This window comes from Orcinus orca, chromosome 7, assembly GCF_937001465.1.
Source record: "Orcinus orca chromosome 7, mOrcOrc1.1, whole genome shotgun sequence".
Lineage (NCBI taxonomy): Eukaryota > Metazoa > Chordata > Mammalia > Artiodactyla > Delphinidae > Orcinus > Orcinus orca.
The window spans coordinates 70244370-70532727 of NC_064565.1; the positions used below are offsets into that span (position 1 = coordinate 70244370).

Genomic DNA, 288358 nt, shown 5'->3' on the forward strand with positions numbered 1-288358 from the left:
CCCTTCCTCCCTTTTCAGGGCAAATTGTAAATGAATGACCTACAGAGGCACTCCTACTCTGCCCTTTCAATGGGAAATTACTGAGCAAAAGGATTGCAGAATGTCAGAAAACACAGCCTTCATTGGGAAGAGAAGGAAACAAACCCTAAAACAAAACAGGAAGTCACCTTTGCTCTGCATCAGTGAAACATTTCGCTGCTTTAATCCAGCCATTTATCACAGTCAATAATAAGCAGACAAAAGATGCTTCCACTTTAGAGCACCAAGTGAGATGGTTTCCATTCCCCAGCATTGACTTGACAGCACTTATAAAATGTCAGTGCTAACCTGAGTTTATGGAATTTTATCTCTAAAATGACCATAAACAGCCATTTGGGACTGCAGTAAATTATTTCAGAAGGAAGTTTGTTCCACTTAGGAGAAAAGAAAAAACAACAGATGGCAGGTAGGGAGTCATTTAAGTGAGTATACCAACTTTGCCTGGCCTACAATTATTTAGTGTCATTTAACAAAAGAAAGCCAAAAATTATATAAATGAATTAGATGAAAAATGATTTAGTAAGTAAAATTTAGGGAAAAAAACAAATATAAAAACAGTTAATAATAGAGCCTTTGGGGGGGCTCTGTAAAGAAAATGTAGGTGGAATTTTCAATAAACTAGAAGGAAGAAGTGAGGAGTAGATATAATAGATTGTTTGATAAATATATTTTCCTGTTCATCTTAAGTCTTAACAGCATGAGGGAAAAAAAATGAGCCAGTTGTTTTAATGGTTCTACAATTATCTGAAATAAAGTGTGTTTGCCTTCCCCTGCACATAAGTCAAATATCCCCTTTGTCTAACATGTATCCTCACAACTTTTCTCTAATCCAAATTTCTCTTTATCAAAACCTAAAATAAATTCCAGAAGCCTTTTTGGGTTTTGGTTTTTTTAAAATTTATTTCTTTATTGAACTATAGTTGATTTACAATGTTGTGTTAGTTTCTGGTATACAGCAAAGTGATACCATCATATATATATATATATTATTTTTCATATTCTTTTCCATTATGATTTATTACAGGATATTGAATATAGTTCCCAGTGCTATACAGTAGGACCTTGTTATTTATCCATGCTATATATAATAGTTTCCATCTGCTAATCCCAAACTCCCAATCCATCCCTCCCACAAGCCCCCTCCCCTTGGCAACCACAAGTCTGTTCACTATGTCTGTGAGTCTGTTTCTGTTTTGTAAATAAGTTCATTTGGGTCATATTTTAGATTCCACATATAAGTGATATCATACAGTATTTGTCTTTCTCTTTCTGACTTACTTCACTTAGTATGATAATACCTAGGTCTATCCATGTTGCTGCAAATGGCTTTATTTCATTATTTTTTATGGCTGAGTAGTATTCCATTGTATATATGTACCACATCTTCTTTATTCATTCATCTGTTGATGAACATTTAGGTTGCTTCCATGTCTTGGCTATTGTAAATAGTGCTGCTATAAACATAGGGGTTTGTGTATCTTTTCAAATTATAGGTTTTTTTCCATACATATATATATATATATATGACCAGGAGTGGGATTGCTGGATCATATGGTAACTCTATTTTTAGTTTTTTAAGTAACCTCCATACTGTTTTCCTAGTGGCTGCACCAGTTTACATTCCCACCAACAGTGTAGGAGGGTTCCCTTTTCTCCACACCCTCTCCAGCATTTGTTATTTGTAGACTTTTTAATAATGGCCATTCTGACCTGTGTGAGGTGGTACCTCATTGTAGTTTTTTTTTTTTTGCGGTACACGGGCCTCTCACTGTTGTGGCCTCTCCCTTTGTGGAGCACAGGCTCCGGGGCACAGGCTCCGGAGGGAAGCCCCTCATTGTAGTTTTGATTTGTGTTTCTCTAATAGCTAGCGATGTTGAGCATCTTTTCATGTGCCTATTGGCCACCAGAAGCCTTTTTGAGTACCCTGCCTGGTTCTGATCATTTTTCTAGTTAGTTCCCCTTGAACATCATTCATTTTCGCAAATTATTCTTTAGCACTTGCCAATTTACTGCTTCAAAAAAAATTCTTCATTATTTCATCTGGGTGGGCTGTGCCTTCCTAAATAGCATGTATGATTTTTCTTTTTTGAAGAAGAGACTTCATCTTCTATTTCTTTTGAAATAGTCATTTGAGAAATGTTGGCTGATGGAACTTGGAATGCAATATTTTAAATATTAAAATATACATATATTAAAGAGAAGTAAAATACAAACAGTAAATTATGATAGCCAAGTTTGAAAAGTAGGCTATACAATCATGAAGGAAACACAAATGAGATATGGCATTGTTTCCACTAGTAGATGAGCTGTACCCTCAAAACTGAGTGCCTGGGCTTCCCTGGTGGCACAGTGGTTGAGAGTCCGCCTGCCAGTGCAGGGGGACGCGGGTTCGTGCCCCGGTCCGGGAAGATTCCACATGCCGCGGAGCGGCTGGGCCCGTGAGCCATGGCCGCTGAGCCTGCGCGTCCGGAGCCTGTGCTCCACAATGGGAGAGACCACAAGAGTGAGAGGTCCCCGTACCGAAAAAAAAAAAACAAAAAACTGAGTGCCTTCAAACAGGCCCACACTAGAGAAAATTAAGGGAAGGCTGAAACCGGGTGCCCCAGAGGAAATAGGTCATTGGTAATTTGTTTCTCTTATGTTCTACTCTACACCACTTTATTTAACCAGCGTTTAACTGACAGAACACTGATCTTCTTGTAAAACTGCACCTGGGCTACATGAAAGACAGATGATTGCTTTAGACATTTCTCCCTATCTGGTGAAGAAATTTCAAAGTAGATAATCTGTAGGCCACACAGAAGGGGCTGGAGAATTGGAGCTTTTAAATGATATTTTGATGGGCATAGCTACAGTGATCTTTTAGAACTCACCTAGTTGGGACTGTGGGTCAATTCTGGGCTCGACAGCTGCTTAGGAACTACACCCAGACCCAGTCATGGCCAATCAGTCTTCTTATAATGCCTCATGGCACCATGGTAAGTACCATTCCATTTAAGTTCCTGATAAGGGTTCCTGTGGAGACATCAAAAAAAGATCTTGCTAGAGGTTATCACTGTGAAATAGCCATATTTCCAAAATTTAAGTTTGAACAATTAAAAAAAAATTTGCAATGTCTTGTTTTGTCAATAATTTAAACATTAACATAATTTTCATCTGTTAAATACACTTTAAACTTACCCCAGCTGTGGTTTGTAAGACGGTCCACCTCTGTCCTATAAGGAAATGTGCAGGGCTGACGTGTGAAGTAACTAACAACTAGGGCGGCTCAGACACTGACCAGTCAGAGCGACTGCAACCAATCTCATTCTGCAACAAGTGAGCATCAGCCCTAAGTACCCGGGGAGCAGGGGGACTAGTGTTTATTGAATACCTACTATGTGTGAGGCACATAAACCACACCACGCTTTGCCAGAGGTATTGGTTACAAAGATGAAGAAACTGGGCTTCCCTGGTGGTGCAGTGGTTGAGAGTCCGCCTGCCGATGCATGGAACACGGGTTCGTGCCCCAGTCTGGGAAGATCCCACATGCCACGAAGCGGTTGGGCCTGTGAGCCACGGCCGCTGAGCCTGCGCATCCGGAGCCTGTGCTCCGCAACAGGAGAGGCCGCAACAGTGAGAGGCCCGCGTACCGCAAAAAAAAAAAAGAAAAAAAAAAGATGGAAAGATGAAGAAACTGAGGCTCAGAGAAATGAAGTCATTTCCCAAAGCTCTCACAGCTGGCTAAGGGCCTGTCAGAAGTGGGACTTGAATCCATGCTCTTTTCACAATTACAACAATCATACTTCTTCCTGGGCAGAAAGGAGCTGGGAAATGGGAGAAACAGGGCTCTCTGTGATTCTGGGTCTCTGAACACGGCTACACTGGCGGTCAGCCTCTGGCTCTGCTACCCAGGAATAGAATGCAAAGCTTTGGCCTCCTTCCTGCTTCATGGCCTCTACCCAAGCTATTCTGCAGACCTAGTAATTCCTCTTTAGGAAGATCTCACGTTTCCAGTCTCCAAGCAATCCAACAAAAGCTTCCCACCTGTTAGCTACATCAGCATTAGGGCAGTGACTCTCAAATGGTAATGTGCAGCAGAATCCCCTGCAGGGCTTCTGAAAACAAAGATTACTGGGCCTCATCCAGAGTTTCTAATGTAGTGGGTCTGGGGTAGGGCGTGAGAATTTGCATTTCTAATGAGTTCCCAAGTGACGCTGATACTGCTGTCCAGGGACATTTGGAGTATCACCGTTTTGAACTAGATATTAAGCTCTGGTTTACCTTTAGTAAACTCTTTACATGCTATAAAGATTTCATGATTTTATCTCCTGGTTATCTTCTCTTACTTGAAACAAAATTTCAGTAGAGCAGCCTAACAGCTAAAAGGGGTAGGAAAGAAGAGAGGACTAGATGCCTCTGTTAGTTATTCAAATGTCGTCCTCAGAGCCCCAGTGAGGCCTGACAATAAAATCAGCTGGCTCTCTGACCCTAAAGTACTTTTCTAAAGGAAAACAGCACCACTCTAACCCCATTGTAACAAAAGAACAATAGATCCAGCTTCAAAGAAGTTCCAGAAAGAACCATAGTATCTTAGTAAAGACATGAACCTCAGCAATATAGCCCACCCACCTGTTCCCCCTCCCTCACCTCTCAGCCTTCCATATCTTAATTTGAAGAGAAAACTCAGAGTTAAAATCATTTATGTAGGGCTTCTCTGGTGGCGCAGTGGTTGACAGTCCGCCTGCCGATGCAGGGGACGCGGGTTCGTGCCCCGGTCTGGGAAGATCCCACATGCCGTGGAGCGGCTGGGCCCGTGAGCCATGGCCGCTGGGCCTGCGCGTCCGGAGCCTGTGCTCTGCAATGGGAGAGGCCACAACAGTGAGAAGCCCGCGTATCGCAAAAAAAAAAAAAAAAAAAAAAATCACTTATGTAAAGTCATGAAGTCAGTTAATGGTAGTTAAAGGTTCCCGGTTCAATATTCTTTCTATTTACACCATACTTCTCTGTTGAAGGTGTGTGTTTTTCATCCATTTGGAAACACCAATGTCTATATAAAGTTTATATGATAATTAAACATAATGGTATTCAGTTTACACAATCCCTTAAAATCTTGCAAACCTTCCAAACAGCTTAAAAGGATTTGGGAATCCAGAAGAGAAGGTATGGGACACATCCAAGGAAACCTCGCCCTGTGGCACTTCCTGTGTCTAATGTCAATTGAAACCTAGATGATCCTGGATTTCTTTCTAATCTCCCTTTGACAAGATTTAACTGCAGATGATTTCTAGAATACCCTTTCTATCATCTTACCCTAGAATAGACCTCCATGTTTTGCTGCATCTTTCATCTTATCATATGTGGGGAAGTCTTGATTTACTCCTCAGTTCCCCCTCTTATGGTGGCAGAGGAGAAGTCAAGTAACACACAGGTCATCCCAACCTGAGTTATGATGTAAACAACTGAGCAACTGACGGTGACCATCAAGGCCACATTAGAAAATGGCATTAAAATGATCCCCACAAGATTAGAAATCCTGCAAAAAAAAAATCAATAAGAAGCAATAACCTGGGAATTCCCTGGCAGTCCAGTGGTTAGGACTCCTTGCTTTCACTGCCAAGGGCGCGGGTTCATTTCATGGTCAGATAACCCAGCTAGTCTTCTGTCATCTGTGATTTGTTAAATGTGAGTTATACATATCATATTTACCTGGAAGACGATTCGGTCTCTTCCATGGTTATATAAATAATGAGAACATGAATCTGCCAACTTGGCAACTATATCAATTACTAAAGCCAATGAATTTTTAAAATTTTTTTTCAGTTTTGAAGAGTAATAATGCTCATCAGAATATCAGAAGTAGGTATTGAAAGATTTCTACATTCAAAGTGAGAGACTTCAGGGACCTCCCTGGTGGTCCTGTGGTTAAGATTCTGTGCTCCCAGTGCAGGGGACATGGGCTCAGTCCCTGGTTGGGGAACTAGGATCCTGCATGCCACACAGCACAGCCAAATAAATGAATAAAAAAATACTCATCTGCTTTATCCCACAGCATACATACAACGCTCTTAGAATAAAAATAACAGCACAACCAGCAATATGATTACTGTAAACACTTAAAAAAAAAAAAGTGAGAGACTACAAAATAAATTACCCAGTGTAAAGATCCTAAATCTTAACATGGATCCTCCTGGTGCTAACAGGACCTTTCCTGGGACTAGGCTTATTACCCTTATATCACTAATCAACTAATTTGCCCCGTGTGAGAATCCTGACCTGTTGAACTTCTTGCTAATCCAAGACCATTAATTACCCTGTGCCATTTTCCTCCATGATCCTTTTTAATTGAGGCCCTTGACCCTCAGGTTGGCCCTCAGCTATCTTACTCTTCCCATCACCTGTTAATAACTCCACCTTTGACTAATACTCTTTCAATCTTTCTCTCCATTCTTCCATCATAAATAACTGGATCTTTATAGTGCAGCTCAGGCCAGAATCGTGGGAACCACCCAATGCTAACAACTTTAGTAACTCAGTAGTTGACTTAGTAGTTAGAGAATTTCCTAATTGAAGCTCTCAAAAGGAAAATGCAGATATTTTGCCTCTTTCTTGAGATATATTTAATCATATTTCACAGAAACAAGGTATTATTTCTTAGAATGTAACAACATGAGGAGGCAAATGCCAATGTTGTTTTCCTTTTCCTGCGTTTTTGTTGTTGTTATTATCTGTCTGAAATCTGTCCCTTAGAAATCCATTTTTCCTTATTCCAACTTTGGCTCCTTTTTTCATACATTTACTCACTAAGTTGGAAGCAGAAAGAGTTGGAATCCAGTCAGCACCAAAAAGTTATGTTTTGAATTTTGCGGACTATATATAATAATAATAAATATTTATATAGCATTTACTATGATTTACTATGTGCCAAGCACCATAAAAACATCGAATTCATTCAGTCATCACAACGACTTCATAACATGGTAACATTATTCTCACTTAGGAATGAGGAAGCTGAGCCACAGAGTAAATAAATAATTTCCCAAGACCCCACAACTTAATAAGAGGTCATGTCAGGATTCAAATCCAGCAATCCAGCTGTAAGACCCGTGCTCTTCCTCTTGGCCCTGCATTGCTTCCACATGAAAACTTACACTGTGCCTAATGGCACAGTGCTCATTAGGACAGTGGGGTGTGCTTTAATATAAGTACCTTACCTACTAAGTATCATGCCAATCCCCCAGATTTTTTTTATAACATCTGTAATGAGATATAATTTGCATAAATTATATAAACTTCGTTCTAAAGTATACAATCCAGTGGGTCTTAGATTATTCAGAGTTGAGCAACCACCATCACAACAGATTTTAGAACATTTTCATCATCCCCAAAAAGAAACCCATTCCAATTAGCAGTCACTCCCCATTTCCCCCAAGCCTTCTAGCCCTAGACAACCACTAATCTATCTTCTGTCTCTATAGTTTGCCTATTCTGGACTTACATATACCTTTTCATATAAATGCAATCATACAATATATGGTCATTGTGACTGGCTTTTTTCACCTTTCATAATGTTTTTGGGTTCATCTATGTTGTAGTATACGTCAGTACTTCACTTTTTCTTGCTGAATAATATTCCGTTTTATGGACATACCACATTTTGCTTATCCATTTACCAGTTGATGAACATTTCAGAAGTTTCCACTCTTTGGCTATTATAAATAATGCTGCTATGACATTTCTGTACAAGTTTTTATGTGAACATATGTTTTCATTTCTCTTGGTTACATACCTAGGAGTGCACTTGCTGGATCACATGGTAACTCTATGTTTAACCTTTGGGGAACTGCCAAACTGTGTTCAAAGTGGCTGCACCATCTTGCATTCTTACCAGCAACATATAAGGGTTTCCAGTTTCTCTACATCCTTCCCAACACTTAATATCATCTGTCTTTTTTATTACAGCCATCCTAGTGGCTGTGAAGTGGCATCTCATTGTGGTTTTGATGTGTATTTTCTTAATGACCAATGATGTTGAGCATATCTTCAAGTGCTTATTGGCTGTGTATTTGTATATCTTCTGTGGAGAAATCTCTCTTTGGATCCTTTGCACTTTTTTTTTTTTTTTTTTTTGCGGTACGCAGGCCTCTCACTGTTGTGGCCTCTCCCGTTGCGGAGCACAGGCTCCGGGTGCGCAGGCTCAGCGGCCATGGCTCACGGGCCCAGCCACTCCGCGGCATGTGGGATCTTCCCGGACCGGGGCGCGAACCCATGTCCCCTGCATCGGCAGGCGGACTGTCAACCACTGCGCCACCAGGGAAGCCCCTTTGCACTTTTTAATTGGGCTGTTTGTCATTGTTGGTTTGGTTTGTTTGCTTTGTTTTAGGTTGTTTTGATTTGTAAGAGTTTTTAATACAGTCTAGGTACAAGTTCCTTATCAGATATATAATTTGCAAATACCTTTTCTCCTTCTATGGTTTGTCTTCTTCTTTTCTTTTCTTTTTTTTTTTTTTTTTTTTTTGCAGTAAGCAGGCCTCTCTCACTGTTGTGGCCTCTCCCGTTGTGGAGCACAGGCTCCGGACGCGCGGGCTCGGCAGCCATGGCTCACGGGCCCAGCCGCTCCGCGGCATGTGGGATCTTCCCGGACCGGGGCACGAACCCATGTACCCTGCATCGGCAGGCGGACTCTCAACCACTGCGCCACCAGGGAAGCGCTGTCTTCTTATTTTCTTAATTGTGTTCTTTGAAGCAGAAAAGTTTATAATGTTGAAGTTCAATATTTCTTTTGTCTTTTGTGTTTTAGCGTCAAATCTAAGAAGGATTGGAGTAACCCAAGGTCACAAAGATTTACTCCTGTTTTCTTCTAAGAACTTTTAGCTCTTGCATTTTGGTCTATGGTCTATTTTGAGTTAGTTTTTATGCGTGGTGTAAGGAAGAGGTCCAACTTCATTCTTTTGCATGTGGCTGTCTAGTTGTCTCAGCACTATTTATTGAAAAGATTATTCTTGCCCCATTTAATTGTCTTGGCATTCTTGTCAAATATCAGTTAAACATAAATGTAAAGGTTTATTCTGGACTCTCAATTCTATTCCATTGATTCTCTTGATATCTTGATTCATTCTGATGATAATTAGTGAAGATCTTAACACCAAGATTGGTTTTATCTTAGGAAATTTGTCTTGTAAAACCTGTCTCCTTTGAGGAATCTCTCAGAAATGATAAAGAAAGACAGGAAGATTATAATTTCCAAATCCTACCCTGAATGTATGACTGATTGATACAATATTATTAACTGAACACAAGAGTAAATAATTTATTTTTATTCAAACAGAGAGTCACAAAAATTATAATCATCCTCATCAGTTCACTCAGTCCCATGTAATTATTTTTTTTTCATCTTTATCTTTTGTTAGCACTTTTATGAATTCATCAGTTTTCCATTAGAGTTCTGAAAATACTTATTCATTCAGCTCAGCAGTATAGTCAGTTATCAGAAACCTGTACTTGTCAGAGTCTTTTCCATGAATTCCTTGAAGATGAAACCCTTTTATAGGAACATTTTTGCAAAAGCATCAGAGTACACCCAGAACTGTCTGTAAATGACAAAAGACTTAAAAATGACCACGGTTAAAGATTTGATGAAAGTTCATAATAATGCAATTGACAAGGAAATTTACTTATTTCTGAGATATACATTTTAAAGTAATAACTAGAATTATGACTTATAACATTATATCAGAACATATAAGATTTTTAGAAATTTCATGTAATGTCTGAAACATTTATGTTAACATATTTCCATACAAATAACTCAAAGAAAGTTTAGTGTTAGTTGGTTTTTTTTTGCTTGTTTGTTTTCTTATACTGCAGGTTCTTATTTGTCATCAATTTTATACACATCAGTATATACATGTCAATCCCAATCGCCCAATTCAGCACACCACCATCCCTACCCCACCACGGTTTTTCCCACTTGGTGTCCATACGTTTGTTCTCTACATCTGTGTCTCAACTTCTGCCCTGCAAACCGGTTCATCTGTACCATTTTTCTAGGTTCCACATACATGCATTAAATATGATATTTGTATTTCTCTTTCTGACTTACTTCACTCTGTATGACAGTCTCTAGATCCATCCATGTCTCAACAAATGACCCAATTTCGTTCCTTTTTATGGCTGAGTAATATTCCATTGTATATATGTACCATATCTTCTTTATCCATTCGTCTGTCAATGGGCATTTAGGTTGCTTCCATGACCTGGCTATTGTACATAGTGCTGCAATGAACATTGGGGTGCATGTGTCTTTTTGAATTATGGTTTTCTCTGGGTATATGCCCAGCAGTGGGATTGCTGGGTCATATGGTAGTTCTATTTTTAGTTTTTTAAGGAACCTCCATACTGTTCTCCATAGTGGCTGTATCAATTTACATTCCCACCAACAGTGCAAGAGGGTTCCCTTTTCTCCACACCCTCTCCAGCATTTGTTGTTTGTAGATTTTCCGATGATGCCCATTCTATCTGGAATGAGGTGATACCTCATTGTAGTTTTGATTTGCATTTCTCTAATAATTAGTGATGTTGAGCAGCTTTTCATGTGCTTCCTGGCCATCTGCATGTCTTCTTTGGAGAAATGTCTATTTAGGTCTTCTGTCCATTTTTGGATTGGGCTGTTTGTTTCTTTAATATTGAGCTGCATGAGCTGTTTATATATTTTGGAGATTAATCCTTTGTCCATTGATTTGTTTGCAAATATTTTCTCGCATTCTGAGGGTTGTCTTTTCATTTTGTTTATGGTTTCCTTTGCCGTGCAAAAGCTTTGAAGTTTCATTAGGTCCCATTTGTTTATTTTTGTTTTTATTTCCATTACTCTAGGAGGTGGATCAAAAAAGATCTTGCTGTGATTTATGTCAAAGAGTGTTCTCCCTATGCTTTCCTCTAAGAGTTTGATAGTGTCTGGTCTTACACTTAGGTCTCGAATCCATTTTGAGTTTATTTTTGTGTATGGTGTTAGGGAGTGTTCTGATTTCATGTTTTTACATGTACCTGTCCAGTTTTCCCAGTACCACTTATTGAAGAGACTGTCTTTTCTCCACTGTATATCCTTGCCTCCTTTGTCATAGATTAGTTGACCATAGGTGTGTAGGTTTACCTCTGAGCTTTCTATCTTGTTCCATTGATCTATGTTTCTGTTTTTGTGCCAGTACCATATTGTCTTGATTACTGTAGCTTTGTAGTATAGTCTGAAGTCAGGGAGTCTGATTCCGCCAGCTCTATTTTTTTCCCTCAAGACTCCTCTGGCTATTCGGGGTCTTTTGTGTCTCCATACAAATTTTAAGATGATTTGTTCTAGTTCGATAAAAAATGCCATCGGTAATTTGATAGGGATTGTATTGAATCTGTAGATTGCTTTGGGTAGTATAGTCATTTTCACAGTATTGATTCTTTCAATCCAAGAGCATGGTATATCTCTCCATCTGTTGGTATAATCTTTTTCATTTTATTTTTTTTTTGTTGTTGGTATAATCTTTAATTTCTTTCATCAGTGTCTTATAGTTTTCTGCATACAGATCTTTTGTCTCCCTAGGTAGGTTTATTCCTAGGCATTTTATTCCTTTTGTTGCAATGGTAAATGGGAGTGTTTCCATAATATCTCTTTCAGATTTTTCATCATTAGTGTATAGGAATGCAAGAGATTTCTGTGCATTAATTTTGTATCCTGCAACTTTACCCAAGTCATTGATTAGCTCTAGTAGTTTTCTGATGGCATTTTTAGGATTCTCTATGTATAGTATCATGTCATCTGCAAACAGTGACAGTGTTACTTCTTCTTTTCCAATTTGTATTCATTTTATTTCTTTTTCTTCTCTGATTGCTGTGGCTAGGACTTCCAAAACTATGTTGAATAATAGTGGTGAGAGTGGACATCCTTGTCTCGTTCCTGATCTTAGAGGAAATGCTTTCAGTTTTTCACCATTGAGAATGATGTTTGCTGTGGGTTTGTCACATATGGCCTTGATTATGTTGAGGCAGGTTCCCTCTATGCTCATTTTCTGGAGAGTTTTTACCGTAAATGGGTGTTGAATTTTGTCAAAAGCTTTTTCTGCGTCTATTGAGATGATCATATGGTTTTTATACTTAAATTTGTTAATATGGTGTATCACATTGATTGATTTGCATATATTGAAGAATCCTTGCATCTCTGGGATAAATACCACTTGATCATGGTGTATGATCCTTTTAATGTGTTGTTGGATTATGTTTGCTAGTATTTTGTTGAGGATTTTTGCATCTATATTCATCAGTGATATTGGTCTGTAATTTTCTTTTTTTGTAGTATCTTTCTCTGGTTTTGGTATCAGGGTCATGTTGGCCTCATAGAATGAGTTTGGGAGTCTTCCTTCTGCTGCAATTTCTTGGAAGAGTTTGAGAAGGATGGGTGTTAGCTCTTCTCTAAATGTTTGATTGAAGTCACCTGTGAAGCCATCTGGTCCTGGACTTTTGTTTGTTGGAAGATTTTTAATCACAGTTTCAATTTCATTACTTGTGATTGATCTGTTCATATTTTCTGTTTCTTCCTGGTTCAGTCTTGGAAGGTTATACCTTTCTAAGAATTTGTCCATTTCTTCCAGGTTGTCCATTTTATTGGCATAGAGTTGTTTGAAATAGTCTCTTAGTATGCGTTGTATTTCTGCAGTGTCTGTTGTAACTATTTTTTCATTTCTAATTTTATTGATTTGACTCCTCTCCCTCTTTTTCTTGATGAGTTTGGATAATGGTTTATCAATTTTGTTTATCTTCTCAAAGAACCAGCTTTTAGTTTTATTGATCTTTGCTATTGTTTTCTTTGTTTCTATTTCATTTATTTCTGCTCTGATCTTCATGATTTCTTTCCTTCTGCTAACTTCGGGTTTTGTTTGTTCTTCTTTCTCTACTTCCTTTAGGTGTAAGGTTAGATTGTTTATTTGTGATTTTTCTTGTTTCTTGAGGTAGGCTTTTATAGCTATAAACTTCCCTCTTAGAACTGCTTCTGCTGCATCCCATAGGTTTTGGATTGTCGTGTTTTCATTGTCATTTGTCTCTATGTATTTTTTGATTTCCTCTTTGATTTCTTCAGTGATCTCTTGGTTATTTAGTAATGTATTGTTTAGCCTCCATGTGTTTGTGTTTTTTACGGTTTTTTCCCAGTAATTCATTTCTAATCTCATAGCATTGTGGTCAGAAAAGATGCTTGATATGAATTCAATTTTCTTAAATATACTGAGGCTTGATTTGTGACCCAAGATGTGATCTATCCTGGAGAATGTTCCATGCGCAGTTGAGAAGAAAGTGTAATCTGCTGTTTTTGGATGGAATGTCCTATAAATATCAATTAAATCTATCTGGTCTATTGTGTCATTTAAAGCTTCTGTTTCTTTATTTATTTTCATTTTGGATGATCTGTCCATTGGTGTAAGTGAAGTGTTAAAGTCCCCCAGTATTATTGTGTTACTGTTGATTTCCTGTTTTAGAGCTGTTAGCCATTGCCTTATGTACTGAGGTGTTCCTATGTTGGGTGCATATATATTTATAATTGTTATACCTTCTTCTTGGATTGATCCCTTGATCATTATATAGTGTCCTTCCTTGTCTCTTGTAACATTCTTTATGTTAAAGTCTATTTTATCTGATATGAGTATAGCTACTCCAGCTTTCTTTTGATTTCTGTTTGCATGGACTACCTTTTTCCATACCCTCACTTTCAGTCTGTATGTGTCCCTAGGTCTGAACTGGGTCTCTTGTAGACAGCATATATATGGGCCTTGTTTTTGTATCCATTCAGCAAGCCTGTGTCTTTTGGTTGGAGCATTTAATCCATTCATGTTTAAGGTAATTATCAATATGTATGTTCCTATGACCATTTTCTTAATTGTTTTGGGTTTGTTTTTGTAAGTCCTTTTCTTCTTTTGTGTTTCTCACTTAGAGAAGTTCCTTTAGCATTTGTTGTAGAGCTGGTTTGGTGGTGCTGAATTCTCTTAGCTTTTGCTTGTCTGTAAAGCTTTTGATTTCTCCATCATGAGATCCTTGCCAGGTAGAGTAATCTTGGTTGTAGGTTCTTCCCTTTCATCACTTTAAGTATATCATGCCACTCCCTTCTGGCTTGTAGAGTTTCTGCTGAGAAATCAGCTGTTAACCTTATGGGAGTTCCCTTTTATGTTATTTGTTGTTTTCCCCTTGCCGCTTTCAATAATTTTTCTTTGTCTTTAATTTTTGCCAGTTGGATTACTATGTGTTTCGGCGTGTTTCTCCTTGGGTTTATCCTGTATGGGACTCGCTGCACTTCCTGGACTTGAGTGGCTATTTCCTTTCTCATGTTAGGGAAGTTTTCGACTATAATCTCTTCAAATATTTTCTCTGGTTCTTTCTCTCTCTCTTCTCCTTCTGGGACCCCTATAATGTGAATGTTGTTGCATTTAATGTTGTCCCAGAAGTCTCTTTGGCTGTCCTCATTTCTTTCCATTCTTTTTCCTTTAGTCTGTTCCACAGCAGTGAATTCCACCATTCTGTCTTCCAGGTCACTTATCTGTTCTTCTGCCTCAGTTATTCTGCTATTGATTCCTTCTAGTGTAGATTTCATTTCAGTTATTGTATTGTTCATCTCTGTTTGTTTCTTCTTTAATTCTTCTAGGTCTTTGTTTCACTATCATTATTGTGAATTCTTTTTCTGGAAGGTTGCTTATGTCCACTTCATTTAGTTGTTTTTCTGGGGTTTTATCTTGTTCCTTCAACTGGTATATAGCCCTCTGCCTTTTCATCTTGTCTATCTTTCTGTGAATGTGGTTTTTGTTCCACTTGCTGCAGGATTGTAGTTCTTCTTGCTTCTGCTGTCTGCCCTCTGCTGGATGAAGCTATCTAAGAGGCTTGAAGGGAGGGACTGGTGGTGGGTAGAGCTGACTGTTGCTCTGGTGGGCAGAGCTCAGTTAAACTTTAATCCACTTGACTGTTGATGGGTGGGGTGGGTTCCCTCCCTGTTGGTTGTCTGGCCTGAGGCAACCCAACAGTGTAGCTTACCTGGGCTCTTTGGTGGGGCTAATGACAGACTTTGGGAGGGCTCACGCCAAGGAGTACTTCCCAGAACTTCTGCTGCCAGTGTCCTTGTCCCCAAGGTGAAACAGAGCCACCCCCCGCCTCTGCAGGAGACCCTCCAACACTAGCAGGTAGGTCTGGTTCAGTCTCCCCTGGGGTCACTGCTCCTTCCCCTGGGTCCTGATGCACACACTACTTTGTGTGTGCCCTCCAAGTGTGGAGTCTCTGTTTCTCCCATCCTGTGAAGTCCTGCAATGAAATCCTAGTACCTTCAAAGTCTGATTCTCTAGGAATTCCTCCTCCTGTTGCCGGACCCCCTGACTTGGGGCTCAGAACCTTCACTCCAGTGGGTGGACTTCTGTGGTATAAGTGTTCTCCAGTCTGTGAGTCACCCACCCACCAGTTATGGGATTTGATTTTACTGTGATTGCGCCCCTCCTACCATCTCATTGTGGCTTCTCCTTTGTCTTTGGATGTGGGGTATCTTTTTGGTGAGTTCCAGTGTCTTCCTGTCGATGATTGTCCAGCAGCTAGTTGTGATTCTGATGTTCTCGCAAGAGGGAGTGAGAGCATGTCCTTCTACTCTGCCATCTTGGTTCCTCCTCAAGAGTAAATAATTTCTTGAACCCAAAGGAAAAACATCTGGTCAAACCTGTTAATTACAATGACATTATGATACATGACAGTCTCTGGAATAATTCTAGTGGAGAATTTTGTCTTGTATCTCCAAATAAAACCTTGTTTTTATTTATTTTTTTCATAAGAAATAAATTCCAAGACTATTCAGGAATGATTATAATTTATAAAAAATAATACTTGTTTTGATTCTGTTTATTACCTGCCAGTCTGATCATTATTAAAGGATTATTATTAAAGTATATTATTAAAAGGAAAAAGAAATGAGTCTCTCCAATTCCTTGATTGACCTAATGTGGTTCAAAATTTGATAGGACTTTGCACATAAATCATCTGGGAAAACCACGCCTTCCCCCATAGTTACACATCATGTCAAAGGTGACACATTGCATGGGAAGGAGTCCCAGAGAGAGAATTAGGGAATGATGTTATATAGAGTGACATCACTGAATTATTCCATCCGAAGTGGAAAGAGAGACAGGAACAGAAAATCAGCTATTCTTTTCCTTTGCCGATAAAGATAAAAACCTGACAAAGTTATGAAAACGACACCCATGAAGATCAGATCAGGCCATTCAGATACTTTTAAGCATAGACTTTTTATAAATCCTTCATCTCCTCTCTTGATAGACATTCAGATTTTGACTTCTTACTAGTAATTGCCAAACAAAAACAATTTAAATTCTTTAAATATTTTGCAAGAGTGAGAAATAGCATCCCTTTTCTTAGATTTCCTTTCTTCCCAATTTTGAAACAAAAACCATTTAAATTTGTAAGATTGGAATGAAAACAAGGAAGTCTTTAAGAGGACCTTTTAGTAGAGTGCCCATTGGAGTCCATTTATACTGTTTTATAAACAAATATTAATGTTTTTGATTATGATGATAGTGATGGTGATTAACACAATGACAACATAGCTACCAAGGTCTAGAATATTGTGTCTAATAGGACCAAAGTGAAGAGGATACAGAGGAAACAATGAAACTTCTCTTTGGCGGAGTTGACGTGGTGGAATATAATCTCTGAAGAGAGTTTAAAAGAATATTGTTATCCTGGAAAAGATCATTCATCCATTCATTCATTGAACACATACTGCTACCTTCTAAGTGCCAGTTTTAGGTTGTGGAGATGACACAACAAAGTCTGAGCCATCATAAAACTTACATTGTTATAAGTTTTCTCTACAAGATGGTAAGAACTGTATAATGGTTGGTCCTATATCTTAACTGAGAAAAGACTAAGTTACAACATTAAGTACAACATTATGTAAGTTACAACATTATGTACAACTAAGTTACAACAGCAAAGAAGATTTACACTAAATCTGAAGGATGTTCTCCATTGAGGTTCATAAATTCCTGAAATTGGTCCCTTAAAAACTAAATTAGTGTAGAAAGAGAGAACACCTTTTTCTTCCAAGGGTTTAGATGATACCACCCTACAAGCACGGTCACAAACATCACTGTTTTCTTCAGATAGGCCCCAAACTTAAAGTGGAAGGAGGAGGCCCTGGGAGGGGAGGCTTTGAAAGAAATGGCAGGTGGAAAATGGTTAGGTTGGCATTTTTGATAGTACCTCTAAACTGCTCTTGAAAAACCGCTTACATTTCCCTAACATATTTTCAGCTCCGTATATATTTATTTAGTCACTTATCATATAATAAGAGCCTAAGTGTGTACATCTAAAATGATTCTTTTTCATGCAGGTGACATGTTTCATTTCACCAAATTATAGGTCCATATTTTCCTTTTATTTTTGCTTCTTCCCCACATCACCCATGGACATGCTTTTTGCAGAAGATTGCATTTCCTTTTCTAGGCATAAAAAAATTTTAACTAGAAGTATCTGTAAGACCACAATAGCCAGAGTGGTGCAGCCCTCAAGGAACCCTGTCACACTGCACCACATCAGCCACTCAGTGGGTGCTGCCTAGTGTTAAAAATATCATTTATGGTGAAGGTTAGTTGGGGAACTTTGCAGTGCTTTACATCTGCTATGCATTTTGTTTCAGAGCTCACTTTTCTCTGAAGAATGTGGTCAAGCCAACAACACGCTAAGATTTTCCCTAAAGTATTTAAGAACAACCAAATAGAAAACCATAAAGTTGTAACACTTGATTCATAGTAAGACTTTGACTAAGGCAATCAAGAAACTACTTTACTAGAAAAGAATTCAATCACATTTAGAAAAGAAAAAAGTATCCAAATAGACAGCCAGTCCATTGTTTCTATCTAGCTATTGCTGCCTCCAGGGAAACACAAATTTGTAGGTTCTCCTATGAATGAACTTATTCTATATTTTAACAAGTGTAAGGTATTCACACATTCCATGTTTTCAACCTCAGTAAAAATTTACATTTTCTTTCCTGACTATAGAGAATTAATATTTGCATCATTTCATATATAGATCTCAAAATATACAAAGTATATGTTTCCATTGTTGCATTTCTAAATAGGTATAAATAGTATATATCCCTAAGGCCATGATATATGACTGAAATAAATTATTAGGACAAAAAAAGTTTGATGGCTGCCCAGGAAGTCCCCCTCCCCCACCCCAGGCAGGGAAGGAGAACAAAGGAGAGAACAAAGGAAACGAAAAGAGGTGCAGCAAAAACAGGTTGGAAGGATGCTAGGGATGAACTTAATGCTAGTGGGGAAACGAGCGAGAAGATAATTCCACAGGGAGGAGGAGATGTCCACTCCTCCCCAGGACTAAATACATGGGAGGAATCTGACTGGAAGAGCCACTCTTCCGGCCTGTGAACTTGAGCGCAGAAAGCTACTGGGCTTTTCCCTCTCTTTCGGAGATCTCTTGGAGATCTTCAAGCCCTCTTTGGTGCCCCCTGTGGTCACTTCTAGAGGTAGTGCAGCCACTGCAAGGAAGACCTACGATGGCCCAGCACTCCTATGACTGGGTACTTAATTCTCAGTCCTGGGGTCAAAAGTTAGCAAGTCCTGGGCTTCCCTGGTGGCGCAGTGGTTGAGAGTCCGCCTGCCGATGCAGGGGACACAGGTTCGTGCCCCGGTCCGGGAAGATCCCACATGCCGCGGAGCGGCTGGGCCCGTGAGCCATGGCCGCCGAGCCTGTGCGTCCGGAGCCTGTGCTCCGCAACGGGAGAGGCCACAACAGTGAGAGGCCCGCGTACCGCAAAAAAAAAAAAAAAAAAAAAAAAAAAAAGTTAGCAAGTCCTGTTAGCCATATATCTAAAGCCACTTTCTCCAATCAACTTTGTTAGTAATCGTATCCATCAGTTGGTCTGCTATAACTCTTTTTCTAACTAGAATCCTAATTTGGATTGGTAAGAAAGGTCTTTGTTTACTAAACCCTTCAAGGTTTACCAGGAGTCTAATTTCATCCCATTGGCCTCGGGGATGACTATGTCCCTGGGGTCTAGTTCCCTTATAATAGGGATAGTAATGAGACCTCTGTGCAGTGCCTCAGCACTACATCACCACAAAGGATACAATTTCAAAAAGATGATTTGATGCCAAAGTACTACGCTTATTAAAAATATTGTTTATTTTTATAAAAACAATTACAAAGAACAAATAGGTCGCAGATGATAAGTATAAAGTAATATTTACCAGGACTTCAACTCTCACCATTTTAATTTTTCTCATGTGTGCCACGACCCCCAACCAATTTTCCTCTCATATTGCCTGTTCTTTGCCTATCTATAAACAAAAATGCCCTGGAGATTAAGTGCTACAGAAATATAAGATGGAACAGATGTTGTGCTGAATAACCCTTTCCCTGCCCCTTTGAGAATACCCAGGACTAAAGGTGCTTTTGACATACTGTATGTTTTTATAAGGCCAAAACTGTGTTACATCTTTTTACGATAAGAGTAGTGTTCGGGAATCTGATCTGTACTGTGGCTAAAGCCATAAAATATTATAAGATTCTGGGGTAAGATCCATGAAAACTGCTGAGCTTCTGTGTAAATCTGCTTGTAATTCAACATATATCCCACCAAGTTTATCATTTACTGTCACCAAGACTCCCCTGCTCCTTTTATTTGCAACTCCCCACTGATAAAAGTAATGAATTCCAAGCATATTCACATGGGTCCGTGAACTAAGACTCAACTCAAGACATAATGGTTACAAAATATTTATGCCTGAGAGGTAACAGTTCCTATACAGTTTCACTATTAATTAGTTTATAAAAAATGCACATCTGTTGAATCCTTAACTAATCTCCCCCAATTTCTTTTTTTTTTTAAAGAATGTCCACCCATAGATACTTATTTACTAGATAACAATAGCATGTAATTCCAAAGGGAGTGGTAAGTAGTGCTAAGATATTCCAAAATCTTTTATCATTTGGAAGGATACTTTGGTTGTCTAATTATTAATATTAGACTGTGTTAGGTTAAATGTATCCTTTAAAGCATCTCAGGTAACCACTACAAAAATAGCAATAGGGCATATAACTTTCAAACTAATGAAGGGGAAAACACAAGAGAAGCAGAGATGAAAATGAAACTAAAAACCTCAAAATGGATCGCTGTACCTGAGACCAGACATGGTCTGAAATTGTTTACATTTGCAAATATTCCAGCGGATACCTAACTCCTCCACCTTGCAACCTTCAAACCCCCCTTTCTCACCAAACCCAAGATTCTTCTCTCTTCTCTCTCTCTCTCCCTCCCCTTCCCTTTCTTTCTCTCATTGTACATACACATACTTATATTTGTATACTTATATTTGTATACTTAATTCTTATGTTCTCTATTTATTTTTAGACCAATCTTATGTCTACTTCTTAAGCCCTTAGATTGAACTTACATATTAATAAAGAAATTTGACTAATTAAGAACAAAGAGCCAGGTTGAATATAACTGAATTTTGACTTATCTCGTTGTTTGGTGGTGGTGTTAGGGCTTTTTGAACCTATTTTTCAATGATAAACCAGCTCTCAATTAAGTTTATATAGCTTAAATTGTTCCATTATCTCCAAAGTATATGTTAATTGTTTCAATGATAATGATAATTTAGGGGAGAAGGAGGAAGGGGAAAAAAACAGGTCATTGAGACACGCAGAGAAACCATCCAGGGTTGGGAATCAGTTGCACTAGCAGATAGAGGGTAGGAAACTTCCCGGGCAATTTCATCAGCCATTTATCAATACCATCTCTTTCCCTCTTTCCAGCTCTGATGAGATGGCTCTGATTTGACAAGTGAAGCACCATAAGGTTAGAATTAGATTCAGTGTCTCATTACTGTGGCCTCTAGAAAAGACAAGACAGTGAATAATGCCATCAACTATAGCTAAGAGCTGCCCAGAGCCTTGATCTCTGCAGCAAGACAGGAGGCCTTGAAATTGGATTAAACATGAACAAAATACAACTCTTTGGAAAGGCATTCTATTCTATTTTAAATAATAGAATTTTCAATGTGTAATTTATACAGCTCTTCAAACCAGCAACATATTTTAAATCTATTTGATTTAAAGTAAACTAATTAGAAAAACTTTAGTTAGACTTTCCATTACAGTTTGATTAATATGCCAATCTAAAATTGAAGCCTCTATAATAACTCATTTACATTAAACATTTTCTAGAAAACCATAAAATGTTACATTGACTTGAAAATTCTCCTAGACTGCCATTTTGTTTCAAGACGGTGTATTGAACTACAAATTTAACTTACTTTGTGTATTTGATGGTAGATGCATGTTAGGCAGTCTGTTTCAGACAAACAGAAACTGTCAAATGGCCAAGCTTAAACAAAACCTTATTGCTACCATTTAAAGTTTCCTTAGTGTAACGTTTTGAAAATGTTCCAGAAATCTCAATTTAAAAAAAAGAAAAGAATGAGCTTTTGCCAAAGTCAGGGTCGCTGCATTTACCCACTCCTAAATGGACAATATAGGAGTTATGGCCCTGAGTTTTAAGAAAGCAAACAAAAAACATTTTAGATGAACTATGCCAAAAGTTCTGGAGCTCATTTATTCCCTTTTGTCTTTGTTGGGTGGCAAAGACATGAAGTGAACACTGAAATTTATGAAATGGTCACAGTGTTTATCTTTTTTTATTAGAGCAAATACAGCACTTAAAATACATTCTGAAGTTCAACGTGGTCTTTCCAAAAGAAGGCTTTCAGAAGAAAATCTGATGTTGTTAATCATGGAACAAAATTGCTCTGACTAGAAAAGTCTTGAAACCACCTATCCCACCAAATAAATGCCTTATGCATCTTTCCCACTCAGTGGAAAACATCCCTTGTTATTGGAATAAAATTATAAAACTAAATCAGGTTAGCACTAGGTTTTTCTGTAGGCCATTAACTTTCAGGGTGAGTATATGGGCAATCTCAGCCCTGTGAATGACTGCATCAAAAAGAACAGTTTGGGGCTTCCCTGGTGGCGCAGTGGTTGAGAGTCCACCTGCTGATGCAGGGGACACGGGTTCGTGCCCCGGTCCAGGAAGATCCCACATGCCACGGAGCGGCTGGGCCCGTGAGCCATGGCCGCTGGGCCTGTGCATCCAGAGCCTGTGCTCCGCAACGGGAGAGGCCACAACAGTGAGAAGCCCGCGTACCGCAAAAAAAAAAAAAAAAAAAAAAAAATTGTTGCATGAATTAATGAATGAGTGACTGTGAAGAATAGTCTTTACTGATGGTTATAGGAAGGAACAGCAACACTGAGAAGTTATTCATTATGACAACCTCACCTAATATGAAGACTAGCAAGGCACAATTGGTTTGAGTCCTAGTTCCATCTCACACTAATATTTTGACCTTGTGTAAGTCACTGAACTTCTCTGACCCTCAGTATCCTGATCTGTAAAATGGGCATAATAGTTCCTTCTCATTCGACATCAAAAGGCAGTTTTAGGGTAAAATAAGATAATGTCTACAAAAAACATCCATGTCTCTGAAGAAACAAGTTGGAAAGGATAAGCAAGGTATACTTTCCCCTGGAGAGCAGAATTAAATGTGTGTGTAAGCAGAGGGAGGAGGAATTTAGCCACTTACTTTATGCCATGATGATAAAAAAGACGGGATAAGTGGTGTTTATGTTGTATTCCCATCATTTTTCAAATAAAAGTTTTAATAAAAAAATTATTTGTTTCCACAGTTCTTCAAGCACTCTTAACAATGCTTCAGAAGTGAGTCTAGGGGAAGCAGCCTCCTAGGTCTGATTTGTTGGCATGGGTGGGGGACAGAGAACATTTCAGATGCTGTGGCCAGGACACAGGAGACCATGTCTCTTTTTTAGTGATAATATAAAAACAGATCTAGAAAACAAGCCCCAAATCTAAACACCTTCAGAAAAGAATATTCCACAACCTCTCTCAATGATGTCTGAGTCGGCTTCCAAGATTTACATAGTCTGCATATCCTGGAATTATCTGCTCATCTCCAAGGACTCTTTATGTGCCTGTGCCTGTGGTTTCCTTTTTCCAACAGACTCCAGGGACCCAGCCACCATCCCTGACCTGTCTCTTGGTCCCATGCTCAATTTTCCTTACTGCTCCCAGGTATAAGCACTCCAGTTCATTTCACTTAAAATTGTAAAATGAATTTTGACAGGGAATGAGAGGAATGACAAAGACAGCCAACATCAGAAGTTACAAAGTTGGCAACTGCTAAGAGTCGTGCTCCCAGGTTTATGCTTGCCAACTTACTCCTGGAATAGAAGCGGAAGCCCCTAAGATTTTAGCCCTTCATTTTAATTTTTCTGGGGTTGGAGATTACCAAATTGGCTATTTCCCCCATCCATCATTAGAGGAGGCCACCAACTCTCTGTGTAATCTTGAGCAAGTGTCTCAACCCTTCTCAGCCTCAGTTCCACCTCTGTCAAGTGGAATGATAACAGTACTGGACCTCATGAGGTTGCTGTGAGGATTAAATGAGTTAATATGTGTAAACAATTAGAACAGTGCCTGGCCTGATCAGTGTTAGCTGTTGTTACTATTATTAGTAGTATTAGTATTAGTATTATCTGTGAAAGCATCTCTCCCCATCCTAAAAATTCCCCACCCCTTTGTCAGGTGGGCACATTACCTATCCAAGCATCTCTCTTTTAACGGTACCTGCTCTTCCTACATATAACCTGGACATTTCGCCCACCTTCCCCATTCTGAACTCATTACTTGTATTTTCTCATCAAAGGAAATAGGTAATTAATAATTGCTCATCCTTATCTGTGTAAGAGCTTATTACCTCTATAGAAGCTTAGGGAACTAACAACAGGTTTTTTCCATGTAATAACTGTTCCAGTGCTTGTCAATGAGGCGATTTCTGGCTTTGGATGAGTCAGCTCACCCAATGGTACCCTTTGTGGCTAAGGAGGCCACCTTCATGATTTGTACAAAGGGTGTGTGGAGGGATTTGCACAACTAAATTGGAAATTCTCACTCTAAGACTTTCTGCTGTTTCTTTCTCCTGGACTGGAAAGGGTAAATGGGTCTGTGATGTGTCCCCTCTAGGTGGAGCCCAGGCTGGTCCCAGCTACCTTCCCTGGTTTGGGATTCCTGAAAAGTTAGGTCAGCTAAGCCCTTGCTGTGGACCTTTTAGTCACCAGTTAGCATGCTGGATGAAAATAACTGTTTATTTTAAATATGGGAAACAAAGAGAAAATGATCTGTCTTTAGGAAAATAATGAGTTTGTTCATTTGACAAATATTTATGAAGTATCTGCTCAATTCTAGGCACTGTTCTAGGTCCTGAGTTTACAGTGATGAACAGATCAGACATAACAGCTGGCTCCGTGGCCCTCGGAATCCAGTGAAGCAATGCCATAATTAGAAAGTGTCTGGCAAAAGGCACAAACTTTCGGTTACAAAATGAGTAAATCATGGGGCTGTAGTGTACCGCATGGTACTATAGTTAATGATACTGTGTTGCATATTTGAAAGCTGATAAAACAAAGTTCTCATCACAAGAAAAAAAATCTTGACTATGGTGACAGATGTTAACTAGACATTGTGGTGACCATTTTTTAATATATACAAATATCAAATTATTATGTTGTACACCTGAAACTAATATAATGTTATATGTCAATTATACCTCAACCGAAAAAAAAAAAGAAAGTAAGCAGATATCTGATCCCCTTCCACTCCCAGACCTACTCTCTCCACAGTGAAAACTGAGTAAATTCATAGCAGGCCCTAGAATCCCTCCACAACATACCTCTTTCCCTTCCTTCTTCCTTGTTTTCCTCCTTGTCTCCTTTCCTCCCTTCTTCCCTTCTTTCCATGTTCTCTCCTTGACTTTCCTCCTCATCAGTGCTGTTTTTTACTCTACCTTACTAAACACCACACTAATAACTCGCCTCTCATTCTACTTTTTTTCCAGCCAGTTCTAAATGGAACAGACTTTTTCAGCTCTAGTGTAAATAACTGAGCTGATGAGCTCTGCCCAGGTAGGGTGTAGGTGGCAGGGGGTGGGGCTGCCCTTGCATCCTAGAGATGTTGGTCTTCAATAAACACTAAGAGATTACAGTTTATTAAGTTAATAAATATCATTCATTTTCCTCCTTCCTTTCAAGGAAGGTGAAATACAGCAATATCTCGGGCAACATCAGGAAAAGCAGAATAGGTGTCAAATCCCTGGGTTTTGCAGAAGATAAAGATTAATCTTTGAGTTCTAAGAATTATGTAAATGTCCTCTTTCATATAAAATGTCCTAAACTGTGTTAGGCCCGAGGTTGGTAGGGTACTTACAAGATTTTTAAAATGCCAAAGGCATCCAAAGCTGTCCAAAAATGGCTCAGCTGGACACAAGGATGAAAAGAGCAGCACCCCAACCCCGCCTCCTCAACACCCCTCTGGCTGCCTGCTGCTGCACATCGCATACAGATACACCCATCCACACAGACTCACACAACCAGACATGTGCACACACACTGCAAACCTTGTAGACCACTTTTCTCACACAGGTCTCTTTAGCACCTATACTGCTGGGAGCTGAGCCGCGGTGAGGCATTCACAGAATGCCCTCTGCGGGTGGGCTCAGCTGGGGCAGACTGGTGGTCTCTCTGCATAATCATCTTCACCTCTTCTGCTCCTTATGTGAGAGAACGATTCAATTAAAACTCTCCAAGCTACCTTAAAAAAAATTGCTGGGGGCTTCCCTGGTGGCACAGTTGTTAAGAATCCGCACGGAACACGGGTTCGAGCCCTGGTCTGGGAAGATCACAAGTGCCGCGGAGCAACGAAGCCCATGCGTAACTACAGAGCCTACGCTCTAGAGCCCGCGAGCCACAACTACTGAGCCTGCATGCCACAACTACTGAAGCCCAAGCACCTACAGTCCATGCTCCACAGCGAGAGGCCACAGCAATAAGAAACCTGCACACTGCAAAGAAGAGTAGCCCCCGCTCGCCACAACTAGAGAAAGCCCGTGTGCAGCAACAAAGACCCAACGCAGCAAAAAAAAAAAAAAGAAAAAAAAAAAAAAAGAAAAAAAATTGCTGGCTCTTTTTAAAAATACTTTTCTTGAGCTTCTCTGGTGGTGCAGTGGTTAAGAATCCTCCTGCCAGGGCTTCCCTGGTGGCACAGTGGTTGAGAGTCCGCCTGCCGATGCAGGGGTCACGGGTTCGTGCCCTGGTCTGGGAGGATCCCACGTGCCGTGGAGCAACTGGGCCCGTGGGCCAAAACCACTGAGCCTGCGAGCCACAACTACTGAGCTCGTGTGCCACAACTACTGAAGCCCCCGCACCACAACAAGAGAAGCCACTGCAATGAGAAGTCCATGCACCACAACGGAGACCCAGTGCAGCCAAAAATAAATAAAAAATAAATTAAAAAAAAACTTTTCTTCCTTGGAATTGAATATACTCAATATTGTTCCATCTATTCAATCAGCTATTGCTTTTTAAACAAAAGGTCTCACATATTTATTGCTGAACCAACCTATTAGTGCAGAAGCATAAAGAAAAAAAATTTTCCCAATAAAATATGTCCAACTGGACCGGTAGTGGCAATTTTTCAGCTTGATAGGGTAAAATGATAGTGACCTTTATACAGTATAAATGTGAGCCTCGGATGTGCGATTCCTTATAGACACAGCCTGGTTCCTCGCCAGTGTCTCCTCTTGGAGCTGTACCTGACTGTATTGTGAATTTTCATTTGAAGTCTTTGGGGAATGAAATGACTCTGCTTTTGTTTCTTAGCCAGAAATCACCTGATCCTGAAGGTCTTGTAGAAGACATGACAAGGAAAGGAGTCAACCGCACATACCACGATGGTGGAGAAAGGAGTCGATCAGTTATTAATTATTACATCCACTACATGAAAGTCTCTGGGTCAAATCAAAATGTGTCAGACACAATCTTGCCATCAAAGACTATACACCCTTGTACAAAGATGAGAAACACTATTGGGTCAATAAATAAACCGGGTAGTTAGTAGGTATAAATTGTTTAAAGAAACAGGGATTAATCTGATCTCAGTATAAGATACATCTGGAACCTACCTTCCTAAATAAATTTATATGCTTAAAATATATAAGCAGTAGGGGAAAAAGCTGCCAACACGTTTTATCTTAACAGCTAGCAGCAGAATTCTCCTTAGAAAGGAAACTATCTCAGTTTAGGAAATGTTTTCATACATGAATGCCAGAGCTAAAGGTCAGCAGCCGCCAAGACAACAAACAGAAATGTGGGTGGCAGAAGAAAGAGAAGAGATAAAGAAGGGAGAGGAGCGCCAGGCCACAGAGCGGCAGGGCAGATAACAATAAGAGCGATAATGATAGTAAGAGTAGAAGGAATGGCTAACCACTTCATGCCAGGCATTGTTCTAAGTGTTTTCCATGGTTTACATTATTCAACCCTCACAACAATCTTATGACTTAGGTATTGCTATTTATCATCATTTTATAGAAACTAGAGCCCACTTTTAAAAAATGGTCAAGGTACTTTCAAAATCAAGAATAACCAATATTTAATTTGTAAGTTAACATGTCTGTAAAATAAATCCTCTACCTGAAACTTCATCAAGTTTTCTACATACAAATAAATCTTTTGTGAGTACTTTTTGTGTATGTATGCAAAATAAAATCACTGGGTGACATGTCAGGGTCAAAGTGGCACAAAACATGGACACATTCATGGCATGGTGAGACAGTCCCTTAACAAATAATTTGGCAGAAGCAGGAGACGGTAGTCATAGGTGACCATGACCATAAACTCCTCAGGAATTCATAGTTATTTGTTGGGAAAACACTGGATTTTCTGCAGTTAGTGGAATGGTATTCAACACTTAAGAGGGCAAAGTAACCCCCAGTAACACCTAGTGGAGCCAACATACTTAATGAGATTGTTTATCTCACCTCCTAAAAAATGTTTTTCTGTAGGCCAAGCTTGTGCTAAATGCTGGAGCTACGCTATCTCATTTAATCCTAAGACACTGTGAGTTTTTAGGTCAGTCCAATAGCAAAGAGCTGGTGAGTAGTAGATTTGGATTTGAACCCAGGGCTTTCAGACCCCTGACCCAGTCCATTTAATATCACCAATTCCGGGACAGTATTCTCTTTTTACCACCTACAGCTGAAGGATGATGCCGCAGGCTAAATGGTACTAAGGTTCCATTCCATTATATGTTTACCTGTTTTATATTAGAGAAACACGCAGGGATGTTCCATTGGAGATAAAGGGAGTCAATATAAAGAATCACAATTAGAAGCAGATTCCCTCTTTTTCCTTCACTGGACAAGGCTATGGAAACCTTGATAACCTAAAATAAAAGGAGAAGATAAAAGAGCAAGAAAAGATTGAAATATATAGAAAAGGGGAAATAAAAGAAGGAAGTCAGAGATGAGTGTGAAAGAAGACAAAGTGAAGAGGTAGGTGCATATGTGAAAATGGCAGATGCTACACAGGGGCAGTAGAGTCTTGGGACACCTACCTCTACCCAGACCGTGCCTACCTCTATCATTAAGTACTTTCTTCCCAAATTGCATTTTCATGTGTTTTCGTTGATATGCTACATGAATCCAATGCAGATTATCCCATTTTACAGTAACTCCTAGAGTACATCTATCCTTAAGTATGCAGCATTGGTATTACACGTTTTATATAGCAGCCCCTTAGAGCTAGTTCCTCTTAGTTTGTGAAGATGCTCTTAAATACCATAGGTTAATATTTGAAAATGCAACAAAAACTAGGGTTGAATAAATTCTGACATATTGTAGACTTCGCAAAAACTTCTTTTTCAAATATTTTGTGTTTAGCAAAATGTATTTTCCAACCAGTATAATTTTCTTAAGTCAATGAGTGTTGTCAGAAAATTTAATCTATTTTTTAAATTTATACTTTACTCACCAATTCTATTTAAAGGATATTTTGAAATCCAGGAATTTATTTTAGTTTCTTTTTACAAGTCTCTTTTGTTCTTTAGGAACTCTAAACACATTTTATTATTTTTTTTTACATTTTTATTGGAGTATAATTGCTTTATAATGTTATGTTAGTTGCTGCTGTATAAGAAAGTGAATCAGCTATATGTGTACATATGTCCCCATATCCCTCCCTCCTGCTCCTCCCTCCCACCCTCCCTATCCCGTCCCTCTAGGTGGGCACAAAGCAGAGCTGATCTCCCTTTTACAGATCTCTTTAAAACCTATTTTGTCCTGAAGTTGCCCTGAATTAAACTCTCACATATTAGAATTCATTTTGAAACTCTGAACTGAAAAAAATTTATTACTATTAAAAAACGAACCATGCCACTCAACTAAAATAACAGTTCTTTGAATATATAGTTAAATGAAATTCTGGCAATATAGCTAAAAAAAAGAAATATAACTGGGAACTCTGCTGACCAGGAGTCTGTTCTTGGTCTTTGCTTGACCTAATCTTAGTTTCCTACTTCAGCCAAATATTGAATGTTTTTCACTGAACCAAGTATAACAACCCTTATCACTCCCGTGCCTAGGAGAGAATAAATTGTTAAGTGGATGTCTGCGTGAAACTTTGAGCTGTTCAGATAAAGAATACCCTATAAAAGTTTAAAGTAATGTTTGGTAATGAGGCAGGGAAGCAGGCCCTCTCAAACCCTGCAGGTGGAAGTAGAAACAGGAACAGACCATCTGGAAGACAGTGTTGTTGAATAGCAGAAGCCTTACAATTTTGGCTCATAATTCTACTTCTGCGAATGTACCTTAATAAAAAATAGGGGACTGGTAAAAGTATGGCACATGGAATACAATGCATTAAAACATTAAAAATAATTTAGTAGACTATACTGTAGTAGAAGAAAATGACATGGAAAATGCATATGATATATGTTAAGTTTTAAAAAGTTATCAAACAGTGGGTACTGAATGATCTCAAGTAAGTGTATATAGATATAGATGCTGAAATAGATAAGTAGATCAATAGATAGATGTACGGGGTAGATGTAGATATAAATATAAATATAGAAATGCATATAGCGCTAGAATATATATATATGTATGTACGTATACATATCTATATTTATAGATATATCTAGATATACATCTTTTTTTGTTTTGTTTTTCAAAGAATGATTTCTTTTTTCAAGATTTACAAGAACTGGTATTTATTACCATGAGGTTCAAAGTATATACCTTTATAACTCATTAGTTTTCTCTTTTATACATAGTATCAATAGTGTATGTATGTTAATCTCAATCTCTATAGATATCTTTATACCTGTATCTAGATAAAATGTTAACAAAGATGGGATTTGGGGTGATTTAACATTTGTGTTTTTTCCTTGTCTGTATTTTTCCTGAATAAACATGTATTTTCTTCAGTAAATATATGTTTCCTTCAATAAACAAGTATTACTTTATAACATGGAAAAATTATTTAAGTGGATGACACTAGAAGAAAAAATCATATATTAACCAATTAAAAGATTATATCAGGGCTTCCCTGGTGGCACAGTGGTTGAGAATCTGCCTGCTAATGCAGGGGACACGGGTTCGAGCCCTGGTCTGGGAGGGTCCCGCATGCCGCGGAGCAACTAGGCCCGTGAGCCACAACTATTAAGCCTGCGCGTCTGGAGCCTGTGCTCCGCAAAAAGAGAGGCCGCGATAGTGATAGGGCCTGCGCACCGCGATGAAGAGTGGCCCCCGCTTGCCACAACTAGAGAAAGCCCTTGCACAGAAACGAAGACCCAACACAGCAAAAATAAATAAATAAATTAATAAACTCCTACCCCCAACATCTAAAAAAAAAGACTATATCATACTCAAGGGAAAAAAAATGCATATTTTTATGTGTTTACACTTTCCGAGCCCAAATCTATCAATGTAGTCTCATGCCCTTTAGGCTTTGTGGCAGGCAGAGCTGATCTGTGCTGTAGGGCCTGGTGACATGGGAACCAAGTCACAGCTGCCATCCCAGGCCTTGGGTTGAGAACACTTACACTTACAGCTTTTGAACTCCTAGGACCTCCTGAGGCTGCTGACTTTTCACACAAATTTGAGGGCAGTGAGCCTCCCATAATCTGAAACATGATAAAAGGGCATTTAATGGTTGCTTAATGTACTCTAAATTCATCTGGGAAACATCTTCAGATTTTTGAAGTGAAGATGAATCTAATTCCACACTGTACCTTTACATGGCAAGCAAAATGGTAGCTAACCTGTCAACCTAAGTACTGATGGCTGGGGAGTACAGGGAAAATTGTTTGTTTTAGCATCCAATTCCTTCTTGTTTTATCCATCTAAGACTGCCTCCCCAGTTTAATAACAAAGGAGGAAATGTGGTTACCTCCACAAGGAAATACCACCTTAGAGTCGAGCAGTCCTAGTATAATATCCTCTCTGTAGAACGCCAGCTCTTAAGATGAAGGCGTTAAAGAAATAAATATGGAAATGTTATTTTTCAGCTATAGAAGATTGGGATTCAACCCGATGATGACAGAGGCCTAGGTGTTGTACACGTAAAATATAGGAATCATTAGTGAATCCATTTTTGCATTATTATTTAAGCTATGGTATACTCCAGAAAATAGCACATAGAGTAGAAATGAATATATCCTAAAAGGTTCAGTGTAAAGGTCTCATGGAAGGAGATTCTTTTTTGTTTTTAATTTTCTTGAATGTGGTTTGTAGGTTTTCCCCCCTCTTTTATGGGGCCCTCCTTAATTTATTCCTAATGTATCTAGCCATGAGGTAGCACTTCTTCGACACTCAGGAGAAATGCATTTCACTTAAGTCTGAACCCTTTAGTTAATAGTCCTGCAGTTTCTGGACTTTGTAGTCTGTTCTCTGACTCACAAACATGCCTTGCTAGAATTGTAGCCACAGTCACAATATTCAGAACAAGGATCATGAGTGAAAACAGATGCAGATTGTTAAAAGGTTGAATCTGGGTTTCAACGCGTTTGGTACTGAAATTCTGAATTTCCACTTGCCCGTCAATCCCTTTTCAGATGAATGCATCCTATGACAGAATTAGTCTTCTATTTGTATGGAGAAATGTCTCTTTTCCTTCAGAAAAACAGTCTGGTTGCAGCGAGACTGATTACTACTACCACTACGAAACCTTACACTCGAGATACACGGAGCCCAGACACCTCAAGAATTCAAAGGAGTTAAACTGGAATCTTGCACAGTGTCGAGGTAAGGGATACACCTTACAAGTCTCATCTTAATTACATCCATTCTTGCTGAGGTTATAGGTTGGAGATGCAAAGTCAGATGGGAGTGGTGCTGCAGGCATCCTGGAACACCACCAAATTTGGATCTGAGGTGCATAGACTTACCTGAACAAAAAGTTTGGTTCAAATCCACATATATGGTGACTCCAACATAGGCTTTCCAAATGAACTGGACTCAAAAAAATACAATTGTTTCTCCTTTTCTTTCTTTTTTAAAGGTTAGTTTTCTGGTGACAGTAATTAAAGAATAACTGTTGAACTTCTCTTCAATGGGCTAAAAGAAAGGGCGTGGGTATCATTCAGGTTCATAAATAATGCCTCCTTGAAAAAATATATTGAGCCAATAAACCATGTGCTTGACATAATTCCTAGTTTTTAAGTCACCCTTTTTCTTTGCAAACTAATAAAATGTAGTGTATCTTTTTTGGTCTAATTTTTAAAATTAATTAATTTTTGGCTGCGTTGGGTCTTCGTTGCTGCGTGCGGGCTTTCTCTAGCTGTGGCAAGCGGGGGCTACTCTTCATTGCAGTGTGCGGGCTTCTCATTGCAGTGGCTTCTCTTGTTGCGGAGCACGCGCTCTAGGCATTGGGGCTTCAGTAGTTGTGGCTTGCAGGCTTAGGTGCTCTGTGGCATGTGGGATCTTCCCGGACCAGGGCTCGAACCTGTGTCCCCTGCACTGGCAGGCAGATTCTTAACCATTGTGCCACCAGGGAGGTCCTTGGTCTAATTTGCTCATGGGAAATGCCATTACATATAACCTTTCACGAACCCAGTGTCAAATGCCTCTTTTCTCTTCATTTCAATATCACAGCTGATTACGTGCTAGCTACAGTGCAGACACAAGCTACTATTACAAAGAGGTGGCAAATATACAAAACAGGTTATTATTCAGCATAGGCTATTTAGCAATACATAACTTACAATGTAATTTACTTGTTTCCCCCACAAAGTTACATGACTATTGCAAATACCATAAACTATGTTCAATTCAGCCATCAAAGGAGGATTTATTGTATGTTTCCTGCTTCAGCTGAGATCTTATTATAGCTCCCACAGGTAGTCAAAACACAAGAGAATTTTAACTTCCTTCAATAACTGCTCAAACTTGAATGTAGCTAATATGGAAGGAAATAAGAATGGGCTGTAAGTCTGTCGTATCCTCTGGGTGTTTGAGAATCTCTGGTTTGTATTTCTAAATTGATATATAATCATTTTGTCTTTTTTTTTTTTTTTTTTTTGCCGGTACGCGGGCCTCTCATTGTTGTGGCCTCTCCCGTTGCAGAGCACAGGCTCCGGACGCGCAGGCTCAGCGGCCATGGCTCACGGGCCCAGCCGCTCCGCGGCACGTGGGATCTTCCCGGACCAGGGCACGAACCTGTGTCCTCTGCATCGTTAGGCGGACTCTCAACCCTGCGCCAGGGAAGCCCCATTTTGTCTTTTTAAAAGAATTAATTTTAAGAGTTTTTTCCTTAAGAAAAAAAATCAACTAGCTTGTTAAATTTTACATAGTATATTGGACTATATCATCAAGGCTAGATTTCCTCAGCCACATTTTAGGCCCTTTCCTCAGCAATATACACTTGCTTCTTAAAAAATAATAAATAATAAAAATCATTTTCCCAAGCACCTCAGTCTAAAGTTACAGCTGTATCTGGTTACTCTTTGGATGGGAAATAGGCCGGTTGCTTTTCTTCTTGGTCCTCCAAGCCTTGCTCCTGAATCCTTTCCACACACATGACTCTTATTTCAAAGAGAAACCCCACTGGGAGGGTGGAAGACCTGACTGTGAGAGAAGGAAGTTATGCTAATTTCCCACCCCAAAGACGCCACTGAGCACTTCAAATACTTGCAGCTTAGGAGGGAAAAAAGGCTTCATTCTAGATCAATTCAAAGTTAGGTGATCACAACTGCAAGTTTTCAGGCTATGCCATCTCCTCCCCCACCTCTCACCAGTGCCTTCCTCAGCCCAAGAAACAGCGTTGCAGCCTGAGGAACAGAGCCAGGCAGAATGGGATGCAGTGTCCCCATGAGAGCCGGGCCCTGTGCTAATTGAAGACATGGACGGCTGTGTTGTTTCTGGCTGCACCACAGCCAGAACTTTATATTTGGAGGAACAAATGGCTCCCAAGTGTTCGGGCCACAACTTGTCTGTGTAGCTTCTCTGACGTTCAGGAGTACTTTGCCTCTCAAATATGAAAGATTCCAGAAAAGGGGAGCAGGGAGCTCTGGGAAAGGAAAGAATTTTTAAAAAATGTTTACTCATTTACCTTTGTTAGTTGAGGAGTTTCTAAAGGAGATATTGTTCAAGAAGAAATGGTACATATTAAAAGAAATCTTTCAAGAAGAAATACAGACCAATGCAAGCATTCATGTAACAAATATTTTATATATGACATATGGTGCAATTATTCTTAACTTTTCCCTAGCCTCTTTGAAAATCTGTTGAATATGAATTATTTCCCTAGGAAAAAGCATACACATATGGAAGTACAGAGCCTTTGTCACAAAGTCCCTGAAGTGGAGGCAGGAGTGATATTACCAAAACAGTGATGGAGAAAACCCTGCCCTCCATCCCCCAGTAAAGATCAGCAATTAGACAGCTCTCCATGAATAAGAACAACTCTGGAGAGCTCTCGAGTCCACTTAAGAATCTTCAGCAACACAGTGGAACAAAAATCTGAGAATAACCTCATGAGAAGAGAAGGAAGAAAGCTTCATTTTGCCTGCATTATCCCATTCCTCAAGCCAGCACTGCTCAGGGTCAAGAGAGAACTTCCCAGCTAGAAAGAGCTCCCCTAGCCAGGAAAGGAAGAGTGGATAGAGTGAGCAACCAGCTTCCCCAGCCTTTGGGGCACCATATGAAGGTCCCATTACAGTTTCACCCCACCCAGAGACTGGCAAAGCTGACACACAGAGAGACAGAAACAAGGAAGAAAAGCAGGAGTTACCAATAACAATCATGGTTTGTAGTGACTTGTGACTTGCTCTGCAGACAAATCCAGAAGATTTTGCCACTGAAGAAACGTGTTAACACCAGCACAGTTGCCAGAGACCCCCTGGGGATTTCACCAGCTTTTGCCCCACAGGTATTTGTATTTACTGACACCAGCCACCTGAATCCTTCCCTGCTACCTCCTTCTTCACCCATGCCAGACCCCAGGAACTGTACTGGTGGCCAGCCCAGGCCTCTGTGGCTACATGAGTGCTAGATGCCAGCCTAGACCCCCACAGCTGACATCCACTTCCTAGTGTGTACTTGACATAGCCCCTCCAGGTGTGCATTTGCACGCCACTAGCCTGATACCTGTCACCAGTGTCCATTGCAGTGTGCACACCCAGGGGAAGACAATACAGCCACTTAAGAGCATGCTGACAGCCAAGGTCCCCATAACTGCCTGTGGGCTTGGATCAGGCCTTGTCTTCTGTCACTGTCTTGCACCACTGCACCACAATACCTGCAATTAAGGCCTCCAGCTGTGCACCTGCATACTCCTGGCCTGACCCCCATTACTGGCTTCCCCTGCAGTGCACACACAGAGGGAGACGATGCAGTCATAGGAGAGCACACCAACAGCCAGGGCCCCCACAGCTGCCTGTGAGCCCACAACTGGCCCAGCCCTTGCTGCCTACCCTGGCCCCCACCACTGTGTATGTGTCTGCAGCTGATCCAAGCTACCACACAGGCACCTGCAGCAGGCCCCATAGCCCAGTGTATGTACACTACTGGCTCTAGCCACCATCACTGTCTGGCCTGGTCACTAGTTGCTGGACCTAGAGGCATAACTGAGGACCCCAACAGCCCTTACAGCCACTGTAGACCCCCACAGTGCTCCCAAGGACTACACAGTTGTTGATGTCGTGGACCTCAGCAGCATGAGCCAAGGAGACATCATGCACCCCTGGACCCAGTGCCACCACATGTCCCCACACTTGATACCTTCCTCCACTAGAACCAGGGTCACAGCACATTCCAGCATGTCCCAAACCACAGGTGAAAGTCTTTCCTTGCTGAGATCAGTCCATGAAGCCCAGAAGAGGTGACTAGTTATTTAAATGTAGAGACATCTATGCAAGGCTCCAAGGGATCATGAAGAATCAGGGAATCACGACTCTCCTGAAGGAATACAGTAAGCCATCAGTAATGATCCCCAAAGAAATGGAGATGCAGGAATTGCCCAACAAAGTGTTCAAAATAATTATTCTAAAGATGCTCAGAGAACTACAAAGAACACAGATAAATAATTTAACAATATTAGGAACACAACAGAAAAACAAAATGAGAAGTTCAACAGAAAGATAGAAAACATAAAAATGAACCAAACAAATTTTGGAGCTAAAGAATACAGAGTGAAGTGAAGAATTCAATAGAGAAATACATAACAAAGAAACCTCCATAATGCTAAGAGCAAATTTCTCAGCACAGACCTTACAGACCAGGAGAGAATGAAATGATATATCCAAAGTACTAAAAGAAACAAACTGCCAATCAAGAATAATTTACCCAGAAAAACTGCCCTTCAGAAGTGAAGGTGAGACAGTTTCCCTAACAAACAAAAGCTGAGGGTGTTCTTCACCACTATACCTACTTTACAAGATATGCTGAAAGGAATTCTTCAAGCTGAAATGAAAGGATGATAATTAGTATCATGAAACATATGAAAATACATACCACACTGGTTAAATTTGGCATATAGTTACATTCAGAACTCTAATACTGTAATATAGTGGTAGATTAACTACTTAACCTTAGTATAAAAGTTAAAGGACAAAAGTATTTTTAAAAAGCTATAGCTACAATAATTTCTTAATGGATACACAAAATAAAAAGATGTAAATTGTGACATCAAAAATATAAATATAAAAGATTGTTGTATGTATAAGATGCTTTATGTAAGCCTCATGATAGCCACAAAGCAAAAACCCACAGCAGATTCACAAAAGATAAAGAGAGGGGCGAGTTCCCTGGTGGCCTAGTGGTTAGGATTCTTGGCTTTCACTGCTGTGGCCTGGGTTAAATCCCTGGTCAGGGAACTGGGATCCTGCAAACCACATGGTGCAGCCAAAAAAAAAAAAAAGAGAGAAGGGAATCAAAGCATACCCACTATGGAAAATAACTAATTTACAACAGAAGACAGCAAGAGAGAGGAAGAAAGGAACAAGGGAACTACAAAACAGCCAGAAAACAATTCATAAGGTAGCGTTAGTAAAGCCTTACTTACAATAATTAATCTAAATGTAAATGGGTTGAACTCTCCAATCAAAAGACATGGAGTGGCTGGATGTATTAAAAAAAATAAGACCTGACTATATGCTGCCTACAAGAGGTTCACTTCAGCTTTAAGGACGCAGGAAGGCTCAAAGTGAAGGGATGAAAAAATATATCCATGCAAGATAGAAACCAAAAGAGAAAGGGTAGCTATACTTGTATCAGACAAAATAGACTTTAAGCCAAAAATGGTAACAAGAGACAAATAAGGTCATTATATAATGATAAAGCAGTTGATTCATCAAAAAGATATAACAGTTATAAATATATATGCACCCAACACTGAGGCACTTATAGTAAGCAAATACTAACAGATGTAAAGGGAGAAATAGACAATACAGTAAGTCCCCCACATACGAACCTTCAAGTTGCAAACTTTCAAAGATTCGAACGTGCTTTTGCATGCCCAATCACGTTAGTTCACGTGTCTGGCATATATTGTCACGTGTGTGCATCCTCTAGAAGTGGTTGCGCAGGAAATGGCAAGGGGATTTTCTTTATTTGAGGAGGCACTGTTAGCCTTTGAGGCACAGGACCCGAATGCAGAATGGTACACAAAGGGTGCAGCAGCAATTCAGAACGCAATCTAGTGCTACCATGTCATCTATGATGAGAAAAGAAGGGCTACTACCCAGACATCACTGGATCCTTTTTTTAAGAGGGTAGATAGAATTGAATCCAGCAAGGAACCAGAACCTGTGCCATCAACGTCAGGTGTGAGTGAAATTGCAGCTTGCCTTCCGTCTTCTATCGCTGACGACCCTTCGGCTCTACTATCTCCCACCTCCTTTCCCTCTTCCAGTCAGTAACTCTTCTTGCCTGCTCACTCGATGCCAGCCCCTGTATGCCAGCTGTTGTACTGTACTACTGTACTTTTCAAGGTACTGTACTGTAAGTTAAAAAATGTTTTATTTTTTGTTTTTTATGTATTACTTGTGTGAAAAGTATTATAAACCTATTACAGTACAGTACTATATAGCCGATTGTGTTAGTTGGGTACCTAGGCTAACTCTGACTTACAAACAAATTGGACTTACGAACGCATGCTCAGAACCAAACTCGTTTGTTTGTAGGGGACTTACTGTACAATACTAGACTTCAAAACCCTATTTTCAACAATAGATCATCCAGACATAAAATTAACAAGGAAACGTGGGATTTGGCACATACTTCAAACCAAATGGGCCTAACAGACATATAGAAGAGATTCCATCCAACAGCAAAAGAATATATATTATTCTCAAGTGCACAGAAAGCATTCTCCAGGACAGATCATATGATAGGTCATGAAACAAGTCTTAGCAAATGTAAGAAGACTGAAATCATACCAAGTATCTTTTCTAACCACAATGGTATGAAACTAGAAATCAGTAACAGGAGGAAAGCTGGAAATTTCACAAATAGCTGAAATTAAACAACACACTTCAGAACAACCAATGGGTCACAGAATTAATCAAAAGGGAAAAAATTATCTAGAAACAAATGGAAACACAACAATATAAAAGCCATGGGATGCTGCAAAAGCAGTTCTTAGAGGGAAGTGTATAGTGATAAACACCTACACTAAGAAAACAGATTTCAAATAACCAGCTTTATACCTAAAGAAACTAGAAAAAGAACAAACTAAGCCCAAAATTAGGAGAAGAAAGGAAATAACAAAGATCAGAGCAGAAATACATGAAATAGAGTCCAGAAAAACACTAGAAAAGATTAATGTAAATAAGAGCTAGTTTTTTGGAAAGATAAACAAAATAGACAAACCTTTAGCTAGACTAAGAAAAAAGAGAGAAGACTCAAATAAGAGATTACTGTGAATAATTATATGCCAACAAATTGGCTAACCTAGAAGAAATGGATACATTTTTAGAAACATACATCTACCAAGACTGAATTGTAAAAAAAATAGAAAATCTAAACAGACCCATAATCGCTAAGAAGATTGAACCAGTAGTCATACACCTCCCAATAAATAAAAGCCTAGGACCAGATGGTTTCACTGTGATTTCTACCAAACATTTAAAGAAGGCTTAAGACCAAGCTTTCTCTCAAATTCTTCTAAAACACTGAAGAGGACGGGAGACTCCTAAACTCATTTTACAAGTCCAGCATTACTCTGACACCAAAGCCAGATAAGGATACTATAATAAAAGAAAACTACAGACCATATCCCCAATGAAGGTAGATGCAAAAATCCTCAACAAAATACTAGCAAACCGAATTGAACACCACATTAAAAGGATCATACACCATGATCAAGCAGGATTTATCCCTTGGAAGCAAGGACGGTTCACATATGAAAGTCAATAAATGTGATACACATTAATAGAATAAAAGATAAAAATCATATGATCATCTCAATAGATGCAGAAAAAGAATTTGACAAAATACTATAATCCTTTCACAATAAAAATGCTCAACGAATTGGGTACAGAAGGAAAATACCTCAACATAGTAAAGGCCATATGTAGCAAGCACACAGCTAACAGCAGACTCAGTGGTGAAAGGTTGAAAGCTTTTTCTCTAAGATCAAGAACAAGACAAGGATGCCCACTCTTGCAATAAATTTGACATAGATAGTACTGGAAGTGTTAGCCAGAGTAATCAGGCAAGAAAAAAAAGTAAAAAAAAAAACAACATCCAAATTGGAAAGAAAAAAATTAAAATTGTCTCTGTTTGCTGATGTAGAAAATCCCAAAGACTCTACCAAAAAACTTCCAGAATTAATCAATGGATTCAGTACAATTGCAGGATACAAAATCAACACACAGAAATCAGCTGCATTTCTATTCACTAACAATGAAAAACAAAGAAAACAGTATCATTCACAATAGAATCAAAATCAATAAAATACTTAGGAATAAATTTAACCAAGAAGGTGAAAGATCTGTACACTGAAAACCATAAGACACTGATGAAATTAAAGAAAATGCAAATAAATGGAAAGATATCCTGTGTTTATGCATTGGAAGAATTAAAATTAACTTGTTCATAATACCCACGGTCATCTATAGATTCAATGCAATCCTTATTTAACTTCCAGTGGCATTTTTCACAGAAATAGAAAAACAATCCTAAAATTTGAATGGAACTACAAAAGATGTCAAATAGCCAAAGCACCAATTAAAAGAAGAACAAAGCTGGAGGCATCACACTTCCTGATTTCAAACTATACTACAAAGCTATTATAAGCAAAACAGTATGTACTGACATAAATTCCAATGGAACAGAAGAGCACAAAAATAAACCTATGTGTATATGGTCAGCTAATATTTGACAAGGGAGCCAAAAACACTCAATGAGGAAAAAATAGTCTCTTCAATAATGGTGCTGGGAAGACTGCATAACCACACGCAGAATGGAACTGGACCCCTATCTTATGCCATTCACAAATACAGGAGACCTGAAACCATAAAAGGTCTGGAAGAAAACAAGGAGAAAACTCCTTGACATTGATCTTTGCAATGATTTTTTGGATATGATGCCTAAAGCACAATCAACAAAAATAAAAATTAATAAGTGGGACTATATCAAGCTAAAAAGCTTCTGGGGCTTCCCTGGTGGTGCAGTGGTTGAGAGACTGTCTGCTGATGCAGGGGACACGGGTTCGTGCCCCGGTCCGGGAAGATCCCACGTGCTGCGGAGCGGCTAGGCCCGTGAGCCATGGCCGCTGAGCCTGCGCATCCGGAGCCTGTGCTCCGCAACGGGAGAGGCCACAACAGTGAGAGGCCCGTGTACTGCAAAAAAAAAAAAAAGCTTCTGCACAGCGAAAGAGACAGTCAACAAAATGAAAAAGCAATCTACAGAATGGGAGAAAATATTTGCAAATCTTATAACTGATACATGATTAATATCCAAAATATACAAAGAACTCATACAACTCAACAGCAAAAAAAAAAAAAAAAAAAAAAAATCCAAAACAAAACAAAAAAACCCACACAATCCAATTAAAAATGAGCTAAGAAAATGACATTTTTCTAAAGAAGACAGACAAATGGCCAACAGGTGCATGAAAAAGTGCTCTACACTACTAATCATCAGGGAAATGCAAATCAAAACGACAATGACATATTACCTCATACCTGTTAGAAGGGCTATTGTCAAAAAGATGAGGGAAACAAGTGTAGGTGAGGATGTAGAGAAAAGGGAACCTTTGTGCACTGTTGTTGGGAATAGATATGGGTACAGCCACTATGGAACAGTATGAAGGTATCTTAAAAATTAAAAATAGAACTACCATATGATGAAGCAATCCCACTTCTGGGTATATATCCAAAGGAAATGAAAACAGGATCTGGAAGTGATATCTGCACTCCCATGTTCACTGCAGCATATTCACAACAGCCAAGATAGGGAAACAACTAAGTGTCCATCAACAGATAAATAGATAAGAAGTGGTGTATATGTACAATGGAATATTATTCAGCCATGAGAAAGAAGAAAGTTCTGCCATTTGTGACAACATGGATGAAGCTTGAGGGCATTATGCTAAGTAAAACACGTCAGACAAAGAAAGACGAATACTGTACATCACTTACATGTGGAATCTAAAAAAGCCAGTCATAGACACAGAGATTAGAATAGTGATTACCAGGCAATGGTGGGGGTGGGGGAAATGGGAGATGTTGATCAAATGGTACAAACTTCCAGTTATAAGATGAATAAATTCTGGGGATCAAATGATTATAGTTAATAATGCTGTATTACATAGTTGAAAGTTGCTAAGAGAGTAGATCTTAAATGTTCTCGCCACAAAAAGGAAGTAGTAATTATGTGACATGATGGAGGTGTTGTTAGCTAATGCTCTGGTGGTAATCATTTTGCAATATATATATTTGCAATATATAAGTGTATCAAATCAATACTTTGTACACCTTAAACTTACATGTTATATGTCAACTATACCTCAATAAAGCTGGGGGAAAAAGACTTTATTAAATTAAAAAAACATTTTAGGGGAAACCTTCCCTTATGTACTCTTTTATAACTGCCTTGACAAATTTGAGATGGTTATACTTTTTTCAATTTAATTTTTTCATAATTGTATTAGAAAGCAATAACTGCTTTTGTACCCTTTCTGATAGCCCACTTGAGGATGACTTTTGCGTTGTTTTTTTTTGCGGTACGCGGGCCTCTCACCCCTGCAGCCTCTCCCGCTGCGGAACACAGGCCCCCGACGCGCAGGCTCAGCAGCCATGGCTCACTGGCCCAGCCGCTCCGCGGCACGCGGGATCCTTCCGGACCGGGGCACGAACCCGCGTCCCCTGCATCGGCAGGCGGACTCCCAACCATTGCGCCACCAGGGAAGCCCCTTTTGCGTTATTTTTCACAATAGACTTTTCATGTCTTTGAATTCTTTTAGCTGGAGTAGGAAATGCAAACAAATCAACAAATGCATTTAGCCCTTGAAAGTTGGAGTCCAGCTGAGTAGTTACAATATCAATTACATCATTAACAATTCCTTTTACCTAAAAAACTGCTAAAACTCAGAGGGTGGCAGTATTATTTCTCAACATAGGACCAACTGGAAAAGAAAACGTAGACCCCTTTTAAATATCTCTGAATGTTGGCAAACCTGGGGAATTTTTTGATATGAGAAAAATATGCATTTGCTTTTAAGGCAACATATTGCCTATTCTGTATTAATCAACTGACTTCAACAAAGACTATCTTATCTGTTGCTAAAAATCGACCAACAGCCACTAGAGTGCTATCTTTGCCAGTGCCAAAAAGATTTCCAAATCTTTTCAGCTAAAAAGCCAGCAAAGATCAAAAAGAGGTTTCACATGAGCTCTCTACGTGCCAATGAGATACAAGTGCCATTTTTAGCACATTATAATAATCCTGTTGTACAGCATTCTTTTCCAATGACCTGTAAAAATTATATATTTGAGAGAGGTACTTATTTTCAGCATAAGAAAAGTATGAATTAGGAAAGGTACATTTAATAAGTTCAATGATCTATTGCTACAAGTTAATACACTTTTTTTCCATTCTTTGGAGTTACAAATTCCTGGCCAATTAGCCATAATAGAGATGAAACTTGACTGCTACAGTGCAACTTGACAAAATGATTTATTACTCCTTAGTCACTGGAATAAATATGTGCTAACATTTACAGCTTTTCACTTATTTTGTTATGAACGCCTTCCACCAAATTAAAATATGTGCACTAGCATAGTATTGTAGCCAGAGAAAGGAAGAGAGAGAGAAAGGAAAGAAGGAAGGAAGGAAAGAAGGGAGGGAAGGAGGGAGGGACGGAAGCCCAGCCCACGTTGAATTCTAGTTAAGTGCAATTTATTTTATTTGCTAATGATATCACACTAATTTTCTAATGCATTCACATATCGATAATCACAGAAGAAGGGAGCCCCCATTAGGTATAGCTCTCCAAGATGAAGCTGTGAGTAGGGCAGGTCACCACAGACTAGTTAAACTGTATTTTTAGTTTTATCATTCTGCCCCTAGTATCTGGCACATAGGAGGTAAAGAACATTTGTTGAACCGCTGCTAGGATATGACATAATACATTGTTTCTTTTAATTTTAGAATTATGTGGCATTGAGAAGGAAAATGGAGAGAGATGAAATAATAGTTGCTGAGGTTTGGGATTCTGGAAAGATATATAATGCTCCAAGGAGGAGTAGAATTAGAGCTGGAAATCTGTTTCTTTAATTTCCCGACTCAAGCATTACTTTAAAAATGAAAACTCTTATCAAATTAATCTTTGAAAAATCAATTAAAACAGCTAAAACAGAAAACGAGAGACTCTCAGAAACCCGTTGTCCACAATAACCATTGTTGACAATACTGTACATTTGAAAAGTGCCAGAGTATTCTTTCTCTTTTCTGATTCTCTTTAGAACTTAAGCTATTTAAAATTACACGAAGGGCTCTATTAATTTCAAGATTGAAAAGGTAAGGAAACAAACCCCTCTCATCAACTTCTCCCTCAGAAAATATGCTGTGAGGAGGAAAAGGCTGATGGCTAGACAAATGTTGCAGAAATCCGCTGGTAAAGATGCCCTTTGCTTCACGTTGGGAGCAAGTAGTTATGTCAGAGCATGTGGTGAGCACCTCTACCTGGGTGTTCCGCCCAAGAACACAGGTACTCTCACGGTGTCCTCCTTCTCACACGAAGAGAGAGTTAAACTCATTATTTTAACAGGGCTCACACCCTGTGTACACTCTTTTAGGAATCTCTACCTCAATGGTACAATGAGGTTAATACATGAAGCAAAGCAAAATTCCTATGACAGGTTTACACAGGGTGGCCTGAGGGATTCATAAGCTGTTCTTGAAACACCACACCTATCTTCCAACTGTCACAGGCTGTATAGAATCAATATGCAGCCTGTTTTTCTAGAAGCCTAAATGGCTTAGGGCTGAAAAGAATATAGTTGGGTTGTGTGGTCTATCTTTCAGACGGGAGTCATGGTATTGGTCAACTTGCTAGCAACCCTTGGACTTGGGCTTGGATATGACAGGAATAGCAGAACTCACTAGAGAGGTCATCAGCTGCTTCCTCTAATCACTTTCTGGGTGCCGTGACCTCCAGTGGCAGAGGCATTTATTCTTCAAGGGTGTTTGGCTGTCTTGGAAGCCTATGAACCTGGTCGGTCCTCACTGTGTGATCAGCTGCCAAGGGAATTAATTGCCAGCGCAATGTTGAGAATAGATGTGAAGTTATACTGATAGGATAACATTTCAAGGTCTGCTAATCCTTGTGTCTAGTGACATGAGAAGACCATCAAACCTGCTTGAGTATGGGAGGTATTTCTGCAAAGGGATAAGATTACAATTAAGTGTCTCAAAGCTCCTGCCTCTTTTATGAAGTACAGACTCTACCTAGAAGTAAGTCATCAGAATAAAAGGATCATTTCTCTATTTCAGAACAGTGACCTGAGCAGTCACTCTGTAATTTCTCTGGTGGTCCTTCTTCTTTGCCCTTGGCATTTCACTTAATTTCCAAATTAAAAAAATCATTTTCCTATAACATGTAACACCTTTTTGATCTCCCACCAATGTTCCCATCCTTATGCCTATTTATCGATATATAAGAAGCTCAGATCCCTCATCTTTTCCCCCAAATACTCCAGACATGTGAATCGCCTCATTAGGAGAAATCACAGAAACCACTTCTTTGTATCACCAATGAGCTACGTCCATTCCAGGTGCTAGAAACCCCAACCTACCTGTAACTAATAATGCCCTCCTCCTCCACAAGAGCAAAGGGAAAAATAACCACTTGTTCCCATCATGAAGCAATGGGTATCATCAGCAATGGAGTTCTATAGTATCTGTCTAGCCATCAGTCTTTTCCACCTCACAGCATATTTTCTGAGGGCTGTGCAGGGCTGGGGGGATGACTAAACTGAAAGGTGAAATGAACATGGACCCTGACCTTAAGGCATTCCCAGACTTGAAGAAGACACAGACACGTAACAAATACACTGTGATTCAGTAAGTACTATAATAAAGCTACCTAAAATGTTCAAAAGAAAGAGGATGATGTGCTAAGAAAAAGGGAGGTGATGATTTGCCAGCCAGAATATAAAAGAACATTCTATTTCCAGAGGTAGGAAAACAACATGAGGAAAAGTACAGAGGCTTCCAATGAGCAACTGTTGAAACTGTTCTGGATGTTGCAATGATATCTGAAAATACAAGCTTTACCTCTGTTGTATGTAGTATATAAAAATCAGTATAAAGTAATACAGTACAGAGCAGTCTTTAAAAAAAAAACTTTCACATTTAAGACAACATAACGACTTTCAAACCAGAGCTAGAATATAGACTGACACGAAGATGCCTCATTCTCACGAATGTAAATTGTGATGTTATACTATTCATAAAAACATGATGGAACTCTCAGAAGGCAATTTTATAAGCAAAACCAAATAGCCGAATAATATCAGAAAAACAACCACCATTAACTGAACGCCTATGTGGCAGGACCCAATCTCATTGATTTATATACATAATCTCCTTTACTTTAATTCTCACAATAGTCCTTGAGGTAGGTATTATCCCTATTCTACACTTAGGGAAACAAACTCAGAAGAGTCAAGCAAATCATCCCTAAGTGACAGAGTTGGATTCAAATCCCAGGTTAATTTGATGACATGGCATCATACCTCACATCCACCCCCGAAATCCTACCAAGAACCAGTGAAAGCTCATTATGATTAAGACTTTATGACTATATAACTACAAGCATATATGCAGCAGCACTGCACAGCACAAAGAGCACTATACCAAGAATCATGAAGATAGTATTCTAATCCCATAGTCTTTTTCTAAGTAACTTGGTTTAATTACTTAACCCTTGAGTAAGGTGAAGCAGACAATTTCTAAGGCTCTATCCAGCTGTAAAACGCTCCTTTATTACAATCACTGCTGCATAATGGGTTTTTCATTTAAGTATTAGCCATTATCTTAAAAATAAGGTCATCTTTCAAAAACGAAGAATCATTTAATCAGTCATGTTTACAGAGCTCCCTACACTAAGTCTAATGCTAGGCCAAGTGTTGAATAATCCAAAGTAGGATCTCACTTCAACAGCTGGGTTAGCTTTGGGACTTACCTGGTGGCACAGTGGTTAAGAATCCGCCTGCCAATGCAGGGGACAGTTTCAAGCCCTGGTCCAGGAAGATCCCACATGACGCAGAGCGACTAAGCCCGTGTGCCACAACTACTGAGCCTGCACTCTAGAGCGTGTGTGCCTAGAACCTGTGCTCCAAAACAGAAGAAGCCACCGCAATGAGAAGCCCGCGTACCACAATGAAGAGCTGCTCCCACCCGCCACAATTAGAGAAAGCCCGCACGCAGCAATGAAGACCCAATGCAGTGCCCCCCCACCCCAGAAAAAGCTGGGTTAGCTTCTCACTGTTATTTACCCAGGGAATGTTTTTCAGTGTTTTGGGAAAGAGCACAATACAGTAGTAGTAATGGGGTAGAAATCCAACAGCTGTAGATTTTAATCTCAGTGCTGTCACTCAATAATTCTGTGACACTGGGGCAAGGGATTTAAGGCTGTAAAACAGTTTCCCATTCACTTATGAAAATTGAAAAAAATAATCCTTACTAAGTAATTTGGTTTAAGAGATTAAATAAGGGACATGAAAATGCCTAGTATCAAGAGTGGCACAATATAAGCACTGAGTAAGGGTTATTCTTCTGCTCCTTGAGCTGCAGTTAAATTAGTGCAAAGCAGCTTTAAACACTACTGGATTTTAAAAAAAGCCCACATTCATATCTGAGAGACAAAGTACTGATAAAAGTACAGTTCTGGGCCAGATTTAAATCTTGACCCTGCTACTTCCTTGCAGTGTGAGTCTGAACAGCTTACTTACCTTCCCTGAGTTTGTTTCCACATTGGAATGAGGATAACCATCAAACACAGTTATTTTGAGAACGAAACGAGCAATAGAGAATTAAATTAGATAAAACTTACCTTATACCACAGTGTCTAGTACATAATGAATTCTCAATAAACATTAGTTCTCATTATTACTCTAGCCAACATTTTCAGTTTGGACAAACCCCCTATTAATAGTCAAGGTCTTCAAAAAGAGTCATGTACCAAAATGTTCATTGCAGCCTGGAGATGGAAACAACCTAAGTGTCCCTCATCGAATGAATGAAGATGTGGCACATATATACAATGGAATATTACTCAGCCATAAAAAGAAACGAAATTGAGCTATTTGTAATGAGGTGGATAGACCTAGAGTCTGTCATACAGGGTGAAGTAAGTCAGAAAGGGAAAGACAAATACCGTATGCTAACACATATATATGGAATTAAAAAAAAATGTCATGAAGAACCTAGGGGTAAGACAGGAATAAAGACACAGACCTACTAGAGAATGGACTTGAGGATATGGGGAGGGGGAAGGGTAAGCTGTGACAAAGCGAGAGAGAGGCATGGACATACACTACCAAACGTAAAATAGATAGCTAGCAGGAAGCAGCCGCATAGCACAGGGAGATCAGCTCGGTGCTTTGTGACCACCTAGAGGGGTGGGATAGGGAGGGTGGGAGGGAGGGAGACGCAAGAGGGAAGAGGTATGGGAACATATGTATATGTATAACTGATTCACTTTGTTATAAGCAGAAACTAACACACCATTGTAAAGCAATTATACTCCAATAAAGATGTAAAAAAAAAAATGTCAATGTCAAATTTTCTCTTCATTGCCGCCTCAAGTTCTGCCAGCTGGGCCTTGCTTCATGCTGCATACAAGGATCCTTGTACGTTTTGGCTGAAGGTAAGAGCTAGGAATGAACTGAAGCTCAGCTTCAGCCTGGGAACTTGTACATTATCTGCTCCTCAACTTCAGCCTTTGCAAGGTTTAACAGTTGAATGCCTACTTCAGATTGCTTTCTGGCACCCACAGCTTGTGTAAAATCAATGACTATGTGATTACATAGGTTATGGTCATACCTAATTAGTATGGCATCTTGATTTATAATTAATCATTGAATGTTCACTTTCAAATAAACATTTTAGATGTAACTTGGGAGTGAAAATCTCCCTATGTGCTTAACATGTTGAATTCTATCCACCAGTTTAAGTGTGAATGTGCCTTTAGAATGCAAGTATTTCTTACATGATGCTTGCTGTAAAGATTCTCCTTCTACTGCAGGGAAGATGCTGAAATTGGTGTGCATACATGCAACTAAAAATGATATGCAACTTGAAATTCAGAAGCAATATTTTTATCTCGAGAGCCAGTCACATCACTCCAGTGCCAGATTTCTAGAACCAACATTTACTGACAATTGTTTTCTCAAGCAAATGTGTGATGCAGTAAATCCCTGCAAAAACATTAGAAAAAAAAATAAACAAGGGCAACATATCTTAGGTTTCTGAAAACTTTATCCAATTGTGCATAAAGTTTCAGTTAGTGAGAATACTTTAATAAAACTGTATCATCACCACTGACCCCCAAAACTTTAAATCCAGGAGTTAAAGAGGAAATACCTTTTAACTTACTAATGGAGAAAAAGCAAATGATTTGATAGAAACTTCATCATGAGTTGGTCTCTGCTCTACACTTGAAAGTAACTACTTAATACCTTAAATAAGTAGTTTAACATTGAGTGTGGGAGCAATTGAGAAGCTGAAAAAAGTGAGAAATTAATGATTCTGAACTACACTAAAATTTTAAAATATAATTGATGTAATAAAATTATAATTTTTGAATAAAATTAATTCATGTATTTTAGAACTTGTATACTATGATGGTACTTTTCAACTTAGGCCTTGGCCAAATATTAATTTCAAGAATCAACCATTGAGCATTTGGTCAATATGTGCACTATAAATGTGACTCAGCCATATACCACAGTTAAGACATGGCAGTCAGCAAGGTTGCATACCCTATCTCCAGCTTACCCACTTTCCAGGTTTGTGAACCTCATGTAAGAGGTTGACCAGAGCCTACACCAAGACTTGTCCATCCATCTTACTTCCTAAGAGAAAGAAGTAGAAAGCTAAGGGTCAAGTGGGTGCACTTAATCAGAAATGAGATATGGCCCTCTATGGCTAGGATCCTGACTTTAGATTGCTAATTTATCTTATTTTGTTATTTTCAGGTCAAAATGAAATGAAAACTTTTCTTGGAAATGAAACATTTCAGTTAGGCATGCTTGAAATGTTAACTACAGCAACGTGTATGGAAAGTTTGGTTCATACAAGGAAGAATGCAATTTTAATACATTTAAAGCAACTTTCCACTCTGAAAATAACACCAGAGCAGAGTCGATAAATATTTTTCCTTTTCATTCAACAGGACCAAATAACTCAAAAATCATTTCTCATTAAAGATTAAAGCATTTAAAATTTCAAACCGATTCTTTTCCCCAAAGTCAGAAGTCATGGTATACCTTTAGAAAAAGAGGGCAAGTTGTCTATTTGGAAATTCAGGCCAAGACCATCAAATGAAATGATGCTTCATGCTCAAGTGGCTATAAAAGAGATGAAGAACAGATATAAGGAGTTACACTACTTTAAGGATTATTCATTCACAAGTCTTTACAAATAGCACAGCTGAAATCTCCCAAAGGCAAGTCATTGTAATAGAAGGGTGGGCATGATTTCATAAAAATTAACTGGAACGTTAAGGTTCACTGCCTGACAGAACTTGGGCTTGGTTTAGAAAACCTGGTGGTGTGTAATAGACCTTACCATTCTCAGATCAATGCCACAGCACCAGTGAATTCAGTTCATTTCCTTCTTTACAACCAACCTACCTTGACTGGATCTGTGAACTCTTAATATACAATCAAAGAACAAAGGAAGACAGGTAAACCAGAAAAAGGAAAAGCGCTAGCTAGCCAAATGAGGCTCTGTCAAGTGCTCCTTCTGACAGAAATGCTAATTTGTGTACTTCTACTTCTCATATATGCCAAGTTTGTTCTTGTCTTCTGGGCCTTTACCTTCACTGTTCTGTCCATTTCTGGTTCCTTCTCATCCTTCATGTTTCTCTTACAGAGGCCTTCCCAGATGACACTTTCTAAAGTACTGCCCCCAAGCAACTCTCTCTTCCACTCCTCAGTTCATCATCCTGGATATTTTCCCATCACTATCAGAAGTTTGCTCCTTTACTGTCTACCATCATTAAAATGTGAACTTAAGTGTAAAGGGGAACCTTCTTTATTTTGCTCACCCTTACACCCAAGCATCTATAAGTATTTGCTGAATCAATGAATGAACGGAAAAGAAGAAAATGATTAGTAAGAGTGACAATGACTATAACTCGAAGATCCAGAATGGCAGTCATGGGAAGCATGTGTGTCAAGTTCCATGGTTACCTCTGGAAAAGAGGATGGAAAAATTAAGAGATAAGCTGGAGAAACAAAAGGCATGAGAGTCTAGCAGAAAGGAAGGAACAACTCATTTTTAACTCTTGAGGTACTGTTTTAATAACTGGGGAAACACAAAGATTTGGTAGGGGTATTGCTAGCTTAAACTAAATTGATCTCACCCAGCCAACACTCGCACAACTGCATCTCACAGCTATCAGCACAGCACTGTGCCAATTATAACCCATAAAGCCAGGCTCTTGAGTTTTTTTTCTGGACCCAACCTTCTCTTGCCTCTAAGTTCCCAACTGTCTTTTCTCCTGAATAGATACCAGAGCCCTAGTCCTATGGCAGTGAACTTCTAATATTTTCCTATCGGGGGTGCGGGCGAGGTGGGGTAGTTTAAGAAACTGGCAACACTGGCACAACAGAATAAATAGCTGACTAAATTATGACTTAAAACAGTACAAAGTTCACTCTAAGCTCCTGGAAGGCAGGGGCAAGATCTTACACATCGTTTTCATCTCCAACAGTTCAGACATCTGCTCTCAAACTGACTGAACAGAGGACACTTTGTGACCAGAGATCCTGCAATAGTTCAATCTATTAAATAGGTAATGATTACAGTAAATAAAGACGGATTAATGACCGGTAGGGCAGTGATTTCCTTTCTTAATTACATTTAAAATAATATATCGTGGGCTTCCCTGGTGGCGCAGTGGTTGAGAGTCCGCCTGCCGATGCAGGGTACGCAGGTTCGTGCCCCGGTCCAGGAAGATCCCACATGCTGCGGAGCGGCTGGGCCCGTGAGCCATGGCCGCTGAGCCTGCGCGTCTGGAGCCTGTGCTCCGCAACGAGAGAGGCCACAACAGTGAGAGGCCCACGTACCGCAAAAAAAAAAAAAAAAAAATATCGTATAGATTTCTATTTCCTCTGTATATTTAATAACAAAAAGGCCACTTTACCTAGGTTCCAAAACATTTTGTAAAATGGGAAAACTTTCCAAAAAATGAAGTCTGGGCTGGAATGAGTAATACAAGTGTAATTTTAGCAAGCACATTAAAATATAAAGAGTTTTACAAATTAACTTTAGAGGGTGTTATTTTACCTGGCTATTTTATTGCTAATTTAAAAGGTTAGTATTAATTACATCAATTTAGGGGGAAAATATTTTTTTCTTTTTTGAAAATTAGGTATACCAGGCTATTAGTATGAAAGGCAAGGAAAGCCTTACAACTTTTTACTTTCTGATTGGTAGATGTTTTTACTTGAGAAAGATAAAGCTTTCAAAATGACATCTCTGAGAAATGAGGTTAAAATTGGTATATAGTTTCCTACATACAGTATCTAAACACACAAAGAGCAGCTTTTGGAATTAGCTTATTATGTCATTTACAACACCTATTTAATAGTATAAATTTACAATTAAGGAATTAGAGTTTGGTATAATTTCAATCTACTCTGTAGTTCATATATTTAAACTGGACATCTTTTCAGTCTTTAACAGGTATATACCCTTTTTATATCAATGCTGTTCTTAACTTGGATTTGGAAATAAATGTTTTCTACCTCTAAAAGTCAATTAAAATTCCGTAATCAAAGTAGCTGTATACTAACTTTAATTACTATGCACTGTTAGTATATTTTAATAGTCATATCACTATACTCAACATTGTATGGGGGTGTTTTCAATCCTAAATACATGCACTAAAAAATCTTATACATGCAAATGTGTTCAATTAGTATTTTAAGAGAAAATCTTTTGACCACTCCACTTGAAAACAACAAAAAGAATGAAAATGAATAATTCACTAAATAAAAACCAGTAAACATAAAAAAAGATATTCCACTTTACTAATAAGCAAATGTATGCAAATTAAAACAAGATTTATGTTTCATCTTTTAAGGAGGAAAAGATGCATCAACAATAGTAAAATTGGTATATAGTTTACTTATAGGAGGAAATTATCCTCACACAATTGCAGGACTAAAACTGATATAATCTTATTGGAGGGAAATTTAATAGGTATCAAAGTTTAAAATGTATATACCCTTCCATCAAGCAATTTTACCAGTGAGAAATTATCCTAAGGAGATAACAGTCCAAGTTCACTAAGATACAATATATTTGTAATACAAGAATACTTCATTTTATTGAGCTTCGCTGTACTACACTTCACAAATACTGTGTTTTTTGTATAATGAATGCTGGTAGCAACCCTGCATTAACAGATGATGGTTAGCATTATTTTAGCAATGAAACATTTTAAATTTAGGTATGTACATTTTTTAAGACATAATACTATTTCACAGTTAACGTACTACAGTGCAGTGTAAACATAACTTTTATATGTACCGGGAAACCAAAAAATTCGTGTGACTTGCTTTATTGTGGTATGCACTTTTATTGTAGTGGTCTGGAACTGAATCCACAATATCTCCAAGGTACGCCTGTAGTGAAAAAGAAGAAATCTGTCTAAATGTTCATCCAGATGAATCTTTTAAACTAGTTATGGTATATATGAAGGCTTTAAAAAGAATATAAATATCAAAGACCCTTTTCTACTTGAGTGAAATAAGTAGATTACAGGTAAGCATACATGGTATGATGACATCACTGTTGAGAAAATAAAAACAGTATGTTGTAGTATAAATTCAGAAGAAAATAAGAAAGTTAAGAAAAACAAGATGTTAAAAATAGTAGTCAATTTACTTTTAACTTTATTTTAAAAAATGTTAAATTTATTTATTTTCTGGAGGTAGAAAGACTCTGCAAAAAGCAATCACACAGGACACCAGTCAGTCAGTCAGTTTGAATATATGAGAAAAAACTGGGGCAAGGTAAACTTCACACGACTATAAAAGAGCGATTTTTTTCTTGGCCCGAAGAGGGGTAAATTATGTCTTATGTACATCCTTATACCCTTCAACATATCACCCCAGTCAAAGTGTATATACTCAAATGCCTACTGTACCTCCGAGGATATCATTATCGACAAGTTATTACCACTCTAGGATCCTAATATTTCAAAGCAAACAGAACTTAATCTTAGTTTCAACTGTTACCTGTGTATTTAGGCTATTTCAAGTTTAAAATATTCCATTTAAAAATTCCTTCCCTTTTAGAAAATCCTCATGGAACCACTGGAAATTTTCAACAGATAGTGACAACTATTTCCCTGCTTTAAATACAGACTGGAGAAATCATACACAAAATAGAAATATGATAATCTTGTGGCACTTCAATTTCATCCCAGTATCTGAACAACAAAAAATTGTAACTAAGTTCACAGGAGCTTTCTTTTATCTTAACATGAGTTACCAGGGTGTATACATAAGAAGCTGTGAACAACAGAAGCTCTATAAGATATCCAGATACACAGCTGTTGAGAAAGTCTTTACAATGCCAATCAAAGAGCAAAACATCTGGTTAGTTTTCAAACTAAATGAGCTGCTCTGCCCTCCGTGACAACTGCCAAGCAATAGGCCCTTTATGTCTTTCCCATTCATTACTGACTGATGCAGTAGTTCTCAACATTTTCACTAATTCTATGATCATTCCATTTTTTCCCCCAATCTTTCAAATGTATCTGTCCACTTGCTCACAGATAAAATTAGCAAGTTGATGGCACACAAGATTCATTTTAGCTCTTAATTTTAAAAAAATGTTATGGAGGGACTTCCCTGGCAGTCCAGTGGTTGGGACTCCACACTTCCACTGCAGGGGGCGCGGGTTTGACCCCTGGTCAGAGAACTAAGATCTGGGGAGTGCACCCGCCCCCCCCCCCCAAAAAAGCTATGGAATTTTATTTTCTAGTTTTAATATTTTTTCTAGCGGAATGTTTTTCAAAATATTTAAACAAATCTTATAATAGGTGACCTGGTATCAACATGCTACTTAGACATTCCTAGAATAAATTAAAGTTTACTTTAAATGAAAACTTTCATATTACTGAGTAAATTTCTGAGGATCCCAAATTAAAGAAATCATTCAAAATGTGATACAGTCTAGTGTTTATTTTATGTTATGGCAGGTACACTTGAATTTCAAAAATTTAAAACATATAAAAAGTGGTTAGGGACTAACATTTGTATCAACAGTTGATAAATGTCTAAGATAGTTTATTATACAGCAGGGTTCAATGGTAGTGCTAATGCCAACAGGGCACCATGGAAATTAGTCTAAAAATTATCATTAGGCTTTATACAAGCAACAACATTTGCTGCTGTTTTAGAATTTTGGGACACAGCCTGCTTCTAATGCTAAGCAGTCCTTTAACATTTTTAATGTTATACAGTGTTATAGTAATTAGTTTGGCAAATGTTTCAAAATAAAGTAGAAATGTATTCATAACATCACAGAAATGCACATCCAGTTTTGTTTTCAATAAGAACCATAATAGGTACAGGTCAGAACTCTTCCCTATATGAAATAATTTACACACAGATGAATGCTATAATATCACTATCTAAAATAATCACTAAATACAATTCTTTTTCGGAAATAAACAAGCAAAGGTTTTTTTTTCCATACCAAATATCAAAAACATAGAGAATGCATGTTTTTCAAACAAATGATACTCTAAAATTATTGAAATAATTTCAGTGAATTCAGTGAATGTGCAACCTAAATCAACCAAGTATACTGAAGTACAACGATATTAAGAAACCAATGATCAGAAAACACAACTGTATGAAAGAAATTTATAATCCACGAAACTGTTTCTCAGGCCTTAAGGTAAAATAGTTCCACAGTTTACAGGTAAAACCGAGGCAACAAAAATGCGTGCTTGTCTTCAATAAGTAGGTATTTTATGCAGAAGATGTAACACTTTGCTTGTAGACAGCATGGTATGCATTTCTCAGCAAGACATAAGGAAAACAAGATTCCAAAAGATCCATTGTCAGGAATGGGGATTCCTGCACAATCTGAAAAATCCCAAAAATGCATCAATTCAACTTATTTATAATGGGAACATTTACTGACAACTAGTAAAGCACAATTTTATATTGCCGTTATTGGGAACAGACATAAGTTTTCCTTTCACTTTAAAATCTGAAATGCGAATGTGCCACAGTGTATGCTATCAAAACATTTTAAATCACTACTTTTCAATTAAATCAATTAATCAACAGGAAATACTGAGCACTTGCATTGCCCTCAACAATATATCATATTTAAAATGTGGTCCATATCATCAAGTCTAACTGGAACCCAACATTAAGCTAAAAAGCCAAATCAAACATGAGACCATCTATGATTAAGTGGAAAGCTGTTAAGTTCCAGAGAGTTCAAAAGAGTAGAAAAGTTAACATAGGCCAAAGTAATCAAGAAAGTCTATCTGAAAAAAGATTCGAGTACGAGGTATGCCGAATCATTATTAGGATAGACACAGACCTCTGCAGATAAAGGAAATTATTCTAAGTGAGGAAAGAATCACATGGTAGAAACAAGCACAGGTGGTTTCATGGCAGTAAAGAGAAGGAACTGATGAGGCACAGAAAATTACAGGAAATGTTATTAGATAGGTGGGATGAAGTAAAAAAACAGAAAATTCGGAAAAGAGTTCAAACTGATACACTAGGAAAATATAAAGCCTGAGTGTTTCCCAATAGGTTGAAAAACTATTCATAAAAGAATACTCTACAGGTGATGGTGATCTTTTATTCTGTTGTTTTCTGATGTGATTACCATATGGTAAAGTACAAGCAGTATCAGTCTATTTAGCAATTATTAGAAAGTGTGTGGCTTGGGTGGAGTGAATATAAATGGTCAAAAAAGTACACCACTGTTATAAACCGGAAACTAACACACCATTGTAAAGCAATTATACTCCAATAAAGATGTTTTAAAAAAAATACATCAGCTCTTATTATAATTTAATGACTGAAGTATCAAGAAAAGACTATCAGGAATGATTGGAACTTACTTCTTGTTAGCAAAAATTAAAATAAGACTTACCATATCTAGCAGTAAATAAACAGATTCTCTATTTCTTGTTGTTGTTTTATCTGTCTCCTGGCCAATTTTCAGCAGACTGGAGGATGCAAGCTTAAAAGTGTACATACATTTTAAATAAATAAGTTTTTAAAAATAAATGTTCACCACTTATTTTCAGTATGCTTCAACTTGCAACACATTTCAATCATAAAGTGAGCTTAGGCTCTTTACATTCAAGCAACAATTTAAGAGCTATTACGGTATAAACAGATACAAAGGTAATAAATGTAATCAAATATTCTTATCGGTTTTTAAAACTGATTTTTTTCAGAACAAGTCTTTTTTTAAAAAACGATTTAAATTGCTTTTTCTCTTCCCAGTAACTGTATTAACTATATTTCTTAATTCCCAAATAAGAAAATTTCACATTGAGTTTGAGTTAATAGGACCACAATGAGATTAAGACATTAAGTCTTAAATAAAGGAAATAAAGAAAATGAAAAGAAAAATTTTAACTCTTAATACCGTTTTCTTTGAAATAGATGTTATTTTGTCCTCAAGTTAGTTTGCTACTACGTTTACTTTAAAAATAAAAAAAAATTTTTTTAAAGCTAACAGGATTTATAACTTAAAAAGAAGCAAATATTCTAGTGTTCTTTATACCACACTGCATCTTTCTTTTAATTAAAATATGAAAAAGGTTAAGTTGATAAAGGGAAGGAAGAGCTACACTACCATAGAAACTAAAAGCTATACTTCATGAGGCTAGAGTTAGCACTACTACCCTCTTTTGGCAGTGAATAGTATTCTTACTTTTGAGTTTGATTCCATTAACAGTCTTTCTCCAAATAAATGGAAATAAGTAAAATACATCCTTTTAGAGGGATACATTCATCTTTTGCCTCAAGTTTCCTTTGTTTTGTTTTTTCCTCTTTCAAACTCTAGGCAAAATTCTAGGGCAGTCCAAACATCAGCTTAGAAAAAAAAGTCACATTGCAGAGCTCTAGAAATGAGAGACTTCTAAGTCAAAGGAAAAAATGCTAAACTAACTGCTCCTTGACTTCAATGCCCTGTCTTTACTTATTCCTTATTCCAAAAATTAATTAATTAATTAAGAGAATTTACTGTTACACTTCATAGTTATGATTTTTAGTTTTCTCTAAAAATTGTCATGAGTTTTGTTTGATTATACACACCGCCAGAAATTCTTTAAGCCGATCTTCAATGCTTCCCTTGTGAATTGTAAACAAAGCTGCAGCGATCTGGTTGATGGCTTTGGCCAAGCAGTGTATGTTGTTGCAGTGCCCTGAGAAAGCGCAAATAGGGTTTGTGGTTTCTGTGTGACCCCAAAATATCAAATCTTTAATGACTTCATAATCTACATAAATAGTGGCATGATTAAAAACAGCTGAAGCATCATAACCTGCCTTGCTTGCTCTCCCTTCACTTTCATGAGAACTAGTGCTTTTAAGAACAGTGTAGAAGAGAACAACAAATAATTATATATATATTAAACAGGCACATTTTCAAAAACCCCTAAAAGAAACCATCTATCAGTTTTATATTGTCTTGGAAACTTAAAAAATAAGTGCTTAGCTGCTTTACAAATATTTCCTCATTCAATCCTTAAAATAATCCTAAGAGTTGGATACTCCCTTCACCATCCCCTGCCACACACACATTCAGGCACCCACAGGCTCACATATACACATTTCATATGTGTATACGAAACTGGGGCTTAGAAAAAGAAAAACTGACTATCCAAGGTTATACAACTAGTAAGCGGCAGAACTTAACCCAGTTTTTATTATAAAAAAAAATCAATTACTTGAAAAGTACCGACTATGTCAAAACTCATAACTTTTCCAGTGCCAAAACAATTTTAAACCACTATTACCTTCTATAGCAGGGCTATACTGAGACATCACATTACTGGCCAGTGTTGGCAAAGAAACTGCCACAAAGACCATGAGGAGGCAGGCAATTTTATATTCTTCTTCTGGACTTATGTTTTCTAAGGGATAAAAATTAAAAATAAAGTCAAGGTATTTCTGTCAAGATTAGTTAAGAGTTGATCACCTAAACCAGAAAAAGCATATTTTAATTCTTGTGTATTTTACTGAGTCTCTATAGAACTGATTACAATTTTGTTACAAGACATATAGAATGAATAGAAATAAAACACATTACTATTGGCTATTATCAAGTCCTTAGGCATATTTCAAGGACCTCTAATAAAACAATAAAGCAAAAAAAAATTTTTTTAAACTGTAAGATTTAAAAATATTAGTCCTGTAACTAAATACAGTTTTAGTTACAGGACTAAAAATATGTTTAGAATTACTGGAATCCTAAAATTTCCTAATTGAAAACTAATAATAACTTACTTTATAGGAAAATTCTATGTTTCAGTATAGAAAATTATGTCATAACTTACTCTGCAAAATCATCCAGAAAACTCTTAAGTTTTTTTTCTAAAATAGATATAAGTGAAATGTACTATTAAAAAGAGATAAATGTGGAAAGTAGACTGGATTTCTAATTTCTCCATTTTAGAAGACAGGAGAAACCAGTCATAAATGAATACAACTAGTATTGTCCTAAGGTTTTAAATATTTATTGTAAAATAATTTATCTAAAATATTTATTGTATCCATATACTAAAACTGTGGGTTATCCAGGTACTTCACTTATTGGGTACCTGGGAACTTCTAGTCACCTTACTATTTATCAACACATATAACTAAGAATTGAACATAAGAAAAGAGCCAGAATATATTTTAAAAATCTGGCTGGTCATGACTATTCACAATAGCTAAAACATGGAAACAACCTAAATGTCCATCGACAGATAATAGATAAAGAAGATGTGGTACATATATACAATGGAATACTACTCAGCCATAAAAAAGAACAAATTAATGCCACTTGCAGCAACACGGATGTAACTAGAGATTATTAAACTAAGTGAAGTCAGTCAGGAAGAGAAAGATAAATACCTTATGATATCACTTATATGTGGAATCTAAAATATGGCACAAATCAACCTATCCACAAAACAGAAATAGACTCACAGACATAGAAAACAGACTTCTGGTTGCCACGGGGGAGGTGGGTGGAGGAGGGAAGGACTGGGAGTGTGGGATTAGCAGATGTGAACTATTATATACAGGATGGATGAACAACAAGGTCCTACTGTATAACACAGGGAACTATATTCAATGTCCTGTGATAAACCATATGGAAAAGAATATAAAAAAAAGAATGTATGTGTATAACTGAGTCATTTTGCTGTACAGCAGAGATTGGCACAACACTATAAATCAACTATATTTCAGGGAAAAAAAAATCTGGCTGATTATGAAAAATATAGCTGTGGCAAATCAAGTAATTATAGTAATTATCCATGTAACTATAATTAACATACTGCACGAATGATGAAACAAAAGTAATGTCAAATCAAAAAAGAACTGATGAACTCAGTCAAACACCATGTTACATCCAAGGAAGTAGGGGAAGGTATTTTAGTGCCAGAAGCAGATGAAATGTTTTTACTTTGTAGAAAAATCTAGAAATATCTAGAGAATTCTGTGTACATTTCAAAGGGCTGATTTTAAAATATTCTGAACGTTTAATATTACATAATAATGCACAGACTCTTTATGGTAAGTAGCTCTAGTCCAATTAATATAGGACACCCTTTTCTATTTTTCTATACATTTTATCTATTTGTTTGTTTGGCTGCACAGGAGCTTGTGGGATCTTAGTTTCCCAAGCAGGGATTGAACCCTGGCCCTGGCAGTGAAACAGCTGAGTCCTAACCACTAGACTGCCAGGGAATTCCCAAGACACCCTTTTCTAGATAACAATGCTTCTATCTATTAGACCATCTCCATCAGCACACAAATGCTATTATTTCCCCATGTGAAAAATATCCTTCTCTTGATTTTACTCTTGCCTCCTGCTACTATAATTTTACTTCTTTGCTCCCCTTTTTACAGTAAAACTCTGTGAAAGAGTTGTTTTATACTCATTATCTCTAATTTGTTTTCTCCCAAGCCCTCTTTAATGAGCCTTTTGCCTCTAAGACTTCACTGACATTGCTCTTGTCACACGTATTAATTCTACATAGCTGATCATTCCCTTTCCACTCTCCTCGAAGCGATTCTTTCCTGGTTTTTCTTCTCCTTCACAGATCCTTCCTCCTCAAATTTATCTTTTAGTAGTTCTTCCTTCTCCCTGAACTCTTAAACTTGAGAGTGTACCAGGACTCAGACTCTGATCCTCTTCATTTCTGCACACTAAATGGGCTTAATAACCTCATACAGTCTTATGACTTAAATATCTAATCTGTATGTACAACAAACAAAAAAAAACCTTGATATAAAGCAGGCAGTTGAACAAATAGATAAGTATCACAGCTATATCTATGTTGTCCTGGTTATTTACTAAGACTACTACATAATTACTAATGCATTTTACCTGATTTTTGTGAGGAAAGAGCTACCACCAAGGCAGGATCAATCTCACACGGTAATCCAGCAGCTGATGACAATTCATATACATTCATTGCAACCTAAAAAATACAAGAATTATAGAGTAAGAAATATTCTAACAAATTTCTGAGAAATCTCACTTTAGTAAGAAAAAGTATAGTGTTTAAATTAGAGTCTGCCTACAAGAACACTAGAGAATTTCAGAAACTTGGCTATAGAAGGAACTACAGCACAACTAACTACACTGAACAAGCTGATTTAGTATTTTGTGTGTGTGCACTGCTGATTATAACTTGACACTACTAAGCCAAACAAAACTTGTATACTTTCTGTGGCAATTCCAACAGAATCATTCTAAAGCTATTATTTTTCTTGGAAGCATAAGTGTAAGACCAAGATCAAACCAACAGATATGAAAAAAAGAACAAAAGTGAATCAAAATTACCGGCCTTACGTTTTATGTCCATACTTGTCTAATTTAAAATTATAGTGGCTCAATGCCTAATCATATTGTATCTATAAATACAGTAAATTACTTATTATAATAGATTTTTAAAGGAGTACTAATTTAAAACCTGATAAAGCAATTTCAAATGACTAATTTCTTTTGGTATCACATAAGGATTTCAAGGATACTCCGCTCAATAACTCAGTTAAAAACTACCTACATGGGACTTCCCTGGTGCCACAGTGGTTAAGAATTCACCTGCCAATGCAGGGGATACAGGTTCGATCCCTGGTCTGGGAAGATCCCACATGCCGCAGAGCAACTAAGCCGGTGTGCCACAACTACTGAAGCCCGTGCGCCTAGAGCCTGTGCTCCGCAATAAGAGAAGCCACTGCAATGAGAAGCTCGTGCAACGCAATGAAGAGTAGCCCCTGCTCACCGCAATCAGAGAAAGCCAGCACACAGCAACGAAGACCCAACACAGCCAAAACTTAAAAAAATACAAAACTACCTACATAATTGGTTAGCCCTGATATTACAACAACAAATGTTTACAATCTAGTATAAATTTAAGTGTTAAAACATAACTATAATACAGGGCAGAATATATTTAATTCTACAATGAACAAACAAAAAGTTCTCTGTAATACTAAAAAAAAAAAGAAAGAAGAGATGAAATGATCACTTGGGGATCCAGCAATATTTCTTAGAAGATGGCAACTGAATCAGGCATTAAAAGATGAGCAGCATTTCAAAAGGCAAAAATAGAAGAAGCCAGGATTTTCAGGAAGAATAAGTTAGAGAACAAAGTAGAAAATGTGAGAATGCACACAACAAGATTTGGTCATCTTACAGGACCCAATGGAAGAGAGGGATAGAGTAAGAAAGTAAAGAGAGAGAGAGAAGGATGGAACAAGTAATGGAAGATAAGCCTCAAAAATAAATTTGAGACTTGAACGCCATACAAAAAGTTTAGAAATAACTTTTTCAAGTCAGAGCTTTTCAAAATATGCAAAACAGAAAATAATCTTTCCAAGAAACATTAAAGTTTAGAAAATATAGATATGACAGGTCACTTATTAGATGTGTAACCACTGGTAAATCTGCTGGGATTAAATCAGTGGCTGATTTAATAAATAAATGATCAATAAATTTACAAAACAAAACCTGTGGACTCTGGTAAGGCTACCAACCTTCTTATATTTATTTAAAACAGGATACTAATTTAAAAAATTATAGCCTATAATTAACATCCTTTTATAAGATTTTTTTAACATCAATTTTTAAAAACTGAAATTAGCTTTATTTAAAACAAAACAACTCTCATTTCACTGGCTTATCTTTTTTTTTTTTGCAGTACGCGGGCCTCTCACTGTTGTGGCCTCTCCCGTTGCGGAGCACAGGCTCCAGACGCGCAGGCTCAGCGGCCATGGCTCACGGGCCCAGCCGCTCCGCGGCATGTGGGATCTTCCCGGACTGGGGCACGAACCTGTGTCCCCTGCATCGGCAGGCGGACTCTCAACCACTGTGCCACCAGGGAAGCTCTGGCTTATCTTTTTCATTCTGCTTATGACCATGTATAAACAGCTATCAGTTTAAGGAAAAGGTGATTGATATTAACCCATTTTACATTGCTATAGGTGATCAAGGAAGATTGACTTTCAAAATGCCTATATAGTATTTTGGTGCTGAGCTCTCTAAGATGCATTTTCAAAGGCAAGCATGCTAACCCATCACTCTAAAATATAAACTTCATAGTAGCTTAGGATTTACTTAATTTTACTTCATATGTAAGTTAAATATGTCATTTTAGAAACTGTAAAATCCAAATAGAAATTTTATTACCTTCATATCAGTTTCCCTTGGAATGTGATCCTTGAAATCTTCAATTGAACTGACAAGAAAAGGAATGTGGTAGGACAAGACCTAGGCAGGAAAACAAATTAAGAATGCAGAATTATTTTTAAAAAGCAACCTCTAAACTTATGAGATATTACCATTCAATTACTTCTAGTTTGCATAAAAATTGTTTTACTTTGTCTATTTTCAAGTGATTTTCTGAAGTACTACAATACACATAAACGGAATGTATTTGATGCCAAACCAAGTATAGTCAAAATGGAAAATGCTCTAATGAAGAAAAAAGTTGAAAAAGTAGCACAATATTCAGGCAAGTTATATCTCCTAAATTTCAATACCAAAACAAAAAATGAGTTTAAGTAACTATAATTTTTATATGCTTTATTTCATATAAACTATGAAAACTGGAATTTTAATTATATTACTGCCAACTATAAATTTTTAAAGTTACTTTTAAATTTCTGGGAAATTAAAAAGGATTATTTGGCTATAGGATATGTACTCGTAATGGTTTCTTACATCTCTAAGTGCTTCTTGTGCCAATGATCGGAAGGATAAAATTACACCAATTATTGTCATCCTCTTCAAGACACTGTCAACAGCTAAATTTGAAGGAAGGGGAGAAAAGAAGAGAGTGAATTGGATTCTTTCTTAACCATGGAGAAAACTCTTAGTCATAAAATCCCCATGATAAAAGGCACAATTAAAAACAATTTGATTACAACCAATGATTAAAGAGGCAAGGGTACTGAAAACTGATGTTAAAATTAGGAAATTATAGTTTACTTCCAGTGGAGTACACTCTGTTCTTTAAAATGGTTTAGATGGTTCATCAGAATCCTGAAACAATCATGCAAGTAGCCACCTGTATAATCCTATCACATTAATGGTAGTGATAGGAGGAAGGAGAGAGAGACTAGGGGAAAAAGAAGTTGATCAGAGTGGATCCTCAAAAATCAACTGGCGGGACTTCCCTGGTGGTCCAGTGGTAGAGAATCCACCACCTTCCAATGCAGGGGATGAGGGTTCAATCCTTGGTCGGGGAACTAAGATCCCACACGCCTCCGGGCAACTAAGCCCATGCACCACAACTACTGAGCTCACACACCTCAATGAAAGAGCCCGCATGCTCTGCAGACCACGTGCCACAACTACAGAGAAAAAAACCTGCACACCACAACTAGAGAGAAGCCCATGTGACACAATGAGGGAGCCAGCGCACCGCAACAAAAGATGCCGCATGGCTCAATGAAGATCCTGTGTGCTGCAACTAAGACCCGACACAGCCAAAAAAAAAAGAGAAAATATCAACTGGCCCTGGAACTTGGAGATGCTAAATTAAGTAGTTGAGATCTAGAGAGTCCAGAAACAAAAAATGACTACTGAGATCATAAGCAGTAAGACCAGGTTTCTGAAGACTATGAATGGATTTGATCACTTACATTTTGGTTAGAGAACATTATTCTGAAATTTATTGCTATTATTTTCAATACCAAAACTTGGTTAAATAAAACCAGGAGATATTAGAATTAGAAGGATCAATACCTTCATATTTTAAAAAACCAAAATTTATTGAATTACTCCCCATACACAAGTCATTGTACTATATAAGAAACAAATATAAACAAAATAATAATCTAGACCTTAATAACAGTCTAAATGGACTGTCAAGAAAACTAAGAAAATATGATCCTATTTATATGAGAGAAGATATATATGTATATACATATATACACACACATATTTGTATATACATAATAAATTTCTTGACAGATGTACAGAAAACTGTTAACTGTAGTTAAACCTTTGAGAAGTAGGACTGGAGAGAATTTTGTTTTGACTTTCTACCTCCTGTGTGGTTTGTTTAAACCTTTACCATAAGCATCTTTTATTAATACACATGGAAAGGCATAATAGAAGCCAAAATGTGATGAGAATTAAAAGTGTTAACAAAATCATGTAAGGCACAAATATAAATTCCACAGGAGCACAGTCTTATCTTTTTATCTATCTATAGCACTCAGCAGAGTGCTTAAGACCCACAAGACTAGAAGATGTTCAATAAAATGGTTATTCAAGAAATGAGACTAGAAAGTTGTTACTATCCAGATAAGGAGAGAAGAAAATGAGGGTAAAAGAAAATATTTCTCTGAGAATATGTCATCCAATTTATGGGCATAAAGGAGTGAGAACAAAAGGGCATTCCAGTCCAAAAAACAAGACAGCAAACCCAGAAAAAAGAATGCAGAGAATAAGGTGAACAATCAGAAAATAAGTACTGTGATATAATCATATACTTTGATGTTACCCAGAATTTAATGAAGTTTGCAAAGACTATAGCTATAACCTCCTCTTGAATATGCACAATAACATTAAAAGTTCTGAGAAACTTCACATTAAGAAATCTTGTTTAACTTATTGTTTTTTTTTTTTTTTTTTTTTTTTTTTTTTTGCGGTACGCGGGCCTCTCACTGCTGTGGCCTCTCCCATTGTGGAGCACAGGCTCCGGATGCGCAGGCTCAGTGGCCTTGGCTCACGGGCCCAGCTGCTCCGTGGCATGTGGGATCTTCCCGGACCGGGGCACGAACCTGTGTCCCCTGCATCGGCAGGCGGACTCTCAACCACTGCGCCACCAGGGAAGCCCCAAACTTATTGTTTTAATAAATAAAATAAATGTGCTCAAGTCACATAGTCAGAAATTCCAAAAAACTAAAAGTTAATTTCAGGTTGTCTCCCAATTCAGAGCTACTTTTTTTTTTTTTGGCCGCACCATGTGCCTTGCAAGATCTTACTTCCCCAACCAGGGATTGAATCCGGGCCATGGCAGTGCAAGTACCTAACTATTGGACCTCCAGGGAATTCCCCAGAGCTACTTTTAATAAATTATATTGCTTTCTCTTTTTTAGGGTATTTAAAAGAATGTGTTTGTTGACTATGAAAATCAAACTGCTACAAAAGTAAATCAATTTCTGTATATGGGATAAAGGCAGCACAAAGGTAAAGAAGAGATCAGAGACAAAAGAGAGTATTCTGGAAAACAGTTCAACTCAAAGCGTAGCTTTCTCTATTCCCCTAAATAAGTCACTCTCAAGCAGATCTTTTCTTTTTCCAAATCACAAAAAAGATTTTGTTTCAAATCCACGAATAGAAGAGTTAAAGTAACAGTAAACATGCATTGAACACTGCAGTGGATTAGCTGCTTCTAACCAGATGACACAGTCAAAACGTTGTTTATTAACATGAAATTAAGTAGGGTTAAGGCCAGCTGGGTGATCAAATGAGTATTTAAAAATTAAAGAAATGTGAAAAAAAAATAATAAAGTAAAACATACTAGAAAATATAAGTATATAGTGTAACAATGAACAAAAGATTGCCAGCAAACACAAGAAAGGATGCTCAAAATCACTAATCATTAGAGAAATGCAAATCAAAACTACAATGAGGTATCACCTCACACCAGTCAGAATGGCCATCATCAAAGTCTACAAACAATAAAGGCTGGAGAGGGTGTGGAGAAAAGGGAACCCTCTTGCACTGCTGGTGGGAATGTAAATTGATACAGCCACTATGGAGAAGAGTATGGAGGTTCCTTAAAAAACTAAAAATAGAACTACCATACACCCAGTGATCCCACTACTGGGCACATACCTTGAGAAAACCATAATTCAAAAAGAGTCATGTAGCACAATGTTCACTGCAGCTCTATTTACAATAGCCAGGACATGTAAGCAACCTAAGAGTCCAATGACAGAAGAATGGATAAAGAAGATATGGCACATATACACAATGGAATATTACTCAGCCATAAAAAGAAACAAAATTGCGTTATTTGTCGTGAGGTGGATGGACCTAGAGTCTGTCATACAGAGTGAAGTAAGTCAGAAAGAGAAAAACAAATACCATAAGCTAACACATATATATGGAATCTAAAAAAAAAGAAAAAAAATGGTTCTGAAGAACCTAGGGGCAGGACAGGAATAAAGACGCAGACGTAGAGAATGGACTCGAGGACATGGGGAGGGGTAAGGGTAAGCTAGGAAGAAGTGAGAGAGTGGCATGGACATATATACACTACCAAATGTAAAACAGATAGCTAGTGGGAAGCAGCCACAGAGCATAGGGAGATCAGCTCGGTGCTTTGCGACCACCTAGAGGGGTGGGATAGGGAGGGTGGGAAGGAGACACAAGAGGGAGGGTATATGGGGATATATGTGTATGTATGTATAGCTGATTTACTTTGTTATAAAGCAGAAACTAACACACTATTGTAAAGCAATTATATTCCAATAAAGACGTTAAAAAAAAACAATGAACAAAAGAGATCAGATAGGGATTTAAAAAATAATATCCTACTAAGATTTTTTTTTTTAATTTTTTATTTTTGGCTGTGTTGGGTCTTCATTGCCATGCATGGGCTTTTTCTAGTTGTGGTGCACAGGCTTCTCGTTGCGGTGGCTTCTCTTGTTGCAGAGCATGAGCTCTAGGCACACAGGCTTCAGTAGTTGCAGCACGTGGGCTCGGCAGTTGCAGCACATGGGCTTCAGTAGTTGCGGCGTGCAGGCTCAGTAGTTGTGGTGCATGGGCTTAGTTGCTCCGCAGCATGTGGGATCTTCCTGGACCAGGGATCGAACCTGGGTTCCCTGTATTGGCAGGTGGATTCCGAAGTGCCACCAGGGAAGTCCCCTTACTAAGTGTTTATTCACACTCCTCCTCCCTATAATGCTACCAAGTCAATCTTTCCTTTTTTTCATTTCATTTTTTAAAGTTCCATACAGTAAACTTGACTTTTCCCCCTTTCAGTGTACAGCTCTAGGAAAAATTTAACATGTGTAGATCTGTGTTACCACCATCACCACAGTGGTGACCAACTTCATCACCCCAAAAAACTCCTTTGCTGCTTTCCCTTTACAGTTCTGGCAACCACTGATCTGTTCTAAAAGGCAACCTGTAGTATAGTTTTTGTTTTTTTGTTTTTTTTTTGTGGTTCGCGGGCCTTTCACTGTTGTGGCCTCTCCCGTTGCGGAGCACAGGCTCTGGACGCGCAGGCTCAGCGGCCATGGCTCATGGGCCCAGCCACTCCGCGGCATGTGGGATCCTCCCAGACCGGGGCACAAACCTGTGTTCCCTGCATTGGCAGGTGGACTCCCAACCACTGCGCCACCAGGGAAGCCCCTGTAGTATAGTCTTATATTAACTTTTATTAAATAATTTTGTATTTTTTTATTCATTTATTTTTTGGCTGCGTTGGGTCATTGTTGCTGCGTGTGGGCTTTCTCTATTTGCGGCGCACGGGCTCTAGGCGCGCAGGCTTCAGTAGTTGTGGCACAAGGGCTCAGTAGTTGTGGCTCATGGGCTCTAGAGTGCAGGCTCAGTAGTCGTGGCACACAAACTTGCTCCACGTCATGTGGAATCTTCCCGGACCAGGGCTCAAACCCGTGTCCTCTGCTTTGGCAGGCAGATTCTTAACCACTGTGCCACCAGGGAAGCTCCAAAGTTTCTATTTTTAAAAGCAGGATAAGATAGCCTAATAAAGTGATTCTCTAAATCATTTTATAGTTTTATAAAATTTGATATAGCTGCAAAACATTTAAAAGAAAAACATCAAAGGGGAAGTATATAAAATATATGCATCTTTAATTTACTTCAGGGTTATTTTTTACTTGGGAAAATAAACTCTCTGGTTTTCTCAAATACGGAGAATATTTTATTTAGGATTTCACTAAATTTTTAATGTTGTAAAGGCTTTTGAATGAATTAGTAAGAAGTATGACTTTAAAATAATTTTTAATTATAACTTTGAGTTCAAGGACAAAAATCAAATGAAATTAATTCAAGTACATCTAAAATAGGTACTTGGCTAAACATACTTTAATAAACACTTAAGATTCACTGCTATTTCACATATCTCCCACAAAGAATCAGTATCAAGAAGATAGTTTTTTAAGTTGTAGGCTCAGGTTTTCATGCAATGAATACTAGTTAGCAATAAAAGGAACAAAGTACTGATCCACTTAACACAGAGGGGTGAATCTCAACAATATATATGAAAGAGTATATACTGTGTGATTCTGTTTATATGAAGTTTTGGAACAGGCAAATTTAATCTACAGTGATAGAAATCAGATCAGTCACTGTCTAACGGTGTGAAACTGACTACAAAGAGTCATGAGAAGCTTTCTGAGGTTAATGGACTGCTCTACATCTTGACTGTGGTAATGGTTATGTGGATGTACACAACATTTGTCAAAATCCATCACACCGTTCATTTAAATGTGTGCATTTTACTTACATAAGCAATACCTCGATAAAGTGGATTTTCAGAAAATTACAGACTCTAAAGTTAAATCTCCTTCAGTCTAAATTAATATAGATTTATTGTATTTAATTTAATGGGTTCATGAACTAATTGATAATGATATCAAATATCTGACACATGGTACTAAGAGTATTGTAAAGAAAAAAAATATGAAACAGGTAAGCCATTCACTTAAAAGTTCCTTTGACTGCAAAAATTTTCTAGTTCTCCTCATTACTGAAGAGTACTTTTCATAACTTACTATTTATATTTATAAAATTTGAGCAAAAGCTAAATACTGAGTGTCAAGGTGTTCTTAATGCTTATAAAAAGTATCATGATTTACTCACACGATAATCTTTTAAAGAGTGCAGCCATCTGGTCTGGTTTGTCAAAGCTGGTCCTCATTTGTGTTAGCACATCAACATTTTCCACCACAAGTTTCTAAAGAAAGGAAAAGGAAGATCCTAGGTCAGGCATAGACCTCCTTATGTTGATGAGATAAGAACATGCTTGGAAATTACAATCTAGCAAGTAGGAAAAATAATACATGAAATCTAGATGCTCTATGCTATGTTTCTGTTATTGTTTTCATAAAAGAATTTTAAAATTATTTACATAAAATTAATGTTTTCCTTCAGTTTGCAAATTCAAGAAGGGAGGAGTTCAGGAAAAAGCAATAAAGATAAGTAGTAGTATAAAGGATTATCTTCTGCTTAGACACAGAACAGCACCAATAATCAAAAGCAGACACTGAAGTGGATATAGAGAGCAATAAATTCCAACTAAAACAAAAAGAACTTGCTAAAGTTAAAGCTGGCTAAAGATAGCCTAGAGTTCATCATTGGATATACATATAATCAGAGGGACAAAAACTTGTAGGGGTATGGTACCACTTCACAGAGAACAGAGCAATGTTTCCTAGCACAAAAAGGAAATGTCAACTATCTACCTCCTCTTTCAGGGATCACTGAGAAAAGGGAAGAGAAGAGAGGGAAGAGAGTGAAGGATAGCTAATTAAGAAAAGTATAACTCATTAAACAATGCTTTTCTTAAAAGGAGTACTGGAAAAGTAATTTCATTTAAAAGTTATAACTCAAACAAATATAATCAATTTTATTCTGGCAGAGATAGTGGGTATATGTATTTGGAAAGCCTGGATATCTCAATTCAGCAGGTCTGGGTGTGGAGATGTATGTAGCAAGCATATTGTTGAAGTGCCATAGTGGTTGTGTTACAAGCCAAAGGCTGATGACAACTGATTTAAGGGGAGCATGAAAAACTCCATGGAAAATCTATAAAAGTAATTTTTCCCATACTAGTATGAATTTTGCTTATGTTCCACTTGAGATCATTTCTGTTTATGCTCTCATTCAGATGTTCAGCTCCAGCAACATTTATTTGCTAAATTCAACCTCTACAGTGTCTAATTAGACTACCTGCTCTCTCTGAGGCCTATTCAATACTTGTCCCATCAATCAGTATACACTCAAATATATGCCCAACCTTGACTGTGCTCACGCACCTTGAACAAAATATCATGTATCAGTGAATCAAAGACAGCAATGAATATTAAATGCACCATTATCTAATGTGCCATTAAGAAAAAAACTCGGGCTTCCCTGGTGGCGCAGTGGTTAAGAATCTGCCTGCCAATGCAGGGGACATGGTCTGGGAAGATCCCACATGCCACGGAGCAACTAAGCCAGTGCACCACAACTACTGAGCCTGCACTCTAGAGCCCGCGAGCCACAACTACTGAGCCTGCGTGTCGCAACTACTGAAGCCCGCATGCTGCAACTACTGAAGCCCACGCACATAGAGCCTGTACTCCACAACAAGAGAAACTACCGCAATGAGAAGCCCACGCACCGCGATGAAGAGTAGCCCCCGCTCGCCGCAACTAGAGAAAGCCCACTCACAGCAACAAAGACCCAATGTAGCCAAAAATAAATAAATTTAAAAAAAACCTCTACCAATTAAACTGACACAATGTTTTCTAATCATATGACTATAAGACATGTATAATTTCAGAAATGCTAATATAGGATAATTGTTTTAGAATCAATAAATTATTGTATATATTTAATAGTAAGATTCTGTAATCATTTTTAGGCTCCTCTACTAGGCAATTTACAAACAATCCCATTTACCCTCATCCAAATGAGGGAGGTGACAGTCCAATTTCACAACTGAGAAAACTAAGGCTCAGAGAAGTTAGATAACTTACCCAAAGTTATAGATATTAAACAGTGGAATTTGGAATTTAAATTCAGGTATGCCTGATTTTAAAATCCATGCTCTTAATCCCCAAAGAAATGGTTGTTAATCTTCAGTGTGCATCAGAATGATCTGGAGGACTTGTTGGGTTCTAGCTCCACAGGTTCTGATTTAGCAGATCTTAGGTAGAACCAAAACTTGTGCATTTTTATTAAGATCCAAGGCAAGGCTGCCACTGCTATCTGGGGACCATGGTTTAAGAACGATTACCCCGAATTATTTGTTTGCACATTACTCTTAAAAAAAAGTTAATGATGTCTCCTCTTAAAAGTATAGTTTATATAAATTTCTTTTCTCCCTCGATTGCACCCTGAAACAGAGCTTTCTATACATTTAAAGCCATTGATTAATATCTCTGACAAATGGCTCAAAAGCTGTAACTAGGAATTATAACTAAATGGTTTGGAACAAACTGAGACTAATCAAGTGAAAAGAATCAAGACTACTAAAAAAAATGTTGGTTTTCTGTTAGAAAGTGTTAAATTCTTGGCACAATTCATATTTAAATTTCTTACTTCTCCTTCTAGGACTCTGAAGAACTAGAAGAACCGAAAGAACTGGCAAGACTCGAAGAAGTTGACTCGATGGGCACAACTCCAAATGAAACACCCCAAGAATTTTAGTAGGAATGGAGACACTGGTTGTTTTCTTCTCCAGAAAGTAATAAACACGTTTTATCATTAGTACATGTGCATAGTGTTGACTATGTCTGACACACGATTTACTCACAACCATTAAGTATAAAGAAGCTTTCCTTTTTTTTAATTGGCCCACAAATTTACTCTGAAATAAAAAAGGTCCTCAGCTAAAACAGGAACTGAAACAATCAATTAAGGTAATCTTTAAGATAAAAAGAAGATGCAGCCACATAATATTTAGTTTATGTCAGTTTAGATTAAATATAAAAAATAAAAATAGAGAAAATTAAAAGCTAAGATGTTACAGAACTATCTTAAAAATATTATAATTCCCCCCAAAACACTGTATTCACTAATTTCATAAAGATTAAAATGCTATTTCGGCATCATCATGCTCTAATATGGAGAGTGTGAGTTACAATCTTTTCTGAGGGATATTTGACAATATCAGAAAAAAATGATCCACTTTCAGAAATTTGTCGTATAGAAATGTTCAAACAAGTATGTAGACTACATGCTGGCTAAATGTAGAGAACTCTATATCTATGTCTAAACTCTGCTTCTTCCAGAAATACACTGAAGTGATAGGAAAAAAATAAAAAGGCATAAATCTTTGGTAACAAAGGAGATAAAAGAAGAATGAGAGACACCAACAAAATTCTAGAAGATGAAAACCGGAGCAAAGAATAAGTGGAGATGAGAAATTTGAGCAGTTAAGTTCCTGTAGGGGAGATACTATGCAGAAGGCACGCTAATGGAAGCCTCAGGGCCTAGGTAGGACTCAGAAATTGTAGGCAGTGGCATAGAAAGGAAGACTTGGGCTTGATAACAAGAGGGTTATTACATGTCTGTAAGGGGGAGGGGGTCGTTACACACCCAACTTCTCACCGTCTTAAGAAGTGATGCTGACAAGGAGGACTCTACATTCAGGAACATCAGGAACAGAAGGTGGCCAGAGAGAAAGGGAGAACGACCTAAGAATCATGATAGCCAGCCAGATGTATTAGACCTCCTCCCTCCTCCCTCCCTTAATCTCCAACGGACTTCCACTCTTCAGCTGGAGGTGACTGCATGTGAAAAATTATTTGCAGGAATCATTTGAATCCTAGGATGAAGATACCTTTCTCCAGAGGGGATTTTTATTAGCGTCTGCCAAGCACCTTGGGGCACTACTAATCTAGGACCGCTTTTAATCCACATTCAAGACTTGAGATTCAAAACAAAAAGAGTAACACAAACAGGGCTGAAAATCCTGGGGGGACGGGGGTGTGTGTGAATCATTTCCAGTTCACTGTTACCCTGAAGGTATAACTCTTTGGGGTATCTATGTAAAGAGGGTGAAAGGGAATTTAAGCAGAATTCCTTTCCACTCCCACTCTGGGCAGTCTTTGGGTTTTGATTATGGAGCCCCTTGCTCCACAAGACCACCAAGACTCAGCTGAATCTTAACAAATGTTACTTCTGGATCAGCGAATGTCCTCACATCAGCACAGTGGCTTCCAGTGCTTTCCTTGATTTTAGCCTAGAAATAAACACCTCACTGACCTTTTAGCTCTTTTTTAGAAAATGTTTTCTTTATATACATATATATATGTGTATATATACATTTCAAAAAAGTTGTCCTTAAGGGAAAAGTTGATCTAAATAACCTAGCCTACCAGTATTGGAAGCAGCAATCTGTATGTTATTTTACTTCTGTAATTTCATAAATTTGATTATTCTAAGGAAAGTAATTTTATAGGACACTGAAAAATGCAAAGCAATTAGAATCAGCACTGAAAGACAAGTACTTTTGGAGATTTATCTCAATGAGATATAAAACACACTGAACTTGTCTATATGAAACACCATTATATTATGATCATAAGATTTCTTATGGAATAAATTATAAGAATACACATTGAAGTATGCCTCAGTACACAGAGGCTGAGAATACAAAGTCATAAATAACACCTCCAGTTCTTAATAATATACAAGTAGTTAAATTCAGAGGGACTTCCCTGGTGGCTCAGTGGTTAAGAATCCACCTGCCAATGCAGGGGACATGGGTTCAATCCCTGGTCGGGAAAGATCCCACATGCCACGGAGCAACTAAGCCCGCGAGCCACAGCTACTGAAGCCCACGTGCCTAGAGCCCATACTCCACAATAAGAGAAGTCACCACAATGAGAAGCCTGTGCACTGCAAAAAAGAGTAGCCCGTGCACTGCAACAAAGAGTAGCCTGTGCACTGCAATGAAGAGTAGCCCCCGCTCGCCACAACTAGAGAAAGCCCACGTGTAGCAACGAAGATCCAACGCAGCCAAAATAAATAAATTAATTAATTAAAAAATATAATAAATTCAGAGAAATCTGAATTACAATTTGGGATTATTAAGAAGGATCTCTAAGAAAACCACTGTAAAGCACTGTGCAATTCCAGAAAACTAAATCCTCAGGACTAGCTTTGTTTTGCAGAAATCTAAATGATAATGGGCACAATGCTAGAAATGTAAAGCTTTCATATTTACGGTTGACCACATGAAGAAGACGTCTGAAAAATACTCAATTAAATCAGGATTTAGTGTTTGAGAAGCAAAAAAATAAAAATAAAAAGCCCCTAAATACCAAAACATAATTATGTGATTTTCTAAAAGTCTTACAACTAACATTAAATCATTAATAAAATAGGCAAGTTTTTATGAAGGTAAAAAGAAAAGTTAAGGAAAATCACATAGATTACTAAAATCAAAAGTTTTAGAGAAAAAAATGTTTTAGTATCCTAAACCATCTTGGTTTTGGGGTATACTACATTTAATGAGAAACCCAAGCTAATTCACACCCACGTATCTCCAAAGATAATAAATCTAAGCTCTTACACAAAAAGTTTCTCTTGTCTAGCTTTTTAACTCAGGTTTAATATTACCAAATATTTGAAAAAGAATCCAGCCAAGAAATAACACTCGTGAGTCAGAAAACTCATAGTATTAAAAAAGAAGTCAACACTATACTATTATGACATCAACTTTAAATTAAATTTTAATATCTGAGAAAGAAAATATGGTCATTCCAAGATACAAAAGAGAAATGTTAAAACATAAGCTCCTTCCATTTCTTTTAAAGAATAGGAATGTATTTGATAACATTGATATTTAAGGACATAGCTAAGACAGTTAAGTTTATAAAAGGATTACTGAAAGACTATGACAAAATCTGAACTAAAAAAATATCCAGAAATAATGAACAATATCTAACAAGATAAATTATTAAAGGAACAAAAATAAAGGTCTAAAAAACGAAATCACACAAAATACAAGATGTAGAAAGCCTGGTTCGAGTCTGTATATGAAAACAAAAGGGGAGGGGGACAGGGGAAAGGAGGAAAGGAGAAGGAGGAAGGGGGAAGGGAAAAAAAGGTACCTGATTCCAAGTTGAAAACAGGATGGTATAGCTATGTAAAGTGCTGATGCTATCTTAAACAGTATCAGTATCAGTAAGTATGGTGTCCAGGGTAAGTAGGTGCACCCTCACTACTCAGATCTCTAGCTGAAGTTTATTCTCAGTTCAGGGCACCAGCCTCTAAAAGTGACACCAATAAGATAGAATTTGTAATAGAAGAACGTGAGACTAAATATGAATATACTTCACCTAGGGAAGAGAAATACCAACAAAAGTTTCTAAATATGTGAAGGGTCATGTTGTTAGAGGCAGTCTCTACCTCTTGATGTAAGAATGAGGACCAATCAAAAATTACTACTTAGATATTAACATAACTAGAGATATGCAGTAATTGATAAGACTGCCTCATTTTCAACAAGACCAAATCATCCACCCAGAAAAATGTATATTCCGGCATCAGATAAGGGTGGGTTAGCTGACTGCTAAGATCTCTTGCATTTCTCGAGACAGTGTAGTAGGGTACTAGTATAAACTCTGGAGCCAGATAGACTATATAGATTCAAATTAAAAGTTTCACCACTTATTAGCATGTGAGCCTGGACAAGTTACTTAATCTTTCTTGGTCTTACTTTTCTAATTTGTAAAATAGGGACAATAGCAGTTTTAAGAATTTAAAGGAGTTAATAAAAAATATATAAAGAGCTTAGAAAAGTCCTAGAACAAAGTAAAGAGTAAGGAAAGCTACCTGTTTTTATTTTTGAATCCAACAGATATTTACCAAGCACTACTATGTGCTGGACACTAATTTAGCACCAAGGTTTTTTTAATTAATTAATTAACTAATTAATTTTTGGCTGTGTTGGGTCTTCGTTTCTGTGCGAGGGCTTTCTCTAGTTGTGGCAAGCAGGGGCCACTCTTCATCATGGTGCGCGGGCCTCTCACTATCACGGCCTCTCTTGTTGCGGAGCACAGGCTCCAGACGCACAGGCTCAGTAGTTGTGGCTCACGGGCCTAGTTGCTCCGTGGCATGTAGGATCTTCCCAGACCAGGGCTCGAACCCGTGTCCCCTGCATTGTCAGGTAGATTTGCAACCACTGCACCACCAGGGAAGCCCTAGCACTAAGGTTTTAAGAGAGTTTATAATTGAGTTTTTATTCTAGTGAGTGACATAAGATGCATGACATGAAAGGTCACAAGTAAAATACAAATAAAGCTGGATAAAAAGAATAAAAAGTAATGGTTGCGATTTTTAAAAGTGTGTTCAAGGAGGGATATTCTGATAATTGAAAATACATGAATGTTATGAGAAGACAAGCTGAGACAGTATCTTAGTGAAGAGTATTTTGAGATGACACAATAGCAAGTAGGCCAGCCAGGATGGAGGAGTGTAAAAGGTGAGAAAAAGTGGAAGGCCAGATCCTCTAGGGGCCTTGCAGCACTGTTAAGGATATCAGATACCTTGAATTCTCATAGATATGAATAGACTAGTTTTTATTATCACATCATAGTACTCAACCCACCACATTAAATGGCAAAGAAGCACTAAAAATACAAACAGTTCTAGAAGAATCTGCTTATTCAGTCTGAAATAAAAAATAGTTGGCAAAAGCTAAATTACTGGACCATAATTCTTCTATTATTTCATACTGAAAAGAACACAAGAAATTAAAGATGAGAAATTTGTTCCCTGAGGCTTCTAGGCTTGCTGCTCATATTCTTGAAATGTTTTAAAGCTAAAATCAATAAAGACTATATTACCTTAAGTTCAGCAACTTGTGATGAAATATGCCACATAAGGCTTTCACTTAGGAACTTCATACCATATGGGCCTAGCAGTTCTGATAACGACCTCATTTCTGAAAGGAAATGAAATTTTATACTTTGACAGAGCAAATATTTTAAGAAACAAATTATTAATGGAAAACCCGAAGAAAAGTCAGTAGAATAAATAAGAACACAAATGCAAAGCTAAGTCTAAGATACAATGTATGATTATCCATATAATTGAATAAAAATAGTCACAACAGAATCAAAACCAAAAGAATCAAGCTTTCTTCATTCTCTAAAACATGTCAGAGTATTATTCACCTGATATGTCAGAATATTCCTCTGCGTTAAATGTTAATTCATTTTCCGTAGGTAAGTTCACAAATGCTTTCATTGCAGGGAAATAAGCTATATGACCATTGCTGACTTGTCTTAACAAAGTTTCCAGATACCTAAGGCGAAAAGTAAATTTACAAATGGAGAAATTAATTCAAAATTTATTATGGTATACATTACTGCATATAATTTTAAAGTTGACTAATAACATGAATGAGCAATTATCCATTAAAAAAAAAAACTTTCAGAAGGCATTCATTACGAAGAAACTTTATATCACTCCAAATTTCTAAATACGTTCCTTACCAATTTGTGTACAGACTTGTAATGGTTGGCTCTCCATGACTGTCTAAATGTTGTGTTTGTTGAAGAAGCACATTATTAAATACTCTTGTAATATCAATTTGCACATAGTTTTCTATTGACTGGAGTACAGTCATGTATGCTCTTACACTTGTCAGAAGCTCTGACGGTTTTGCAATTTCCTGTGTGGCTTGATTATACATAGTCATTCCAACAATAGACCTGGGGGGGGGTAAAAAAATAATTAAAAAGTTCTAATTGTTGTATCTATATAAACAGGCCATTCAATCTACTGATCTCTAATATTAAATAGGCAATGAAATTTTAAATACACTTTGTTACAAGTTCATGAAATTACTACTATGTTTATCTTCCAAAGAAACAACTTTAAAAAAGAATATATACCTAAAAGGTATAATGAAATGGGAATGCAAGTGATTAAAAAAAATACTAAGGGCATCAGTAATAAAAATTATTTAAGAATAAAGAGGTTTAAAAAATTCCTTTAACACGATATGCTGTCTCCAGCAAGTACAGTGGACTATTTAGTCCATAGCCTGCATTCCTTTGGCACTGTTATGTGCCAGTAATTTTTTAGGCTTTATATATATTACCTACAATCTTCATATTTAATAACCCTACTATGCAGTTATCACCACCATTGCATAGAGGGGGAAAAAAAAAACAACTAAGGTGCAGAATTCAAGTAAACTGCTCAAGGTCACTTTGTTTGGAAGTGGTGGGTCTAGGATTTGACCCCACACCTGCCTGACTTAGGGCTACCTCTCAACAAAATGCATGACAATCAAAGCATGGCAACAACAAAAGCTTTATTGTACAATAATCACTCACACCACATAAAACACAGATCTGTTTGGTTTATACCCCAGGAAACTGTATAAGCCTAAAAGGAAACAAGTGTTGAAAATACTTTCCTAAACTATCTTTTCCCACATTAGCCACCTTCTTTAAAACTCCCTGAGCATTAGATTTACAAAGATCTTAGACTTGTATTTGTAAGGATGAATCCATAAAGACACCAGACAAACCCCATCACTAGTATCAGTCCCAGAAGAACAACTCAAGACAAAAACTGCTATCCTTGTACACAGCCCGTAAGTCCTAAGACTGTGCTCAAGTGATCAGCAAAAATCAACAAACTAATACTCACAAGCTATTTGTCCTGGCATAAAAATCTTTCCCAGGTAAACAAGTTTATATAGCCTTGCCTTGATCCTGATCACTAAGTAGATGTTTGGTAAAAAGAACATCTGCTTCTCCGTGGATTAACGGACCAGACTGTTTACAGAAGGAAAACAAGGGAGTTGTAAACTGAACCCTACCTTCCACCCACCACTCCCTACCCCACCCAGTTGAGAGCAATAAATACCAGAAGGCGTAATGTCCCTTTGGTCTAAATACTGGAGCAGTCTGGGTTTCACTTTCAGGATGCCTACCTTACTAAAGAAGAGCAAAAGATAGTCTTTGCTCAACACTGGACTCTTCTCAGCTGATGACTTAACACTCAATTTACTGCCTATTTAAATATTCTACTTTGTTCTATAATTGTCGAAGCTCTAAGCTTTATACCGTTTCATTACTACTCATAGTACTTAACAAACACAATGTTATGCATATGGCACAAACACTTGTTAGTGACTACAACCTTTTGCTAAAGTTTTTGAAAAACCTTTGGCAAAATTTTGTTTCATAAATTGCCTTAAGGCCTTCAAGAAAAACATGTTGAATCAATATTTTCTTTAATAAATAAGTGTGTAATTTTAGAAAAAGGCTGAAGCAATGTTTACAAAATTAAAAGATTTCTGACTTGTTACATAAAATATCATTGCAAGAAACATATATATAACTTATAAAATAGAATCGAGCACCTCAAGAGTCTAGAATTCTACTGGCATAACAGCATGCGTTGGAATTCACAAGACTTAAGTGTTCATCTAGTCCTGAGGTTTTCACACATTTGACTGTGATCCACTATAAGATATGTATCTAGCATCACAACACAGTACACACATACATAAACAGTTTCATGAAGCAGTATTTCTACTTACTACATGCAATGCACTGATTTTTTTCCTATTTCTTCTTCCTTCTTTACTTCCCTCCCTCTTCTTTCTTCCTTTAAATATTGACTACAACCTTCTAAACTGATTTCATGATCCTACTGGGTTGCCACCTGTCCGCTGAAGTACACTGATTTGCTCTAATCTTCTCCCTTTTTCTTACAAGGAAGTTAAGACTCACAGAGATTAACTGGCTTGTCCAGTGTTACAACTAGTTAATAAATATGGGATAAGAATCTGGATAATTTAAGTAATTCCCAGTTCACTATTCTTTATACTTCCCAGTTCATTATTTTTTATACTACCGTTTCTACTAATTTATATATTATTTATATACCATTTCTACTAATGCTTTCCCTCATAAAAGTAAACATTGCATAGATATGAAGAATAAATATAACAAACTCATTAACTAAACCAACAAACAAAAACAGTTTATACTCTTTCTTACTTAGTAAAGCGGATTTCCAGATGAGAAGTCAAATATTCTCGTGGGGTAAAGGTATGTTCCCAAACCACCATGTTTGGTACATAATTTATAGAGAAACACAACTCAGAAAGTGCAGTGTGCAATTTATCAAGGCTGAAAAAATATTATTAAACAGTAAATTAAAAATTTTTTTTAGCATTTCATCACAGCAATACAAAATTAATTTTATAAACATATCAGACTTTATTGGGGAATAATAACTGCAAAATCGATTTTTTCTCTCAAGATCTGAACTGACAAGTTCAAAATCTCTAAGGGTATCACTAACCTTTGAGAGCAATTTTCTAAAGACAGCATCATTCATTTGTTTCTTCATTCAGATGATGACTATACTGACTTAATATATAAGAAAGAGCTTATTCTGCACTCATAAAGAATTATTTCCAACTCCTGCTGTATTTTCTGTTCTGGAGGAAGAAAGCTGTCTACAAAATGGCCAATAGCTTGCTCAACACAGGAAGAAAGGAAGTAGAAAATTTACTTTAAACAAAAAATACTCACCTATTATTGCTCATCTATACCTCCCCTACAAACAAACAAACAGCACTGAATGCTATCTAGTCTAATATACCCATTAAAAAAAAAGGACATCAAGTATTTTCTAATATATGACAAGATGCCAAAATAGTGTCAGACATCTGACTTTAAATAAACTGAAAATTATAGACTGCTTATAGTATACCCCCCCAAATTTTTAGACAGATTCTTGGCCTTCAATATTCAACATATAAAGACAAATGACATCTATTACATGTATTTTCTTCAAAAATCCAAAATATGTATTTTGAGATGAAATAAGCACTTACTGGCTAATCAAGTTCAAAAAGGTCAAAAAAATTAACAACTGGGAAATGAAGAATTTACAATTACCAGCATTTCCTCAGTACTAATGCCGTACAAAAAATGAAAAAAAACTCCTCTACCTGTAACAAAAAGATACAATAATAGTGGATGGCTTACTTGGTCACTACAAGTCTGTTTTTCCTCATGCTCTCAACTCCTGGTTTTTCCCTTTCAGGTTCCCCTTTCTTACCAGTCTGTTTTTTTGACTTCTTATTCACTGCTTGACTGATGGTTTTGGCACAATGCTTGGGCAGCAACTAAGTTTAAAAAGAAATGAAATCATACAAACCAATTACTTTGAAAACATTAACTACTGAAACAAACCTTAGCTAAATCCAGACTATGTGGCAAATATCATGCTAGCACTAAAAAGAGAGGTAATAGGTGAGATGTAGAGTTTACCTAGCCAGCTTGGAGAGCCCACTCAGCTTGGTGAAAAACAGAAACAGGTAAATCTTGTGTGAAGAAACACTTCATAGAGGTAGTTATATCAAAGCTACAGTTAAAGGACAAGTTAAAAAATACCAGGCAAATGAGGAATAAGAAAGAACATTTTACTGAAAGGAAAATGGCCTATGAAGACCAAGACTATGATAGGACATGATGTGTTCAGAATCTAGTTAGAATGACTAGGTAGTGGAGTATAAAGTACAGGCTAGAGTGGTTTGAGCTACCTTAGGAAGGGACTTGAATGCCAAGCTAGAAGCTTAATTTTAAACTGTAATCCTAAGGACAGAGGGAATTTTTAAAAAACCTAATAATGGAGTTTCACAACATGAGGTAATGAGATTTACTGATAGTGTGAGAATAAAATTAAAAAATGGAAAAGAACTAGCTAAGAGATCATTTTCTTGCCTTCCTACACAATTTTCCTATCTGTAAGGGAACATTTAAATTATCACCTGGTCACTAAGAGTACACTGTTCCGTGCAAATATCAGTGATGAGATTTCTAGCTTGTTTGGCCATTTCATCGAGGAACATATTACATAAGGAAAGACTGCGATCTCCAATATGATGTCTCTGTTAAAGCAAAATAGTAACAACAACAATAATAAAAATTATAAGAAAGTAGTTTGAATTAAAACACTTTTTAAATAAACATGGAAAATAAGGTTCAAGTCTATTCTACAATAAGGAGTGAGGATGGGAGATGTTATAGATTTCTTTTATCTCTTTTAACAACTAACCTACCATACTGTATTTGCACACAACCGACATAAAGTAAGTACCTGGTGATTATACAATTATGATTGCAAGGAATCTGAAAGGATCAGTGTCTTCCTTAACATGAAAAACTATTAATTTTCAAATTCCAATGTCCTATATCCAGTTCTTAAATACTAGAATATCAAACACACAATACGAAAGATCAGACTTAAGAGTTATGTTTTCTGATCTCACCTGATTATATACAAAAATCTTGAAAACACAGAATTTTGTAGTGTATAAACAGAAATGTTAAAATATTTAAATAAAATCATTAGGTATCAACTCAGTAAAACAAACAAATGCACAAGGCATTCAACTCTCTAAAATCAAACTCCCCATCCCAGAAGAGAAAAAAAAGGCTGACCACAAATGCATTTTCTGAACACAACAGGGGAAAAAAGAACATTATATCTAATGTTTGGGAGATTATATACGTATATGTAGATACATACACTCACTCAAATCAATCTATCTCTAGCTACAGAATTTTGTATCATTTTAGTTTTGGTGGGTGTTGCAACAGTTTAATGGGTTTTTCTTATCAATGGTAACTGGAATGTTGAGTATATAATGCTGTATAACTTTGCACTATACATTTGCAATACTTACAAAGAGACAGCTTTTTAAAAAAATTTTATTGGAGTATAGTTGATTTAAAATGTTGTGTTAGTTTCTGGAGACAGATTTATAAGTTTTCCTTCCCTGATCTTCCATAATTATATAACAAACATATGCAGACATTACAAACATTATTTCTATGCTGAAATAAATATAAGATAATATAATAGAATATAAAAATACTTAAACATGTAAAATAACTGTTCCTAGATGTACCATGCTACCTTATAATGTATTTTAAATGCCCTTTAAAACTTGAATAGGAAGCAAAACCTAAAGGGATCTACAGACCAGATACAATTAAATAATGGTTCACTTTATTTAAGGAAAAATTTCAAATTATAAACATTTGCATTTTATTTAACCAAATTCTGACTCCTGAAAGATAAAACATATCCCTTGCTATCCCTTCTTCCTGAAAAAAAGAACTCTGAACTAGCATTGCTTCAAACTTACTGGACTAACTTATTTAAAATACAGATCTGATTTCACTACTTCTCTTCAATGGCTCAAAAATGCTAAGACTGGAAGGAAAACAACTAAGATTTCTTAACTCCGGCTCTGTGCTGAGAACAGAGGATAATGGCAGAAGCAAAGAGACCACTTAGGAGACAATAACAATCAACCAGGCAAAAGATGATGTGGCTTGTTCAAGGGTGAGAAGAGGCAGGAGTTTGAATATCTATATATACATATATAAAGGCAGAGCTCAAAACAGAAAGGCTCCAAGTTGGGGTGGATGTGGAAAATCAATAATTCTATTCTGGACATGTTACACTTCAGATGGCTAAAAATACCTAAGTTGCAGCAGGATATAGAGAAAATCTAACTCGAAGGGAAAGGTGTGGGCTGCAGATATAGATTTAGGAGACATTAGCATATGGAAGATTTTTAAACAATGAAACTGGAAACTGGAAAAGATGAGTGAACTACTCTACTGGATGGTACAGTTATAGCAACATGATAATTAGTTTCTCATTAGTACTGGCTACCATTATCTGGGAATCCTGCTGACCCAGGAGGGTGTGAATTTCAAATCTAGTTCAAAAGGTACCATCTTTCTTCAAATTCACTGTAAGTACTACAGCTTAAACTAAAGCCTCAGCATTAAGAAGTTGTTCTAGAGGCCTTTTCTATAACCTTTCTGATCTAAATGAGATGAATGGCTAAAACTAAAATAACAAAGCAAGACTGCACTGAGAACTATTAACTGTGCACACCAACTTACTCTATCCTCACCCTTAGGTGAATTCCCTCATCACCCTTAAGTGAATTCCCTCAATGTTCCCAGAGTGCCCCATGTATATTTCTACCACAACACAGATCATCAGATCATGGATTTGTCTAGGGTAAAGACTGTGTCTTTGCATCCTTTCAATCACAGGTTTAAGAAGGCACAGCTGGAATATAACAGGCTTTAACAAGTTTGCTAAATGAAAAACAGAATAGTACCACTTACTAGCTATATGAATATAGGGAGAAAAAAACCATCAGTCCACCAGAAATTATCAGTAGTTCTGACTATGCTGTTACTTTGTTGTAATAATCAAATGCAACAAAAGATGAGAAATGCTGTATAAATTTTATGGTTCTACATAAATATAAACACACTATTAATTACCTGTTGTAATTATTTGGTAAGAATTGAGTCTTACCCCATTAAGGAACCATAACTTTACCAACAAAATGAGGTAGAAACGTTAAAATAAATGATACAGGTTAGATGATGATAGATAAAATAATGATGAAAGTGCTATGAAAATATGGTTAAGGAGGGACAAATTTTAACTGGAGGAATGCTGAAAATCTTTTTGGAGGAGGTGGATTCAAGCTGATCACTGAAGAAAAAGTAAGAGTACAAAAGGTAGAGGTGTAGTGAAATGAATTTTATGTATGAGGAAAAAGCCTCTAAGATGCCAAAAAGTAGACTAGTAAATGAGTACAGTTTACCTAAGGTGGGATAGTTACAGTAGGGAGTGGAAAGTAGAAGACTGTGAGTATATAGTGGATAAACAAAATGTGATATATACATACAATGGATTATTATCATTCATAAAATGAAAGTTCTGATGTATCTATAACACGGATGAGCCTTGAAACAGTATGTTAAACGAAACAGGCCAGACACAAAGCGACAAACATTGTATGATTCCACTTATATGAACTCTCTAGAAGAGGCAAATTCATAGACAGAAAGCAGACTGGAGTATACCATTCCAATGGAATGCTGAAGGATGGGGAGTTATTGCTTAAAGGTATACAGAGTCTCTGGTTGGGGTGATGAAAGTTTTAGAAATGAACAGTGGTGAGGTTGCACAACACTGTAAAAGTAATTAATGTCACTGAACTATACATTTTAAAATACTTAAAATTACATTTTTATGTTTATATATATATATATTTTTTCTTAAAGACATAAAACAAAAGAAAAAAAAGAATGGGGGTAGAGATCAAATTGTTGAGGATTTTAAATGCCTAAGAAATTTTTACTTTCTCCATATGCAATGGAGAACCACTGATGGTTCTTTAAGAAGGAAAGAGGCACTCTGGTGGCATTGTGTTAGTCTTTAAGGCAGATAATTGAAGGAAGAAAAATTATTTAGCAGTACAGATGAAAAACACTGAAAAGCTGAACTACAATATACCATACAAATAAAATGAAGAGGACTTGATGGGTAATTAATGGGAAGGATGATGGTGAGGAAAAACTGACAATATATCTTAGGTGTCACGATTGGGGGAAAAAAATCTTTTAATTGTAAAAAATCTACAAATCTATTAAAATTGGTGGTATTATATCCTCACAGGTATTAATCCTAAAAGCACTCCCTAATAAACTTCCTGCAGGCTAATTTCTGTCTGAGTCTGCTTCCAATGAAATGCTGAAAAACAATCTACAACAGATACTACCTAATGCTTAAAGATAATAATAATGCTGCTATTTGTAAGGTTTTTTTTGACAAGTTCTGCAGCTCTAAGTAAAGGGATTCAACACTAAGTTAAATTATTTTTTAAAATACTATTTAATTTTAATATATATTCTTACCATACTCACAAAGTGATATTTCTTCTTGAAAGATTAGAAGAAATACTGAGTACATTTTTGATAGATACTTGGTATCTGTAAAACTTGAGTAGTTCAATTACTCAGTAACTGTGTGTGCCTGTATGTGAATATATTACAAATACCAGCAAATCTGGATTTTGCTTACTGTATCTATTATATTGACGAGTCAGTGAAATTCCTCTTTGAAATGTTTATGTTTAGTCAGTAATCTCTCCAATTTTCAAGTCTTTTCAATGAGCGTTTCAGAGGAAAACTAAGCATTCAAAAATCAATCACTATATAACTTTACCATAAATATTAATACCTGACTCACTATTTTAATAAAGGTAATTCCAAGTGACTTTATATGTTCTTACAAACATGTATGTATATTTATCTGATTATTCAGATATATATTATGTCTATATCATATATCTATTCAAGCATTCTTCTGATTCTGCACAGAGATGCATTAAGTGGGCAGCTAGATTAGATAATTAGGACTTTGTGAGTCTTTGTGAACATTCGGTCAGCTTTATGTTTGGAGTAGTTTTTTCTGCATACCATATAAATCACAATACTACTCTGAAATTACCTCTTCTGGACACAGTTCATGTGTGCAACTCATAAAATGAGTGCAAAGTAGTGGGAATGCAATTGAGTATCTTGACTGAGAGGGTAACTCCAAACATTGTTGAAACATCTTCTCAAAAGCACGACTATAAAAACTATAAGGAAACAAAAATTAGAATCACAATTTTTATAGTTAAAATTAAAATTTTATGAAACAGTACCTTATAATTAATTTAATTTGATTCAAGTGAGTAAAAATTACCAACTGTAGCATTTATTCTCTTAGGAAAAGAAAAGTTATTTTTCCAAAGAGTTATCTCTTACACACCAATAATCATTTCAGAGTAATAAAAATATTATTTATATAACATTAACACATTTTTAAATAAAAAAATTAAAGAGAAGATAAACCATATCTATGGCATATGAATATATGACATTCAAATCTTACATCATCAAATTTTATCAAAGCTAAGTCACTATCAATTTTAAGAAACACCATTATTTTATGTACCACTAAGAAAGAAAAACATTGTCAATTAAACAATGACACACCATCAATTTTAAATTACTTCCGGATTTAAGAGATGTTAAATCTAAAAGAATGTGAGGTGATAAAATATAGTACATCTTGGAATAATGAAGACAAACAGAAGTCGTAAACATGTCTTTATCTTGGATATGACAAAGTAAGACTGTGGTTAAGAGAAAATATGGATAAAAATTAAATGACTGAAAATTTGCAAATTTTAAACATTATTCAAAGTGCCTTTATTTCCAAGAAAGAGAAGAGGAATTTCTGATTGCTGTATCCTTCTTTTGCAATAGGAACCTTTCTGTAGCTCAAAAACACCTAAACGTAAAATGTTCCATTTTCTTTCCAAGGTAGCCTTTGGGTCAGACAATAGGATAGGGTTCCAAATAATCCTTAAAATTCTTACAAACTTGTTATGTGATAACTGTGTTTCATGACTTGCATTAAGAGATCCCTATGTCTTCCCCACCTGGCGATTTGGATTTCTTCTGTAACACTGCTAATTAAAGCCATACTACAAACTGCAAAAATCAGTGTAGATTGGTTTTTTCCCCCAAAAATAAAAGCAACGAGACACTTTTCATAATGATCTCTATTCAATACAAAGAAACTACTATCACTATCCACTGAGACTATCTCAGCATTTTAGAATTAAAGGGATCTACTAGACTATTCCCATCAGCTTCCCTAAAGGAAAAAAGGTCAGGAAGCAGAAACAGAGTTGTTATTGTACAGCTCTGGTGTAAGAATACTTAAGTTTGAGTCCTGACACCACTGTCTATTAATTTTATTACAATCAAGCTCACTTATTCATTTAGATATTTATTAAGTACCTACTATATTAGACATTAAGGAAACAAAAACATGACCTTCTTCAAGAACCATATTATGGGGCTTCCCTGGTGGCGCAGTGGTTAAGAATCCGCCTGCCAATGCTGCGGACACGGGTTCAAGCCCTGGTCTGGGAGGATCCCACATGCTGTGGAGCAACTAAGCCCATGTGCCACAACTACTGAGCCCGTGTGTCACAACTACTGAAGCCCGCGCACCTAGAGCACATGCTCCGTAACGAGAGAAGCCACCGCAATGGAAAGCCCACGCACCATAACGAGGAGTAGCCCCTGCTCGCCCCAACTAGAGAAAGCCCACGCACAGCAACAAAAACCCAATGCAGCCAAAAATAAATAAATAAATTTTAAAAAGAACCATATTATGTGGGCGAGAAGAAGAGTTGTAAAGTACTAAGTATAACAAAAGAGCTATATGATAGAAGCAAAGGAGAGTGGAGCACAATGGAGGGAATAGTCACCACATCATCATAATATTAATGTCTAACTTAATACTGCAGAGTGAAATTATGTGCTATTTAATTTCCAATGTTTGCTCTATTTAACCCTGACCCAAAACTTTTTTCCTTTAGTCTAATGACACAATCTGAAGTGACTGTTTTCACCTCCTCAAAGAAAGTGTAAAAAATAAATTCACATCAGTAAGAGTTGCTCTTATAGAGAAAAATAGATATAAAATCCCAACTTGGTAAACTTCATTTTATTGGCAACTTGTCCACTATTCCATTTATTCTTAAGAGTCTATTACTGAACTGTATTAAGCACCACACTAACATAAATAATCAAGAAATATACCTTTGGATAATAAAAATTTCAAATTCTGATTTAAAGAAAATTACAACATACCAAAATATGGAGAGATCTGATGTTTCCACCAACATTTCCACCAGGGAATCTACCATTTTTGTGTGAAAAATTATTGTATTCATCATCTTTCCAAGTTCTCTGTGATCTGAAAGACTAAGTGAAGCCTTAGAGACACTAGTATATGCCTGTAAAAGTAAAGCAAAAAACAAAAGTAGTTTAGGTAATGACTTTAGGTATAGACCAAGTCTACAGGGGGGAAAGAAAAAAGAAAAACACCCACTACTGAAAAATACTTAAAGTTTATTATGAGCAACATCACCTTTTAAAAATTGTCTACAGTGACCCAAACTTGAAATTCCTATCAAGAATTTCTTTAAATAAACTGAAATACTGTCCATAAAACAGAATCTAATACATGGGTCATTCATCTTGAATGCCCAAAATAAGTGAAGTTACAACATCAAAAGTATAAAACAATGAACTGTCACAGTGTCCCTACCAAAAGAGGTTTTCAATCTATTTCAAGAGAAAACATATATAGGAAACAATAAGATGAAAGTAGGTATTGCACATGTTGATTCAGGGAGGTTTTAGATTATACTGAATCATTAAAAACTGGATAACATAACACATTGTATTAACTGATGGATTCCAGAAAACCACTGTGAAGATGGTAAAATTAGTGTACGTTGACCAAAAAGGCAATAGGTCTTAACCGAAACCATCAGGATAGGTTGTGAGGGAAAGAAATTCCACTAAAGAGGTACCAACTCACAGAAAGCGAAACCTGCCCACAGATGGCGGACATTTCAGAAGGGTGGAGAACAAGAATAGGACGGGTGCCTACAGAACAAAACACTGCTCACTATGGCTGTGGTTAGAGTGCAAAGAAGAGAAAGGAAATGGTAAAAGAAAAGATTCAACCAGATCCTGCAGACCCTTGAAAATCATGTTAAAGAATTTAAACTTTTTGGTGAACCACCGAAGGTTCTGTGTGATAGCTAATTATTGTTTAGAAAGATTATTCTTTGTGGAAGGGGAAACAGAGAGGGGTGGGCAGAAAGGGAACAGGAGGCAGAGATCTGTTAGGATGAAGTGGTGGCAATAATCCAGACAGGATTATGCTATGGTCTAGGGTCGTACAATTCAAAAGTGTTTAATCTGGGAATGACTAGATGTGAGAGGCAACAGAGAATTATGGATGATGGCCAGGGTTCTGGCTTTAGGGAGACATTCCTTCATAAATCTCATATGTGTGCCTACACACCCTGCTGGATATGCCAAAAACGCAAGGCCCAGACCACTCACTATCCAGGCCATTTCTGGGGATTATATTTGCATCTACCAAACTTGAGAAATAAAGAAATGTGTCCCTCTGGAACAAAGAGCAAGTATGCTTACTGTTGATGACAAAACAGAGGGTTCCTCAAACTCAGTCCTCCTCAGCTGCAAGACATGACCAATGCATAGCATTCATCTGGGTCTCTCTGTACTACCCACATGAGACACGGAAGCAAGGGAAAAATGATGTATATATACTGATGTTCATGCCACTTCCTGTGCAGTGAATTAAGTCCTTTGTCTCTGATCCAAGACCCCCATGTCTTCTGCTAGTACACATGAAATATTAAGAGACTAAATAATTATTGCCTTTTAAGTAGGATAAAAATCAAACCTCAGCTTCTACAATGGGAAATCTCAGCTTCTACATGGAGGAAATTACCATTCACTGAGGCAGGCACATCACAAAGCAGAGTTTTATATTTGTTGTTTGTGTCTGCCAGTAAAGGGGAGAGAATGAGGAATATGATGGCAGTACTCTAATGGCAAGATATATTCTGGACATTCATCACAAACAGTCTAACGGAAGTTTAATTTACCTTTCATCAGATTTAAAGTATAAAGAGAAACCAGTAGTGGCCATGAGTTCAATAAAGACTTCCATTAACTGAGCCTCATTTTAAAAATTCTGAATTAAAATATCACTGTGAAAATAAATTCAGATGAAATAGATGGTGACAAAATGAGATAATTTGATTTAAAACACTCATTTGAAATGCCTGACAACAATGGAAGAAGAAACATACATTACTAAAAAAGAATTGGTTTAAATAAAAGTCTAAGATTTGAACAACCCACGTAAATTAGAAGGCAGAAGAGAAGAAGCTAAAAGAAAGAGTGACTGAAGATGCTTAAGGGACTAATGAGACACAGTGGAATGAGGTGCCTTAGGAAGCAGAAAAAAATGGCAGAGAATACATGTAGAGAAGGAGAACTCTTCTTTTAAGACTACAAAGACTCCAGTGAAGGCACAAAGCATATTATAACATTCCCCCAAATGCTTATCCTTCTAGCCCTGCTGTACTCAGGAAGTGATATCTATAGAGCTCAGGACATCTCTCTCTGGCCATATGCTTATACCTAATAACTCTTGTCCTTCTACCAGATCACTGATCAAATGCAGATCATTCATATCTTTTGTGAAGATATTGATATTTTCCTTCTTGTAGTAATACTTTACACTAAAAAGTTTCTTTACTTGCCCTTTCCTGTGTAAGCTATGTTCCTATTCAAATTCTACCTATCTTTCAATGTCTGGGTTAAAACGTTGCTTTCTCTATAAAGCCATTACTAGCAATTCCAACTTGAATAAAACTTTCTCCTTCCTAAGAAAACTATAATTAATTGTTAATCATACTCTGTTGGTGGCATATTTCAACTTAAGCTTTTAGATTTTTAAACTGCTATTTAATTTTTCATGTTTTATGCCTTGTCTTCATAGCCAGATTTATAAAATACCCAAAAGAGGATTTGTACTCTTCTACAGATTATATAATACTACTGTCAATATTTTATATCCTGCATCCTATGGTCTAGTCTGTAGTCTTAGAACCCTCATTGTTGACCTGCTCTTAATAATCTCTGCAAACCTCCTAGATTCTGGACACTGCCACCCACCTCGCACTTCTGCCCCCTTTTCCTAGTTAAGACTTCTCTGGCTCAGTTTTATGTCCCATTATTTCTTCCTTGGTATGTTCTGACCTGTTATCACTAAAAAATAAGAACCTATTATGCAATAGAAAGGGGTTGAGTGACTGTATGTCACAATCCTGGTTAAGAGCAATGTTACGTGTTAAATTATGTCCCCCAAAATTATAATCCCTAATACCATAGAATGTAAAGAGTCTTTATAGAGGTAATCAAGTTAAAATGAGGTCATTAAAGTGGACCCTAATCCAATATGATCAGCGTCCTTATAAAAAGAAGAAATTTGGGCTTCCCTGGTGCCTCAGTGGTTGAGAGTCCACCTGCCAATGCAGGGGACACGGGTTCGTGCCCCAGTCCGGGAAGGTCCCACATGCCGTGGAGCGGCTGGGCCCGTGAGCCATGGCCACTGAGCCTGTGCGTCCGGAGCCTGTGCTCCACAATGGGAGAGGCCACAACAGTGAGAGGCCCATGTACCGCAAAAAAAAACCCAAAAAAAAAAAAAACTCTGAAACAATACATAAGCAGTGCTTATAAAATGAATGAAAATAGAAGTGGAATTACTCTGCCAAAGGATATATACATCAAAAATTTTAAAAGTCATTGTCACAAAGTTTGAACTGCTTTCAGTCTCTTACTCTTAGTTTGTGGGAGTGCCTAAACCAACATTTAGGTTCAGAGAATTTTAGAGATTTAGATGCATTTCAAATATACCCTTATTAAATACTTCCAGGATTCTTAAACTTATTCATTTGAAAAATTTACTTGAGAATTTTACCTTTGTCCAGTGCAGTCATACAGCAGAATATAAAGCATCTGAGTGAGCATTAGAGATATAGAATTGATATATCCCTCTGTGAGATTTTTTAATTTTACTTAGCTTATAAATGCAACACTGTAATGACATTGCTATCTCTCTTCACATAGTCTTCCTTCTTTGTTTATCTGTGTATCCAAATTTCTTTTTTTTTTTTTTTTTTGGCGGTACGCGGTTCTCTCACTGTTGTGGCCTCTCCCGCTGCAGCGCACAGGCTCCAGACGCGCAGGCTCAGCGGCCATGGCCCACAGGCCTAGCCACTCCACGGCATGTGGGACCTTCCCGGACTGGGGCACGAACCCGTGTCCCCTGCATTGGCAGGTGGACTCTCAACCACTGAGGCACCAGGGAAGCCTGGGATCTTCCCGGACCGGGGCACGAACCTGTGTCCCCTGCACCGGCAGGCAGACTCTCTACCACTGCGCCACCAGGGAAGCCCCAGAGCATTTTTTAAAACAAGAAAATGTTAATTTCTAAACTTTATTTTTAACTGGAAGAAAATAACCTATAATACATACACATTAAACATTTGGGGATGGTGGTATCTCAAGTATTCTTCCCCTGATCTCCCACTAACCAGCTCTGTAATCTCAGGCAAGTTACTTAAAACTGTGGCTTAATTTATAAAATCTTAATTTCTAAAAATATGCTGTTGTAGAACACAGATCAACAGACAGAAAAGTACCTATATATTTTGACACTGGAAGGAAAGAACCTAACAAAAGCAAAAGCACCTCAGGGAACTAAGCAGACTGCCAGAAAACTATGCTCTTTCTATGAGTGCTTCCTGAGACTGTATTCATCTAAAAATCTCTTCCTCAAACACATGGTGCTTATATTTTCACTTTTAATTAAAACACTTTAAAATTTTTTTATGTTGCAGAACAGTATACAGTATAACCTCATTTATAGGTTTGAACATCTAAAAGGATACTGCATAGGCCAATTATTAAGAGTTAATATTTCTGGGGAATGAAACTGGGAAAAGTGTGAATTTTCCTTTTCTACTTTACCTCTGGATACTTTGACTTTTTATAATGAGAACATATTATTATTATTTTTAAATATACAGTTATTGAAAATACCATGCCACAGTTTCCCCATAATTACTAGAAATATTTAAGGGGCAATTAAATTCTATCATTAAATTTACAGTACATACAAAAATTTCAGGCTCGAATTTTAAAAAGTCCTTAAAAACTATTTATGTGATGGTTATATATTGAATAAAAACTTTTTAAGTCTAATATTTATTTCTGCATTTCATAAAAATGAAGCTTTTAGCACTAGATCAGGGGATGGTAAACTATGGTCTGTGAGCCAGCTGCCTGCTTTTATAAATAGTTTTATTGAAACACAACTATGCCCATTTGTTTACATATTAAATAAAGCTGCTCTCACACTACAATGGCAGAGTAGTTATAACAAAGACTACGTGGCCCAAAAACCTAGTTATGTAAAAAATATGATACTGTAATCAAAACTTTTATATTGGTATAAGTGAGAAATATATTTATCCAAATTTAACAACTAATACAAATTATGTCTTCTATATATACAACTCAATAGCAAAAAACCAAAACAAATCAATTAAAAAAGTGCAGAGGATCTGAATAGGGCTTTTCCCAAAGAAGACATACAGATGGCCAACAGGTACATAAAAAGATGCTCAACATTACTAATCATCAACTCACACCTGTTACAATGGTTATTATCAAAAAGACAATAAATAACAAGTGTTGGTGAGGATGTGGAGAAAAGGAAATCCATGTGCATCATTGGTGGGAATGGGAATGGGTGCAGCCATTATGGAAAACAGTATGGAGGTTCCTGAAAAAATTGAAAATAGAACTAACATATGATCTAACAATTCCATGTCTGGGTATTTACCTGAAGAAAATGAGAACACTAATGCAAAAAGATATCTACACCCCTTTGTTCACTGAAGCATCATTTACAATATTCACAACATGGAAACAACCTAAGTGTCCACTGATGGATGAATGGATAAAAAAAGTTGTGGGACACACACACACACAGGAATATTATTCAGCCATGAAAAAGGCAGGAAATCCTGCTATTTGTGACAACATGGATGGACCTTGAAGGCATTGTGCTAAGTGAAAGAAGTCAGACAGAGAAAGACAAATACCATATGATCTTACTTATATGTGGAATATAAAATAACAAAAAAACAAAACAAAATGAACAAAAGAAAAAACCAAACTTGCAGGTACAGACAACAGATTGGTGGTTGCCAGAGGCAGGGAGTCAGGGGTAGGTGAAATGGGTGAAGGTAGTCAAAAGATATAAACTTCCAGTTACAAAATAAGTAAGTCCTGGGTATGTAATGTACAGGATGGTGGCTATAGTTAATAACACTGTATTATATATTTGAAAGTTGCTAGGAGAGTAAATCCTAAAAGTTCTCATCACAAGAAAAAATAAACTTTGTAACTACATGTGGTAACGGATATTAACTAGACTTACTGTGATCATTTCAAAATATACTTATATATTGAAACATTATGTTGTATACCTGAAACTAACAGAACCTTTCATGTTAATTATACCTCAATAAAAAAAAGTTTCTTTCATGAAGTAGACTATTTTAGTTATACAAAAGGAGTCTTTTCAATAGGTATATAATGAATATTTTTTTCATATTAAGTTATGTTTTCATGTTAACTAAGGTATTCAATAACAAAACAGAATGACAATGAAAATTATTCTTACCTGTAATCTAAACCAATCTAATCTCATTCCTCTGAAATCAAATACTTCCCCGTCTTCAACTACAATAATAGAAAAAAGATTACAAACCAAATTAATGTAATTAAGTTATAATTAATATAATTTGTAATAATGTAATTATACAAACCTATAATCACATTTTAAAATTTAAGAGCTAAGACAATTCCACTTCTGGACATATATACAAAAGAATAAAGCAAGGTCTTGAAGATATGTGTACACGAATGTTTATAGCAGCATTATTCACAACAGTCAAAAGGTGGAAGTACCAAAAAGTCCATCAACAGGGGCTTCCCTGGTGGCGCAGTGGTTGAGAATCTGCCTGTTAATGCAGGGGACACAGGTTCGCACCCTGGTCTGGGAGGATCCCACATGCCGCGGAGCAACTAGGCCCATGAGCCACAACTGCTGAGCCTGCGCATCTGGAGTCTGTGCTCCACAATGAGAGAGGCCGCAATAGTGAGAGGCCCACGCACCGTGATGAGGAGTGGCCCCCGCTTGCCACAACTAGAGAAAGCCCTCACACAGAAACAAAGACCCAACACAGCAAAAATAAATAAATAAATTAATAAACTCCTACCCCCAACATCTTAAAAAAAAAAAAAAAAAGTCCATCAACAGATGAATGGATAAACAAAATGTGATATAAACACACAATGGCACATTATTTAGCCTTAAAAAGGGAATAAATTCTGCCACATACTACAACATGGATCAAATGTTGAGGACATTATGCTAAGTAAAATAAGTTAGTGACAAAAAAGACAAATACTGTACAATTCAGTTATGTGAAGTATCTAGAATAGTCGAACTCATAGAAACATAAAGTAGAATAGTGGATCCAGGGGCTGGAGGAAAAGGAAAATGGGGAATTGTTATTTTTTAGAGTTTTAGTTTTACAAGATGAAAGGTTCTGATTATTTATTACACAACTATGTGAGTATACTTAACACTACTGAACTGTACACTTAAAAATGATAAGATAGTAAATTTCATATTATGTTTATTTTGCAATTTAAAAATAATTTAATAGGTAAGAGTGAAATAATTCTCATATCCGATAAAGATGATGATAAAGGAGGCAGTTATGCTAAGAGAAGTGTAAAGTACAGACTTCTCTCCTAAACCCTGTGACTCTCAGTTTGCTTACATGTCAATTTAAAGGACCTAAAATAGAGCATGAGGAATCCTGCAAATAGAAACTTTGGATAGCATGCTGAAGTCCCACAAAATAACTTTATGTAAACCAAACACAACCAGGCAAGGTTACAGTAGATTCATTACTTAAGTGTGATAACTATAAAGGTTAATAAAACTAAATAAATTTATTACTCAGAAATTTTCAAGGTTTCTGATACCTTTTACTTAAAGATTATAAAACTAGAACATCATATCAGTCTACTGGAATAGAGTATTCAACTAATGGAGAGGCAGTCTATTATATGACATCAACTTTTGAGATGGACAGACCTGAACTTAAGATCCTACTGTAGTAGTTAACATCTGTTAGAGTGTGGGCAAACCATGTTAAATAATTGGGAGGTTAACCCTTAAACCTTAAGTTTCCAAATCTGTCAAATAAAAGTAGTAACAGCTTTTTAACACTGATGAGGATTAAATAGGATAATACATATAAAGTGCCTGCCCAGATTAACCATTTTATTAGTGGTATCCATTACTGTCATAGGTAATGCTTGGACCAAATATGCACTTTGTTACGATGTGGAGTGCTCATTTTTCTTTATTATTTTTTTATATTACAAAATGCTTTCTTCCCCCTGCTGAATAATAAGAAATGTTAAGCTATACTTCTTATGATTTTATAATCATCACACATCCATTCTGGAAACCTTTGCTTCAGAATGAACAAAGTTAAAACAAAAGAGAACAGGTTAAATATGTCCCAAAATAAGATAAGTAATTCTGTAAAAACTAACTGCTAAATCCTCTCCTTAATAATCTAATTTGAAACCTGATTACAAGAAAATGTTTTTATTTAAAAGACTTATTACCTTGTTTTACACTTAGAGAAGTCATAGTGTTCACAAAAGAGGACATGATGATTGATTCATCTTCAGGGCAAACAGAAAGATTCTGAAAATCAAAAAATAATGATAAAAACATCTAGCTGGGAAGAAACTCATAGGTCCATCAACTGGTAGATGGATAAACAAACTTGCATATCCATAATATGGAATATTTTTCTGCAATAAACATTCCTTTCTGGAATGGAAGGTTGATACACACAATAACATGGATGAATCTCAGAAACATTATGCTAATTGAAAGAAATGAAAAACAAGAAATTATATCATGACAATTTCATTTATAGGAAAAACTTTTTTACAAGGCAAAAGGTGACAAAGAGCAGACAAGGGGTTGCTGGGGGTCTAGAGAGGGAATCAACTACAAAGGTGCAGAAGAAAACTTTTAGTGTTGGAAATGCTCTACATCTTGACTGGTAATGTTACATGAATGTATACAGTTGCCCAAATTCAAACAGTACACTAAAAATGGATGATTTTTATCATACATAAATTTTACCTCAACAAAATTACGGCCAAAAAAAAATCCCTCTCAAACTGGCTAAAAAAAGTGAATATTTGATAACTGCATGTAAAGTAGATGCTAAATGATTAACTTTTTAAAAAGTGGATGCTTAGCTCACAAAAAGCATAAATAATTTTCAAAACATTTAGACTTATACAACAATGTAAATGTACACAATGTCCTATACTATACACTTAAAAATGGTTAAAATGGTAACTTTTATGTTATGTATATTTTACCACAATTTAAAAAAATTTAATACCTATTACAATGAACTATTTTAACAGGTTAATCTTAGTTCTAAATTTAAATCCTAACAAATGGTTAAAAACACTATGCATATACTTTACAACAGAAGTGGGTGGTAAAAAGCTCAGACATTTGAGTTAAGACTTGAGTTCAAATAGTGGCTCTATTACTCATGAACTGTGCAATACTGATCAAGTTACATAAGGTCTTTTTTCTTCACTATACCTACCGTCACAAAGTTGTTGTAGAGAAGTAATATACTATCAATAAATTTGCCAATTATTAATATTAGTATTATTATTGCTGCTGCTACTACTATTACTATAATCCCAGAAAAAATAAAAAATTAATTTTCTCAGTATTGTTAAAATCCAATTTATATAAAAGACACCAAAAGACATGGAGTGACTTAAAAATTCTAACACTTTAACATAAATCTGTAAAATGTATTAATAAATATCCAACTAGTCACAGTAAGTTTCAAAATGCCATGAAACCAAGAGTCTGGTTTACTTTTTTAGATTGTGATAGCACAGTAGACTTTGGTTTATCTGGTAAGTAATAACTATTCCAAAAAAAACTGCAGCAAAGCAATAACACTCTAAGCATAAAATCAGCTTTTCTATCCCCCCTTTTAATAGACATTATTAAAGGAAGCATATGAGCTCCATCTAGTGGATAAAAGAAATAAACTAGTTTAGGATAGTAAACTATAAACTGTATATAATCCAGGGTAAACAATTACATGAACAATTTTTTTTTAATTTGCATTTTTAGGTAGGTTTGAAAGAAAATTCGGATATCAAAGTATGGTTATTTATGTGGAAAACGAGTAGTTTTAGAGTAGTCTTAATATAAAGATAATTCGTGATGCTCTTCCTCTGTACCATGTTAGCTTATAGTAGTTTATAGACATCTGATTTTTTAAAATGAAAACACTGAAATATTATTTTCCTTAAAGTCAATTTATTTGGCATAAAAATAAAACTATATTAAGATTAAAAAGACTGAATCAAGAAATTATGGAAAGCAAAAAAATGAAAAAAGCTAAGACTAAAAATCAATAGAAGAAAATACAAACTGAAAATAAAATTAGGACATTTTATTAAACTATGACATCTAGATGAATTTTTTTTTTACTCGCCATTCTCTAACACACTATGCAAAAAGATTTATCTTCTGTTTTCCTCTAATACTTAATTATCAATTATAATGTCTCCATGAACTCTTCTTGATCTCCATAGCCACTGCCCAAGTTCAGGCTCTCAGCAGCTCTCACTTAGCCTACTACAGTAATTTTTCTTCTGATCTCTCTGCATCCTCACTTGGCCCCAGGCAATCTATCACCAACACTGAGTCAGGGTGATCTTCCTAAGTATTAAATCTGATTTATGACTAACCTCCTCTTTTGCAAGACCCTCTATAATTTGGTTACTGTACCTCTCCACCCCCAAGATAAAGAATTATTCCCTGCATGTGTTCACTATGAGTTTTATACACACGTAAGCATAATGCCCATCACACTGAACTACAACAAAATGTTTTTGCCCCTCTAGATGATGATCCCCTTAACAAAATATGACCATGACTTACTTACATTTGTATCTTCACCACTTGGCAAAAGATTACTTTCGTAAATGTTTACTGAGCAAATAAATCAGTTATTAGAGAGGAGGGAAATAAGGAACAAAAGGGAGAATATGACATAATTTTTTACCTGCACAAGTTCATTGAGGACAACAGCATCAAAGCCAGAAAGGTACTGCACGTAATACCTCTGCATTACAGGTCCGTATTTCCTCACATGTGCTCTAAGCTCTTCCATGTAAAATATTAATTCAGCAATGTGCCTTTTTAAAAAAATTCAAGAAAAATATTTCAAAAATTAAATTCACTGTTATCAAGGAAAATATGAAATGCCTTTGATATTGCTACATTAAGTTTTTTCCTTAGAAAAAGCACTGTTAAATATTTAATGTCAACTAATTTCTTTTTATATTATTTCATATAAATAAATCATGGAAAGCAAAAAAAAAGCTAAGAATAAAAGACTGATAAAGGAAAATACAAAATAAAAATAAAATGAGGACATCTCATAAATACATCATTAAAAAATCATAAATGAAAGAAGATTACAGTATTAGGGAGAAGTAAGATTTTTCTGTATGCTCTTATTTCTCTGATTCATTTACCTAACTTGTATTGAGGGACCGTGGACTAAAATGAGAGAAAGATATTACAAATGACACAGTTGCAACTCCATTAGGATTCTTATTCAAATTTTTGTGTAGTACATAGTTTTGAAACATGAATTCCATAAGAAATACTATACTATAGCAAGAAAACAAACAAGAATTCTATGACCACCTAGAGTACTAAAGAGAAAACATTTAAAGCCCTAATTCTAAGCTAAAGTTGACTTTGCATTGTAATTCATATCACCTAACGATATATTATAAATACTCCCTCCATTACGACAAATATGAAAAGCCTTAAAAAAAGTTTTTAAAAATGTTACTTTAGTCCCCAAATTCCATAGCCCATAAATCAAAATATACAAATATTATACTTTTTAAATGTTGCTAAACTTACTTATCTATAAAGTCATCTGCACTCTTCTTTGGCATGTTATCTGCATGACGAAGTAGCCAGATAATTTCATCACGGGCAAAGGATAATGCCATAAAAACAAAAAGTGCCTGATAGATATTAAAAAAATAATAATAACATTATTTACTCTCATGCAAAGATTAAAAACAAAACGTATTCATAATCTTTCTCCAAGTGAAAAGTCATTAGCAAAACTGATAATACCAACTTTAAAAGACAGAAATGAGAAAACAGAGGAAAACTTCAATGTATCAGGGAAAGCATGCACATAAGCAAGATGTGAGGAAAATGCAGGAAGGTCTGATTTACGAGTGCCAAGTCAGCAAATCCACTCTCAGCTAAATATAAAATACACTTATGTAGTCCCTGACTCAAAGTTTTGTAAAATTTCACAGAGAGAGAAGAAAAATTTTTTTTTAATTTTAATATGACACACTGATTGTAGTTGAAATAAGGATTAAATCAATTACCTTGGGACCTAGCAAGCCAGGTTGATCAGAGAGGACAGTAGCCAATTCTTTCAGTGCAGACCTTAAAAACTTGCGTCTTTCTCTGTGCATTGAACCGCTATAGGGAAAGACACCCACCATTACAGTTTATCTGTTTCTAGTAAACTTATTATTGGCAATTAAATAACATCATTTCAGGGTCAACTTCCAAAGTTTTCTTAGGAAACAGAAGCCCTTACAAATATCTTCTATGTGTTTGTCATTAAGTGACTTTCCAATCTCATCTTTATCCCTGCCTTTCTTGTGCTGTTTTTAACCATGCTTATTTTCTTCTCTCTAGCTATCAAAATCCTACCCAAACTTCAAGACCAATCCTTCAAGAAGTATTTCCCAATATACAGATGTCTATTTCTGAATAATTTCTGCCAGTTTAGTACCATATAGACTAGCACTCTATAAACTATACTGTGAAATCCTCAAAAGTAAGCACTGTTCTATTGTATACTTGTCACCCCCACATAGAATCAATAAATATAATAAATATCTGATAATCTATATCCTCCTTTATTAAGTATATTCCTATTAAATATATAAAACTGACTAAATAGGGGCTTCCCTGGTGGTGCAGTGGTTGAGAGTCCGCCTGCCGATGCAGGGGACACGGGTTCGTGCCCCGGTCCGGGAAGATCCCACATGCCGCAGAGGAGCTGGGCCCGTGAGCCATGGCCGCTGAGCCTGCGCGTCCTGAGCCTGTGCTCCACAACGGGAGAGGCCACAACAGTGAGAGGCCCGCGTACCGCAAAAAAACCCAAACAAAACAACAAAAAAGAAACTGACTAAATAAAAGCTATATTCAATAAGGTACTGGGATGAAATCTATTTGGTGCTACTGTTCAAAAACAGAAAGATGAGGAAAGGATAATCATAGATATTCATGTACTAGGTATCTTAAAAATAAAATACAAATTAGAAAAATTTATTCTCACACATTAACAAGGAAAAAAAAATCACAGAATATTCTATGAATTCCAACTCCTCATACTATTCAAAACATACACCATTCCAAAAAAGTTTTAAAATTTAGATAGTTGCAAAAAATAAATGGCCACACACACACCACACACACCATATGCCAAAAAACTAAGTATTGATAGAAGAAATATGCAACACCAGAAATTAAGCTGTGACACAACAGATTAATTTTAGAAGACACATTAAAACCCAATCTTTGCCTATGTGACCTCAGGTTCCATCTCTCTAAGCTTCAGCCTCTCATCTATAAAGCAGGGATGATGACATCTGACTCAAAAAAATACATCTTTCATGATGCCTAATATATAGTACCTTTACAATGTCAGTATAATTCTAATGACAAGCTCTCTTTTAACTGACAATAATAAACACATCTGGTGTAATATCTAAGAAGAAAGTGGGCAAATGTTTTGATTATTTTGCTACTCAGGGTCGCTGCAAGGAATATTAACATCGAGAGAAAATATGGAGTACTATGGCACGTGTTAATGAAGGATAAGAATTACTACTCCTCACTATTTATACCTGTTTTATATAATAAATAAAGGGAATAAAAATGCCTTACTTTTAAAAGATCTTTATAAAAGATAGCTGAGACACCATATATCTGCCTAGGGTCTAACACATGAATAAGTCATAATCATATGTATTTCTGTCGGTCAGGAAAGAAATTCTAACACATTCCAAAGTATGTTATTTGTACTAGAGAATGATTTTATAATAATATAAGTACTTTATTCAAGTGAAAAAATGCATGGGAAATAATATACTACAGTTAGCAATGAATAAAGATGATTTAAATTCCCAATATCCATTTTACAGCCTAAACCTAAATTCTAAAACTTCTTGTGGTTTTATATTTTTACCTGTGACCATGGTGCTTATCTTTTCTCTGCCTTATAGAAATACTGATGGATCAGATAATGTTATCTCTACATTACCTAGACTTACTGGAGAAACTATTCTATACAAGTATATCATACATAACAATTAAATGAAATATCAAATTATTCATGAGAAAATTGAAAAGTTGTTCAAACATCTTAAATACACTAATTTATATATTTACTAATAAAATATATTTACTAAAATTTGGGAAAGGTATGGGATTAACATACTTTGAAAAGTAAATATCATTTGGGAGAGTGTAAAGATATGTCAATTTTCATGAAGTATCATAAAAATCATCGTAACTTGCAAAGTATTGGCACCAAAGCATAGTGGCAATAAGAGAACTGAATGATACCAAAATAAAGTCCTCTGTATAGTATTCCTTAGAGCATTTTTAAAAACAATTCAAAAATACTTAAAATCTGTCTGCATTAGCACCAATACAGAGATGTTGGTGTTAATACACTGTACTCTGGTACAGATACAGAGGTTATAAACTTATTCCTCGTTGGTTGAAAGTCCTTCACTTCTACGACCATATCTTACACACTATTAATCTGCACTCACTTCAACAAAATAATGCTTTAAGAAAGGAATTCTTGATTAAAAGTTCCACAGGTAAGTTAGAACTACTTACGCATGTGACACAGCTGCCTCTTTGCATTCTCTTATGTCATTAATACGCTTATTATAGCTATGAGCAAAAAGAAAAAAAAAGGAAATATGTTAATCTTAATTTGGTCAATAACAGTAAAAATAAGTTAGTCAAATACTAGTCAATTAAAAATGTCTTATTATCAACAAGAAAAACTGGCCTTCAAACTGGAAATACATGGAAGAAGTCTATCCACATCCTTTTCTAGCACCTTAAGTATCCAATCAACTATTCTTAGAAAAATAAATCTCATATTATATTAAAATCCAGTAATAAAATTAAAATTTACCACGTAGATTTTTATTTTATTAAATACACTTCCTTAAACCCCCAATAGAGATATTAAAATTATACTTCTAATATAATTAGCAGTGATTTCCAAAAATTGGAAGTGCTGACGAAGCTATTACTTCTGGCTTTTTATCACTTGACTTTTTATGCTATCTCGCAAGCATAAAAAAATTTCTCAAAGGACACATACTAGTGATCAATACTAGTGACTGGGAATACGGCTTTTGTGGTGGAGAAAACTGGGGCAGGAAAGCATCTGACTACTTTAAATCATTTTAAGGAACAGAATTATGGGTGATTTTTACTCACCATTTTTAAAAAAACACTTCTTTTTCCAAATTAAAAACACTTAAATAAAAGAAACTGAACACCAACATCAAACAGTTTGAAGGTACCATCTAAAAAATAAACGCTAATAAATATATGCTAATTTCCTTACTACTAAACGCAAAAACTCAAAATTCCTAAAATGTTAAAGAAAAATTATCTTCCTGACAACCTGGCTAAAACCACTTAGACCAAGAACTTCAACTTCTAAATTAAGTACGCTAAGATTTTTGTGTTCTTTAGGGAAATGTCCAAAATACACTAATTCTGTAATCACTGACCTGTATAAATAATGAGCTTTTATACTTGTGGTCTGACTTGTAATTACTATAATAATTCACATTTTAAGTTGGATCAATCACTCACGATTTAATAAAAAATTAAAACTTTTCAACTTTAAATACAGAGATTCTTAAATGGTAAATTTAATAAAAATTTGCGTAACAAGGGAATTCCCGGGCAGTCCAGTGGTTAGGATGCAGGGCTTTCACTGCTGTGGGCCCAGGTTCAATCCCTGCTCAGGGAACTAAGATCTTGCAAGCCGTGTGGCACAGACAAAAAAAAAGGCGTAACAAAAAGACAATCAGTTTCATGATGCCATTAAACTTATCTGTACCATATGTACCATATGCTCACTCAATATATGGAGACTGTCTGGTTCTAAATGTTTACATATATTTAAATATAATTCCACAGACAGGATGTCAGTATGCTAAGACATCACATAAGTTTCAGGATTTTTGAACTGAATCAATCAGAAAATGACAAAGCCCACAACGACACAGGATATTTCCAGGTACTCCACCCTATATAATAAAAGGTGAACTAAGAGTTGAAAAATACAGAGGGTACTGTTTCTCGTACTATGACTGAGAGACTACCTGCATGAGAATATCAGAATCACTTATGGTGACAAAATCAAAACAGTGGTCACTTGAGAAGGCTAGAGCGAGAGGGATCAGGGGTGGCAGTACAGATCAGAAAGAGGCACAAGAGAATTTTCTGGGGATAACGGAAATATTCTGTATCTTCATCTAAGTGGTCACCAAGAGTATTTATATGCAAACTTGTTGAGCTGTACACCTAAAATTTATGCATTCTTCTGTTTGTAAATTTACCTCAATAAACTACTGGGGGGGGGAAGGGCAGATTTCTTTAATCTCTCTAAGATACAGATAAAGGAGATACAGAAGGTTAGAGGTGATGCCCAGGAACCTGGATTTTAATCTGCATCCCAGGGTACTTCACATGCACACTAAAATTTGAGATAGTATAGTGGCTTAAACTGTCAGTACTAGACATAGCTTTACGTTTTAATAACTAATAGATTTTTTAAAATCTCAATTTCTTTAGGACATTACTGAATTGGATATGAAACAAATGTAGGTAAATTTCACTTCTATGAAGCTGACAAACCCAACACAATTATTCAATATTTTCAGGTTCGGGGGACCCCCAGGATATTTTAGATGCTCCTAATTTCAAAACATTTTAAAACCAAGCCTGAATTCAACAAATGCAGGCATTAAAAATTCCAAGAAAACAAATTTGAGGATCATTTGTGTTACAGGGAATGAATCACTTAGAATACTTCCTTATTATAAGGAAACATGATTTCCTTTTTGCAGTGTCTGACTTCTGTACTTGTTATAATTAATTTAATGAAGTGTTTTTGATTGATTCATATACTTTTCTAAATGCAAGATATTCTAAAATACACTTGTAAAATAGCACTTCTAAAAATTTCAACTCTTAAAATGTACATTGTGCTTTTAGTAATATTTATGTCTAAAACCATATTACAATATGCAAAACAGTACATATCTTCTTTCTCCTAGAATGCACATTTTGAAAGGGCAGGAACACTATATTTTTTAACCTGTGAAATTACCTGTAAAAAATATCAGGATCATTGCTAAAAACAACTTGGTGTGACTGGTAAGTTGGTATAGGCTACATCTTCTTGTGTAATATGATCCTTCTCTATCCCCAAAACTTTAATAGATATTCCACTCACTACTCTTCTCCAAAAAAGACAAAAAAACTGAAAATGCCATACCCTCGTATGTTTACGAATAAGTCTTCTGCAGCTTTGTGAATGTGGAAAACTTCATCCCGAAAGAGAGAGAGGCAAGAGCTACTTTGAAGAGCTAGCTTCCAAAGGTTCAGTGCTGTTGCATCAGTATTTAGGATCCCATGGCACAAAATAAATCCAACTTTAAACAAATGAAAAAGAAGTGCAAATATAAAAGTATTCCAAAGTTAGATTATTTCAGTTACAGGGTAGCTTTTTAAAAGTAAAGAAACATTAACAAATCACTAAACTGAGGCTTTTAAGTGACAGTTAATAATACATATACATACAAGATACCAGCAATATTTCTCTTTTTCAATTATAATTTTCTGTACTCTGCAAAACCAGTGCTTTGAACCTACACTGATGAAATGGGAAAAAATGTCACTTCTGGGTTGAGAAGGAAGTGGTTTTAAAAAATGAGTAAAAGATACTTTAAGCCAGAGATCAGAAGCTACCAATTTACACATAATACAGTAATCATTACAGTTTTTACAAAAACTGAAAAAGCTAATCTACTCTTCTAAATCTCCAGAAGAAATTAAATAGCATCTCACATTTTCATAGCAAATTATAGTTACTAAATAAGTTCTTTGACATGATTATCCTATAGTGTAGAAAGAACCAGTGGTATCCTTTTCTTATAATTGAAGAAATGAAGGTCAATGACTTGACTAAAGTTATACTAATAAAGTATTAGAGCTAGACTTTGCCTCAAGCAGTTACCATTAAAGTCCAATATTCTTTCAATATATTACGCTGTTCTCTATCATATGAATTTGAGTATCTTTTACCTTCTGTCATCTAATTTAGAAATCCTACACAAATGTGTAATGCTGTATGTTTGTTGATGTCCTCCCTAGCGCTCTATTCTAGGCCATAGAACCTCATCTTTCATTCTTTCAACATTACTGAGTGCGTATTATAAACTAGGTACCGTACTGGCCAGTTACAAATTCAATCCTATTTTCTGAGATTTCCCTCTGACTCTCAATAGTCACTCCCATCTTTAAACTCCTGAATCGTTAACATTTAACTTGCCATTTGTCTTTTATTCTTAGCTCAACCTTCCTTTTAAAGGGTCACTATACAAGCAAGCTAACTGTTAAGCATATATTGAGAAGTCATACATACAGAAGTACATTGGGGCTTCCCTGGTGGCGCAGTGGTCAAGAGTCCACCTGCCGATGCAGGGGACACGGGTTCGTGCCCCAGTCTGGGAAAATCCCACATGCCGCGGAGCGGCTGGGCCCGTGAGCCATGGCCGCTGAGCCTGCACGTCCGGAGCCTGTGCTCCGCAACGGGAGAGGCCATAACATTGAGAGGCCCGCGTACCGCAAAAAAAAAAAAAACAAAAACAAAAGTACATTGAACTTCCTTAAATTTCCTGAAATATATTAAGATGTTTTTCATACAACAGGGCCCCTAAATGCAAGCCTAATTATTTGATCTAGTACGTAACCAAAGAAATAGAACATACTGTATGAAAATTTTAAAAATCCTTGAGAAGTTTTGTAAAAATTTTTGCGTCGTGTACTGACTTTTTAAAAAAAATAAATTTATTTATTTATTTTTGGCTGCATTGGGTCTTCATTGCTGTGCATGGGCATTCTCTAGTTGCAGCGAGTGGGGGGGCTACTCTTCGTTGTGGTGCATGGGCTTCTCACTGCAGTGGCTTCTCTTATTGCGGAGCATGGACTCTAGGCACACAGGCTTCAGTAGTTGCGGCACGCGGGCTCTAGAGAGCAGGCTCAGTGGTTGTGGTGCACGGGCTTAGCTGCTCCGTGGCACGTGGGATCTTCCCGGACCAGGGCTCGAAACCATGTCCCCTGCATTAGCAGGCGGATTCTTTTTTTTTTTTTTTTAGCAGGCGGATTCTTAACCACTGTACTACCAGGGAAGTCCCATATACTGACATTTTATACTCTAATCCCCTTAGTACAATGAAATTTCACTTAGTGCCTTGTACCTCAATGTATACTTAGATTCACAAGATTGCTGTTGATAATAAAATTTCTCTGAGAATATTATCAGTTTCATTATGGGTTACTGTATATTTTACTTTTTTAAGATATGAGTCACATTATACATTAAGATATATTCATTTGTTTATGATAAGATCAATAAAAGGTAAATTTTTAAAATAGCCCAAGATTAGGAAGACAATTTATTAATTGAAGCACACATTAACCTCCTTTCCCCACTAAGGTCCCAATAAAAGGACAGGAAAAAAAAATTTTTTTAAGCCATAAAAATATTAGAAAACAAGATAGAAGACCAATACTAGACAAGAAAGTTGGAGAAAATCTTTGAAGAAAGAAAGACTGTACTATCAATTTAAAAAGAGGTCTTTCCCAAGGAGTCCTCTTAGTGTAATTAATAGAGTAAGAACAGACCCTGAAAAGAATATCAGGATAAGTTATGGTGTAACTGCATTCAAAAGAGCAGGGTCCTCAACATTGCAGACCCTCAACAATGCTTGGTCCTAGGCTATAATCTAGATCAGTGACTCTGAAACTTTAGCTTTCTAGCAGGATCACTGGGAAGGCATATTAAATCACAGGTTGCTGGGATCCATTCAGAGTTTCTCATTCAGTAGGTCTAGGGTAGAGATCAGTATTCTGCATATCTAACAAGTTCCTAGGTGATACTGCTAGCCTTTGAACTAATCTAGAGCAAAGCTCTAAAGAAAGTAGACCATCTTCTATAGAAAGTCCTAGAGTGGGAATTGATGTCAAAAAGAGAAGTGCACAGTTTGACCTAATTCTATTAATTCTACTCAAGGCTCAAATAAATGAAAGCAGCAAAACTGAGTAAACATTCCTTACTTTGGGCAATTGTGGTTATCCCAAATCTGTTTGCCTTTTCCATGCCCAGGTATCCTCCCCTTAGGGTAGTCTGTCTTCTGACTCACATTCCTGGCTCATTACACAAAGCCTGCATTCAGCATTCCCTTTTAAGGTAAAGACTGCGGGGAAACAGTCCTATTTAATGCTAGAGGTCACCTAACTCATGCCACCTAACTCTACTAATCACACTAGTTCTTTATCCACACATCCATAAACATAAAACAGTCAAGGATCACCATACTTTTGAGCAAAATCAATACTCTGAAAGTTGTGTTTTTAAATCAACAAAGCACGAAAACCTTAACTACCATTATAAAAGAAAATATAAACATCCAAACCTGATCAACATAAAAATTATAATTAATAAAAATGGCTAAGGGCAGGGTGTGTGTGCTAAATTCTTCCTCTTTCATACTAATAACAGTGCTACTCAAACTGCCAGTGCATACTGAGATTAAGTAGAGAACTGAGAGTATTTAGAAACTTTCATTTAGAAAACTTTTCACTGACAGCAATTTATAAGTAGAAACCTAACAACAATCAAATTGTTAGATTAAATTGAATCTAATAATTAAAATGTGGGCTTTCATTTTGTCTTTGCTTATTACTTTATTTCTGATAATTCCAGTAATTCAGTTCCACTGTATTTTACAAAAGTATCAATCTAAAAATCACTAAAAAAGAAAAACTGGTCCTTCACCAGTTTTAGAAACAGTATAATAAAAAGTCATCAAATAGTACCTAAATGTTAATAAATTAAGAAACAAGAACTATAAGAACTAAAAAGCACAAACTGCTCAAAATTATTCCCATCTGCCAGTGGACCTGGGGTGGTAGAAAAAATTATAGCAATTCTCATTTATATTATATCCGTGTGTCTATTTCTCCCATAGTTTGTGAACTTCCTAGGAGTGCAAACAAGTAATTTTATCTCCCATGCAAACATATGAGTCAACTATTACATATACTAAAGTAACTAAGACCAAAAACTTTAACTGAATAAATGTAATATGAAGAAAATCATTAAAAATAAAATAAAAATTTAGTTTGGATGGCCGTGTTGAGAGGAAATATAATGTAGACCATCAGCCTTGGATTTAGTGTGGGTTCTCTGTCTTTGTCACTTACTAGCTGTGTGGACGAAACTTTAGATTCCTCATCTATAAAATAGACCATCTACCCTAACAGGGTGAGTATAAGGATTGAATGAGGTAATGTACATAGAAGTCTTAGTACAGTGCTTGGCACAAAAGTAATACATGTTACCTGTTATTTTTCTCTAAAACTTAAACCTGAGGGGGTAATCAAAAACTAACCAATTTTACTTACAGATAATCCATTTTTCCATGGCATCCAAAGAGAGATATTCGCAAGGCATCTTAAAAAGAGAAAATATAAATTTGTGGCTTAAAGAAATTCTTAAAAAAAATATTCTGTACTGAGTCACTCCTCCTTCTCTTCCTCCTGAGAAGTCTGACTACTCAACTCTTGGTTCAAATACCACCACAACATATTTGAAAAGTTGGATGAAAGTTTTATAACCTATATTTATACTTGCAGTCCATAAAGGACAATGAAAGCTGTGCCTCTTTCACATTTACACACCCTGAAACTTCTCTTTAAAAAATATTGTTGCTAAATTGTTTTCAATCTGGTAAATGACTACTTCCAAATTTCCCAAGTCTATCGCAGAGTTTGCAGTATTCCAAAGGATAAAATTTTAGTCAAGTTAAAGAAAAGATTTATGTACCTCGATGTTCACTGTCTCACCCAAATCAGTAATTATGTGTGTGTATTCTCCATATGCGTAACATCTATGTTCATATACACAGAAAAAAGCTTGAAAAGAAATGTAACAGAATACAACAGCGATTTTCTCTAGTTGGTGAGATTTGGGATGATTTTTGTTTTCTTCTTTATAATTTTCTGAATCTTCCAAATTTTCTACCATAATAAGGCTAAGCAAATTTTTAAACCTTAGAAGAAAATACTCGTACTACTAATTTTACTAACTTAGCATCAGAATCTAGAAATACAAAAACTAAATGGTATGATTTAAATACTGAGCATTTTACAATAAATAAACTTCACTGACAGGCTAATACTTATTAGAAGAAAAACTGCAATAGCACTGCTTAACTGATATTTTTTTTAAAAAATCAACTTTACTATTTTCATTCAAAAAAGAAAATACAGAACCATACAGTGTCAGACTGTGCAGGGTTAAGCATTGTACTGGGTGCACTGATGAGACTCAATAATTGAGCATTTCTCCACTGGTCAGCTGAAAGATTCCTTCGTGGATACACCATCTGAAGAGAAATCAGTGCATCTGAAAGAGACTAATTAAATAGAAAAAAAGAAAGTTGAGGAATAAAACGGGTTTTTTTTCAATTTCCATTTAAATTCCAGCTACAACTGCTGTGTGTTTCTAACTCTATCATCGTAAAACAACAAGGGTATAATTACAACTACGCTCCATATAATATTTGAGGTGGGTTCCAGTTATCCTCCTCTAGATTTTTTTTTTTTAACTTCATGAAGCTACATAGATTCTGCATTCCTCAGCAAAAGCTTAGCTCAAGAAATCATGTTACTTTCTTCAGGTGAAAATGTTTGGCAATCTTGAGATCTTTATTTCAAAAAGGGTAGAGAGTCTAGGGTAATCATTTTGTGCATCACTTTCTACTCAATAGCTCTCACTGAAAGAAAAAGACATTAAGGTTACATGACTAAGTGTTAATAGAGCTCAACATGTTTCATATTTCTTCAAAGAATGCCTTCTAAAAATAACCCACTGTACTTTATCTTAATAAATTACTTAACTTCTATTTGCCATTTGGTCTATTAATTACAGCTTTACTATCTAGGTATTTAATTTTTCATCTCATCTGATTCTTGCTTGCTTTTAACTATTCTTTGCTATTCACTCCTCCTTCCTAAAAATTCTGTACGAGTGGTTCTATAATCTGGCTGCACATAAATTGCCAGGGAAGTCTGTTCAGAAAAAGAGAATCCAGGGCTCTGCCTGAACCAGAACCTCTGGGAGTAAAGCCCAGGAATCTGTTCTTATCACACTCCACCAAGTGATTCAGAATAGCTTTTTAAATTAAATTAACTGAATTTTAACAAATCCTAGCAAATACATGATGGTCTTTCTATCAAAACCCTGAGATATCACAGAACATCGGAAAACTCAAGATTAGGAAAAAACTGGTCTAATTTAAATGGACAATTCTCCTCAAGTAATTATTAATTGTCTAATATAAGCTAATGGCTATGGAGAACTTAGAGATCCAACAGCCTTTAAAAGAAATTTTCATCAACTAACTGGGAAAAAAACCAAATTTGAAGTGGCTAACTAAAAACAAGGCCATACATGATTGGCAAGAAGTTAGAAACAGATCCAGAGAAAAAACAGGAAAGGAGTAGGGAAGACATTTCTAGGTGAGGAAAAAGGACTATCAAAATCAGAGAGACAGACAACAATGATCTGCTCAGCACTTTGAGGAATCCTGGCACTTTCATCTACAATGCTGATTTTTACTTCAAAACTAATGTCATCTACTAGCCTCTTTCAAACTAATGATTCAACTAACTCCAAGACATTAAACCTACATAAATTTGTAGATATAATACAGCTATGCAAAGAAATTAAACTGGAAATGCATCTTCAGAATTTTCATGGGAGTAAGAAAACTGAAGGAAAATTCTTGCTGTCAACTGTATGTCAAAAAAAAAGCATAGATTCATACAAAATACTGTATTACTAAGAAGTCTAACTCCGGGCTTCACTGGTGGCACCATGGTTAAGAATCCTCCTGCCAAGGCAGGGGACATGGGTTCGAGCCCTGGTCTGGGAAGATCCCACATGCCGTGGAACAACTAAGCCTGTGCACCACAACTACTGAGCCTGCGCTCTAGAGCCCGCAAGCCACAACTAGTGAGTCCATGTGTCACAACTACTGAAGCCTGCGTGCCTAGAGCTTGTGCTCCGCAACGAGAAGCCACTGCAATGAGAAGCCCATGCACCGCAACGAAGAGTAGCCCCCACTCGCCACAGCTAGAGAAAGCCCGCGCACAGCAACAAAGACCCAACGCAGCCAAAAATAAAATAAATAAATAAAAAAAAAAATTCTAACTCTCATCATTCAAAGAGAACAATGGGCCAAGATTCTAATATCCTGGGTTTTAGCTCTAGTTTTGCCACTATTGCTACCAAATGGCTTACTTCATCATATCACTTCTCCAGCCTCAATTTCCTTATCTATAAATAATGAGGATACCTGTAAATTTCCTTGATGTGCTTAGGAACTAGCCCTCCCTCAGAGAAGCCATAAAGGCAAGACTCTAAACCAAAACTATTTCATTAAGAACTAGTTTTTTAATATACCATAAAAGACAGACATGCCAAATTATCACAAAACTCCTGTAGTATTTCTCTCATTAAGAGGCTATATTATAATAATATAGCTAAAATTTATTAAATACTATGTACCTAAATACTCTTTACAAAGTAACTCATTTAATACTGCACTTTTACAGGTAAGAAAACTGAGGTACACTGAAGTTGGTTAAGTAACTTGCCCAATATTACACTGTAATTGGCAGAGTTGGGATTAGAACCCAAGCAATCTGATACAAATATAGACATTCTCAAATACTAAACTTCACTATATACACTATATTGAACCTAAAAACTACAATGGATCAATATATTCCTGAATCTCTATTCACTATTCTGAATCTAATTAATGAGTTCTCTGGTTCACAATTAGATAAAACCATGCATAACTATTATTCACATCTCATTATAATTTTCTTTCTTAAAAGTAGTTTATCACTCTAACTATCCACCCTTAAGCTATCTCATATGCCTATTGAAGCACCCCTAAAAACCAGCTCTTACCTTGCTATGGGGTACAAATTCTTCCATCATCTTCTTTAAAGGGTTTTCATAATCCACAATCATCTGACCAAGACGTGGGTATTCTCGGTCACTTAAAACAGACATATCAAATATCACTGAGTTGTAAGCCATAAAATTAATTGGGAATTTCACACAGATTTTTATAATGCAGGTTTACCTTGCTCCATGGGTCATTTCATGCGCATAGTTGTATAATCCAATGATTGCCTTCCTTTCTTCAATTCGAGACAGCAGTATCATTAGTGTTGTATACGTTATGATCAAATCTAAGTAGTTCTTTGTTAAATCAAAGTTTACAGTCTAGGGGAAAAAAACCATTAAGTTCAACTCCTTCCTATTCCACAAACTTTTAAGCACACACACAAAAATCTTCATGGCAGCTACTGAAAGCTAATAATTTTCTATAGTTATTTGTTTTATCCCCATTTCTGAAATTCTATCTAATTCCTTTCACCAAAAACATGCCTATAATTTTGGAGTTATAGATAATAGTTTTGTGCTTGTGACACAATTTTATGGCTGAAACAGAGTCTGTGATCACCCTATTCAAACTGCTAACAGTTTAAAAGAATAACCAAAACCAGAAAAATAATAAACATGAAAGCAAATCTCACTAAGCAAGAAAAAAGGAGTATTAAATAAATAAATAGGTTCACCATTAAGTCAGTGGAGACGTTTTTCACTTTGACTTCCTATATCTAGAAACTGACTTATCAAGAAAGATTTTTATCAAGTATGCTTTTTATAGAGAAAAGGATTATTTGTGTAACCTTTTAAAATTGGGCCTATTAAAATACTAAAATTAACAACTATTTCCGAATATGTACAAGATTTATATTCAATGACAATCAAATAAACAAGTGAAAATACAGTATAACTCCTTACCTTAAAAAATACAAGCCAAATTAACAATGCTGAAACTTTATATACTAATCATTTACATTTTCTCTAAAGAAAAGCATTTGATCCCCTTAGTTCTACTAGAAACAGACAGAAGAATTGGAAATTTTTCTGAAAATAATACTTACAATATCAAAGAAGACTTGGCAAACATCAATAGTATTCAGCAATTCACAAACATGGTCCTGAAAATAAAAGTTTATTTAAACCTTTACCTATATGAATACTACTAAATTCAGAAAACACACACAAATAAAATGTATTTTGAATTTTTGTTCTAGAAGAATTCTAATTTTATTATCTACAAGTGACAGAACAATTTATATGATTAACAAATATCAATCTATCTCTGAAATGTTAAATTCTATACATTAAAATACATACCTTAAATTCCATAACATCTACAAATGTGAAGTAATATAATGCCAGATTTTTCAGAATCTCTGATTTTTCTTTCTGTAGTTGTGCAAGCTGTTGCTGTGAAAACAAAATTAGAATGCATTGTTTACAGAGAACAAAATTATTTAGTTTTACTACAAACTATCTTCTTTTATGATTGCTAAATGGAAGCACAAGCTTTTAGGACAATATTTCTAGATGATTAAGGCTCTTTTAAAAAACCAAAATACTTGAGACAGCAACTGCTAATAGTGACCAGCAACTGACATTGTGAGGCTATAAAACGAATCAAAGCAGATTAGTACCAAACTGCACTACTATTAAGGAAAATTGGAAAGTGTTAGGAAAAAATAATTATCAAATGAACTCTTTAAAAAAACTAAAAACAACTCATGAGCATGACCACATTACTAGAAGTGGGAGAAAAGAAGGTGAAAAACATTATAACTTACACTACAAAAAACAATATGCTTTATAAATTTGGAACTTACCAAAAAGAACATCCAGGCAAAGCCACGTTACGCATGCAAAATAAAATGTAGATACAAACATAAAATACAGTAACGGTTCCCTGACAAGATCCACAAAACACAATAATACATTAAAGAAAAGCAAAAACCAAAACAACAAAAAAGATATGAGAAAGAAGCAAAACTAGAGTTAAGACACTGGTAAACATATGAAGAAGGAAATGTGAATACAAAAGACAAATATTATTTCAATCAACTGTATTATTAAATTTACAAAAGCCCTAAGTTTTCTCTTTAAAACAACTATTAATATAATTTCTGAAAGAATCCAGCCATATTTAACATCATATATCATAAGTCTGCCAGAATTCCGGAAAAACATCTAGAACCTATCTGATACTCTGAATGTAGTCTACAGAATAGAAACTTCCACATCTTCCACTTCTGTTAGAAGAGCAGAATCTCAGGCCCACCTAAAACCTACCAAATCAGAATCTGCCATTTAACAAGATACCCAGGTGATCTGAATGCACATTAAATATAAAATAATTCACCTAGAACATGAGAAAACCAGAAAATATGAGAAAGTGCTTCAAAATATCAAACTTGCTATCAAAGCCCATACAGTTTTGAGGCCCTCAATCAGTTCTTAAACTTACACCTACACAGGAGTGTTGGGGGAGAGGTGCCTCTACACATAATTGTATTGAACCATTATGATAAGTCAGAAAATTTACAATAGTGAGCATAACATCAGGAGATTAAAAAAACTATTAAAAGACTATTTAAAAAGCAGCAAGCACAGGGGCTTCCCTGGTGGCGCAGTGGTTGAGAGTCCGCCTGCCGATGCAGGGGACGCAGGTTCGTGCCCCAGTCTGGGAAGATCCCACATGCCGCAGAGGGGCTGGGCCCGTGAGCCATGGCCGCTGAGCCTGCGCGTCCGGAGCCTGTGCTCCGCAATGGGAGAGGCCACAACAGTGAGAGGCCCACGTACAGCAAAAACCAAACCAAACCAAAACAAAACAAAAAACAGCAAGCACAGCATTCTGGTAGACCCAACTATTATAAAGTGCCCTAGACACGGCAGTCCCTGAGGACATGTAAAAAAGTGTAAACGAAGTATCTCTACTTCCCCTATATGCCAGGCAAACTGAGACATATAGTGATGTATGTAACCGTTCTAACTTTATCTGTGGTAGTAGTTGACTTTATTTTGAATATATGTTTCAAAACAATTCTATGTTTATAAGCACACTTTTAATCATTACCACTCACAACATCAAGCAGACACCTTTTTAAATGACTCTGTTTCCTCTGTTACCTTGTTCAATAACATTAAATACAATTGACGTCTTAATCCTTTCCCCTACTTTTCAGTACTTTAAATTTGAACTTTGCAAGGTAACAGGTGAAAGTAAACTCATAATATAATAGGATAAAAAGCAAAAGTATAATTTGGTTGCTACTGGGTTAATTATTAACAGTGCCTCCTTTCAATTTCAGTGTCCTACTTTGGACAAAAAATGACACAGTCACCATCTTATTATGGGCCTTAAGGATCTTTTATACAAATTCTCACTTTGCATATTAAGAAGCTAATGCTCACAGAACTTAAAAGAATCTTCCCAAGGTTATATAACTACTTAATATGACAAGGCCAGGATTAAAAATTTCATATCCATGCTCCTGATAGTGTTCTTTCTACCATTCCACATGCCCCCCCATCTTCCTTTTTAATAGTAAAATCTCATTATGGTCTCAATTTCTCATTCAATTTTATTTCCCCCCAAATTGTATGTAACTAGCCTCTACACTGGCTAAAACAAATTTACTGAACTAAAGGATATCTAAATTCAAAATAACTACTCAAGTTTTTAAGACCCTACATAATTTGGTCCTAATTTACCTTTCCAATCTAAATTTCCCCTACATCCATTCACACACTATACAGAGTAGCCAAAACAAACTATTCACTATTTTCTACACACATCTCATGTTTTCTTTACTGTTTTCTCTCTTGAGATGTCCAAATTCCACCACTCACGTATGTCCAAATCCTACTACTCCTAAACTACTCAATTTAAATGTTGACTTTCAAGAAAACATCCCTGATTGAACTTTTTCCCTCAATGCAAATAACATCTCCCTACTCTAAATGTGTATAATTTCTAATAATATCACTTTCTACCTTATATCAGTTACCTGCAACACTATGAGACAGTGTATCAAACTCCACAGCCCATATCAAACGGCTCTGCACATAAAGAAGTACACAATATAAACATCTATCAGATGAGTGATTAGGACAATATTAAAAAACCTTTATATGTCAGCGTCAGATGACATGTTTTAGCAAGTGACACCCACCTCTTACTGTGAAATCACAGCTAAATGACTTAACCTCTCAAGAGTCTAATACCCCCATTATCAAAATGGGAGCTGATGTGGGCAGTTTAGCCAAGATAATATACATGAGAACACTTTACAGTGCCTGGCACCCAGAAGCTGCTCATTAAATATTAAGTGAATAACAGAAGATGCTCACAGACCACTTCTCCAAAATAAGCAAGAATAAAGCTGTTTTAAATAATCCCAATACTACTCATAGTACTTCTAATAAGACCTGATATTTAACTGAGCATGCTCTCTTTGCCAGGCAGTGTTCCAAATAACATACAAGTATTTCACAAAATTCCCTCAATGTCTCTACATATAGTTACAATTATGTTCCTTATTTAATGAAAATAAATTCCATAAAGCTCTGCATGAAAGTTCAACTATAACAACAAAGAATAAAAGTGTCTACAACTCCTGGGCTTCAACTGAAAAAAAATGCTCCTATTTTAGTTTTTAAAGTGAAGTAGAGCAGACACTATCAAAAAGTATTTAACTTCTAGGTTCAACAACCAGAACAAGTTTTTTTCCCATTATCTCTTTGTTTTATAGTAAATAAAAAGTAGGAAATGGTTTAAGAATATAGATCAGTAACAGATTGTTTGATGCTACAGAACAGAACATTAGAAAAGTACAATTTTGAGAAATGATTCTATCAATATTCGCTAACACTTTAAAAGCATATAATGGATACATGGCTTAACTATATGAGCAAAATATCTGTACAATGCTTTCATTAAAGCTTCTGACTGTGGAACATTATTCTTAAAATTTAAGTAAAATGTGTAGAAACAAAATAAACAGGATAAATAGCCATGCAGATCACAAAATAAGATCATATCTTTGCAATGAAAAATCTTGGTAATTAATCTTTGTACAATTAAGAAGCATTTTCTACACAAAATATAAGTATCTAAAAAACTGATTGAAATTTAGTATTTACTAGCTTTCATTCTTTCAAAGAAAAGATACTAGCAAATTACAATAAGGAACCAATGACTAAGAGAGCTAACTCAGATTTTCAACATAAAGGAAAGTGACTGAAGTCCTTTATTCACCCATTTCAAATATTCTTTCATCATCGAAACTGCTTATGCATAATAAATTATTTTTCTTGACCTAAACTATGCTAGTATTTTGTTCCTCTTAAAAAACAACCAAGTACAGAAATTTGGTTCAGGGAAGGCTTTGTTCAATTTCTTAGTATGATATTCTAAATCAGGCTTTTCTTTCTTTTTTATTTAATTTTATTATTATTTATTTTGGGGGGGCTAAGTTGGGTCTTCATTGCTGCATGCAGGCTATCCCTAGTTGCAGTGAGCAGGGGCTACTCTTTGTTGCGGTGCACGGGCTTCTCATTGTGGTGGCTTCTCTTGTGCGGAGCATGGGCTCTAGGCCCGGGGGCTTCAGTAGTTGCAGTGCAAGGGCTCAGTACTTGTGCCTTGCATGCTCTAGAGCGCAGGCTCAGTAGTTGTGGCACATGGGCTTAGTTGCGCCATGGCATGTGGGATCCTCCCGGACCAGGGCTTGAACCCGTGTCCCCTGCATTGGCAGGCGGATTCCCAACCACTGTGCCACCAGGGAAGTCCCTAAACCAGGCTTTTTAAAATAAGAGTGCTGAGAGGCTATTTGTGTAAACCTCTTTTTTTTTTTTTTTTTTTTTGCGGTACGCGGGCCTCTCACTGTTGTGGCCTCTCCCGTTGCGGAGCACAGGCTCCGGATGCGCAGGCTCAGCGGCCATGGCTCACGGGCCTAGCCACTCCGCGGCATGTGGGATCTTCCCGGACCGGGGCACGAACCCGTGTCCCCTGCATTGACAGGCGGACTCTCAACCACTGCAGCACCAGGGAAGCCCATAAACCTCTTTTAAGGAACTGTCCAGCCACCACTCTACTCATCAACACTCATGTGGACTACTAACTACTAACTGATCTCTGTACTTCTGCTCTTGCCTCTTCAGTCTTCTCCATATAGTGGAGGAGAGTGGACATTATAAGGTAACACACTACCCTGAAGAGATGATTCCAATGAAGGTTATACAAGATATTAACACTGGATGAAGAGTATACGTGAACTCACTGTATTATTTTTGTTTTAGTCTAATATTATTTCAAAATAAAGGGTTTTAAAAAAATTTTTAATAAGTTTCCCATCACACTTAAAATACAAAGTCTCTTACCAATGTCTCAGAATAAAATTTGAATAGGACCCCTGCCTGTCTCTACAACTTCATCTCCCCTCATGCTCCTCCAGCCTCTCACAGTAGTTGTCATACTGGTCTGCGTGCTATGTTCATCAAATAAATTCACCAAGGTTGGTCCCACCTCTGAGCCTTTGCACTTGCTCTTTATCATGTCTGGAATGCTCTTCTCTACTTCTTCACATAGCTCAATCCTTCACTTCACTTCTCTTCAGAGAATCCATTGTTGTGCACTTACCTAAAATAGTCTTCTCACCCACGTTACTCTCTTACTCCTCATCCTGCTTTCTATTTCTTCCTACCACTTATCTCCAAATGAAAGTACGTATTTATTCACTTTAGTTGTTTGTTGTCTAACATCCTAACTTGAATTGAGATTCCACAGAGGAAAGGAGGTTTGTATTATTTCATGCTCTTGTATCCAAGGTCTAGATACTAGCACACAGTAGATGCACTTTAAATGAATAAATAAATGATCTTCAAGTTTCTCAACGTAAGTCATAGAATCAACTTTTAAATTGTACTAATTATCAATGAATGCAATATCAGGTATCAATTCATGTCTCAAATGAGTTTATGTATCCTAACACGGAGTGGTAATTTAATCCCTTGAATAAATCCCTGTTGGATAAAATACTTCATTATGTCCTTACAGGATAAGAAATGAGAAACATTTAAAGAAAATGACATATTCATATCAAATATAAGCAAATCTCCTAAGATTATATGAAAATCCAAATTAACACAAAGATTAGTCATTTTAAAAAAGGTTCATGGGACCTTGTTGAACTTTCATTTTATTATATACAAATGATTCTACTGGCATTCAATATTTCATAAATGCATTTTTCTGAGCAAAAGGTAGTAAATAAATTTTAGGGAAAGTTATCCTAACACTTGCCTAGTAAATAAGCATTACTGAATGTTTAATATTTGTTACTAAACTAAATCCTCACCACAACTTTGCAAGGTTCATTTTTTAAATTGTGGTAAAACATAACAAAGTCTACCAATATAGCCATATTTTATAAGTGTGCAGTTCACACGTACAAATATATCTGCATTGCTGTGCAACCATCACCCCGCCTATCTCCAGAATTTTTTTCATCTTCCCAGTCATGGTATATTTTTATCCTCATTTTCCAGATATAGAAACAGACTAGAAAAGGGTTAAGATGTTAATCCAGGTCAATCAGATTTCAAAGTTCAAAACACCTCTTCAATACACTTTAAAATTCAAGTTGCCACACCATGACAAAAGTAGTATAGGGATAAGCAAAGCTAAGGCTATTTTCTTCTCAGAAAATACTTCTATTTAATTGTAGCTTCATCAATCTCACAGATTGAAGCTTCTAAGAACTCTAATTCAACCTCTTCATTTTATATACTAAAGTGATCTTTTTCAAGTTTATATTGCTGTCATCTGTTCAAATTAATTCTGAAAAGCAAAGAGTTTTGTTTTTTAAAGAACAGAAAGGCAAAAAAAAATTAAAGGTTTTATGCATGCCTCTTTGCAATAGGACTTTACTGTTCCTCTCATCAAGAGATGTAGTTTATTTTTCCACCCTTACAATCCCAGCTGGCCTTGTGACTTGCTTTGACCAAGAGAAAGCAGCGGAAATGATACTCTTAACTTACAAGGCCTTATAACTTCATATTTTGTTCTTTTTTGGAACACTGTCCTAAAGTGTCATGTGTGAGAAAGCTAACATATCCCACAGAAAGGAAGGTTCCACATCCTCTATCCCAACAGGCCCCATGCCCCAACCACCCACCAGATGAACGCAGCTGTGACCTAAGGCTGGTGAGACCAGCAGAGGAACTGCCCAATCAACCCCAGAATATGAAATGAGTTTTTGTTGTTTTAAGTCCATTAAGATTTGGGGTGGTCTGTTAGGCAGCACTCGGTAACTGAAACAAAGATTAATAAAAAGTTCAATAAAAGAAATTAAAATAATCTCTATTTCACCACCTGAGCACATTAACTTGCACCAGGAAAAATCTTGGAAGTTTAAGATTTCTGGTCACAAGATGGTTAAATTAATGCAAACTAATGAAACTAATTTTATCATTAGTACTAGAAAAGCACTAAATATATGCCCCAGTATAGTGTGGTCAGTCAGATCTAACATCTTTGTATGAAAGATATCACACTGTATTAACGAAAATACAATTTACCTCATATAATGGTACCATTTTCCATTATGAATGAAAATGTAAATGAAGCTAGCCCCTTTACACTCAATTTTAATAATATTTTTTAAAAGTCTTTCAGATATGTGATTAGCTTGCTTTCACAACCTGGGTACAGCAAAATAAGTCAGGCTTTTCTTACTGATTAGATATCATAACTGTAATCAATTATACTGAGCTAATTATGTCAAGATGGCCTCAGGTGCTACTGACATGTGCAAGGTAACATGCCAACATTAAACAGTCCTTGCTGGCTATACTTTTTACTTTTTAAAGTTTTTATTTCTCTTCCTATCAATTACCATTTGCTCCTGATGAGAATACCCTTTAAGGTACAATGCATTAGAAAATATACGTGTTAACAATTTTACCTAAGCAAACTCAACAAGCTTGGGCACAGTGAGAACCAAAAAGCTTACTTCTGAATAAACTTCATTTTTTATAAACTACCATTTCTGGTTGCTCAAAATCATTTGTTTTTTACAGGTTTACTGAGGTATAATTTATATACCATAAAATTCATCCATCAGAAGTGAACAATTAAATTATTTTAGTAAACCTACAGAGTTGTGCAACCACCAACCCTACCCAGTTTTAGAACATTTCCATTATCCCAAAAAGTTCCCTTGTGCCTATTTACAGTTAATCCCATTCTTACCCGCATCCCTAATAATTACTGATCTGCTTTCTGCCTCGATAAATTTGCTTTTTCCAGACACTCTCTATAAAATGAAATCAAATAATATATAAGCTTTCTATATCTAGCTTCTTTCATTTAGCCTAATGTTTCTGGAGTTCATCCATGCTATAACATGTATTGGTAGCTTGTTTCTTTTAATTGCTAAATAGTACTCCATTAACTGCATATACTACCAATTTACTTTATTCATCAGTTGATGGGCATTTGAATTATTTCCAGTTTTAAGCTCTTATGAACAATGAATGCTGCTATAAACATATCTATATGTGGACATGTAATGTACTTCCATTTTTCTTGAGCAGATTCCTACAAGTGGTATTGCTTCCTAGTTCCCAGATGTGATTCAGAGAGGCTTGTGATATGAAAAGTAACCTCTAAAAAGAGACAAGTTACTGTAATAATATTATTATTCATTTAGTTAACAATTATTTAGTTAACAATTATATTATTCATTTAGTCAACAAATACCCCAACATGATATTATATTGTCAGACACTGTTGGAAGAGCTGGGGATAAAACTATGAATAAAATGATGACCCTGCCCCTAAATGAGCATACAATCTAGTGAGGACTGTATATCTAGATATACAGGTAATTCTCACTTTTTTTAGATAACTATCCAGTTTTAGAATCTGGTTACACCACACTAACTTCTAAGTATAAGGTTCAAAGATGGTGAAAAACTACAATGATTAATTCCCACCTTCCCTTCAAGACAAAGACCCTCACCAATTTGTAATAACATGAAAGAGGTTTATAAAAACAACAACAACAACAACAAAAAAACCCCACACACAAAATAGTATGAAAAAGACCATAACAAGAAACGTCAGAGCTTCTAAGGGTGGTGAAGATGAGAAACAAGACAGGGAAAATTAAAGGAGGGCCTAAAACTCAGAGAGCACTCAGGGATTATTTTTGTTAATTGATTACATACTAACAGAGAGTGCTGGCTCATATTAAATTACCTCAATCAGTAGGCCTGTAAAGAGGAATAAAGTTTATGCTTAGGCTGTCTTGACTTCTTTCTGGCCTTTTTGGACATCTGTTGTTCTTGGGAGATTTGGAGATAAGGTGAAGTGGCATCAGTGGAAGAATACTTCCCACTTGATATCTCTAATACCCTCTTAATACCCTACCTTCATCAATTCTTTGAGCTTGGAGGGAGCTCCTATTCATTCACCCTACTATCTTTTTATTGAAATACAACCTCTCATGTTCGGTTTCCTCTTTTGGCCCATCATTATATTACTCCCTTGTAATATAATGGTCCTTCATTATATTACTCCCTTGTCCCCCTATCATAATTACCTGATAAAACCCACAGCAGGAGAAAGCCTATGTCTATGCTGACTCCATCTCAACCTGAATTCACAATCATTAAATATAACTGAGTAGCAATATTATGCCATTTTCACCATCAATTCACTCTCACACTCTCCTCAGTGATTATCCCACTCCTTCTCCTCTCTCTCAATAATTCCTCTTCAACTTGATTCTCAGCTTAATGCTAGCCTGAGCCCTAGGCTTATATATACAATTGGCTACTCAGCATCTCCACTCAGACTTCTAGCAGGTCTCTCAAACTTAACATAGCTAATATCAAGCTACTGAGTACTATCCCTTCTATACTCCCACCCCAAACCAGTTCCTCTTGCTTCTTCACTCCAGTAAATCTTGATATTTCCTCAATCCAAAAACCTTGGGGTCTTACATTTCTCACTGTCTCATATACCCCATACCCAATACATTGGCAAATACCATAGGCTCTGTCTTCAAAACATCCAAAATCTGAACATTTCTCACCTGTACCACCCTAGACCAAGCGACTATCAGCTCTCCTCTCAATGACTGCAAATTTCCTAACCAGTTTGTTTTTACTTCTGTTCCCCTGCAGACTATTTCTCAACCCAGCAACCACAGTGATCATAGGTATATCATTTCATTCCTCTACCACTCTTAATCCAATAACATCTCTACTCAAGAGTAATTAGCCAAAGTCCTTACTATGTCCTAGAAAGCCATATCTCATCTGCTGACCCCTTCAATCACTGTCCTCATCTCCTACCACTATCTCCCAGCCCCTTTCCCCAATCACTCTGGTCTATTCATAATGGCCTACTTCCTGTTCCATGAACAAGACAGGCACACTCCCGCCTGAGCCTTTGCCACTGCTGCTCCCTCAGCACAGAAGGCTCCTCCCCCAGCTCACCTCACTTCCTCCTATCTTTAAATCTTTTGCTATATTGCCTCCTCCTCAGTAAGGCTTTCCCCAGGTCAAGTAAATTGGCATCTTCCCACTATCACTTTGTTCTTTTTAGAACTCAACTCTATGTGGCACTATGTGTTTTTCCGTTTGTTTGTTTGGGTTTTTTTTTTTTTGGTCTATCTCTGCCCAGCAGAATGTAAGCTCTACAAAGCCCAGTGACTTGTTTATTTACTGCTGGATTCCCTCTCCCAGAACAGGACTTAGCTAATAGAAGGCACCCAGTAAATGTTTTAAATAAATAAATGAATAATAGAGAGGACTATGAGAACATACACAAGCAGCACTTAACCTAATTTGAAAGAGTTAGAAAAAGCTTCTCTGGAATGGTGACATCTAAGGATAGACCTGAAAGACAAGTAGAAATTATCCTAGTGAAAGAATATGGGAGAGAAAGATTGTTCTAGATAGGAAAAACAGCATAAACAAAAGACCCAGAGGCAAGAGAAAGAATGGCCATTTGTGCCATGAAAGTGTATACTCTCCCAAAATAAAATATTTCTTTAAAAAATAAAGCAATTAAATCTACTTCCCCATTTTCTACATTCTATCCTACACCAGACAATGAGGACTAACACAGTATACTATCCTATATGTTCTTGGCCAAAGACCATTACTGTACATATTTAAAACATTTTTAGCCAAGATGAGTGAGTGCTAGGAAGAACAAAAGAAAATAAGTATTTTACAACATCTGTTATTCATTCCCTTATAGTTTCTTTTGCTGTCTTCAATTTTGGATCTTGGCAAATAACTTTTGATTTGACAACAGGTAAAACCGGACTGGCCATGAAAAACAATAAGATACCATGTCAAAGGTACTCAAAGGATAGCAGGTTAAAAGTGGCTAAAGACCCCTTCAAACAAATGACCAAGAAAATAAAAGCTAAAGATCAACAGGTGATTAGGTACTGGTAACATCCTTTGCTATTATGAAGGAAATCATTATCACCATTGCAGCCAAAGGGATTGGCTAACAACGTTTGGAAGATAGCTGAAAAACTGGCAAGATATAACTTCAGGAAATTTGAAGAAAATGGATAAATGATTGCAAATGGCAGGAATGCATCTCCTTGGGGACTATGCTATGAAACCCCAGTATAATGCTCATTGGCCATTTCATTTGCAGAAAAACTGACAGCATCCTTGAGCTAAAGAAGGTATTACTGCAGTTTAGTATGATTAGAATATAGAGTGGGCAAGATTCACAACATAAGGTGATTTTAAAACAGATGTGTTTTGGGATCATAAGAACCACCCTTGGGAACACGACAAAAGCTGAAAAATACATTCACACAAGAACTCTGTACACAATTTCAGGGGATTTCCAAACTCTATGAAACTCAGTGTGAAAGTTCAGGTGAAAACCATTACACTCAGCACAATAAAGAGAAATATGTCCCAGGATGAGAGCTATGCAGCAGGCTTATGCAAATTATCCAGAGGGAAGTTAGAAGACAGAGGATTATAGGAAAGTGGGCTCCAGAAAAAAAAAAAGCTTACAGAAAGGTGGTATGATTATTAGACTGGATAAATTTTAAAATTCTATAAAGGCACTTAACTAATTCAAGAAAGTCAATATATCTATGTAACAAATTTAACTGTGAAATATTCTGGAAGAGAGAATCCATTTCACTTTGATAATAAATATATGATATTATGTATATAAAAAAACATATAATGTAAACATATTATATGTTTGGACTTATAAGAATAAGTGCAAAGTGTGATAATGGAGTGCAGCAATGCAAACCTAACACTCAGGTCTTTATTAATTTTAATTTTTAGAATCAGCATATAATTCAATCTCAGAACACTTCATGATTACAGAACCAAAGGAAAGCATTAACAATTTTGACAACATGAAAGTATAAATGACCAAGGGTAAGGGTACAAATATAAAGAACTATATACTATTTAAAGTTTAAAAAGAAGTAACCAATGATCCAAAAATGTTAGCAAAAAAACTATCAAACATCAGGAAGAGGGGAGAGGGTAAATGAGGGGAGGAAACCTAATGAGCTAAATCTTCATATTTTGTAGCAAAGAATTAATAGATCCTGTCTAAAGTTGGCAAATGAATATATAAAAGAATCAGCATATTCCTTATAGTTCTGGAGGTAACCTCCAGATACACTAAAAGCAGAAGTTCCCCCTGAGAAATATGACCAGGGTGGGAGAGAGTGGGGTAGGATTACATACACTCACTTTTCATCCTTAATTCTTCTAGACTATTCAATTCATTATCATGTATTCATGTTAGCATGGTAAAAATTAAAAATAAAAAGATTTAAACGTTTAGGTAGGTCATTAGGGCTGATGCAATTCCCTGCCATCACTTGACCTATTTCAAATACTTTTCAAATATATTAAAGGCTTAGTTGTTTCTTCTAGTGAGGGGTTCATTCTTATATTTACTTTCTTTATTCAAGGCAGAATTAAAGACTATTACATGTAGAAGAGATATTAACTAAATGTTGAAGATACATTTTTAAAAGAATATTGACACAAGTTAGTTCTCACTGTATTAAAATTCTTTGAATTTTGGTAAAGTTTAATTGGTCAAAACCAATATTTCTTTAAGTTGCCATTAGGATACACACACATACTTCTTCACAAAAGTACATCATCAAAACTGTTACAGGGCTTCCCTGGTGGCGCAGTGGTTGAGAGTCCGCCTGCCAATGCAGGGGACACGGGTTCGTGCCCCGATCCGGGAAGATCCCACATGCCGCGGAGCGGTTGGGCCCGTGAGCCATGGCCGCTGAGCCTGCGCGTCCGGAGCCTGTGCTCCACAACGGGAGAGGCCACAACAGTGAGAGGCCCGCGTACCGCAAAAAAACCCCACAAAATTCTGTTACAGGGCTTCACTGGCGGTGCAGTGGTTAAGAATCCACCTGCCAATGCAGGAGACACAGGTTCAAGCCCTGGTCCGGGAAGATCCCACATGCTGAGGAGCAACTAAGCCCACATGCCACAACTACTGAGGCCGCGTGCCTAGAGCCCCTGCTCTGCAACAAGAGAAGCCACTGCAATGAGAAGCCCACGCACTGCAACGAAGAGTAACCCCCACTTGCCGCAACTAGAGAAAGCCCAGGCGCAGCAACGAAGACCCAATGCAGCCAAAAATACATAAATAAAATAAAATAAATTTATATAAAAAAAGTTAAAGGGGTTTCCAAAGGTTCCAGTTTAGGTAACCAAGTGAATGGTGATGGCTCAAAACAGAGAACACAGAAGAGAAACAAAATGGAGGATAATCATGTATTCAACACTGGATACAATGTTTGATATTTAGCTTGTGGAGCTGTCCAAAGGGTAACTACAGATAGTATATTACTAGATAGTATACTATCTAGTATATTACTTAGTTGATAGTATATTACTTAGTTGAAGCCATGGAAGTAAAATGTTTTCATACATATATACTGCAGGGTGTGAAAAAAAAGGTCATTTAGAAATACCCACGTTGAAAGAGCTGCTAGAAGAAAAGCCAGTAAAGTAGACCAAAAAGTCAGAGAAGTAATATAAATAACAGCTTCCATTTTTCAAAAGTAATTTGTTACACAAATCTGCTAAGTGCTTTAGGAGATATTAAACTGCTTCTTAAGATTGGAATTATCACCATTTATTTATTTTTAATCTATTTTTAATTAAATTAATTAATCAATTTATTTAATTTCTGGCAGTGCTGGGTCTTCGTTGCTGCGCGCGGGCTTTCTCTAGTTGCGGCAAGCAGGGGCTACTCTTCGTTGCGGTGCGCAGGCTTCTCATTGCGGTGGCTTCTCTTGTTGCAGAGCACAGGCTCTAGGTGCACGGGCTTCAGTAGTTGTGGCATGCGGGCTCAGCAGTTGTGGCTCACAGGCTCTAGAGCGCAAGGTCAGTCATTCTGGCGCATGGGCTTAGTTGCTCTGCAGCATATGGGATCTTCTTGTACCAGGACTCGAACCCGTGTCCCCTGCATTGGCAGGCGGATTCTTAACCACTGTCCACCAGGAAAGTTCCTATCACCACTTTAGAGATAAGCACAAAGAGACCTTAAGATGTTGAATGATCTGTCCAATATTATTCAGCCAAGTGGAAAGACCAAAATTCAAATTCTGGTTTGTTGTCCATCCTCTTAACCAGTATACTACCATCATAATGGAAGCCATGATAAGACAAGTAATGCCCATTTAGAGACTAGGAACGAGTAAGTTTTCTTACCCTTTCTTTCTGACTCCTGACTAAACCACAGTGCATGTGTCAAGAGCCTCCCCATCCCCATCCCCAATACCACCACCCCACCCCCAGAACACATTTATGTTTTCAGGAAGCTGGGACTCCACTAAAAATAAAAAGTACAGTTATTTTTATAGCTAATAACATAATGAAGTTTTTTAAAAAAGTGTTGGTAAGTCTGAATCCTGACATAGTTCTAAGACAATGTTTGAATAAATGAAAGTTAGCTAAATTAAATCATATCAGTTAGGTTCATTCACTCATCATTATTTAGTGCCTCTTATCTGCCAAGCACTAGGGATAAAATGGTGTCCTAAAACAGACTCTAATGCTGTATCTCTGAACAAACCTTACTGCAATGACGACACCTTTAGAGTTGCTTTATTTTGTCTTGCCTTGAGTGACAGTTGTAAGCTACTTAAATAAAAAATATAATTGCATAGTATTTGTAATACTGTGCTCCTTGAAAGAGGAAATAAACAATATCTATAACACAAAATATTCCTCTAAGTCTGAAAGCTTAATTTCAAATTATTTCAATAATGGCCTGTATCTAAGTCCAGAATCCCTATATTATTATTGTGCCACTCTACTCACAATGTCTTCATTCTTAGGGCATTAAGATCTAATTTAACATATACAGGACAGTAATTTATATCATTTCCCCCTTAATTTGGGAATCAAGTCCAAAATTTTGTACTAAAATGGACAATAAAGAGGAAAATCCCATAATGACACTTTTGTGCCAGATACTTTTACTGTGTAGGAAGAAAGGGGAAGGGAAATTAAGTTTTCTAACTTTTAGAAAAAAAAATTTCTTAAGAAAAGTTTTAACATACACCTGAATATTAGCTTTTAGGATTTCTTGGGCAAAACAATTTTTACCTGTTGATAAAATAAGGAGTTTCTACTATTTTCTCCATCCAGGGAAATAACAGATTTCCCTCTATATGCTCATAAGAAACCTATGAGAAACAAATCATAAATCCATTTGACAGTTACACTTTCAAAATAATGGAAGATATCATGTTATAGGCAAATTAGATAATCTCTCAACTCAGAACCGCTTTCCTTAATCTAAACTAAATAAGAAAGTCTATAAAGTCTATTAAAATATATAGCCTGGCACATATTAGACACTCAATTAAGTGTCTGTTATAATTATAAAACTGGATGGCTTTTATTCATATGAATTTTACTTAATCAAGCTGCTTTGAAGTGTATAGGGCATTTAGTTCAACACCATGACCCAGGAAAAAAGCAGAATCACATTCCTTGGTACAGACTCTCCCTAAGTCCAGAATTGGGGGGGAAAGTTTGTAAGTTTATAACTGGTCACAAAGAGGCCTAAGCAAGACAGTAAAAGTGACTCGACAGAGTGCAACATCATCACTTATTGAAGCCATGTTAGGAACCAATTCTGCTATTAGTCGGCACTGCCTTCCTTCATTGTATACTAGATATCTATGTGCTCCCAGCTTCTACTGGATTTCAAAGTATAGGAGCTGGAAGCAGGAGCAGTTACTAAAGAAACAATCAAAAATCAACATTTTTTTTTTTTTTTTTTGCGGCATGCGGGCCTCTCACTGTTGTGGCCTCTCCCGCTGCGGAGCACAGGCTCAGCGAACATGGCTCACGGGCCCAGCCACTCTGCGGCATGTAGGATCTTCCCAGACTGGGGCACGAACCCGTGTCCCCTGCATCGGCAGGCGGACTTTCAACCACTGCACCACCAGGGAAGCCCAAGACTGGCTTTTTTGTAAGGATCTATTTTAGAAACTTGAAAGCAAAAATTTTGCTGAATTTTTCACTGAAAAAATCTTAATTTTCGTGACTGCCTTTTCTGAAATTGGGGACAAGTGGTGCTTGTATAACATAAATCAAAACAAAAAAGTGCTAACCAGTAATCTTCTTGATCCCTGAGATAAAGTAAGCATGTTCTGAAGCACATATTTATACAATGGCCCAAAGAATAAGAAAAGAGTAAGGAATAAGAAAGAAAAAAACCAACTGTGATATCAATACTATTTCTTCAGTGTGCTTTAGTAGCCAGAAATCTGCAAGCTCCTATCAATACGAGATGCTACTGTCATTCCCTGTCCTTAAGCTTCTATTAACTATTTCTCTAGAATTAAATATAACAATAAAACTAAACTCCTCACTTCTCATTTCCTAACGTAAACTGGCTAGGAACTTCTCAAAGGATTTTAGCAGGCCCAAATCAAAATAAGATCACAAAACTTCACAAATACTCAAAAACTACGCAGTGCTTCAGGAGGTTAAAAAAAAAAAAAGAATAGCATTACATAGAATAGTTGTAAAGACCATATGACAGAACTCAGACTTTGCAAACAAAACAACCAGAGTACATTCTACAAGTAGTCATAACATTCAACAACGTTGTATAATTGATTTTATAGGTTAAACATAGAATTATCACATGACCCAGCAATTCCACTCCTACGTATATATCCAAGAGAAATAAAAAACATATGTCCACATAACTTTTACACAAATATTCGTAGCAGCATTATTCATAATAGTCAAGCAGAAACAACTCAAGCATTCATCAACTGATGAATGGATAAATAAAATGTGATATACCCACACAATGGAATATTTTTTGGCAATAAAAAGAAATGAAGTACTGATACATGCTACAACTTGAATAGACTGAAAACATTACACTAAGTGAAAGAAGCCAGTCAAAAAAGACATGTTATTTGACTCTATATAAAATCTCCAGGATAGGCAGGCATACAGAAAGCAGATTCATGTTTGCCTAGGGTTGGGGGCAGGGGAGGGTGGATGTTGGCAGGAGTGACTGCTACTGGGTCTGGACTTTCTTAGGGGGATGATGAAAATGTTCTAAAATTGATTGTGGCATTGGATGCACAACTGTGTGGAGATACTAAAACCCACTGAATTGTATACTTTAAATGGGTGAACTGCATGCTATGTAAATCATATTGCAATAAAGCTGTTATTTAAAAAATCAATTTTGTACTGCAAAAGTTAAAAAGGTAAGTAAAAGTATTAAAAAACAAACAAGGAAAAAAAAACCCCCAACAGCATTATTGTAAACAGCTTGCCCAGCAAATCAAGAACAAAGATTCTCTATTTATTCTTTAACAAAAAATTTTACTGTTATGAAACAGTGAATATGTATTTAATCAGATCTTGCTAATTTTCTAAGAAAATGCTCATTCTCACACAGAAATTTACATATATATGTATATAAATTAAACTGAAAAGATTCTCTGAAGAGCTCATATCACAGAGATTTTGAGCCATGAAAAAGAGAAGTGTATATGAAATTAAACATAAGACAGATTTTATTATAAAATCTCTTTAATTTAGAGTGAGTACATAATCTCTCAGATGAGTTAGCTAATTAATGTCAATAACTAAAAAAGAGTTCTCCACACAAATAACAGTGTTCTTAAGGATATGTGCTTTGAATCACTCACTTGTAATCAGGAACTAATTGTCATACCTTAATATACCAATGATAAAACACAATCTTCTGTGAAACAAAGAAAGACTTCTATTAACCCATACTCACAAAAAACATAAAAACTTTTTAAAATTAATTCTTTAAAAAGCACTTTATCAGATGTATTTTGTTAATTGTGACTGGTATTTTTCCTCTATATTAAAATATTTTTAAGTGAAAGATGAATCAACAGGCTAATACAAATCTTCAATGAACATACATGATTTGAGGAAACCAAAAGATGACAAAATATTTCTTAAGCAGAGCTTCTTAGAAGTAGGGAAATCACATGTAAGAGGAAATTTCTAGACTAAGTTTGTACATTAAGAAAAAGAGATAGCAAGAATTATAACATAAGACTATCAAAGAAAAAAATAAAGGAAAAAGAGAAGACATGCAGAAAGACTCCAAGTCAACAAAATTTAAATGAAAAGGCCACAGCAAGGTGAAAAATAACTCCAATTTCCTAAAATTAGTTATTCATAGCAGTTATTATAAGTAATTACCAAAAGATATGTGAACATATTGGGAAGACTAAATATTTCAATAGAGTACTATGAAAAATTTTCCCATCAGAGAAAAGTAATATGGGATAATAAAGATCCTAACACCATCAGCTTGTTATATTATTTTTCAAAAATGTTTTTCTCAATTATAAAAAAAACTAGAGAAACAAATACATTTTAAAGCTAAACACAGCTAATTACTAAAAACAATACAAGCCCTATGAAGACATTTTCTAACTTCAAGACAGTTCAGTCTATGACTATAAGAAAACACTCCCCAACTAGTCATGCAAATATTTGAAATACACATGTATCTATTACCTTACTCTTTGTTGCAATTTGAAAGGTAATAAGTGTATATAAGAAATTAAGATCTTATGTTTTCTATAATAAAATGGCAATGTAGCTCATTTTTTTTCCAGTTTAGAGATAAGAATATTATCTCTAAAAGCCCTTAATCAATGTATGCAATTTGTATGTCTAAATATAAAGTAGATAAATAACAGCTACTTCAAGCATTATACTGACCACTACTTCCAATACAGATGGCTAAAATCAAGTAATATAAAAATTTAAATGACTTACATTGTTGTTGCGGGTTTCTACAGCAGGGAATTTTCTAACTATGAATTTCACAGCAGATTCCAGGTTTTTGTCAATAAGGTAGGATGGTTTTGCCTTGGGGTCTCCACAAGCCTATAAAACAACAGTAATAAAAGTGAAATGCATCCTTCTTCTAAAACCAAGGAATAATAGCAAATCTGTAATCAGAAATTAAGGAGATATTTGTTTTTGGTGAGCAGGTGACAAAATGAATAGGCAAAGTGCAGGGATTGTCACAGCTGAAATATGCAATGGGAGACAGTACAGAGATGTTCTTCTACTGAAAAAAATGCATGGAAAGTTTCAAAGCAGTTAGCGCAGAACAGCAGTGAAGGAAAAAGCTCAAACCTAAAAAAAAAGAAAAAGAAAAAGAAATTCTTGGTTTGAGGTAGGATTGTATTCATTTGAAGCTATTAAAATATTACAAAATTAAATATTCAGTAGAGTACTGGAAATGTTTCTTTCTACGTGTTATATAATAAAAGCTTATGTTTAAATGTCTCTTCCAAAATGTTTTCCTCATTCACTTTAAACATTTTAATACAAGAGCCCTAGTTCAAAAGAACTGGAAGCTGCTAAAATTGTCTTTACAGCACTAAAGCTGTGTTGCCTGTTCCTCTGAACATCTGAGTTACAACATTGGTTTCCATCATACCAGCAGCACTTCAAACAATGAAATCTATACCTATTCTATATCTCTTAAACACAGAACAAATGGAAATGTTTACATTTTGACCACATCAGCAGTACAGCATTCTCTCTAGTAAACTGTAAATCATTGTACAAATGTAAGGTATTATTATTAGAAAGAACTTTTTATCTGAACTATGAGCAATACAGAATAATCTTCAATACTGTTCAGTTTCATTCTGTGACATTTAATTAACTGCTTTCTAGTGAGATGCTATTTCTTAGGGAATTACTAAAATTATAACATTCTTACTTAACTTCTTTTTATTGCATTTTAAAGAGGATGTGTCCTTTGAAAAGTTAACTATTATGTGTGAAGAAATACAGTTTTGCAATTTAATGTTTTTTCATCATTCACTATGGCTATGTTGTGGATTGCAGAAAGAGAAGTTATGAAACATGAAACTGATCTGAAAGCGGGCAAGCGGGCAGAGGGAAGGTGAAAAGCTTTGCAAACCTTCCAAACTTGTCCTTGCTGGGGAAGCATTGTAATAAAAAGAGAGAAAATTACTTGTAAACAATGATTGTCAAACTATGACACACGTTTCAGTAGAGAACTTATGCACTGCAGACTATGAATAACAAAACAAGATGAGAACTGTATGGTGCTATAATTTTAAAGGTATTTTAAGTAGCAAGTTTTAGTATACAATAGATTTATAGAGTTTATATTATTTATATATATTTAAATACTACTGTGTAGGTGTACAACCATGTCACTTTCTTGGTGCTCTTTCTAAATCAACTTAAAATAATACTAGAAGGAAAAATAAAGACTACATGCAACTATAAAAACAGGAACAAAACCATCAGTGAAATTTTACATACCTTAAAAAGAAACGGTAGCCAAGAATAAAAATAAATCGTTATTGGATGACTTTTGCACTTCAGCTCAAATTAAAACTATTTTTCAAATATCAACTAACTCCTTTCCAAGCCAAAGTATAAAAATCAATGCAAACATTCCTATATTTTCCAAATGGAAATAGGAATGCAATAAGAATTATCTTAATTCTCAAACATAATTAGATAAGAAATTTAGAACTTTGTAATCCTTAACCACACCAATAAGAGGCTATTTTGTAAATTCCATTTCAACATCATAAATATTAAAATATATCTGACTTTTCCTCAGACTATCATTTGCTTAAAATATTATTTCTCATAAATTAATCTTCCAATTAATCTACTTCCCCCAAAAATATTATACTATAAAGAATAACTAAGAACCACATAACTAAGAATTTGTCCCAATAGAAATAGTTACATATTAGCATTTCCTTATATCAATGATAAAATGAAAAGCAAGTTTCATAAACATGCCTGAGGCCGTGAAGAATCCCAAAGTGATTCCAAATTCTTTTTAAATGATATTATCTTTCATACTCTAATTACTTAAAAATTCAGTTATCCATCCTAACAATATTAGTGCAATCAACAAATGAAAATATGATAGACTATCACACCCATTTCCAATGATCACAAATTATGTAAGAATTTAATCAAGTAATTAAACATATATCTATATATGAATGGCTCTTCCTTATTACACTGAAAACATAAAGAATGGAATTTCATGGAAAAATAAATGGTTATATAGTCTTTCCTTGGAATTAATTTATCTTTTTCCACACTACTCAGTGAGCCATAACTAAACAAACTACACTGGGAGGCAGTATGCCATAAAGATTAAGAATACAGACTCTGGAATAAGACTGGCTGAATTTCAATTTTCATCACTTACTATCCATCGAACCTTGACTATATTACATAACATCTCCTAATCTCAGTTTCTTCACGTGTAAATGGGGACATCAGTACTTACCTCATAGAGTTAATTATGAGGATTAAAAGACAGATAAGCTATGTACAGTATTTAGCAAAAGGACTGGCACATAGTGCGCTAAAAATGTTAACTGTTGTTAATAATAGCTATAATTATAATTACCTAAGTAAAAGTCTCATATGAATAGTAACCACAGAATAGTCTTTATCAGAGTATACAGAACTAGTAATAATGACTACAACTCCTTCCCCCAATCACTTATTTCTTTATTTACTCCAAGTCTAAACATACTAAATTTGTTTTACTTATAGAAAAAGATTAGCCTAGTAGTTAAAAACATGGATATAGGCTGTCCATGTTCAAATCCTGGCTCCTAACTGTAATATAACCAAGTGATTTTCTGTGCCTCAGGTTCGTCATCTGTTAATTACGTGATAATAATTACAATGTACACAAAAAGGTTTTAAGCCCATTACATGAGTGTCTGTATGTGTGTACATGAGCAGAATTCTTAAAGGTATCTGGTATACCACAAGCACTCAAAAAAGGCCAATAAAAAATATAAGATTAATAGACACTATACGGAAGTACTAGGCACATTTTATTTTTTTCTGAAATCAACCTACTTGATTTATTTACTTAACACCCATACAGACACTTGCAAATAATCTGGCCAAAAAAAGTGCAAGAAAAAAATAAAACCCTACTAAAAGTACCTAGGTAATAACAGTATCCTCAGTTTATGGGTTAGAATACTGAGGCTTAGGTTAAGTAACTTGCCCAAGGTCATCTAGGTAAGTACATCTTGGCAAAGAGCCATACTGAATAATTTAGTTAAGAAGAATGTCCTACTATACTGAAAGAGTACAGCAAAATTCCAACTAACCAGATGTCTTGTTTTATAAAGATTAATCTTCTTTCCCACTCTAACTCAAAAATTTCATTTTGATGACATTGAGGACAAAGGAATCATAAGATAACAACTTATATTTTAAGAACACAGCCTGCACTTGATACACCTAAAACCCTATCTTACTGCAATAACAATATTACACAAAATTAATCTTTCATTCTTAAAAGTAACGCCCTTTGAAATAGCAGATTTAAGAAAATGATATAGACTACTATAGTTATCAATTCATTTTAGACTAATACATTCCAGAAACGCTACCAAAAAGATTGAATCAAAAGGTTTAATAAATTACCAATTCAATTAAATAAAACTCTTGAGTACTTCTAACCTGCAAACCGCCGCCCCTGCCCCCCACCCCCAAAAAAAGAAAAGGTGAGTAGAGGGCAAAACTGTGTCTAAACCCCTGAATCTTAATAGCCCTACAATAAAAAGTTTTTTGCATAACTGGCTAAAAGGGCTATTTCACCAGACAAAAAGGAAACTATATCTGAACTACAGAATTTTTTTAAAAAGCACCACACTAAAACCTTATGTTTTACTTTATCTTGACTCAGCATGATTTCATAATGCATAAAATACTATAATTTAAAATCCCAGAAGATCTAAAGCAAATTTAAATATTTATATACTTAAATTTCCAGTTTTCAGAATTGGAACTTTATTTCCCATGAATATTCTAATTATCTTTAAATTCAACAAAGTTAAGACTAATGTGGCAGATAAAATTACACAAGTGTTAAAGGAAATACTGTTAAACATAATAATTAACAACTCTTGTCTCTAAGTGGATCACAACCCATATGACCTTAGGCAAGTTGCTTAACCTAAGCCTCAGTACTCTAACCCATAAACTGAGGATACTATTATTACCTACTTCATAGGGTAGACTGTTCAGATTTTTTAAAGACAAAATGCACATAAAGTACTTATTTCAGGTGCCTGGCCCACAAGTACTTATAACTTTTAAACAATTCTATTTTTTTAAGTAAAACTTTTCAAAACACCTGGATATCTATAGTGAGTTCCCAATTATCAAAATAAGATTTTCCATGTAACCAATTCAATGTCAGTATTGTCAATTCAGTATTTCCTAATTCATTTTTTCACAAAACACAAATATAACATTATTACCCAAAATAAAAAACAAAGATGTTTCAAAGAACCACATAATATTCTATTAGGGGCACAAAATAAACATCTTTGATTAGAAACCTCAAGATCAGACTTTATGTAATTTTAAATATGACTTTAAAACAAATCTTTCTGCCAATCTACCACCAAAATTCCTTCCCAAGGCCTTTCCTCAGATTGTCTCAATATAGATTACGTACCACAGCTTAACTTCATATGGTTAATGTTACGTAGTTTTTCAAAAACTGCCTTACCACAATGTTAAAAAAATATATAGATAGAGATAGTCCTCTCTCTATTCATAAGAGATTAAGCAACAACCATTAAAAAGGAAAACAATAAAGACACAAGAGTAGAGAGTAAAAGGAACATTTACTGGGTAGCTGTTGCGTGCAAAACACCTTGGTTTAGAAATTATCTAAACCATCACTCAACAGAGAGGAAAGGAGCATCTGAAATTCAGTGACTTGCTCAGGGTTTTACAGTTACTCTGAGTACCCAAAGATTCCAAAACACTAAAAACACTTATTTAAAAACATATGCTCCAACTTCCCTGGTGGCACAGTGGTTAAGAATCCACCTGCCAATGCAGGGGACACGGGTTCAAGCCCTGGTCCAGGAAGATCCCACATGCCGCAGAGCAACTAAGCCCGTGCGCCACAACTACTGAGCCCACGCGCCACAACTACTGAAGCCGCGCACCTAGAGCCCATGCTCCGCAACAAGGGAAGCCACCACAACGAGAAGCCCACGCACCGCAACGAAGAGCAGTCCCTGCTCGCCGCAACTAGAGAAAGCCCATGCACAGCAACGAAGACCCAACACGGCCAAAAAATAAAATAAATTTAAATAATAATAATAATATAAATAAATAAATAAAAACGTATGCTCCCATGGACTTCCCTCGTGGCACAGTGGTTAAGGATCTGCCTGCCAATGCAGGGGACACAGGTTTGAGTCCTGGTCCAGGAAGATCCCACATGCTGCGGAGCAACTAAGCCCGTGCACCACAACTACTGAGCCTGCACGCTGCAACTACTGAAGCCCACATGCTGCGACTGCTGAGCCCGCGTGCTGCAACTACTGAAGCCTGCGTGCCTAGAGCCCATGCTCCGCAACAAGAGAAGTCACTGCAATGAGAAGCCTGCGCAGAGCAATGAAGAGTAATCTCTGCTTGTCGCAACAAGAGAAAGCCCACGTGCAGTAACAAAGACCCAACACGGCCAAAGATATAAATAGATATATAAATAATTTTTTTAAAAAATAAATAAAAATAAAAACATATGCTCCCAGCTCAATATCAAAAACACAAAACCCAATCAAAAAATGGGCAGAAGATCGAAACAGACATTTCTCCAAAGAAGACATACAGATGGCCAAAAAGCACAGGAAAAGATGCTGTACATCACTAATTATTAGAGAAATGCAAATCAAAACTACAATGAGGTATCACCTCACACCAGTCAGAATGGCCATCATCAAAAAATCTTCAAACAATAAATGCTAGAGAGGGTGTGGAGAAAAGGGAACCCTCCTACACTGTTGGTGGGAATGTCAATTGGTACATACACTATGGAGAACAGTATGGAGGTTCCTTGAAAAACTAAAAACAGAGCTACCATACGATCTAGCAATCCCACTCCTGCACATATATCCGGAGAAAACCATAATTCAAAAAGATACATGCACTGCAATGTTCACTGCAGCACTACTCACCATAGCCAGAACATAGAAGCAACCTAAGTGTCCATCAACAGAGGAATGGTTAAAGAAGTGGTACATATATACGATGGAATATTACTCAGTCATAAAATGAACAAAATAATGCCATTTGCAGTGACATGGATGGACCCAGAGACTGTCATACTGAGTGAAGTAAGACAAAGATATGATATTATATCATATGATATCAAAGATGTATCGCTTATATGTGGAATCTAAAAAAATGGTACAAATGAACCTATTTACAAAACAGAAAGTCACAGATGTAGAAAACAAAGTTATGGTTACCAAGGGGGAAAGGAGGGAGGGATAAATTGGGAGACTGGGATTGACATATACACACTACTATATAAAAAATAAATAACTAAAAAGAACCTACTGTATAGCACAGGGAACTTTACTCAATACTCTGTAATAACCTATACGGGAAAAGAATCTAAAAAAGAGTGGATATATGTGTATGTAAAACTGATTCACTTTGCTCTACAGCAGAAACTAACACAATATTGTAAATCAACTATACTCCAAAAAATTAATTAAAAATACATAAATTTAAAAAATAAAAATATATGCTCCCAAAAATGTATACAAAAATAGTTCCAGGGCTTCCCTGGTGGCGCAGTGGTTGAGAGTCCGCCTGCCGATGCAGGGGACACGGGTTCGTGCCCCGCTCCGGGAAGATCCCACATGCCGCGGAGCAGCTAGGCCCGTGAGCCATGGCCGCTGAGCCTGCGCGTCCGGAGCCTGTACTCCGCAACGGGAGAGGCAACAGCAGTGAGAGGCCCGCGTACAGCAAAAAAAAAAAAAAAAAAAAAGTTCCCTTCTTTCAATACCTCAGCTGCTCAAAACTTTTATTGGAGTAATCACTATTAAAGGAAAATTCCTATGATTTCAATAAGTTTTATTTTTTAATTTCTAGTCTAACTCAGCAATAAAACACATTCCTTTGCCAAAATACTACAGAACAAAACGATTTCTTTTAATATAATAACTTAATTGAAAAGACCATGAACAAAATCCCAGGGATCAGAGTGAGAATGCTATTTTTGAGAGCATAGGAAAGAAATCAACCTCATCTGAATCATATCAGGAAAGAGGAGAAAAATACAAAATGTAACCAATTTATGCTAGAAAGAGCAATTTAACTTTTACTCAATAAACAAGAAATAATAAACCTGTTTTAAAGCAGGCTTTGCAAAATTGAAGGCATAAAGGGACAAAGATTCTCCCTTGAGTCTTCAGCAAATTGAAATTAATGCCTAGAGGAAAAATGGACCCAATAAGATCATGGACCATAAAAGGAACTTGTGTATAATTCTTTTATTTTCTATTTTTAAAAATAATGAAATACGGTGTGAAATTTTCCAGTAAGTATTGGAAAATCTATCAAGACCAAAACAAGCTTCAAATTCTATTATTACTGATTAATTTTCCATTTTTTCCCCTCATTTGTATCACCTATATTTTGCCCAACCAATCTGCTTTCAATTTCCCCCTTGAGCTGGGGTAGGTGAAAAAAAAAAAGGAAGGAAAAAGAAGTAACCCACTTCTACAGTTTGGATTAAGAAGCTTGATAGGAAAGTATACTGAAATTATTAGAAATGCTTTAGAATTAATGTAATTTTATACATTACCTCTTAATTAGAGTCAACAGTAGCAGATTTAAAGGTATATAAATTATGATTACTGTTTCCTAAGCACAGGTTCTGGGAAAACCATAAACTTAAGAAATATTTCAATGCATTATATATTTCAAAATTCACTGTTAAACATTTTAATGACTCAAATAAAAGTTACTAATTACCATTCAATTCTCAAGAAGATGTCTATGTCCTTGTTCTCAAACATTTTTCAGCTTCTCATATACAGAAACATTTCAGTTTATAAACAAAGGCATTCTGTTATGGTTTTTTAAAAGTGTTATATCTGGCCACATTTTTACTACTCTAAAGAAGTTGCTCTTTAAAGGACTGCTGAGAAACATACTTCTGAAGTACAAATAGTTATTTTGTATTAGCAGTAAGTAGATATCAAACTATAATATCAGACAGTAAAAAGGAATAATTAAGAAATGTTTCCTAAAGGTGGTCTTGAGCTGCGTTAATAGAAAAAAAATGAACACTTAGTAACACTAAGTGTAACACTTACACTAAGTGTAACACTAAGTGTTACATAGAACACTTAGTAAATGTCCACTATGTTTCAAGCCCACTATGTTTCAATAGCTAACATTTATTCACTTCTTACTCTTGTGCCAGGCACTACACTAGCACTTTATGTGAATTAACTCATTTAATTCTCAACCTTATAAGGCTAATTAAAGAGTATTCCACAAATGTGGGAAAACTGGAATATCTAAGATTGCAAGAATTAGAATCAATAAGACTAATACGGCTTAGAAAACCAAAAAATATAACTTGAAGCATAAGAGAAGCTGAGAGCAAATAAGTACCCTATAGATGGTTTTGCTAGTATAGGGTCTACGTGCAGCTTAGCATTACAGAAATTTAGTTATCCCCAAAAAACAAAATTAAATCATTATAGCGAACGATTATCAGAAAAAGAAATCAGAAGTATTAAGAAGTTACACTTTACTTATTTTAGTGGTTCTTAACATCAAAACCACTTCAGGGGCTTTTTCTTATTCAGTAGGTTTGGGTCATGACCCAGATATATGTATTTTTAAAAACCTTCTAAAATGATTATATTGTGTATCCCTGACTAAGAACCACTGGTCCCCTCAATTTCTAAATAAAGAAACCCTAATTCAGAAAGACTAAACAACTTGTCCAAAGTTAAAAAAAAAAAAAAAAAAAGGATCAGAGCTTTACCTAGAATCTAGCCCTCTCAACCCACAGAATATGCTACAAGTATGGGAAAATAACAGAGAAGTTTAGAGGCTATATACCAGCAAGAAGGACATTAGATATTACTAGGGGATTTTATAACTTTATATTTTGTATCTTTATATACTCCACTGAAAAAATGTCTGAAATCTTGAATAATGACTGGCTGGCTACTCCTTGTCACTGCCCAGCTAAAGTTTCTATTCATACTTCAAAACCAAGCACAAAAGTCACTAACTCTTGTTCCCATCTCTCCCAGACAGGAATCTTTAACTCACTTTTCAAGACACCCACAACTACACTTAAACACTGCTTTTTAGTTAGTTATCTATACATCTCTCTCACCCACTACAATATGAATTTCTTGGCATTGGAAACTGTATCTTAATTTATCTGTTTCCCTAGTGTCCAGGAAGACATTCAATAAATGAAGAGTGAATGAATGAAAAGGAAACTCCCAGTTTTTGGTACTGACTAAAAGAATAGTTCATGTGACTTATAAAATAGTTTTAAAGACACAGGTTTATTACTGTCAAATATCTAAAATAATCAACTGTGCAGTAAGAAAGTTTTTCCAGTACAGGCTCTTTTACTTAAAACAAGAGATTCCTTTGAAACCTTTAACCCATTATATATTTCAAAATTCATTATTAAAAATGTTAAAGATTCAAATAAAAGTTACTAATTACCATTCAATTCTCAAGAAGATGTTTATGTCACTGCAAGTGGAATTGAACAACATAGACAAACTAACAATTCAAGAGCTTATTAACTTATTTAAGTAAAACATGTCAGTACAACAGTATGTGACGAAATGATTAAGTAGGAGATTCTCTCATCACTGTCAGATTAAGTAAATCAAAATCTAATAATTACAGTACTGCAAATTTTTAATAGGATCAAAGTTAAGATTTTACATTTACTAATAAAGACAATATTAAAAACAGTCAATAGAAAAACATGCCTTGGGAATAGAAAAGAATACTGCTATTTTTGTAAACTCCAAGACAGAAAGAAACACACTTACTGGTTACACTTTCTTAATTGCATTTCTTATAATTCATGCAGGGTTTTTCAATGAAAAAACTGTTACCATTTGACTTCAGAAATCAAAATATAAAATGAAAAAGTATATTTAAAATCTCAAAATTAAAGATAGAATATCTGCAATGAGGAAATGATTGTATGCGTCCTTAAAATTAAGGAAGATAAATGCTATTTCACTGTTTCTTTGAGCTTACACCTTCCTTCCTGCTTTATATATATTCTACCCCCAGTTTAAAGCAAAATTTCCTGTAAGTTTTCTTAGTATTACTTGTATGGTCAGTCCTTTCAGTTTGTATATTTTAATATGTCATGAACTAAATATTAGAAATAATCACAAAGGAAAAATGCATATAATATGAAATGTAAATACAAAATACATGTTCTCAAAAATGCTAATAAACTGAATTTTAAATTTCCTAATTCTAAACTATTTCTCATTTTAATACATTACGAAGCTAAACAGAAGTCTTTAATAATCACTGGTATACTGATAATTATGATCTCAATGATCTTTTCATAACAAATCCGTACAAAGTTCATACAAAAGTAGTCTAAGAGGAAAATTATTTCTGTAATATAACTGCATATTTCTTTAAGGTTATTGTGTGTTCAAAATCTAATTATGTCTACCACGAAAATTTCACTAATGACTATAAATCTAATGGCAAAAATAAATTAAGAGCTCAGACTTAGGGGTTAAGAAAGAAAGGTGCCAATCCAATTCTTATTTTTTAAAGTAAGAATTGGGCAAATTTAATTCTCCAAATTCAATTGCTTTATCTATAGAATAGGTACCTACATCACAGATCTATGAAGAAAAAATTTTTTTTTAATTTAGCATATAATAGAGTCTCAATAAATAGCAGCTAGCATTACTTTTATTACACCTTATTTTTGTTGAACAATAAAGAGATAAAACTATTTAGTTCTAACACATAAAATGTACATCTACTGAACGTGATCTGAAATTATTGTTAGAATTTTACTTAACAGTAACACTGCTAGTAAATTATCAAAGAATACAAATTAAATTTTTAATCATCCTAGCCAGTTAAGGACAAGAATTTTCAACACTGACACACTTTCTCATCTGGCTCCACTCATTTTTAACACATTGGATGTAGCTAGATAAATATGTCCATCCCTGTAATTTTCTTAAAATATAAGTATACTAGCAATAGATTAAGAACCCTAATTTCATTGATATATAAACTGTACCATGCTGCTTCCTCAATTTTATTTTTGGAAAGAACCTAATTGAATCATAATACAAAATATGCATGCACATATGTCAGCATTTGTACAGAAAATTGTTTAACTATATACAGCTTATTTTTAAAAGTGGGAGATGAGCAGGCAGAGAATTTTTGAAGTCATGTTTGAGTTTTTGACAATAAACCTGTATTCCTTTTATAATCATTAAAAAAATTAATATTTAAGTTATCTAACAATTCCACAAAGGAAACACAAGATGGATAATCTACCCCTGCCACTTAAAAAAATAATTTTTTTTCCTATGCAATTTTTCAGTGACCTTAATCTCCTCAGCCTACCATCCAGCATAACAAGAAACAGAATTATCAAATCTTCATTTTTTACAAGCAGCTTCCTTGAAAGTTACAGATGTAGTAGGATTTGTTTATGTAAATATATATATTATTTAAATACAGATTTATGAAGAGACTGTTTTCTTCTTAACACGTTTAAGGATCTTGATAATGAAATCTCCCTGGGGAAAAAAATCTTATGCATACTAACAATGTTTATTAGTCTACAACTTGCCAGAATCCCAATCTTTGGAACATGTTTCTGCTCCTGATCAACCAACACAGAAAATAAGGCCCTAAATGAAGAGAAACGTAACACTGAAAGGGAAGACTAAATCTGATTCCCCTCGCTTTACCTCGACTGCATCCTTCACATACATTTTTTTTCCTCCATTAGATAAGCAGATACCAGCTAAAGACTTGCAATTTTACACTGCTATTCTATTAATTTCTTTCCTCATGAAATAAATTCATCCAAAATCACGGGGAGAAGACTGTGGGAAAAAAGTACTCCTCAAATAAAGAAGTAAAAGTACATTGAAACCTGCAAAAATACACCATTAAAAAGAAGTTTGCAATAGTTGGGTAGGTCTTTTCTCCTTTTCTATCCTTTAAAATTGAAGCAATAATTTAACAAGATGAAAAATATGAAAGTATTAACTGATACCTTTTGTTATCCGTTGTTATCAAGTTCATGTTGGTGATGGTGTAGGAAAAAATAGAAAAAACAAGAAAGAGTAAACAAGAAAAAAACATTTTTAAGGTTAGCTAAAATGTCTTCTGTTGGAATTTCGGCATATGTGTTTGCTAAGCAGTAGTAAATTATTTCAGAGAAACAAATGTTGCCCCAAAAAGTTACTGAAACTCCTAAACAAATACTATCTTAGATTCAGAGAAGTTTTAAACTGTTTTCACACTGTTATTATCTTTTATCTTCACAAAAACAATTCTGTAAAGTAGGCAGAGCACACATTACCATCCCTATATTAAGGAAAACTAAACTGAGCTCAGTTCCTGTTTAAAATAGGCCTTAATGTCTACTTGAAAGATAACATAATCAGAGCTGGAACAGACTTTAGTGTTCCTTTCACAGTTAATTTCCCCCCATTTTACAGATGAGGAAAAATGAAGCTCAGGGAAGTCAAGACACCTACCCAGTATTACAAATCTCTCAGAGACAGACTGAAACATTGGAAGGCAGGTCTCCTAACTTCTGGCCCAGTACACTTTATTTCCACCACCACACTGCCTGCCATGCCATAGTAGCAGATATAAAAGTAGCCTGAAAATGTTAAAAATCAGTATATAAGTGAGTAGCATTATTAGGTCCAGAAAAGGGAAGACATATTTTTAATTTTAAAAAAATTAAGGAATTATGCAAATAAATTTAAATGTGAAACTATCTACCACCTTCACCTTTTTTTCCTAAAATCCTCCTTTATGTGTTCTTACATCCCTGATTAGACTACAAATTCCTTAAAATTTTCATAACCTGTACATATAAGGATCTCAAAAAATTTTCAATTGATGAAATTTTATTTAAAAAAGCAAAACATTTTCCAGAAACCATGTTACATTCCCCTAATAAGCATTAAAGCCTATTACTCTTGATTACAGTAACTTAAGTTATTTTACTTAGGTCACTGAAGTATTTTTCACTGTGTATGCTCACTAAAATATTGCCATTGCAGACTTTCAATTGAAACAGAGCAATCAGATCTGATAGACAATCTAATGCACACATGCATTAATAAAAATGTGATAATTGACTGGCAGGCATGTATTATGCGGTAGAAGTTTTTTTTGAGGTATAAGAGATAGAGATTGAAAAGATTATGTGGTTTATACTGTCATAAAAATGTAAACAGCAGGAACCTTATAAACACATGGTAAACAGATCTCACTCACTTTTTTGGCAAGATTTTTGAACAAATGTTTCAATCCTAGCCAGCCAGGAAGCTATGCCAGCCTTTACAGACAACTCTATACAGGGCAAAAGATTCAAAATCCATCTGATGTATGTGTATGCAAAATCACACAAGGAGAGCAGAGCAAAAGCTATTACTATTAAAACTAGAGCAAGATTATACACATATTCATATATATGTTGCATATATATAAAATATACTATACATAATGTATTCATCCTTTTCAACAAGTCCTAACTGAAGGCCTCATGGACCAGGTAGGACCCTAAGTACCAGTAATTCAAAAATAAGTAACACTGTCCCCACCCAGAGAGAACTCACAATCAAGCAAGGTAGAAAAATATTTCTCAAGAAATTATAAATGCGTTAAGTGCTGAAATATAACATTTCAATAATTCAAAATATTAGCCACTTGGATATAATGATCACATTCAACTCATTTTAAATTTTACTAGTTTAATAATACAAGAGCCTGGAGTTTCTCAAAACAGGAAGTGAAAAAAAAATATGCTTTTGAGAAAAGGCAGTGAACTGGAATTATAAGCATTCAAATGCTTAGAATTTAGTCCAACCTTATTTCATTTATGAAGATGAAATATGTAAAGTTTGATTGTATTTATGCCATAAAAACGTTCAATGAATGCTTTAAAAAAAGGTATTTTGCCCAAATACCCAAATCACTTTTGATGTTACTCTCACTTCCTCTTCTGGAAACCATCATAACCATTTCCTTTAACCACAATACCACATGTCTAGAAACTTTTAGTAATGTTTGACTTGCTCGTTTTTTGCACAAAGGGCATATAGGAACCAATTTCCAAGTTTGTTAAGGAGCATAATTTCACAAAAAAGTTCTGGTCAATACAACCTATAAGTAATACTATCTAAAATTAAATTATTCCTAATTTACATAAATTTACAACCAAGGCTCATTGGTAAATGCAGAGGGCTTCTTTATAATGACCCTGAGCTCCTGCCACATAAAATGTAACAAAGTGAACAGGCTACTATCCCGATTGCACTGCGTTTAAAGTCAACCAATCCTCACGTCCAGGTAAGCGACTGGAACATAGCTATCTTTACACAAAATTTACCACTATTAAGCCAGGACAGTTTTTCCTCCTTTAGAATTCAGTGTCTACATCAAATTGTTCAAATAAGTCAGTTTTACACAACCCCATGTATGAATTTTTTTTAAATATTCTTTCTTCAGGAGTCCTAATTCACAAGGGCTACAACTCTACTGCTACGATTAAACTAAAAAGAAACCTTCAGGATGCAATAAAAAGCCAACAAAAATAATTACGAAGATATAACATCAAATACACATTGGAAACTGTCAGGATCTAGATTGCCACAAAAAATCTTAACTTTCTCTTTATCAAATTATTTAAAACTTTAACTTTGTCTTAAAAGAAAGAGGATTTTGGTCTTTCTTTCCTAAGATAAATTAATATTTGTTCTATCTTTACATCTATTTTTCTTAACTCCAACTCAGCCCCTCATTCCTTAATCTGCTGAAGCCACGTAAAGACTTTCAATGGGCCTATTAGCTAGAGCTACTCAAATTATCAGAATACGCTATAAAATCAGCAGTAATAGCAACATATTCACAGTTTTTATTTTGTATAGACGCCGAACTTTAAGAAATGATGTTTTGGTATTATCAGACATGGTTGGAAAAACTAAGATGAGGAGGAGTAAAGAGGGAAGGGAGAGAAGGTTGTTATTCCTGTTCTAGTGACTCACAACCCAGAAGTATTTCAGGAGAAAACTGGTTCCACCCTCACTTCCCCCTCCTCTCCACCTTCAAAATGAAATAATTCCAAATCGTCAACACGCTCTCTAATGGCTTTTATTTGGCAATCTAAAATAAAATGGCAAAAGTGGAGGGGATGCGGGGTTCATCCTGATTAGCCATTCCCTTCCCACATTCCCACACTTAACAAACCCAAAACAGAAAACTGCTTCCATCTCCGCCAGGTTCCTACCATCCGACCTCAGTTATTGAACACCCAAGTTTTCCTATCCCCCTCTTAGACTCTCGCCCACCCACCCTCCTCTCTTTCCCGTAGAGCCCGTTCCGGGAGCCGGGGCGCCGAGGAGGGGGCGAGAGCGGCGGCGGCGCCCCTCACCCCGCGCCGGGCCGGCCGGATCTGGCCGCTGGGAGCGGGGAAATGGCTCCTCTCCGCCCCTAGCCGGCCCGCGAGCCAGCAGGAGAGGCGCTGGGACTCCGCAATAGGCCGCGGCGCATCCCGGCGACCCCGGCCGGGCCTGCAGCCGCGAGGCGGTGATTTCTGTCCCGGGAGCCGCCCGCCGCCCCCACCGCCTGGGCCTCCCCCGCTCTCCATCCCTCCTCAGCCCACCCGCCGCCCCCGCCGCGGCCTCGCCGGCCCGTGCGCACCTTCTTGATGTTGTAGAGGCGGGTGAGCATGCCGACGCCCCGGTCGTTGAGGATGGTGAGCTTCTCCGCCAGCTTCTGCTGACTGGGCTGCAGCACGGAGCGCGACATGGTGGTGGTGGTGGTGGTGCCGCCGCCGCCGCCGGCCGCCTCGCGCCCAGTCACCGGACCGCGGCCTCCGCAGCTACCTCTGTCGGGCCTCCTCCCCTCCCGCCCGCGACCTCCGCCTCAGGGGAGCGCGCCCATGGCCCCCGCGCCTTTAACCCGCGCCGGTGACAGAGCGAGCCGCGGCGGACGCCTCGGGGTCCCTTTCCCCTCAGCAGCCCGCGCCCCGGCAACCTCCTGCCTTCCGCCCGCCGCCCTTCCGTCCCCACCCCCGGCGCTCTCCGCCCCAGCCCCCACCGCGCCGCCTTCCCGGGCTCCTCCACTAGGTGTGGCGGCGGCGGCGTCGTCTCCGGCGGCTGAGAACGAGGCCGCTTCCCGCAGCCCGGGACGAGTGCTCGGTCACCTGATCGGCCGCGCCGGCGCCCCCGCGAGGCCGGACAGAGAACTGCGCCTGGGGGCCCTCGCCCTCCCCGCCCGGCTCCGCTGCTACCGCCGCTCGGGACGCGGCCTCGGCCCCACACCCGTCTCGACCCGGCCTGGCCCGCCCACTGCCCCTGAGCCCGGCAGGGGAGTCTAAGTCGGAACCTGATGAAGTCACGTTTCTCTGTTCGCCACACACCCTTCTCCTTCAAGTTCCCAAAAGTTGCCTTTCCACACCACCTCCCTAAAGAAACCACCAGAAGCCCGCGGGGAGGAGTGGGGCGGGGGCAGGGCGGGTGTTTTTCTGGCGAGTTTCTCCCGAGAGTGGGCTGGTGGCTCCATGCGCTTCTCCCTCCCACTGCTTGACAGACGTTCCCGGCTGAACACAGCAGATGTGCTCTGCGAGGCGGGCCTCGCCTCTCTTTCCCTCCCCATCCCATCCTGACTCTCCTGCCTCAAGGCAGTTCGTGAGAGAGGAGGTCGGAAGTGAGGGCAGCTCAAGTTCCTGAGATAATCAGAATCTGGAATTTGTCGACGAGGATCACCCTTCCGGAGAAGACGCCAATAGAAGAGGCCCTGGCATGTGGAAGGCAGAAAGAAATGTTTGTTCAATGAATGAAGGAACGGTCCCATTTTTTTTTCTGGCCTCCACCCCAAATCCCACCCCTTCTTGAGAGCATTCTACTTTTCCATCTCTCTTTTCTTTTTTCCTGATCAATTTCCTCCCAGTCACACCCGAAGGCTACTCCCTCTGGTCAAATATATTAGATGTGGTTCCAAAAGTGAGCAAAATTAAGGATTTATGTCATTGACTGGGGTGAGGAATTCCAGCAAAGAGGAGTCAAGCTGTTCTGATGGTTTTTTTCGCCCTAATTTCCTCTGATATATTAATCTTTTATATTATATTCATTAATTTTAAGTGAATGACAAAATATTCTGCCACCTTCAGTAAACGACATTGTAAGAGTAAATATCATTTCATTCATCAAAACACTTTAGGGAAAGGAAATTTTGACGAATATCTTTTGAAACATTTTTTAAGCTAGTATACGTACAGTTCCTACAGAAATCTTCGTTTTAATATGCCAAGGAGAGAAAGGCAGTAGACAGACTGAATTTGATTTAAGAAGCTTTAAATAGAGTCCTAAGTCCACCAAAAAGTCCTACCTGCCTTTGTGCTTGGAATCCTATACACAGAACTTAACTTGAATGAAGGTTTTTAATGCAAACACCTCAGAGAGATCACCTATTGAGCTATTATTAGTCATTAGCGCGTTGGGGGGATTTAATTTATCTGGGTACATTCCAACCTGATAGTTTAAATATTAATTTAGAGGAGGTAAGAGTCTGGAGCCTGAGATAGTGAGAGCAGACCTGGGAAGGAGAGGTCCAGGGAGGGGCTTGGAGAGTAAAGATGTGCTCTTTTCAGGGACCACAGACAAATTTAACCAGAGGCAGAATTACAGAATCACACCAAAGAAAGGTTATATCATTTTCTACTTTTTCAAAACTCCTGTATAGAGAGAACAAGAAAATGGTGCCATATTAAAATTTGAACACAACTATCACTCAAGAAAAGCCACTGTCATGTTTCCATATGAACTTGAACATTTGTAGCTGCTTATGACTCAGAGTACCCAATAGAGGGAGAACTCTGTGGATTCTAGTCTCATTATTGAATTTTTATTATAAACAACTTTTAGACATATTGGCCCTAGATTGAATGGAACATGTCTATTCGAGTAAAAGATATTAGGTCTAGATGAAGTATTCACAATTCTTGCATTTCTCTACATTTTCCATCAAAAAGCATTTTGTTATTAAGAGCCAACCCTTTGGAAGTTTGACTGTATGTGTAGTATAAACTATACTGTCAGTGCTAAGGTATAATCATATATTTTGCCATGCATGTATGATTTTATGGCAAGTGTAATTAGTATGTGTCATTTTATATTTCCTCTCAGTTTTCATACCATGTGAATCAGTCTATAAAGTTATTAAAAGAATTGCCCCTCTTGTAGATTTTTTTCCTGCTATAGTTTTCTGGAAAAGCATAACATTTTAAGAGTGATTAGGAAAGTTAAAAAAAGACATTAGGAAAGTAAGTTTTAAAAAGCATGATTGGGCTTCCCTGGTGGTGCAGTGGGTGAGAGTCTGCCTGCTGATGCAGGGGACACGGGTTCGTGCCTGGGTCCGGGAAGATCCCACGTGCCGCGGAGCGGCTGGGCCCGTGAGCCATGGCCGCTGAGCCTGTGCGTCCGGAGCCTGTGCTCCGCAACGGGAGAGGCACAACAGTGAGAGGCCCGCGTACCGCAAAAAAAATAAAAATAAAAAGCATGATTGAAGATTTTATTTCCCTCATCATATCAAGCACGCTCTTCACAGTTCCCTTCGTACTAAAGATTTTCAAATAGTTTCTCTTCAGTTAAGAGATTTCCACTGTTTGGCTCAGAACATAAGCATTCAGAGAGATTTAGAAAGTAGAAGACAGCTTCATATTTGTAGTAATCATAGAAAGTTAGCTAGCATAGACCAGTATACCTTAAAAAATGTGAATTTTACTGTACATAAAGTATATCTTAATAAATCTGACTAAAAGTTCTATATCTATGTTTGAAATTTTATTTTTTTATTGAGAGAAGTATAATGGTACCCACTCTAAGGAAAGTAAACATTTGAAAATCCTAATTGGAAAACGTTCAATCATTCATAGTAACAATCCTGGATGGATTTAAAGAATATTTTTCTATTCTATATAATAATCAAACTTATGTGTTTGATTGAACAATAAATACTTAAATTGTGCAAAGTGCTGTTGTTCTAGGAGGAGATATAAAGCTGTATAAGATATAGATTTTAATCTCCTTGAGCTCACATTCTCGGTGAGAATAGAAATATACATAAGGCCTGAGATACAGGGCTACAAGAGAAACCTAGGGAGAAGAGTTCCAACCTGAAGTTCCTAAGAGTTATTCTAAAACTTACATTTGGGCTTTGAACGAGAAGTCAGTCTTGGACTTAAAAACGTATAGAAAAAGGGTTTCCCTGGTGGCGTGGTGGTTGAGAGTCCGCCTGCCGATGCAAGGGACACGGGTTCGTGCCCCAGTCCGGGAAGATCCCATATGCCGCGGAGCGGCTAGGCCCATGCGCCATGGCTGCTGAGCCTGCGCGTCTGGAGCCTGTTGCTCCGCAACGGGAGAGGCCACAGCAGTAGAAAGGCCCGCGGACCGGAAAAAAAAAAAAACTTAGAGAAAAGGACACTCTAAGCAGAAGGTGCAACTTTAATAAATGCAAAATGATTTTTAAAAAGTGCAGGAAAATAATAGGAATGCTCATTACGTACATGAAAGAAACAATGGGAAATAAAGCTGGAGGTAGAACAGAAAATATGTAGGCCTATGATTGCTAAAGCGGGAGAAAAAAATTCAATGGAGAAGAAGAAATATCCAAAAAAAATGGGAGAACTAAAGGTAACTCTTGGGAATTTGAGGTTAATAAAGAAAATTTGAAATAGTTGCTGACTGTGACAAGGATTCCTAATTATCCTTCAGTATATTTCTCTTTCTTCCTTAGAATAAAGACTACATCTCCCAGTCTCCCTTGCAGCCTAGTATGGCCATATGACTAATGTTCTGGCCATTAGGATGTAAGCTTTCAGGAACCTTCCTTAAGAGACTGCTGTGATCTCTTTTTGCCAGTCTTCCCTTCTTACCTCGTTCTTCCACATGAAACAAGGATGCAATGACCACTATCTTAGGCCATGAAGACAATGGCCACTCACTAAGGATGGCAGAACATAGAAATAGAAGGTACAAGTGGGCTTCTTAGAGCAGAACTAACATATTAAACCTGCCCTTTCTACATCTGGATTTTGTCTGAAAGAGAAAGTTTTATTTAAGCTTCTTTTATCTGGGACTTCTTTAAAAAATTACTCACAGCCCAACCTTATACTAAATGATAACAGTTTTTGAGGTCAACATTATAGTATCATTACTAGGAATAAAACAAGGACTAATAATCAGATTTAATATTGACTAAGTGTTTTTGTACTGTGTCAGGTGCTACTATTTGAGTTACATTTTCTCATCACCTCTCTCAACAATACTTTGAGCTATTATTATCCTCATTTTATAGGTGAGGAAACTGAAATACAGATAGTTTTTTTGTTTTATAGGTGAGGAAACTGAAATACAGATAGTTTTTTTGTTTTTAACTACTGAAGTGATAAATCTGGTACTAGATTCTTTATCAGTCTAACTCCAGAGTTCATGCATATTCTTAACCACTGTGATGTAACTGACAACAAGTTGGATGGCATACATTTGGCATGCATCAGTGAACATGATTCTGTAGTTTCTGCTAGAGTTCCTTAACTCTGCCCAGACCTTCATAAACAGTCCCTTCATTAAAGTTTCTTCAGTTAACAGCTAGACTCTGCCATATTTTTCCCAGATTGGTATACCAGTCTTTTAGGTGGTTTTCTTTAGCTTTGCCTCCTCCAGAAACTAGAATGGGAATTATTTCTGTAACACTTTTTGCTAATCATGAAGTATATTTCAGTTTGCCTTTTTAAATCACCCAGCCTTCTGTTCCTTCCCTATTGAAGACAAAAAGAAAGAAAAATTGAGGAAGAGCTTCTTCCTGGGTTCTTAGGGTAAAGCCCTTTGACTAGGATATCTCCTGACAAAGTTAATGTTCCACTTATTTTTTTTCCTCTTTCTCTCCACTAATTCTTAAAGACAAATGCAACATTTTTCCTCACATCAGACTTCAAACCAGGTAGCTATGTATGACTAGAAAAGTATGACGAAATTTCTCTGAGAAATAGCCTAGAAATATCATAGTAGACATATATTGGTTTTGTCTGTCTTCCATCCCTTCCTATTGTGAAACTGCTACCTTCTGACAAAATTGAGTGCAGAAAGCAAAAAATGAGTCAGGCTGTGGGGAAAACGATCAGGCATATGTAAACAAGAAATTAATGGAGTGTTGCAAGGAATTTTTACTTTTTAAATTGTTTTAAAGACTGCATGGACTTCCCTGGTGGTGCAGTGGTTAAGAATCCACCTGCCAATGCAGGGGACACGGGTTTGATCCCTGGTCTGGGAAGATCCCACATGCCACAGAGCAACTAAGCCCATGCGCCACAACTACTGATTCTGCACTCTAGAGCCCGTGAGCCACAGCTACTGAGTCCACGTGCCACAACTACTGAAGCCTGCGCAACTAGAGCCCGTGCTCAGCAACAAGAGAAGCCACTGCAGTGAGAAGCCCACACAACGCAACGGAGAGTAGCCCCCACTCGCGGCAACTAGAGAAAGCCCACGCACAAAAATGAAGACCCAATGAAGCCAAAAATAAATGAATAAATAAATAAATAAAGACTGCATATATTTGGACCATACCAAAGACAGAGGAACCGACTTTGGGTGAAGAACTGTGGAAAAGGATAATAGGAGATTTCACTGTGGTTTAATTGTGGTCATAAAAAGGATAGACAGTAAGATATATGCTAAATCCATACTTAAACTTCTGTTCTCCTACATATCCAAAGACCACAGGGTATGAAAATTTACTCAACTAAAAATGATTAAGAAAATGAATAGGGAAAAGATGGAGCAACAGTATCCCAGTATCTGTAGTAAATGAATAAGGAGTTAAGGCTTAGCCAGAGATTGCAACTTGGTATTGCAAAGGAGTAACCAAGACAGGTCTAAATGAAACATAAGATGTCTCCAGTAGTCAGCAGAAGACATGCCAGAAATAGAACTAATCCAAAAAGTTCAAAAAGAAAACAATGAAAAATTCATTACAGCCTTGATCTTGACCATTCACATCCAATGAAATTCATCTTACAGCCTGCCAGATCTTGATAATGCACTTCACACATGTTTATTTGCTTCTGTTCTGCAAACTGAAGATAGATTTATCTTTCCTTTTAAATTCACTCAAAGAACTTCAGTTTTTTCTGTGGAAAAACTCTAATGTAATGAACAATTACAGTTTATGATTGGTTTTAAACTTTCTTGGTTCTTTTCTCAGTACAAAGGACTTGTGAGTTTTGGGGTCTTTTTAAAGAAATTTATTGTGCTTAGACTTATACCTAAATAGTAGATGACGTATCAGTGTATACATACACTTATTGGTTGATCTTTGGAGTTTGGTCTTAAGTATTTTTAAAATATTAGAATGCTACATGTAAAATTGGCAAAAACAATGGTAGAACAAAACTTGAGTTAGAATACAGGCTAAGCCTACGATGATAACCAACTTCCAGCTGAACATAAAATCCATTTATATTTTACATTTAGTCTACCTTAAAGATGAACAGTTTTTCAAAAATTGGGAAGGATATTGAACATACTGAACTGGACCTCCAAGGAGAGCTCTAGACTAGAGATGTAAATTTAGGATCATCAGAATGTGGGTGGTATTTGGAATCATGGCAATAGATGAGATCAGTTTTGGAGAGAGTATTTTCTTTTTTTTTTTTTTTTGTGGTACGCAGGCCTCTTACTGTTGTGGCCTCTCCCATTGCAGAGCACAGGCTCCGGACGCGCAGGCTCAGCAGCCATGGCTCACGGGCCCAGCCGCTCTTGGCATGTGGGATCTTCCCAGACTGGGGCACGAACCCATGTCCCCTGCATTGGCAAGTGGACTCTCAACCACTGAGCCACCAGGGAAGCCCACAGGAGAGAGTATTTTAAAAAGGAAACTAGGGCCTAGTCCAAAGCCCTGAAGAACTCTGAATTTTAGGAATCAGATACAAGAAGAGTAGTCAGCAAATAAGACTGAACAGGAGTGTGAAGGGAACCAGAGACTAGGGCAATAGCTGGAGGGGTCAAGGGAGGGTTCTTCATCTATTTTCAGTAGTAGTTGTCAGATTATCCTGTAGAGAGGGAGAGAATTATAACTCAGTACAGAGAGAAAGCATAATCAAAGGTACAGAAGCCTTGACAGAACAGGAAGGAAAGAGATGAAGGGGAAGCTGATGATAAACAGCCAAACTAATGTTGACCAGGTGTTTCAGGAAAAGACAGGATAATGATACTAGCTAACATTTGTTGAGTACTTGCAATGTGTCATGCTCTGTTCCAAGTGTCTTACATGTATTAATGTGTTTTTATCTTCATAACAAACTCTGAAATAGGAACACTATATCATTCCTATTAAAAAGATGAGGAAGTTGTACCTAAGGTCACAACTGGTAAGGGGAGGAGCTCAGGCTATTAACCACTTGATGTGTACACTGATGTACGTCAATAGAATTGGTTTGTGGAAGATCAGAAAGTTTTCTCATATCCTGTATTTTCTCAATAAATTAGAAATAGTTCATCAGCCTAAACAGGAGGTCATGTGTCAGAAATTGTTGAATGTTCATTTGAGTTTGATGTCATATATTTAAATGTCTAACAGAAAAAAGCCTAGGCTCTGGGGTCAGACTGACAGGGTCTGAATCCTGGTTTTGCCACTTACAGTCGACCTTGGATATGTGACCAAAGCACTCTAAACCTCAAATTTTCACCTTAAATGGAAATGATTGTACTTACCTCACTGGATTGTTTGAGGAATGTATGGGATAATTTTTAGGACTGTACTTTGTGTAATTCAGTGAGTATAAATATTTTTTGTTACTACTATTATGGTGATTATTATTACTGCCTCAGTCTGCCCAGTTGTGTGATTTTCTACATTGGTACATGGCACAAAAGAGATGGAGGGTTGTAGATTTTTCTTTTTTTAGTTGAGTGCCATGGAGAGAGAGAGTGGCAAAGGAGTTGAGAGTAGTGGTTAGGGAACAATATAGCTAACTCTGTATTTTAGCACTTAACCAAAAAAATTTTAAAACCTACCTAATTATATTAACATTGCTTTGCTTGACAAATTCTATTTCAAAGTAATAATTTTTGAAAATGACATTTTCTCTATTTCATGTTAGACACACAACATAATCATTAAGCTTCTAAGTGCTGATTATGTGCAAATGTTAGGGACACTAAATAATTTCTTATTATAAAATATACATTATGCTAAAATATTATAAACGCATTATAAGATGATTTCCCTCCATTAAAACATCACTGAAGTCTAAATGTTTATAATAAGTCAAGTGTTCACTGATACATAAATTCAACTTTCTATTCCCACTTAAATTCAAATCCAGTGTTACTTAACCACCATCATACAAAACTGCTACTGTTTCTCTGCTTTAAAACTATGAACATTCACTGTCCCACCCAGATTATTTGCATGTTACATTTTTACCATTTCTTCCATTATTTCTAATTAGTTCAACTGGTTACTCTTTTCCCAACAAAACTTTAGAATCAGAATTTATTCAAACTTTCCACAATTACTTTGTGTATTTCTCTCATTCCCAATGGTCTTTATTTGTGCTGTATTTGAAATGATAGGATGAACAGTTAACTTTCAGTTTGTGAAGAGAGGAAAGCCATGTTTCCCAGCTAGTATCAAATTTTTAAATTATTTCATATCATAGATTCCACATTTACAATATTAGGAGCATGTTAAAACAAATTTTAAGGCTTCCCTGGTGGCGCAGTGGTTGAGAGTCCACCTGCCGATGCAGGGGACACGGGTTCGTGCCCCGGTCCGGGAAGATCCTACATGCCGCGGAACGGCTGGGCCCGTGAGCCATGGCTGCTGAGCCTGCGTGTCCGGAGCCTGTGCTCTGCAACGGGAGAGGCTACAACAGTGAGAGGACCGCGTACCGGAAAAAAAAAAACAACCCACAAACTTTAGCATATACGTATAAATAATTTCTTGTGTCAGCTTTTAATTATAGAATGGTTTGATATTTGTAAGTCGATTTAAATAAAAAATATTTATGTTATCTAATATATTAGATTTAAAAATGGTAGTCATTCTGTTATGTAATAGATTAGTTAAAAATGCAACCACTAGTTTACAAACTACAGTACTTCCAAACACCAGAAGGGAAGGTTGGTAGTCAATCAGTTCTGGAAATAACAAAGTTAGCCTAGCTCACGCTCTTGTTTTAAGAGAGGGTGTGATAGACTTAAAGCTCATGAATTGAATCAGAAGAAAGGAATGAAGCGAACAACTCATCTTTACTCATTTCCCCCAAGGAGTTGAAGCAGAAACAAAAGCAAAGCTGCAATCATTTTTTCCTTACATGTTGGTCTTTATAGGCCAAATTAATTCTTGGTTCTAACTAAGGTTCCTAATTAGCTTTGGCTCATGGACCTTATATAAGTCTAGTAAAACTAGGCATCCTATCCATAAAAATATACAAAATTTTAGTGCAATTTTAAAGAGTTCATTGTCTCACTAAAGCCAATATAAAGACCCATGGACACAAGATTCAGAACCATTCTGGATTGTAATGCGTCCATCCAAAAAGGTACAGTAAGGGCAATTGTATACCCAAAGTAATCATGTGTTAAATGTCCAGGTTTAACCTGACATAAATGTTGAAAAACAAATTTTTAGACCATCATCCAAAGATGCAAAAAGTATCTCTTTCCTGATCAGTTCAATGCATTAAAACCGACTCTATGGAAATCTTTCCACAGAAGTGATAGGGTAGACTTTGTAATCTACATGCTATCAGGACAAAATATCCCACCATAGTTAGATTACTCAAGTTCCCTCTTTATCTGCCTCCGTCTGGCTGCCAGACCTTTGTCACCTCCAACAGAAGGTAGGAAGGAGAACCGAAAGCACGCAACCCAAGTTGTTTTATTTTCAATTGAATACCTTGACTAAACAGTTTAGTGCAAAGGAAACTGCTATTTAGCACTAAATTTTTGAATTACTTGCAAGTTATCATTTGCCTACGTAGCCTTTCTCTTTCTGCTATGTATAATTCAGGGTTGGCTGCCTCCTTAATGAAACATACAGTACTTAACGGGATTCTATGGCTTCTGCACATTACATAAGCCATAGTTAGTCTGCCTCAGGATGACTGCAGAAAAATTGTAAATTTAGTCTCAGAAGTCTGGTGCTAAAGCAGAGCCAGCCAGCTTTTCAGCTTTCAAAGCTGCTTTGTATAAAGCAGCACATTTGGAAATCTGTTGCTGGTACACTCTATTCATACTGGACTTATAACAAGTAAAACTTAACATGAAGAAGAAAGGGACATAGGATATATGAAAGGATCACAAAAATGCAAAAAGCAATAAATTCTAAGAAAATCCAGTATTGGTTAGGTTTTCAAATACCTAGACATTTATATGTCTTTGAATGTTGACAAGGTACTCTTGTTAGTGAAATGTCCCCTCTCTTGACCTCGATGCCTGGTGGCAACTTCTCCCTTTACACTGTACGATATGCCCTAAGTTTCATACTGCTATTGCTTTTTCAGGTAGGCAAAAAGTAAATATATAGTAAATACCACCACCATCATTTAACATTAAATAACTGTTTGACACAAAACAGTGGACTTGACTACAATTATCAGAGTTAGGTGAGGTGGCTTAAATTCTTTGTGGAATGAGATCATGTGAAAAAGATAATCAAAAAACTAAGATAGGGCTTCCCTGGTGGTGCAGAGGTTGAGAGTCCGCCTGCCGATGCAGGTGACGCGGGTTCATGCCCCTGTCCGGGAAGATCCCACGTGCCGCGGAGCGGCTAGGCCTGTGAGCCATGGTGGCTGTGCTCCGCAGCGGGAGAGGCCCACAACAGTGAGAGGCGCGCGTACCGCAAAAAAAAAACAAAAACAAAAAATTAAGATTAAGGGTTTTTTTTTTTCTTCCCTCCATGGGAGACAGATTAATTTATGTGAAAGATTTCTTTTTCTTTTATGTCTCTTTTATTTCAAGAGGTGTTCCTACCTTTAGTGGGAAGATTTTTTTATTTTAACCTTTTGTTACAAATTGTTTCAAACATAAAAAGAATAAAGAGTATAATGACCTCTCATGTACTCATTACTCAGCTTTGACACTTACCCAAACTTGACTGTAAAGGGTTTTAATATGTCTGTAATCAAAACTAGAATTCTTTTATTTATGCAATAAATAATATATAATTAGAATATAAATAATATAAATGATAAATAATTAGAAACTCTTGGAAGAGATCATTTTGAATTATTTTATAAAGACAACTATTGTTCCTTCAGAAAGGAACTGGACTTATTAACAGAATTCTTAACAGAAGTTAATTTTATTTTCATGGTGCTTGATGGTAATTTTTAGAAACATTTTTAAAAGAGGAGACTGTAAGAATAAATATCAAAGTGACATGCTTAGCAATAGCCAAACCAAGTGGTCAAACTTATTAAGATCAGTTAAATACATATCTGTCTATCAAACTGAAGCTAAGCTAATAGCATGTGATACACCACTGTGTGAGCTGGGCTTCCTAAATCTTGATTTCTTCGAGAAGCAAATGAAGAATGCAGTCAGTGCATTCATTGTGCTGAGTCACTGGATTGAAAGAGAGAAAGATAAACCACCTACTGAACAATCACATTTTTTTCTTCTAGGTGATTCACAATTCTTTGAAGACTGGCAGGCATGAAGCCACCAGGCATTGTGCTACCTGTCCTGTCTACAGTAATACTCACCCAGTGCTTGTTTCATATATTTTGCTCTCAGGCAAGTTTGATTATGGGAATTTGATTACGTAAAAAGCTCTCTGACTGGTATGTAGGTGTAAACAGAAACAATTTTTAAAAGATTAGATAATCTTCAGAATCATAGTGTTTTATTTATTAAAACCTTTTTCAGCTAGTATTAAACATTTACTAGATATTTGCACTAATTGACAAGAAAAATTACAAAATCATTTTGATTGATTCTGTCTAAGAATAGTTTATTCTTTTTTTATTTTCAAAGAATCATAGAAGAGCATTTTTGCTGGCAGTATTGGCTATAGCTTTGGGATATTTAACTTATTATATTGATAAGCTTGATTAATATACTCTTCATTTAATTTTTGTTTATTAAATTTTAAACTAAGCCTAAGATCCATTGTAAGAAAAAAAGCTGTAATAAAATAGAGAAATATTAGTCTTTATAATTTTGTATTGTTTGTGATATCAAGTGCCTTTTTCTCTCTATAACATACAAAAGTACAAACTGTATTTTCTTCATGAATTTACAATGTGGGAAAAAAGAAGTCTCTAAAATTTAGAGCAGCAAGACTCCATGCTTTGGAAAAGAAGAAAAACTAAGTTTAAAACGAAACTGCTTTTGTAGTGAAAAGAGCACTTTCATACAGCTTTGAAGATTAATTTGGGCATATGTATAAAGAACATTCAAAATATCCATGCCTTCTAAATATGAATACATACTAATATATTCAGCTCCTGAAATATTCCCTAAGGAAAAAAAATCCTAAATAAAAAAAAATTCTGCACAAGGATATTTTTATAATAACTTAGATGAGACACAACCTAAATTCTCATGGTAAGGAATAGTTACAGGAGTTATAGAACATCCACACCAAGAAAATTCTAAGCAATTCCATGTCAGTGAAAGAAAACATGGATATCCATGTCTTAACCAAAACCTGTTGTATATCTCCTGCTAGCTGGGGCTTTTGATAAAAGTTCTTGGTCTTCTATTAGCTTTTGAGAACTAAAAGTTATGTCTTTGTAGGTAGAGTAGGTCCTATACTGAAACCAAGTACATCACCAACTTGATGTGATATGAGTAACACAATAAGCTCTTGGTACTCAAGGTATTATAGTGATACTTTTCCTCAGCTCAGATTCTACAGCCGAAGGGAGAAAGTGAGTGAAATACTAAACTATCTTTCAGTCCCCTTTAAAGGTCGTAATCCAAGATTAAGTGATTCAGACAAATAGGCCTTCAAATAAGGGAACCTGAAACCTTGGTAGTCTAACAAGGGGTCAGGACAAGGCAGGCACAGCAGCTTTAAGAGCCACTAGGACTTTGGACAATGGCTGATAGAGTTGGAATTTTGAAGCCTAAAATCCACTAACCTCTGGGGACCAAAATGAAGTTTGCACTCTGGATTCTCTGTATCTTCTATGGTTAACCAATGCCAAAACCATCCCTTTCATAGACTGAAAAGGCAATTGTCAAAACTCTCCCTTTCATAGGCATTCCATGGTGTTGCTCTATCCTTTTAAAATCCCCATCATCCTTTAGTTTAGCCCAAAAATGTAGCTGCACTGACCACAAAGAGCTGCTTTTAAAATGTACTTATGTCAAAAGGTAAATGCAAATTCTCCAGTCCCTCTTTTTCCTTTGTGAAGCATGGATTAGGTCAGGAGGCAGCTTCATACTGAGGGTAAGACAGAAGAGAACTTAGTATATTTACTAAGGGGAAAAATGACAGTGATACTCATAGTGGTCTGGCCACGTTGTGGAGTAAGGAGTCTGTCTTCCCTGATAAGAAGAAGAGGACGTTTCCCTTTGCTAAAGAGTCAGCATTCAAGAATGCTGTAGGAGTAGATGTGGAACTCCAAAGGCAGGAAGCAATTTAAAAGGAATTTACCTGTAGAGTTGGGCTTAAAGTAAGGCCTGCTCTCAAAGGCAATGTATGGTGCCATAATTCTGCCTAAAGCTGCTTGAATAACGGTTTAGGACACCTGCCTCCTCCCTCTTCCTCTAAATCTTGGAGCATAGAGAATTTAATGTCACTGGAGGTTGTGATGGGAGGGGAAGTAGTAGAGATACCAAAACCCAGGGAGTCAGCTTTCCATTTCCCTGAAACTGAAAAGGGTTGGGTAGAACCAACTCCTGCTTTCTACCGTTCTCTCCATTGGCACAGGCTCTGACCCAGCCCATCTGAGGATCATCATGACTCTTCCAATTCCTTGGAGGGCTTTGACTCTGAAACTCCATCAGAGGAAATGTGGAGGTGTGAGTGCAAAATGAGTATATTTAAAGCTACAGAAGTTGTTTTCCCCCATGTAAGAACCCCTTTCAATCTGTCCTCATTTTAGAAAGTTAAGATATTCTAATGCAAAGAAAATGTAGCCAATTTTCATAGGAAAAGCAAGACTGAAATATTTAGGATTTGTAGGAATGGCAATCCAGTCATTATGGTAGTTTAAAAACTCTCCTTTATCTAACCTAGTAAGGGGAAAAGATCGCCTGACTTAGGTTTCAATTATTTTTATTTCCTGAGCTCATGTTCTCATAATGGTTCAAATTGAGTAGAGATATCAGAAAATCATAAAATTTGAAAGCTAAATAGACCTGGGAGATCAGTTCTTCCTTTTCATTTTATAGCACAGAAATTTCAGAAAGGATAAATGGCTCAAATGTAGGAAGCCAAAAAGTTGCAAGAGAAGCAGTAAGTATAGATAATCCATAAAATGAAAATCAGACCAAATGAAATCTTGAGTAACTTCCTGGCAGAAAGAATAACTTCCCGGCAGAAATTGTCATTACATTTAAACATATTTTCTCTGCAGTTTTGGGTATATGTTTGTTGTCTCTCTTTTTGTTGGTTAGAAATGGAACAAAGTTTTCCAAAATTATTTTTTGCTGCTACGATGGAAATCTACAAAAATGGGTAATAGACTATTTCGGGACCATTGTTCAGAAGTGCATTTGTCTTAGAAATGGTTACCATGGAGATGAGCACATGTTGTATGACTCTATAGCTTTCCAGTTAGAGTCTTCTATGCTACTAAGACATAAATAGTCATATATACACATAGATGCACATGAGCCCAGGCACACATGCACACTGAAGTTACATTGTTCCTCTCTTTTTGTAATATAATAATAATAAAATTCCATGCAGTGCTGATCTCTAGTGATGGAAGAACCTGTAAATTCTAGACATTTTAAAAAGTAATATTGTATAATGATATAAAAATTACTTTTTAAGAACATTGTAGTCTAAACCAAGCTTAAAAACTAATAACATATATAACTTGTAAAATAAACAGTGTGAATATACTTCTTAGATGTCACTGCTCTTTCAAGTGGAAATATAAAAATAAGAACATTAAAAAAAACCCAGAGTATATTACAGAAAGTTTCCTGAGTTACTTTCCCAAAGCTTTCAATAATACTAGGCAAAATTATTTGCCTAGTGATTTTCTGTCTCCATCTTGTTGGCTATGTCATTTCTTTTTTTTTTTCTTTTGTTTCCTTTCCTTTTTTTGCCTTTTCTTTTCCATATATATATATATATATATATATATATATATATATATAAATTATTTATTTATTTATTTTTGGCTGCGTTGGGTTTTCGTTGCTGCACGCAGGCTTTCTCTAGTTGTGGTGAGCAGGGGCTACTCTTTGTTGTGGTGCGCGGGCTTCTCATTGTGGTGGCTTCTCTTGTTGCAGAGCACAGGCTCTAGGCACGTGGGCTTCAGTAGTTGTGGCACACACGCTCAGTAGTTGTAGCTCGCGGGCTCTAGAGCACAGGCTCAGCAGTTGTGGCACATGGACTTAGTTGCTCCATCGCATGTGGGATCTTCCTGGACCAGGGCTTGAACCTGTGTCCCCTGTATTGGCAGGCAGATTCTCAACCACTGTGCCACCAGGGAAGCCCAATAAATATATTTTTTAAGATGCTTAAATTCCTGAGAGACTGACCACTTTCAGGGGATTACAAAGGCACTTTTGATTAAAAGTTGTTTTTTTTTATTTTACTTTTTTGTTTATTTTTTTAGTGGACATTTTCAAATTTTCAAACACCCCCCCCCATGTACCCATCACCCAGCTTCAATACCTGTAACCATTAGGCCAGTTCTGTTGGTTACCTGCCTTCCCCCATCATTTTAAATCTAATCCAAAACATCATGATAGAGATTATTTTGAATAACTACAGTAGCCAATAAAAAACCTTTTTTTCCTCCATAATTTGGATTTTTTTCTACTTTTCTTGGAAATTTCAAAGGTTTCATTGTGTATAGGGTGCAACATGAAGCACTAAATTCAGTAGTGTAATAATGACTAGAGCTAGAATAATAACAATAATAATCTTGTTTCCTCAACCATTCAAGGAATTTAATACACTGATGATTTAGCCACATTTAGCTTTGAAGTTACACAGCATCATTTGTGTTTCTTTTCTTATAACAGAGTTAATTTTTTTCAAGGCTAATTAGTGCATATGTATTTAGAAGTATATTTAAAGGAAGCCATGCACCTTGACTTGTTTTATAGAAACATAAGAAATGTACATCAAATAAACAAAATCAGTATATGTTTTTGCTTTTTTCCCCCAAGACAGCTATTTTAACATATTTGACTTGTAAACAAATACTCTATAATTGCTAAAAAGTACCGAAAAAATACAACTATAAAACAGCACATCATCCTTCACAGTCTTTTCATAAAAATAGTCATGTAAAGCTTCTTAATGTTTTTTTAAAAAATGCTGCCATTTTTCAACTGAAGCATCATGTAGTTTTACAGCTGGGATAAATTCTTCAGCTGAAAAGCAACAAAATCAAAAACCGATATCAGCAAAAAAGTTGGTAATATAATCTTTATTCCCTGACTTTCACTTTAGTGCTCTTCTCACACTGCTTGAATTTCAGTACTGAAAGATTTGTGAAATTTGTATTTTCCCCTCAAATTCATCAATTGAATATGCTTTATTGTTCATGTTAAATACTTATTTATAATGTATTATTTTAAATCCAAATCTTTAAAAATCTAAAGTCTTTACATCTTGACCTTTTAAACCAAAAAGTAACAGGACTTGACTATCATAGAATGAGATACCTCTCCAAGATGAGAAAAAAATCCTTTCACTCTATGTAGTCTCATCCTAAAGTAATTAATATAGTTTTGAATACACATTGTTTACAAAGAATGAGCGCTTTCTCCTATATGTATAGGTGTAGTGATTCTAGTTTCTATTCATCATCATAGAATATCTATAGGGATATTCCCAGAGAAATATTTATTCTTTTTTTTAATATAAATTTATTGATTGACTTTTGGCTGTATTGAGTCTTCGTTGCTGCGCGCGGGCTAATTGATTAACGGTGAGCAGGGGCTACTCTTGGTTGCGGTGCTCAGGCTTCTCACTGCGGCAGCTTCTCTTCTTGTGGAGCATGGACTCTACGCGCATGGGCTTCAGTAGTTGTGGCACCTGGGCTCAGTAGTTGTAGCACGTGGGCTTAGTTGCTCTGCGGAATGTGGGATCATTCTGGACCAGGGCTTGAACCTGTGTCCCCTGCATTGGCAGGCGGATTCTTAACCACTGCGCCACCAGGGAAGTCCCCAGAGACATATTCTTTAGGAGCATTTCTAGGGGAAAAAATGTTATGTGGAACTCCTGACTCGATTGAGAGAGGATTGAAGATAAAAATATGACACGTCATTTTGCTTTGGACCAATTTGTCATCCAGCTAAATGTTGACACTAAGATACATTTTGAGGGGAAGTACTATGGCTTTCTAATTCATCCATCTAAAAATCCAGGAAAATAGATGGTTTCCTTAATAAACTGGATCATGTAACGTAAGATCCAAATGTTTTATAAACTTCTTGACCATTTTTCTGTTGTTGGCTTATTCCAGTGCTTTAGACAACATATTCAGTTAGCTTTACCACTGATCATGTTTTTTTGGTTGACATAAAATTACTTATTTCATTTTATTTTATTTATTTACTTTTTTGGCCATGGTATGTGGCTTGTGGGATCTTAGTTCCCCTACCAGGGATCAAACCCAGCCCTGGCAGTGAAAGCTCCAAGTCCTAACCACTGGACCACCAGGGAGTTCTCAAAGTTACTTCTTTTAAATTTCAAGATACACTCTTTAGTATTTTTATTTTTGTAAATATTTATTTATTTATTTATTTTATTTATTTCTTTAGGGTGCTCTGGGTCTTAGTTGCAGCACACGGACTCTTAGTTGTGTCATGCAGGCGGAATCTAGCTCCCCAACCAGAGATGGAACCCGGGTCCCCTACATTGGAAGCGCAGAGTCTCACCCACTGGACCACCAGGGAAGTCCCTTTAGTATTTTAAATGTTCTAGGATTTTATTAACTTAGTTGACATGATCCATATTATTCCTGATTTAAAATAATTTGGTCATGTTTCTTGTCAGTTTTTTATCATTTTAAATAAAATACCACATATATTTTATTTTTTCCCTTTTTTATAATTAATGTAGTTAAAGATGTTTAAAGAAGAATAACTTCCTGACAGAAAGTGAGGAGGTCAACATTCCTTGAGTTTACACCCTGGAATGGAATTTTCTGTCATTGACAATCTAGCACTTTCTGAATATGACCTCTGTCTGCCCCCACTTCCAATCTATTAAATCCCTTTAATCTCTCTAATTGGACAGCTGTCCCTACCACTTTATTGAGGCTCTTCTATGTAAAATCATCAGTTGATTTCATTTTATTGTGTCAAGTTATCTCTTCTTGGTTCTCTGTGTCCTGACTTCTCTGTAATTTTTATACAACTTTTTGTTTTAAAACTCTATTTAGCCTTTGATTATATGGCCCACATTTTCTACAGGCTCCTATAGCTTCTCCTTATGTGTTTTTTTTTTTCATGTTTCATTTGCTTTTTCGGTCCCTAAGATTTGTCCCCCATGATGTTGTTCTTGGCTGGGCTTTCTCCTAAACTGACTCCTTTGAGAAATTCATTTCTTCTTTTTAAGCCATCACCTCTACATGAATGATCTCAACTCAACTCAGATATCCTGGCTTCACTCACTCACTCACTCATCCATCTGTGAAATATTTATTAAATTCTTACATTGTGGCAGGCACTAAGTAAATAGATTGTGTTCCTCAACACTGTAAAAATACAACTCATAACCCTCTAGAGAGGTTATGAGACTAACTAGAAACTGTGACTAGCTAGAAGACTAGCTAGAAACTGTGAAGTTATTTTTGATGAACCTCTTTCTTCAATTCCTATATTCATTCTTTCATTAACTTTCATTTATTTTTAAAAAGTACCTTTTGAGCGATCAGTTTTTCTTACGGGCTTCAACATAATCCAAGTTGCCATGTCCCTTATACCTTGGTTATTATCTTTGCTTCCTAATTGGTCCCCTATTTTCTTCAGCTTGTACAGTAGTAATATTTCTTACTGCATCACTCTTACTGTTCATAAACATTACAAGCCCAAACATCTCCACCTGGTTTTTGAGGCTTACATAATCTAGACCTAGCATACCGTGTAAATTGTATTCCCAAGAAGCACTTTTCTTAAACAGCCAGAAAGTTTCCCCCCAGACATGTATTATTTTCACTTCTATGTTTTTGCTAATACTGGTTTTCTTATTCTGTGATTTATTTTTTTCTCTGTTGATGTTTTTCCCCTCCCAAATGGAACTATAAGCTCTTAGAAATCAGGATCTATTTTTAATTGTTATTGAATTTTATCTATTCCAAAATGCACATTTTTTCACACTATTAACTTCCCTGAAGTCAAGATGCATCTTAATTAACATCAATGATGTCAAACATTGTAACAATGTAATTGGCAGTACTTCCTCTTTCCTGGTGTTACATAAAATAATGGTGTGTCTTATAATCAATGGTATCTTAAATTTAATGAAATACCATTTTTTGGTAACTTCACAGCCGTTGGTGAAGTATTAAGCTCATTGCAGATACTCCATAAATGGTTGTTGGTTAATTTAGCTCCTGGTTATATGGTTTTGAACCACAGATGTGGCTGCAATAAAGATAACCTGCATATCCAGCATGTTACTAATTTCAAAAATGAAAGCAAAAATAGTTTTTTTTTTTTGGAGTGGAGGTAGAAAATGTAAAAAGGAATTAGACAAGTGTGTGGCACCTACCTTTTAAAAAATGTATATCACAAAAGATTGAACTTTGAATTTCTGAATTATATCTTAAGCTCTTTTGCTCCAGACTTTGGAAAAGACCTCACTTGTTTTGGGCTATATGAGATCCTTAAATATCACCACAGACATATAAATAATTAATATTTGGAAGGAAATACAGAAAGTTCCTGCTTCTGTTTTGTTGCTTCTTTTGTATTATTACTATAACCATGCATATATAAGCAAACTATGTTTTGTAATCAAAATGCTCCAGTAACAAATTCATATGAGGCATTGTATTCATAAAGAAAATTTGCATTCAAACTTGTTTTAACTGAACTAATTTTTAAAAAAAAATGTCTTTAAAAAGATTGCAAAGGGAGCAGTGTTATAACCATGCAAGGAATTTGGTATATTTCTGTATTCATTTCAGGCTGTGTCTGTGTTCTCAGTGAAATGCAGAATTGAGACTATTAACTCAGCCAAAAATTGTAAATGCAAAATGGATTTTTGATTATTTATAACTATTTTTTTACCCATATAAATCATATCTGAGATGATAAAGATTAAATATTTCCATGGTGATTTTATTATGTGATATGTCAGAATGTGTAAATGTAGTGGGATGAACGTGGGCCTTGGGATCCAACAGATCTGAGATTGAGTACAAGAGTCACTGCTTACTAGCTCTTTGCATTTCAATTACAGTTGACCCTTGAACAATGCAAGGTTAGGGGCACTGAGCCACCAAGTAGTCAATAATCTGAGTGTAACTTTACAGTTGGCCCTCCGTATCTATAGTTCCATATCCGGGGATTCAACCAACTTTGAATTGTGTAGTACTATAGTACAGTATTCATTGACAAAAATCTGTGTATAAGGGGGCCCTTGTAGTTCAAACCTGTATTGTTCAACTGTCAACTGTACTTTATCCAAAAGTGAGATTCTTGTGATGCTTAGAGATAATACTAGGAAAATGCATAGCATTTGGCATAGACACTTTAAATCTGTTAGGAGAGAGAAATTATATGGTGGGCATGGGAACAAATTCCAGGATATATTCAATTCACATGTTCCCCTTTTCCCCAGACCCCTTAGTCCTTGTAAGGATGTGCTCCCTCTTCCAGGACAATCTTTTACCAAACCTGTCCCAGGATAAGCAATGCCTCTTCCATGGGTGGGTTCCTACCTTCTTCTTCTGGCCTGGGTCTCCTAACAGTTTATTTCTTCTTTTTCTCCTGCCAGAACTCCAACTCTTCTGCACTCAGGCTAGCTTAATGAAAAGGAATTTTTCCCTTAAAGGACTTTTTAGATAACCATATAATGCAGTAGAACAAGCATTGGATACTAAGTTAAGAGACCAGGGACAATGAGTGATGTGACATTGGGCAAATCAGTTTACTTCTCTGGACCTTGGCTCCTCTTTTGTAAAATGAACAGCTAAGTGGGATAGAGTCTAAGAATCAGCATGTTAGTATACAATGCTATTGCAGGCATGTTAGTATTACAGTATTATAAGCAGGGACTGCAGCTATCAATCTGTAATCAACAATTCTACTCATCCATTACAGAATGATGTGGTGCAAAGAACATGGCTTTTTGAGTAAGATGGAACTGTGTTCAACCATCTTTGCTACTAGAACCTAACAAACAAATACAAACTCTGTGTCCAAAAATGAGACTAACTTGCACATTAAATGTCCTGCTCTGTAAAAATGTGGTAGATATTACTTCCCTCACTGGGTTGTCATGAAGATTGAATCAAATAATGTTTGTTTAGTGCTGGGACATAGCATCTGGTCTTGCTGAGGAGGCCTTTAATCTAGTGTAAGAGCTCAGTCTCCATCTCACCCATCACTATCAGCAGCATATGACACAGCTGATCACACTGTCCTTCTTGAAACACTTTATTTATACCCTCAAACCTCTATTTCTTTTCCTCCTACTTCCCAGATCTCTCCTTCTTTGTCTCCTTTTCTGGATCCTTCTCACCTTCCTGACCCCTAAATGAGGGCACATATCAGGCTTCTCTATCAACATTCACTACTAGATCATCTCATTCAGCGTCATGGCTTTAATTGGCATCTTTAAGCTGATTACTCCAGAACTTACATCTCCAGCAGAGATCTCTTCTATGAAGTCCAGATTCATAAATACAGCTTCCCACTTGACATTTCCACTTGGTAGACTAATAGGCATATTAAACTTAACATGTCCCAAACTGAACTTTTCATCTCCACACCACCCCTTTCTTGGTAAATGGAAAATCTACTTTTCAGTTACTCAGGCCAAAAAACTTTGGAATTATCCTAATTTTTCCCACATCTGTCTACGAATAAATCCTCTTGGCTTGGCTCTCATATATATCTAGCACCTGACTATGTCTTCCCTCCCCCTCTACAGCCATTCTAGCCCAAGTAACTGTTGTCTTCCATCTGGGCCAATGTAATAGCCTCCTAACAAATCTCCCTGCTTCCATTTTGCCCCCTCTCCTCACAGCAGCCAGGAAGATCCTTTTGCAGCATAAGCATAGTACCATGTCACTTATCACAGACTGGGTATCTCTGGAAGTGACTGAGGTAGCGTTTAGCACGCAAGACTTTTTTAAGGAGTGCTTTTGGGATCAACATTTGTAGAAGGGAATGGAAGGGTCAGGAGTGGACAGAAGTCAAGAGGTTATGCAGGTCCAGTGACAGTCTTGGCCAACCACATGTTGGCCTTTGAAGCTGGAAGGGCCCTTTAAAGTTGTCTCAAGTTGGGCTAAGATAGCCAGGCCTTTATATTCCCTCATCAATCAGTCTTGGTTATGGTCTGTTCCATGAAGGGTACTACCTCAGGCAAGGCAGCCCTCTGTAGCTGAGGCAGTCCCTGAAGGGATCATGACCAGTCAGCCAGCAGCACTCCCAGACAGCAGGTATTCATTGAACGGGGAAATGGGTAGCACAACACAGGATCCACGACTCCTCTGTTCTCTCTGGTGGCTTCCCATCTCACTCAGAATAAAATCTAAAGTCTTTACCATTTCTCTCTGACCTCCTCCTCTCCCACTACTCTTCCCTTCAATCACCCTCTGAAGCCACATTTGCCACCTGGCAGTTTCTTAAACCTCCCCAACTCTTACCTCTCACCAGTATACTCCTGTCTTAGCACTTGTGGTTCCTTCCACTTGCAAAGCTCTTGTCCCAGGTATCTACAGAGCTGGCTCCTGCACTTCTTTCAAGTCTCTGTTCAAATTTCACTTTATCAGAGGAGCCTTCTCTCACCAACCTATAGCGAATAGCACACTGCCCTTTCACTCTGTTACCTTATTTCACTTAGTTTTTCTTTTTAGCTCTTATTTCATGACCTAACATAGCTATATTTGATTTATTTATTGACTGTCCATGTCCTCCCTCCATTTGGATATAAGTTCCAGAAAAGAAGGGACTTTGTTTTTATTCATTGTTGTATCACCAGGGACTGTAACAGTGCCTGGCACATGGTAGATGCTCAATAAATATTTGTTAACTACAACTATTTTGGGGGCAGGGAGTATTCCATAGTAAACAAGAGCTAAGGCATTGGATGGAAACAAACCTAAATTTTACCTGTGGGTCTAAACTTATGATCTGTGAAATGTAGGATATGTTATTTGCACTCTCTGCATTTGAGTTCCCTCAGCTGTAAAATGTAGATGATTTAATACTATATACATAATAAATTTGTGATGAGAGCAAATGGGATAATGTGTGTAAAACATCATTAAGCACCTGACATATAACACTAAGAATCTAAAAACTGCTTATAAGCACAGGACCTAGCATGTAGTATGTGCTCAATAGCTGGTAAATTTTTTGATCATTTTATGATCAGAATTTATCATTTTGTGATAAATACACGGAATGATATATGAGAGTTAGAGTTGTTTTTGATGAACACGTGGTGGTTTAAATGATGCAAAAAAGTTCTTCAGTTCTTCATTTTAGAATGCCCTGTAGCTAGTCTGGGCTGATTTATCACTCTTTTCAATATGGAGAAATTTGGTTTATTTTAAGTCAGTTTCAACAACAACAAAAATTTTAATAAATTGTTGTGAATAAGTGTTCTCTAAGTGCAGCTTCACTTTATACATGTGTTTATACATTGTGTCTAAGCCCATATAAAATTGCATTTTAAGTGGGGTAAGAAAATTTTCTATTTAAAGGAATCTTGTGACTTCTTTGGTAAAACATATCATCCTTTTCTAATCAAAATCGTTCTATAATTGATCAATTTTGTAAACTTGGATGTTTGCATCCCCAATTTCTGAAATTATGTATGAAAAGACTTGCGGCCAATGCCTCTCATAAACAGAGTGTATATTTATTGCATGAAGACTTCTTCTGCAGTTTTACTGATAATGAAAATGTAGGCGAGAAGTTAGGGGAAAAAATGTACTAAGCTCTTATTAACCTGCAATATAGGAACATAATTAGAAAATTACTTTTGCAGGTTTCATTTAAATTGTAACCTTGCAAGTCTGCACAACAGTTTTTTGTTTATGTTTTTAATCTAGTAAATGTTCCTCTTGGCAATAACATCAGAAAGAAAGAGTGTGAAACACATAGGAAGCGAGGAATAACTTTCAACGTCTTCTGTAGCCCCCCGGATTAGCCGAAAAGCAGGCGGATAGGCACGGTTCTGCACAGTAGGAAGGTTTGCACTGTGACTCCGCAGCTGTGCTAGAGCAGGAGGGATACCCAGGTCACCACAAGCAACACCGATCGAGCATATCCAGAAAACCACTGCTTTTAAGGAGAGAGGAAATGTCAGCCTTCTCTCCCATTAAGTCTTATATTTTATCATTGGGTGTGAATAATAAAGCTAGCTTTAAATAGCAACAGTAAGAAAACTCTTTGAAGGGTAATTAATTTTCGACCAACCGGAAGGAGAAACAGCATCCAATCGGCGCCCGTTTCTCAGTGGCCAATCAGATTTCCCCTTACATTGCAGCGCTGGGAAAAACGGAGCTGGACCCTTGTGACTCCCAGCGTGTGGCTGATACAGTTACCTGCAGGACAGTGAACTACTGAGGCTGCATTTGTTACTTGAACATTAAGAGACTAGCAGTTCGGTCGTTCACTGTGCTGGCTGGATTTGCTTGTGTTTGTTCTTAGCCACTGCTCATGTAATGCACTCCCTTAACCAGGAAATTAAGGCCTTCTCCCGGAATAATCTCAGGAAGCAATGCACCAGGGTGACAACGCTAACTGGAAAGAAAATTATAGAAACATGGAAAGATGCCAGAATTCATGTTGTGGAAGAAGTAGAGCCGAGCAGTGGGGAAGGTTGTGGTTATGTGCAGGACCTTAGCCTGGACCTGCAAGTTGGTGTTATTAAGCCATGGTTGCTCCTGGGTGAGTATATTGATTTGCCACTAAGTTATTGAGTTCATTTAACTATATTAATTAACGTTTTCCTCCCTAATAATAATAGTCTGTACTATCAGCTAAACTGCTGGAAAATTGAAATGTTTCCTTTTTCGGATATGGAACTTACACTAGCTAGCTACACTAGCTAGTCAGGGATGTTTCTGCTCCACTATATACATAAGAGGCATAGATTCTAGTAACACATAGCACCTGGTATTTGAATTTTATAAAAGCTTTCTTCCTGTTTTTCTAACTTCTCTGGAGGATAACACATTGATGTTGTATTTTCTTGGATAATAAAAGGATATAGCCTTAAAGATTATCAAAGTAAAAAGAATGCTTTTATTAGGCAAAACTACAAGTGACAGGGGTTGAAGTTATAGAAAAGTTAATATTTCAAAAGGCAAATGCTTTTTTGCCTGCTCTGGGGTTGCAAACCATATGGAGTGCATGCCTCCTGTGGCCACATCTGTTCATGGTGTCTGTTTTTGTAGTGTTAAGGAGAAGGTGGACTGATATTTTATAGCTATGAATCTGATGGTTTATGATTTCCTGTATTACGGAAAATACAGATTCCCTATACAAAGCATAATCCACAAATAACAAATGAAGCACAGTTATAAAAGTACAAGCTTGTTAGCTTGGCAAGAATATGATACGATATTCTTAAAAAATAGTCAACAGTGTTTTAAGTAGGTTTGAATTATTTTTGATTTGTGAATAGAGAAATTAAGACTTGGAAAATCAGTGATTTGTTAGTATTTATACAGCCAAGCCTCTCCGGAGTAAAAAGAGCACTGAATTGGGTGTCAGAAATGGCCAGGTATTATGTGGAGTGCACATAGCATCTCACTCCTTTTAAAAACTCTGTGAAGCAGGGATCATCAGCTCCATTTTACAGATGGGAACCGGATTTAAGATTGGTTAAGTAACTTGCACAAGCTCAAGTCTGATACACTCCGGCTCTCCATTGTTACATAGACTGACTCAGGGAGTCCAGGCTTTTAGCCATGCTCTACGTAAAGCTAGATGAGCTAGTGAAAGTCATTTATTCTATTTGGTCCTCCAGAAAAGCCATCTGTAAAGCTGAAGTAACAGTATGTGCTTATCTTATAGGGTTGTCCTCAAGTTGGAAAAGGTTTTTGAAACATATCAATTGCAGTATACATATGAGTTGTTATTGTATTATGTATTATATGAATTGTTACATGACCTGTCTTTTCACCAAATAAATATATCCAATTAGTTTCTGCAGCCCTGTGAAAAAATGAAGTGGGTCATTTAGCTAGTCTGGAAGGTGCACCCAGGATTTGCACAACATTTCTAGGAGAGGAAATAAGGCACATGTTTTGGTTATTTGGCTTCCATTGTAGTAATAATGGTTTAAAATAATTATGGTAGAATTAAAAAATATCATCCACCCTTTCAGAGTTTTCATGAACTTCACTTATTTTTTTATCTAGACTTATGCAAAGTGAGCTGATCAAGGTAGTGTTCTCAGATTGGCATTGGAACCCTTCCAGGATCTTGAGCGAGTGCTGGGAGGGACTTCTGAGACTAGTCCTTATATGGTCGCCTCTTTGGACCAGGAAATGGGATAATTTCATCAGGTACAACCTCCTTTCTTCTGAGAGGTAGATAGACCTTCTTCTGCCCAGTTACAAGCGACTTATTCTGAGGGACCTATGGATGGTTACATCTAAAGTTCTTCCACGTGAATGATGCAGGGGTTGTTTCTAGGTTGCTTCAAAGAGCTTCCTTCATCTATTCAAAGCAACACAGCTCCCACCTAGCACTACATGAAATTAAATTTTGTTTTGGGTGGGAAATAAAGAAAATAGAAAGCTGTCAAAATATAATGTCTTTTTCAGTTAGCTCATAAATTCACCCAAGCTTCTGCATTTCAAAAATCTTACATAGGCCCTTGAACTACCTAACAAGTTGATAAAAGATCTTAGTCATTGAATATTTTTGTCCTAGGTTTTGCAAATTATATTTTTACAACAAAAATCACTAGGACTTTTCTTATATCCAACTTGATTTGTAAAAGTGAAAAATTCCATTTCTCTTGGGTAGTTAAAAGGGTACAGTTATTTCTTGTTATGTCCATCCTGTTAAGAAATCCCAACTGGTAACATTTTGAGATCTTTGCTTCAATTCTAGGTGAAAATCTTGGGATCCTTTATAAGGTTGTAGAGGATTTCTGATATCCTGGAAGCCCAGTATTTTTAGGAGGCAAATAATACATTAAATTTGTATAGCTCTTAATTTTGTAAAATTCTTTCACAAATATTATTTTACCTTATCCTTATAGGAATTTATGCTCCTATTTCTATCCATTTATGAATGTTTACTCCTACAAATTTTCTCAAAACATTTCTCTTTGGAATATTATTTATTTCCCTTTTCAGTAATGTAATAATATCTTTTTGGTTTATTTCAGTAATAATTTTTTTGTTTAATTTTTTGATGATGAAAATAGAGATTTGTAAATCAAGACATGCTGCACCAGAATTTATGCAGTATTTAGTATTTTCATTAAAAAAGATCTCTTAAAAATAGAAACAGGATTCTGGAGATCTTACGTAGCCTATTTTTTATGATACATATATTATGATTGCAACACATTGAACTTGTTAGAAGACCCAACTCCAGTAGCACGTAATATACTTTCTAAATCAGTTACTTCATCTGTAATATTTCCTTAATAATTCTTGGCCAAGGTCTTGAATATTAGTGGTTTGTGTCATTGTAAAATATAACTGTAAATTATTATTATTATTATTAGACTTCTTTCTTTAGTTGTAGTCCTATTTATCAACTTCTTTTTCTGTTATTTAAAAAATTGCCATACTGTTAAAATTGATTTGCTATTCAGTTCTATTAAGTTTAACACAATTATAGATCCATGTTGCCACTGTTAAAATCATAAAATTATTAAAATTGATATTTGTTTTAAAATCTCAATTAAGATAGTTCATAAAAGGATAACATTCTGCTTTTTCAAAACAAAGATTTAAATAACACATTGTTATAATGATTTATAGTGTTTATTTCTTTTAACGATAAGTGTTTTTCCAACAAAATTTTAACGCAAGACTGCAACACAAAGCAATCATTTAAAATTGGAGAATAGCTGATGTTTATGTCTAGAATTTAGAGAGAATTAACGTGAACTGAATACTACCAAGTATTAGATGAAACATACAAGCCAATTACCTGAAGTCCATTTGTGCTGACTAAAATTATTCCCCCACACTATTAAAACTCATGTAATTTTCCTATTGTTTGAAAAGGCAGTGATACAAGTTGATTTTTGGTCTCAAGAACACTAAATTTGTACCAATATATTCATATTCTGGAAGTCATTTTCAAAATATAGCAGCCAACTCTGGAATATAACTGACCTGTTCTGTTTGGTGTGTGTGTGTATTTAATGGAAATAATGAAAATATACAGGTTTGATAAATATAATAATGACAGTTTGGGGTAAGAAAAGAAAGAATTTCATTCATGCATGTTTCTTTTTTTTTTTTTTTTGCTATTTTAAGAAATAGGCCATGTAGAATTATTATTTAAAAGATAACATGCATATTAAACTACCAAATTTCAGTTAACTTATTTGAACCCATTTCTCCCCCTGGAGATGAATAGGACTTCCTACAGAAAACTGAGAAATTATTTTTAAATTATGAAGTATTTCATATGTGTAAAAAATTACAGACTACACTATAACAGACAATTACATATCCACCATCCAGCTTTAACAAATGTTAATATTTTGATAGGCTAACTTTTAAGTAAAGTTGAATGTAGACTCAGTAAGGAGCCTGTGAGCTTCGTATTACCAAGAGAATATTGGCCAACCAGCATACTTGCTGGCCCTCCACCTACCTAAAGTCACATAATAGAAGCTGGCAGATTTCCCAGGTGGATAAGGTGAGAAAAGTGTTGTTTATAGAAATGGAACCTAATTCAGGAAAGTAAAATACTTGAAATCTTAATATAATAAATGCCCTATTTTTTCAGTTGTGTCACTCACTTTATTTTAACTAGTTGTTCTCATGTATAATAACCTTGCGTATTACCTAGAGTCATTTTCCAAGTGTGAGAGCTCTAGAAAGCCAACTTTGACAGGAAGAAACTGGAAAAGGATACAGCCCTAGTGGTACACAGAACGTGGGTGGAATTCAATAGACCAGCAGTGTTTGCTCTAAGCTACTGGGTGTTCCCAGACCAGCTGGCACTAAATCATTTTGTGGGTGTCTTTTTTAAAATATCCTTTTTTAAGTTACAAAAGAAATAGATATTTATTGTAAAAAGTACACATGAGCGTAAAGAAAAAAATCACCTATAATCCTACTGTTAACATTTTATTCTGTATACTTCCTGTCCATTTTTAAGCATATACATAGTTTTTGTTTTTACAAAAATGGTTGATGTTTTGTAACCTGCTTTTATCACATAATATATTGAGAATATATTTCCATGCCATAAATATTCTTCTACATTTCTCATTTCAAAGGGCTGTATATATTTTCACTACATAATTGTACTATCTTTAATATAACCCAACCCCCATCATTGGGTTTGGTTGGTTTTTTTGTTTGTTTTGTTTTTATAGAGTTTATTTTGTATTACAGACAACACTGTGAAGAACATCCTGATAGCTAATCTTTGCAATATCCAGGACTTTTAGGAAGAATTCCTACAAGTCAGATTTCAGAGTCTAAGAGTATATATAAGATGAATATTTTTTGATGAATATTCCTGAATTATCTTTCAGAAAGTTGGACTGAGGTCCTCCCAAGTTGCATTTCTTAAAATAAATGAATAGCTAACAGAGTTGTTGCAAAAATTAGATTAAAAGTCAGGATGATTATTTTTATATTCAAGGTGATGTTATTTATTTCTTATAGGGTCACAAGATGCTGCTCATGATCTGGATACACTGAAAAAGCACAAGGTAAAAAGAAATGCTTCAGGTCTGGCACTGTGTATAGGAAGTATTTTCATTGTTACATTTATTTAGGAAAAACTGCATAGGTCCATTTCAGAGTTGGATTGGTGAGATTTGGCTATCATTTTAATAAAGTTACAAAAATTATTGCACTTAATTCAAATATGTGAATTTGTAATCCATCTTTCCAGTTTTATTTTCTCTCAATCTCCCTTTACTTTTCCTCATGAAACTGACTTTGGAGGCACTTCTTCCTGCTTCTGCTTATGTAGTTCCTCTGTGTGGAATAGACCTTCCCCTCTTCTCTTCTTGTCCAAGATTTACCCATGCCTTGAGTCCCAACTCACATACCACTTCTTCCCCAATGCTATCTCTTCCCACCTTCCCCCACACAACTGATGTGATTTATTACTTATTTCAATATTTACTGAAAAAAAAAATTATCCATCAACTATTTTGTTAAGCACGATTTCAGGGTCATGGAATTGCTGTGGTTTGAGGAATGCAAAAGGTTCTTGTTCACATGAAGTTTATGATTTGAGGGGCAGAGAGGGAAGAAAGACAAATAAGCAGCTACAGTACAGTGTATTGTATGTGTTGATGGGGATGTGCAGGTGCTATGGGAGAGCATAGGAGATGATGCCCTTAACCCATGTTTGTTTGGGTTGGGTTGGGGATAGTAAGGTCAGGGAAGTCTTCCTGGAGGAAATAATATTGAAGTTTTGCTCTGAAGCGGGTGAGGAGGGAGCAGACAGAAAAGTGTTCAGATAGAAGAAATGGCTCTGTGAAGGCCCAGAGACAAGAGAAAGGCTGATGCTTTCAGGAACAGAAAAGAAGTTTAGTAACCCTAGAATAGTGTGAGAAAGAAGGGTACCAAGAGACAAGGCCAGAGAAGTAAGCGTGAGTCAGATCACAAAAGTCCATGTAAGCCAGAGTAAACTGTTTGGAATTGATACAAAAGACAGTGGAAAGCCTTTGAAAGGCTTTATGGAGGGAAGTAACAGGATCAAATTTGCATTTTAGAAAGATGGATGGTTAGAGGCAGTGTGGAAAATAGGTTGGAGGATTGCTCAAGCTAGAGATGGGAAGACTAGTTTTGAGGCTGTTGCAGCAATCTGAAAAAAGATGGTGGTAGCTTAGATTAGGATTCAGTGGGGGTAGAGAGAAGTGGATGGATTTGAGGGGTTTTTAAGAGGGTAGAATTCTCAAAAGTTAATGATTGACTACTTGCAGGACAGAGTAGAAGGGGGGGGTGAAGTTGAGAAAGAAGGAGGAGTCAGAGGTGATATTCAGCTTTCTTGGGTTACTAAGTAGGGTTGGTGTCGTCCCATGAGATAGGGAACAAAGTAGGGAGGAGCAGGTTTTGCAGGAAAAATAACGAGCTCAATTTTGAATAATTTAAATTTCAGGTGCTGTGGATAATCTCAGTAATGTTATTCAATAGACAGTGTGGGTATATGGGGTCTGAATTCAGGAGAGAGGTAAAAATAGAGATTCAGGAATCTTCAGCTTATAAGTAGTGATTTAAATTGTTGGAGTAAATGAAATCACCTGGGGCAAGGTGAGCAGAGAAGAAGGCCTACACCAGAACCCTGAGTAATACCAACCTATAGGGAATAGTCAAAGGAAGAAGAATCTGCAGTGGGAAAGGAGGTACTGTAAGAGTTTGTAGGAAAGTAAAAAAATTGTGGTGTCATGGAAGCCAAAGCAGAGTTCTGTGGAGGATAGAGTCAGCGGTGTCAGATGCTGCCCAAAGTTTAAGTATTGTTGGGACTGAATTACAACAGTTGGACTTTAGAACAAAAAGTTGTTAGTGACTTTAGTGGGAACAGTTTCATTTGAATTGGAGGCCCAAGCCAGATTTCAAAAGATTGAGAGGTGGAGGAAATGATCACACCAAAAAAGGGCAGAAGAGAGCAGGAAGACCCATAGGTGATGAGATCAAATGAGGGAGATGGGAGAGTTTTGAGCGTGTATAAAGCTGATGGTAGAGAAAGGAATTGAAAATACAGGAAAGCAAGAATTGTGGCTAGAGGGCCAAGAAAGTAGAAGGCAGTGTGACCCCAAACACAGGTGCCAGAATGAGCCTCATAAAGGATGTGGGAGCACATCATGCTCTGTATTAAGAAGGTAGAAGGAAAGGGTGAATGCAGGTGTAGGCGAAGTTGTTAAATTTGATGGTAAGATTTGATGGAAAGTGTTCCTATGTGATGACTTGTCTTTTTACTGTAAAATGGTAAGTGAGGTGATCTACTGGGAGTTGGGAAGAGGTGGTAGGGTTGAAAGTTATTAGGAGAGTAGGGAATGTTTGAAAGAGCTGATATGGGGAATGAGGGAGAGAGCCTACTAGGGAAATATAGTTGCTAAGCATCACTAAGGTTCAAGAGAGGTTGGCTGTCATGAGCTAATGGTGGCATGAACTGCAGTATTGTGTGAATTTTTTCCAGCCGTGCTTAGCAGTCTGGGTATAGAGGGGACTTTTACCAGTCAGGTGCAGGGGAGGTAGACCATGGACTATAAGCTGAATAACAAAGGAAGTGAAGGCAAGAGGGGGCTGATAGATAAAATAGAAAGATCAAGGAGTTGATGGTTTTTGTGAGGTGTAGAGGGAATAACTGAGTGGAAGATGGAAAAATAAGAGTGGGATACCTGAGTTAATGGTATCAGAGCTGGATCAGTCCTGGGCATTGGTCTTGCAGAGGTGGTGAAGGAGAGTGGTGATGAAGGTCATTGGCGATGAGGTCGTCAGGGACCTGTTAAACCCAAGTGGAAATTGATGTCACCCAGGATAATGGTAGGACATGGGGTAGGACCCAGAAAACTGAGGGTCAGGTGCCCAAGGAATGCAGGGTATAAGATGGAATAATCAGCTTGTATGAATCTCAAAAGAGCAAGGATTTTTACTGGAGGGTGGAAAAGAAGTGATTTGAAAGAGGCAGGGAGTAGCCAAAAGAATGCAATCCTGCCTCTCACCCACGATGTAAGTGGGGTGCTAGGCCCTTTTCTAGTTGCAGGAGACATAGAAATGAACAAGCAGTAAGGTCCTTGATTTTAAAATATATTTTCAGATGAGAATACATTCTCTGAAAGAATTGAAACAAGGCAGTGAGAGGAGTGGCAGGGGAATAGGCCTCTGAGGGTATTATATTTCAACTGAGACCTTAGGACAGAGTCAGCTGTGCTTAAATCAGGGAAAGAGCCCTTAAGGCTGACAGAACAGCAAACGTGGAGGCTCTTGCAAGGAACAAGTTCAGTGTGTGTTCCTCCCTTCTGGTCTCATAACACTTTGTTCTTCACCTGTAGCTCTTAGCACCTCTACTTTTTATTATTACTGTCGGTGAACATGTTTTCCCCTCTATTATTCAGCAGACTTCTAGAGGATTAGAGACCCTGTCCTACTCATCTTTCATCCCACAGCTCTGAGAAAAAAATTTGATTAAATTGAGGCTGAAAATTTTATGTGATAAACACTTGCAATTAATTTCTTCAAGGAAATAAATACTAACGAATTCATTAACTAACTTGATATGTTTACTAGTCAATGTACTTTTTTGTGTTTAAATTGGACTCCCCTTGTTTTATTATAATAATAACTGCCTGACAATAAGAGACAATGGCCTGAAATTGCATAAGGGTATGAGAATGACTGTATATCCTGATAGGCACCCTCTTAGATCAATATTTCAACATAAGTAGAACATGTTTTAGAGTCTTGCTTACATAAATAAATTAATATTTCTCAGGGTAAAAATAGAAATTAGAAAAACTGATAAATCTTTTCATTGGCAAGTGTTTTATTATCTAGCCCCTGTTATGATACACTAGTTCCAATTCACTTTCATCCTGGTGATGTGAACCCAGCTGCTGTTTAAAAGAGCATTCTGTCTCTGTATAAAAGATCCTGTTAGATGCCTGGAAGAAGCAAAAGTAAGCTGAGCAGCTGAATAGAGGGTTTCTACAAAATCTTAAAGATGCTGTAAAACAAAATTATTGATTTAAATGCATGACACATTTCAAAGGGATTTCTTGGGGTTTAAGTAGAGTGCAATAACTAATAGAAATTCTCTTGTGGCAGATCATTTCAGAAATTTCTATAGGAATTTCATTATAATGTTTAGATATGGTAGTAAGAGTTGTTTTATTAGTAAGGTACTCATTGAGTGCCTGGTGTATGCCCAATAAAGCATGAAGGAGGATAGAAAACTAAGTGTAACATAAAATATTCCAAGTTGTTTACTGCAGCACTGTTTATAATAGCAAATTTATTGAAAACAACCCCTATTTCCATAAGTAGGGAATTGGTTAAATGACCAATAGTCCACCCACATGATGGAATACTATATAGCTTTTTTTTTTTTACATCTTTATTGAAGTATAATTGCTTTACAATGGTGTGTTAGTTTCTGCTTTATAACAAAGTGAATCAGCTATACATATACATATGTTCCCGTATCTTTTCCCTCTTGTGTCTCCCTATATAGCTTTTTAAAAGAGCACAAAAAAAATGGTCTCTAGATACTGATATGAAAAGATCTCCAGGACATTTTTAAAAATTAATTAATTTACTTATGGCTGTGTTGGGCCTTCATTGTTGCATGCGGGCTTTTCTCTAGTTGTGGCGAGTGGGGGCTACTCTTCGTTGCGGTGCACGGGCTTCTCACTGCGGTGGCTTCTCTTGTTGCGGAGCACGGGCTCTAGGTGTGCAGGCTTCAGTAGTTGTGACGTGTGGGCTCAGTAGTTGTGGCTCTCAGGCTCTAGAGCACAGGCTCAGTAGTTGTGGTGCACGGCCTTATTGCTCTGAGGCATGTGGGATCTTCCCGGACCAAGGCTTGAACCCATATCCCCTGCATTGGCAGGTCCAGGACATTTTTAAATAGGGGGAAAAACCCAAGGTGTTGCCTTTGTGTAAGAAAGGGAGTACATAAAATATTTGCATAAAGATACTCTAAAAGAATATACAAGAAACCAACAAAGATGGTTACCATATGGGTGGGAGATGATGGAGTGGAAAGAGGGTGAGAGCAAGACTTCTTAATGTTTCTTTTTTTTATATAATGTTGTGATTTTTGAACTAGTTCAAAAGATAATTTTTTGATAATGCCTAAATGTGAGGATTAAGTGAGTTAACCTGTATGCCTAGCACATACTACGTACACAGTAAAGGGGCTATTCTTATTATCCCTATTATAAAGGGCATCACAAGGTCAACCATTGTTAGGACCCCTGTAACTGCATTTTGGAAATATGCTTGATTACTTGAAGGGTTTTAGGCTAGGTCCCCATCACCATCACCACCATGACCTGAGACTCAGTACAGTTCTTTTCAAGCGTGATCATTCAATCAATATATATGTAAGTTGCATTTCCAAGCAGCTAAACTACCTAGACGTTGGGTAGTTTAATGATCCACAATATTTGTAAAGCACTTTTACCTTTCAACAAGTTTCCCCAAGATTCTCATTGGGTCGTCTCTGTAATCCTGTGATGTATAGGGAAGCTATATAGATACAGATATATTCTGTAAGTGGTCAGACCTCATTTTTGGTCTTTTGGGAATGCAGAATATAGTTCTAAAGGTAAGGCAAACACATCAATATTATAAAACATTGGCACATCTATTAATTCAGGGCAGAATCATGTAGTCCTGGCCAGAAGTCCACTTGGAGTGAGAGAGTAGCTTGGCACAGTCAGGTGGGACTTCACTGGGGAAAGCAGAAGGACATTTCAGACTGTATCTTCTAAAACTGTTCTTCCCTTCTTTCTAGGTTCTTCCATCTCCTCTCTATGTAAGAGTCTCTCTTGAGAAGATCTGAGGTTTTTTTCTGTTTTCTTCTTTCCACAAGGCAGTTAAGTTAGTAAATAGCCTGTGGCCTTCTCTTCATGAGGCCTAGTTCCCTGAGTGTCTTAATACTCTTTGGATTGTGGACCACAGAAACCTGAGCGAGGAAAGAGAATGTGTATGATGATTTAGGGGGCTCTCTGGAACCTGAGGGAAGAGAGTGGCCATGCCAAGAATAGAAGGCCATCCAGGACAGCCTCTCTCTCCTCCGGCACATGGCCCCTATCTGCACATCTGTGTTGTTCTTCTCATTTGGGAGCAGAGATCTTTCAGCTTCCCTGAGCACTTACTAGAAAACGGCTGTTCTTAAATCTCCCGAGTTTGTGGATCATTCTAGCTGTCTCACACACCTATTTTTTAAATTCCTTGAGATAATCTGCTCAGTCTAGCTTAAGTCAGGCGTCCACCCGAAACCAATTAGCTGTGCTGAGGGAAGGAGTGGGACACAGCCAGAGTCATAGCTGGGAGAGTAGTGGGGGCAAGAGAGGCAGGCTGGGCAAGTACTCTAAAATATGATGAGATACAAGAAAATACCAAGGTCAGGCAAACCCTAAGATCCAAACTAAGAGAGACAATAAGTTCAGTGAGAAGCATGTCCTGATAAGAAACAGGGACTCATATTTCTGGTCTGTTTAGCCTTTGGATTCTCTTAATAGACTTTCCACATGGCTCCTTCCATTTGCTTGGTGGACTCCAGGAAAGGAGCCTGAACGTATAGATGGATGAGGAGGTTGCTTATGTGTGCCATTTAAAAGAAAATCTTTCATGACCATCCCACCTTTCAACCAGACTAATTCATCAGAATTTCCGGGTTTGAGACCCTGTGGCATTGATATTTTTAAAACGCTTACTGATGGTTCTAATGTGCAGCCACACTTGAGAACCACTGTACTTACAAAGAATACAAGAGGAAAATAGGGAAATAATTATTGAAAGGGAAGTGGTGTGCTACTGATGCACTTCCCTTACGTCAGTTTTTATGTGGACATTAATTGATTTATTCAATAAATATTTTAAGTACTTTCTGTGCTAAGGTCACTGCTCACTCACAATGCTTACTTACAATAGTGAGTAAGCTAAACCTGGTCCCTGCCCTCATGGAGTTTCTAGTACAGTGAGGGAAATAAACAGACTCTCAGTGGTAAGGGCTATAATGAGGCAAGTAGAGGGTGCTTTGGGGGTATATAGAAATAGCACTTCTGGTAAGGGATGAGGCAGTCAGAAAAGGCTTCCTGAAGGAAGTGTTATTGAGTCATGCTTAAATTGTTTATTCTTGTTACAGCTCTCAACATCTCAGTCTCTGTTTAATTAACCTAATTCATGAGAATTTTTAAAAATCATCCTTTTTTTTCTCTTTAAGGTGACTCATATTCTCAATGTTGCATATGGAGTTGAAAATGCTTTCCTCAGTGACTTTGTATATAAGAGTATTTCTATTTTGGATCTACCTGAGACCAATATACTGTCTTATTTTCCAGAATGTTTTGAATTTATTGAACAAGCAAAAATGAAGGTAAGTTTTTTTTTTTAATTAATTAATTTATTATTCATTTTTAGTTGCATTGGGTCTTTGTTGCTGTGCACAGGCTTTCTCTATTTGCGGTGAGTGAGGGCTACTCTTCATTGTGGTGCGCGGGCTTCTCATTGCAGTGGCTTCTCTTGCTGTGGAGCACAGGCTCTAGGTGCACGGGCTTCAGCATTTATGGCACATGGGCTTAGTAGTTGTAGCTCACGGCCTCAGTAGTTGTGGCTCGCGGGCTCCATAGTGCAGGCTCAGTAGTTGTGGTGCATGGGCTTAGTTGCTCTGCCACATGTGGGATCTTCCCGGACCAGGGCTCGAACCCGTGTTCCCTGCATTGGCAGGTGGGTTCTTAACCACTGCGCCACCAGGGAAGTCCGTAAGTTTTGTTTTGATCCACAGTTCTTCAGAAGCAGATATTTTAAAATATGGGTCCATCATCCAATATTTACTCTTTCTGTAATGAATATGTAGAGAACAATTATGAAATTTCCCCTTCAACAATATTTCATTAATTCCTACAACTATTTAGTTTTCCAGTTGCTCTTTTTTCAGTGAAATATTTACTTTTAACTTTAATTTCTCATATTCCTATGGCTTCCTGAGAAATATTCGGATTTAAAATTTTCTGCTTACTGAATTTTCCTGTGTACATAGGTATTGCGTTGGCCCAAAAATTCTTTCCGGTTTTTGGTAAGATGTTATGGAAAAACCCGAACGAACTTTTTGGCCAAACCAATACGCAGGTTTCCTTTGATAGTTTCTAACCACCTGCCCTCTGACCACTTTGCAAGGTAATCAGGTGGACTGTGGGATAGAGGCTGCTCTAGTCCTGTTAGTGTATTTATGAAGATTAATATTCCTGAGATTGTATAAAAATGCTGATCAGAAGCTGTCCATTGGTTCTCTGACTTTAGAAGACCAACAAAAAATACAATACTTCAATCTTGGTACTGATCCAAGGCAGGGCTTCTAGGCTGGCTGTTACCAATAATTATACCTCGAAATGACATCATTTTTAGTCAGTATATAATTCTTACAAAATTTATGTTAGATAAATAGATGGGAATGTAGAAGCACTACAGAGAAAAGTTAACTGTCCTGGAGCACCCGACAATTAATGACAGTTAATAGAATCCAACTTAATTAAATTCTGATGATCTCCCTTCTACCTTATCTCTTTCCCTCTCTCTCTTCCTTCCTTTCATTTAGTAATATTTATTGAGTGCCTTAGGTGCCCAGCACTCTTCTCGATACCCTTCTCTAGATTACCGGAAAAATGTAACACTTTTCTACCTTATTTAATAGCAGACATTTGGATGAAAGAAAAGGAGGAGATTTTCTAATTCAGAGCCTAGTATTGGCCAGTCTGTTCTCTTGTGAAAAATTTTACAGACTCTAGATTGTCACATTCCAGTGTGCCAGCTAACAGTGTTAGAAATAGAAGTGACAATGTTTCTGTATTAGCTGCTTTCCTAAGGAGATGTAGAATGTACGTTAGACGGTAAAGGAAAAATGTAGACATCATCCATGTTCATATTAGAAGATATGCACATGTTGCAAGTAAAAAGTGAAATGGGTAATAGTTAAGAAAAATGGTCCTTAGTTTGTGTTTCCCAAAAAACAGAACCTGAACCAAGGATTAAGAGCTGATGCTTCCTTTGAGAGGTGCAATCCCTAGGCAGTGAGAGTGAGAAGAAAAGGAAGTGACTCAGGTAAGGATGAGAAGCAATGTAAGATGATGTGTTTACCTTGCTTAACACAACTTCACAATGAGCTGACAGCGAAATAGCTGGGTACTTGGTAGGGTGGTACCCAAGAAATCCCCAGGCAGGGAGTCCAAAGAAACTGCACCTCAGTAGATTTTGGGAGGGAGGGAAGAGAGAGAATTTATCTGCCTGGCCATCTGTCAGCTTCTATTTCCCATTGGTCAAAGTTTACCCATGGAGAGGTTACTAACCTCACAATTCCAGGTTGTAGCACCCCACCCCTTCAGCAGCCACCTTGAAGCCAAACCCAATGCCCTGTGGTGTGACTTGCCATCCAAGTTCAGAAGAAGCAAGAAAATCCAGAACTCAGGGTGTACCTATGCAGAGACTGCCATCGGGGAAGAGCCAGGTGTTCTTAGGCAAGCAAAACTTAATAGGCTTAAAGGCACAATAGGCAGTCAGCCACAGAGGTTGTAGTTGAGGTGGAGCAAGCTGAGGGTGAGATGATGGCATCAAAGGAATCTGAAGAGATGCATAAAATGTTTCTGCTACAAGATGTATTTGAATTCTGTAATATGTTCTAATTTCTCAAGCCTTATGTTTTTCACTGAAATCTTAGCCTCAGCCAATATTTCCTTACCCTGAAAACTCTTTATTGTTTAGATTAATACATATTTAGTTTTAGCAATAGAAGTCTTGAATTTTCTTCATTTTTTTCTAGAAGAAATCTCTTCATGATTTTGCCTATTGTATGTGCACGTATTATTAAATGTGATTACTCAGTGAATTGCATATTTCAAAACTACCTTTCTAGGTCCTAGTTTGTTTTCGTCTTTTTACATACAGCTGCCAGATGGAATGTCTTCCATTTTCCCATGTCTTTCCTCATTTCTCTCTGTACTTATAAAACCCTGTTTTGTTTGGTTTCTCTGTCCTTCATCTATCTCTGCCTAATGCATTATTTGTCAGGTTTATGCCCAAAGGGACAGAAATACACATGAGAGGGAAGTAGTAAAGTAACCTCCATAGTCTCAAGAGTTCTTTTAGGAATATTTACTTGACCCCCTTTTTTTTTGCAAAAGGTTTTGTTTGTTAGTATGAAAATGTGTATTTGACATTCCATGTTTACTTTATTATTTATAAGATGTGATTTTAAAAACATGTTATTTATAACATTGTAGAAAAATTGGAAAATATAGATAGGTAAAAATTAAGGTCACCCACTTCCACCATATAGATATAACCACTGTTAGTATTTTAGTATATTTTTCTATATATCAAAAGACCTGAACTTGACTAAGTTCATCTGTCAAAAAATATGAATTACTTACTCTGAGAAGATACAAGAGATGTATATTGCTGCCCTTAAGGAGCTGGCAGTCTAATTGAAAGGCTGTTCATAACAACACGAGAACAAAGCAAACTGCGTAAAATGGAAATACTATAACATAATTCCTATCTATCTGCCCATAGCAGAATGGTGATTTGATTCTTTTAAGAGAATGTTTTCTCAGAAATGCAGAACAAAATTAATTTGCTTGCTTAGCAAACATTTATGGAATACCTACTCTGTGCCCAAAATTGTACTAAGTATTAGGCATACAAAGATGGCTTGGATATTCCTCCCGCCCGCCTCTCACGCAGAGAGAGACAGCCTTCTTAGAACAGAAGCCAAAGTTAGCTGGACCAAGAGAGGAGCAAAGGCCTTTCAAGCAGAGGACAACAGCAAGTGCAAAAGAAAAAATTTCTTTATGAATGATTTAATTGTCACTACTTTGAGTTCTGGAAAGGGGATATGAAGCTAGTAGTTTGTTTGGAAATACTTTCAAGGGCAATATGATACCCAAGGAATAATAAAAGGTAAATAGGTAAATTCAAAGGTTGTAGAAACTAACAGAAAAGTAGCTGTTTATATAAGGAATGTAAGAGGGAAGAAAATACTAACATTTTTGAACATTAGCTAAAACTGATTGCACCATGTATAAGATTGAAAATAAAGCTAGTTTCATTTTCGAAAGCGTATGTATGGATCATAACAGAGATAACTAGTATACAGTCAGGAAACATTAAAAATGACATGAGGCACCTCTTATTAAGCTTATGATTCCAAGTTTCTTTGGAATAGCTAATTTGTTTTGAGTTAAAAGAAGTTCATTAATACTTTTCATTGGTTACTGTAATATGATTTTAAAATGTCTTAAGTCTCATAAAAAAGCCATTATACAAAGTGAGAAAAATTCTGTATATATAGAGTGAATATTTGCGTTTTGCTTTTCTTGTACAGAAAGTTAATATCTGGAAATGACTCTGAAATACATAAATATAAATAGACAATCTTATTTACAAAGCAGAAATAGAGACAGACGTAGAGAACAAATGTATGGATACCAAGGAGGGGAGCAGGGGTGGGATGAATTGGGAGATTGGTATTGAAATATATACACTGTTGATACTATGTGTAAAATAGATAACTAATGAGAACCTACTGTATAGCACAGGGAACTCTACTCAGTGCTCTGTGGTAACCTAAATGGGAAGGAAATCCAAAAAAGAGGGGATATGTGTATACATATAGCTGATTCACTTTGCTGTGCAGTAGAAACTAACACAACATTGTAAAGCAATTATACTCCAATAAGAAATTTTTAAAAAAAGGAAAAAAATATATATATAAACAATTGAAATTGTCTTTTTGATATGAGGATTTAAAATATTAACTAATTTTCTTGTGAATCACCTGTGTTTCTTGAAATGAGTTACACTTGCAAATTTGTTACAGTAGACCTAGGAAAGGAATTTTGCAATAGATTTATGCATCTAAGAAAACTGCCTTGTAAAAGTAAAATAATCCAATAAGCCATAAACATAGCATTGTTAATGTGTACTTTGGGCAGAGAATTTTCAGTTGTAAGATTTTTTCCCCTTTTCCCTGTTCCCATCTTTCTTGTGTTGTAAGAAAAGAAGAATCAAGAAATGAAGTAATTAAAATGTCTGGTTCTGTTGGGTGTGCTCACTGTTCTCTACATTTCATTTAGATCATTAACTTTTTAAAGGCCTGAGATAAGCTAACCTGTATCAATGCTGATCCATGAGATCTATCACATTCATTATTAATGCAATATTACCCCCATCAGCATTGGCCTTGCACTGTGTCCCTTTTCACTTGTGAAGTATCATTTGCAAGTTACCTGAAACGTTTTTCATTTATTGACCTCCTGCTGGTGTCTAATTACCTTTTCCACTTCACATTGTCGTGAGCTATTTGTGTCATCATTTTACTACCTCATAAGTTTAACTATTTTTTAAGTCACTTCCCTCCAGAATAAAATATATCCAAGGGAAGAAAATTTTTTCTTTACTGATCATTTTACCATAGATTTCTAAGGAATGATACTAGTTTCTTCATGGGAGCTCTATGTGTACCTAGAATGTCTCGAGCTTTCTGTTCAGTTTATGATTATGGTTTTATTTATATTTCCACATACATTTCCTGTGATATTTCTCTTATTTATAGACTTGTGGCTACTAAGTTACTAGGCTTTCATGTGTACTTTACTAGATTACTTCAGTTTAATAAAAGATAGTTTCAGAATTCCAAATATATCATCAAAGCATTTCAATTCTGGGAGGTGGGAAGAGAAGGTGTTGGTTAATTGATTGATTATCCCCATTCATTCCCTACAATGAATTGTATTTTGATGATTGAATAGATTGAATCAAATAAATCAATAAAGTGAATATTTTTATTTTATAATTTTAAGTAGTATAAGATTATATTATAGTCTCTCTTAAATGAATAATGAAGATTTTTGTTTGGTTTTATTATAGGATGGAGTGGTTCTTGTTCACTGTAATGCAGGAGTTTCCAGGGCTGCTGCAATTATAATAGGCTTCCTAATGAATTCTGAAGAAATCTCATTTACCAGTGCTTTTTCTTTGGTGAAAAATGCAAGACCTTCCATATGTCCAAATGCTGGTTTTGTGGAGCAGCTTCGTACATATCAAGAGGGCAAAGAAAGCAATAAGTGTGACAAAATACAGGAATTAGAAGAAACAACAGTTCCTGAGTTACATTCTAGCTGATGATGGACAGTTGGTCTCTAGAGCCACCTTTCCCCTTTTTGAGAGTAAACTAGTAGAAACTTCCTTCTCTCATGCTTTTTTCAAGTGGAAATAGAGGTCAATTGGTTGTCCTAAGTTAAGGTATAAATAAATTTTTTAAATTATATCATGTTTTCTTTAGTATTATAATATGTGATTAAATGCTTCTTTGATTTGCTAAGGGAAAATAACAATGTATTACCAATAATTGATTTCTGTAGAAAGAAAAGGTTTAAATTTAAAATCTATATCAAAGCATGAAAGATTAAATTAGTTGATTAAAACTTTTGGTAGTTTTCTATTCCAGCAACTGTTTCCATGAAGGAAAAAACTTGAAGTGCTACTTGACTTACTATTTCAGAGGGAGGTAAATTTCTTTGTGAAGAATTTAAGATTAAAAAACAATACCTTAAACCTCCCAAAAGAGGCAACCAAAATCTGAAGGTTTACACAAATTTATGTAGCAGTTAAAATATTCACAAGATTTTTATGTCCTTTTATGAAAATGTACCCACTTTTCATTTTGATTCTTTAATTTAACTGTATTCCCGGTGTTTATTTTTAAAGTTTTTTGTATAGCTATTCTCTCTTACTTTATTGTGAGCTTATGGTTCTTTTATTAGGTGATTAGTCTCTTACATTGTATGCTTTTTATTCTGGGTCCCTAGCATTCTGTTTTTGCGTCTGACGTCATAATTATCTGATCTTGGATCTGTGGGAAAGTGTTTTATACTAAAAAATCATTTTTAAAATGTGGTTTGATTAATGATCTGTTTTCTAGTTCAATATTCTACTAGGGAACATATTTTTAAGGAAAGAACAGTTATGGTTTTGTAAGAAATTTTGCATACATTTTTAAAAAGCCCAAAATCATTTACAATTTTATTTCTGGCCAGAGGCTTTGATTAGTTTTTTTTTAATTAAGTCTCCATATTAGCAAGGCTGAACTCTGTACATTATGAATTTGCTTAAAGATATTCTTTTAATTATTCAAAATGTACTTAAAATTAATTATAATAATTAAGATAGAATTTATTTAATAGCTTTCAAGTAGACTTTCAAGACTTAGAAAATATCATTGCCCTCTAGATTTTATTAAGAAAGTCCTGAGCTCTTCTTAATTACACATTATAGAGAGCAAGCATTTTCCTATACATAATTTGGAAAGTGCACACTGAGCACATCTGTGCATTTGAGAAAGCAGGCTTTCTTATGCTGCCAGGAGCAAAAAGTAGAGATGATAAATGCAAATTATGTTTCAAGATTGCTTATAGCCTGACAAGATGCCATCATATGCAAAGCTATGAACTTTGCTTCTATTAAGAGGCAGCATAAATGTAATCAACCTTCTGTGAGCTGTTTGAAGCCTAACAAGGCAGACAGAATCCTCTTAAATATGAGACTGGTGTATAATACTGTCTTTATGGTCAATATTGCTGAGGGTTTGCTGGGTGAACCTTTTCCATTCACATGAAAGCATTTATTTAAATACATTTTCCTTTGTTATTGCTGTTTAGTTTTCAGCCATTAAATGTTGTGAATATGAAGCCTTAAATTGAACTTATTCCTTATGGATAGTTTATTATTTTTGTCTGTAGTTTGCGTAGTTTTTTCCTGTAGTGATCTGGTTACAGTACAAACACGTATCTTCTGTATCATCTACAGAAGTGCTTTGAGCATCAATTTTGTTTTCTCTTAACTGATAATAGTTTGCTGTATGTAAAATAAATCAGTAAAGGTAATTGTCTTTTAAATTAGGGGTACTATGTAAGGCAATGATGGGTCATCCGTGGAGCATGTTTATTGGGCTTCTCATGGATATGTCACTGTGTCATACCTAGTTATTTATAAAAAGGAACTTTATCATTATGATTCTCTGTCTCACATATTATAAACAGATCTCAAATATTCATCTGTTTCAAGGGAGTGGAAAAAGTATTTCAAGGATTTTTGGCCTCTATATTAAAATAGATTTTCCTATTTTAGAAAGTCCCCTTCAAAGGTAATTTCTCCAAAGATTCTGGAATGTAACAAGTATAAATCAGAGTATTGTCTTAAAACCTTACCCAGTGAATTAACTCAATGAATTAACACCTTTATAAGCAAGACCACAATACATTAAAAAAAAAAACAAACAGAAATGTAGCACAGTTAATTAATTGATTTTGTGAGTTTAGCTAGTTGCTTTTTCTGCCCAAATCATCCTGAACATATTTAGTCACCCTGTAGTTATTTAAGAATTTAAAGCAGAAGAATTTAAAGCAGAAGATTTTAAAGTTTTATATTCTTGTGATACATACAGTGACATTTTATGATTAACACATTTATGGTTCATTGCCTTTGATATACTTTTAAAAAAGCTTATAGTTAAGCTTTTCTACTTCAAGTGAAACTTTGACTTACTGTTTTGTATCCATATTTATAATGTGCCCCTTATTTCTAGGTATTGATATACTTTAATAAAAATAATAAATTTACTATTTCTCCAATTAATATCTTTAATTCTTTGAGGTTATTTGTTTTAAAAGACAACAATTATTTGCTGTCAAATCCTGGATTAAACAAATCTGTTGGCAAAACACAAAATTATACATTTTGGAATATAAATTAGTTTAAGGTCTGTGGAAATTTGATCCTCCAGCCACCTCAAGAAGTGAAAAGCTAAAGTCAGATCTTGTAATTGGAATTACTGTGGATAAATTGGCAGTGAAAATTCAATAGAATATTCTAGTAGTTTAAGTCAAGAGATACTGAATTACTCTCAGACTAAACTGAGATTTACTATCTTAGTAAAGCCTTCCCTGACCACCTTATTTCAAATTGCTCCCATCCCTAACACTTATATCTACCTTTCCTGTTTTATTTACTGCATATCCCTAATTATCCCCCAAATTTTATACATATATATATATATATATATGTATAAAATTTTTTTTTTTTTTGCAGTACATGGGCCTCTCACTGTTGTGGCTTCTCCCGTTGCGGAGCACAGGCTCCGGACACGCAGGCTCAGCGCGTCAGTTTTGTCAACAGTTTTGTTTTGCCTGGCATCCTAGAGGGTGGATTTCCAGCAAGTTCTTCCATATCTCTGCCATTCAGTGAGCCATAGCTTCACTCTGCAACAAGATCTATATTTCAACCCTGGGAGTCTTCTTCCTTGAACACTCATCCCCAGGGGTGGTGGTTGCTCTTTATATCTGCTATTCCTATGTTGTTTACTTCTTCCTTTCTTACCAATCCCTCATTACTCCAATCCTATTATGGTTAATAAACTTTTATATCAAGCTTTTCTGGCCCAAGTTATTGTGTAGTTTATCTCTCCTGAGGGACCCAGACTGTCTAGCCTATAATTTACAGTCACATTTTTTAATAATTGTCCTTGTGGAGTGTTTCTGATAGCAGGTCAAGCTATGTTACAACCATGCAGATTATGTAATAAAAGCTGAAATGGCAACTAATGTTGTCGGTAATTTTTTGAGAGTCTAATTCTATCAATATAAACAGTGTTCAACGTAAAGTATAAACACAATGACCTGATTTTGTTAATGCTTCTTGTCTACAGAGTGATGAATTCTTCAAAGTTGAAAAAAAGCACACAAATAGTGCAATTTGCTCTTGTTCTTATGTTTTCACCCACTCTTCCCATTTGTATATCATACCAGCAGGAGAGGAAATTGCTTTCTTTGCTTGCGAGGAGTTCCCACTCCCCTCTTTCCACAGTTCAGTTATTCTACTAAATTTGTGAATCTACTTAATAATAGTTGCAATTAGTGCTAATGCAACTTCATGAACTCTGGGGGGTAAATGAAGACAGCTAATGTCTCACCACTAGAGATTTGTTTATATTTACCTCTTATAAAAGCAAATGCAAGCTTTTATAAGTGCTCACAAACAAAAAGTTCCCTATATCTTCCCCAGGATTGGCATACAGCTTGCTGTGTATAATTTATAGCATTCTCCCTTTCCCCTTTAAAAAATCTGGTATAATAATTGCCTATCTTCAGTTTTATGACACTCTAACAGCATGTCTTAAATATGACTGATCTTGCTTTGGGAATATCATTAGCAGTTTTTCTCAGTATTTCTTCAACGCATAAAAAGAACTTTTTTTCACATTCAGGGGCTCCCCTGAAGACTCTACTTTTTTATGCAACAACTATTTTTTTTTTAGCATCTTTATTGGAGTATAACTGCTTTACAATGGTGTGTTAGTTTCTGCTGTATAACAAAGTGAATCAGCTATACATATACATACATCCCCATATCTCCTCCCTCTTGCTTCTCCCTCCCACCCTCCCTATCCCACACCTCTAGGTGGTCACAAATAAGCAACAACTATTTATTGATCATCTACTACATGTCAGACACTGTGCTAGGTGCTGGGGATATGATGATAAGCAAAACAGTCAAAAATCCCTACCCCCATGGATCTTGCATTCAAAGTAACACCACCGTGTAATAACCAGACATATCTGCATTGCTCTCTCAGTCTTCTGCTGGTTAGATTTTCCCCCGTTTTAAAATGTCTGAACCACGGAGGTCTTTCTTAGGAGAGATGGGCAAATGACCAAGGGCAGAGTTTTCTAAGGCTCTCCCAACACGACTGCTCCTGGTCCTACTGAAGTAAATAGCAGCCGTAAGAAGAAGTACAAAAACTCCTCCTCACTAGCATCTACCTACAATGATAACATTAACAATAAATCCCAAAGTTTGAAGAAAACAGTTTCCTAGAAATCACTAGAAAAAATGTTGTCTACAGATACCAATTGTGTATTCCTTTTGTTATAAGACAGAGTCCTAAAATCATATTTTAAAAACTTCCTTCCCCAACGTGCAGCCTATTTTTTTTGGTTTTCATCAAGCTACACACACACACACACACACACACACACACACATTCCTTTTATAAGTGATTTTCAAAAGACCTTTCTTCTTTTTTTTCTTTTTGGCCGCACGACGTGGCATGTGGGATCTTAGTTCCCCAACCAGGGATAGAACCTGTGCCCCCTGCATTGGAAGCACAGAGTCTTAACCGCTGGAACACCAGGGAAGTCCCAAAAGACCTTTATACTTTAAAAATATTAATCAAGCTGATATTTAAGGAAATAATTGATACTCTTTTCTGTTCTGTCAAGATATAGGGTCCTTGGATGACCGTATCTGTATGGGTAAACTGTTAACTGTCCTCACAAGAAAGTTGAAAGAATTAGCAATTGAATGTTTATAAATTTTTTTGTTTCTTTGAAAGTTGTTGCAATTATTATTACAATAGGATTAAGTTGCAAATATTGAAGAAGTTACAGTGATAGCACCTAGCTTAGTAGTGGGCACTTGATTTAAATAAAAAATTGATGTACATTTCCAAATGATGAGTAGCTTAGAAATAAAATTATCTCACTATATAGTCCATATCCTTGGAATAGGTTAAGCACTTATTTGTATTTCAAGAAGACTTTTTTTTCAGTAAGTACTAATATATTCTACAATTCTCATTAATTCCAGACAAAAGAAGCATTCATTGAAACTTTACTTAAGAAGTAAATTTCCTTTTCAGTAGGGTTAAGAAATTGGGAAATCACTAGAATTCAATTCTGTGATCTCTTTCCATTCAGCAAGGATGGACAGCTGTGGACCTTGTTCACAAATAATACAACAAGCTGGCCAAATGCCACAAGTGTATGGCTCCTTGACATTGCAAATTCATGGTCAAGTTGAGGCTCAACTCCACTCAGACCGGTCAACGATTGGTCTTCCCATTGCAATACTTTGGTCAGAGGAACCTGGAGCAATTAAAGTCATTGTCTTTTATGATCTGTTAACTTTTTTTTTTTTTTTTTTTTTTTTTGCGGTATGTGGGCCTCCCACTGCTGTGGCCTCTCCCGTTGCGGAGCACAGGCTCTGGACACGCAGGCTCAGCGGCCATGGCTCACGGGCCCAGCCGCTCCACGGCATGTGGGATCTTCCCGGACCGGGGCACGAACCCGTGTACCCTGCATCGGCAGGCGGACTCTCAACCACTGCGCTACTAGGGAAGCCCATATTATCTGTTAACTTGATATCATCTCTCCTAATCAATGGCTCTACAACTGAGCTGTATGAAAATGTGTTTTCTAAAACTGTATAGTGCTATACTAATAATATTATTTTGTTATTCTAAATTGGTCAGGAAAAACCTTTTAGTCATTCTGTACATACTTCGGAAACTTCTCTGCTTTTGTAAAATATATGTTGATAGCACAGGATGTGTTAGTCTTCCCCTGTAACACAGAACGTACCAGCCTCTCCTGATTCTGTAGCACAGAGTGTACGAGGTCTCTCCTAGCCCATAGCACAGGGTGTATCAGTCTTCCCTCAGTCTATAGCATGGAGTATTCTAATCCTCCCCCAGTCTATAGGATAGTCCCTTGAATTATCTTTACTTTAAATGATAAAGTGTTAAGTTGTATAATATAATTCATAGTTAATGAACATGCAGATATTCCAAACAACAAAAAAGTTTTTTGTTATTAGTGTTAGAATTTTATTTTCTCTTGTAATTTATAGAACCTCATACAATGCAACCCAAAGTAGACTTAGAACTAATGCTCTTAACAAAACTCTTAATAAATATTGGGCTTCTTAGGACCATTGGGTTATGCTTAGTACTACATACATACTATTTGAATGGATCTCAAGTAGGATAAACTGAAAGAAATACACACCAGGACACATCATAATTAATCTTCTGACAACTAAAGGCAAAGAAAAATCCTTGAAAGGAGACAGAGAAAACACCTTCGCTATAAAAGAAAAGCAATTTGAATGACAACAGATTTCTCTTCATAAGTCACGGAGGCCAGAAGGACATGGCATCATATTTTTCAAAAGCTGAAAGAGAAAAACTGTCAAACTCAAATCCCATACCCACCAAAAACATCCTCTAGGAATTAGGAGAAAATCAAGACATTCTCAGATGAAGGAAAACTAAGAATTTTTGGCCAATTGAAATACCCTAAAAGATTGGCTTAAAATCATTTCTCTGAACAGAAACAAAATGATAAAAGAAGAAATCTCAGGAAAAAAGAATATGATAAAAATATGAGTGAATACAATAAACTTTCCTTCTCCTCTTGAGTTTCTACATTATATTTCATGGTCGAAGACAAAATTATATCAAAATCTGATATGCTTCTAAATATATGTAGAGAAACAATTATATTATAAATGGGTGAGGGTAATAGCTACTTTTGCCTGATAAAATGGTGGACTTTACTGATTGATTTTCAAATGTTGAGCCAAGGCATAAAGGTTTCTATAGTTCATTTGAAATGGTAAATTATGCAAAATTTAACACCCATTTACCATACTCCCAGAAAAATAAGAAAAAGAGAAAATGTTCCCAACTTGATAAAGAGCAGCCATAAAAAGAAAAACCTATGGCTAACATTATACTTAATGGTGAAGGACTAAATGCCTTCCTGCTAAGATTGGTAGCAAGGCAAGGATGTGCATTCTCACTATTTCTTCAACATATTGCTGCAATTTCTAGCCAGAGCAATAAATCAAAAAGAGGAAATTAAAGGTATACAGATCAGAGAGGAAGAAATAAAAGTGTTCCTTTTGCAGACAGCACTATTGTCTACATAGAAAGTTCCTAGGAATCTACAAAAATCTATAATTAATAAGTGAGTTCAGGAAGGTTGCAGGATACCAGATACATATAGTAAAGTCAATTATTTTTCTACATACTAGCAATGAACACTTGGTCACCAAAATTAAAAATACAATATTAGTTACAATCACTCCAGTGTGGGGAGAGAGAGAGAGAGGGAGGGTGATAGAGGAGAAATACTTAGTTGTAAATGTAACAAAACATGTATAGGACTTATATGCCCAAAACTATAGAATGCTGATGAAAGAAATCAAAGATCTAAATAAATGGAGAAATATACTCTCTTCGTGAATTGAAAACTCACCATAGTAAAGATGTCAATTGTCCCCAAGTTAATATACAAGTTTAATGCAATTCCTATCAAAATTCCAGCAAGAATTTTTATAGATATAGATAAGATTATTCTAAAATGTATATTGAAAGGCAAAGAACAAGAATAGCTACAACAATTTTGAAAAAGAAGAATAAAGTATACTTTATATAAAGTACTAGCTATAGTAGTATTTATGGCATAGCTAAAAGACATTATACAGCTACAGTGATCAAGACTGTGTAATATTGGCAGAGAGATAGACACATTGATCAATGGAACAGAATAGAGAACCCAGTACTATACTCATGCAAACACTCTAATTTTTAACACAAGTTCAAAAGCAATTCAATGGAGGAAAGATAGCCTTTCAACAAATGCTGCTGGAGCAATTGGACATCTGTATTTCTGTAGGGAAAGAAAAAAAGAAAAAGAACCTTGATGTAATCTCATACCTTCAACAAAAATTAACTCAAAATGGAGTATACACTTAAATGTAAAAGTATAAAACGTCTAGAAAAAATAGGAGGACATATTTGCGCTCCAGGTCTAGGCAAAAAGTTCTTAGACTTGACACCAAACTCGTGATCCATAAAAGGAAAAATTTATAAATTGGACTTAATCAAAATTAAAAATTCTGCTCTATGAAAGCCCTTGTTGAGAGGATGAAAAGATGAGCTACAGAGTGGAAGAAAATATTTGCAAACCACATATCCAAAAGAAAAGACTAGTATATAGAACATATTAAAAACCTCTCAAAACTCAACAGTTAAAAATCCATTTAATTAGAAAATGGACAAAAGACATGAAGAGATATTTTACAGAAAAGGATACACATATGGCAAATAAGCACAGGATAAGATGTTCAACATCATTAGCCATCAGAGAAGTGCAAGTTAAAATCACAACCAGATATCACTACATACCTATCGGAATGGGGCTTTTTGCTTGTTTTTAGAAAATTGTTTCCATACCTTATTTTATTTTATATTTTATTATTTTTTGGCTGTGTTGGGTGTTCATTGCTGCGTGTGACCTTTCTCTAGTTGTGGCAATTGGGGGCTTGTCTTGTGGAGCATGGGCTCTAAGTGCGGGGCTTCCATAGTTGCAGCACGTGGGCTCAGTATTCGCAGCGCACGGGCTCTAGGACGCGTGGCCTTCAGTAGTTGTGGTGCGCGGGCTCTAGAGCACAGGCTCAGTAGTTGTGGTGCACATACTCTGTGGCATGTGGGATCTTCCCAGACCAGAGATCAAACCCGTGTCCCATTGATAGGCGTATTCTTAACCACTGCACCACCAGGGAAGTCCTTGGAATGGTTAAAATGAAAAATTGTGACCACACCAAATGTTGGTAGGGATGTGGAGAAACTGAATCACTTATATGTTGCTGGTAGGATTTTAAAATGGTACAGCCACTCTGGAGAACAGCTTGGCAGTTTCTTTAAAAAGTAACCATTCAACAACCATATGACCAAGTAACTGCAATCCTGGGCATTTTCCCCAGGAAACAGATGATGTATATTAATACAAAAACCTGTGAATCGATATTAATAGAAGTTTTATTTGTAGTATCCCAAACTGGAAACAACCCAGATGTTCTTCCATGGAGGTATGTTTAACGAAACTGTGGTGCATCCATACCATGGAATATTTATTACTCAGCAATAAAAAGGAACGAACTATTGATACCTGCAAAAGCCTGGATGAACTCCAGAAAATTATGCTGAGTGAAAAAACCAATCTCCAAATATTAACATTGTGTTATTCCATTAATACAGCATTCTGATATGTTGTATTACATATGTATCTACAAAATTATAGAAATGGAGAACAGATTAGTGGTTGTCAGGGGTTAAGAAGGTGGTTGCGACAGAGGGGAAGTGGGCGTGGTTATAAAAAGGCAACAGGAGAGATCATTGTGAAAATAGAAATATCCCATATCTTGATGTATCAATATTCAGTATCCTGGTTGTGACATTGTACTATATAGTTTGGCAAGATGGTACCATTTGGGGAAAGCCAGGTAAGGGGTATATAGCATCTCTCTGCATTATTTTTTACTTCTTGTGAATCTACAAACATCTCAAGGAAACAAAGTTTTATTTAATAAAAACCTTAACAAAAACCTCCAAGTACCTGACTTCATGAAGCTTACAAGCAGGGGGGGATAGATAATAATTTTAAAATTACAGAAGTATATAATTCAAATCATAACCTTGTCTAGTTATAAGGGAAAACTTTCCTGACTTTTGAGTGACGTTTGAGATCAGTGCTGAAAGATAAGTAGGAGTTAACTAAGCATGGGGGAGTGGGTTGTTGAAGATCTTCCAGAACTGAGGGAAGAACACATGTAAAGACGCAGGGGTGGGAAAGAACATGACACATTGGAGTAATGAGAAGAAGGCTGAGAGGCTGGAGCGGTGAACAAGAGGATGTGAGATGGTGTCAGATGAGACTGAGTGGTTAGTCCAGATCAAGCAAAGGCTTGTGGGCAGTTTCAGGATTTTGGTCTTTTAGAGCAGTGGAAGAAATGGAAAGACTTTAAGCAGGAGAGCAGTTTGCTCAGAATGTTATTTTTAAAGGATAACTCTAGCTGTGCTTTGGGGCGTGGATTAGGGAGGGGGAGTAAGACTAACCAGGAAGCTAATTCCAGGTATCAGATGGTAAAGCTGGGATTTGGTTAAAGCAGTAAAAGTGGAAAGAACTGGATGCACTTGAAAGGTATTTAGGAGGTAGAATTCATAGGATTGGATTGCTGTTGTAAGGTGGTTTTAAAGACCATTTCAAGATTTCATTCTTTAAAAGCTAGATAGCTGGTGGTGCCATTCTCTGAGATAAATATTCAGGTTTTACATTAAAACCACAAGTTTGGCTTTTTATATTTGATTTTGAAGTGACTTTGAGATATCCAAGTGGAGATGTCCCATAGACAATTGGATATATAAATTTGGACGTCAGAGAATGATTTGGGTTGGTGGTATGAATTGAGAGTCAATAGGGCAATGGATGTGAATGCCATCATATAGAGAAAGAGTTTAGAGTAAGACCAGATCATAAGACTGAGCCTTGGGAACAACATTTCTAGGCTAGGTGGGGGAGGATAAGCCAAGAAAAGAGACTTAGCCACATGGTCAGAGAGGTAGGAGGGAAACCAAGAGAGTCAAAGAAATTAGGGAGAATTTCAAAGAGTGTTTACTGTTAACTAATGCTACTGTGAACTAATGCTGAAAATCTTGGATTTAGCCTTATGGAGGTCTTTGGTGACTTGGCAAGAGCTGTCTGGTGAATTAATTGGGGAAGAAGACAAGTTAATTTGTTAAAAGCTATGTAGTAAGCTGAATGACATATAGGAGCATTAGGATAAATTTCAGTTATTGAATATATTTTATATATAATATATATCACTGGGTGAATAAGTCAATGCATTGTAGCTACTATTATTTCCACTATTCAGATTAAAAAACTGAGTCCTAGAGATGTTAATGTCATATAACTATTAAGTATTTAAAGTCAAGATTTGCACCTGTCGTCAGCAAAATGCTACTTCTCTAAATGAAGACATTATCGAGTAAGGAAAGATTAATTTTTTCATTGATTTTTCACTCTTATTTTTTCCAATAAGCTGGGACAGAATGTATGACCTTTGAATACCCTAGAATTTAGGCTTATTGATTGAAAAAAAGAATTTAATTATGGAAAATGTCAAAATACACAAAATTATAAAGAATACCATAATCAATTAGCCATCAACAATTATCAATTCATGGCTTTTCTTGTTTAAAGGACACCCTCAACTATCATGCTCCTCCCCTGCTTCTGCTCTCCCTTATCTCAGTAGATTATTTCAAGGAAAATCCGAGACAAAGATTTTTCTAAAGTCAATCCTATTTTTTTTCAGTGTTGCCCATTTTTTCTGCTGAAACTTCCATGGGGCTTTCAAATAACCAGTTAAGCCTATCTGATAGTTCAAATATAAAAGCAGAAAATAAAATTTTATTTATAACATATTTATACTTATAAAATATAATATATAACACCTGAAAGTTATGTTTTTTAGAGCAGTTTTACATTAATAGCAAAATTGAACAATAGGTACAGAGATTTCCCATAAACCTCTGCTCCCACACATGGTTAGCCTCCTCCTTTATCAACATCTCCTTCCTTTATCAACAATGGTGCACTTGTTACAAGTGGTGAAACTACACTGAAATATCATTATCACCCCAGATCCGTAGTTTACATTAATTTGTATTCACTCTCGGTGTTCTACATTCTATGGGTTTGAACAAATTTATAATGACATGTATCCACCATTATAGTATCATACAGAATAGTCTCACTTCCCTAAAAATCCACTATGTTCTGCCTATTCATCCCTTCCTCCCAAAGTTATGCAAGTTTTGATGTTACCTTTTTACTTCCAACTGGTGATAAAAACCATTCATTTAATTGATTAATAGACAACAAGTGAGTCAGCTAAACTGATGTATCTTTTGATGTTTCATACACCCTTTCTGCCAGCTGTTTATTGTAATGAAATGATAAGAAAAAACTCATAAGTTTCCAAATGTATTATTTATTTTAACTTATAAAGACACAGCTTTGGTCATCATTACTTACAGCAGTGAGATAATGCTAATATAAATAATGGATTTGTATTTTTCTGGGTACAATCCCCACATCTTAAACACCACGAAGCTCTTTTGGAGATCACTTGTCTGTGGGCCCTAGGAAATCATGATTCCTCTGTGTGCTTTATGTGACATCACAGTCTACGTGACGGACAGCCCATGCTACACCAGCTGCCAAAGGCTGAAATGATCAGAAAAAGAGTGAGAAGATGTCGCCTCTCCTCGCTCTCTTTACAAAGGTGACAAACTCTATTCTTTCTCTAAATTCTTACCAAAGGTGGATACTGTTTTTCTTCACTTCAATTAAAAAAATTCTTTGTTTTTATTTTTAAAATAGTCTAGGAGTGGGATTTAAGAATTTAGGTTTATATACAAATACTGCATATTAATAGACATTTATAAATAGGTTGATGAGTATTCAGTATGTATGATAGATACACAGCGGTTTGACTGAAAACATATCAAATATATTGAAAATAAATAAATTTTGAGATTTCACATATTTCTCACTTTTTAAAAATTTGTTTTGTGTTTAGAAGAAAGTTGAAATATATATAGCCCAGAGCTAATTTTCAGGTTAGACTCTCTATAGCCCTAGGTACTTTACCCAAGTGTTTCAGGGGGTTACTTGGAGGCGACAGTTGACAGTTTGGGGGTAAGAATACTGAGTTAGGGGTGCTTGCATTTTTCCTGTTTTTTATTTTTCCCCAACCAGAGTGGCTCTGTTGTATGTATTATCTGCGCAATACCTTGTTAAGTGAAAGCGTTCTCCATCTAAGCTTGAAAATCAGTGGTCTACAAAAATAGCACTTTGATGGAATCATATGTCACTGGAAGGCAGCATTCAGGGAACCACAAATCCAGAATAGAAATAGGGAACAGGTGTTCCACTTTATGTGACATTTTATTTACTATGTTCAGAAAAGAAAGTAGGAAAACAAGTATTGCGGTTAAGATAATAATATTCATGTACAGAAGAGTATGATGAACGTGCAATATTTCTATAGAGTGTAGTTTAACAAGAAACACAAAAAGGTAAAATGGTACCATGCAATGTTACTCAGTCAAGATAATCCAAGTTATAAAAATCTCATTTTACCAGAAAAAGGATAAACAGAGCTACAAATAGGTCTTCATTGTATAATATATATAAGCCCTTCTAATAGAATTAATGTGCAAAATTATTATTTTAAACATCTGAAAACATGCAACATTGCATCAAATATGTTATATCATATAATTACATTTTATTCAATGTTTATTATTATTAATTTAGAGCTTATCATTAATTTGTTCATTTATTTACTTTTTCAACATAGGTTTATTGTAAAGTGATAGAAATACAGAATAGAAAAAGTTATGATCCTGTCCCCAAGAAAATTCATCTAACGGGGCTGAAAAGAAAACTTACAAAACAAATATCTTGGAACAAATGAGTTGCAGAAATGTGTTGTACATTTTGAAATGAAATGATGATTGAGGGCTGGCAGGGCTGGGGCAAGTTTCATGGTGGAAGAGAGCTGCTACTTGTGAGAAGGACAGGGATTTGCAAATTGCGGTGGAAAGTAAAGGGATGCTAGGAAGGGAGATTGCTGTGAGCAAGGAAAACAGTGTGAAGATCTTTCACAAGAGGCTGAAGGCTTGCAGGGGGGAATGATGGGAGAATTGATTGGAGCAGAAGGTTAGGGTGAGAGGGTGAAGAGACTATTTTCAAAGCCATGGTTCTCAACCTCCCTTAGTGAAGGCAGGGTGACAGTGTATATTCCTTTTAGGGTACCTATTGAAATCACTAAAAAAGATGCTCCTACCCTCCTCTTTCAGTTTGTTCGGGCTGTTATAACAGAATACCATAGACTGGGGGACTTATAAACAACAGAAATTTATTTCTTCACAGTTCTGGAAGCTGGGGAGTTCAAGATCAAGGCACCAGCAGATTTGGTGTCTGGTGAGAGCCTGCTTCCCGGCTTACAGACAGCATCTTGTTGCTATATCCTCACATGGCCAAAGGGGATGGGGAGCTTCTGGGAACTCCTTTTTTTTTTTTTTTAATAAATTTATTTATTTATGGCTGCGTTGGGTCTTCGTTGCTGCACGCAGGCTTTCTCTAGTTGTGGCGAGCGGGGGCTACTCTTCGTTGTGGTGCACGGGCTTCTCATTGCGGTGGCTTCTCTTGTTGTGGAGCATGGGCTCTAGCCGCGTGGGCTTCAGTAGTTGTGGCATGCGGGCTCAGTAGTGTGGCTCACGGGGCCTAGAGTGCAAGCTCAGTAGTTGTGGTGAACGGGGTTAGTTGTTCCGCGGCATGTGGGATCTTTCTGGATCCGGGCTTGAACCCGTGTTCCCTCCATTGGCAGGCGGATTCTTAACCACTGTGCCACCAGGGAAGCCCATGGGAACTTTTTTATAAGGGCACTAATATCATTCATGTGGACTCTACCGTCATGACCTAACCACTTCCCAAAGGTCCCCACCCCCAAATAACATCATACTGGGGGTTAGGATTTCCAACCTATGAACTTTGGGGGACACAAATATTCAGTCTATAGCACTTTCCACCCCAAGAGATTCTTTATTTTTTTAAAAAAAATTTTGGGGCTGCAGCCGGTCTCAGTTGTGGCACGTGGGATCTTCATTGAGGCATGGAGGATCTTTCATTGCAGCACGTGGGCTCTTGGTTGCACCGCCCGGGCTTCTAATGGGTTGTGGTGTGTGAGTTTTTCTTTCTCTATTTGTGGCGCGCGGGCTCCAGGGCGCCTGGGCTCTGTAGTTTGTGGCACTCAGGCTCTCTCGTTGAGGCACACGAGCTCAGTAGTTGTGGCGCCAGCTCAGTTGCCCCATGCGCGGCATGTGGGATCTTAGTTCCCCGACCAGGGATCGAACCTGCATCCCCTGCGTTGGAAGGCGGATTCTTTATCACTGGACCACTGGGGAAGTCATCCCATCCCCACCCCCAAGAGATTCTGATTTTCCTCTTCCATTGCTGCCTGGGTGAGAATGTATATGGTGTAATGGAGGACACTATTGGTTGGCATGTGCTGCACACGTGAAGTTTGTGGCGTTGGGCTGCTGTAGGGAAGAGGAAGTCAGTGAGGGTTTTGGACAGGTGACTAACGTGTACAAGGAGGGGAGCGTTGGCTAGTGGTGTGTTAGATTTGGTGGGAGAGACTGAAGGCAGGGAGATGTTAAGAGTTGACTGCAATTGTCTAGGCATTGAGGAGAGAGAAAGAATAGGATTTGGTATTTGAATGTTTGATGGAAGGGAAGGTGGAAGCCAGGAAAAGCAAAGTGGACCAGGCACTGTACTAAGCATAACCACCTTTCAAAGTAGGTATTGTTTCTATTTTACACAAAATAAAATCTATAAAGATGTAATACAAATTGAAGTAATACAGGATTTAAGTGGGAAAGTTAGGCTTCGAATTCAGGTCCGTCTTACTTTAGATTCTGCTCTAACATACTGTGCTTTTAATTTTGGATTTCTGAGACTAATAGAAAAAGGGACAACTGGAATGGGGATGATTTTAGGGATAAGATGAGTTTGTTTTTGAGGTTTGATGTGCTGGTAGATTGTTCATCAAGCATCTGGAAAAGTATCATTTGGCTTAGAGAGAGCTGGGGCATATAATATTTGGGACTTTTTTCATAGATGTGACAATTGATGAGGACTCCAGGAGAGACTATAAAGAATTGAAGAAGAGAGAGAGGACAAAGGCTTGACTACTAATAATTAAGTGTCCAGGTTAGAATGAAGTAGGATCAGGTATAGAAAAGCCAGAAAAAGAATAGAAAGTTATGAGGTGAAACAGGAAGTGTAGTACCACCAAAAACAAGGATAACACTGTATAGAGGAAAAGATTGTCAAAGCTGTTGAATACTGCAGATGTCAAGGAGACAGGCTTAATCTAGCCATTAGGACAAAAATAGTTGGGGTCAGTAGTTTCAGAAGAGGATTCACACAGGAGCCAGTGTGTAATGAATTAAACAATAAGATGGTGAAGTTAGGGAAATAGATCATCTACTAAAGTCTGTAGTCTCTTATTTTGAGATACTGAGAAAAAGAGAAAATGTGAGAGGAATTAGTGTATGGTCACTAGAAAAAAGAGCAGTGTCTAGGGAAGGTTTTTTGATAGGGAAAACTGGGCATCTTTATAACTCGGTAAAGAAAGAGACAATTGAAAGAGTAGAAGTTTGAAAGGCAAGTGAAGAAAGGAAAATGACTTTCTTAAAGGAAAAAAAAGTTTTAATTTGAAGAATACTAAAAATAGTAAGTAACGCCTATAATCAACCACTAAAAATTATATAAGGTAAATTGAAGGCCCTTCTTAAGTCCTCTAATTTACAAACCCCTCTCCCATTTTACCTTCCCTGTTAATGGTTTGGCAGAAATATATTCTAGGTTTTTCCTTTATTTAAACAAGCATCTGCCTTTCTCTTTGCATCTGTTCCCAAAAGCACACTTTTTGTTAAATTAAAATAAAATGATGCTGTATAATGTTTTCAAATTGCTTCTTTCATATCAATCATGGAGATTTTTCTAGGTCAATACACACAGTCACATATCAAATCCATTTTATTCTTTTTAACAGGTGCATAATATTCTTTTGTTTGGCCAGACCATAATTTATATCAAAATCCCTTCATTGATGAACATTTTTTGGTACATTATTTCTAGAAAGCGGGTTGCTGGGTGTGGTGGGCTGAATGGAGCCTCCAAAGATATCCACACTCTAATCCCAGGAATCTATGAATGTTACTTTGCAGATATGATTATTAACTTAATCACTGCAACTGGATATTGCAATGGGGAGATTATCCTGGATTATTTGTGTAGGCCCTAAATGTAATTACAAATGTCCTTATAAGAGGGAGGCAGAGGGAGATTTTACTATAGAAGAAAAAGGCCATGTAATGACAGAAGCAGAGAGAAGCAGTGTCAGAGAGATAGAAGATACTATGCCACTGGCTTTGAAGCAGGAGGAAAGGGCCAAAAGCCAAGTAATATAGTTAGCCTTCGGAAGTTAGAAAAGGCAAGGAAACAGATTCTCCCCGGAGCCTCCCGAAGAAACCAGCCTTGCTGAAACCTTGATTTTAGTCCTATAATACTCATTTCAGGTTTCTGGCCACCAGAGCTATAAAAGATAAATTTGTGTTGGTTTAAGCTACCAATTTTGTAGTAATTCAGTATGACTTCATCTGAACTTGATTACATCTGCAAAGACCCTATTTCCAAATAAGGTCATATTCATATGTATTGGAGGTTAGGACTTTAACATATATTTGGGGGGACACAGTTCAACCCATACACCTGTTAAAAAAAAGTCAATTCATCTGTAAGTGGTTTTACATTTTGATTTCTGGGAACTTGTCATTTAATGCTGGAATTATTATTGCCTCACAGAAATTACACAATTCTTGGCTGGATTTGGGATTTCAGGAAATCCCGGAGGGAATAGGGAGGATGGGTGGGTATTTTGAGGATAATGAGTCTGGTATGGATCAGAGAGTGTCTCAGAATATATACATGTAGCACATCACTTTTATAAAATTAGTGAGCAAAACAAAACAACATATTTTTTCCTTTCATTTATTCTTGTTCGTTTTTTAATTTTTATTCTATATTGGAGTATAGTTTATTAACAATGTTGTGTTAGTTTCAGGTGTACAGCAAAGTGATTCAGTTATACATATACATGTATAAATTCTTTTTCAAATTCTTTTCCCATTTAGGTTATTACAGAGTACTGAGCAGAGTTCCCTGTGCTATACAGTAGGTCCTTGTTGGTTATCTATTTTGTTTTGTTTTATTTTATTTTATTTTTGGCCGCCCCACACAGCGTGTGGGATCTTAATTGCCCGACCAGGGATTGAACCTGTGCCCTCTGTGGTGAAAATACAGAGTCCTAACCACTGGACCGCTCGGGAATTCCCTATTTTAAATATAGCAGTGTGTACATGTCAATCCCAAATTCCCAGTCTATCCCTCCCCCCACCACCCTTTCCCCCCGGTTACCATAAATTTGTTCTCTAAGCCTGTTTGTCTTTTAAATAAGTTCATTTTAATCATTTTTTTGATTCCGCATATAAGCGATATCGTATGATACTTGTCTTTGTCTGATTTACTTCGCTTAGTATGATAATCTTCAGGTCCCTCCATGTTGCTGCAAATAGTGAAATAACATATTTTCACACACACATATATAGAATATGTGTGTGATATTTGAATACGCTCTAAAGAAAAGCAGCAAAGTAGGGGGAAGAGGACAGCAGGGATGGCATAGGGAGGAACACAGAGGATTCTGCAGTGTGGTGACTTCACGGGTGTTTATTATTAGCCTTCATTATTTAATACCTTTTGCATGTATTAATATATAATAAAACAGCAAGTATGAGTTAACGCTTTAATGTAAAATTGTGCCTATATAACACAAAATTTTTAAAAATGGCATAGAGATGGTAGAAAATATGTTTTGAGAATTGAGGTTCATGCAACTAAGGCCGGAAATCTACATTGGAAAGCGGCACAATCTGTTTCTTCAGGCCAACTTTTCCAGGTGGTACTTGGAAAAGCTGACGGATGACAGAGCACCGGGTAAACTCACGCTAATTATGAAATCGTGAGTAAAATAACTTGTGCTTCTATAAAACTCAAGCACCAAAAAATCAGGAGGCTCACAAGGTGAGCAGAAGAATTCCCAGAACCGCAGTTTCCACACTGTTTCATCACCCTACCAGTAAAAACCCTCTCGTAGATGTTGCATCTCCGAAAAAACTGTTTTCCCATTCCAAAATGACGGCTCCGGCGTCACAACTTAGGTATAGCGCATGTCCGGAAGTTACGCAACCCCATAAGGCAGCGCGCCCCTATCCGTGGGGAGAATTTCCGCCATTTTTGAAAATCGGGGAGGTGCGGGGCCAAGTGTTGCCGCTGCTGCGATGGCAGCGTTTGCTGTGGAACCCCAGGTGCCCACGTTAGGTGAGTAAAAAACTGCTTTTCCTCCGTAGCATTGCGATGCACACCGTAATCTTGGAAGCGGGCAAGCCTGAAAGGCAGTAGTCATAGGGCTCTCGTCTCTAATTTCAGCCTCAGAGGGGCAGCCTCTGGCTCGCACCCAACTTCTTAGTCCGCCCCCTACTCGAGGAGTCTACACCCAGCCGCTACCAAAGCGGCTCCGGGAAAATGCGGGCCCCGAGGAGGGCGAAGAAACGGCGGTCTTGTGGTGACTCAGCTGTTTTGTGCCCCCTTACGCCGGAGCCAGACCTATCCATACCTGGGACTCCGCCATCGCGTAGACGCGATGCTAGGTTCCGGGATCCGGGGAAGAGTTGGTGGGAAGGAACTCACCTGTGAACACCTGGGTGGGCAGTGCCCTGGAGTGTGGTTACCTTTCACCGCTGTTTGGTCACCTAGGCTTCTAGTTCCAGTTTGATTCCTTCCTTCTCCCGGGATTTGCAGAAGAAATCAGTTTTTAATGGATGCTTGAATCGTGCGACATTTAATTAACCAGGTGATGCAGCCATTGAGATATTAGCCTTAATAGGAGGCCAGGAGTTCGCTCGATTTCCCCCGGCTTTATCTTGGGAAAATGACTAAGTATTGTAGGTGGTCTTTTCCTCTAATCGGTTACGTCATGATTTTTTTAAAAAAATTCATTACCATTATTTAATGGGGGCGGGAATTGTTGAGATGTGTTGACTTCAGAAAATCTTGCCAAGTTAGCAGGATGTCGATTTTGTGTGTGTGTGTCTGCTGAGTTTTGTGAGAACCGTTGAATATCTTAGAAAATAAATCGTTTATTGTCATAGAGATGTATTTGAAAGTTCGGTTACAACTTTATGAGTTTGAAAGGAGAGCAAGCAAGCAGGATATGTATCTGTAGAATGAGTTTTATTAGAGTTGAAGGATATATAATGCTTGCCGTGTTTTGTGCAAAATAAGTTTCTTTTGAGAATAGAGTAACGTGTTTTAGCATTAGTTATAAAAAACTAAATGCATAATATCAACAGAGATACTCAGCTACATTTAAAGTTGGTCTAGGTATTATGTCTTGTATTATTTTAGAGGTCAAAAAGCTTTTCATTTCCAGTTCCAAAGTTTTCTACTCAACAAAAACATTTTGGAGTGTATGTTTTTTTGGGTTACAAATATGAATAAACCTCTGGTCAGAAATCTGACATTAGTTGTATTAATTGTTCAAGTCCACATATTGCAGATATTCCAGACGAGGAATAAACGTTTTCCCAGCACCTAATGGTACAGTAAAACTAATGGTTACTTCAACAAACAATGCTAGCTAAGACACTGTACTTAACATGTTAGGAGTACAAGACTGAAATGGAATTTAAGACTTTCCAGATCCATTTGTATAGCTCTCTAAGTGAAAGGGTTGGGTGGTAAGTGACAGTTCAGTTAAGAGCCCTTTGTGCCCTCCTGACTCTGCTGCTTTCTACTGTATCACAATATACATTAGGATGTGTCAGAAATTTTCTTGACTTCATTATTTCTATACTTAACATATATGTATTTTTTTTCTTTTGGGGCTGGGAGAGTGAACGTAGTTGGTGGTACCTAAAGCTTTGTAATACATTTATTACTATGGGTTTATAAATATATGTTCATAATATGCTTTTGTTTAGTCTTTTGGTTTGATTTTAGTGGTATGTTCTTTGGAAATATGTAATAGTACTGTGGTAACATTGTAACTAGCACTTTGAAGTAATTACAATGTAGTATAGCTCTTCACACCTTATTTCAGTATTTGCTTTATTCTTTTCCTGAATTTCTTTTCCCTTTTCCTTTTTTATGTGTTTGCATTGTTAATATCTAGGTCTACTATGATTAGAAATAAGAGGAAGAATAAATAATTGACAGCATTTGGATAGCAAGAAACACATTTTTGAGGCTGTTTAGAAGTTAAGGAATAGTTAATAAAGGTAATATAAATAACATACCAAATGTTTGACCTTTCTGAGTACCATGAATCACATTCAGGCTTGTCAGATAGTTGAAAAATTAAATTTTCATAAGCAGAAATTGCAAATTCTACATATACACATCAGTTCCTCAGTTTTGGCTATTGTAAGATACTATTAGAATAATAATAACTAATATTTGGTGAATACTTACTGTATGTTAGGCACTTGAGATAAGTGCTTTACTTGCTGTAAGTCTAATCAAAGCTCTGTGGGTGGGTACTACAGTTATGTCCATTTTGCTGAGACTGGAACCGAGGTCTCTTGACTCCAGAGCCCATGTTTTCCTTACTGGGCTATTTTGTTCTGAAATTAGAGGAAGTTATAGCTTCCTTATTTTTTCATAGTTGGAATAATAATAATACCTACCCTATAAATTGTGAAAAATAATTTTGAATTGATGATTGTGAAGTATCAGTTCTTAAGTTGGTTTTATGTTGGGGAGACTTTTATTGGTTATTCTTAACTTTAAAATGAATGGTTTTAAAAATGACCCAAAACATAACCTTTCCAAATCTTTTCAATATAATTCTTAATTGGTGTGCTTATCATCACATTATTTCATATGTGCTTTAATGTGGGCATGATTACACTTTTATTACAAAAATGACTGACAGTTGTATATGGGGAAAGAAAAACGGGACATACAGCATGCTAAACCTATTGTGTTTGATTTGCTTAGACTTTGTGTAACTAGTGCACCTTGTTCTTGTTTTCTGTTGTTACATAGTAGAAGCTGATCCAGAAATGGAAAGAAGTTATTCTGTATGTATTAGGGATTTTTTTTTAGATAATAAGCTAAAATTTTAAAATTTAAAAGTAAGTGTTGATTCTTAAATCTATGAAGTAATGTAAACAAAAACAGCTGTCAAATATTATTTGGTTAATACAAAATGTTTCACATTTTTCTAGAAATAATTTTTATTGGTTTTTAAAATAATAAAATGAACTATGGTTCTGCAATACTTAACAGTTTTGATTAAATTCTCAAAATTGTTTATGCTGAACATATGTATATGTATAACTGATTCACTTTGTTATAAAGCAGAAACTAACACACCATTGTAAAGCAATTATACCCCGATAAAGATGTTAAAAAAATTGTTTATGCTGGATTCTTGCATCTTTTTGTTAGATATTGTTACATTAAAGTCCTTTCTTTGTGTTATTTTATTTTCTGATTCATTTAGGATCTGAACCAATGATGCTGGGTTCACCCACGTCTCCAAAGCCAGGGGTTAATGCCCAGTTCCTACCTGGATTTTTAATGGGGGATTTGCCAGCTCCAGTGACTCCACAACCTCGATCAATTAGTGGCCCTTCAGTAGGAGTAATGGAAATGAGATCACCTTTACTTGCAGGTAGGTGAATTGCTTAAAATAGTTTTATAGTACTATCAATACATGTACAAGAATTTTAAAAAGGGTAGTGATGCAGCGTTCACCCTCAAACCACATTTATTTAAAAAAATTAAGCAGTGTCTCTATTTTTTATTTTAAGATTATTGTAATAGAGGTGTAAGCAATATAAGTTACTATAATTCCAAGAACCACTCACTAAAAATATGCATACTACATTTTATTCAATCTAAGATGCCATTGATTGTAAAACTCACCATTTTTTTAAAATTTTATTTAATTTTATTTTTTTTTGCTGTACGTGGGCCTCTCACTGTTGCGGCCTCTCCCGTTGTGGAGCACAGGCTCTGACACGCAGGCTCAACGGCCATGGCTCATGGGCCCAGCCGCTCCGCGGCATGTGGGATCTTCCCGGACCGGGGCACGAACCCGTGTCCCCTGCATCGGCAGGCGGATTGTCAACCACTGCGCCACCAGGGAAACCCAAACTCACCATTATTTTAAGTACCACTAAGAAAGAAAAACACTAAATATGATAGAACAACATTTGCCAGTTTTTGTAAATTATCCCTGTTTCGGAGATGTTAGTGTGTGTGGGTGGGGGGAGGGGAATATGGTCGTTTAACTTCAGCTGAATTCAATTTAAATAATACATCTTAAATGTAATAATAGCAAATAGTCAAAAGAAGTGTAATTTGAAAATCTGTAAATATGAATTCTACTTCTAGTCATAGTGAATTAAGAGTCTCACTTACAGTGTGTTTAGTGAAAGGACTTACTCCACAAACTGTGATTTGCAGTTGCCAGCACAAAATGTTATGTAAATGAAACATATCTTTTACAGGACTCTTTTAGCAAACAAATATTGGAAAAGATAACTTGGAAGTTTTGACTGTGAGTAGTGAGAGCTACAAAAATGATTGAATTCCAAATGTGAGCTAATATCCTTTTAATAGATGTTTAAATGAAAATTCTTCTTACTTTAATTGTCCTTAAGGTATTATTTCAGTTAAAGTGGTTTATTATCATTTTTTTTTTTTTTTTTAGGATTGATCAGGGAGAATTATAAGTTATATTTGAAGTGATTCACTTAAGAACGTTATTCTGGACAGATTTTTGTTTTTTACATATTTCAAGTGTATTATTTTATTACCGTAGCTACCATATATTGAGTGTTTATGAGCCAGGCAGTATGCTAAGCATTTTATATGTTATTTTCATTCTTTTATCAGTCTTAAAGGGTAGTTAGTAGTATCCTCCAAAAGAGGAAGCTGAGGCTAAATGCAGTATAGAACTTGCTGAAGCTCACTGGTTAGTGACAGCAGGAGGTTAAAGCCCAGGTCAGTCTTGTTCTATAGCCTGTGCTCTAATCTAAATACCTTATGCCGTACTGTCTAGGCTCAGACATTAGTCTTACAGAGGGCCTGGACTGCTTTGCTACTTGGCATTGTTGATTCTCTGACTTAACGAAGATCCCTTTGTATCCCCCAAAGTTGGTCCTTTTCCTGTATGTTTATTATGTACTTAAATATATTTCTACTGTGAGAAACACGAATAGGAATTTGACAGTCAAATTCCACATTATGAGATTATATTCAAGTGTATACAAACTGGAGCTGTTTAATACCTACTTTCAAGTGAGAAATAGGATCAAATTTTGTATTGAAATGTTAAGCATCTTAACATCTAGAGAAAACAAAAGAAAAGCATCTAGAGAAAACAAAAGTTGCATGTGTTTACTAAAAACTAAAATTTCTATGTACTTATTCTGGAACCTTTTATTCAAAGTGCAGTCTATGGATCACCAACATTGGCATCACTGGGAGCTTGTTAGAAATTCATAGTCTCAGGCTCCATCTCACATGATCTGAGACATAACCTGAATTTTAACAAGATGCCCAGGTGATTCTTCTGTGTATTAAGATCTGAGAATTGCTGGGAGAGAGGAATTTAAGTCATTAATTTAAAAATATTAATTTAAAAGATCTTACCAGAAAGATGGAGGATTTCTTTATTTTCTCAATGTCTATATTTTTTGTGCATTGTTAGGTGGGTCACCACCACAGCCAGTTGTACCAGCTCATAAAGATAAAAGTGGAGCTCCACCAGTTAGAAGTATATATGATGACATTTCCAGCCCAGGACTTGGATCAACACCTTTAACTTCAAGAAGACAGGTGACACACATATCCTCATTCAGGACCATACATGTCCTTATTTCATGTTTTTATGTGGTTTTACAGGGAGGGTCAGTAATTTGAAGTGTTTGCCTGAGGTCTGTTTTAGTGTAATTCTATTGCACAGAATAAGCATTAGGGATAGTTATCCTAGAGTCTAATTAAATTGTGTTTATCATGAAATGTACTTAAAAATGTGATAGAACTTAGATAATTTTCTCGTATAGATAATTCTGTGGTTTTTAAAGGTGTGCCTATTCACCTGTCCATGCCCCCAACCTCCTTAATAAACGTGTAGAAATGATTATCATTTAAATTGTTCATTGTTTAAAAAGTTCAATATTTATACATAATTTTGTGAAAGAACAAGTGAAGATTCAGGGTTTATCCAGATCTAAGGCACCTTGTAATGATTTGAGGTCTTTATTTTAGGGATGGTTTTATTAATATAAGACCAATATCCTTTTAGAGCTGTGTTCACTGTTTACTTATTTTACTGAAAATGCTTCCTTCTGCATGTTTATGAGCTGATGGTTTAGTGTGTTCCTGGTGTTGGTGTTCTGATGGTGATGTTAAATTTTGGTTGGTGTAGATGTAGGTGTTCTGATGGTCATGTTAAGTTTTGGTTGGTGTAGATGTGTTCTGATGGTGTTATTTTCAGTCAGATTATACAAGGTAGAGATTCTCTGTTTTAATGGTACTGATAGCACAAAAAAGTATGTAATACTTATGAAGTACCTACAGTGCACATGGCCTGATCTTACAACTTCTCACGTATTGTCTCATTTAATCCTCACAGTGAATCTGTGAGGTAGCTCTTACGAGCTTTATTTTATCATTGAGGAAACTAGGACACGGAAAGCCTAAGTAATTTGTCAAGGGTAAGGCAGCTAGTCTAGCAGAGCCAGATTTTAAACCTAGCAATCTTGAATCTAGAGCCAGTGTTTACAAGAGCAATGTTCTGCTAATACACACTACTGTGATTTCTCTTGATTGTCAGTTGAAAGGTAGTGTGGATTTTTCTTTTAAGTAGGAAGTTTAGTAGCTTTTATAGTCAAAAGTTTTCTCTCCTATTACTATTATGCCTAGAAGGATATGTAAACAAAGTGTATCAGCTAAACTGGTAAGTTCTTTGTATAACGACATTTCTGCTGTTTGATTTGGAGAAATATTTTATGGCCTTTCCCTAAATCAAATATAGCATATTTTTTGGCAAGTTTAAGAAAAGTAGAAAAATCTTTCAGTAAATTTTGATTATAGGCTTGATATGCATGGCATACTAGGCCTGTTTGTCAAGCAAGGCAAAATTAATTCATTGAGTTAAACAGATTACTTTCTTTTTCCATCACTTCTACACGTGCCCTCCTGTCGAGTGTAGTAGCTACTAGCCACCAAGTGTGGCTGTTGACGCTTGAAATGTGGCTAGTCCTATACTGAATTGAGGTATACATGCATACTATAAAATTAACAACTGCTTGTGTGGCTTGTGTTATATGTGGACAGTGGTGTTATAAACTTAACTATGTCCATGGGGCTTCCCTGGTGGCGCAGTGGTTGGGAGTCTGCCTGCTAATGCGGGGGACGCGGGTTCGTGCCCCAGTCCGGGAGGATCCCACGTGCCGCGGAGCAGCTGGGCCCGTGAGCCATGGCCGCTGGACCTGTGCGTCCGGAGCCTGTGCCCCGCAACGGGAGAGGCCACAGCAGTGAGAGGCCCGCGTACTGCCAAAAAAAAAAAACAACAAAACTTAACTATGTCCAGAATATTCTGGTCTGGAGTATTTTTCTAAAGGTTGATAGATAAATCTGATGTTTAGTTTGATATGAGGATCTCTGGCTTATAAGTTTATGCCAGTTTTTATTACTTCTCTCATAATACATGAAAAGAAAGGTAGTTTATAGTTATTGCTATGTTCAAAATGTTTAAAAATCTTGTGGATCATAATTTGTAGAGAAAGTTTTTGATTTGAAAGTTGGTAAGAATATTATTAAAGTCCAAATTAGTTTTGCCACCTGACACTTTGGTCAACCTCTCTCTAATCAGGAAAGAAGTTATCATTAAGAATTGAACAATGCATTTTGTATCCCTCCTAACAATCTCTCAGCATTTGGTCTGGTTGCTGGATAATAGCCAGATTTTAGATTTTCTTAGTTTAGTCAGAATCTGTTAAAAAATTTTCTCTCTATATGTTTACTTCTAGAGAAAGAGTCTGTTTCTAATTCTGAATTAGATATTTCTGTTTTTGTTTATAGAAGGACTTTTAACTACTTTAATCTCTAATTTTCTCACATTTAAAGGAGTTAGTCTTTGTTACTTTCTACTAGTAAAGGCAGAGATATGCTGTCTTTTACTGTATAGACTGATTTGAATCTATAGTATTTCATGGTTTGTAAATGTCAATTTAGAAATATAGTTTTGCCATCTTTCTATTTTTCGATGTGAACTTGATGATTTGAGGAATCACCATTATCTCTGTTATTTCAAATATTGTATCTTAGGAACTAAAAACAAATAGCAGTGTTACTGTCTACTAAAAATAATGTCTTTTTATCTAATGCAACTTTTCTTATATTAAACATATAATATGCTAACAAGTCTGGCATTTTAGATTAATACTGTTCAGCTTAAAAAAAATAAAAAAACTTAGAGAGTACTCTTCAATTGTGAGCTAATAGGCATTTCCAATACCTGGTAGACATTCAGTTGTCTGTTGAATGTAGTTTTTCAACACTTATTGTGTTTGTGTTATGGTTAGAACTTTGCATTTTTACTTTAACACTTCTGTTTTCACATAGGCAAACATTTCAGTAATGCAGAGTCCTCTTGTCGGAGTTATGACAACTACTCCTGGAACAGGTAAGCAATGCCTCTTAACACCAATGACTATTCTTTACTCTTTGAGTGAAGATAATATAAGACCTTTGTTGGTCATTGCCAAAATTTTGTCTTTTATATTTCAAACTTGGAGACTTTCTCAAATGTCAATAACTTCCTTCAGCAAGGAAATATTTATTTGTATATTATTATTTTCTGAACTTATAGATAAGATGAGATATTTTACTGAAAAATATTAAAAAATTTAAAGATATGTATTTAATAGTGTCTCCTGAATTGTTAAAAACTAATTTTAAAAAAAGTAGTTGCAATTGAGAAGAAGAAGAATACAGAGACTGAATAATAAAGATGTTTTGAGAGATGTTAGTGCATAGCTATAAATCTAAATGTCATTGACTACAAACAACCACTGATTATATCTCATTTTTCTTTAAGATTAATGGTTTTTTTAATCACGGTTAGCATCATCATAAGCACAGCTCTTCTAACATATTTATATATTTATAATCTATCAAATGTTCGTTCAGTAAATATTTGAGCACATAACCAAGTATCAGGCCTTGGGAAACTGAACAAAATAGATAATCTTTGCCTTTATGGAGCTTACATTTATTTATAGAATTCACATTTATAAGTAAAATAGTTTGTTAGAAGGTAATATATTTTATGGAGGAAAATTAAGCAGCAAAGGGAAGTAAGGAATGAGGGCTTATATTAACTAAGGTAGTGTATTAGTTTTCTTTTGCTGCCATAACATATTACCACAAACTTAAAAGTGGTTTAAACAGTTCAGTGTACTGTTTTACAGTTCTGGAGGTGAGAAATCTGAAATGGTCTCAATGGGCTAAAATCAGGGCATTGGTAGGCTGTCTTAATTTATGGAGGCTCTAGGGAAGAATCTGTTTTCTGCCTTTTCCATCTTCTAGAGGCTGCCCACATTTGTTTGTGGTCCCCTTCCTCCATCTTTAAAGCCAGCAACATTGTATCTCTGACCATTCTTCTGCAGTCAAGTCTCCCTCTCTCTCTTTTAAGGACTCTTGTGAATACTTGGAGCCTTTCTGGATAATCCAGGATAATCTCCCTATTTTAAGGTCAGCTGATTAGCCGTCTTAACATCTGCAACGTTAATTCTCCTTTGCCATGTAATGTAACACTCCCAGGTTCCAGGGATAAGGACATGGACATCTGGGGGTGAGGGGAAGCATTATTCTGCTTACTACAAATAGTTATAGGAAAAGTAACATTTGCTTAAAAACATTTAGGGCAAGTTTTCTAAACAGAGGAAATAGCAAGTACAAAGGCACTGAGGTGGGATTGTGTCTGGGGTGTTCAAACAAGTATAAAGTATATACTGTGAAATGGAGTGAGTGAGGGGGCGAGTAATAGGAGATGAGGTCAGAGAGGTAATGTGGGCTGATGCAACAAGGCTTTGTAGGTCATCGTAACAGTTGGTCTTTACCCAGAAAAGGTGGAAAAAAATAGGATGAGATTGGTCCTGTGATGTGAATAGACTTTGAAATAAGGAACAGGGTGGAAGCAAGGAGACCATACAGTTGGCTACTGCATTAGTCCAGGTGAAAGATGGTGGTGGCTTAGACATAAAGGAAGGCAGGAAAGAAGGAAAGGAGGAACAACAGCAAAAACAGATGGAACAAAAGAAACAAGAGCAAGACAGTAGGTTTAAATGAACCAAATGGACAATTATATAAAACGAAATGTGCTAAACACTCCTGTTTAAAGGCAAGATAGTAGCAAAAGTAATATCCAATGACAAGTTAGATCTTTTTATCCTCCAAATCTTGATTTCTTCAAGCAGTCTGAGTCATCATGGCAGTGTTCTTAAAGTCTAGATTTCTACTACTGGTTTGTTCAAGGCTATTTCTATTATGTTCCTCAAGTTTCTTCCAGCCTCCACCCATTGCCCTATTCGAAAGTCATTTCCACACTTTTACGTATTTGTTACAGCAGCATCCCTTTTGGTACCAAAATCTGTATTAGTTTTAAATTGTTGCCATAACAAATTACCAAAAACTTAGTGGCTTAAAACAACACACATTTATTACATCATAGTTTCTAAAGGTCAGATGTCTGGGCACAGCTTGGTTCTTTGCTTTAGAGGTCAGGTGTTAGCAGGGCTCTGTTCTTTTCTGGAAGCTCTGTGAATGAATCTGCATCCAGGTCGTTGGCCAAATTCAGTTCCATGTCGTGGTAGGAATGAGGTCTCTGTTTCTTTGCTGGCTGTCACCTGTAGGTTGTTTTCAGCTTCTAGAGGCTGCCCTCATTCCTTGGCTTATGAAGACAGCAATGGCAGATCAAGTCCTTTTCTATGATTGGAATCTCTCTGATCTCTCTCTTCTGTTGTATCTCTGATTTGACTTTTCTGCCATCTGCTGTTAAGAGCTCATCTGATTACTTTGGACTCACTGGAATAATCCAGGGTAATTTTTTAAGATCAGCTGATAAATAACCTAATTCTGTCTGTAAAGTCCCTTCACAGCAATACCTGGATTAGAGTTTGATTGAATTACCAGTCAATCAAACCAGAGGACAGAAGATTTGGGTAATGTCTTTAGATTTCTGTCTGCCACATATATATAATGGTGAAAAATCTAGGATGTCACCTCTGTCTCAGTTACATACTTAAGGCGAAATGTTCTAGGGGAATTAGGTTTTAACAATCCTAATTTGATCAAATAGGCAGATGACAGTGCTTTGTTACGTGATAATGCTTTGCTACGTGACTATTTGTTATAATATTGACTGTTCGGTTGAGTCAGTCAGTGATCCCAGAGACATTGAAGATGCAAAAGCACATAATGTTAAGTAATGTATTTTATACTTTAAAGGATCTCTTAGTCGCCTGAAAAGCATGCATTGTAATATTCTGATTGATGTCAAGTGGAAGAGTACAGGATTAAAGTTAATTAAACCTCCTTTTGTTAATTTATTTTTTCTAATTCTGTAACTTCTATGAGGTTTTTGTAATTTTAGAAATCATATGTGAAAATATAAGAACTATGATAGGAAAAGATAACTGTCATAAATTGGCCACTGGGAGCCACTGCTACTTCTTATTTGAGTTTAAGGAATTTATGTAAAGTCTTAATGGGGCATAAGTGAAAAAGAATACTTTCTTTTTTTTAAGAATACTTTTGAAAAGATGTGATAGACATGAGTACTGTCATGCATGGTCAATACCTAAAGAAGACATGGAAAAAGGGAGTTGAGAAAATTGAGGTAGAAAATGAAGACTTTTCACTTAGAGCTATTTTTTTTTAATTTTAATTTAATTTAATTAGTTAATTTATTTATTTTTGACTGTGCTGGGTCTTCGTTTCTGTGCGAGGGCTTTCTCTAGTTGTGGCGAGTGGGGCCACTCACTGTCGCAGCCTCTCTTGTTGCGGAGCACAAGCTCCAGACGCGCAGGCTCAGTATTTGTGGCTCATGGGCCTAGTTGCTCCGCGGCATGTGGGATCTTCCCAGACCAGGGCTCGAACCCGTGGCCCCTGCATTGTCAGGCAGATTCTCAACCACTGCACCATCAGGGAAGCCCTAGAGCTATTTTAAACTCTTATATTTAGTGTTAAATAAATGAAAATTTCTTGTATGATTTGTAAATTTTAACTTTCTGAGATTGGCACCTTTTATAAAGAGACATCACAGGATTTAATGGCATGAATTGCTGTTTTATGCTTAGGTCTTTGTATCCAAAGGTGACTTTGGTTAGTTTATAATTCTGAAAGTGAGGTTAAAAATCTCTTTTAGAATCTTATTTCTGGTGTAGAAAAACCTTGGTCATATAACAAAGTGGGAAATCTAGATTAAAGAATTTCAAAAACTTTTTTCACCCATGATCGCCTCTGATAAACAGTACTGAATGTTTGCTCTCTCTTTCCCCATCCTCACCCCTCAATTTTCTTCTGCTACTATTTAAATATTATGCTACTTTTCATCCTATTTTTATTTTAAAAAATTTATTTTTATTTTTTCTTTAGTTTTTTTTTTTAACATCTTTACTGGAGTGTAATTGCTTTACAATGTTGTGTTAGTTTCTGCTGTATAACAAAGTGAATCAGCTATACGTATACATATATCCCTTCCTCTTGTGTCTCCCTCGCATCCTCCCTATCCTACCCCTCTAGGTGGTCACAAACCACCGAGCTGATCTCCCCGTGCGATGCAGCTGCTTCCCACTAGCTATCTATTTTACATTTGGTAGTGTATATATGTCCATGCCACTCTCTCACTTCATCCCAGCTTACCCTCCCCCACCCCCGTGTCCTCAAATCCATTCTCTATGTCTGCATCTCTATTCCAGTCCTGCCCCTAGGTTCATCAAAACTTTTTTTTTTTTAGATTCCATATATATGTGTTAGCATACGGTATTTGTTTTTCTCTTCCTGACTTACTTCACTCTGTATGACAGAGTCTAGGTCCATCCACCTCACTACAAATAACTCAATTTCGTTTCTTTTTATGGCTGAGCAATATTCCATCGTATATATGTGCCATATCTTCTTTATCCACTCATCTGTTGATGGACACTTAGGTTGCTTCCATGTCCTGGCTATTGTAAATAGTGCTTCAATGAACATTGTGGTACATGTCTCTTTGAATTATGTTTTTCTCAAAGTATATGCCCAGTAGTGGGATTGCTGGGGCATATGGTAGTTCTATTTTTAGTTTTTTAAGGAACCTCCATACTGTTCTCCATAGTGGCTGTATCAATTTACATTCCCACCAACAGTGCAAGAGGGTACCCTTTTCTCCACACTCTCTCCGGCATTTATTGTTTGCAGATTTTTTGATGATGGCCGTTCTGACCAGTGTGAGGTGATACCTCATTGTAGGTTTTTTTTTTTTTTTTTTTTGCGGTACGCGGGTCTCTCACTGTTGTGGCCTCTCCCGTTGCGGAGCACAGGCTCCAGACGCGCAGGCTCAGCAGCCATGGCTCACGGGCCTAGCTGCTCCACGGCATGTGGGATCTTCCCGGACCAGGGCACGAACCTGTGTCCCCTGCATCGGCAGGCGGGCTCTCAACCACTGCGCCACCAGGGAAGCCCGTATTTACAGGTTGTTTTTTTTTTTTTCTCATTGTAGTTTTGATATGTATTTCTCTAATGATTTGTGATGTTGAGCATCCTTTCATGTGTTTGTTGACAATCTGTATATTTACTTTGGAGAAAAGTCTATTTAGATTTTCTGCCCATCTTTGGACTGGGTTGTTTGTTTTTTTGATATTGAGCTTCATGAGCTGCTTGTATATTTTGGAGGTTAATCCTTTGTCAGTTGCTTCATTTGCTGATATTTTCTCCCATTCTGAGGGTTGTCTTTTCGTCTTGTTTTTGGTTTCCTTTGCTCTGCAAAAGCTTTTAAGTTTCATTAAGTCCCATTTGTTTATTTTTGTTTTTATTTCCATTTCTCTAGGAGCTGGGTCAAAAAGTATCTTGCTGTGATTTATGTCAAAGAGTGTTCTTCCTATGTTTTCCTCTAAGAGTTTTATGTGTCTGGCCTTACATTTAGGTCTTTAATCCATTTTGAGTTTATTTTTGTGTATGGTGTTAGAGAGTGTTCCAATTTCTTTCTTTTACATGTAGCTGTTCAGTTTTCCCAGCACCACTTATTGAAGAGGCTGTCTTTTCTCCATTGTAAATTCTTGCCTCCTTTATCAAAGATAAGGTGCCCATGTGTGTGGGGGTTTATCTCTGGGCTTTCTGTCCTGTTCCATTGATCTGTATTTCTGTTTTTGTGCTAGTACCATACAGCTTGATTACTGTAGCTTTGTAGTATAGTCTGAAGTCAGGGAACCTGATTCCTCCAGCTCCGTTTTTCTTTCGCAAGATTGCTTTGGCTATTCGGGGTCTTTTGTGTTTCCATACAAATTTTTTGTTCCAGTTCTGTAAAAAATGCCATTGGTAATTTGATAGGGATTGCCTTGAATCTGTAGATTGCTTTGGGTAGTATAGTCATTTTCACAATGTTGATTCTTCTAATCTAAGAACATGGTATATATCTCCATCTGTTTGTATCATCTTTAATTTCTTTCATCAGTGTCTTACAGATTTCTGCATACAGGTCTTTTGTCTTCTTAGGTAGGGTTAGTCCTAGGTATTTTACTCTTTTTCTTGCAGTGGTAAATGGGAGTGTTTCCTTAATTTCTCTTTCAGATTTTTCATCATTAGTGTATAGGAATGCCAGAGATTTCTGTGCATTAATTTTGTATCCTGCAACTTTACCAAATTCATGGATTAGCTCTAGTAGTTTTCTAGTAGCATCTTTAGGATTCTCTATGTATAGTATCATGTCATGTGCAAACAGTGACAGCTTTACTTCTTTTCTGATTTGGACTCCTTTTATGTCTTTTTCTTCTCTGATTGCTGTGGCTAAAACTTCCAAAACTATGTTGAATAATAGGGGTGAGAGTGGACATCCTTGTCTTGTTCCTGATTTTAGAGGAAATGGTTTCAGTTTTTCACCATTGAGAACCATGCTGGCTGTGGGTCTGTCATATATGGCCTTTATTATGTTGAGGTAAGTACTCTATGTGCCTAGTTTCTGGAGAGTTTTTTATCATAAATGGGTGTTGAATTTTGTCAGAAGCTTTTTCTGCATCTATTGAGATTATCATATGGTTTTTATCTTTCAGTTTGTTAATATGGTATATCACATTGATTGATTTATATATATTGAAGAATGCTTGCATTCCTAGGATAAACTCTACTTGATCAAGGTGTATGATCTTTTTAAAGTGCTGTTGGATTCTGTTTGCTAGTATTTTGTTGAGGATTTTTGCATCTGTGTTCATCAGTGATATTACCCTGTGGTGGTTTTGGTATCAGGGTGATGGTGGCCTCATAGAATGCGTTTGGTAGTGTTCCTTCTTCTGCTATATTTTTTAAGAATTTCAGAAGGATAAGTGTTAGCTCTTCTCTAAATGTGTGATAGAATTTGCCTGTGAAGCCATCTGGTCCTGGGCTTTTGTTTGTTGGAAGATTTTTAATCACTTTCTATTTCAGTGCTTGTGATTGGTCTGTTTATATTTTCTATTTCTTCCAGGTTCAGTCTCGGAAGGTTGTGCTTTTCTGAGAATTTGTCCATTTCTTCCAGGTTGTCCATTTTATTGGCATATAGTTGCTTGTAATCTCTCAAGATCCTTTGTATTTCTGCAGTTTCAGTTGTTACTTTTACTTTTTCATTTCTAATTCTGTTGAATCTATTTGAGTCTTTTTTTTTTTTTCTTGATGAGTCTGGCTAATGGTTTAGCAATTTAGTGTATCTTCTCAAAGAACCAGCTTTTAGTTTTATTGATCTTTGCTGTGGTTTCCTTCATTTCTTTTTCATTTATTTCTGATCTGATCTTTATGATTTCTTTCCTCCTGCTGACTTTGGGGTTTTTTTGTTCTTCTTTCTCTAATTGCTGTAAGTGTAAGGTTAGGTTGTTTATTTGAGATGTTTGTTTCTTGAGGTAGGATTGTATTGCTGTAAACTTCCCTTGTAGAACTGCTTTTGCTGCATCCCATAGGTTTTGGGTCATCGTGTTTTCATTGTCATTTGTTTCTAGGTATTTTTTGATTTCCTCTTCGATTTCTTCAGTGATCTCTTGGTTATTTAGTAGTGTATTGTTTAGTCTTCATGAGTTTGTATCTTTTACAATTTGTTTCCTGTAATTGATATCTAGTCTCATAGCATTGTGGTCGGAAAAGATACTTGATACGATTTCAATTTTCTTGAATTTACCTAGGCTTGATTTGTGACCCAAGATATGATCTATCCTGGAGCATGTTCCATGAGCACTTGAGAAGAAAGTGTATTCTATTGTTTTTGGATGGAATGTCCTATAAATATCAATTAAGTCCATCTTGTTTAATGTGTTATTTAAAGCTTGTGTTTCCTTATTTATTTTCATTTTGGATGATCTGTCCATTGGTGAAAGTGGGGTGTTTAAAGTCCCCTACTATGATAGTGTTACTGTTGATTTCCCCTTTTATGGCTGTTAGCATTTGCCTTATGTATTGTGGTGCTCCTATGTTGGGTGCATAAATATTTACAATTATAATATCTTCTTCTTGGATTGATCCTTTGGTCATTATGTAGTGCCCTTCTTTGTCTCTTGTAGTGGTCTTTATTTTAAAGTCTATTTTGTCTAATATGAGAATTGCTACGCCAGCTTCGTTTTGATCTCCATTTGCATGGAATATCTTTTTCCATTCCCTCACTTTTAGTCTTTCTGTGCCCCTAGGTCTGAAGTGGGTCTCTTGTAGACAGCGTATATATGGGTCTTGTTTTTGTATCCATTCAGCCAGTCTATGTCTTTTGGTTGGAGCATTTAATCCATTTACATTTAAGGTAATTATCGATATGTATGTTCCTATTCCCATTTTTTAAATTGTTTTGGGTTTGTTATTGTAGGTCTTTTCCTTCTCTTGTGTTTCCTGTCTAGAGAAGTTTCTTTAACATTTTTTGTAAAGCTGGTGTGGTGGTGCTGAATTCTCTTAGCTTTTGCTTGTCTGTAAATGTTTTAATTTCTCCATCGAATCTGAATGAGATCCTTGCTGGGTAGAGTAATCTTGGTTGTAGTTTTTTCCCTTTCATCACTTTAAATGTGTCCTGCCACTCCCTTATGGCTTGCAGAGTTTCTGCTGAAAGAGCAGCTGTTAACCTTATGGGGATTCCCTTGTATGTTATTTGTTGCTTTTCCCTTGCTGCTTTTAGTATTTTTTCTTTGTATTTCATTTTTGATAGTTTGAATAATATGTGTCTTGGCAGGTTTCTCCTTGGATTTATCCTGTATGGAACTCTGCACTTCCTGGAGTTGATTGACTATTTCCTTTCCCATGTTAGGGAAGTTTTCAACTATAATCTCTTCAAATATTTTCTCAGTCCCTTTCTTTTTCTCTTCTTCTTCTGGGACCCATATAATTCAAATGTTGGTGCGTTTAATGTTGTCCCAGAGGTCTCTGAGACTGTCCTTAGTTCTTTTCATTCTTTTTTCTTTATTCTGCTCTGCTGTAGTTATTTCCACTATTTTATCTTCCAGGTCACTTATCTGTTCTTCTGCCTCAGTTATTCTGCTATTGATTCCTTCTAGAGAATTTTAAATTTCATTTATTGTGTTGTTCATCATTGTTCGTTTGCTCTTTATTTCTTCTAGGTCCTTGTTAAAACGTTTCTTGTAATTTCTCCATTCTGTTTCCAAGATTTTGGATCATGTTTTCTATCATTACTCTGAATTCTTTTCTAGGTAGACTGCCAATTGCCTGTTTATTTGTTTGGTCTGGTGGGTTTTTACCTTGCTCCTTCATCTGCTGAACATTTCTCTGTCTTCCCATTTTGCTTAACTTACTGTGCTTGTGGTCTCCATTTTGCAGGCTGTACGTTCATAGTTCCTGTCGTTTCAGGTGTCTGCCCCCAGTGGGTAAGATTGGTTCAGTGGCTTGTGTAGACTTCCTGGTGGAGGGGACTGGTGCCTGTGTTCTGGTGGGTGGGGCTGTATATTGTCTTTCTGGTGGGCAGGACTGCGTCCGGTGGTGTGTTTTGGGATGTCTGTGACCTTATTATGATTTTAGGCAGCCTCTCTGCTAATGGGTGGGGGGTTGTGTTCCTGTCTTGCTAGTTGTTTGGCATGTGGTGTCCAGCACTGGAGCTTGCTGGCCATTGGGTGGAGCTGGGTCTTAGTGTTGAGACGGAGATCTCTGGGAGAGCTCTTACTGATTGATATTACTGGGGCCCAGAGGTCTCTGGTGGTCCAGTATCCTGAACTTGGCTCTCCTACCTCAGAGGCTCAGGCCTGACACCAGGCTGGAGCACCAAGGCCCTGTCAGCCGCATGGCTCAGAAGAAAAGGGAGAAAAAGAGAAAGAAAATAAATGCATAAATAAATAAAATAAAGTAGTTAAAGTAAAAACATTTTTAAAAAGTATTAAAATAAAAAAGTAATTAAAAAAAAGAAGAGAGCAACCAAAGCAATAAACAAATCTACGAATGGTAACAAGAAGTAAAAAACTATACTAAGATAAACATAAAAATTAGGAACAAGTCAGTCGCAGGCAGCAAACCCCAAGGGTACAGCTGCTCCCAAAGTCCACCACCTCAATTTTGGGTTGATTCGTTGCCTCTTCAGGTATTCCCCAGACGCAGGGTACCTCAAGTTGATTGTGGGGATTTAATCTGCTGCTCCTGAGGCTGCTGGGAGAAATTTCCCTTTCTCTTCTTGTATGCACAGCTCCTGGGCTTCAGCTTTGATTTTCGCCCCAGTGCTGCGTGTAGGTTGCCCTCAGGCTTCTGTTCCTGCTCAGACAGGACAGGGTTAAAGCAGGGGCTGATTAGGGGGCTCTTGCTCATTCAGGCCGGGGTGGGGGGGTGTATGGGTAAGGTAGTTAGTGACAGAGGCTGTGACATTGCCGCAACCTGAGGCGCGCTGTGTGTTCTCCCAGGGAAGTTGTCCCTGGATCATGGGACCCTGGTAGTGGTGGGCTGCACAGGCTCCGGAGCGGGTGTGGGTAGTGACCTGTGCTTGCACACAGGTTTCTTGGTGGCTGCAGCAGCAGCGTTAGCATTTCATGCCCGTCTCTGGTGTCTGCTCTGATAGCTGCGGCTCATGCAGTTTCTGGAGCTCGTTTAGGCGGTGCTCTGAATCCCGTCTCCTTGCACACTCCATAACAATGGTCTTTTGCCTCTTAGGCAATTCCAGACTTCCCCCCCGCCCCCACTCCTTCCTGGCTAGCTGTGGCTCACTGGCCCCCTTCAGTCTGTGTTCATGCAGTCAACTGCAGTCCTCTCCCTGGGATCTGACCTCCCAAGCCCGAGGCTCAGTTCCTAGCCCCCACCCACCCTGGCTGGTGAGCAGACAAGCCTCTCAGGCTGGTCCGCACCGATCTTCTGTGTGAGAACCTCTCCACTTTGCCCTCTGCACCCCTGTTGCTGCGTTCTCCTCCGTGGCTCTGAAGCTCCCCTCCCCCGCAGTCTCCACCGGTGAAGGAGCTTCCTAGTGTGTGGAAACTTTTCCTCCTTTACAGCCCCCTCCCCAAGCTGCAGGTTCCATCCCTATTCTTTTGTCTCTGTTTTTTCTTTTTTCTTTTGCCCTACCCAGGTACGTGGGGAGTTTCTTGCCTTTTGGGAGGTCTAAGGTCTTCTGCCAGCATTCAGTAGGTGTTCTGTAGGAGTTGTTCCACATGTAGGTGTATTTCTGATGTATTTGTGGGGTGGAAGGTGATCTCCACGTCTTACTCCTCTGCCATCTTGAAGGTCCATCTTATTTTTAATTAAAATTTTTTTTTTCTTGAGAAGTTCTTTCATTTATCTATCAGCTCTCTTCTCAGGTGGTATACCACTTATATGTACTGAACTAGAATCCTTATTTGTGTTAGCATATTATTAATGGGGTAAGTGTGATATTTAGATTATAGCAGTTTTTGGCTGCTTTTGTTGATGCCAGGAACTCAGAATTCTGTTAGCGTTCCCAGAAGGCGGATAAAGGACTAATTTATCTGTGAGGAAACTTTCCCTGACACTTCTTTTTCTGATCTCGGTTAGCTGTTCCTTGTATGTGCTCCTATAAAGCTCTCTCTGCTAGGTTCTTATCTTTCTCCATTACTGGGTATGAGCTAAAGGGCAGAGATTCCTTCTGTATATCTTCATTGTTTACCTGTGACAGAGCTGGATATAAAGGGACCTCAGTAAATGTTGGTTGACTGAACAGATTGATGGATATAAGTTGTGAGTTGAATGGTGGCCCCAAAATGATATGTTCACATTCTAACTCCTGGAACCTTGAATATTGCTTATGCGGCCAAAACATGATTAAGTTAAGGATCTTGAGAGGGGTAGCTCTCAAGGACAGTTTAGTGAGTTAAGGAGAGAGGAAAAGAGGGGAAGATAATCCTGGTAATTACCTGGATGGGCCCTAAATCCAATCACAAGTGTTCTTAGAGGCACAGGGAAATTTGACATGAACAGGAAAGACACAGAGGAGAAGGTCACATGAAGTGAGGCAAACTTTGGTGGTGTAGCCATAAGCCAAGGAACACTAAAACTTACCAGTGTCACCAGAAGCTACAGGGGCCAGTAGTGAATTATTTCTTAGTGCCTTCAACAGGCGTTTGTATCTGCTGAAAACTTACTCTTGTACTTCTGGCCTCCAGAACTGTGGGAGAATAAATTTCTATTGTTTTAAGCCACTCAGTTTGTGGTAGTTTGTCACAACAGAGGAAACTCATGTATGTATATTGTGTTTTGAGGCAATGACATCCCAAAACCAAATGATGATTGGAATATTTGTGTCCATCTTGGCATTGCGTAGTTTTTCTTTGATAATATTGAGTCACCACTAGCCTTAATCTAGATTATATTGGTTTCTTATTGCTGCTGAAACAAATTATCACAGATTATAGTGGCTTAAAACAAGTCAAATTTATTATCTTAAAATTCTGGAAGTCAGAAGTCTGGAATGGGTTTCAGTGGGCTAAAATCAAGGTATTAGTAGCGCTTCATTCTTTTCTGGAGGCTCTAGGGGAGAATCTTGGGGTTTTTTCCTGTTTTCCAGCTTCTGGAAGCTGCCCATATTTCTTGGCTCCTGGCTCCCTACCATCTTCAATGCCTGCGATGGCTAGTTGAGTCTTTATTTCACATCATTCTTTTCCCTCCCCATTAATGGATCCTTGTGATTGTGTTGGGTTCACTCTGTTAATCCAGCATAATCTTCTTGTTTAAGATGAGATGATTAGCAATCTTAATTCCATAGCATCCTTAATTCTTCTTTACCATGTAATATAACATATTCACAGCTTCTGGGTATTAGGACATGGACATCTTTGGGGGACCATTTTCTGCCTACCAGATAAAGTTTTTAAAATTAGTCACCAAAATTCATTTAGTTTCATGCCAGACTAGCCATAGTGCCATTTATTGGTCTCTAATTTTGGTGGGATAGTATTTTATATTTTAGTCAAAAGAATAAATGCAGATTGTTTAAAAAAGTCAAATAGTACTTAAATACTTATAATGAAATGCAGCAGTCTTTAGCTTTATTCCTCACAACTAGCCAGTCCAGATCTTAGAGCTCTTCCTTTTGGAATTTACCTCCACTTAACTAAATGAGATGCTGTATTAGCTTTCTGTTAGCACTGTGACATATTACCATGAATTTAGTGGCTTAAAACAACTCGGATTTATTCTCTTATAGTTCTGGAAGTCAGAAGTCCAAAATCAATTTCACTGGGCTAAAGTCAGGTGTTGGTAAGACTGGTTTTCTGGAGGCCCTAGAGAGAATCCATTTCCCTGCTGATTTTTGTTTTGTTTTTTTCCAGTTCCTAGTGGCTACCTATATTCTTTGGTTTGTGGCCCCTTCTTTCATCTTCAAAGTATATTGTATCACTCCAGTCTCTTTCCCATCATCATATCACCTCTCTTGTAAGGACAGTAGTGGATATCTTGGGGGTCCACCTGAATAATCCTGGTTAATCTTCCCATCTCAAGATCCTTAATCATAAATGCAAAATCTCTTTTGCTATATAAGGTAACATTCATAGGTTCCAGGGATTAGGATGTAGTCATCTTGGAGGGCCATTACTTAGCTGTATATGATTATATTGCTAATTCTTTTTTTTTTGGTGTTTTTTTAAAAAAATTATTTATTTTTGGCTGCGTTGGGTCTTTGTTGCTGCACGTGGGCTTTCTCTAGTTGTGGTGATCGGGGGCAACTCTTCATTGTGGTGCGAAGTCTTCTCATTGCGGTGGCTTCTCTTGTTGCAGAGCACGGGCTCTAGGCACGTGAACTACAGTAGTTGTGGCATGTGGGCTCAGTAGTTGTGGCTCACAGGCTCTAGAGTGCAGGCTCAGTAGTTGTGGCACATGGGCTTAGTGGCTCTGCGGCATGTGGGATCTTCCCAGACCAGGGCTCAAACCTGTGTCCTTTGCATTGGCAGGCGGATTCTTAACCACTGAGCCACCAGGGAAGTCCTATTGCTAATTTTTTCTTTTCTTTTTTTTTTTTTCTTGCAGTACGTGGGCCTCTCATTGTTGTGGTCTCTTCCGTTGCGGAGCACAGGCTCCGGACGCACAGGCTCAGCAGCCATGGCTCACGGGCCCAGCCGCTCCGCGGCATGCCTTCCCGGACCAGGGCACGAACCTGTGTCCCCTACATCGGCAGGTGGACTCTCAACCACTGTGCCACCAGGGAAGCCCTTTATTTTCATTTTTAGTATTGCTATATTTATCTTAATGTAGGGGAGATAAGATATAATTATCTTTAATTACCTTATCTGAATATAATTAAAATATATCAAACTTTATTCCTTTGTCAGTGTATTATTATGATTATGTAAGCACTGTTTAGTTTTGCACCAAGTAGTATTACTATAATTTATTCTTCCTGTAAAATGTTAATTTTTTGTTAGTTAATAATTGTTTCTTTTTTCCATTTGTCTAATTTTTCTGTGTGCCATTTGCTCATATTTTAAGCAAATATTCTGCGGCTATGACACATATATATCTTTTTAAAAATGCTCATAGTTTCAAACACATCTTTGTTTTGTTTTAAACTGAGAACTTCTCATTCTCAGCTTCTTTTTTGGCTGTTTCCTATATCAGCATGATGTACAGCTATCATCTTAGGACTTGCCTTAGCAAGTTTCTAGAGTTAAGCTATTTTTCCTAGTTAACATGTTTTCTTCTTAGTTTATTTCCTAATTTTGGTGAAGAAATATATGAGTAGCTTTCTAAGAAAGCTTGCATGGGAAATTAAATTTAAGACCTTAAGTTTGAAATGCTTTTTATCTCCCTTAAAATGGATTGGTAGTTTAACCAAGTATAGAATTCTAGGTTGGAATTTTGGAGGCATTATTTCTTTGCCTTCTAGCTTCTAGTGTTCTGCAGAAGTCATTTGTAGTGATGATTCCTGAGTTGTTGTATGGGGATTGGTTTCAAAAAATTTAAGATCTCTGTAGGGTTAGTGTTTTCAGTTTCACAAATGTGCCTTGGTCTGGGGCTTCCATTTATTTTTCTGGGGAATTGGTGGATCCTTTAAATCAAGACACTTACCCTGAGTTCTGGGAAACTTCCCTGTATTTGATAATAGCTTTCCCTCTGTTTGTCTGTTCCCTTTTTCTGGAATTTCTTCTGTTTGTGAGCACTGCAAAGATTTCTAAATTTCTACTTTTTCTCTGCGAGAGTGTGTTTTATATTTGTATTCTACTTTCTGAAAGATGTCCACAATCTCAATTTCCAACACATCTAATAATTTTTTATTTTATTTTAATTTCCAGTAACCTTTTTTTTTTGTTGCTCTCTTAATGTACTTAAAATGTAGTATCCTTTTCTTGTTTCATGGGTAAAATAACTTATCAGTGAGGTACATGTTGGTCCTTTATTCCTGCTCATATTGTCTGTTTCCTTCTAGTTCTTTTTTTTTTTCCTCTCTTTTTGTTTTTTTCACCTCTTCTGCCTTTCTTGGTGAAATGAGGCACTAAAAAGCTACTTGGAATCCATGTGTGTATGTGTATTAACAATGGTAGGAAGGGGGACATTGGTGGAGAGAGGCTGTTTTGTCTCTTTTTGGGCTTCACTATAGGAGGATTGGACAGTTAGGTAGATTTTTGTTTGGAAAAATCTCTGATTTTAGCATATATAGATCTTTCTCTTAAGTTTCCCAAAGAAGAATTCTGTAATATTCAGTCTTAATGTCTAAGCTGGTGTTCTGAATATGGAAAGGGAGAAGTCTTCTTTTCTTTTTTTTTTAATTTAAAAAATTTTTGATCTTTATTGAAGTATAGTTGCTTTACAATATTGTGTTAGTTTCTGCTGTGCAGCAAAGTGAATCACTTATACATATACATATATCCACTCTTTTTTAGATTTCATTCCCATTTAGGTCACCACAGAGCATTGAGTAGAGTTCCCTGTGCTATACAGTAGGTTCTCAGTTATCTATTTTATACATAGTAGTGTGTATATGTCAATCCCAATCTTCCAATTCATACCATTCTCCCCTTGGTAACCATAAGTTTGTTCTCTATATCTGTGACTCTATTTCTGCTTTGCAAATAAGTTCATCTATACCACTTTTCTAGATTGTAAATGTAAATGTAAATGTAAGTGATATTATACAATATTTGTTTTTCTCTTTCTGACTTCACTCTGTATGACAATCTCTGGGTCCATCCATGTCTCTGTAAATGGCACTATTTCATTCCTTTTTATGGCTGCGTAATATTCCATTGTATATATGTACCACATCTTTTTTATCCATTCCTCTGTCAATGGGCATTTAGGTTGCTTCCATGTCTTGGCTATTGTAAATAGTGGTGCAAGGAACATTGGGGTGCATGCATCCTTTTGAATTCTGTTTTTCTCTGGATATATGCCTAAGGGTGGAATTGCTGGGTCATATGGTAACTCTAATTTTAGTTTTTTAAGGAACCTTCATACTTTTCTCCATAGTGGCTGTACCAGTTTACATTCCCACCAACAGTGTAGGAGGGTTCCCTTTTTTCCATACCCTAGAAGTCTTCTTTTCAATATGCAGATTTTTACTTATTCTTTTACATAGTTTTTCTCCACTGTGACTGGACCCACTGAGTCCTGAGCCACTGAGATTCCTTTTCCTCAGGGGCTAAAACCTTGGTCTCTTGGTGGTGGGGTGGCTGGGTAAGATGAGGAAGGGCTTGCCATTTCATCCCGTATTATACACTCTTAAACTAGTTTTCCTTAATTTCAACGAGGAGCCTCTTTCACACCTTTCACAGTTTCTGTGTTCTCCAAAACCTGGGACTTTCTAGATTGACTGTCATTAGGTGTCTGACAGGGATTAGAGATGAATACAAGTGTTCAGTTCGCCATATTGTTTTGGTTATTCTTGTATTCATTGTTCAATATTATTCTGGGTACAAAGACTTTGTCAAACTGAAGAGTCTAAGGAAACAGTACCTACAAGATTGCTCTCTCTTCAGGTGCCAGCTGCAAGTTTGGGGGTCCCCAGGACCACCCTCACTTCAGACCTGCTGGCTGCAAATTCAAGCTTTCCCAAGCCCACTCTAAGGTTGGATAATTCACTGGAAAGACTCAGGACCCACTGAAAGTGCTATACTTACGGTTACAGTTTTATTATAGAGAAAGCAGACAAATTAGAACCACCTAAAGAAAGAGATGCAGAGGCTGAAAACAAGAACTTCCGTGACATGTTACCCTCCTGGCATTGATATATGGCACTACACAGAGTATTGGCTAGTAGGGAGCTTACTGGAGCCTCCATGTCCTGAGTTTTCATTGGTGTTTCATTACATACAAATGACTGATTGAATCACTGATCAAGTGGCTAAACTCAGTCTCCATCCCTTCTGCCCAGAGGTGACCTTTTTTATAACATGGATGGTCTTCATGGTTGGTCTTTATGGTGTGACCTACCCTCACCAGGAGTCACCTTGTTATCATAAACTATCAGGTGCTCTTGAGGTTGAGGGGCCTGCCACGAGTAACGAAAACACTCCTGTCGCTGGGGAAATTCCTAGGGTTTAGAGGTTGTCTCCCAGGAACCTGACAAAGGCCAGACATCTCTCTGGGCTGAGGCCAAATTCTTTATTATATAATGTGCTACGTTGTTTCATGGTTAGAAGGTAACAACACTGCCAGGAACCTCTTTTTCTCCCAAGTTTCATATGCCATGTGTCTGTTTAAAATTCCTACTCTTTTAATCTCTTTTATTTTCATTTAGGTTAGTTGTCTATTTTGAAATAATTGAATGTGGTCTTCAATTGAAGACATTTTCATAAAGGGTAATAAGTTATTTTGCCCTCCACTTCAGTCTGATCTTAAGACAGAGTAGTGATTTACAAAGGGAGACACATTACAGTTAAATTTGATGTGGTTTGCTAGGCACACTTTATTTTCATCTTATAAAGCATTGCATGTGAGTACCAGAAGTCTGATTGAAAGGAAGTAAAATCAGTGGAGCAATGAAACGTTAACAAGGTGGGGGGCAATTATGCTAAAGTTATGTAAATAGTTTTAGATTATGTATAAGTAATTATGTTTTTCAGAGTAGTTGACAGGGCAAAAATTAGATTGCTTATTCGTTTGAGACTTAATTTTGATTTGTTTTATTTTTAAAAGTCATAATGGTAGTCTCATTTTGAGATTTCCATTTAATTTCTTGCTTGAAGGTTATTACATAATGTAGCAGAACTAAATTGTACCTTCTTAATGGTAATGCAGGACATAAAAATTTTGAATTGGCTTTAGGTTTTATACTAGAATGCCTTTTACCATCTTTTTTGTGTTAAAGGCATGTCTTTGTAGTAAGAACTAAACTTATTTAAGCTTATCTTTCGCGTGCTTCTCTTTATTTCCTAAAGGGGTAGTTGATAAGTTGGTTGATTAGCAGACACTTGTCAAAGTGGGGTGGTTCATTTTAAATAAGCCTCATTTTAGAAATGTTTTGTACCTATTAAATGCATCCGTGGTGATGAGGAAAAGAAGAATTGCTAGGAAAAAGAAAAATTGCTAGATGTATTATAGCATGTATGCAGTTTGACATTCTTTTCAGTTATTTACTTCGTGTTGTCTCTTTTAAGCATGAACTCAATTTTAAAATTAGATAAATCTGTAAGACTGAGCCATGTAATGTACTAGGATTCCATGTCCTTCTTGTACATCTTTTTGTTTTCTCTAGAGTTAATAACTGTTACATACTTTCTTTTGCTTGATTACTATTGTAAAAATATTTGAATATTTGTTTCTCATTGCTAAATTCTTTTTTGCCTGGTTACTCAACAGCTGAATATAAGCAGTCAGTTTTGAGCATCTTTATTTTCTAGTAGGGTCTAGGATAGTGTTCTGAATTAAATAGATTCTTTAATAAGCCTAGTCAGATCTGAGGTGATCTGAAATGTATTTTTATTTTCCCTTAAGGAAAGACTACATTAATGGGTTAAATTAGATTAATTCTGGTCTCTGAATTTGACTCCAGATGAAGTAAAGGGATTCAAGTTGTATGGCATAAAGAATTAAGAATTTTGAAATCCTTAGATGACCATATTTTTCCTCTTTAGTTAGAATCACATTGTTGCATTGTAGTTTTTACTTGATTGATGCCTTTGGCTTTTAATTCTGTTGAGGGTATAGTTTCGGTTTACTACTGTTCGGAGGCAAGAGAATGGACATCATTCCTGGAAGTCTTTTATTTTAGGTTTGACTGAATATATTTGTGCCTGTTGATGCAAAAGAATAATTGTACCAAGTGCATCATTTATAGTATTAAAGTTATATATTGTTAAAACAGTTAACTTTTGTGAGTTCTTGTCTACCTACAGTTTCATTTGATTCTTGGAGTAACATGTTAAGTCTTCTGTCACAGGTTAATTTATGGATATAGTAAAGGGAAACTAACATTTAGTAGAGTTAATGAGATATAATTGACATTGTGACATTGTGTAAGTTTAAAGTATACAGTGTGTTGATTTGATACACACTGTGGTCATTTTGATATTACAAAATGACCAGTGTCTTAGCTGACATTTTTCATCATGTCATTTAATTACCATTTCTTTTTTTGTGGTGAGAACCTTTAGATCTACTCTCTTAGCAGCTTTTAAGTATATAATACAGTATTATTAGAGGTAATCACCATGCTGTACTTTAGATCCCCAGAACTTATTCATCTTATGACTGGACATTTGTACCCTTTGACCAACAACTGCCCATATCCCCCAGCCTCCGGCCTCTGGTAGCCACAAGTCTATTCCTTCTGTGAGTTCTGCCATTTTTACATTCCACATGTAAGTGAGGTGATAGAGTATTTGTCTTTCTCTGTCTGACTTCTTTCACTTACCATCATGAACATCATGCCCTCAACATCCATCCATACTGTAGGAAATGGCAGGACTTCCTTCTTTTTCATGGCTGAATAACATTCCATTGTATATACGTGCCACATCTTCTTATCCATTCATCTATTAATGGACCTTTAGATTGTATCCATATCTTGGCTCTTGTGAATAGTGCTATATTGAATATGGGAGTGCAGATGTCTGAGATCCTGTTTTCATTTTCTTTGGATATATGCTCAGAAGTGGGATTGCTGGATCATACGGTAGCTCTGTTTTTAATGTTTTTGAGGAACCTCTATACTATTTTCCATAGTGTGTGCAACAACTTTATTGTCCCGCCAACAGTGCACAAGGATTCCTTTTTCTCCAAATCATCACCAACACTTATCTCTTTCTTTTTTTTTGATGATAGATGTTGATGAGGTTATATCTCATTTTGGTTTTGATTTGCATTTTCCTGATGATTAGTGATATTGAGCACCTTTTTTTGGTACCTGTTGGCCATTTGTATGTCTTTGGAAAATGTGTGTTTAGTTCCTCTGCCCAATTTTTAATTGGATTGATTTTTTGTTTGTTTTTTGCTATTGAATTGTATGAGTTTCTTATATATTTTGGATATTAACCCTTATGTATATACATGTTCCTTTTCACCTTTCTCTTTGTTATTATTTTTTTCCTGTAAGATTTTCTGTTTTCTAACATACTAGGTATTTACTTGTCTTTCTTCCACTAGAATTTAAGCTCTATTAGAGATTTTTCCCCCCTTTGGTCTAACTTGTTCATTACTGTATTTTTAATACCTAGAATAATGCTTGGTGTACATTTAAGTGCTGAAAAAATATTTCTTGTATGTGAATCATTATTACTACTCCAAAGATGAAATAGTCTCTGCTTCTCAGAAATGTGTGGTCTCAGTAGGACAGAGCCTCTGAGATAAAATGAACACATAAAGTGTTTAGCTTGACATGTTGGATGTGAAGTACTCATTAATTGGTAATTATTGTTGAAGAATAAGAAAAGAAAGAACAGAATCAGACATTTCAGATAGAAATGACCTCAATAAAAGAAAACTGCGTTCACATCTTAGGAACTAGGATAGATACTGTTTAGGGGTATATTGAAAAAATAAGGTTGGAACTATATTGTGGAGAACAACCAAGACATTTGGATTTTGTTTTGTGTGTAATGAGTTACTGAATCTTTTTAAGGCAGAGGTGTCATAATGACAGTGGTAGGTTTGGAATATGAAGTCCTTGAGGTTGACTGGAGATCCTTCTGCTGTAAGCTTAACTGGAAATTAATAAAACATTTAGCAAATTTATAATAAATAATAAAACATTTGCAAAATGATAAATTATGCTCAAATTTTAATGACTTCCTCTTAAATTGTGTGGTAGTATATAATTATCATTTGATTATAGTGTGTATTTTGAATTATTTATGGAATTGCCAACTTTTAATATACTTTCCCATTTAAAACTAAAGCTTTGATATTTTAAATCAAGATGTTTATATTGGTAACTAACTTACTAAATATACTAATATAGGGCAGAGTGTGTTTAGTCCAGCAAACATTGGTCAACCACGAAAGACAACATTATCTCCTGCCCAGTTGGATCCTTTTTATACTCAAGGAGATTCTTTGACATCTGAAGATCACTTTGATGACACTTGGGTGACTGTGTTCGGGTAAGGTTTCTAGATTATTTACTTAAAAAAAAAAAGCCCTCACATTTTCTAATGAGTATTATCAAACATAAAAAAACTAAAACAGTGGCACAGCAAACACCCATATGTACCAACCACCTAGATTCTGCAGTTGTTAACAGCTACATTTGTTTTATCTACTATTAATTCATCTTTTTTGTTGTTGGTATATTTCAGAGTAAGTTGCAGACATCAGTACATACCACCTTGACATTTCAGCATGTATTTAAGTAATGTTTGATTTTTGTATTTTAAGTAATGTTTTAAGTAATGTTTAAGTAATGTTTGATTTTTAATAGTTTTTCCATCATTTATCTGTGTGCCTCTTCTCAGATTATCTTCTCTTGAGCACATTTGCTGGATATTGGAAGAGGGTTGGTTGTCCCTTTAGACTTAGGAAGCTCCTTTCTCTCTTTGTTGTGACTGTGTCTATGCTTATATTGGACTTAACCAGTTTTGAACTAACAGATTGAATTTCATTTGTATATATATGCATACTATGTCACAGGGTTGATACTTTCTAGCTACAGAATATTGAATATTAATAGAAATTGTGCATGACAGTCCTAGTTGAATGGAGTTTTAGATCTAATAAAGTACTTTAAAGCGTCTTAGAGATCATATTGCGTCATTTACATATGAAAAACCTGAGATATAGACAGATTAAGTGATTTACTCAGAGGCTTACATCTAGTTATTAGTAAAGCTTCATCGAAAACCCAGGTCTTTTATTTTCAGGCTGTGATTGTTTATACTGTACTACATAAGGTTGGTTTCTGAAAGTGTGATGTCATACTGTTACTGGACCTTACTATATTTAGTTTTGGGGTTTAAAAAAATATAAAAACATGTGAGCTCCTTGAAGGAAGAACAATGCCCAGTAAATAAATATTAGTGGACTTTATATATTCAATTTATTTAAAATTCAGAAGAATGTGTAAGAATATGGTGAAAAGTTTTCCTTCCCACTTTTTCCCCCAGATAGTTTTTCTCCCTTGTAAGGCAGTAATTGCCACCTGTTTTTGTGTAACCTTTCAGAGGGATTCTTTGTTACTGATTCTGTTTAGGTAATAAGCAGGGTCATTGCTTTCCATTGTTCTCCAGAAAGGGCACGCTCAGCCATATGTCCATAGCAGTTGGGCTGACTGCTGCTGCTTCTTTTTTTTCCTTCCCTTTTATGTGTTTAAATTTTTGTATTCTCTTGTGAAGTAAGTGGCTGTATGTTTTTGAATGTGTCTGTCCACTCTCAAGTGTTTTTCAGGTTCAGTAGTAATGGTGTCATTTTTAAGATTCCTCAGTAATCAGATAAATTACTTGAAGTACTTCTGTTAGCCCTTCATTTTTAAGATGTACACTTTCCCAGCTATTTATTTTCTGTTGGTTTTATGTTTCAGTAACCCTGCATATAAGTTTAATTGCAAGCACAGAAACATTTTCTTCTAAGGGATAAAATATTTTATTTTGATTATTTATAGGGAAGTACATCTAAAATACATTATATATCTTCTTCCTTTGATAATTTAACTTTTTCCTGCTGACTCAGGGTCATCATGAAATATCATTTATTGTTGTAGGGTGATTCTGTGACAGGATATTGGACTGCTTCTACTCAGAGTGGTCCTAGACTCTTGGAATTATGTTTTATTTCTCAAGTGCCTGCATCACTTGCAACCATTGTTTCTCCCTTTCGTTTTAATTTTTTTTTAGTTCTGCTTGTAGGCATCCTGACTCATTTGTTGTTTTCTTTGGGATTAGAAATCTTATATCCAAATTTACGTAACATAAAATAAATTTCCAGTCCTGAATGCAGTGAGTATTTTAGTCACACAGATTTTAACGTGTGGAGTTTCTCATTTATTTTTGTGACTTATATTTTTTCCTTTAGGGTTCTAATCCAAGCTCCAGATAACTGAAGTTACTGGTTAAGGAAACTCCAGATTTTCAAGCTGAAAATAGCTTTATTATTTGGACTATAAAAGTTATATCTCATTGTAATATTCAAAGCATACAGAACTTTATAAAGAAGAAAGTAAAACTCACTTAAAATTTTCCCATACAGAGATATGGCTATTAAAATTTTGGTAACAGTCCTTTTAATTGATTGTTTACCATTGATATTGGTTCTGACTGTATTTTTGTTTCAGGAATACATTTCTGAATTTTCAGGTAGTGCTCAATATATATTGATATGATTCTACATAATTTAAAGTTCTTTCCCCTTTAATAACCATAGTAGTATATTGCAACATTTTCCTTTCTCTCTCTCTCTCTCTCTCTCTCATGGATGTGCACACACACACACACACACACACACACACACACACACACCCCCATGTAAAATAAGTTATTTACAGAACTGTAACTTCATAGTACTTTTCTAAGGATTATGATAATGACAGTGAGAGTAGAAGGTGGAATTTGGGGCTGGAGAAAAGTGGCTGAGTCAAAATTAATTTTAACATAATTTGCTTTTGGGTGATGGGCAAATGAATAGATTTAGCTAATATAGGGGAAAATAGGATGTTCAGGGTCTCTTATTAATGTACTAGACAGTTAGGGGGAGTTTATTGTGAAACACTTGTAAGGTAATTTGCATTTGTATTATCGAAGTTGACTGTTCAGACAACTTTTTATCCCCCCCAACCCCAGGTTTCCTCAAGCATCTGCTTCCTATATATTATTACAATTTGCACAGTATGGAAATATCTTAAAACATGTGGTAAGTCTTAATTCTTTTCATTTCAAGATTTAAGCTGAGGAAAGATAACCTGTGAATTGAGGGAAAACTTTGCTGCTGAATGTTGTCTGTTTTTTTCCAAACTTAAAAATTTTTCTTTTTTTTAAAGTTTTCATAGGATGTAACTATCTGTTGGAGTTTGGAAGGCTGGTAGTTGCATAGTATTTGATAAAAAGGGATAAAGAGAGAAGATAAGAGAGTGAGAGTTTCAGGTTTCCCCCTGAAACTTTTAAAAATAGTTCACAGTCTCTTAAAAATAGTTCACAGTCTCTTAAAAAAGATCATGCCAAGTTTTCCAATTTGAGCTTGTTTTATTGGGGATAAAGGAAAAGGGAGATGTTTCTAACTTAGAGTTCTTAGAGCTTTTTTAGCTTGCCAGTTATAAATAACAAATCTTTTTTCTATTACTAGAAATTGACTTAACTCCTATGCAAAATCAGATTGATGAATACAGTTTTTAAAAAATTTCATAGCAAGTGTTGATAAGACCTTTTTATAAGAAACATTATCTTTTGAGAATTACTTTGCTTTCAGAGAATATTTGTCACATATTCTTTATATAAGAGATTTGAGAACTATTGAAATGTATTGAAATAGTTTAATAGGATTTTTGTTGAATCCTAGTATACAGCTTTTTACAGGGCATCAAATAAAAAGTGGAAGCAGATTTATTTCATATGTTTCTGTTTTCTAATAGAACTCATTAAGTTTAAATTTTGTACACTTTGTATTTTAATTTAAGAGAAAACTTCATTTTTTGCAGATGTCTAACACAGGAAATTGGATGCATATTCGTTATCAATCTAAACTGCAGGCCAGGAAAGCTTTAAGCAAAGATGGGAGAATTTTTGGAGAGTCCATCATGATTGGTGTAAAACCATGTATAGATAAAGTAAGTTATTGCTGGTGTAAGGAAAGCAGTTTAATTTATATGTAGTGCACAAGTCTAAGTACTAACATTGGTGGTTATGTCACTTTGCTTCACTGTGCCTCTTATTTTATAAAATGTGATGGATGATGTTACAGCACTCTTTTATGGTAAGTCAAAGATATTTAGTCACAAGACTTTAGAGGTAATACATGCCAACCCCTTCACTCTACAAATAAAGAGGCCAAGGAGACTTAGGTAACTTAACCCAGAGTTGTTAAGGTGAAGCCTGCATTCTAGGTCTTTTAACTTTTAACCCATTCCCTTTTTTGTGCAAAGCAACTTCAAATTCTTTACCTCAAAGGAGTGGTGCTATTTCAGAATGAAATATTTCATAAGAATGGTAACTGAGGGTTAACTTCTAAAAGCTGAAGCTTTTTATTAGTCATTTCTACTTTAAAATATTTAAATATTATTATATATTTGTATACTGATAAAATAATCCTGGGCACAATTTAAACTTCGTGGCTTGTAAAATCATGATCATTCTTTAAGTAAATATATGTGAACTTCTGCTGCCTACCAGGCACTGTGCTTGGGACTCATGTATACACACTAGTGCACGAAGCAGACATGGCTCCTGTTATCATAATCTAGGATCACTGAGTAGTTGTGTAATTATTACGTTGTGCTGTAGCAGGTGTTTGCAGAGGCTAGAGGAAAATTTGGGGTTACTGGATACTAAAAAGCACTGGACTTTGATGCCCCACACCCCTCAGTTTCCCTAAGAATTCTTTTTTTTTTCTTACTGATTTTCCGTAGTGTTTGTTAGGAGATTCTTACTCTTGAGAGTCTATAGTTTTCTTGAGGATATTTGAGGTCATTCAAGTGAGATTTCTGGTTGAGCATTAGATCTCATATGCTAGCTGAGAAGCACATATTGTTTTCTCAACCCTAAAGTTATTTGAAAGTTTAATTAGATTAAATTACGCTACTTTTAATGAAGTTTTCTTTGTAAGTAGGACATAATAGTGGATGATATGTATTATGTTAATAAACAGAGAAGTTCTTTGTCTTTATTTTTCTAGAGCGTTATGGAAAACAGTGACAGGTGTGCTTTATCATCTCCATCTGTTGCCTTTACACCACCAATCAAAACCTTAGGTACACCAACCCAACCTGGAAGTACTTCTAGGATTTCTACCATGAGACCTCTTGCTACAGCATACAAAGCTTCTACTAGTGACTATCAGGTATTTTAAAGATTGGATAAAAGAATATACTTTAAGGGCTGCAGTGCTTAGCATGTTTAACTTTTTCATTGGATTGATTTGTATGCCATTAAATATTTCCTACTGAAGTTGATTGGCTTGATGAAACCTATAAACTTTGCATTTTTAAATTTCCTATTTTAGCCAGTTGGAAATTTATCTTGAGTTTTTAAAAAAATTCTTTGCCATTTTAAAAAACATTTTGAGAGTTAATTAGTTTAGTTTTTTCTAAGGTATGTTGCATACGTAAAAAGTTTCTCTTGTGGACGTCTCTGGCATGAGGGAATGTTAAATCCCTGTTAAATTGATAACTAAATTTGATGGTGTTGCAAATGAAGAACCTCAGATTGGAAGTAGCTTTGGTTATCAAAAGAAAACATTGACCAGTCCCCATTTCAAAACTTATTTCAAAAAAGTTTAAAGGAAAAGTTCATTATATTCATTGAAGAATGCTAGAAGTATTATGACTGTCATTCAGCGTGCTATTGTTGCCTGCTTAATTAGCCAGTAGTTCTGAACTTGCCTAGCTGCAGACACAGGTCCTGAGATAGCAAATAAAACACTTTAGTAGGGCAGTTTGACTTCCCTTGAAATTTGGGGATCATTCTAGAACTGGTTTAATTTTTCCCTTTAGTTTTTTTTAAACTAGTATTTTAAAGTCCTTATCTCTTTTAGCTTTTGTGTTGTTTGTTCAGTTTACTAATTTAAGGAGCAGATGTAATTTGCCTTGCCAAAGGAATACAATTTTGTTATTCTTAAAAGCATAAGGATGTTCCAAGCAAGCCTATATTTTAATTTTTAAATATACAATTTATTGTTGCAAATCCACTTTAGTGTTTGGCACTTTTAAATTAGCCATTAACTGAAGAATTGACTATGATACTAAAGAAACCATAACTTTACAATTGTGTGTGTATTTTTTTTAATAGGTTATTTCTGACAGACAAACGCCAAAAAAAGATGAAAGTCTTGTATCCAAAGCAATGGAATACATGTTTGGCTGGTAATACAGTAAGAGCTAAGAACTGAACTACAAAGGAGAAGGTTGCCACAATAAAACAGACTTAGCAGGGTACTGCTGGGTTTCCTTCGGTTAGTTATATAACCACTCTTGACAGTATCGAATAGCTGTCTCATACTTCCTTTAGAAGCCTTTTTCTTAAAGGATACAGCATATTTGTAGCTCGCACTTTAAACGATGCTTGAGATACATTTTAAAGAAACAAAAAATCCCTGTATATAAGATTTTGTGCTTTCTGTGATAGTGCATGCTTAAGTGCAAAACACTCATTGATTATTGTAAATTATGTAATTGAGTTTGTAGTGAGGCTTTGTAGTCTTCATGAGTTGGTGAGGTGAATTTCATGACGGGTAACTGTACAGCTGATTCTGACAAGACACAAAGATTATAATTAATTTGAATTATGGTCTTTTAATTTAGATGGTATTTAATATTTTAATTATCCTTGTTTATATTTGTCCTGTCATGAATTGTCATCTTTCAGTCTTGTAAAACCAACACAGCCTTTTAAAAAACCTACCAAAGTTTCTTGATAATAAACTTGTCGATTATATGTATTGAGCAGTTTTTGAAAGGGTGATTTATTAATTAGTACAAGAAGTTTGAAGTCTTTGCAGAAATAGAGAAAATATGTCATGAACCTCCATCCACCTGTAATCCAGCTTTAATAACCATATAACCATCACTATTTTCTTAATTTCTAATATCCAGTCCTTTTAAAAATTTCCCAATTGTTTCCAAAATTTGTTAAATTTTATGTTTGGTTTGTGTGAGTCTCTGTCGAGACTAGGTCTACACAGTGTATTTGGTTTTGTCTTTGGAGTGTCTTGAAGTTTAGAGTTCCCCTGCTTTTCCCCACCGTTCAGTACACCATGATTTGTTGAAGGAACCATGTGAGTTGCCTACAGAGTGCACCACAGACTGAATTTGATCTAAACAAGAATAGCGTTCTTGTTTAACTAGTTCTGTCATTTGTCCCATATCCTAGAAGTTATATCTAGAGAAGGTTAATTAGATTCTGCAATCTCATTTTTTTGAGCAAGAATACTTGATAGTAGTATGGTGTACTTTATGTCAAACGATGAGGCATTTAGTTCTGGTTGTCCACTTTTAATGGTCCTCAGGTTGTTCATTGGGCATGTGGGCAAAAGCCAAACACCATCATTGGAAAGTTCCCCATAAACTTTTTACATAATGTATTTAATGGCATGCATTAATGATACTTGCCTGAATCAGTTATTTCATTAAGATTTGCAAAATGAGGACTTTCCAAACTTATCATTCCTGTTGCATTTATTAGTTGGAATTCTTTCATATAGAAGAAACTTGTCGCATCCATCCATTAGGGCTATTTGGTTATCATGGAATACATTCATACCAGGATAGCAGGATAAATATTTAATTTGTTTCCTTTATCAGTTTTCAGAGTTATTTTTGGTGCCCTGGCGACCTCCACTGCTGTCCTGAGTTAAAATTTTTTTTCCTTTGGTATCACTATGCACTTAATGGCTTTTTTTTTTTCTTTTTTAAATTCACTGTTTCAGTCACTTGCAGTCATCACTCTTTTATTCAAATTATCTTCCTTGGCCAGTGAGAACCTCATCAAGCTGGCACTTGTATGAAAAGGAGGTTTTAATTGACATGATATCTCACCATAATACATGTATCTAGGTAATCTGCATATTTCTTTATCTTTAATACATATCTATAAAGAATAAAGTAACACATTGTATAGAAGGTTTTGGTATCCTTTTTAAATCACAGCAAACTACCATTGAAGACTTGTTTAGTTCTCTGAGATGAAGTGAAACTAAGGAATGTACTGGCATGGATGAAAATCCATTTATCATTACATTTATAGAGTATTTTTCATCTGAAACTTTTAAAGTCTTTTCCACCTTAAAATAGGAGTATATTTTTTATCCTGTTTCTTTACATACAGAACTCAATTATTCAAGGTAGATCTGGATAGTTTTCCTATTAAACTGTTGGATTTGTATTTGAGTTATACACATTTTTGTAAAAGGGCTATGGGTTTTATTTTTGAGAGGGCATTTTATTTCTGTAAACCTCTGTGGAGCATGAAGTTTGCTTTCTGGCTAAAAATATTTGTTTGCTATGTTTGGGTTCGTTATTTTTACTCAGTATTGTATCTTACCTGTCTTTGTATCCATCACATCCTTTATTTAAAAAGAGCCAGGAAATACATAAATATATCAAACTAACACTTTGTATACCTCAGACTTATACAATGTTATATGTCAGTTGTATCTCAACTTAAAAAATACAATAAAACCAACAAAAATACAAAACAAAAGTAAAAGCCAGGAAAATCTGAGGAAACAAACTGCCACATTTTCCAGTACTATACAAAAACAGTAGAATCTGTGAAACTGGAAAAGTTACCTTGAAACAAGCCTCATTTTAAAGTTCAGAAAAGCTGATTTCACACAAAAATAAGTAAATAACATAAAACTGTAGTCATGGGACTTCCCTGTAGTGGCACAGTGGTTAGGAATCTGCCTGCCAGTGCAGGGGACACGGGTTTGAGCCCTGGTCTGGGAGGATCCCACGTGCCGCAGAGCAGCTAAGCCCATGTGCCACAACTACTGAGCCTGTGCTCTAGAGCCTGTGAGCCACAACTACTGAGACCACATGCCACAACTACTGAAGCCCACGTGCCTAGAGCCTGTGCTCCGCAACAAGAGAAGCCACCGCAATGAGAAGCCCGTGCACTGCAACCAAGAGTAGCCCCCGATCGCCACAACTAGAGAAAGCCCGTGTGCAGCAACAAAGACCAAATGCAGCCAAAACTAACTAAAAAAAACAAAAGTATAGTCATGCAAAGTTGTTAAAAAAAAAAATAAAGAGGATAACGAACAAAATTTCCCATAGACATTGAAAGCACACCAGAAAGGCATGCACATAAAATAGATCAAAATTATGACCTATTATTTAAAAATAGGTTCTAAGATGTTTTGGAAATGCTGCAAAATATGAAAGGATACTAAAAATCAGAATTTGAAGAACTTGGGAAAATACTAGAAATAAAGGAAAAAAATTTAGAAATGAAGACTAAACGAGAATACACACAAAAGTAGATGAACAACAGATGATGCCTTATCGAAATACAGTGCAAAAAAGGATGATGGCTTTAGAAATCAGAAAGAAAAGGTATAGAAAGGATTTATAGAAAAGTGACATTTTAGAGATTAAAAAAATATAGTGAACAAAACTGTATGAAGAATACTTTGCTGAAAAAGAATATTTGGAGCTATATACTGGAAGAACATCTTGTCTACTAAGAATATTTTCCCAGATATAAACTGGGTTTGGCTATCTAGACAAAAACAGTGACTTAGAAAAGCAAGACTTAAATACAGTACTGTGCCAGGAGAAAATGATACATTTAAGATATTTGCGGGAAAAAAATGTGAGCAGATTTTATATCTAAGAAAACTGATCTTTTAAAAAATTGAGGTAGCAGTGGTTTATAATCTGTTTTATGTGTACAACATTGTAACTTGACTTCTGTATACACTACAGCATGCTCACCACCAAAAGTCTAGTTTCCATGCAATTGACCCTATTTACACATTTCCCCTTCCCCCACCCCCTTTTCCCCTGTGGTAACCACCAGTCTGTTCTCTGCATCTACATGTATTTTTTTCTTTTTTTTTGCGGTACGTGGGCCTCTCACTGTTGTGGCCTCTCCTGTTGCGGAGCAAGGCTCCGGACACACAGGCTCAGCGGCCATGGCTCATGGGCCCAGCCGCTCCGCGGCATGTGGGATCTTCCCAGACCGGGGCACGAACCCGTGTCCCCTGCATCAGCATGTGGACTCTCAACCACTGCGCCACCGGGGAAGCTCTACATGTATGTTTTTGATGAAACTGATTTTTAAGTAAAAGTCATTGCTCAGACAGTATCAGTATGCAAGAATTCAGGAAGTTTCCTTTGAGCGCTTCCTGAGAAGTGGACTAGAGAATGTGCTCAGACAAGCTAAATAACTAGGAAGATGTTGACATAAAGTCTGCGGTGAGCATTAATTTTGACATCACATTACTAGACCAAAGTGCTGACCAGGTTTATTGCTTGAAGCTCAGCCCATTGGGTGGATTTTCCCCTCATCACTGTCAGTTCAAGTCCACTCTGAATCTAATATGGCAGCAGTCAGGTTTTGGCTTACAGCAACATATCAAGCCGATCTGTCTGAATCAAGCCTGGATTTTTTTCTCTTGTCAGCTGATGGTAGTGAACTCAAGTCATAGATTGTGAGTTGAGGGAGAGGTGTTCAGTGTCTTGGAGGTAAGTGACATGGGCTTCTGGGTCACCATGTCATGAAACTTGGAGCCTGTGGACCTCATTGTGCCCCAATCTGAATGTGCCATAGGTTACTGTTACGCTGGCCCGTCTCAGGGCTTTGTGGATCTGACAGTACCGAGCTTATGAGGGACAGCTCTGGTCATGTATTTCATATGCTCTCATGTAATTGATGATTAGGTGTTAAGTCACTTGTCCCAGTGCCCTCTCTCACTCTGGGCTCCACTAGAATCTTCTAAGTAATCTGAGAAATGGTTTGAAGCACTTTCTCATTGATATTGGGTTGTCTCCAAAATCCAGAAGCTTACCAAAAAGAGATTTACCAAGTGCTGTGTCTCTTTTTTAACGGTAGGAGGAGCAAGGTGCAACAATTTATCCTTTAGGAAGAGGTGTCTTAGCGTGCCCCAGACCACTGGACTCATAACTTCACCAGTGTGGTAAACCTGAATTTTTGTGGTTTACCTTCTACCCTCTGGCATACATGTACCTTACCAGAATGTCCAGAGTATTTCCCACTTATTTCTTGCAGGTTCAGTGAACATGATGCCATCAATGTAGTGGATCAGCACAATGTTCAAATGATCAAGAGTTCTCTGACTATATATTGTGACTGGCTTACTGTGAGACAGACATGGGCTAAGTTTCTGTCACCTGGCTTCCTTATGACCCCACTTTTAACAGGAACCATGAGAACGTTTTGATTCATCATGTCAACTAAGACCCTGAATTTAACAGCCCTTGGAAATACCACTGTATTCCTCTTCTTCAGTGCACTCTGAAAAATGAGGAAGACTTGCTGTGGCATTGAAAATTACTTCCTCAGTTGGAGGTGGGAGAAACTAAAATACTTTCTGTATCTTACTGAGTTTTCCTTCTTTTCAGTGTCTTTCCTTTAAGTCTTTATTTCTTGTATTTATTCAGTCTTGTGTGCCTTCTGGTTTAGTTTTCATTTTGAAATGATTTTGCCTTTGGTTTTTGATTCTTTTCTGAATTCTGTACATCATTTTTAGGTTTCTAATTCTGATTTATGTTGTTATTTCATGCTTGTATCATTTTATTGATGTCTTTTAGCTCAGTTTGAAACAAGTTTATGGGTTTGATCTTTTTAGGCTTATGTCTTTCTGGCGTGCTTTCATTGTCTCTAGGGATGTCATTCTTCTCTTTTTTTCTCATAATAACTTTGTATGGGATTTGACCTCACTACTTTGGTCTTACTCATTTTTATATGAAATGAGTTTTCCTGAAATTTAAGAAAGGGTAAGGTTCTAGGAAGCCTTGCTAACTTCACAGTGGTTCCTTTTGTGTGTATGTGTGCAGAGTTGTTGGATGTTTTTGTAGATGAAGAACTATGGTTTTGTTACCAACTATATTTTTTGGCAATTAGAGTGAAGAAATGTAGAAATGTTTTTAGGAGATGAAGGTCTGCAAAGAAACTTGTTGGCTAAAAAGATAGTAATTTCTAGCTTGAAGGTTTGTGGTTAAATTCCCTCATTCCCTTCTGAAATGTTTTGCCTTTTCTCCAAAATGTCTTAATCAGGTTTTATAAAGTGTTGTAAATCTAAAGAGTACTTTTCCTTTCCTTCCTTCCTCTTGCTACCTGATCCTAACTCTTTTAAAGTTATTATCATTCATTTGTCAAACGTTTATTTTGTCTTATTCATTATGCTAGTTGCTAGAGATTGAGCAGAAATAAGGCATGGGGCTTTGATCTTTTTTCTGGGACTCAAGATGATTAATTTACTTAGTGTTCCCCACATTCCCCTGCCATTTTTTACTCTTGTTTACCCAGTTACCTTAGTCTCACTGCCTTTCTTGATTCTCCAGCCCCTATCTTTCCCCACACTATGAAGAAAAAATAATAGAAAAATAGAAAGATACTAGAAAAAAAAAACTAAAAAGCTTCCATTGCGTTTTGATTTTTAAAACAAAGTTTAATTTTGATACATAGCTTTATTCATCTTCTAACATGCAAGTAAAGGAAAGTTTATGGCCATAAACAAATCTTGAGCTAGATGACATTGTGTTCTGATTGTAAGCTTTGTGTTTTCCAGCTCATCTGTATCTCAGATTTCCAGTGTAACTTGAATGGCAAATGCTCTGTGTATTTCTTCCCTTCTGTTCGTAACACTGGATACTCTCATGTTATGATAGTAGGGAGAAAGGTGAGTCTCTGTTTCTCCAACTTCCTGTGAATTGGTTGGCAATAGCTCTGTGATTTAGGGCATGAAGACACTCCTGTGAATTACAAACTTAGCCTTAAATATGAATACTCTTTTAAACCTCAAGTACTTTCCAATACATTTTTTTATCCCTATATATATAATAAGTAGGAATAGACTAAAAGTAAAATACACTAGTATATGTTGTGCAGACATTGTAGGTTCAGACAGGCTTGAAAAGGGCTGAGAATTCTATTTGATGTAGAAAGCTGATTGAAGTTAAAGTTCTTAATGAGCTTGTAAGACTTTTGGATGTTAATGAAGCAAAAGTGTAGGTATTGCGACTCAGATCCAGTTTTGGAAATTCACCTCACATTAGTAAAGTTGAATCAAAATTATTTTAACTTAAAAAATTTTGACTAGGTCATTAAAAGGAAATGACTCAAGGTGAAAATAATCCCTCTGACATAATTTTAAATAGCTTTCCAAAGTGGATATCTATCTGATACTCATTTTCTTGACTCAGTGTGCTTACATTAATTTCAGTAATCATTCCGTTATCCTATGCAGTTCACATTACTGTACTACTAACTGGTCGATTAAAAGGTAGTGGTTAGGGGCTTCCCTGATGGCTCAATGGTTAAGAATCCGCCTGCCAATGCAGGGGACGCGGGTTTGAGCCCTGGTCCGGGAAGATCCCACATGCCACGGTGCATCTAAGCCCATGTGCCACAACTACTGAGCCTGCGCTCTAGAGCCCGTGAGCCACAACTACTGAGCCCACGAGCCACAACTACTGAAGCCTGCACAGCTAGAGCCTCTGCTCTGCAACAGGAGAAGCCACCGCAATGAGAAGCCCGTGCACCGCAATGAAGAGTAGCCCCCGCTCGCTGCAACTAGAGAAAGCCCACACACAGCAATGAAGACCCAATACAGCCAAAAATAAAATTAAAAAAAAATTATATATTAAAAGAAAGGTAGTGGTTAAAGTTACTGGAATCTTAGAGTTTCCTTTTTATAAAGATTAAAAGCCCAGATTTTGGACTGAGACTATTTTTAAGTCCTGTCTGATAACTGTATAACCTTGGACAAGTTACTTAACCTTTTTGTGCCTCAGTCTGATCATCTATAAAATGGTGATAATGATAGTATATTCTTTATAGGATTGTTAGGATTAAAGGAATGAATACATATAAATCACTAAGAATAGTGTCTGGCATGCACTAAGCATCCATTAAACATTATGTAGTTAATGTTTGCTAATTACCCTTATTAAAAAAATGAGTATGCCATGGATTAAAGATGGGTGCAAACTTTTGACATTCCTCCCCATTGAGATGCAGGATCTATTTCTCCTTGTGTGTGTGTGTGTGTTTAACCAATATAGTACAGGGGAAGTGATGCTATGCCAGTTCCAGAACTAGCCTGTAAGAGGACCAGCAACTTCCACCTTGGTCTCTTGAAGTCCTGATCTGCCAGGTAAGCAGACCCATCACCCTGTGGGAGAAATATGGAAAGGGCCTGAGACTACATGGAATGGGAAAAGGACTTAGCTAAACTAAGCCTTCTAGTTGACCAAGGCACCAAGTATGTGAGTGAGGCTGTCACAGACCCTTCCACAGAGCCCAGCTGCCAGCTCAATATCACTGGGAGTCCATTCGTAACACGTGGAACAGAATTACCCAGCCAAAACTTGTGTGAATTCCTGATTCATAGGATTGTGAGATATAAAAATAAATGATGGTTGTTTCAAGCTACTGAGTTTTAGGGAGGTAGGTTATGGAGCATTTGGAACAGAAGGTAAGAACACAGAACACATGTCTTGCCTAAAATCACATAGAAATATACTGATAGCAACTGGACAGAAACCCAGATTCTTTAGAGTGCAGTGTTGTGGAATTATAGTGTATTTTCTTTAAAACTTAGGTTATTTGATTTTTAAATCATTTAATTAAGATACACTGGAGTTGAGAAGTTTTTTTTTTTTTTTTTGCGGTATGTGGGCCTCTCACTGTTGTGGCCTGTCCCGTTGCGGAGCACAGGCTCCGGATGCGCAGGCTCAACGGTCATGGCTCACGGGCCCAGCCGCTCCGCGGCATGTGGGATCTTCCCGGACCGGGGCACAAACCCGTGTCCCCTGCATCAGCAGGTGGACTCTCAACCACTGCACCTCCAGGGAAGCCCGTGAGAAGTGCTTTAAATGAATCTCCTGGGTTCTAATTGCAGCTCTAGAAATATCTACTGTGTAATAGAATATTTGAAAAGAAAATATTAAAAACAGCATAAAGCAAATGAGTTATTTTTGGTCATATAAAGTTTCTTAAAAATTTACAATATACAAAGGATCATCTCAACATAAATCACTGCACATGTTTGTTCATTGTGAATATTTAAACATCATTAAAGTTTGATGAATTCCTCATATAAATAGTTATTTTGTTTGTGCCAGCACTTAATCTAGGTTTAGGCATAGGGAAATTCTTGGGACAAAAAGGCATCTCTGGCCCAGGACATATGCATGCTTTAGCTCCAAGTCTCTGCAATCTGTGAGAAACCTTAGGGCATTGTGTGCTGAAGTAGAGAGATTGACACTGGGAAGGGACTTAGAACTTTTTTCTGAGGTGGGTCAGTGAAACAGGTGTCTTTGGAACCTGTGGGTTGTATCTTAAATTATCAGGTTATTTCTTGATTAAGCAGTAGAGATATTTTATAAATTTAAGCCATCTGTCTCTTCCTGGCTGTTTCTTATAAGTTGCTATAAGTCTTGCAGAGGTAGTTTTTGAAGCGTAATTTCAAAGTGGAATTTAAGTAGTTAGATTTTTTATTGTTGAAAACATCGTTTGTGTTCCTAATACTTAAGAAACATATTTGATTAAACTACCTCCATCTTGTGGTGACTGTCAGAAGTGTCCAAAAGGAAAAGGTTTTAGAGTAAACTTTAAAAACAGAACCTGGAAAATCTGAGCTAAAATGCCATTGCTGTATTTAAGCTTTTGGAAATAAAGACTTCTTTTTTACATCTTTGTTTCTTCTTGCCTTTTTTGAGGTTTGGTGTTAGTCTTACTGTACATCTTTGCTTTTATCACAAAGGATCAAAACTATTTTTTAGAGGGAATGGACAGGTATAAATAAGTCATTTTTTTTCAAAGTTTTCTTTTGAGCCAGAATAAAAGGAATATTGATCTTGATGAATTAAAATATGGAAACACTGAGTAATGTCATTGATTTAGAAAGGAGAAATTAGTAAGGATCAAGGAGATAATTCAGTATTTCAGGCACTCTATGGCAGTTTACATGACCTACAAAAAACATAGAACGTATACATGTAACCTCATCCATCAGTCAATATTTGGAAAACTTCGTTCAACAACCAATTCAAGTAATATTTATTGAGCTCCTAATGTGTACTACAGCCTTGGGATACATCAGAGGAATAAAGACACTCTTGTGGACCTAATATTCCAGCAGAAAGATACAGCAAGAAATAGTAAATAAGTTGTAGTGTAAGTTAAAGGGTAATAGGTGCTATGGGGAAAAAACAAATACTGGAGTATCAAACAAGGCAGTGATGGTAGGCCTCATTAAGAAGATGAGATCTGAGCAAAGACTTGATGGGGATGAAATTTTAGAGTGGAATCTGGGGAAGAGCCTTTGGCAGAGGAAACAACAAAGACAAAGACAGGAATTTGCCTGGTGTGTTCAGGGAACAGCATGGAGGAAGCCAGGGCTGCGTGAGCAAGGGAAGTGTAGGAGGAAAAGAGATCAGAAGTAGTAGAGGCTCAGATCACACAGGATCTTCTAGACCTTTTAGGACTTTCCCTTTTCCTCTCTATAGTAGACACAGTAATGGACCCCAAAGACATCAGTGTCCTAATCCCTAGAGCCTGTGACTATGTTACATTACATGGCAAGGGGAACTATGCAGATGTGATAAGGGTATGGACCTTGACAACAGGTAAACATGAAAAGTTGCTCAACATCACTAATCACCAGGGGAATGCAAATCAAAACCACAGTGAGGGGCTTCCCTGGTGGGGCAGTGGTTGAGAGTCCACCTGCTGTTGCAGGGGACACGGGTTCGTGCCCCGGTCCGGGAAGATCCCACATGCCGCGGAGTGGCTGGGCCCGTAAGCCATGGCTGCTGAGCCTGTGCGTCCGGAGGCTGTTCTCCGCAACGGGACAGGCCACAACAGTGAGAGGCCCGCGTACCGCAAAAAAAAAAAAAAAACCACAGTGAGCTATCACCTCACACCTGTTACAATGGCTATTATCAGACAGTAAATTACAAGTGTTGGCGAGGATGTGGAGAAAAAATCCGTGTGCATCATTGGTGGGAATGGGAATGGAAATGGGTGCAGCCACTATGGAAAACAGTATGAAGGTCCCCCCAAAATTAAAAATAGAACTACCATATGATCCAGCAATTCCACTTACAGGTATTTATCTGAAGAAAACAAAAACACTAAGTTGAGATATATGCACTCCTATATTTATTGCAGCATTATTTACAATATCAATAATGTGGAAACAACCTTGCAGCATTATTTACAATATCCATGATGTGGAAACAACCTAAGTGTCCACTGACAGATAAGTGGGTAACGAAATTGTGGGGGATATATATATATATATATATATATATATATGTATATATATATATATATAAAATGGAATATTATTCAGCCATAAAAAGAATGAAATCTTGCCATTTGTGGCAACATGGATGGAACTTGAGGGCATTATGCTAAGTGAAATAAGTCAGACGGGGAAGACAAATACTGTATGATCTCACATATGGAATGTAAAAACAAACAAACAAAAGAAAACAACAAAAAACCAAAACCAAGCTCATAGATTCAGAGAACAGATTGGTGGTTACCAGAGGTTGGATGTGGGAGGGCAAAATGAGTGAAGAGGGTCAAAAGGTACAAACTTCCAGTTATAAAATAAATAAGTCATGGGGATGTAATGTATGACATGGAGACTACAGTTAATAATACTGTATTGCATATTTGAAAGTTGCTGAAAGAGTAGATCTTAAAAGTTACCACAAGAAAAATAATTTTGTTTAACTGTGTGTGGTGATGGATGTTACCTAGGCTGATTAGTGTGAATCTTTCACAATAAATATATTATGTCATACACCTGAAACTAATATAATGTTATATGTCAATCATACTTCAATTTAAAAGAAAAGAAACCAACCAACCAAACCAAAGGGTGTGGATCTTGAGATGGGAAGAGTATCACTGATGGTTCAGGTGGGCCCAATCTAATCAATTAACCTTTAAGCTCAGAGGATCCCCTCCTTCTCCTAAGTCCGAGACAGAGCCTCTGGAATCTGAGAGGAGCCCTCAGCTGACACCCAGAAAGGAATGGAGACGTCAGTCCTACAACTACTGACTTCTGGCAACAACCTGAATGAGCAAGGAAACAGATTCTCTACTAGAACCTTCCAAAAGGAGCACATCCCTTGATTTTTGGCCTTGTAAGACTCTGAGAATCATCTGAGCTCACTGGACTTTTGACCTATCGGAACTGTAAGGTAATAAATTTCTGCTGTTTTAAGCCACTAAATTTGTGATAATTTGATTTGGCAGTAATAGAAAACTAATATACTCTGAGTGAAACAGCAATTGGATACTTTTTAGTAGAGGAGTATCATGATAGAACTTATGTCCTTTTTACTAATTATGTAAATTTCTGTGTTCTCTTGACAGCACAAGTGGTTTTTACAATTAATCTCTCTCTAAGGGTAATCACCTTTCGACTTTGGTAGTTGAAAGTTGAGTAATTTATACCCTTGATTTCAGACACTATTTTGACGGTTTGAAAAGCCTTTTACATTTTCTGAATTTCATCATTAATATATATTTCTTTTCCAGGAAATCCAGATTAACATGATCTGGAACAATTAAATGAATTTAAAGTTACTTCATTCATCTAGGGAAAAATGATACCTATTATCTATAGCAAAGCCAAGCTTGAATTGTCTCTGAAGCCAATCTTAATCCTCTCCTTCCCTTTTTTTCCCTGTTTTTTGCATTTTTTTTCCTCCCATAAACTAAGTTTTTGATAAAACCAAAGTTACTAAAGATTAAGAGAAGAATAAAAAGCTATTAAGGTTGTCCTTAAGCTCCTGTCTCAATGTTTCTTAAAATTTGGGTACATTTTCCACAGCATTCCATTTTGGCTGTCTCAGGCAGAAGCAGCATATGAGTTTTGTGAGTCAGTCCTAAGTAAATAACTGTTTGTTTTCTACATTTGTATAGAATAATAGCTCAGTAAAACCTAACTTCATTTGAGGCATCACATTTCAGGTTGGGACCACAGAGCTTCTCCATAAGCTATGGATAAGAAGTTGTAGTTTGTGTGTTTGTTTTTTTTAAGAAGTTGTAGTACTAAGAGAATATGACAAAGGAAAACCTCTAGACCAACGTGCAGGAAGGCCCAAAATGGGACTTAGCAGAAACTAGTAGAATGTTCTTCAAAAGAAGTTTCCTCAAAATCATCTGTATTCAATATAGTATACACATTGATGGAAGCTAATCCTCTATTGTGCTTTTGTGTTTCAAAATAAATTGACCAACTCTGTGCACGAGAAGAGCACTAGCTTTAAAAAAATATTTTAAAGTGATAGAATTATAATGCATAAGCATTCTTAGGGAGAAACTCCCATCTCTCTGGGGAGGAGCGAATTTAATCCTTTTTTTTTTGTGGTAAAGTGCTGGGCAAAATAGATGTGCTGCTTCCACAGCTTTCTTTTTTAAAAAAAATTATTTTATTTTTGGCTGCTTTGGGTCTTCGTTGCTGCACGCGGGTTTTCTCTAGCTGCCGTGAGCGGGGGCCACTCTTCGTTGTGGTGTGCGGGCTTCTCATTGCAGTGGAGCATGGGCTCTAGGTGCACGGGCTTCAGTAGTTGTGGCATGTGGGCTCGGTAGTTGTGGCTCGTAGGCTGTAGAGCGCAGACTCAGTAGTTGTGGCGCATGAGCTTAGTTGCTCCGCGGCACGTGGGGTCTTCCAAGACCAGTGCTCGAACCTGTGTCCCCTGCATTGACAGGCAGATTCTTAACCACTATGCCACCAGGGAAGCCCTCCACAGCTTTCTAAACTAAAAAAGGTGAACTTGCTTTACCTAGGATTTGCTTATGCATTGTAAATTGCACCAAACATTAAGGCACTTGGTTCTCTAAGGGTCAATAAAGCCTGGTCACACCGAATCTTTCGCATAATACAATTTCTTATAGCAGCAAGTTCCTATTCCTACTGAAACCCTAACTCCAATGTAACATTGTCAGATTTAAGTTAAATCTACAAATTAAGACTTTAGTAGGTTGCCCTTCTAACTCAGTCCTAGGGACACCATGATCAATTACCTATGCCAAAGATATATATTTATGCCAAATTATTCTGATTAATGCTTTGATTTTACAACCCTTTATGGCAACCACATCAACCTGTTTTTGGCAATTCAGTGTTGCAACTCGGTCCCTGTCACCCTGCCACTACCCCTATTGAGTTCAAGGAGCGTGGTTCAGTGGCAGCAGTTTCCTCTGTCTTTCCTGGCTTGCAAAGAACAGCCACCACAGAGCTTTGAGGATTGCACAGTCTTAATGAAAGGAGTGTCCTCTGGACCCTTCCAGGGGATATATATTTAGGGGGTAGATGAGCAAGTCTCATAGGATAAATTCACTCTTAACATTCCAATCTACCTAAGCCTTTGGAGATCTTCCTCTTCAGATTCTCCAAAGTGTTGTCTGGGGACCCCTGGGGGTTGCTGAGAGCCTTGCTTAGTATCCGTGAACTCAAAACTTTTTCGTGATAATAAGACATTATTTGCCTTTTCCATTCTTACATGAGTACGCAGTGGAGTTTTTCAGAGGCTACATGATGTGTGGCGGTAATATCTCTATGAAGGCTAATGGAATGTGTGATTGTGTATGCTTGTGTTTTAAATTTGGGGACAGGGGTATTCTCAATAATTTCTAAGAGTGTAAAGGGGTCCTGGGACTAAGTGTGAGAACCAATGCACTATAATATTTCAAGGAAGTTCTCATTTCACCTTTATTTAGTGTGAGCTGCCTTTGATTTCATAGGTTTTTCTCAGTTGTATTTTTAATTGTACTGACTTCTGCCATAATATTTAGTTTTTTATTCCATTTGCTTTAGGTTTTTTTTCCTGGCTTCTTAAAGTAGAGCTTAAGTTATTGTTTTTAGATCTTTCTTCTTTTCTAATATAGGCATTTAATGCCATACATTTTTCTTTAAGTATTGCTTTAGCTGTATTCTACACAGTTCAAAATGTTGGATTTTAATTTTCATGTAGTTAAAAATATTTAAAAATTTCCCTTGAGACTTCCTCTTTGACTTATTTATTTATAAATGCACTGCTTATTTTCCACATATTTGAGGATTTTTCAGACTCCTTTCTGTTATTGATTTCTAGTTCTGTTATGGTTTGAAAATGTAATTTTATGATTTCTATCTTTTAAAATTTGATACTATTTGTTTTATGGCCTTGAAGATGATCTATATTGTTGTATGTTCTGTATACACTTGGAAATAATTGGGAATAGACCATATATTAGAATGTTTCAGAATAATACAAAAGAAATGGCATATGCAATGGTAGATAGATCACAAAAGAGCCCAGTTATTCACCTTATCCCCCCCACCTACCCACAATGTGACTTTGCAGTTTCTTGCATCGCAGAGTGGGGTCCATTTCTCTGCTCCTTGAGTCTGGGATGGTGTAGTCAGTTGCTTTGGTTAATGGAGTCAATGGAAATGATGGTGTAAAAGTTCCAAGTCTAGGCATCAAGAACTCTAGCAGTCTTGTTTCTCTTGCAACAACCCTGCCATCACCGTAAAAGCAAGCCTAGGTTAGCCTAGTGGAGGATGAGAGAGTAGGTAGAACAAAGTTGGGTCATCCCAGGTATTTTGAATCAACCCAAGCCTGGCCCAGATCAGCAGAACTGCCTGCCTGACCCACAGCTGATGACAGAGGTATGAGTGAGGCTAGCTGAAACCAGGATTGCCCAGCTTACCGACAAAGAGGAGAAACAATAAATGGTTATTTAACATTCTATGTTTGGGGATAGTTTATTAAAGTGCAGCATTATTGTGCTAACTGATAATTGACACATGGTCTAAGCCTAAACTTATTTACTCAGCATGTTTACATGGAAACACATATATAGACGTTAAAAAAAAGAGTTACGGACTCAGGTAATGAAATTCAAAGTATGACAAATTTTGTGGTGACAGAAGTTCACGATTCCTCCCAAAGGCACATCTCTCCCTCATTCCACCTTTGATTACCTGCATCCATAAAAAAAATATCCTATTCAATTATGCTTTTAGAAATAATACCTATTTCCCAAACAGACAAATGGAAGACCGTTTAGTGTAATGATTCAGAATGTGCACTCTGGAGACAGATCCTTCCACCCACTAGCTATATGATCTTGGGGGATGGTACTAGTGTCTACCACATGGGGCTGTTGAAAAAATGAATTAATGTATATAAAGTGCTTAGAATAGTGCATGGCAAGTAGTAACTACAGTTGACCCTCGAACAAGAAGGGCTTGTACTTCATGGGTCCACTTATACATGGACTTTCTTCCATTAAATACAACACATACTACAGCAGGACACCATCTGACGTTGGTCAAATTCGTGGATGTGGAACTGCGGATACCGAGGGCCCACTGAAAAGTTATACCCAGGTCTACTACGTGGCAGGTTGGTGCCCTTAACCCTAGAGTAGTTCAAGGGTCAACTATATTATATAAGTAAATGTTAAGCAAGCTATTCTTAGTTTTATAAAGTGCAGACTTCCTATTAGTGGGAAATTACAAAGTTTATGCACTTAAAACATTACTTCATAAAGAGGTTAGTCTTCAAGAAATAATTATTTTTTAGTAAGTTTGATAAATCTTAATGTGCTTGAAATACTTTATTCCATTTCTAGTCACAGCACTCAAAATGCTACTGAGACTTACTTGCTGGTAGAGAGTGGGGAGCAGGCAGTAGAACAGTAATAGCACTTACAGATCAGTTCACAGAACAAGTATGCATTCTGTTAAATGTTCTAAAGCAGCCTTCCCTGAGTGATTTTAGAACCATAGAAGTTTGAGGTCAGCAATTTTGTGACTGCACAAAAAAAACCGAACCCTTGTAGCTTTAAAAACACCCTTAAAGTTTTCGCTTTGGTTTTTTGCTGGGCATAATGCTAATTATATTACCATTTAACTAAAAGGCCCTTTGCATCCTGCTAAGAATAGTGATATTTGAGGCTCCTAAAATAGTTATTTACATTTATATTAAGTTTAATAGATGCGGCTTTAACGTGTTTTTTTTTTTAAAAACACACAGTCTGTGTAAAAGAGATTATTCCAGAGTGGGGAAAAATATTTTTATAGTGATTAGAATGTGAAGGGTCAGAAGAAAATATAACTGTGTTATGTAAGTATATATGTTTACATTTGTACTTTGGTCCTTTCCAAAACAGCATTTGAATATATATGTGTGTGTGTGTGTGTGTGTGTGTGTGTATATATATATATATATATATATACACACACACACACACACACACAAAATATTACAGGATAAAAATTATTTAAAAGGAACATCAACTGAAGAACATAAATAGGAAATTGTTTCTTCCTTTCATCTCTTCCCTCCCTTTTTCCTTGTTTTTCTGTTTCAGAATTTTTTGTGTAGATTACAAAATCAGATGTTATAGGAAAGCTGATATCAACAAATTAATAATGAGGAGACTATATTAGTTCTGAGAAATGGCTGACCCATCTGGAGGTTGAACTACCTAAGCAAAGCAGAATTTTCAGGACCAAAAAGTCCTCAATAGATATAATAAATTATATTATATTAATATCTATCTAATCTATCTAATATGCAGTTAACTCCAATCCACTGACTACTCTTTGGGATGAAATTTCATTGGAGCAAAAGGGTTGGGGAATCCTGGAGTCTCTTTAATGTAGATTGTATAGAACTCTTCTCTATAGGGCACATATTTCTAGTTACAACACTCAGTCATGTTTTCCAAATACAAAGTCTCCTTTGGGCAATGCTGGATAGAAACTATAATTAATCTCATATGCTGAGAAACAGAGGCAAAAAAGGGTATTTATTTAATTAGAGTTGAGTCACTAAAAGGTTTTAATTTTTATCTTTCAATAGACTGTATAAATGGTTTCATGGTAAATAATACTTTAGAGAATTTAAAAATGAATATTCAAATGGTCTCACAGTTAAGAAATCAAAAGCAAGTGACAAATTCATAGGAAAGGAGAATGTTGGAATGCTAGCTTCCTAATCTGTTTAATGTGGTTAGTTCCTGAAGAAGTGAAAGTCCATCTTGGAAGGATTTTGGAGTTCATAGACAGAAAGCACTTGAAGATGGAGAAAACAAGCACAGGAAAACATATGAGGTAGACTCTAGTGACAGTTATAATGGCCCAGATACCACAGAGTACCTCAGATTTAGGAACTTCTGGTCTGGCTCCAGATTTGGGAGGATGCAAGAAATATTATAATCTGATGAGGTACAGAAGGGCCCAGAACATCTGAGATGGTCCCTAAGACAGAGCCTAAGAGGGAGAGCAGAAGCCTTATAAACCAATTGGGATATATGAGTAATAAACATTAATTTGGAAATTTGAGAAGAATTTTGTTTGGCAGAATTCTTGGGGACTTGTCTTTTAAAAAAAGGAGTTATCCTGGGGAATGAACCCCTTATCCTGTGAGGCTGGTAAGAAGGGTCATAATTTGAAAACATACAGACACTGTGAAGAAAGTTTAATAATGGCCATGTATGTGGCACTTTAGGAGGAGAGAGAAATGTTAAGAAGAATTTTAGGCAACATTCTGTGTGATGTGCTAGGTAAAACTTACCCTGTACTGCCTCTTTCAGGAAAACTCTGGTAAATATATTATTTTTCAAGGCTCGTGCAATACTTATTTTTTGTGTTTTGGTTGATAAGCATGGCTTCATGGAAGCTCCATTATACTTAGATTATGAGTATATCTCCTCTTACCTATGGTTATCTAGTATATTTCCTTTTAAAGAAATTGTTCTTCCCTCTAAAAACTTGACATGTACACCAAGAATTCTCTAAGAGATAAAAAATTATTTCTCAAAATTTAGGGGTAGGAATACAAAATATTAATTCATTTTTTTTAAAAAAGAGAATAAATCATTATCTCTTCTACAGACACCTACTCCCTAACACTCTACATCTAACTCCTTTTTATGGGCATGCTGTTTGTATAAATGAAATAAAACACACTTTATACAAACCAAATTCTTCTTGTAGTCTTCTAGATAACTGGTATCATAACTCCTCTCTATTTAAAAAAATTGGGATCTATTTCATCACCCTATATTACTAGTGTAATGAAATACTTTCATTTAATGTTCTCATATCCCCCCAGTCCACAACTGTAGATTGAGTAGTGTTGGAGAAAAAGTCCCTGAGGTCTAGTAGAGGGACATGTTGTAGACTGTTAGCCACTGTATATAAGAAAGTTCTAAGCAGCCAACTAAATTAGTTGAAGTATGAAAGTGCAAGCAAAATCTTCATCATTATTCGGTGATTGCAGTAAGGAGCATCTGTAATTTTCAGACTACCTAAAATCAATGCTAAAGTGAAGATCAATGCTAGTCGTAGCCCTGAAAATGCAGCACAGTCCTATGGCTCCCTTTCTATAACAATGTTTTAATATGCCTCCCTTCCTTATTTAACATGGAATTCATAGATAAAAAATTTACACACACAAATTTAGGAAAATAAATATAATGCCCTAATTGTAATAGCAAAAGGAATAGAAACAAAATAATATGTAATAAACATGTATTCCAGTATGTAAATCCATAAGCACAATTACACTGGAAGACATGATGATGTCATGAAGGGCTTGCATGTATACCGAGGAGCACACTGAATGCAATAGCTAACAATGCAGGTTGTATTGTACTGATACATTGAGGAAGCATGATTGATGAAAGTATAATTTTCCAAAATGATGAGCAGTTCTTGGTTAAGTTCTGAATAAAAAATACACATGTTTTGCTTGATTATGTAGTACCATGTATATGATCATTGCATAAAAGACTGCAAAAAATATTTTGTATTAAAAAAGAGAAAAAATACTTTGTATTTACATGTAAAATGGAATTAGTTTCTAGGCCTAAGTAATTATAAACAGGTTTTTACCTACACAAATCATGTGGGTTGTCATTTCTTACTTAATTTGTGTCGTCCTGGTCCTCATATTGTGGTGTATCTGGCATGTCTGACCCCCACCCATTAAATGCCACTTGTGTCCCTTCCAATCATTTTGACAACCAAAAACATCCCCACTAACCACCCACTAACTACTAACTAACAAACTAACTAACATACTCACCAACTACTCAGTAACTACTAAAAAAGCAGTCCTGTCTTTGTTGAAAACATTGTTGGTAGGAAGAGTATGAATATATCAATTGCTTGTATGTGTATGACTCCCACAAACAATAGGCTCCTCTTGATGGTTTTAACAGGGCTAATTTTCTCTTTTTGACTTTTTCATATACTAGGAACTGACTATCTTTAGGTCTTTAGATATTGCATCCTCCAAATGCAGCCAGTTTCTGAAAACTTCTGATAAAACCCCATCTCCTGGAAGTGTTTGTGAAAAGGTTTCATAGAAAACTAATCATAAAATAAAACCTCAGTGTGGTAGGCAGAATAATGGCCCCCTAAAATGTCCATGTTCTAATCCCCAGAACCTATGAATATGCTACTTACTTGGCAAAAGGGACTTTGCAGATATGATAGAAGTAGGGATTTCGATTATTCTGGATTATCTGATTGGTCCCAATGTGATCACAAAGATGGTAATAAGTGAAAGGGGGAGGCCAGAATATAAAGGGTCAGAGTCAGAGGGAGATTTGACGATGTTGCTCTGCTGGCTTTGAAGACTTGAAGAAGGGGCCATGAACCAAGTAATGCAAGGTACCCTCTAACAGCTGGAAAAGGCAAGGAAGCTAATTCTCCCTTGGAAATTCCAGAATAAATGCAGTCCTGCTGACACCTTGATTTTAGCCCAGTAAGACCCATTTTGGACTTCTGACCTCTGGAACTGTAAGATAATAATTTCGTGTTGCTTTAAGTCACATACTCAGTGATTCCACCTTAACCTCAAAGTCAAACAGCTGCATCCATACCCACAACTGTCTTTAGTCGCCGAGTATAGTTTACTTTAATTGGACTTTCCCTGTTTGTTGGGATTCAGCACCAATTCCAAACTGAACAGGCAAGCCAAATATAATGGTACTTATGCTTTTCTTTTCCAAAGCAGGTATATCTCAGAATGAGAAATATGGGCTGCTCTTGTCTCTTGTTTCTTATAATAGCCATTAGGAAACATTCAAGCATAATTCAAACGAAGTAACATAGTTTTCTTTATAGACAGACTTTATTACGAAGTAACATAGTTTTCTTTATAGACAGACTTTATTAACAGCATTCAAATTAGCTTCATTGGGTCAGGAACTGTTTTATTTAACTCTGTATCCTCATTCCCTCACAGAGTACATAGCATAGAGTAGGTTTTGAATGGATGAATGAATGAATGAATGAATGGGTGTTATTTATAGCTCACCAGGGAAGTATCTGCCTTCTAGTATCTCAGCACATCACAAACTTGTTTCTGTGAAATTATTTAATATTCTTCTCTAGGTTTTAGAGAGATTATATATAAAACCAATCAATTTGAACAATATGTTTTATTTACAGTCTTTAATTTGCTGGTAGGTCTCCTTATCTAATTTTTCTTTTCCTTTGAGCCTGTGCTTTTCTCCATTTTCCCTTTTCTCCTTGAAGAAATGACCCATTCTTAGGGCTACAAATATTTCCTCTTTGTGGTTGTTTTTTTTTTTTTTTTAACATCTTTATTGGGGTATAATTGCTTTACAATGGTGTGTTAGTTTCTGCTTTATAACAAAGTGAATCAGTTATACATATACATATGTTCCCATATCTCTTCCCTCTTGCATCTCCCTCCCTCCCACCCTCCCTATCCCACCCATCCAGGCAGTCACAAAGCACCGAGCTGATCTCCCTGTGCTAAGCGGCTGCTTCCCACTAGCTATCTACCTTACGTTTGGTAGTGTATATATATGTCCATGCCTCTCTCTCACTTTGTCACAGCTTACCTTTCCCCCTCCGCATATCCTCAAGTCCATTCTCTGGTAGGTCTGTGTCTTTATTCCTGTCTTACCCCTAGGTTCTTCATGACGTTTTTTTCCCTTAAATTCCATATATATGTGTTAGCATACGGTATTTGTCTTTCTCTTTCTGACTTACTTCACTCTGTATGACAGACTCTAGGTCTATCCACCTCAATACAAATACCTCAATTTCGTTTCTTTTTATGGCTGAGTAATATTCCATTGTATATATGTGCCACATCTTCTTTATCCATTCATCCAATGATGGACACTTAGGTTGTTTCCATCTCCGGGCTATTGTAAATAGAGCTGCAATGAACATTTTGGTACATGACTCTTTTTGAATTATGGTTTTCTCAGGGTATATGCCCAGTAGTGGGATTGCTGGGTCATATGGTAGTTCTATTTGTAGTTTTTTAAGGAACCTCCATGCTGTTCTCCACAGTGGCTGTATCAATTTACATTCCCACCAACAGTGCAAGAGTGTTCCCTTTTCTCCACACCCTCTCCAGCATTTATTGTTTGTAGATTTTTTGATGATGGCCATTCTGACTGGTGTGAGATGATATCTCATTGTAGTTTTGATTTGCATTTCTCTAATGATTAATGATGTTGAGCATTCTTTCATGTGTTTGTTGGCAGTCTGTATATCTTCTTTGGAGAAATGTCTATTTAGGTCTTATGCCCATTTTTGGATTGGGTTGTTTGTTCTTTTGTTATTGAGCTGCATGAGCTGCTTATAAATTTTGGAGATTAATCCTTTGTCAGTTGCTTCATTTGCAAATATTTTCTCCCATTCTGGGGGTTGTCTTTTGGTCTTGTTTATGGTTTCCTTTGCTGTGCAAAAGCTTTGAAGTTTCATTAGGTCCCATTTGTTTACTTTTGTTTTTATTTCCATTTTTCTAGGAGGTGGGTCAAAAAGGATCTTGCTGTGATTTATGTCATAGAGTGTTCTGCCTATGTTTTCGTCTAAGAGTTTGACAGTTTCTGGCCTTACATTTAGGTCTTTAATCCATTTTGAGCTTATTTTTGTGTATGGTGTTAGGGAGTGATCTAATCTCATACTTTTAATGTACCTGTCCAGTTTTCCCAGCACCACTTATTGAATAGGCTGTCCTTTCTCCACTGTACATTCCTGCCTCCTTTATCAAAGATAAGGTGACCATATGTGCGTGGGTTTATCTCTGGGCTTTCTATCCTGTTCCATTGATCTATCTTTATGTTTCTGTGCCAGTACCGTACTGTCTTGATTACTGTAGCTTTGTAGTACAGTCTGAAGTCAGGGAGCCTGATTCCTCCAGCTCCATTTTCCGTTCTCAAGATTGCTTTGGCTATCCGGGGTCTTTTGTGTTTCCATACAATTTGTGAAAATTTTTGTTCTAGTTCTGTGAAAAATGCCATTGGTAGTTTGATAGGGATTGCATTGAATCTGTAGATTGCTTTGCGTAATAGAGTCATTTTCACAATGTTGATTCTTCCAATCCAAGAACATGGTATATCTCTCCATCTATTTGTATCATCTTTAATTTCTTTCATCAGTGTCTTATAATTTTCTACATACAGGTCGTTTGTCTCCTTAGGTAGGTTTATTCCTAGATATTTTATTCTTTTTGTTACATTGGTAAATGGGAGTTTTTCCTTAATTTCTCTTTCAGATTTTTCATCATTAGTGTATAGGAATGCCAGAGATTTCTGTGCATTAATTTTGTATCCTGCTACTTTACCAAATTCATTGATTAGCTCTAGTAGTTTTCTGGTAGCATCTTTAGGATTCTCTATGTATAGTATCATGTCATCTGCAAACAGTGACAGTTTTACTTCTTCTTTTCTGATTTGGAATCCTTTTATTTCCTTTTCTTCTCTGATTGCTGTGGCTAAAACTTCCAAAACTGTGTTGAATAAGAGTGGTGAGAGTGGGCAACTTTGTCTTTTTCCTGATCTTAGTGGAAATGCTTTCAGTTTTTCACCATTGAGGACAATGTTGGCTGTGGGTTTGTCATATATGGCCTTTATTATGTTGAGGTAAGTTCCCTCTATGCCTACTTTCTGCAGGGTTTTTATCATAAATGGGTGTTGAATTTTGTTGAAAGCTTTCTCTGCATCTATTGAGATGATCATATGGTTTTTTTCCTTCAAGTTGTTAATATGGTGTATCACGTTGATTGATTTGCGTATATTGAAGAATCCTTGCATTCCTGGAATAAACCCCACTTGATCATGGTGTATGATCCGTTTAATGTGCTGTTGGATTCTGTTTGCTAGTATTTTGTTGAGGATTTTTGCATCTATATTCATCAGTGATATTGACCTGTAGTTTTCTTTCCTTGTGGCATCCTTGTCTGGTTTTGGTATCAGGGTGATGGTGGCCTCATAGAATGAGTTTGTGAGTGTTCCTCCCTCTGCTATATTTTGGAAGAGTTTGAGAAGGACAGGTGTTAGCTCTTCTCTAAATGTTTGATAGAATTTGCCTGTGAAGACATCTTGTCCTGGGGTTTTGTTTGTTGGAAGATTTTTAATCACAGTCTCAATTTCAGTGCTTGTGATTGATCTGTTCATATATTCTATTTCTTCCTGGTTCAGTCTTGGCAGGTTGTGTATTTCTAAGAATTTTTCCATTTCTTCCAGGTTGTCCATTTTATTGGCATAGAGTTGCTTGTAGTAATCTCTCATGATCTTTTGTATTTCTGCAGTGTCAGTTGTTACTTCTCCTTTTTCATTTCTAATTCTATTGATTTCAGTCTTCTCCCTTATTTTCTTGATGAGTCTGGGTAATGGTTTATCAATTTTGTTTATCTTCTCAAAGAAGATAAACAAAGAACCAGCTTTTAGTTTTATTGATCTTTGCTATCGTTTCCTTCATTTCTTTTTCATTTATTTCTGATCTGATTTTTATGATTTCTTTCCTTCTGCTAACTTGGGGGTTTTTTTGTTCTTCTTTCTCTGATTGCTTTAGGTGCAAGGTTAGGTTGTTTATTCGAGATGTTTCCTGTTTCTTAAGGTAGGATTGTATTGCTATAAACTTACCGCTTATAACTGCTTTTGCTGCATCCCATAGATTTTGGGGGATATGTGTGTGTCTCCATTGTCATTTGGTTCTAGGTATTTTTTTATTTCCTCTTTGATATCTCCAGGTATTTTTTGACTTCCTCTTTGATTTCTTCAGTGGTCACTTCGTTATTAAGTAGTGTATTGTTTAGCCTCCATGTTTTTGTATTTTTTACAGATCTTTTCCTGTAATTGATATCGAGTCTCATAGTGTTGTGGTCAGGAAAGATACTTGATACAATTTCAATTTTATTAAATTTACCAAGGCTTGATTTGTGACCCAGGATGTGATCTATCCTGGAGAATGTTCCATGAGCACTTGAGAAAAATGTATATTCTGTTGTTTTTGGCTGGAATGTCCTATAAATATCAATTAAGTCCATCTTGTTTAATGTATCATTTAAAGCTTGTGTTTCATTATTTATTTTCATTTTGGATGATCTGTCCATTGGTGAAACTGGGGTGTTAAAGTCCCCTACTATGAATGTGTTACTTTATATTTCCCCTTTTATGGCCGTTAGTATTTGCCTTATTTATTGAGGTGCTCCTATGTTGGGTGCATAAATATTTACAATTGTTATATCTTCTTCTTGGATTGATCCCTTGATCATTATGTAGCGTCCTTCTTTGTCTCTTCTAATAGTCTTTATTTTAAAGTCTATTTTGTCTGATATGAGAATTGCTACTCCAGCTTTCTTTTGATTTCTACTTGCATGGAATATCTTTTTCCATCCCCTCACTTTCAGTCTGTATGTGTCTCTAGGTCTGAAGTGGGTCTCTTGTAGACAGCAAATATATGGGTCTTGTTTTTGTATCCATTCAGCCAATCTGTGTCTTTTGGTGGGAGCATTTAGTCCATTTACATTTAAGGTAATTATCAATATGTATGTTCCTATTCCCATTTTCTTAATTGTTTTGGGTTTGTTATTGTAGGTCTTTTCCTTCTCTTGTGTTTCTTGCCTAGAGAAGTTCCTTCAGCAGTTGTTGTAAAGCTGGTTTGGTGGTGCTGAACTCTCTCAGCTTTTGCTTGTCTTTAAAGTTTTTAATTTCTCCATCAAATCTGAATGAGATCCTTGCTGAGATTGAGATCCTGAATGAGATTAATCTTGGTTGCAGGTTTTTCTCCTCCATCACTTTAAATATGTCCTGCCAGTCCCTTCTGGCTTGCAGCGTTTCTGCTGAAAGATCAGCTGTTAACCTTATGGGGATTCCCTTGTGTGTTATTTGTTGTTTTTCCCTTGCTGCTTTTAATATGTTTTCTTTTTATTTAATTTTTGACAATTTGATTAATATGTGTCTTGGTGTATTTCTCCTTGGATTTATCCTGTATGGGACTCTCTGTGTTTCCTGGACTTGATTAACAATTTCCTTTCCCATATTTGGGAAGTTTTCAACTATAATCTCTTCAAATATTTCCTCAGTCCCTTTCTTTTTCTCTTTTTCTGGAACCCCTATAATTCGAATGTTGGTGCGTTTAATGTTGTCCCAGAGGTCTCTGAGTCTGTCCTTAGTTCTTTTCATTCTTTTTTCTTTATTCTTCTCTGCAGTAGTTATTTCCACTATTTTATCTTCCAGGTCACTTATCCGTTTTTCTGCCTCAGTTATTCTGCTATTGATCCCATCTAGAGTATTTTTAATTTCATTTATTGTGTTGTTCATCACTGTTTGTTTCATCTTTAGTTTTTCTATGTCCTTGTTAAATGTTTTTTTGGTACTTTGTCTATTCTATTTCCAAGATTTTGGATCATTTTTACTATCATTATTCTGAATTCTTTTCCAGGTAGACTGCTTATTTCATCTTCATTTGTTAGGTCTGGTGGGTTTTTATCTTGCTCCTTCATCTGCTGTGTGTTTTTCTGTCTTCTCATTTTGCTTATCTTACTGTGTTTGGGGTCTCCTTTTTGCAGGCTGCAGGTTCATAGTTCCCATTGTTTTTGGTGTCTGTCCCCAGTGGCTAAGGTTGGTTCATTGGGTTGTGTATGCTTCCTGTTGGAGGGGACTAGTGCCTGTATTCTGGTGGATGAGGCTGGAAAATGTCTTTCTGTTGGGCAGGTCCATGTCTGGTGGTGTGTTTTGGGGTGTCTGTGGACTTATTATGATTTTAGGCAGCCTCTCTGGTAATGGTGGGGTTGTGTTCCTGTCTTGCTAGTTTTTTGGCATAGGATGTCCAGCACTGTAGCTTGCCGGTCGTTGAGTGAAGCTGGGTGCTGGTGTTGAGATGGAGATCTCTGGGAGATTTTCACCGTTTGATATTACATGGAGCTGGGAGGTCTCTTGTGGACCAGTGTCCTGAAGTTGGCTCTCCCACGTCAGAGGCACAGCACTGACTCCTGGCCGCAGCACCAAGAGCCTTTCATCCACACAGCTCAGAATAAAAGGGAGAAAAAGTAGAAAGGAAGAATTAGTAGAAGGAAAGAAAGAAAGAAAGAAAGGAGGGAGGGAGGGAGGGAGGAAGGAAGGAAGGAGGGAAGGAAGGAAAAAAAGAAGAAGATAAAGTAAAACAAAGTAAGATAAAATATAATAAAGTTATTAAAATAAAAAATTATTATTAAGAGAAAAGAAAAGAAAACAGAAACAAACAAAACTGACGGATAGAACCCTAGGACAAGTGGTGGAAGCAAAGCTATACAGACAAAATCTCACAGAGAAGCATAAACATACACACCCACAAAAAGAGGAAAAGGGGAAAAAATCATAAATCTTGCTCTCAAAGTCCACCTCCTCAATTTGGGATGATTTGTTGTCTAAAGGAGGGAAGGAAGGAAAGAAAGAAAGAAAGAAAGAAGATAAAGTAAAATAAAATTATTAAAATAAAAAATAATTATTAAGAAAAACAAATTAAAAAAAAACAACAAAAAAACCCGGACGGATAGAACCGTAGGACAACTGGTGGAAGCAAAGCTATACAGACAAAATCTCACACAGAAGCATACACATACGCACTCACAAAAAGAGGAAAAGGGGAAAAAAATCATAAATCTTGCTCTCAAAGTCCACCTCCTCAATTTGGGATTATCCGTTGTCTATTCATGTATTCCACAGATGCAGGGTACATCAAGTTGACTGTGGAGCTTTAATCCGCTGCTTCTGAGGCTCCTGGGAGAAATTTCCCTTTCTCTTCTTTGTTCGCACAGCTCCTGGGGTTCAGCTTTGGATTTGGCCCCGCCTCTGCGTGTAGGTCGCTGGAGGGCGTCTGTTCTTCGCTCAGACAGGACAGGGTTAAAGGAGCCGCTGATGCGGAGGTTCTGGCTCACTCAGGCCGGCGGGAGGGAGGGGCACGGAGTGCGGGTCGGGCCTGCGGCGGCAGAGGTCGACATTACGTTACACCAGCCTGAGGCGCATTGTGCGTTCTCCCGGGGGAGTTGTCCCTGGATCCTGGGACTCTGGCAGTGGCGGGCTGCACAGGCTCCACGGAAGGGAGGTGTGGAGAGTGGCCTGTGCTCGCACAGAGGCTTCTTGGTGGCGGCAGCAGCAGCCTTAGCGTCTCATGCCCGTCTCTGGGGTCCGCGCTGTTAACCGCGGCTCGCGCCCGTTTCTGGAGCTCCTTTAAGCAGCGCTCTTAATCCCCTCTCCTCGCGCACCAGGAAACAAAAAGGGAAGAAAAAGTCTCTTGCCTCTTCGGCTGGTCCAGACTTTTCCCCGGACTCCGTCCCGGCTAGCCGTGGCGCACTAACCCCCTGCAGGCTGTGTTCACGCCGCCAACCCCAGTCCTCTCCCAGCGCTCCGACCGAAGCCCGAGCCTCAACTTCCAGCCCCGCTCGCCCCGGCGGGTGAGCAGACAAGCCTCTCGGACTGGTGAGTGCTGGTCGGCCCTGCTCCTCTGTGTGGGAATCTCTCTGCTTTGCCCTCCGCACCCCTGTTGCTGTGCCCTCCTCCGCGGCTCCGAAGCTTTCCCCATCCGCCACCCGCAGTCTCCGCCCGCGAAGGGGCTTCCTAGTGTGTGGAAACATTTCCTCCTTCACAGCTCCCTCCCACTGGTGCAGGTCCCGTCCCTATTCTTTTGTCTCCCCCAGGTACGTGGGGAGTTTCTTGCCTTTTGGGAGGTCTGAGGTCTTCTGCCAGCGTTCAGTAGGTGTTCTGTAGGAGTTGTTCCACGTGTAGATGTATTTCTGGTGTATCTGTGGGGAGGAAGGTGATCTCTGCGTCTTGCTCTTCCACCATCTTCCTGGAAGCCTCTTTGTCGTTAATTTTAAAGCACAAGTATTAATAGAAAAATTCCACTGATAAGATAAAACATTAAAAACTACAATAAAATATAAAGTTTTGGGTTGTTATAGACCCAATATTATAAAGTTTCTCCTGCTATACAATTTAATACTTGTTTGTTCATTATAAAATATTTATATTACTACCTTACCATTCTACCTAATCTCCAATATATTTGTAGTTTAGCTCAAAAGATCCATGTTCCCACATTGCAAAAACACATTTAGCACAAATGAATTGACTCCTTCCTTCATACAACCACTCTGTATGATTAATGAGTCTACTAAACCTTGAATTGAAGAGGAATAATCAATGGAGCAAATATTTTTGATCCATTTGGTACAATGTTAACTCTCAAGCAAGCCTCTTGGTGAAGCTATATTTTCATATAATGTTTTCAGTGTGTTATTTGACAAGAAGAAAAATTCTCAGCAAGGTCATGGTACATGAGTATTAATAAGCATTGAAGGCCTAACAACATTGGCTGTCAAACCTGTGTATATTAATGTGAATTAATGAGGTTTTCTTCTCCCAAGAGGAAAATAGGTTGTCATAGGTTAAACAATGATGAGCAAAACACAGGCAATGTCAGCTTGATAGAAAGCCTTCAGTTTAGAGAGTGACCTTTAAAAGGGAATGCATAAATAATCTCAACATAATCACTTGGTACAATATTTTGGGTTTACAGTTAGGTACCAATAAAGTATATTTATTGATTTGATTTTTAAAAATTTTGCCCTTTAGGAAATCACCTCAGTACAGAATTAAAACAAAAAGACAGTGATGACAAGAAAATATGAACAACTGAAACAATCATAGAATGAAACACTGGTTTGAAAAAGTCACCCTTTTAAAAGACATACTACTGTGGAAAGTCAAGTATTTTCAACTGAGCTCCAAATTACACAGAGCAAGTAGAAAGTAGTTGTTGGTGTGGAGCTATTTAACCAATATATTTTTATCTTTAGTAATTCCTAGTTCCAAGTTGATCCAAGGCTTCTGTTGCTTAGAATCGTGCAAAGAGGATTCAGATCCCATATCTTCTTCTATAATATAGCAAAGATAACCATTCTTCCATCCAGACTGAGCATTAGGCTTAGTACCCCAAAGGAAAGGAGAATGTCATGCTCTGAAAGACTCTGCCAGAGGAAAGTGGAAGACCTGTTTCTTCTGGTTCCAGAACATGTGGGAAAGACCTATGTCTGACTTCTCTTCACCAGGCTGATAAATTTGTAAGAAAGCAAAAAAAAAAAAAGAGTAGCTTTTGTACATTCTCCTTTTAGAATGTTGTCATGAGGCTGCCACTCAGGGTGGCTCTGTGTCAGCATGGGAGACAGTAGTGTGGCCATGGTTGAGGAAGGGGGATGGAAAGATGAGTCTGGGGCAACATTCCTGGTTCCCATGATCCAACTATATCTGGAAGGGATCTTGCTGGGAACTTGCTCAAAGTGGTTTGCTGCACTGGTAGGTGACGCTGGACACTCAGTGAGAGTCACCTCCAGACTCCATGAAGACATCTGCACAGCAGGCAAGGTGTGATAAGGGGCTGAATCGCTGAGGGTGGGTGGAGGTGGGGGGAGTCTCACTAGAGAGTCTCACTAGACCATGTTTGAGTAAAGATAGGGGAACTTGTATTCTTCAGTCATACAATTTGGTACACCCAGATCACATCTGCCATCCCTCAGCACAAGAATGGCAGGCTACATGGAAGGGATAATCCCTTGAATTTTGTAACCTTTCCCTTATACTCAGATGTCAGCTTGGGAAGAGGAGGGTGAGAAGATCAGCTCTGATAAGGAGCTAAACTGTGAGTTGATTGAATATTTTTACATTATAGAGACTATTTAAACTGGAACTGTTAATTGGAAGTTTTTAGATAAATCTCTGTCATCTCACTTCTCCCCAAATGGGATGGAATATTGAGAAGAGTATTAAATGAGTTACAGAAAATAGAGAAATTAGACTTTTCTTTGCTCATTTCAGGAGCCATGTAAATTTGAGAATTTGCTAGTGAATTTGCTGTACTTCTCCCCACTCTCAATCCCCTTCACTTTCAGCTGATATCCTGGCTTCCTTTTTCACTAAGAAAATGGAAGAAATCCAAAAGAACATCCACAAGTTTCCATTACTACAAATACTCACCTACAGACTTCTGTGACCATATAGTCTATTTTCACTTCATAACTATAGAGGAATTGTTTGCTGTCTCATCTATGGGCACCACCTCTGCTAAGACACTAGATCTTGTCCCTTCTTGCAACAATTCTCACTTCTTTTTTGAGTCATGAGTTCTTTCCTTGCTATGGATTATTCCATCATAAAGCAAACATGGTGCTATATCTGTCTTGTCTTACTCAGTTTTAGGTGCTGTAACAAACTATCATAGATGGGGTGACTTAAAAAACAAAGTTTTATTTCTCACAGTTCTGGAGGCTGGGAAGTTCAAGATCAAGGTACTGGCAGGTCTAGTGTCTGGAGAGGGCCCACTTCCTGGTTTGTAGATGGCCATCTTCTTGCTGAGAACTCACATGGTGGAGAGCAGAGAGAAAGAGGGAGAGAAAGAGAATGCAAGATCTCAGTGTTTCTTATAAGGGCACTAATCCTATCATGAGGGTTCTATCTTCATGACCTAGTTATCTCCCAAAGGACCCACCTCCTAATAGCATTACACTGAGGGTTAGGATTTCAATATTTGCATTTGGTGGGTGGTGCGGAGAGGGGGACACAAATATTTAGCCATGCCCATTGGAAAAAAACCCCAACAAAACAACAAAAACAACAACACTATTACATCCTCTTAATGCAATTTCATCCCCTCCAGTCCCATATCTTTTCTTTCTTTCAGCAAAACTTCTCAAATACTTCTAATTTCTCTCTTACAGTTATTTTTAAATTTTTAAATTTTATTTTATTTTTTTTGCGGTACGTGGGCCTCTCACTGTTGTGGCCTGTCCCGTTGCGGAGCACAGGCTCCGGACGCGCAGGCTCAGCGGCCATGGCTCACGGGCCCAACCTCTCCGTGGCATGTGAGATCTTCCCGGACCGGGACACGAACCCGTGTTCCCTTCATCGGCAGGTGGACTCTCAACCACTGCGCCACCAGGGAAGCCCTCTTACAGTTATTTTTAAACATGCTGCAATATGTTTTCACCTCAAACATTCCACTGAAACTGCTTTTATGGAGGTAACCAATGACACCCATGTTACTAAAAATGCGATGGTTAATCCTCCGTCTTCATCTGATTTGACGCGTCAGCAGCATTGGGCACAGTTGATCTTTCTCTTTTTTTCTTTCTCTTACGTTAACGGCTGCCCCCCTCTCATTCTCTTTTGTTGGCACCTCCTCATCTTACAACTTCTCAGTGATGTAGGTCCTAAGAATTCAGTGCTTGAATGTCTTTTCTTTTCTAGCTACACTTATTCCCTTTGTGATCACACCCAGTCTCGTGATTTCTAATATCATTCTTCTGCTGGCATCCACGTTTTGTCCAACATGAAACTGTTTTCTGAACTCCTAACGCCTACAGTAAATTGCCTATTCACCAACTCCACTGGGATATCTAATACACATCTCAAACTTACCATGCCCAAATGAAGCTCCTCCTTCTCAGGTGATGATAGTTCCATCCTATGGTTATTCAGACCAGAGAGCCTTGGAGTCATCCTTGACTCCTCCTTTTCTCTTAAGATTCATATCAAACCCATCAACAATTCCTAGAATCCAGACCTTTCTCACTATCTTCACCACCACCATTTCCCACTATTTCCACCTTTGTCTCCCTGGAGTCTATTCTTAATATAACCAGAATGATGCTTTTGAGTGTGAGGTCATGTTACTCCTCTGCTCAAAACCCTTCAGTGGCTCCCTGTGTCCCTCAGAGTAAAAGCTAACATTCTTACCCTGGTCCCTAGGCACATACATAGTCTTCCATCCCCCTCTCTCCCACCTCTTTACCTCATCTTCTATTACTTTCCCCCTTGTTTACTCTGTTCAACCTCACTGGTTTCCTGTTTTTCAAACATACCAGGCACATTCTGATAGGGCTTTTGCATTTGCTGTTCCCTCTGTCTAGAAAGCTCTAACCTTAATATCTGCATGACTCAAACTCTCAACCTATTTTGTTTTTATTTCTCAAATGTTGCATTCTCAGTGGCACCTTCTCTGACTACCCTATTTAAAATTGCAATCTCCAACCCCCATAATCTGACATTCCCTATCCATTTTCTGGCTTTGTTTTTCACCATAGCTTTTATGACCTTCTCATATCCTCTGCAACTTATTTATTTTATTTTTAATAGTGTTCTACCTTATTTTTAATAGCTGTATAACTATGTCAAGAAGTAGAGGTTGACTGTAATTTGCTAAAGACAGAGCATTCAGTTCACAGCTAGATAAGGGCAAGGCTAAGTACACTTGGAAAGAACTCTGTTATCTGAGACAGTGTGAAGAAATATAGAATCTGTTTCATAGGCAGCTAGTAGAGGGAAATTTCCAGGGGATCTAAGGAATACCATTAGTTTATATAGATGTAAAACAAGAAGTGAGAGACCTCATGCAGAAGCCTCTGCTGTCTTCATTCTACCTGAGTTAATTAAATTCATATTTACTGCAAATTTAAGTTTATTGTCCTGTTCTAGGAGTGAGAGTCCTATAGAAGTCCTATGCTCCATTTTATTAGTGATATCATACTCCATCTAGACCAGGGCATAGGAGGTAGTGAGGACTACAGCTAAGACTCACCAAACCACAGCGGTTCTCCAAAATTAGTGTGGGTAAGAATCACTAGGAGTAGACTGGGGGGTGGAGAAGCTTATTAAAAATGCACAACATTTCCTGGCTCTACCATAAGTCCCTCTGAACCAGGAGGTTTGGGGGCTGGCTTGGTAACCTGCAGTTTTAACATGCTGCTATGGTGATTCTGATGTAGGTGGCCCACCTACCTTCCTTTGTGAAACTGTCCCATTGATTATTATTGCAGAATTGAATAATGTAGTCAGAAGAAATCTGAAAGAAATTTCTAGAGAATTTTGTTTTGGTAGAACTTCGAAGGAGTCAGGGATCCAGATGGCATTACTTCTTTTTTCTGTTGATTATTATTATTATTTTTTTATAAGAGCAGATGAGGAAATTGAATAGCTGGAGACACTGATGATGCCAGAAATCTGGATTTCACTTCCTGTATTACTGTTCATAAAGTTGGAACAACAGAGTCCTAGCAAGGGATTAGGTTTATTTTACAAACACCGAAAGAATCTGTTGGACTGAAAACTAGCACCTGATCGAAGTCAATATTTGAGATGGAGAGAGAAATTCCTGTGAAGACTAAAACTAGAAATTATGTAGTTTAAGAAAAAAGGAAGCTGCATAGTAGAGAGTATTTGTGAAATAACAAAACATTAGACCTTTCTTTTGTTTGAATTATTTACAAGAATATAATGCTTTTGTAGTAAAATATTTAAACGAATACACAGATAACTAAGAAAATAGGCACAGGCTGCATTTCTGGTCAAGTGGGACAGTTACAGAGACGTGAAAGTTACCTAAGTTTTGGTTTGCTGACATGGCAACCCAGGTAGGAGCTGCTCCATCTTGGGCCTAGATAATTATTTCAACATGCTCTTTCTCAAATTCCTTCAGCTTAAAATATCCAGTATGCCAAGGTGCCATATTTGGGGGTAGCATGTCCTGAGCCCTGTCAAAGACATTTCAACTCTGGAGGCTTTCTATCCCATTTAACTAGATAGGAGAGCATTCTTATCCCAACTAACTAGCTGATTGAATTAACAAGTTGCTCAATCTCTCTGGACTTTATTTGCTCATCCATGAAATCACAGAAGTGCATTGTATGATCTATACAAGACTCCTACATTAAAAACAAATTTATGAAATTAAAATATGCATCTTTAAAATTAACTTGCAGCTCAGAGACAGACTGTATTTCTGTTTCTTGCCAATCAACTTAAAAAAAATATAATGTTCATTAAAATGAGACTATTGGATATTAAAATTCCAATTGTATTTTTAAGGAGAATCTATGTATCTTACTGAGATTTTTAAAATTTTTTGCCTCAGGTTTTAGCTTGTTGATTTTGAATTTTCTATTTCACTTTTGAACACTCAATTCTACATAAACCCTTGTATTTTAATAAAATTAAACTAAATTATGTTACTTCACATGTAGGAATGAACAAACAAATAAACAGTAGATAGCCACATATTTCAGTAGATTAAACTGAGCTGAAAATCCCTAATGCTGGCACTATGATAGGCTATTGATCTCAGATTGCATTTTTCTGTTTCTCTATAATTGAATTTTGTTCCCAAATGAAAGAGTGTGTTCATTTTCAGGTTGCATTTCGTGAAACAAAAACTGCATCTGGGATCAGTTTGATCACGTGCTCAATGGAGGACTAAGGCTTTCATTGAGTTAAGCATGGAACACTGTGACTATTAAGAAAAAATGTACACCACCTTCCTGGAAGAAATTTTTTTCCAAAAGAGCTAAAATTTAGATCTTTACTGTTTAAAAAATTCTGCATAATTATACCCATAAATCAGAATGTATGCAAAACTAAAGAACTTTCTTCCATGAGTGAAAACTAATGGAAGATATGCTGTAATCACATAAATTAACCCATTTATAGGAACTAAAAGAAATTAAAACTAAAGGAAATAATTTAAAAATAAAAGGATTTTTAAGTAGAAAATAGTTGTCTGCCAAAACTAGATGTGATTTTCTGTCTTAGGCTAGACCTTCCTTTGATTTTTTTAATAGTAATGAGATGGAAATTTTAGGAAGCTAAGAGAGACAGATTATCTTTGTATGCCCTTTATTCTGTCACTTGCAATGCTCCCAATAATATTCAGATATTATTCACACCACTTTGTCCTCTGCCTGAAGGTGACAGTCTTCAACTGTCCAGCATGTACGTCCTGTGTCCCAAAGTTCTTAATTTGTTCTTTGGTGATTGTGTGCAGATAATGGAGGGTCTGATTTGCATCCAATGACCTGTATAGGGCACAGGGTTACTGTTGAAACAAAGTGGGGGTATTTCTGACCGTTTTTATTACTTTCTTTTAGTGGGGGAGGGGAGAGACATGTCAATGGTGAAATTCAGTTACAGAACATTCACTCTCAGGACTCATTGTTCAGGCCTCTGGGAAAACTTCCCTACTTCTCTTGCCCGAAGTCCTTGAAACAAAATGCTGTGAAGGTTGTGTGTTGTGGTGTTGTTCACATTGGAAAGGACACATCTTCAAGGCATGGGGAGAATGCTAACAGAGGAAACACTTAAGTGAGAAGAAAGACAAATGGACTTATCAAATCCTTCCTAGTGGACAGCATGAATGCAGAAGATCCAAGCAGTGCCTAGTGCCCTTTTCTTGTTTCACTTCGTGTTCCAATGTTTGGGTTTGGAAGTACTCATGAGTTAGTGAAGTATTCTCAGCGGTTGCACATGGTGACTGAGGAATATTTTGCAATGGTAAACAATTTGTTTTATTCTTAAATTCGTATGCTTTTATGTTTAGATATAATATACATTAAGTGTGATACCACATTGACAACTAGATGGCTATTGAAGGCTAGCATTGGGAATAGTTTTATTTTTCTAAAGTATTTAATAATATTAATTAACTTTTTAAAAAGTTAAACAAATCTATTGACTTTAATTTCTATTTAAAAATTAATTCCATTAATAATTATGCCTTTTAATTTTAAGAAATAGTTTTGAATATTTCAAGATGAAAATAAACTATCTGAAGATATATGAGGAATAATTTAATTTTTTAACATTAACTCACATTTTTATACAAATATATCCACATTTGAATCCTTTGAAAACAATTACATTTACTTTTTAATTCCTTAAATCATTGGGGATGAGTACATCAAGATTGTGATAAAAATAGAAAAAAGTGGAGTTTTACTTTTTAAGCACTTCACTTGAAAGTGAAGTTCAGGAAGGAAGAAAATAGGGGAAAAAAAGGAATAGAAAATTTACAATGAGGCAGTTTGTTTAAATTTTTAAAAACTAGAAACAAAGCAAAAAGTTTCTTTTGAGTGTGACCCATATAAAAATCATGAGTAGGATTATACATTTTTATTTAATGATAATTTAATTATTGGCCAAAGCAAGGCAAATGAGCAAGAAAAATATTCTCATCAAATCCACAATTTGAATAGGTTGTATGAAATCCCTGAAACTTCATATTCTTTATTAAATACAAATGGATTTAATTACTGGTTAAAATGATGAGAATGTATGTTAGCTTCCAATTGTACTTGTGTCCGGGTCC

The 288358-nt window shown here is 36.7% G+C and overlaps 4 protein-coding genes across 11 annotated transcripts; 2 read left to right on the top strand and 2 right to left on the bottom strand.

The window, feature by feature from the left end:
* Positions 1 to 31874: 31874 nt before the first annotated feature.
* On the bottom strand, positions 31875 to 35626 carry CUZD1 (CUB and zona pellucida like domains 1). The gene is given in 7 exon segments (XM_012532130.1): positions 31875 to 31925; positions 31927 to 32023; positions 32025 to 32135; positions 32137 to 32184; positions 32186 to 32347; positions 32349 to 32512; positions 35438 to 35626. Coding segments are annotated over 7 exon segments (822 nt in total).
* Positions 35627 to 55376: 19750 nt separating this feature from the next.
* On the bottom strand, positions 55377 to 152896 carry NCKAP1 (NCK associated protein 1). 2 transcript variants are annotated; one of them, XM_004267403.4, is made up of 32 exons: positions 152000 to 152896; positions 137133 to 137150; positions 135968 to 136078; positions 116921 to 117013; positions 116665 to 116721; positions 115794 to 115936; positions 115616 to 115706; positions 112911 to 113048; positions 112036 to 112084; positions 107843 to 107999; positions 105148 to 105204; positions 102609 to 102705; positions 102121 to 102227; positions 101246 to 101378; positions 98742 to 98823; positions 96712 to 96770; positions 90213 to 90358; positions 88006 to 88138; positions 83438 to 83557; positions 82653 to 82792; positions 81654 to 81785; positions 79125 to 79343; positions 78804 to 78934; positions 78474 to 78571; positions 70771 to 70864; positions 64644 to 64726; positions 64110 to 64190; positions 61803 to 61896; positions 59218 to 59334; positions 58517 to 58626; positions 57342 to 57431; positions 55377 to 56308 (listed from the first exon to the last, which is right to left on the bottom strand). In XM_004267403.4, the coding sequence occupies exons 1-32, from the start codon at positions 152105 to 152107 to the stop codon at positions 56192 to 56194; spliced, it is 3405 nt and encodes a 1134-aa protein (XP_004267451.1). In that variant the 5' UTR covers positions 152108 to 152896; the 3' UTR covers positions 55377 to 56191. The 2 variants fall into 2 exon arrangements, with proteins under 2 accessions (XP_004267451.1, XP_004267452.1); XM_004267404.3 differs by lacking the exon at positions 137133 to 137150 and having other exon boundaries at positions 152000 to 152379.
* A 24284-nt stretch (positions 152897 to 177180) lies between these two features.
* DUSP19 (dual specificity phosphatase 19) lies at positions 177181 to 199188 on the top strand. Of its 3 annotated transcripts, XR_004482111.2 has the most exons (5): positions 177195 to 177591; positions 182526 to 182572; positions 189766 to 189918; positions 195462 to 195836; positions 198681 to 199188. XR_004482111.2 is itself a non-coding variant. In XM_004267405.3 (4 exons), the coding sequence occupies exons 1-4, from the start codon at positions 177366 to 177368 to the stop codon at positions 195714 to 195716; spliced, it is 681 nt and encodes a 226-aa protein (XP_004267453.1). In that variant the 5' UTR covers positions 177181 to 177365; the 3' UTR covers positions 195717 to 198227. The 3 variants fall into 3 exon arrangements, 2 of the variants coding, with proteins under 2 accessions (XP_004267453.1, XP_033279588.1); XM_004267405.3 differs by lacking the exon at positions 198681 to 199188 and having other exon boundaries at positions 177181 to 177591; positions 195462 to 198227; XM_033423697.2 differs by lacking the exons at positions 189766 to 189918; positions 198681 to 199188 and having other exon boundaries at positions 195462 to 198227.
* A 15971-nt stretch (positions 199189 to 215159) lies between these two features.
* NUP35 (nucleoporin 35) lies at positions 215160 to 251642 on the top strand. Of its 5 annotated transcripts, XM_033423698.2 has the most exons (10): positions 215216 to 215296; positions 217149 to 217254; positions 218484 to 218654; positions 220701 to 220828; positions 223622 to 223682; positions 245025 to 245166; positions 247834 to 247903; positions 248685 to 248813; positions 249878 to 250042; positions 250990 to 251642. In XM_033423698.2, exons 3-10 carry the CDS (start codon positions 218495 to 218497, stop codon positions 251065 to 251067), a joined length of 933 nt encoding a protein of 310 aa, XP_033279589.1. In that variant the 5' UTR covers positions 215216 to 215296; positions 217149 to 217254; positions 218484 to 218494; the 3' UTR covers positions 251068 to 251642. The 5 variants fall into 5 exon arrangements, with proteins under 5 accessions (XP_004267454.1, XP_033279589.1, XP_049568547.1 ...); XM_004267406.4 differs by lacking the exon at positions 217149 to 217254 and having other exon boundaries at positions 215160 to 215296; XM_049712590.1 differs by lacking the exons at positions 215216 to 215296; positions 217149 to 217254 and adding an exon at positions 215806 to 215828.
* Positions 251643 to 288358: the final 36716 nt, after the last annotated feature.

Coding starts and splice junctions, on each gene's coding strand:
- NCKAP1 (XM_004267403.4), bottom strand. CDS start 152,107: ATGTCGCGCTCCGTGCTGCAGCCCAGTCAGCAGAAGCTGGCGGAGAAG. Junction 117,014..135,967: donor TAGAAACCCGCAACAACAAT/GTAAGTCATTTA, acceptor TTGTTTTCACAG/CAACAGCTTGCACAACTACA. Junction 81,786..82,652: donor AACAGACTTGTAGTGACCAA/GTAAGCCATCCA, acceptor ATATTTTTTCAG/CCTTGATAAATTGCACACTG.
- DUSP19 (XM_004267405.3), top strand. CDS start 177,366: ATGCACTCCCTTAACCAGGAAATTAAGGCCTTCTCCCGGAATAATCTC. Junction 177,592..182,525: donor TAAGCCATGGTTGCTCCTGG/GTGAGTATATTG, acceptor TATTTCTTATAG/GGTCACAAGATGCTGCTCAT. Junction 189,919..195,461: donor TTGAACAAGCAAAAATGAAG/GTAAGTTTTTTT, acceptor GTTTTATTATAG/GATGGAGTGGTTCTTGTTCA.
- NUP35 (XM_004267406.4), top strand. CDS start 215,257: ATGGCAGCGTTTGCTGTGGAACCCCAGGTGCCCACGTTAG. Junction 223,683..245,024: donor GACAACTACTCCTGGAACAG/GTAAGCAATGCC, acceptor ATACTAATATAG/GGCAGAGTGTGTTTAGTCCA. Junction 248,814..249,877: donor TAAAACCATGTATAGATAAA/GTAAGTTATTGC, acceptor TTATTTTTCTAG/AGCGTTATGGAAAACAGTGA.